This window comes from Acomys russatus, chromosome 9 (assembly GCF_903995435.1).
Source record: "Acomys russatus chromosome 9, mAcoRus1.1, whole genome shotgun sequence".
NCBI classification, from domain to species: domain Eukaryota; kingdom Metazoa; phylum Chordata; class Mammalia; order Rodentia; family Muridae; genus Acomys; species Acomys russatus.
The window spans coordinates 34,878,080-35,166,437 of NC_067145.1; the positions used below are offsets into that span (position 1 = coordinate 34,878,080).

Sequence of the window (288,358 nt, forward strand, 5' to 3'; positions counted from 1 at the left end):
ATAGTACTGGCATCTAATCGAAGACCCAGAAATAAATCCACATACCTATGGACACTTGATTTTTGACAAAAGAAGCCAAATCTATTCAATGGAAAAAGGATAGCACCTTCAACAAATTGTGGTGGTCTAACTGGATGTCTACATGTAGAAAGATGCAAGTAGATCCATATTTATCACCATGCACAAAACTCAAGTCCAAGTGGATTAAGACCTCAGCATAAAACCAAAGACACTAAATCGGTTAGAAGAAAGAGTGGGGAAGAACCTGGAACTCATTGGCACAGGAGACAACTTCCTGAACAAAATACCAACAGCCCAGGCTCTAAGGTCAACAATTAATAAATGGGACTTCATGGGGCTGAGAAGCTTCTGTAAGGCAGGAGACACTGTCACCAAAACAAAGCGACAGCCTACAGACTGGGAAAAGATCTTCACCAACCCTACATCTGACAAAGGTCTAATATCCAAAATATATAAAGAGCCCAAGAAATTAAACACCACCAAAACAATTAACCCAATTAAGAAATGGGGCTCAGAATTAAACAGAGAATTCTTAACAGAGGAATATCAGATGGCTGAGAAACACTTAAAGAAACGTTCAACATCCTTAGTCATCAGAGAAATGCAAATAAAAATGACTCTGAGATTCCATCTTACACCCATCAGAATGGCTAAGATCAAAAACTCAAGTGACAGCAGATGTTCTCAAGGATGTGGAGAAAGGGGAACACTCCTTTATTGCTGGTGGGAGTGCAAACTGCTACAACCACTTTGGAAATCAATCTGGTGCTTTCTCAGAAAAATGGGAATAGGGCTACCTCAAGACCGAGCTATTCCACTCCTTGGAATATACACAAAAGATGTTCCACCACACAACAGGGACATATGCTCAACTACATTCATAGCAGCCTTATTTGTAATAGCCAGAATCTGGAAACAATCTAGATGTCCCTCATTCAAAGAATGGATAAAGCATTACACTATGAAATACTTTCAGCTAATAAAAACAAGGAAATCCTGAAATTTGCAGAACTAGAATGATCATCCTGAGTGAGTTAATCCAGACCCCAAAAGAAACACATGGTATATACTCACTTATAATTGGGCACTAGCCCAACAAGGATGTTGCTTGAAAGTCTTCACTTAGCAGGAGATTGGGATAGATGCTGGGACTTCCTGTTGGAACTCCAGGTGAGAGAGGTATGGGAGAATGGGGAAATAGAATGATCCAGAGAGTCCTAGAAACCTACAAGAAGACCATCAAGGCTGGTGGATCTGTACCCAGGGGGATCTGCTCAAATTACTATACCAACCAAGGACAATGCATGCAGTAAGCCTAGAACCCCTATTCAGATCTACCCAATGAACAGGACATTCTCCAAAATTGTGTGGACAGCAGGGACTGACTTGGACGTGAACTCTGGTGCCCTCTATTTGACCACTTCCCTTGGCAGGGAGGCCTGGTGGCACTCAGAGGAAGGGTAAGCAGGCTACCAAGGTGAGACTTGAGAGGCTGTGTTCATATGGTAGGGGAGGAGATCTCCTTCTGTCACAGACCTACGCGAGGGAAATAGGGTGAAAGAGGGAGGGAGTGAGGAACAGGAAGATACAAGTGAGGTGATAACAATTGAGATGTAATCTGAATAAATTATTTAAATAAAATTAGAAAACACAGAAAAAAGTATAAAGAAGTTATTTCAACACCTACATTTTATAAGGTACTGCCTATGTTTTCTGTGTTTTAGGTTTGTGTTTAGTTATGTAATTTACTTTGAATTAGTTTTCAAAATTTTGTGTGCGTATGCAAGGTATTCACCACTGATCTAATTTCATTCTTCTGCATGCAGACATCCTCTTTTGCCATTTGCTTAAGATGCTGTCTTTTTTATCAGGTTATGTTTTTTTGGAACCTTTGTCAAATATAAATGGCTGCATTTACTTTAAAAAAAAGAAAAAGAAAAAAGAAAAGAAATCACCTTCTGATGCACAAAATTAGAAGTGATACATTTAATATCTTTTAAAACAAGAGGCAGTATTAGTTGTAGTTTTGCATAAGAGTTGCTTGTTTCTGAAACAAAGACTGTGTCCCTTTAGTACCTTAGAAGTCAGTAATATAGATTTTCTCTTGTCAGAAAGATGAGCCTTCTTTCTTTCCTGAGCATCTGCTGCATTGGACATTGCTAGATATGGTAGCCAACCTGCAGAATCTGCAACTGCAGAGACATTTAGAGTCTTATTTGGAATTTTATCTAACCATACTTTTTTCTTCACCAGGGAACTGAAAAGTCGTGAAAACATAACTTGTGACGGCAGGTGCTTCTTATTTGGTAAGGCAGCCATTTGTGGTTCTGAGCGACTAGAGGAAACAGGAAGCCTCAGGAGAGACTGCTAGCTTCTGACTGCGCCATGGACACAAAACTGGACCCTTCCCGGGATGATCTGCCACTCATGGCCAACACTAGCTACATGCTTGTAAAGCACTACATATTGGATTTGGATGTGGATTTCGGAAGTCGAGTCATTGAGGGTACCATAGTGCTTTTCTTTGGAGATGGAAACAGATGTAAAAAACAGATGAATTCCATCCAGGAAACATTCCAGACGGAGTCAGAAGAAACCTACACACTTAAGACAGCTGAACCCTGTGGTGTTTCTGAGATGGATGCAAGTACCTTCTCACCTAAGATGAGGTATAGAGAATTTGCAGTCTGTGGTAAAGATGATCAAGATGCCTTTGATGATAGTGGTATCCATGACAACCAGCAACAGGATTCTGAAATCTCTAGCTCAAAGTACTGCTGTGACACAGGGAATCATGGGAGTAAGGATTTCTTGCTAGTGTTGGACTGCTGTGATTTATCTGTGCTAAAGGTAGAGGAGGTGGATGTGGCCGCTGTGCCAGGCCTTGAGAGATTTACAAAGGCTTCCAAGCTCGCAGCTACTCCTGAGAAGCTCAGGCGTGAGATCGTGCATGACCTCGTGGCTCTGCCTGCAGATGACTGGAGGGAGCAGTTAGACTGCTACACTCGCTGCAGCCGGGCTCCTGGATGTGGGGAACTCAGCTTTTACACTGACAACTGGAGCTTACAGATCAGGAAGATGGGGGTTCAGACAGCGGCTGACTTTCCTCGTGCCATCAGGATACGGTATAAAACTAAACCCGAGGGGCAGTCGGTGACTTGGACCTCAGACCAGAGTGGCAGGTAGGTGCACTTTGTCTCCAATCTCATGCATTTCAGGACGCTCCCTGAGAAGAGGCTGAGTCTGTGGGGTGATTTGGCTTGTTCCATAGCCTTGCCCAGGCAGCAGGTAAAACCCTAAACATGCTGAGCTGTTTATAAGATCCCCTCCTGTAGCTTAGGATGGAGAGAGCCTTTGACTCAGTTCCAGCATTTCTGAGCTAGAAGCTTGAAAGGGCAGCTTGCTGCTGGAATGCTGAGCCTCGCTGTTGGTTGGGAATCACTGGTGGGGACTTGTAGAGAGGGCTTTATCAAAACGCTCTCTGACCCCACGGCTCCAAGGCAGGGTGGGTGTGAAGCTAGGTCAGCCGTGCTGTGTGATACTCTGTACCTGTCTCTCAGTGGCTGTGTCATTTGATGTGAAATTCCAGTGCACGAGAGAGGTGCTTCTGAGGAGTAAAGCAGTCAGTCCTGTGGAGAGCGCCCACTAGTTTCTTGGGGTGTGACTTGTGGTCTCTGGTAGCAGGAAGATGCCCAATTCTTAGAATGAGAGAGCCCTTTAGCTTTGTATTGTTGGCTTTTTTTTTTTTTAAGTCATCCAGACTTTAGAATATGAGGATGTCTGAATCAAACCGTGTTTGGTTTTCGCTATTCACCTATTTCTTTAATGGAGTCAGCACAGTGAGTCACTGAAGAGGAAGAGGAGGATGAAAGCTGCTCGGCTGTGAGCTGCTGCTGAGAACATTCTCTTAAAACATTGGCCCTTTTGATGGAAGTGGTGGTCTCTGGCAATTGCTTGCATTTTTCCCCCCTCACTCTCCTTCCCCAAATCCTTTTAGATTTACTTTTAAAAAGCCACTTTGGTGTTGAGCTCTAATTAGCCTGTCCGTTGCCTGTAATCTTTCCTCTTGCTCTGGTTTCCAGGCCTCTCAGAGGGAGTTTACTTCCTGCCTTATTTCTGCTAGAGTTTGAGGAATCCCTTGAGAAATTGCAGGGTTGGAACAGAGTTGCATGAGTCCAAAGGCAAAATGATTATCTGTAGTGCACCTCACTGGGCGTCCCTTGGAGACTGGGAAGGGGCAGATGTTCTTACTGTGGTTTCAAAACTTTCGGAATTACTGACAATTTTCATCAAGATTAACCATATAATGCTATTGAATATTTGAGCAGTTTTTATACTCCTAGATGCTTCACTTTTGAACTAACATTGTGGAGAAAGAGGAACCCTTGACAGTTGGAAGTCATGTTGGTAGCCTCAGATGGGTCCTTCTACCCTAAGTGCTAACTACAAAGACAGGTGTGAATCCATTGCGTGTAGCTGGCCTGGTATCCCTGGAGAAAGGCCGACATAAGGATTTGCTCTTGATGTCTCCATGTGGCATTAGTCAGTAAACACCTGGTGTGACAGAAGCCTTTATGCGGTGTTTTAGTTTGTGCTGTCCATGGAGTCAGAAGAGGAGAGATTGATTTTAGAGAGCTTCTCTTTCTCTCTCTTTTTGGGGGGTGTATTTGTGAGTCTTTGATAGAGCCAAGATACCCATCTGTGGATAGCCACAAATCTCACTAACCCCTTCCACGTGGCTAAGAATAAGAAGCTAGGTGGTGTGGCTTCATGCCTACAGTCCCAGAGGCACACAGAGACAGGAGGATTATCAAGAATTCGAGAGCATTTTGGAGGGCAGACCTTCCCAGGATAAAAAGTAAAATGTAACAAGATGGTGAAACAACCTCCCTGGGGAGAATGGAAAGGTGTCACCCTAGTTCACTTTGCTTTTGATTTCTTTTTTACACATGCATGAGTTTGTGCTATGCATACATGTGCACGTACACAATGCTCATGCATACATGTGGAGGTCAACAGCTCACATGGTGTGGTATTTTTCTCAGTCAATTTCTGCTTTATGTATTGTAACAGAATATCTTCCTTGAACCCAAAGATCACTGATTTGGCCTATCTAGCCAGCCTGCCATAGGGAGCCCCCGGCCTGAATTTATGTGGGTACTGGGGAGCCAGACTCCATTCCTCACCCATGGATAGCAGATACTTTGTTCTCTCAGGAAGTTGCTGAAAGTAGATCACCCAGCTGTCTCTCTTAGCCACTTAAGGGTTGTGCCAAGTCTTGCACCTAAGTGTCCTTGCCTGAGTCCTAGAATACTACTAGATTGCAGGTGACATTTCAGAGTGAGTGATAGAAGCAATCCTCACAAACAACCCAGTGGCACATTTCTTACACATATGTTTTCTTATGTGCTGTGTGTGTCTTTCTAAATAACTTGAGGGCAAGAATAAGCCAAGAGTGTGCAAAGGTGAAGAGAAATGCGGGATATAATATGTTTCTGAGTATAGGTCCTCAGGCCTCCTAAGGAACTATAAAGTGGAGATCTACTTGAAGGGCTTGTGCTTTCTTCATTTTCCTTGCATTTCCATGCCACTAAAGGAAAAGTCATTTAAAAGCTCAAGCATCCCTTTTAGTGAGCCCCCTTTCCCCCGATGATCATGATGGTAGCTGGGAAGGCAGCCAGCTGCTCCAGGAAGTCTGGCTTCTGAGCTGATGATGTCACCGAATGAGAGCGAGTGGAGAAGACACTGCGGTCAATGCAGAAACTGTTATTCAAAACTATAATTTAGGGGAATAAATAACCTGAGGAATAAATATTAAACTTTAAACTTTGCAGCAGCACTTGTGATATTTCTTCGTTTTAGCAAAGATCAGGGTGAAACTGTAAGTACTAACGTCTCTGGCATCTCCATTCAGTTGTTGGACCAAGGAAGGTGCACACTACCATATTTTTAGATTAACTCCAAAGCCAGATGTTAGACATGCATACTACTGCCCCATTGATTTAGCTTCATTGCTTTGTAGCTCAGTACACAAGAAAGCTTTAAAGGATGAGTAGAAGGCTCAGATTTCTGTTTGTTTAATATTCATGCATGCATGTAATGTGTTTGGGTCCAGCTCCTCCCCTATTCACCCTCCCAGTGTCACGTGTTCTCACTCCCCACTCTTCCCTGCTTCTTCCCTTCTCCCCCTCCTTCCCTCTCTCCCTTTCTCCTTGTCCCCACCCTTACCTCCCCAGCCCCCACCCTCACCATTTTCTCCCTTTCTCACTCTGTCTGTATGTGTGTGGGTGTGTGGCCATCTGCTGGGGCACAGGCAACCTCTCAGTAACTCCATCCATCCAGCAGCCATCTGTTGCCAGTGGCTCCTCAGACAGGGGCCAAACTTCACGAGCCCCTCCCCCATCGCTAGGAATTGGTTTCACACATGCATGGCTTGGTTTTATATAGACCTTATACAGTTAAGCCTTTCTATATACTACATTTTAATTTTTTCCCCCTCTCTCAACTTTAGAAGTTACTAGACAGTTCTGGCTGAACTCCTCTGTTTGTGACTCGTAGACAGCCACTTGCGCCAATCTTGGAAAGCCCCTTCAGGCCACACAATAGATATGGCCCCTTCAGGCTCCTACTGCCTCCTCATTTCCATAGTTAGTGCTCTAGTTGCTGATCAAAGCCTCTGACAATGACTACCTTGATGAGAAGAGACGAACTCGGAACCTTTCAAAACCAGAAGTTGCTCCCTTTTTCCTGAAAAGGCCATTCTGTGCAGTAGTTAGCAAAGAAAGACAGTACATGGTTTGGAGCAGTTTCCTGCAAATTTTCCATTACAATGGCTCTTTAAGGTGAATAGGAAATATGCTGCTCATCTCTGCTTGCCTACTCCATGAAGACAGAGCTCCTTAACCAAGACTGTTCTTCCTCAAGTATGAAGCCATGGACCTGTCTTTCAACCCATTGCACTCCTTCTTACCTCTGATCTTCACTTTCCTCTCATTTGCACGACACTGCAGCCTCATGGATTTCCAGGGACCTCCCAGGAGGGTTGATGTCCCAAGGCATTTGAGATGAGTCCCTGAGAAAGAATGTTTTCCCTTCTGTTCTAGAAAGAGTCATTTCATCTGGCAGTAAAGAAGTTATAAGCTTCAGAGAAGCCTAGGCTTGCACATGCACATCCACTCTGTAAGTGTGTCAGCAAAGGTGAGGTGGACAGGCTGTGCCTGCCCTGGAAACACAGCTGCATTCGTTTCTGTGATTACATAGCCAGATAACCTGCAGCCTGTCTATAAACACATGTTGATTTCCCTCCTTCACTGAAGGGTTGGGGGAGCAGGAACACGGCTTGCATATCAGCTTTCATATGAGTGTGGGGCAGTCAGGTAGGAGCCATCTTTATTCATGAATTGTTGCAGGGAATATGACCGCATGACTATGCACTCATCTTTTCTTACCCTCCATCTATGGGCAGATCTCCACGTTTCACCAGAGCATTTACTCAAGGATAGAGCTTTAATTTCTGGAAATACAGTTACCAAACTTTAAATTGTTTTTCATTTGTACTTGCATTATCCTGTGAGATATGCATAAGGATACCAGGTTATAAAAGACCAAAGGCCTTTGGTTTTAAGTCTAGCTCTTGGTTTAGACATACTGAGGAGGGAGAAGTGAGTCTGCAGCTGAGAAAAAAAGCCAAAAGAGGAAAAGGCTGGGGGCACAAAGCAAGCCAGTAGTTTCAGGAATTATTAGCTTCAACGATGTTCACAACTGTAATTCTAAGACTGGAATGGTGAGACAGGAAGATTGATAGTTATTCTGAGGCCAGTCTGGGCTACATAGTATGAAGTTGTTTAAAAAACAACAGCAGCAAACGGAAGTTGTGCCTGGGACACTCCACTATTTATGGAGACTGTGAAAATTTTTCAGAAACAAACAAATAAGAGCCAGATTGTTGACGCTTCATAATTTTGGATGTGATTTTCAGGTTGATGGTTTGATCTACGTGTTTAGAATTACGGCTCTGCATAACGAGTAGAATGTCAGAATGAAAACACATCTTAGGCTTGTTGAGTGGATACACCCAACCATACAAAGAAGCGGGAAGGGCCCTTGGATACAGTGATTGCCCTGCAAGCAGGAGGACTCCAGGCTTTGAATTCCCAGCACCTGGGAAGTGGAGGCAGAGTCCCTGGGACTTGGTAGCCAACCAGTCCAGCCGATCTTTGAGCTCCGGATTCAGTAAAAAATCCCGTTTCAAAAGAATAAGGTAGAGAGCTCCTCAGGAAAGGGACCACCATGCGCACACAGGCACAGACATAGATGTGCACACATACATGGAGAGGAAGAGGGTGGGGCTGGGTGTGGTGACTCACACCTGTAATCCTGCAGTTGGGAGGGTGAGGCAAGAAAAGTGCTGGAATTTCAAGGCTATCCTGGGCTACAGAGTGAGACTCTGGCTCAGACCAACCCCCTTCACCCTCTAAAAAAGGAGGATTAGAAAAGAGACTACTTGTGTCCTGGAGCATCTTCTGGGTATATTCCAAGGGGTGGAATAGCTGGGTCTTGAGGAAGCCCTATTCCTATTTTTCTAAGGTAGCACCAGATAGATTTCCAAAGTGGCTGTACTAGTTTGCATTCCCACCAGCAATGAAGGAGTGTTCCTCTCTCTCCACATCCTCGCCAGCATGTGGTGTCACTTGAGTTTTTGATCTTAGCCGTTCTGATGGGTGTAAGATGGAATCTCAGAGTTGTTTTGATTTGCATTTCTCTGATGACTAGAGATGTTGAACATTTCTTTAAGTGTTTCTCAGCCATTTGATATTCCTCTGTTGAGAATTCTCTGTTTAATTCTGAGCCCCATTTCTCAATTGGGTTATTTGGTTTGGTGGCATTTAATTTCTTGAGTTCTTTATAAAGTTTGGATATTAGACCTTTGTCAGATGTAGGGTTGGTGAAGATTTTTTCCCAGTCTGTAGGCTGTGGCTTTGTTCTTTTGACAGTGTCTCCTGCCTTACAGAAGCTTCTCAGCCTCATGAGGTCCCATTTACTAATTGTTGTCCTTAAGGCCTGGGCTGTTGGTGTTCTGTTCAGGAAGTTGTCTCCTGTGCCAGTGTATTCCAGGCTCTTCCCCACTTTTTCTTCTAACTGATTTAGTGTCTCTGGTTTTATTGTCCCTCAGTAGAAGAATGGATAAAGAAACTGTGGTACATTTACACTATGGAATACTACTCAGCTATTAAAAACAAGGAATTCCCGAAATTTGTGGACAAATGGATTGAACTAGAAATGATCATAATGAGTGAGCTAACCCAGAAGCAGAGAGACTCAAATGGTATATACTCACTTATAACTAGATACTAGCCCAAGGGGCAGGTCCCATGAAAGTCTGCACCTACCAGCAAAGTGGGATAGAGGTGAGAACATCCTATTGAGACTCTAGGTGAGAAAAATATAGGGGATAGGGAAGTAGGTGGATCCAGAGGGTCCTAGAAACCTACAAGAGGAGCATTATGATGGGTGGATCTCAGCCCAGGGGTTCGTTCTGCTTGATCAAAGGCACCAACCAAGGACAAAACGTGCAGCCATCATCAAACCCCTACCCAGATCTAACCAAGGGACAGAACATTCTCCACAGTTAAGTGGAGACTGGGGACTGACTTTCACAGGATCTCTGGTGCCCCATATTTGGCCATGTCCCTTTGTTGGGGAGGCCCAATGGCACTCGGAGGAAGGATAGCAGACTACCAAAAAGAGACTTGATACCCTAGCACCATATTCAGGGGGAGGAGGTCCCCCTCGGTCACAGTCATAAGGAAGGGGGATTGGGGTGAAAGTGGGAGGGAGGGAGGAATGGGAGGATGTATGGGATGGGATAGAAAATGAGATGTAATATGAATTATTTTATTTTTCAATAAAAATGTGTTTTAAAAAAAGGAAAAGAAAAAAAGAAAGAAAAGAGACTACTGAGGACTTTGGGAGGTGAGTACTAGGGTGCCAGACGTAGAGTACAGTGTCTACAGGTAGGTAGTGAAGGCACAGCATGGTGTGTGGGTATCTAGTTAACAGAAGGGTTCTCTCTCAATTGACTGACATTCATCTCTGAGCTGTGTAGCCAAAGACAACTTTGAACTTCTGACTTCCTGCTTTCAAATCCCAAGTGCTAGGATTATAGGGGTGTACCACTAAAGTCTGGCCCTAGAATTCCTCAGTTCTGGTTTTAGACTTTTAGCCTTTTGGATGGATTAAAAAACAGCTTCTTGTTTCATCAGGCTGACAGCTGCCATTGATGAGCGAAGTCCTTTATAAACATCCAGCAGACCATTCTCCTTAGGGCCTTTTCTCCTAGTCCTGGTGTTTCCTTGGTTTGACTGATTTACCATCCATCTTGTTCTTGAGCCCAACACCTTGAGAAATTCACTCAGTTACCTATAGCTGCGTCATGGACAGCTCCAAAACACTGAGCATTTTAAACAGCAGATGCCTCTTATCTCCCAGTTTCTGGGGGCCAGGCATCCAGAAGAAGCATTACAGGCTAGCTGTGGCCCTGAATCTCTGACAAGGTTGCAGTCAGGCTGTGAGCTGGGCTTGACTGGAGGTGGAAAACCTTCTGAATTCTCTTACAGGGTCATTGTAGACACAGCTTCTGATTGACAGTTGGCTAGAAGGTTCTGTTTCTCACTGTGGGGTCATTTACTAGCTGACTAATGTCCTCATGACCCAGTCACTGGGTCTATCCCCCCTCCTCTGTAAATGATGAGAATGTCATGGCTCACAGCTGTAATCCCATCATGGGAAGCAGAGGCTGGGAGCTTGCTGGAAGTTTACCAGCCTGACTTCCATAGTGAGGGTTGCATAGGGAGACCCTGTCCCCAAACAAGTCTCAGAAGGGATAGACTGTGCCTTCTGCCATTGGTCAGAGGCCAACTCTGGTGCTGTCAGGAGGTGGCTATGAATGGTATAAGCGGCAGGAGATGGGGCTTCTGAGGTGAGGCAGCTTAGAAGGTCTGCCTCTGAGAGTTCTTCCCACTTGTTTCCCTCCCCTCTCCGTAGCACATTCCTTGGTTAATCCTAATTCTGGGATGGAAGATGGCTCAGGCTACAAGAGGCCCTGAGCCCAGTCTTCAGAATCCATGTTACATACAAGGCATGGTGGTGCACATGTGTGATCACAACACTTACATATTGAAGACAAGCTCACTGGCTGGCCAGCCTCACCTATAAGGTGAGCTCCAGGCCAGTGCGAGATGCTGCTTCAAAGCTGGAGTTGCCCTCTGGTCTCCACCCATGCACGCACGTGCATGTGCGCTTGCACACACACACACACACACACACACACACACACACCTGTGCTTACAGACGTGCATACAAAATAAAAATAAGAGAGCAGTCCTTCTAGTTAGTCCTTTCCATTATTTCTTAGATGTGCCTTCATCTCAAACCTGGTTGTTCATAAGGAACAGTGATGGAGGCTGATAGAGGATGCCTTGAGGCCACATACGCAAGAGCATAGGCGGGAGGTGTTGTATAATAAGTCAACACTTGAATGAGACAGCAAGCAGCACCTGGCCAACCAGCCACTGAGGATGGAAGACTGTCAGAGTCACCCAAAATTATCCTAGGCAGTTGAACCAAGAGCACAGACACTTGTTCTGTGCATGTCAGTCACACCACCGCCACCGGAGTCCCGGGCAGTGTGATCTTACAAGTGGGTTAACTCCACATGTGCACATATCTCTGAAGAGGCTTGTAGGCTCCTGAACAAGAAATGTTTCAGGATCTATTCTGCTTTGTTAGGAGAGAAAGCCTTGTTTCCAGGTGTCTGCTAGTGCCGAGGAAGCAGGATTTAGACCGGCCAGTTGGTAGTGGGAGTGGGTCCCTTTGCATGCTGGTTAGCTCCCTGGATGTGCCTTCCTCTGAGGGGCTCTGAGGGGGAAAGCCCACTCCTAATAGGTAGAATTTTCTGAGCTGACTCTCTCAACCTCACTTAGCTGAGCAATTTGAGCTACTGCAGGAGTCTTTGGCCATCACTGGGAAGAAGTAAGCACAAACAGCCTTCCTCATTAGGGTCTGGAACAGCCTGAGGCCGGACAGTTGAAGGAGGTGAAGTCAATTAATCAAGAATCCAAAGGGACCAGAGTAAGAACTCAGAACTCATTGAAATTACTGGGATACCCTGTCCCTTATATAGAAATATCCCCTTTGTGTTCATATCTAAAAGCTTGACCTACAGAATCAAAGACTTGCTGACCCATCTCCCTTCATGTTACTCATGACAGGTAAAAGGCCAGAGCAGCCCCACCCCATGATAGCCTAATTTAGGAGGCCAGCTGGAAATAGTATATTTTTAGGCTGGCTTCAAACTTGGTGTGTAGCTGACACTGGCTGTGAAGCCCTGTCCCAGTTGTCACCACCTCCCCAGTGCTGAGTGGGGCTTCCAGTCTGTGCCTCCATGCCTGGTTTGTTAGTGATGAGGTCTGACGCATATCTCTGCCTACCTGCTGTCTTCCGGCCAAGTTTGATTGGTGGGAGATTGCAGTGAACCTAGGCATTCTCCCCATCCCTGCCCCCTGTGAGTCACTTCTGTTGTCTCTGCCCTAATGAACAGTCTGCCCCATCTCCAGATGACCCCTGCTGCTGTAACTGCTAGGAACCAGAGCTGCTGACTGCTGTGCCTCCTCTGGTTTGCCTCACTGTCCCTGCTGGCTTTCTCTGCTCTATCACTTGCATAATAGTCTCTGTATTAAGTTATCTCTGCTTGCCAGACCCTGGCTCTTCTTTTCTTTATTGGGCCTGATGAAAGAGGAAAGCCACCATCCTGTGTGTTCTTTCATATGTTGTACTGACAAATTAGTGTTCAGTCATAACGATGTCAATCTATCTGCAAGAACTTTAGCCAGTTCATTTACATTGTAAATCAGGCTTATTAATCAACACTTGTCTGAACTCCAGAAAAATAAAGGCTTTTTTTTTCTAAGTTGTTTTCCTGAGGAGTAAGTGCTGTGCCCTCTTTGTGGTGTAAGAAAGGCTTCCTCTGATTCTGTAAGTCTTTGCCATCACTGTCAGCTACGACTTAATCGTGGAAAGAAAGGGAGCCTGCGTGGTTTGGGAGGCGTAGCGTGAGCCCACACTCATGCTGTTGGTTTCATACCTTGCTTTAGTAATGGACTTGTTCCTGTGGCCTTCCCAGCACAAGCCTGCTTGTTGTGACCTTCACCGTCCTGTTTGCGCCAAGCCCTGTTCTTGGCTTCCACACAAGGATCCCCACAACGGCTCTGTCTGAGAAGGTGGTTTCCAAGACTGAGGGGGATTGGGGAGGAGGCAGGTCTGCCCGCCAGCACTGGCTTTGAGACCACCGCTTGTTTTTCCAAGATTAATAATCACAGAGATCTCCAGCCGTGTTTTCTTTTCCAGAATACTTTCCAAAAAGTCTGGAAGAATGTCTCTGAAGCTTTTTTCCTTTGAAGGCAGAAAGGCCTAAGGGGAGCATAAATTAAAACTTTGCAGAGTAGTATTTAAAACCTTATCCAATTTTTTTTTTTTCTCTTAAAACACACACACACCTTTTTGCATAGTTAAGTGATTCCTTTGGGAGGAGGAACCTCTGAGCTATTGGCATAGCAAGCCTTTGACACGTTCAGTTCAATATTCTTTCAAAGAGTCAACTACAAAGCCTCAAGTGTTACTACTTGGAAAGCTCACCATGACCTTCCTGCATGGTAGTGAGATAAGTGGCAACTCATTTGAAAGATTCTTCCCTTCTCTGTCTTTGTCCTTCTTCTGCAGGCCATGTGTTTATACCATGGGATCCCCCATCAACAACCGGGCCCTTTTTCCATGCCAGGAACCACCCGTTGCCATGTCAACATGGCAGGCTACAGTTCGAGCAGCTGCATCTTTTGTTGTTTTAATGAGTGGGGAAAATTCTGCCAAGCCCACACCGCTTGAAGAAGGTACAGTACATGTGTTCTTTCTTATGTGCGTGTGACGCACACAGCAAACCCAGGGTCCATCGGCTGTGCTATGGTCTCTAAAGAGCTGCTTTGCTGGTGAGGTTGGAACAAAAACCCTGCCAGAGAAAGCACAGGGCTTGGGAGTCTGGGTATGGGGCTCCAGGCTCTATGAGCCAGAGTTATCAGTTCACGGAGGAGTCCAGCATCACTCTTACATGGTGGTTTGTGGAGCAAAAGTGGGTGGTCTTGGTTGAAGACTTCCTGAACAGGCAAGTATGTCATGGCAGCACATTATAGTTGAGCTGTGTGTGGTTTGGACGTGGTATCTGTGTGTGGTTGTCTGCTTTTCTGAGAGGTAGTATGCAGGCTAGCCAGCTTGCTGGACTTGGAAGTCTGAACCCAGGATGTGTCAGAAAGATTGTGGCAAGAGCAAACACATCACCCAGGTGTCTTGTAGAAGTACTTGCTTGTTCAATCACCACTGTCCATTTGAGGTCCTCAGCATGCTAATGCCAGGCAACAGTGCAGTTTCTTAGTGTAAAATATGGTGTCTCTTCCCACATACTTATCAGAAACTCGAAAACATATAACAATTCAAAAACCAACATGAAATAAGTTCAGGAAGAATGGCTGCTTACGTGTTACATTACCCCAGCACCTAAGACCGTGTGGATCCAGAGGTACTAAACTTTCATTGTGGTATACAACAGTGTCATTTGATCTTCTTGTTCATAGTGTACATTGAACATATTTCAGGTGCTTAGACATTTAAAAAATATAATTTTAAATTTGAGCATACTGGTTTATTGTCTAGGTACATCCGCAATAGCCAGATTCTTACATTGGTAGATATTTTTATCATCAGACTGTTTTCCTGTTATCAGTACAGTTGCGTTAGGTTCCCAAGAAGATGACTGAATGAATCAGTGAGTGACTGGGTCTGAGTTGAGGCCTGTCTAGGCTGTGCCATGTGGCTCTCGGTGCTCGTGATATGGTGCTCATGGGTCAGGCAAGGGCTCCCTTTTAGTTGGACAGTCTAAATCCTGTCTATTTTCCACACACAAAGCTCTAGTGTTGTCGACTTTATCTGCTCTGATTTGTCATTGGCTTCACTGCAGGTTATATTTGTTACATATCTACCAGATTCTTAAGCTTAACATTTTTATTCTTAAATGTAGAACCTTTAGATAATAAATTTATAAATGAACACCGGACTTTACTTTTTATAATTTGGAGTAGAATGAATATTTTTCATTGCAGTCCATTTGAGACAGCCATTTTTAACAATTATTAAAGAATTTCATACACGTGCACATATGTGTTTCCATCAAGTTCACCCCCTCCATACCTTCTTGTCCAATTCCTCCCAGCTTTCCCTCCCTCTGAGTTCATTTAGTGCTGCCTGTGTGTGCATGAGTGTTGGACCATCTGGGGAGTGTGGGCAGCCTCTCAGGGGCTGCATTCCTCTCCCAGCAGTCATCAATTTCCAGAAACTCCTTAGCTGGGGGCGGGACTTCTGGTGTTCCTCCAGGTCAGTGCTAGGAGTCTGGCTGCCTTAGTCTTATGTGGTGTCGTGCTGTGGTTCATGTGTGCACCATCATGCTCAGCAGACACCGTTTGCTGCAGACATCCATTCCCTCTGGCTCCTCCTCCTCCTCCTCCTCCTCCTCCTCCTCCTCTTCTTCTTCTTCTTCTTCTTCTTTTTTGGATTTTGGAGACAGGGTCTCTCTGTGTAGCCTTGGCTGTCCTAGACTCATTTTGTAGACCAGGCTGGCCTCGAACTCACAGTGATCCACCTGCCTCTGCCTCCCATGTGCTGGGATTAAAGGTGTGTACCACCACGCCTGGCCCCCTTCGGCTCTTATAGTCTGTCCCTGACTTCTTCCAAGATATCCCTGAGCCTTGCATGGAGAGGATGTGGCATAGATGTCCCATTTAGAGCTGCTAGTTCAGTCTCTTATTCCTTGTGCACTGCCAGGCTGTGAGTCTCTGCACTGTAAAAAGAAGCTTCTCTGATGAGAGCTGACAAATACATTCATGTTTGGGTACAGAGATAAGCGCAGAGGGGCAATTTATTGCTGTGTCCATTTACAAGAATGATAGCACTAGATTCTTCCTTAGGACTGATAACAGCCGCCCATGGGTTTTTATCCCAATTAAAGGCACCAGGGATGAGTTCCATCCAGGCAGAAAGTGGTTGGTTGCTCCTGTAACGTTCAAGCCGCTCTTCTAGCAGTGCGCATCTCTTTCCAGACCACAGATGGGTTACACTAGCGCACTGACTTCACAGCTGGGCAGGACTGCTGATTTTCTTCCTCCCCCTGTGTGGTGCATAGAACCTCCCAGCTCTATGAAAGCTAGCCAGGAGGAATGACTCTTTCAGATCAGTACCAGCTTTATTGTTCCATATGCTATGATCAGGTATATAAGGTCTTCAGCAATGTGGCCTTATAATCAAGTTCGGGAAGGTATCCAGGAGCAAGGACAGTAGCCTGCAGCCTTTGGGGATCTATGGAGAACTCCACTGTCAACTCACAGAGGAGTGTACTTTTTAATTTGATAGTCTACGATGTCGGGGAAGGCAATGTCTCTGTTTTAGAGCAACTTTCTCTAAACCATATATATACACACACTATTGCAATACACACACATACATATATATGGAAATTTTGCAGTAGTAGGTCTTAGTGACATTTTCAAGGTCTTTTTTGCTTGTTAGTTTCTTGTCCCTCCTATACTCTTTTCCACCCTCCTATACTCTTTTCCACCCTGCCCTTCCAACCTCACCTCATCTAGCCCGTTTGTTCCAGTATTCTCCTTTCCCCTCCATACTTCCTGTGGTACCTCCTTTTCCTTAATGTCCTCCTCCATGGATGCTACTAGTTTCCTGACTTGTATGGAAACTCTAATTTAAGCATGCATATCTGAATGTTCACAGCTAGTACCCACACAAGAGAAAGAACATGCAGTGTTTGGGCTTCTAGGTCTGTTTCCGCCCTTAGAATGCTTACTTAAAGCTCCATCCATTTACCTGCAGATTTGATAATTTCATCTTTCTTTACTAGTGAATAACGGTCCATTGTGTAAATGTAACACATTTCCATTATCCGCTGCTCAGTTGATGAGCATCTGTGCTGTCTCCATTTTGTGGCCGTTAAGCAGCAATGAACATGGATGGTCAAGCACTTCAGTAGTGGCATGTATTGTCCTTTGGGGATGGTCTCGGGACTCATACAGCGGGATCATATTTCTGGCTTTTGGGGGAATCTCTCTACTTATTTCACAATGGCTGCACCAGTTTGCTCTCTCACCAACAGTGAATAAGTGCTTCTCTCTCCCACAGCTAAGCCAATATTTGCTGTCACTTTTTAAAATCTTAGCTATTTTAAGTCGCATAGGATGAAGTGTCAAAGTAGTTTAAATTTATATTTCTCTGATGGCCAAGGATGTTTAAATTATTGTAAAACTTTTCTCAGCCATTTCTATTTCATATATTGAAAACTCTGTTTAATTCTATGCCCTAGTTTTAAACTGGGTACAAACCTCCCAGTTGGTGTTAATTTTTTTGAGTTCTTTGTATATGCTGAATGTTAACCCTTTGTTAGATGTATAGCTGGTAAAGACTTTTTTCCATTCTGTAGGCCGCCTTCCCTGGCCCGATGGTACCCTTTGCTACATGGAAACCTTTTAGCTTCTCAGTTGTTGCTTCAGTGCCTGTGCTACACACTTTGGCACAGGGGTTCATGTGTGCCGGGCCATCTTCAAACTTGCTATGTGGCATAGCAGGCAAAGCACTGTACCAGCCCAGTGCAATTTCCTACGTACTCCCCTTTCTCAGCTTCCTGGTAACCCTGCCTCAGAGGCAGCAAGGCTGTCACTTTCACTTACTTGCCTTTTTTGTTTTGCTCAGTAAACTGAACATGTGTGCTGCTCTTCCTTTAAAGGAGTGGGAAATTTAATACAATTTGAGACTCAAATTCATTTTTCTTCTATATTTTCTGTGTATCGTATCCTTAGGAATTGCTGTTTTTGTTTCACATTTTACCCAGTTTTAAATCATCCTTTGAACATGTGCTTGAATTGGTGTTTCATTTTGATCTCTTAAGTTTAAATTGTTTTGCAGTTAATTTATTTTATTTTTTCTCCAAAAGTGGGTTTATAGTTCATTTTCTAAGTGTCTTTTCATTTTTGATTGACTGTGAAATGTATTTACTTAGTAACAATTTCTAGCTAGATATTAGTTTTTTCTTCAAGAGAGGGCTGGGTGAGGATGGTGACTTACTTCGAGCTTCTGTGATCCCTCTGCCTCTGCCTCCCGAGTGCTGGCTCTATCCTGTGGACTCCGCAGCCAGCCCTCAGTGTACATTTCCTACCTCACTGCTCTTCTCGCTGAGACAAGTGCTAATGTGGCATTTCTGAAGAGGAATCATAATCCTCAGAAATTTTAAAGGAAGTCTTGACATTGTTGCCTACATACTCTTGGGGGTTTGAAATTTTCTGTAACTCAAACTTTAGATCTAGATGTGGTACCTTTCTTCCTGTTGTGCTGCCGTGTGGGTTCCCACTTATACGGAATGTATTGTTCAGTGAGCGCTGACCACTGCACACACCTGCATGGTAGACACTGCCCCGTGGTAGCGCAGGACGTTTCCATCACCTAGAAAGGCTCTGTTGTGTGCACTTATTCCTCAAGCCTTTCCTGCTGTGTTCCTGACCTGATTTCCATCTCCAGAGATGAGCTCTGCTGTGTCGGCCAGTGGGCCTGGCGTTTCTTTGGCATGGTGCTCCTGTGACTTAGCCTTTAGTCCATGGATAGGACTCTTACATGAATGAGCCGCATTTCATCCACTTACCTATTATAGACATTTAGATTGTCTGGGCCAGGTTACAAATTATGCTGTAATATTCACATTTGTGACTTTTTTTTTTTCTTAGACATGGCCTGCATTTCTCTTGGATGAATTCCTAGAAGTAGAACTGCTGTATCATGTGATAAGCATCTGTTTTGGCTTCTAAGCTTGACTTGGGCTTCGTTATCTGCCAGTCCTGTCTAAAGGGCTCTCGTGGTTTTGAATCTTGCTAGCAGCGTCTGAGAGCTCCGGCTATTGTTTGTCCCTGCCAGTGCTTAGCACAATCAATCTTTGAAGCTAGCCCTCTAGGCGGCCTGAAATGCTATCTCATAGTTTCAGTTCAAATTTCCCTGGTAGCGAATGGTGGTGGGCACTTTCATGCATATTCCTATGCTTTAATTTAAGGAGTGTCTGCACAAGCCATTAGAAGTTTTTGATGCCTGTCCTTGGCTGTAGAAATTATGAGAATTCTTTGTCTAATGCCTAGATACATAGAGCTCAACCAGGACAAGCCTTTGGATTGGCCTCTTCAGTCATCTCCAAACTTCTCTTCAGAGTGTTGGTGTGGACCTGGGTCTTTGTAAATTCTAGATACAGCTGTGTCCTTGGCCCTAATTATACTTTGTACCACTGATTTTTCACGAATGACACTTTTGTTTTTTACTAATTCTATTTGAGATCAAAATGATGTGATATTGCTAACTTTTATTTAAAAAAACCAAAAACCAAAAACCTGTTGTTCTTTGATCCCAGTTTGTCAAACTAACATGCTGAGCTGGTGTCTGTGTGTAGGGGCTGTTAGAACAGAGACCGTAACCTCCTTGGGTCACAGTAACAAGGCCACTTCCTATGTTACTCTTTTTGTTTTTGTTTTTTGACCTCCTCTTCCAAACAAGGTTTCTCTGTGTAGCCTTGACTGTCCTGAATTCACTTTGTAGACCAGGCTGGCCTTGAACTGACAGAGATCCGCCCGCCTCTGTTTCCCTGAGTGCTGAGATTAGAAGTGTTCCTCACCACAACCAGCAAGACCAGTTTCTTAATTTGGCTTTGGTCTCTGTAATAAATTATCTCCAAGGTTTGCCCTTCCTCTTGAGTGTTTAGAGTGATGTCTTCATGTGCCTTGACATGGCTCTCCTCTTTGGCATGCACCAGCAAATCCGATGTCTACATACTGGGTTCCCTTTGCTCCACTCACCTCCATCCTCATGTGGCTGAAACTGTCTCTCACTGTGGCAGCTGGAAGTTACCTGACAGCCCCAGCTCTAATGTCTTGTTCACAGTTATCTTAGCAAGTTGTTCTTGTTTCGTTTGGGATCTTCCTCTCCCATCTCTGTGGCTCCCTGACACATTCAGGATTGATGTAGTCTGTGACACTGGCACCTGGGCATTTCCATAGCATCTTCCCCTGGCCACTAAACCTCCCAAGAGGTTTATGTCTCTCACAACCTCCCTATCTCACACCTGCATACTTTCTCATTCATACTCTGGCCCTGACAAACAGACATGACACCATGTGCCTAGCTGAGCTTTTCATGTATAAATATTCTTTTTCTTTTTTTTCTAAAAGAGTTATTTTTTATTTTATGTGCATGAGCACTTGCATGTATGTATGTATGTGCACCATATGCGTACCTGGTACGTACAGAGGTCAGAGTAGTGTGTCATATCCCCTGGAACTGGAGTTAGAGATCGTTGTGATTTGCCATGTGGGTGCCGGGAATCAAACCTGGGCATGCTGCAAGAACATCCAGTGCTCTTAGCAACTGAGCCATCTCTCCAACCCTGTTTTTGGTTATTGGAGAGAGAAAACCCTTCATTCACTAGAGGTGACTGAGGCATTTTTAGAATGACGTTTTACAAACTCTATATTAGATATTGGATGACGTTAGATTGTAGATATTAGAATGATATCTTACAAACTAGAAATCTGTTAACTCTTGCACAACTTTAGAGCCAAGTAAAACCACAAGTAAAGACACTAGCTAGCTAAGTCACTAGAATGTAAGCCAGCAACTTAGAGTTGATGCAGGGATTAAGATTTGCTGAAAGGAAATTGCCCTCACAGCAGGAGAGTGACGCTAATGGGTCCCGAAAGGTGAAGGTGTGTGTGTATGTGTGTATGTGTGTGTGTGTGTGTCTGCATGTGTGTATGTGTCTATGTGTCTGTGTGTCTGTGTGTGTATCTGTATAAAGCCTTGGGTCCACATGTTAGAGAAACACATGGTATTATTTGTCTTTTTGAGTCTGGCTTATTACGCTTAATATGATGATCTCCAGTTGCATTCATTTTTCAGGAAATTATGTAATTTTCTTATTATTTATGGCTAAATAAAGCACCACTGTGCATATATGTGTATATATGACTGTTGCCTGGGGCTTCCTCCAGGCACAGGTGAGTGTTTGCAAGGAAGGCTCACAGGGCCAGAGCATTCGTTTTCCATTCTTTTACAGAAAATATTTTCTGAAATCTACCCCTATTTGTCTTTTTGCAGTCTGTCTACTTAAAGATTATTATTAAAAATTTAGAATAATTGAGAGGCTGACGTGGGAGAAACAAGAGTTTAAGGTCAGCCTGGATTATACAGTGAGACCCTCCCCCGACCCCCAAAAATAGAGAACTTATTAAACACAACATTTTTACAGAAAAACTTCACACTTCCAGGAATATTTGTGGGTCTCTTCTTTTTTAGAATTCCAGGAAGGGGAGAGTTTTCATAAAGAGATGCTCACTGGGATTTGATATCCATGCCACTTACACCCCAGGTGGTATCACAAAACATTTCCCAGACTAACCTGAGGAATAGTTCGGGTAGAAAGAGAAAGAACTCTCTCCATCACTGAAGTTTATCAGGGGGCAAGCAGGGAACACTATTACTAAAGCCTGTAGATAGGACTGAGTGGTCCTTACGAGCATGGGTGGCATTCACAGCTGCGACTGTAGGCATCAGATGAAGGGAGTGTGAGGTGGTGCTCCCTCTGCAGGGCCTCCTTTCCATACCCTGAACTCTGCTGTGCTGTCATTGGAAACATAAGCAGCTCAACCCTGCCCAGCCAATCTTGTTCCATCACAGTGATGCTCCGTCAGCCCCAGTAGGCCATGTACCAGGCACCAGCTGACTGACTGAGAGGCATAAAGCACCTGCAAGCCAATCACAGAGATGCCAGCCGCCCTTGGCCAAGAAACAAAAATCAGAAGAGAACCTTGGGAGTCCGTGTTCCGTGAGGAGATCATTTCTCCTGAGGGGTTAAGAAGAAGGCTAATGGTAAGGCGCTGTTGGCCAGTGACCACCATAAGAATTTTGTTAGCTATGTAGTCTTTTTTTTTTTTTTTTCCCAGAAAAGCTAAGGGCATAGATGAACTTGCTTGACTCATTTACCTGTAACTTATTGTTTAAAAAATTATCTGTATTGCCTGTAGGCCTGGTTAGTGATCAATTAAGACACAGACACTTGTTATATTTTAAAAAAGCCTTAGTTAACCTGGGGAAGGACAGATATCAATCCTCTAAACTACCTCCCCTAGTGGGACAGGCATGGGATCCCTGCCTCAATCCCATGCCATCTGCTTCTAATAACTTTTATTAAGCTACTTCTCATCCATAATCTTAAATACTTGTTAATGTTTTTTATCTGGCCTGGCTTCTTCATCTACGATGCTGGCCATGTGTTTTTCCTTCGGCTAACCCATGGCAGCTTTCCTCTCTTCACTTCAGGTCTCTCTCTTCTCTCCTCCTGGCAGTCTTTTTTTCTTCCCAGAATTCCTCTCTCTCTCCTAGCCCTACCTATCTCCTGCCCTGCCAAAGTGGGATGGCTTTTTATTAAGCAAAAGGTGGGTCAGACAGCAAGCAATAATTAGCATAAAAATACCTCAGACCATCCCCCAACATTTACCTAATCAAATTCCTCAGCTTAAACATTTTGGCAGGACTGGTACCCCATGGTCTATGCCAGCCTCTGTCCCTGCTGACCATGCTTCCTGCATTGTAAGGGCACATAATGTACCTGTTGAATATGGCCTACTAAATCAGATTAAAGTAGAATGCTCTTGGTATTTAAAGCCAATGTAGGTGATGACAGAGGTGATTCCATGCTCATTGCTTTCCTTGATGCTTATGATGCTTATTTCTCTCACTAAATGTTAAAAGAAAAGAAAAAAGGAAGAAAACCAATATGCTATCATTTTTCCTCTAGTAAATTTTTGTTTGTTTTTAAAGATTTTAAGTTGTGTTTATTTGAGTGTAGTGCTAGTGGAGGCCAGAAGAGGGCACTAGATCCTCTGGAGCTGGGATTGTAGGTGGTAGTGAGCCACAGTGTGGGTGCTGGGAACCAAACTTGGCGTCTCCAAGAGCAGTTTGTGCTCTCAGTCTCTGAGCCATCTCTCTGAGCCCTAGCTTTATTTTTACAAATCTAATTTGGTATATTTCTACTTCCTCAAATAAATTCTTTTTCTAGGATCTCACCCCCCCCACCCCCTTTTTTTTTCAAAAGTAAAAAGTATAAACGTTACTTCATCGGGAGCAAAATGCTACTCTCCATGTGGACTGGCTCTGACATTCTCCTCTTGGTGTCTGGGAAATTCCAGGAAAAATGATTAAAGAGTCAGACTCTCCTAGCTTAAAAGCCAACTTTCCCCCCAATTTTGATGGCTTAAAATCAGCAACAGTGTTAAGAATGCTCCACAGTGTACAAGTAGGGATTACAAGTGAGAAGGCAGTAAATTATAAGGCATTAGGGATGGTTATGATTAAGTACTTTTCCCACAAAAAGGAAATGCAAAGTAGAGAAAGCTTCTTGGTTTTGGAACTGGAAACTCACTCTGGACTAGTGCATGCACACACTCTGAGGGGTGGGGTGGGCACGCTTTGAAGGCATAGTGCAGAGTAAACATAGTCATCGTTTCCAGTACAAAGCGACCTTCAAGCCAGGCTTGTGTTTGGCTGTTCTATCACTCACTTGAACTCAGATATCTTATACTCCTCAGTGTTTTCATTTTCTGCTTCGTTGTTCGCTAGCTTGCTTGCTTCCTAGCACTTTGCTTAGTATTACAGTGTATGTAAAAGTTATGATTTTTTTTTTTTTTTTTTTTTTTTACCACAGTCTTTCTGGCAGCATCTGTTTTATTCACCCATTCTCACTGGTATGCAATTTTGTCTTGGATTAGACATTCGTGAATGTTTGCGTGTAAGGCATTAATGTTTGCCTTCTGACCAACCTCTGGAAAGGTGGTGTTTAGTCCACTGGTATCCTTTGTGTTTCAGGGGAGCTAGCCCTTTGCCTTAGAGTCATGTCCATCCGGAGATCTGGTAGGCTAACAAGCCTGGTGCCAGTGTCCCTTTAGGGAAGCCCTGAGACCATGGGGTAAGGGGCACTCTCAAACTACACAGCACCTCTCACTTCAGCAGGTGGCGCTCTTCTACCTTTGAAGGTTAGTCTCTCCTGGTCTCCTGTGTGCAGGGCTATACCTTGCTGCAGAGAAGGAGACCTGAGGCCTTGTAGGGTGGCACTGGCCTTTGAAACTACTGTCTGGCCTGGTTAGGGAAGGCTGGTGGACACCGACCCATCTGATGTCAGTTATAGCCCTCGAACAACAGTAGAGGAAGACTGGCATGGCCATGGCTGTGCCAGAGGTGCCAAAAGCTCATAAAGTAGGTCAGGTAAATGGAACGTCTCAATAGTAGTGACAGAAAGAATGCTGAGGTTTGCTGAAGCACCCAAGGATGATGACTAAGGATGCCATGAGGGGGGACAGCAATGAAAATGGGGAGCCTACATTCCTTTCAGTGTGTGCATTTGTACTTACATGTGTTTCATGATCTGCATATATATTAATGTGGTTGTCTTATACTCATATACGTTTAGGGATACATGTATTCCTATGCAGTATACATCTGTGATGCTGTTCCCAAAGCATTCCTGCCTATGGAATAGCTTGGACAGGAAGAGGACTCTGAAGAGGAATTGTGGCTAGAGAAATAGTCTTAAGGTAGGCGACACATTAGTTTGGGGAGTGAAATGCGATGTGCTGAACGAAAGCACACACCATCTGGGCATCCCTGAGGGCTTCACTCCGTCCGCCCACAGCAGAGAGCCTCCTGGAGTTCTGTGAGTGCTTCCAATAGGAAGACTTTTTATACCATTTTACATTTTAAGAGAAAATAACAACAAAAGCTTAAAAAAAAAAAGATTTGAACTGGCTTTGAACTGGTTTTTGTTTATTGGGTTTTGTTTGCTTGTTTGTTTGTTTGTTGTTGTTGTTGTTTTAATTGAGACAGGGTGTCATATAGATCAGGCTGGCCTCAAGTTTGCTACGCAGCCATTCATGATCTTGAATGTGTGTCCCTGCCTTCACCTCCTAGGCGCTGGCACTGCAAACGTGAACCCACCATGCCCAGTTTAAATGGTGCTAGGGATTTAACTGAGGGCTTCATATATGCGAGACAAAAACTCTGCCAAGTTAACAACAACCTTCATCCACTACCTCTCTAAATGGCAGGCATTCTGTGAGATGCTTGGCTTTTTTTAAGATAAAGCCAACCTGCTCTTCTGCGGAAGTAGGTAGTATGTAGCGGCAGCTGCTTTCGGAGTTTCAGAGGTGTACCAGGCATGCAGGACTTGACTACTCATAGACCTCATTAGTTCAGTATTGCTAATTGGTGTGGCTAAAAGTGACTACAGTGCCTTGATTTTTCTTTTTTTCTCTTTTATAAAAATGCTTGTCTCACATGGACTCTGTTGCCTGCTTTTTGATCACTTCCCCAGATGAGACTGCCTTACCATGCCACAGGGGAAGAGGAGGAACTCAGTCCTGATGTGACTTGAGGAGCTGGAGTGGATGGGTAGAGGAGCTCTCCTTTTCTGAAGAATAGGGAGGTGGAAGGCAGAAAGGAGGGTGGGACGCAGAGGAGAGGAGAGAGGGGCCTATGACCGGGATGTAAAGTGAATACATAAATAAATTTTTAAAAAAATGCTTGTATCCAGTTGAGTGGAGAGTGGGGACTGACTTTCATATGAACTCTGGTGCCCCATATTTGACCATGTCCCCTGGATGGGGAGGCCTGGTGGCACTCAGAGGAAGGATAGCAGGCTACCAAGAAGAGACTTGATACCCTATGATCATATACAGGGGGAATAGGGTAAAAACGGGAGGGAGGGAGGAATGGGAGGATACAAGGGATGGGATAACAATTGAGATGTAATGTGAATAAATTAATTTTTAAAACCAACTCAATAGATGAAAATAAAGAAATACATTAATAATAAAAAATGCTTGTATCAAATAGTGAAGTTTTTCACACTCACATTCCTCTCCCTCCCCTGCTCCCACCCAGTGAGCTGAAGCTGACTACTTTGTCACCTTCGCTCTCTCTTCACTGGTCCTGCACTATCTTTTTATAAAGCAAGTCTTCAAAGCTATTCCAAGTACAGTTTTCAGAGCAGTGAATGAAACAGCTGATTCAGGTAATGGTGCTAGCGTGAAGACAGTTTGCAGAGCAGTGAATGAAAATGCTGACTCAGGTAATAGTGTTAGAGCTGTCTAGGGCACAGTGGACTTAATTTCAGAAGTCACTTCTTGCTGTACTGTGTCTAGTGTGCTGTGCATTAAACCTAGGGCTCTGCGCATGATACATGAGTAACTCTGATCTTCACCGAGAGCCAAAACCAACCCTTTAAATCGGCTCTTCTAACTTGAAAACCAACCCCTTCCAAGTCCTGTTATTCCTGAAAAATCCAGTTATCTCTAAGGAGAATTTCAGTCCTGTTTTGAAGATGAAAATGTTTATTTGGATTTTCTTGTAGCTGTTGCCATGCTTGTAGGACAGATGCCTCGCGGCACACAGCCTTGTGAGATTATCGAAATATGCCTCAATGTTCCAATTGAGACAGTGGGTGGGGGTGGGGCTCTCTGTTCGAGGGAGTCTGTGTTAAAGGGAGGATGAGCTTGCTTGCTCAAGCCAGCGAGAGGGAGCACCATTGCTTCTGGCTGTCTCCACAGCCCCCACGTCTGATGCTTTGTTAATAAGTCCAAGCCTGGCTATGAAGTCATCCAGGGGTGTGACAGACTTCTGGCTCCCACAGAGGAAAAACGTGGGGCTAATGTAAGCACAGTGTGTTCTCTTTGTTTGCAGCTGGTTCTGTGAGGGGTTGGGTACAAGTGAGTTGAATAAAGAGGAAAAGGAAGGCATTCATTGCTGTTTCATGGAGGACAGCTCACTGAAAGTAAACACCATTTAAATAGTCTCCAAATGGCCCTTTCTGTATGAAGTCATGCAGGATGCCCCCTTTGGGCTGTCATTCCCCTTTAAATTGATCACTTTGTTTGCACTGTGTTTACTGCCATTCAACCTTAAACCCCAAATATAGGCCTCATCAGGTCATGGTTTCGGTGCACATGTGGCAGCCATACCTTCAAACGTCCTTGCTTCTGTTCCAGAAGTCATCCTGAGTGCCCAGGAGAGGCAGCTATAGGGTGAGTGTAGAGGTCAGAGATGCTGAGAGCCCAGTGACTGACAGAGACACCACTGTGGCCAGCACTGTGCCTCATGGCTTCTGTGTGCACGATCTAGTTCTCACATGATCGTCCCTGTGGTGCAGGTGAGGACACACGTGAGGTGTGTCTAGAGATACTAACATGCTCCAGCTAGCAGGTACAGAGCAGGATGGGACCCGAAGTGTGCAGAGCCAACACTGACTCACAGTGTGCTTTAAAGAAATGAGCCCTCACAGTTCTGTGTACCAGGCAGCCTGACTGGAATGTAAGCCCCACTGTCCATGTCCGTGCAGCACTTCCCTGGCTGTCGGTAGATTTTGTAAGACTCACAGTACACTAACTCAAGAGCAACCCATAAGAGGTTTTTTTCCTACCTGGTGAGAATTATGGAAATGCCCTCAGAGTCTGAACTGAAAGCCCCTCCCAGGACATAGGAAGTTTCCCCTACAGCCTAAGGCTGCCTCTAACATTGCCCAAGGGCAGGACAGATGTTCAGCGACAGATGTACTTGAGAAGCTGCTGGAGAGTAGCTCTGATAATCACCCAGAGGTTCTTTTTAGGGTACTGCCTACTTCTTATTTCTAAACTGCCCCTTCCCAGTTAAAGTTGTGTTTTATTGTTTTTAATAAGTGTCTCAAGACTGAAAAATATTCTTTTTTCTGGGTGTGGTTACTCTTCTCTGCAATCCAGCACCTGGGATAGTTAAGACAAGAGTTGCCATGGGTTTGAGGCCAGTCAAAAGAACAAACAAACAAAAAAAAAATCACTTTTTAATGACTTAATTTTGTTTTACATTAAAATGTATTTAAGAGTGAAATAATTGTTGCTTTTGTTAATACTCTTTTCCCAAAGAGCAGTCCTCTTGACTTGCCTTCCTTTATTCCTTCTACTTAGAAATAAGCACTCTCAGGTAGGCCTTGAGCACACACCTCTAACCCCAGCTACTCAGGTGCCCAGAGCAGAAAGAGTTCTAGTTCAAAGCCAGCCTGGCACTTAGTGATGTTCTATCTCAAAAGAAAAAGAAAAAAGAATGCTGAGGATACAGCACCATGTTCAAGTACTTGCCTATGGGCAAAAACAAATAAAATAAAAAATGAAATAGCTACTTCTACCTCTTACCTGGCTACTTGATGGTTTCCCCCATATCACCTGATAAGGTGCTTGGTTATTCAGAACTGGGCCTTCCAGTGTCCTGTCTTCTCCTTGCAGGTCCTACTATACTTCGTTTGTGTGTGAAGAGCCAGAGCCTTAAAGAAAAGCTATGGTGGTATCATTTCTGTGTGCTCCTTCTCCTTGGAGTTAGTAGTGATGCTTTGGTGTCCCGCCATTCTATTCTCTTAGACTTCTGTATATTTATTAACCCTAGACTCTTTGGTCTCCTGAAGGGCACTCTCTGAGTCCAAGTTGGCCTTTCCTGCTTCCCTTTCATAGCACTCTTGATGTGAGTGGCTTATTCTGTATCCCAAGTATTTTGTGTCCTTTTTTTCAGGATCCCCATGCTCCCTTTTGGAGCACCACCCTAGCTAGGTTTTAAGTTGATGGTCCTCTCCTGCTTCTCTGCCATGTTTTGGAGGAATTCTATTATGTGGGTGTTGTGTCTTCTAACTGTGCTTTCCTTCTTCCTTATTTTTATTCTTTTGTTTTGGCTTGGTTTGATTTGATGTTCTGATCAACCCACTGGGAGGTGTTTTTTTTTTTTTTTTTTTTCACCTCAGTATCTCATTTCATCCTTTATTGAGTCTTTCTTTTCTCCCATCAGGATTTACTTTACTGGTGATGTGCTTTTAGAGACCGTATTTGTTCTTTTCATTGTGAGTGTTTGTGTGTGGTGCTATGAACGGCTTTGAGTGTGCGTACGTCCTCCAGGTGTGTCTTACACTTACTTTGTTCTCTCGATCTTGAACCCTAGGATTTATGCAAGTGCCTTGAAGGTTCTTGGTATTTCAAGATTTGGAAAGAGGAGTTTAAGAAACAGTCTAGCCGTCCAGAGTGCACACGCAAATCAGCCTCACATTAGGTGATCACAGGTCTGCAGCTTCCATGTCGTCAGGCCTACACTCCTGAAGCCTCTATGTGGCTGCTCTCTGTTGGTCCCAAGGTTCTTATGTAGCCCAGGCTGGTCTGAGCACAAGACAAGCCTGAATTTCTGATCTCCTGAGTGCAGAGACTCCAGGTGTGTGCATGTGAGGCGAGTGCTCTAACAACTGCTCTACATCTCTAGCCCCTAGGGTTTGGATTCTTTTAAAAAACAAAGCTCCAGTTATCCATAGTAAATTTTCAAAAGAATACTGCAGGCCCTGACTAACTCTAGCCCTTGGATTTAAACTTGGGATATTTTTCTTTTTCTTTTTAAGTTGAAGGTTTTAAAAACTAATCATGTAAGGGGCTGGGCAAGTGGCTCTATGGTTAAGAGCACTTGTTGCTGCTCTTGCAGAGGACCCGGGTTTGATTCCCAGCACCCACATGGTGGCTCTCAATGATCTGTAACTCCAGTTCCAAGGAATTTGACATCGTCTTCTGACTCTATTAGCCCTAGACATACATATCCTGAGATAAAGCCCCAGGCTGTTTTCTATTTTTGCTCAGCTTTCTGTGTAGCCAAGGATTGCTCAGTACCATGCCTGACTCTATGAATTATTGACTTACAGCAGATGATGCTTTGATAAGAATGCTCTGTTAAATCAGATGATGATGTGTTCGGACTTTAGGGACAGGAAGCTCATTTCCTCATCCTTGAAGTAAGAGAGACCTAAGATTATAAGTTATCAGTTGGTTACTTGAAAAAATTCTCTTAATTCTTGGACCAAGTGGAGAATACATCCTGAGCTGCTGTAGGAATCCTTGGGGCCAAGGACTCTACTTCTGCTTTTCATATGCTCAGGGATGAGAGGGTGATCAGCTACATAGTTAGAATGATCAGGGAAGACCCACATTTCTACAGCTAAAACCTAGGCACTTCCCTTCCATAATTCCATGTTTTCCTACTGTAGCCACTGGAGCTTGATTGAATTTAGAGAAGATAGTTGGATTACAGCACAAAGGTGATCATTGCTCATTTATTCATCAAATATCAGCTGTGCTTTCTTTTTCAAGCCAGGCATGGAAAAGAGGACAGTGTGTTCTTGTATCTGTGGCAGCCCCAGGCCCTTCTGTGTCTGCAGCTGAGTGGCCACCTCAGCACCACACTTTACAGTTAGCCTTGCTGATCTCTGGAAGAGACACAGACCTCCTTGGCCCTCAAACTAGCATCCCTCTTGTACTTTTCCTGAGGCCCAAAGTCACTCCTTCAGGTGACATGATCTGCCTCAAAGATGGGCTTTTGCCTGTTTGTCCCACAGGCTCTGCAAGTGCCTTGAGAGAAGAACTAGAATTGAGTAAGCTCCAGAGCCACACAGTGCCTCATGACCATCGCTCTCTTTTTATAGGATATGCGAGCTGGTATTACTACGTCACCATGCCAATGCCGGCCTCCACCTTCACAATTGCAGTGGGATGCTGGACAGAAATGAAGCCCAAGACGGTCCCATCAGATGACCTGGTGACTGAGCGCCCCATGCCCATCCCACCTTCGGCGGCTGACTTGAGGTTTGTGTTTGGGATTTGTATCACTTCACTCTGGGATGTGAGTCATCCCTGCTGAGAACTTGGGCCAGTTTGGACCTAATTAAACACGAAAAGCCCTAAAGAGAGAGTCCGGAGGCAGAAATATCAGCCTGCTGTTCATGAGGAAAGAGAAGAAAGCAGGTGGATGTGAAATCTTCTGTGATGTTGGGAGATGCATTTCTTTTTTTCTTTTTTTTAAGATTTATTTATTATTATGTATACAGTATGCATCAGATCACATTATAGATGGTTGTGAGCCACCATGTGATTGCTGGGAATTGAACTCAGGACCTCTGGAAGCGCAGTCAGTGCTCTTAACCACTGAGCCATCTCTCCAGCTCCGGGAGATGCATTTCTACATGTTTGCTTACATTAAAAAGCTGCATGTTGAGCCAGACACAGTGGCACACACCTTTAATCCCAGCATGTGGGAGGCAGAGGCAGGCAGATCTCTGAATTCTAAGCTAACCTGGTCTACAAAGAGAGTTCTAGGACAGCCAGGGCTGTTAAAACAGAAAAACTGGCTCTAAAAACAAGCAAAAAGCTGCAGATTGAACCCTTTCCCATGTATCCTTAGATGTTGGTCTTAGTGTCTGGTCAGAGAATGGTTTAATGAGGGAAGGTGCACCATGAAAGGAAAAGGTTCCTCTGGTTGGCCTCCAGGGGGACACTGAGTGTCTTTGTCTTGGTCCAGTTATGGCTGTTGGTGGTTATGTTGTGAGGCAGCCTCCTCAATAGTGCTCAGTGGCCACAAGGAAACTCACATGGCTGTTGGGGAAACAGATTCCTGCTGAGTCGATGCCCCACTAATTTTTTCTCTGCTTTTTTTTTTTTTAAATGCAGAGAAAAATCAGCATTAGGTTTTTAGATATAAATATAGGCCATTGCATAGAGAAATCCAGAAGCATGATACAGATGCTTGTTTCTTCTTTGCAATAAAACCGAGTGACAGGAATGTGACTTTGTTGGCAGGGTCCTTCCTTAGCAGGCATGTCCCCAGCACTATGTAGGCTGAGTGTGGTGGCCCATACTTGTAATCCCAGCATTTAGGAGGCAGAGGCATCTGGGTAAGAAATTAGTCATTCTTGAATACATGACAAGTTCAAGGCCAGCTCTGTGTGAAACCCTTTGCCAACCAGAACAGAAAAAGAAAGCCACAAAGACATTTTGTACTGGTCTTCCTATGCTGTGCAGCTTGTATTCTCACCATGGTGTTTATGACAGTGTCCTCAGGAGCTCTCTTCTCTGACAGGCACACTTGCTGCCTGTATTATGCCTTTCACTAGCGCAGAGCTGATTTCTCCTTTTTTCAGTAATATGTCAGCTTTGGAGTATCTTTCCCAGTGGCTCTACTTTACATAGTTCCAGAAAGAGTATTTGTTTTACATGCATCCTCTCAAGGGAAGAGGAGAATTGTAGACAGGAGTGCACTGCTTTCATGTGGGAATATTTAATTACAGGTACGGCTCTCTAGTATTCCTTTCCTTGCTCTGGAACCACACAGCAGGTTTCATTTTGTAATTGTAAATGCTCACATTTCTGAGTGAGGAAGACAAGTGTCCTAGAGAGTAACTGACTTGGTATGAACAAGAAATGCACCTTCTTGTGGAAAAGCAAAGTGCTGCAAGGTTTGTGACTGTGGTGTGTCCTAGCTGATCCTGGACCCACACAAAAGCCATTGGTTATCTGCATGCAGGGTTCTGGGGTCATTTAGTCCTGAGAATAGACCTGTAAGGTATATTGGCCCTGTTACTCTCAGTTATAGATGACAATAAAGAGAGGCAGACAATGATTTGTTTATTTTCCTACCTGTATTCATTTATTATACCAGGTCTAAGTCTCTAGAGAAGTGACTTAGAACCTTTTCTAGAGATGTTTAAAACCTGAATATAACAACTAAGCCATCTCAGAAGGCATCTTGGAGCCGTTTTCTTACTTGGAGTCCCTACCATAACCCAGCTGTTGATGCTAACTGGGGGGTATCCTCCAGATGCTGAGGGACTAGAAGACGGCTCAGAGAGAGGGCTCTTGCTCACGCCCCTGACGGCTTCAGTTCAACTCCCAGAACCCACATACTGGAGGGAGAGAGCCAACTCTAAAGAGTTATCCTCTGACCCCTGCCTGAACTTCTTGTTGTTACACGCTAAGAATAAATGTAAATTTTCAAAAGGAACGAAAACAGAAACTGAGGGCCTTTGAACCTGAGGGTGCATCATTATGGCACCTTGACAAAGGCCACACTTTGCTTGTGAATTCTTAATGGTGAAGTTCTCTGCTGTTCACCTATGGTCTTAGAGCTTATTGGTCTTTAGGAGACAGAGGCCAAGAGATGAGGTGGTTGGACCCTCCTCCTCAGAGTAGTTGGAGTCCCTTTTCATTTGTCTCTGCCATTGTGAACAGAAGAGAGCATGGCCAGGTCAGATGGGGAACTGGGGAAAAGGAAGGGGTGAAAGTTCCTTTTGGGGCCTTGGAAAGGCAAACCCATTCTTCTTTTGCCCCTGTATGCCCAGAACCAGTTGAAGAACGTGCAGAAGATGTGGTCACCTGACAAGTTGGACTGAGAGAGTACATGAGTACCAGGGGTCCTAACACTTCCTTGCAAGTTACCAAACAGGTCAACTGCTATACTGGTTAACATAGGCTAGACAGTAGACCCCAGAAGACCCCATTAGACAAGTAGAAGGCCAGTCAATCAGAGAAGTTAGGGGAGGTCATGTGTCCTACTCCCAGGAAATGCATTGTTTTGAGCATGGTTGAAGTGGGGTAGTGCTGTGGGATAGACTTCTGCAATCCCTTCCATGACTGACACAGCACTTTCCTTTTATTTGTCTGCATTCTTGTCCATCAAAATTGTATAGCTGATCAGGCAATAGCTTAGATTTCTCAATCCTGTCACGCCTTCTATGACCATCTCTGGTTGTCAAAGTGGTTCTGTTTATCTAGCTCAGCCCTGAATCCATGGGTTGAGCAGCTCTGTTGTGCCATCACACCCATGTTGGTGTCTCTGGCCATGTTCATATCTGGTAATGCCTGCCTCCCCAGACTTCCTTCCCAACAGTCTCATTCATGTCAACTAATATTTACAGGAGCCTTACATTTGTCTAAGTATTCATCTGGGTTCCAGAACTTTTTTTTTTTTTTTTTTTGGTTTTTCAAGACAGGGTTTCTCTGTGTAGCCTTGGCCATCTGGATTCACTTTGTAGACCAGGCTGGCCTCGAACTCACAGCGATCCGCCTGCCTCTGCCTCCCGAGTGCTGGGATTAAAGGCGTGCGCCACCATGCCTGGCTTTGGGTTCCAGAATTTAACCGAAGGACTGGTCCCTGAATTTCTGATCACCATTCACATGAGCTTGAGTTACAAGGGTAAAGAACTCCTGCAGTCCACTTGGGATGAACGTTTTAGTAAACATACAAACTAAAGACATTTAGATAAACAGTACAATATGCATTAATTTTATTTGGTTCTAGCCACAGAAGAGTCTTGTGTTATATTTAACCTCTCATGCCTTCATCAAGGGTCATACAGCTTAAGCTTGGCATGGAAGCTTGGATAACCTCCAGTAGAACACAACGAAAGTGATTAAAGGCATTGAAAAACTGGCACCATGTTAAAAACACTGCCATGACTCACTGAAGAAAGGAAGACGTGGGGTAGGAAAAGTTTGTCTTGAGACTTGGGAAATCTGAGGAAAGCTATCATGAAAGGAAGAGAAAGACTCTCCAGTTGCCACTAGGTTTCTGCCAACTGTTGACTACACAAGCCCTGTATTCTTTAGCTGCTGTGTGAACAGGGCCTTGAAGTGAAGATCCAGTCATCTTTTGTAAATAGAAACCTTGGGAAGTGTTTTAGTATGTGACTGACAGCAGCTGTGACATACTGGAGTACTGTGTGCACACCTGATTGAGAACATTCTGTCATATCAGAGTTCTCTCCTTTCCTTCCTAATTTGTCCTTCTCCCTTCAGGCAGTCGCACTGGCAAGACTATGGGTGAGATAAGGAGAAAGAGGCCCCAAATACTGAAGTCCTTGCGTTGGTCACAGCTGGTCTAAGCACAGTCTCTGAAGCCAAGATGTACTGGTCCTTACACAGGAACTCATAAGTGGCACCCCTTACACACTTCTACCACTGTGAAGAGCCTCACTGACTTAATTTGCCCATAGTTTGATTGCTTTTAAGTCCTGAATCTTATGGAAAATGGTATTAAAGCATGCACCCAGCAGTAATCATCCTCATTAGTTTGGTGCCTAGAAAGAAAATTACTCATCTTTCCTCTTGAACAAACAGGCTTGTTTGGTGAACCTTTGCCATCATCGCTCTGTTCCCTAATGTTCCGTTTTCTTAGGTGTGAGATACAATCTCCCTTATGGGGAGTAGGCAGTTTCTAGGTAGCATGTCTCTGCACTGCACCATGATGACGTTTAGACATTTACTCCCTAGCTATGTCTAGAGAGCCTCGGCCTTAGGTAAACATGTGTTGAAGGCCCCCTCAGTTTTTAGTTCTTTGAGGCAGGGTCTTGATATGTAGCCTAAGCTGGCTTAGAACCGATGTAGTCCAGGCGGTGTCACCCACAGTACTCTTGCCACAGTCTCCTGGGTACCGGAGTTCTGGGTATATTGATGCAAGCTGTTGTCACACTTGGCCTCTGAAAGCTTTGAGTGGGAGATTTGAGGCAGGGTCTCATGGAGGCCAAACAGACCTTGAACTCCTGACTCATCTTTCTGTGCCTTTCAAATGTTGGGCGTACAGGTTTATGAGCATGTGTCATGGGCAACTACCAGCTTGTAGGACCTTTTCAGTAGAGAGTGTGTGAGCTTAAATTACCACAGGACATTGTTTTCCTGTGTAAATATATTTTTAAGAGTCCATAAGGAGGCTCACGGGTAAGCGGCCTTTGCTCTTCATCTTTAGGTGGATAGTGTATATTTACAAGCAGACACCTTTGCTTTCTTTCCCTGAAGGTGATGTTATCAGTCCAGAACTTTGGCTTGAGTTCAGTGTCAGTGACTATATTCTTCCCATTACTTTATCCCCATTTTTTTAAAACTCACCCTCAATTATAGCAAGGCCTCACTGGGGCTGATTATACTTGACGTCTTCTTGAAGCAGGATGGTGGAAGGTCAAGCTTGTTTACAAAGCTGTGAGGAGCTGCTGATCACAGACCTTGGGTGGGTGGAAGAGACTTCATAAATCTAAAGTGGAATTATTGTTGCAACCTGCCCAAATTGAGGCAGGCAAGCATGTAGAAATTCTTCAGTATTTGTGGTGAATCATGGGAGCATCCACAGCTAGGATTATAATCTTCAATTTAAAGTTACAGGGTTTTTCCATTGTGTCTGAATAGAGGACATGCTAACAGATGAGAAAATAGAATTCTCTTTGATGTTCGCTTCTTTAGATATATAAGTTCTCTTGAGGCCTGTGAGTCAGGCCCTAGGAATTTTCTTTCAGCTCCGCCTTTGCCTTTGAGGGAATCGCTGGTCAGATGGGGCTGGCTGGGCTCTGCTCTGCTTCCTTACAAGGTTGATTTCATTACATTTAAATGGACAGTGCATTAGAAAAGGGCTTGAGATATAGCTCAGCTGGTAGAATTCTTACCTAGCATTCAGGAAGCCCTGGGTTCAATTCCCAGCATTGTATATACCAGGTATATGCCAGTAATCATAGCACACAGGAGGTAGAGGCAGGATGATGAGGAATTCACGCCCATTCTCAGCTACGTGGTGAGTTTGACCCTGTCTTTTTTTTTTTTTTTTTTTTTTTTTTTTTTGGTTTTTCGAGACAGGGTTTCTCTGTGTAGCCTTGGCCATCCTGGCCTCACTTTGTAGACCAGGCTGGCCTCGAACTCACAGCGATCCGCCTGCCTCTGCCTCCCGAGTGCTGGGATTAAAGGCATGCGCCACCACGCCCGGCTTGACCCTGTCTTAAATGCCCAGAAGTTAGAGAAGAAAATGGTCTCAGCAGTGCTAATTTCTGACAAGTTCTGATAAGGACACCTAGATTACTTGTTTTGTTTTGTTTTTGGAGACAGGGTTTCTCTGCGTAGCCTTGGCTATCCCGGGCTCACTCTGTAGACCAGGCTGGCCTCAAACTCACAGCCATCTGTCTGCCTCTGCATCCCTGAGTGCCAGGATTACATGTGTGTACCACTGCACCCGGCTTCTAGATTACTTTTGATAAGATGGTTTGTGGTTCTTTTGAGTCCAAGGTCATTGTAACTGTCATTGGTTCATTGTCCTACTTTATCCCAAGTCATTTATTCTAGGATATTCCAGAATGGAATCTTTAATTTGTTTATAGCCAGATACATAGTGGCTCATAGCTGTAATCCCAGCCTTGAGAGGTAGATGCAGAAGAATCTGGAGTTGTGAGGTAGCCTTGGCTATATCCTGAGTTCAAAGCTACCTGAACTATGTGAGATCTCAAACAATGACAAGTAAACAAATAAAATGGCTATTGCGTCACTCTCTTTCTAAGAATTGTCGGTCATTTGAACAGCTTTCCTATGATGACATTTGAAATCACATTACTGAGGGTAGAATTCACTTTAATTTGGGTGAGAGGTGGTTTTATTGTTTCAAATACTGCCTTACCCCCTCCCCACACTAATTCTAAACAAGGTCTTTTACCTTCATGTAGCTTAGATTGCAGCCATTCATCCACTTCCAGCACATCAGTAAATATTTGACCTCTAACTTTACACTGCTGTCCGAAAGCAGATGAGCAATAAATGAAGTAAGCCACCTTTGCTAATAAGCCTGCTGGAACTCCTGTCTTCTCAAAGTTGTCCGTCTCTCTTCTTGTGTGTCGTCCCAGGTTTGCTGACGCCTGCGGTCATGTGGAATACCCCTGCAGATTCCAGAACGCTTCAACTGCCATGCAGGACTCCATTCCTCATCGAGTGTTTGCACCCGAGAGCCTCGAGGGTGCCTGCCAAGAGGCCCTGCTGCCGCTCATCTGCCCTTGCCTCTCGGCCGCACACACTGTCCTAGGAACACACCCGTTCTCCCGGCTGGACATACTCATTGTCCCTGCCAGCTTTCCAAGTCTGGGAATGGCCAGGTATGCTTCTCAGAATGGCGCGTGGTACATGTACTTCACAGTCTGGGGACTGCGAGGGAAGTATGTCTCTTAAACTCTATCAGCAGTTTCATTTTTTTTTTAGGATGGAAGGGGTTCCTAGGTGCCTCCTGGATATCTTACTGCTACTTTCAGGGGATCGTTTTCCAGTAGATCCTCCCATGTGCGTGAACCTATAGGTATCGTGGATGGGATTGAGAATACAGTGTGCCCCCAGAGTGATGTAGGAGGAGACATGGTTGCTCAGTTGCTGTTAGTTTGGGTGATGAGAGCTTACTGCTAATGAGTTCAAGGTCATGGCGTCAGGCTGTGAGCACAGTAACAAAACCTGGTCCCATGGCCACAGCTGCCCACCTAATCCTGACCAGCTGCCTCTTCCATTCTCACCATTGGTCACAAGGCAACAACTTGAGAGCTTTGTGTCAGAGAGAGCATAAATCCATCCTCACTGTTGGAAAACAGCTAAAAGCAGATGGCTGGCCACGGGGGAGGGGCATAGCAATTTGTTCCTATTTTTAATACAGCAAGTGAATTATTCTTACTGTGCCTTCATTTGAAAATAGAAACTTGCAAGCTGACCCTTTGCCCTGTGTTAAACCCATCAGTCCCACTGTCTGTCTGCACAGTGATGGGAGAGTAGCTCTGTCCCACAGAGGAAAGATGGTGGGTGAACCTTGCTTATGCTTCTATTTGTGAATGCTAATCACTGACAGGGACTGTGCCTGACTAGGAATGGGAAAACGAGCTCATCAAACATGTGGCTTTGAGTTTTTCCCTATTAGTCAAGGAAATTCCTGCTGCCAATTAATTTCCATGCTTTTGAACAGCTGTCATCTGTGGTGTTTTCCCAAAAAACTGCATACATTCTTGGTCAAACCCTTGAGTAGAAAAGAACTGACCAGAACATTTGCTTTTGATCTTTAACTCACACACACACACACACACACACACACACACACACACACACACACACACACACACTGCCCCACACTTTTTAAGGGATGGGCTAGCTCACTGTAATCCTTGAGGAGGTCTAGAAAATCGTTTAGACTGATTTTTATCCTGTATTTATGAAGATAATGGGAATGTAGAAGCAAGGATAATTATATATATGTGGTTGCGTGCCTCATGTAATTGTCTTGATGTCTATATATAGTTTGTCTTAACAAGGGGACTTCTTTGGTCTCTTTGAAGAGTCTCCTGGACGTAATTTAAGCAGTTATTGGTGAAGAAAGGGTTGTTCATTAAAGGCTTCTCATTTGTACACAGTTTTGAGGAGTCATGTTTATTTGGGGTGTTTTTTTAAAGCACTTTATGAGTATTATTTTTCAGGGCATATTTGCTGACAGTTCCATGTTCTAGCCTAGGGGAATGTTTGTTTCATGTGTAGAACCTCTTGATAGCTCCGTCTTGAGGCATAGTCTGCCAGACTAGAGTGTGCTGACCTGTGGGCCATTCTATAAGCTTTTCTTCCCAAGTCTGTACGCCCAAGCAGGCAGATGGTAAGATTTCTGCTTTTTAAGATATTTAACGTGATTTAATCATTCTTAATACTTTATTTTTAAAATAATAAGCCTAAGTGCCTAAAGGCCAAATGGTGCTGGGCACAAATGTCAGAACTGGGGTGGTGGTAACACTGTAGCAGCCATGGGGAGCTGTTCGGCTTCAGAACAGGACAATTGTGCATAGTTCCACACTAGCTCCCCGCCTCCGTCCCACCTTTCCTTATTAGACAGAAAATAGTCTGGCCCGGTTATTTCCAGTACTTAACTATTTTTCTTTGCATTTGAACTGTGGAAGGTGATTGTGGTGTTGTCTACTCCTAGTTGGGGTGCAGAATGGGGGTGGGCTTCTGTTTTTTCAAACTCTAACTTAAGTTGATTGCACTTGATGGGCTTGACCCTACAGATCCCTGCACACACAGCTGAGTGCCTGGATAACTCAACCAGTTTCCCGGGCCCTACTGCTTTATCTAAACTCAAGGCTCTACTGGAACAAAAATGGCAGGTATGGAGGTCAACTCTGTGACCCAAACCAGGATAGGGAAAAACTCTCAAACCCATGAGCTGCCATCACAAGAATCCTATGCACCAAAATTCATCACATCCTGATCATTATAGTATGCTGGATAATCAAAGAACTTCTTGGTAAATGAGGTGACTCTTTCCTGACTCCTTGTTTTATAAACATGTAGCAGGGTCATAAATTCCATAGCTCTGGGCTTCTTTAGCAATTAGGTTTTAATTATAATGAGTGCCATTATAGTATTCCTCTTTGGCAAATGGCGTTCAGCATTCCCATGTGGATAAAAACAGGCAACTCATTAACTGTTAAAGGATTTAAAAAAGGTTTGGTCACGCAGTGTTTTAGACACTATTCATCATAGCTTGTGTGAGAATCCTTAAAGCTTTCTTCTTGGGTTCTGCTTTTGAGCAAAATAAGTGACTTCAATGGACTGAGGAAAATACATTTTTACAATTTGATAGCTTACTAATCAATACATAAGAAGGTAAATAGTGTACAAACAGTGGTCTAGATTTGGATTTCTTTCTTTCTTCCTTTCCTCCTTTCTCCTTTCTTTTTTTCTTTTTTCTTTGTTTTTTTTTTTTTTTTTTTTAGGCAGGATTTCTCTGTGTAGCCCTAGCTGTCCTTGACGTGCTTTGTAGGCCAGGCTGGCCTCGAACTTACAGAGATCTGCCTGCCTCTGCCTCCTGAGTGCTGGGATTACAGGTGTGCGCCACCACTGCCCAGCTGGACTTCTTTTTAACAGAAGTACTTTGGAGCCCTTGTAGCAAAGTGCTCATTGGTATTGTACTGTATGATTTCTGTCACCTTTTATTTCAGAGCTACATCTGACCAGCTGTCCCTTGTCCCAGCTCCTTTCTTACTGTTCAAAAGGAAAGACGCTTTCTCTTCAGTCTGGTGGAGGAAACCTACCAGTTTGCATTTGGTCTTCTATGGCCCACCCCATCTCATCTGAGGGCTCATTTGGGATGGGAGGGCCTTCTGGTTTTGTTTTATTTAATTTTTGCCTTCCATGAACATGAAGTCTGCATGTCTTGGAGTAATAGGATGTCTCCATGAACATATGTGTAAATTTGAATCAGTCTCCTGTGTACAGAAAGCTCTCCCACAGTTGAGGTAATTAATATTCTGTTATTTTCATTATGACCTCATGTGTTCGTCTGTCTCAAGTTGAGAAGGAACAGCTAGCCTAACTCTCACTGAGAACTAAACACAAAGGATGCTCTTCATCACACTCCACACTCTGCTGTAACATCAGTGTCAGTAGAATAACAGCCCAGACCTAGATTTATGAACATTGCTTAAAATTAACACCCCAGTCCTACCTCTGTACGTGCTTATTTTGCCATTTGTCTCTCAACAGATCACAGTTACATCCCAGGCTTACCTCTGTGTACATGCTTGCTTCACCATTTTTGTCTTTCAACAGTTCAGTTATGTGTCATAGAGGCGAATTAGGACTACCTTGCTGATGTCCAGGTGCCTTGCACTCCACATTTGAATTTCAACAATCCTGCAAATTATCTCAGCACCAGGGTTTTGTTTGGTGCCATCAAAAGGCCACATGGCTCTGCTTTTCAACTTCACTCTTCACATGTTAATCTTATTCTGGGGGAAGTTGAGGTACTACGGCTGGCTGATGTAGCCGGCAGACTCTTCTCTGACCTCCTTTCTGCTGGCTCCACACCAGGTTGTGTGTAGCTGTCTGCTCAGTCTCTGTGTTTCTGTCAAGCACATTGCCTGTGTGCAGCACTTACACTGCCAAGCCTACAAGGGCGAGCAAGGTTGATAAGATCTCCATTCTCCTGGGAACGCATATTCTAGTCTGGGAGAAAAATAGAATACACACAAGTGAAGCTGTGGGCTCTAAAGAAGTGAACCCAAGGACACTGGCGAGAGGGTGGGAGGCTTTGTCCGGCTGGGCTGAGGTCAACCACATGACGATAAGCAGAGGCAGTGAGGTATGGGGAGGCCACAGAGACTAGCTGTGTCCTGGGGTTGTGAGTGCTGGACTCACTCATGAGCGGCTAGCTAGAGCCCAGGGCTTAGCAGCTGCTGCCCTTGAGCAGGATCTCCACTGCTGAAGCTGGCACAGCACCTGGCACTGAGACTGGAGACTACCACTGTGCCAGGGGAGAAAGACAACCACAGGGAGGGGAACAAGGCGTATATGTTTGCTTGTCTAAGTTTTTAAGGTTTGTTTTTCTTACTGAACAACAACAACAAAAAGGTTGACAAAGAATTTAGAGCACTAATTACTCAAATATTCTCAGTGTTCTTCATGGTGAAGAAATACTGTAAAGCCCCTTATTACACACAACTTGTTCTTAAAAGACTGGGTTGTGCAATAGGAGACGTCTGCATGCAGCGTTTCCTAAGTACCTCAACTGCAAATAGGTGCACTGCACACACATGCCCAGGAATGACGGTAGCCAATAAGCCCACACCTCCCCCTGCAGTTACACAGGGTGCTGTCTTGTTTGTTCTTATCGGCAAGCCAGTGTGTAATAGAATAAGCAAAACCCTGCAGGCTGCTACAAACGGCCTGTTGTTTTCAGCCTTCTGACTGCACTCCTTTGTGCCAGAGAGGTTTCACAGCTTTGCAAGTCTTTCTTCAGTTGTTGTTGTTTTTTTTTTTTTTTCCTAACTTACACTTGAGTTTTTAATCCCCTAAACCCAAACCACCACACTCTTGAACAGTCTTTCTTAAATACAAAGGGATATGCCCACAGTGGTTCTTCCCTCAGGAATGGAGCTCTGAGACGAGTCCGTGCCTGCTCACTCTTGCGTCTGCCCACCCTTCACTCTTCTGCTTTTGCTCACAAGCTGAGTATTTGTGGTTCACATGTCGATTTTGTTTTGAGATTTGATTGCTTTTCAGATTTTTAATACATTCTCAATTTTTTTCATTGGTCATTTCCTTAAAAACCCAAACATTTGAGAGAACATTCTTGTCCCTGTGCCTTTTGCACAGGTGGGTGAGGTGACAAGTAGCTCACCCCTTCCTTTTCTGCTCCTGGAAAAGTTTAATTGTTCTCTGCAGCCTTGCTGGGGCTACAAGCTGAGCAGTGAGTCCCTGGGGGGGGAGGGGGGGCAGCAGGTGGGGTGGCTCCCTCTGCTGTATTCTTGTGCTCCCGGTTCATCATTTTACTGCCTGTTTCTGTTTCCATAAAGAAGTTATCTGACTTTCTTTCTGTTCTTACAGGAGGGTCTTCTCCTAACTTATTGTGTTTTTCATTTTTCTTTCCTAAAGCAGTAACTGTTATTCGTAAAGTACTATTTCTCTGGGGCTTAAAAAGCAATGGTTTTGCTGGTCATGACCATGATGCCCTTGGCTTTTCTACTCATAAGCCTTTTCTACAAGAAATTTTTATATAAAAGTTATAAATATAAAATTAGTACAAATGCCAAATGCTTACTGATGGAGTAGTAAAGGAATGTGTTTAAGCAGTCCTTTAGAGCACCATTTATTAAAGTCTAATTTGCACATCAGTGAAGGGGTATGCTTGTTTATTGTTACATAAACAGTTAAATACTAGCTGAATATTTGACACTGTAGGGTATAGTGTGTCTTCAGTGTTTTTCAAAATTGATATTTTGACTTCATAATCATCAACATTCAGAAGGTTGTTTCAACAAATATGTTAAGAATATTTTATAGCAAGCTCAAAATCATTAGAAATGCTGCCCTAATTCCAATGAGCAAATGTATTTTATAATTTTTTAAATGAAACTCAAATCAGCAACTCAAGGATTTCTAAAACCAAACCTTGGAACACAATACAACCAAGCCAAAGATACACTAACCTGTTGCTTGCTTGCTGAGGCATGATAGTAGGAAAATGCCATCTCTGCTTCCTGTGATTAAACCTTTGTTTCTGTGAAACCTAGTGTGCACAGTGAAAACCCCATGGGCGGTAACACTCAGCAGCTGCAGGTCTGTGCGAGGTGTTTGGAGCACTGAGGAGAGCTGCAGAGTGTTGTATGTGACTCAGATTTATGATGCATCTCCGGCGGTGGTGGCCAGAGACACATCCACTTCAGCCCGTTGGGTCTGAACTATATTGATTTTAGGCACCAAACTTTTGTTCCCTTCTCTCCCCCTCCCCCAATTAAGTTACAGTGTTAAGGTGTTGGCCCACAGTTTGTATTAAGTTGTGCAGGGAGTGAAGAGCTTGGGACTTGGACGTTGGCAGGACTGGTCTGGCTGTCTGTGGCTGAAGGCATTGGTCTCAGAGAAGGTGATATGGATTGTTTCTCACATTGCTGTGGGCAGAGCCAGCTTCTATGTTGAGCGACAGGCAGAGCAAAAGGTTAGTTTCTGCTTGTCTAGCAGCTTCTCGCCATGGAGCAGCTGTGCTGCTTGTCAGACCCACAAGTAGTATTTTATCATCGTCCTACGTGATCTCTTCCCCTCTGGGTGATTGCTCTTAAGTGTTTCCTTTTCTTTGAACTGTTCACACACACATAGGATGACAGACCTACTTTCAGAGGACTGCTGGAGCCATCCTTCAAGAGAATTTGCCAGGCCTTTGAAAGGCCCTGCAGCCATCGCCCTCTACCTGTGTTTGTAATCATCTTTCTCTTTTGATGTCATCACAGGCAAGCTAATCTTTTCCAGTCCTGAACCCTGATGTAACTAGTCACCATCACCTTATGATTCTCTCCTTGCAGGGAAAGCCCCCCTCACTTCTCTACCGAGCCCTCCTCGCTATGCTCTCTGCATAGAGAGCCATGGAAGGCAGTGGATAAGAGCCTGCATTTGAATATTGACTCTCTTCTTTCTGAAACCATTACAGAGAAAGCTTCTGGCTTCTAGACCATGTAATAAGCATACGAGTTCCTTATTGGAAAGAACACCAGCTCTAGAAATAGTCCTCCAACACAGTGCATGAATGGCTCTCCTGGGAGTCCTGTTTCTGTGTTGAAGCATGTGGTCTTGTCACCTTAATTCATCCTAAAATGCAATTGAACACATTGAGTAAAGGGCCAAAGATACAAAGAGACTCCTTTCAAGAGTGTCTTACTTTAAGGGCTGAAGATGTAGGTGTTTTTTAGAGTGTTTCTCTAGCATGCCTGAGCCCGGGCTTCAATCCCCAGCACCACATGAAGTGGGGAGTGGGGCTCATACCCACACTCCCAGTGTGTGGAGGCGAGGGGATCAGAAGTTCAAGGTCACCTGTGGTTACTTAATGACAGGCTAGCTTAGGCTCCATAAGAGCCTGTCTTGAAATTAAGAAATACTATTTTCATAAAAACTTGAATGTTGTATGGGATTTGAGGGTTAAATGTTAAAATGAATTCCAGTATAACTCAAGAGCAGAGCTGAAAGACATCTTCTGTTTCTTAGTAACGTCCCATGTTTACTCTCTCTGTCTGCTCTCTCTCTCTCCCCTTCTCCTGCGACCCCCCCCCCCCAACCTCAAGACATGGTTTCACTATGTATCTCTACTGGGCAGGAACTCTATGTAGACTAGACTGGTCTCAAACTCACAAAGCTCAACTTACCTCTGCCCCTGTACTGGAATTAGAGGTGTGAGTCCCTATGTCTGGCCCCTGCCTTTGCTCACTATAGAAGCAACTCGTTCATCTGGACGAGAAGACCAAACACTGACTCTGCACTTCACCCATCCCTGTTGGCTCGCTAAGAGTTATTCCTCCCTCTTCACACTGAGAAATGGCAATCTTGAGACTCCACTCTAAGAGAGTATGGGAGTGACAGTTGGACTCTGGCTAAGAGCGAGCAGCTCTTGTAGGCTTGGCAACTAGGCCTTCGTCCCTGGAGGCTACCTTACTGAATTGCCAAAAACTTCAGTTGGCAAATCATAACTCCAGAGTCAGTTTCCTCTGTGAGGGCATCCTGGGAGTTGAAGGACAGTGTTTCCCTTTAGGGACAAGTCTGTTGTGGTTCTGGAGTCTCTCACATTTGTTCAGGTATTTGGGACATGGCAGATCAACAATGGCCAGAATTCATTGAGTGAACACCTACCTGTCACCGGACAGGTGCGATGAATGCTGGACACGTGTGCTTCAGGGAAATGTGAGTCCTAAGCTTAGGTTAGGAGCTTTCGAAGCTTCAAGGAGACTAGTTTTGTGGAATGTAAGTACTTCAGAGGTGGGGGTGGGGTGCTAAAAGTTAATCAGTTTAGGAAATACATGGATTCCACAGAGTTAAAAGGGAGTTATTTACTAGGGAGCATTCAGGAAAGTCTTTGATACTCTTGTCATCTTATTTAATATTATAATGCATCTGCCTGTCAAAGACACAGATTCCTTCTCCTCAGCTGAGCAGTTTCACTCCACTATGGTGCTCAGGGGTATACATTTACTTCAAGGAACCATTGCAGACTCAAACGCACCTCAAACCACTCTCTGAGAGATAACTCTATTCACAATATCTAGGACTCCAGTGTGCAGCCCGTGGAATTCCACTTTTTTCTGTCTTTGGTGACTAAGGACTTGATATGTTGGGGACCCTTCACAGTATCAAGGATATATTACAGTTTAAAAGGTACAGAAAAAGGAAGAATTTTAGCTCAGACTCAGAAATGTGGGCAGACTCAGTCAAACCTCATGGCTTCTGGGCTTGTGGGGCAAAGGGCATCCCAGGAAGGAAATGTGCAGTCTCTCCTTAAAGGAAAAATTGTCTACCAACCTCTTCAGCATGGCTTAAGGTAAGCCTGGCTTTCTAGGTGTGGTCCCTTGGCCACACCACCTAGACCAAGGTTCTTGACCAGAAGGAGATTTCTTTATTTAGCCTTTATTGCAACTTTAACATTTGGAAACCTCACACTTTCAATTCCCTGTTCTGTGTATTCACACTTATTTATATAAAGTTGTACACAATGTGGCATTTGTGTGTGTGCATGCACACGTGTGCTGAGGACACTACAAAGCAAAAAAAAAAAAAAAAGAAAGAAACATTTGGAGGATGAGAAAATAATCTCCCCACCCCCTGCCCCCCAAGACAGGGTTTCTCTGTGTAGCCTTGGCTGTCCTGGACTCCCTTTCAAGACCAGGCTGGCCTTGAACTCACAGAGATCTGCCTGCCTCTGCCTTCCAGAGTGCTCTGGTTTCTGGCTTTACCTAACAGAGTGCTCTGTGCCCCGGGATCCCTGCAGCTGCCTGGAGCCTATGGGGACCTGGCTGAGTGGATCTGGGAGCATGAACTGGCTTTCTTTCTGAACAGGTGCCAGAGTGGCAGGGACTTATGGGGGCAGGGTGGTGGTGGTCATGGTGGTGGTGGTCATGGTGGTGGTGGTCATGGTCGTGGTCATGGTGGTGGTGGTGGTTTGCCTTGTAAGGATAACGTGGGAAGTTTCACAGGTGCTTTCTCACAACCCCATAGCCTACATCTTCTCTTGTTGGAGAATCTCAGACTGAACAAGTGAACGGGCATGCTGGCAGAGAGCGGAGTTCTCCCTGAGGATGCCCTGCTTGTCCATTGTGTAGAAGGTCTTCCTCTAAGGATCCACTTTCAGTTACAGCTGAGCACTCTTGGCTTGGAGCTCTCTGGAAATTAGGGTTTGATTTAGAGTAACTTGCTGTGTGTCTGAGAGCCTTTTTTTTTTTTTTAATTAATTACGTTTTAAAAAATATTTTGAAGAGGGCTAAAGTGGAGTGATTCAATTTTGTTCAGCAATTTAACAGACACATTTTCTTTTTGATGTAAAGCTAGTTAGATCACCACACTGGGATTTCCTTGTACACAATCAGCACCTAGGTATCAGCAGGCATGCGAATGTTAGGCCTCAAAGAGTTCCAGAAGGTTCCCTTACCATAGATCTCAGGCACAGGATTCCCACTCCAGACCCACACACCTATGTGCTAAGCAGCATTTCTTCCCTCCCTTCCTCCCTCCCTCCCTTCCTCCCTCCCTCCGTTCCTCCCTCCCTTCCTTTCTCTCTCCCTCCCTTCCTCCCTTCTTTCCTTCCTCCCTTCCTCCCTTCCTTCTTCCCTTCCTTCCTCCCTTCTTTCCTTCCTTGTTTTGTGTTTTTGTTTTTTCAAGACAAAGTTTCTCTGTGTAGCCTTGACTATCCTAAAACTCACTCTGTAGACCAGACTGGCCTTGAATTCAGAGATCCGCCTCTTTCTGCCTTCTGAGTGCTAGGATTAAAGGTGTGCACCACCACTGCCCGGCTGCTAAGCAACATTTTCAAATGGAGTACAAGCAGTGGGTTCCATGACAGGACCGTCTTCCTTTAGCCAGCAATTTATGGCTTGGAATCCCTCTATTGGCTCCTGCGGAGTTGTGACTAACTGGTCCCCTCTGGCCATCCGGGGTTTTAGCCTTCCAGTGTCTCTATTTGCACAGTAATAAGCTGCACGTACAGATGTTTGAACAGTTGCCGGGCTTGTCTGCAGTTCAAACTGCTCTGGCTTAAACAAATAACAACAGAGAACCCTGAGGGCAAACTAGATGAAGACATTAAAGGTGTGCCTGCAGGTGGTGGTGTTTTGACCTTGATAGTCAGTTTAAAATGACCTGTCAAGCACCTTTGTGTACTTTGGGGGCACACCCATCTGGAAGATATTATGTCTCTAAGTTTTATGTGCCTCAGCAGGCAGGCATCAGGTCCATGGATTTTGTTTTCACTGGTAAAGAGTTCGCACATGCATGGCAGGCCTCTCCTGAGAGGACCAGCTACAAATGCTGTTGGTGTTTCACGTGTGTGTCCCCCTCAGCCTTCCTTTCCCATCCTGCTCATGGCTGTCAGCCATCTCTCCTCTGCTGCTTCTCCGTCTTACTTCAAGCCACTTCTTCCTGTCTCTGGTGCCTCCTTGCAAAGCTTCAAACAATAAAGGCCAAGGGGTCCCTGGATACCTCAAAAATTAGACCCAAACCCTTTGGCCCTTGTGCCTATTCCAGTAACTCAGGCGGAGTACAGCCCCGAGAGATGGAAGCCTAAGTGAAAATGTTTGGGGAGACCTTGCTCTGACTTCTGTGAGATCTGGGGAGATGGCTACTGTGTCCGGCTGGACTTCTGTGTTCTAAACTGGAGTCTGCCTTGTTATACGGGCAGGCACAGCTGTGCATGCTACGAAGTTAGAGTGAGGAGAGTGAGAGCATACGTTAAGGAACTCATGGGTTCAGCCTTGTGCCACTGGTGCTTGGATCATTTCAGATTACTTGAGGAGACAAAGGCTAACTGTGCTGGGAGCAGTACCTCCTTAGTGTCCATGTTCAAGGACCCTGTGAGGTGGAGGGTGGCTGTGCTGAGGAGTCGGGATCCCTTGGGTTTGGAACCTGCTGGCCACCTTGCTGTTCTGTGTGCTCTCTCCAGAGTCATTAAGACAGGGAGGCCCCGGCCTAGACAGTGGCCTCTGCAGTGAGCCTACCCACGGGCAACATGCCCCACTGTGTAGTTCACAGAGGTGTGCAGAGCATGGCTCCTACCCTGGGCCTTCAGTGCGTTGTTGCTGTTTAGTGTGGGCCTCAGGGGAAAGTCAACACCTGTCAGCCTGCTCTCCTCAGAGCTCGTAAGTCTTCCGAGGCTGTGACAGTGTATTTCACCATTTCCCTCCAAGAGACACGAGCCACTTAATCTTCCTATCGCTCTGCCTCTCTGTAAAAAAAAAAAAAAAAAAAAAAAAAAAAAAAAAAAAAAAAAAAGCTTTGCAATCTTTAAAACAAAAAATTAACAACAACAACAACAACAACAAAAACAGTGTCTCATGTATCCCGGGCTGGCTTTCAATTCAACTATGAAGCTGAGGGCTACCTTTTACTCCTCATCCTTCTGCCTCCGTCTCCTAAGTGTCAAGACTGTGGGTGTGTGCCACCACGGCTAGCTTGCCTTAGAGTCTTGCCATGTGCTTCCCTGAGATTTGCTAGGCAAAGTGAATAGTAGAAGCAGCCGAGAAGTGCATGTGTGCTTGCTGGGACCATGCTGCCTGCTGCTGGCAGGAGTGGGACCTGGGAGGTGTGGATGAAGACTGACATTCCAGCCCAAGGTCTTTGAGCTGTCAGTTGAGGGTTGTGTGGTATAGACAGTTGATCTGGGCTTCTGTCATTTTCACCCTGAGCTATGATTAGTCCCCTAAGGACAGGGAGAGGCCCCACTTAGAGCTGCCAGTATGGAAAGCGAGTCAGTGGATCTGTAATGGCTTGGAAGGGCACCTTAGGCCCTCCCCACCCTCCCCCCGTGGGCGCTATTGATACTCCCACCTGACTTCAGCTCTCTGAAGCTGTAGGGGTGTTCTCAAGTAATAAGCACAAAGCCGCTGCCCCTTCTGAAAGCAGGGACTGTTGTTTGAGCCTGCACATGCCTTCCTAGAGACTGGCAACAGCGGGATAAGCACCTGGCACCTCAGTTTCCAGCTTGTATCTGCCTCTGTTGCTCTGAGTGATGCCTTTTCTAGTTGCTTTGAGCTCAAGGAACAGCAGCTGTGACAGGAAAACATCTTTGTGATATAGTGCATTGGGCCCCTGGTGGCACAGACTTTCCTAACTTGACACAACTCTACCTGACTTACCCGGAGAGAATGAGCAGCCAGACCACAGTTTGACCCTAACTGGTTAACTGTGCCTGCCCAGTCCCCCGGCTCTTTCACATTTAATCTGGGTCAAGAGCACAGGGTCCCATTTCTTCCCCTGTGTAGCTGTAATGGTTAAAGCTCCTATTTTTAACCCCAACTTTCATAAACTGAATTTTGCAGAGAATGGGATCCCCACAATGGGGCTTCTGGCCTAAGATTTAACAACAACTTGACCTCACACCCCAAGTCCTTCTGTGGCCCAGCTGCCAGAGACTCCGTGCAGCTGCTCTCAAGGCCAGCCCTGTTCTGGCCTCACCAGCCTGTGCTGAGACCAGACTTCTCTGCCCCATCACTGCCACTGTTTGCTACTCCCCGGCAAGCTAGGGTCTGTTCCTTGCTTGGCCAAGGTGCTTATCATGTGATATTCTAAGCTGCAGCACACGCTGACGCACAGATTGGCCTGAGCTGCCGTGACTCAGGTTCTTTTGTGTGCAAGTAGATCCTGCTGATGAGTTGGTTGTTTGAGCTGAGGGGTGTAGACCTGTAGGTTGCTCATGGGTGAGGCCAGCAATGCAAAGACCAGGTAGCCAAGCACATTTTCTGCCCTGTACCCAGAGGGATACATTGTGACTTCATAGAAAGAGCCCACTTTAGACTCAGACCAGAGCCAGTCTACCTCCCAACTGTGCCTGTCATCCATGAGCCCCTGCACCAACCAGTCACTCTCTGGACGCTGTGGGGAAACAGGTAAGACCACAAGTATCCTGGGGTATAGAACTAGTTCTCAAAGAATGCGGTTCTTTCCTCCAGGAAGCATGGAGAAATGTGATAGTTTTGTCAGGTAAATACTATAAGATGTGTGGCTTATTAGGGTGAAACAGCAGCCCTGTGGTTCCTACTGACCCAGAATGTCAACTATTCTCTGAAATAATAGCTTTGGAGAAAAAATAGAAATAATTGTCATGAGTTAGTGTAGGGCAACACAAAAGAATTGCTACAAAGAGTTACTGTAGCCAGATTCCTCAGATGATCCTAAAAGGACTTAGCAGTTCCCTGCCAGTGCTGGCACAGCTTGGCCATCTGCTAGGCCCTCTCTGAGCACGTTGACTTTTCATCCCCAGAAAAGGCAAAAACAGTAGAACAAAGCACCAGCTCTTTGTGCTATTCATGTCAGAATGCATATGTTTTAGTTCCTTCTCACATCTAGTAATGGATAATAAAAAGAAAATGTGGACCCTCTCATTGCAGGTATTGGAACTCAATTGGAGAACACACACACACACACACACACACACACACACACACACACACACACACACACGCATGTACGTGTACTCATGCACACAGAGATTCTCTTCTTCCCACCATTTAGACTAGTGATTCTCAACTCCCCAATGCTGTGACCCTTTAATACAGTTCCTCATGTTGTGGTGGCCCCCAACAACCATAATGTTATTTTTGTTGCTACTTCATAACTGTAATTTTGCTACTGTTATGAATCATAATGTAAATATTTGATATGCAAGCCTGTAAAAAGGTTGTTCTAGGAGAACACTGTGTTCTGACACCTGGCTCTGCTGAATAGAGCTAGAGAGGCTCAGAAAGAGATGGCCAGGACCCATGTGCTCTGGTGTTGGTGGCCACTAGTGTACAAAGCCCTTCCTTTGAATGCTAGACCTCTCCAGCCTGTCTTGATAACCAGATCTCTCATAAGGATGTGCAGCATTGTATGGAGTTTTTTCTTGCCTGGCGTGTCCTTCAAGCCATGTGAGAATGAATCAAGATGATTTTGCAAAATTACTTTTAATTTTGCAGAAGGGTCAGCCTTGAAGGCTGTGGCCAGCAAGTCATTTCAATGTGATGTATCCTCTTGTTGCTGTCTTCTCGCCTCTATTCCCACCTGTTGACATTCTTCCTTTCCTCAGGCATTTTATGATTGTGTTGTTGGTTCATTCAGATGTAAGCTGACTGTAAGGTCTATTGTGCCTTGTCTCCTTTTTGTAAAACGAGATGCACCACACCCTGCTTTCCTCTGTGCTCTTGGTAGTTAGCATGGGTGCACTGGGCATCCCTCCCTCTGTGATCAGACCTTCAGACCTTTCTCAGTACCTTTTCTTTAGCTGTGTGTAGTGTTCTGTGCCCTGGTGGTATTTCTTTCAAAAAAGAAAATTTGGAAATCCACCTTTCCAAAATGAGAATCTTGAAGTTTTACTAATATTTTTAACATTTTAAACAATACCACACTGAATCCTTGATGCATTGTAGGGTCAGGAAGTGCACAGAGATTTTGATAGTGGAAGGGACATGCATGCTTAGCTCTCGGAGTGCTTGGTCACTTGGTGGAACCACATGATGTTTCTCTTTGGGAAAATTGCAGAAGTAACCAAATGCCAGAACTTTGGTGGATCCTTGGGGTGCTGCAGGGGCCCCCTCGCCATCAAATCACGGGAGTCTTCCGAAGCTCTTGCCGCTGAGGGCCAGGGAGAGAAGGCGGTCTTCCTGGAAGCTGGGTTTGAGCTTGTTCCCTGGTCTTCACTCATTTTTCACGGCTGTGGAATTGTATTCCTCCTACTCTTGCTCACTTGGGAAATGTAAAAGAGCTAAGATGCCCACGTTTGCCCCTTAAAGCTGACAATAGGAGACTGGGGGGGTGGGGGGAAGGCTTGGTCAGCAAAGCACTTCCCTTGCAAGGATGAGGACAGTTTGGATTCTTACATCTTATCCATGATAAGAAAGCTGAGAGAAAGGAATGAGTGTTTCTTCTCTTTCTCCATGCCCTGCAGTCCAGGGCACCTCCCAGACAGCAGTGCCAGACCCACTGTGCTCCCCCAGAGGTCTCTCTCCCAGCTGACTGTTGATTCTGTCAGATTCCTTGTTAACACTAGCCATCAGAGCCAGCCCCACTGACGGAGGGGAGACAAATGAAGACTCCTGATGTCAGCCTTTGGCTTGCACATGTATGTATACATACCTACTCATTCCCTCACGTACAAGTGTGCTCACATGCAAACATGAATATATACATTTACCTACACTGCACACATTCATACAAACATTAGTAATTAAGAAATGTTCTTTATTTTTCTGGCCAAAGGAACTAGATGTTATTTGGACAACTGGACTTGCAGTTTTGTTTATTTAGGGGCTACTCCGATGCTAAATGAAGGAACCAGCTCTCAGGCTGGCTTTTATTTTTAAGGGGTAAACAGGAAAATGGGTATTCAGACCCTTGGGAAAAGACCAACTGCCAAGCCTACAGCATAAAGAGAAAATAATCTTGAATCCTATTGAGGGAAAAACAAAGGAGATAGTTAACGAACCCATGTTCACTCTCAGGCGCACTCTCTGTCTGTATGTCTGTCTATTGCTTGTTTGCTCTGTGTGTGTGTGTGTGTGTGTGTGTGTGTGTGTGTGTGAAGATGTTGATAAGACAGAGACTTGATGGCTTTAATTTTCAGACTTGGGTTAAATTTCAAGTCAGACCCAAATGCAAAAAAAAAAAAAAAAAAAGCATAATGAAATGCCAGGGAAGGAAGCAGAAAGGGAAGGGTTCTGGAAAGAGGCAGGCATGTCTAAGCCTGCAGGCTCACCAGGACAGTGAGTGGGCTGAGCTGGGGCTGAGTGGCTGAAGTGATTCTAATGGCTCAGTTGAAAGCTCAGTTTCCGACAGTAGACAGAACCTGGCCTTGCCCTGCCCCACTATGGCTTCATGTTGCTCAGACTAATCTAATATCCTTAGGTGACATCAGTGGTAGGCAAGCAGTAGATATGATTTATCTCAACCTTAATAAGGCATGACATCAAAGAACAAATTCAGAAAATGTTCCTTACCAGTAGAGCAAATTATTTTTTAATAGTTCTAAAGGGCAGCCATTCTGTGGGTTCAAAATTAGCAAAAGCTATAGGCCCCTAGACTGTGTAAACACACACTTGCATGCGTGCGCGCGCGCGCGCACACACATACACACACACACACACACACACACACACACACGGGCACAGGCACTTGGATATACTGGGCTCCCTAGAGGTATTTGCTTTTAGCACCCAAAGCATGCTGATCCCCCACACTGGCTTGTAGATCACTCATCTGCAGAGGAAAACAAAGCATTAGTGAGAGAGAAGCTTGTCATCTGTGGAGAGCTCCCGTGGGGCATGCCCTTTGACCCCTTTGCAAATGTGCTGATCTTATTAATAAGGGATATAGCAGCCACATGAGGATCATTTTAGTGCTTGTATTTTCAAATGCCTGTCTGAGTTGATGTGAAGCAGACTTCTGCTGACCTAGTCTCTACTCAAGGGAACTTACTCCTAAGAAGAAGTTATTTCAGAAGCTCCTTCCTCTTGCTAACCCTATTCCCCCTGAAACAAAACGCCTTGTGTCCACAGTGGAGGAAGCGGCAAGGCCAGGTGCTCTACTGCTGCTGCCCTCTTCCCTGCTCTGGCATTAGTCATCCCAGCAGCTTTGCGATTCCTCCTCCTTCCTTCTTTTTTCTCCCATACATTCTGTATTTTGTAAATCAAGGATGCCTTTGAGGATTTTTTTCCCAGTAATGTACAGCAAAAGCTTACTTTGACCCTCACCAATGTCCCTCCCTCCCTTCCTCCTTCCCTCCCTCCCTCCCTTCATCCATCCATCCCTTCCTTCTCTCCCTCTCCCTCCCTCTCCCTCTCTTACAGTTTGTTTCTTGTTCTCTGAGTCATGACAGTTCTTTTCTGCTTCATTTTTTTCTAATTCTCCTCACTGCTTCTTTGTTAAAGACTCTAAACCCCAGCACAGAGAGATAGACAGGTGTCTCCATAGCCGCCTTCAGGATCCGTGGTGTACTGGATTCTTAACCCCCTCTAACTGTCTGGCCCATTGTTTAGGCCTTGTAGTCTCCACTGGGCAAAGGCTGTTATTGTGGGCATTTTAAAGATGAGGAAACTGAGAAAAGAGGACATCTCTGCTAAAACACCTAGGTTGACTGTGAAGCCCACAGTCCAAACACTTGTCTCAGGGACCATGATCTCAGTCCCTCCCCAAACCCCATATCTCACCTTAACTGTGCTAGGCAGCTGGCATGCTTTCCATTGGAAAGTCACTGTAGCTCTGTAGCTACCTTATTAACACATGGTTAGTCATTCATGACCTCATAGTGGTGTGCATGTGTTCTTGGAAATTCATTTTATTGAGCTGCTTTTCCAAGCTGTTTGACTGTGACTATATTCTAATCCAAGCCCTGATTCCAGCCTGATTCTCTTGAGGATCCAGTGTGGCATCCTGCCACTTGGGGAGCACTCTGGGCCTCTTGGTCCCAGGGTCCTCAGCAGGGTGACCCCTCTTCCCCATCTTCTGGGAGAAGCACAGACTGAGCATCATGCCGACTATCAAGAGGCAGGAATGATTTAGGTAGTGTCTATTTTTTTTTTTCCAGGTTTGAAGGATTCCCCAATAACTTCATAATAACGTGACTACTTCAGAATCTAGCCATTTTCTTTCAAGACCAGGGGTCTCTATGTTGCTGCCGTGGAGGCTACTGCTGCCAAATCTCTAGGAGCGGGAGGGGTTTGGAACACAAAGAATGAGACTCACATAGCACTGACTGACTTGCTGCCAGCTCACTGTGCAGTCCTGCGATCTGTGAGTCAGGGAAGGAAAGGCCGCTAAGGATAGGAAGAGCATCGCTCCAAATAAAGGCTAGTTGCTATTTGTGTGATGCCCACAGCTCATGGGTTTGGATAGCAGTTCCAGCACAGGAGGGTGCAACAATGTTCACAACTGCAGACAGCCTCAGGCGAAGTTAGAGCAAAACTGCCCTTTCTTCCTGTAAATACCCAATGTTCTCTAGGAAAACAAGACTATTCGGGTGTTAGGGTTGCAACTGCTAAAACAGGGTGGAAGAGTCTTCACTCTTCAGCTTTCCTTGTTTTTCTGGCATCTTGTTTCCTCTGGTGAGACATTCCCGCCTCTCAGAAATCCAGAGATGCTTACCTGAGAATCCTGAGTTTACAGAGTGTCTTTGAACATATGGTCAGTTCTATACTTGTTGGTGGAGAAACATAGTCCCATCTCCAAGGGGAGAGGTGAGGGTTTATACTGAAGCCAAACGTGAGTGATTGTGGCCTCGAGACACAGATTTAGGTTACAGTAAATTCCAGGTTCCAACACTGAAGCAGTTTCATCAAGTTTTTATGGAAGTGGAGCAGCTGTGAAGAAGACACTTTTCTTATACACTGGTGGCGACGGGAGAGAGCTGCGTCACAGTGGAGTGGAGGAACCTTCTTCTGATGATGTCTGATGACAACCTTAGGTGTTAGGGTAGTGAAAGCTTGGGTCTGCTGAGTCAGTACGTCCCAGGGGAAAGCTGGTACTTTGTGCATCCAAGTGATTTCAGGACAGGTACAGAGAAAGACAGTGCATTCCTTTGAGAGGGATAAAGATGACCTGAGAGGGTTTGGCTCCAGACTCTGACCATTGGCAGCATCCTACCCAGTATCTTTCTGGGAATCCTGTTCACAATAGGTATTTAGAACAACATCAAATGAGCCGGGCGTGGTGGCGCACGCCTTTAATCCCAGCACTCGGGAGGCAGAGGCAGGTGGGTCACTGTGAGTTCGAGGCCAGCCTGGTCTACAATGCGAATCTAGGACCGCCAAGACTACACAGAGAAATCCTGTCCCGAAAAATGAAAGAAAGAGAAAGAGAGAGAGAGAGAAAGAAAGAAAGAAAGAGGACAGAGCTGGAAACGTTTCCTCATTCCCACGTGAAGCAGAGAAGAGGACATGTCCTCCTTCTCTGCCCAGTTGTCAAATTCATCCTGAAGCCTGAGCCCTGAGCATTTTCCTGGTTGATGCCCAGCTCAGCTGATCTACCAATGGGAGAGTGTTCTGCAGGCTCTGTAGGGGCTGGAACCAGCAGACCCAGGGGTGGAGAGAAGCATTAAAGAGTTTAACTCTCTGGTCTTTTAGAAAGCCACTCTCCTGTCTAGAAATACGACTGCCTTTCATTTGGTAAGCTCCTCCTGCTTTCTTGTCCATTTGGCAGCAACATTTTCCTGTGTTTTTAATGGCACCAAAATTAACATGGCTGTTCTCATTTAACAGGAACAGCTTTAAGTTTTATATGACACACCCTGCCAAAGAATCTTTTTTTTTTGCCCTGGCGTTTCCCAAGATGTTAGCAAGGCTTTGAAACCAGGGCTGTTGAGTTGCTATTGCAAAGGCTGCAGAGCCACAGGGTGACCGAAGAAGGAGGAGTTGGAGAAAGCAGGAGAGAAAAGTGGCCTCCTCCAGGTTACTGCTTTTAAGTTTCGTTCTCTTATTGAACTGCTCGATTTACTAATCCTATTGGCTATTGCTTTTTACCTTCCTCAGCTGTCTTTCCTGTTGACAGCATAATGAAAGCAAGGATGCAAGACCAGCATCGTTTGTCTAGTTTCCCAAGCACATGGCCCTTCAGGAGCACCACCCCTGCCCTCTCCCTAGAAGAGAGACCCACACGCAGACGGAGGCTGGGAGGGAGCCAGCCAAGCCCTGAACTTCCTAGGAGGTGGGATCTTAAGCCTCAATTAGAGACACTTTAGGAAACACACATTTTTACTTGTTAAACAAATACTGTTCTGTGAGACTTAGCCAAGACCCTGGTGTCCTTTAAATAGTGAAGTAAACACACTGGTTCAGAGGATGCTCTGCTGTAACCTTTAGGTTCAGTCCAGAGGTTTGAAGTTTGCGTTCCCAGTGTTCTTCTGTCTTTGGCTCCTGTACTGCATTCTGCTAACACTGTTTTTCCCTGTAGTAATTGGGGAGTTAATAGGCCTTTTGTGATGCCAGAGAGACACTGTTTTCTTCTATTGGAGGGCTGCAATTAAAGTGGTCCCCACAGCGTGGCCAGGGTAAAAGGCTTTAGTGTCTCCATGGTATCCCATAGTTCCGGACTTACAGGAGGCTGTAAAGTTAGCCTCTAGCTGCAGAGCTGGTACTCACAGTACCAGGGTAGCAATGGCTTTTACTTCTTAAAAAGCCTCTTAAAATAGAGTAATTAACAATTGCCATGTAAACGTTTGCGACTTTGTTAAGTTTCAGGATGCAAGAAAATAAAAGTATTTGTTTTTTTTGTTTTTTTTTTTATCAAAATTTGCGACCTTTAAAAAGTACGGATAAAGTTATTAAATTTTTTATGTCTTCAGAGGAAAATACAACAAAATGTCTGTTAAAGCTATTTTTAGAGATATTATTCCAGTTTTCTTGCTGAGATTTGAGCCTCCCGTTGGATTGTTAGGGATGCTGTGAGGTTCAAGTTCATTGTCACATGGAAATACAGCCAGTCCTGTCATGAGACCATGGCTGCTCCCTGCTCCACATGGCTCAAATCTCTGACCCCACATATCAGGACACTAGGAATAAGTAGCCCAGGTTCAGAGCTATAGCAGAGGTGCCCATGGGAAGCCTTCTCTCAGCTCTTGCTTTTTGTCCCTCTTCCTGGTCACTACAAGAAGGAAGGAGGGGAATGCCTTTTATTTGGTGACATTTGTAATAGCAGATAACTGTCAGGGGTGTTTGAGAACACACTGAGATGGTGTCACAGTTTATGCAATCGACTTAAAATTTTCTAAATAAAACCTTCTTTTTAAGATTCCATGCCTCGTGGATTTACCATTAGTCATTCTTTTTCAATCTTAGGTCTTGATTGATGTTATGTTGTATGAGAGATGCTGGTGGTAGTTGCATGGGAAAAGAAGATGATGTGTCAACCAGAGGGATGGTCCTGATGATGTCACTAGTGGAACTGTTGATGGGTGTGGTGTAGCAATGTCACTATCAATGGTGAAAGGGGGTGCTGGTGACAGTGCGGCCAGCACCCCCATAATCTCCCTTTCACTTCTGTCTCCTGAGCTATTTTCAGAAAGTTTGTCTTTTCAGAATGCAGTGGCTTGGGGTATTTGGTATGATTTCTATACACTGTATGCCAGTAGAGCTTACAGGTCTTGCCTGCCAGTGTATGATGAAGCTGATTCATAGGTAAGATGGGTGAACAGAAGTTTCCAGAAGCAGGTCTCTGTTGCAGAGCCAGAGAACAGCTGTTCTTCTTGTGGCATCAGTTCATGAGCAAGTACCATGGTGACCTGAATCTCTGATGTTCTGTTGTAGAGACAGTGGGATCTGTCCAGGGCACCCACCAGCATGGAAGTGCCCACACCCGGGGCTCATGCCCCTGCTCTGCCGTGTGATGCGGGGGAGTCTTTGGAACGGCTCTCTGAAGTAGGTATTCCTTGTCTTGGTCTTATAGATTAGAAAAGTGAGCCTTGATTGTTGAACTAGGATTTGAAAAGCTACACCTGAGAGGCTTCAAGCCCTTTACCATTTCCTTCATTCCAGCCACTAGATAGCAAGTTTAGACCTTATAGAACTTTATAGGCTATTTCTTGTCTTAGATGAGAGTATGGGAAGAAATGCATAGTGAATATTCCATATTTGGTTTTCTTCTTTCACTGTGAGGGGCAGAAAATGTCTTTTCTTATGTGAGCAGTGTACTCAGATGACCCTTTAACGTTTATATGGGAACTGTTTGGAGGCTCTTCCCGTATGTGTCCAAGGCTGGAGCTGTGGAGTGATCTTTTCCTGACCTGACTGGTCTCTGGCCAAATAGGATATTAAGCAAGCCAGAAACCAGGCCCCAGCCGAAAAAGCCAAGTAGAGATAAATATTTACCCTCCTCCCTGTGGGAGTCCTGGGTTTTTAGGATCAAAGACCTACTGTGTGTGTGTGTGTGTGTGTGTGTGTGTGTGTGTGTGTGTCCGTCCGTCCGTCCGTCCGTCCGTCCGTCTGTCTGTTTGTTTCTAAGCCTTGGATAGGAAGGTGACCTGAAGTATGGTACTCAGGCTCTTTAGCCCTCATACATATTCCCTAGTGGTTCTTTTAAAAATTCCCATGTATAAAAATATAAGTTTCATTTCTTAAAATAAGAAAGAGAAACAGAAGTAGACTTGAAGAGGGAAAAGATGAACAGACATGGCAAGGAAAGTACCAGAGGCAGAAAATAAGGAGAGAGAGAGAGAGAGAGAGAGAGAGAGAGAGAGAGAGAGAGAGAGAGAGAGAGAGAGAGAGAGAGGAGTGTGTGTTCAGTATGTATGTGGGTGTAAGGTCTACAAGGTCATATAGTGATGCATGCATGCATCTCCACTCTGTGCTATGCATTTACTTTTCCTGGTAGTACTCCCAGAAGCACAAGGGTCTTTATTTTTTATTGAATCTACTTTCTTGACTTACTTGTGTCGTGTCTGCAATTCCATGGTCTAATCTGAAAACAAAGGTTTTACTCATGTTTTCCTCAAAAAGCTTCAGTTTCCGCTGGGAATCAATTCTGTGCTTGGTGTGAGGTAAGGCCACTCTGCATGTGGAAAACTACTTGTCTAGGATTTTTATTCCTTAATTCCACAAATATGTATGATGAGCACACTCTGTCTGTGCCAGCCATTGTGCACTGCCAACAGAATGTCTGTTGGTGCCAGAGTGGCCCAGAAAGCAAGGAGGGAAAAAGCATTGAGAAATTTGGGGAGTGCAGGACTTTTAAGAATATTGCACATTTGAGAAGAGATTATCAAAGTGTAATATAAGGAAACTATAAGTGTATTTAAAAAGCATTGCTTTCAAAAAGGCAGATTATTTATATGCGCTATATAAGTGTTAGTATGCATTTCTAACACCTCTAACATACAAATTGCTTCTTAATATATTGAAAGCTAGGTAGGCCTGGTTGTTTCCTTCAGACAATTGCCAAGTATGTAAATATTAATTATTTATTTGCACATCAAAAATCGCAACTCTTCTTTGGGCTTATTCTGAAATCCAAAGAAGCAAGGCCCTTGTGTAAGCAGGGAGCAGACGACAGTCAATGGCTGTGGAAGCCATTGTTCTCAGGGCCTGGTGGTGGGGAATGTTTCACATGGAAAACGTGATGCATCTCTGGACAGGGAAGTAAGACCAGTCAATTTCTGACTTGGATGCACTTCACACGGCTGGCCATGCACACGGTGCCAAGGCCGTGGACAGCCTCCCTACACAGTTGCTTGCAGTCATCCCTTCGACCCATGGCTTCCTGCTTCAATAAAAGCATGGCAACATGTGTGTGTGTGTGCTTCCCCCTACAACTGTCTACGGCTGGGGAATTGTCACCTGCCCACACCTGCATTTATTTCCCCTTTCTTTCCCTTATACAGGTGAAAAATGCCTTTATTGGAACTCTCCATGTACTTTGTGCTTGGTGGCCTGGATACTGTTTGTCCTTATGTCTGCTGGTCTCCAAGGAAAGTTCTAGAAAGAAAAGCACAATGACACATTCCCCTTGCCTGTGCACTTTTTATGATCACTGAGCCCATGTGTGAAGAACTGCATTATGGGGTGACCACATTTAACTTTCAAATGGGAGATGGGCTTATTCTGAGGATCAGAGGGGAAGTCCTGGTAAAAGCTGTGTAGATTTATTTGGGCCTGAAAGTGGAGAAGGCTTCTGGTTTCCAAGCTCTGTGTGAATGGGAGGAAAGGTCAATACATTAGACCACGTGAACACAAAATCCTTTTGCATACATATTTAAAAAGAAAAACAAATGACACATTTAGAAAAAATATTTGTACTTTATATCACAGACAAATAATAAACCTTTAAAAACATTAGAAAAAGAACAATATGCAGAGAAACAAATTAGAGATGTGAAAAAGCAGTTAGAGAAATGCAAATGTCTTGCAGCCTTGTCAAAAATGGCTCTCCTCTCTTCATTTCAAGTGGTGCGGGGCAGCCAATGCCAGTCAGACTGCCCCGGAGTGTTGGTTTTTACCTCTTGCTGACAGATCCATGGGGAGCAGTGTTCTCTGTGGTGGAGCTGCCGGGAGAGGTCCTCTGCATTGCGGATGTTCCACACAGGGAGGAACTCAGAAGATGTGTGGATAGGCTAGGCTTTCACTGCAAGTCACAGACCCTTCTCCAGAGACATGTCATCAGGACTGTTCACACACACAGTAGGATGCAAACACTGTAACGTCCATTTAGTGTAATGGACCTGCAGAATTCAATGGAGCACTGTGCACCAATGAAGAGGAATGGACGCTGTCTCTGACAAGTCATATTCCCAATAAGGGAAGTAGAGACATGGAACATAGACTTTGGAGACTGTGCTCAGCACTACTTCTATTGTTCTTTGCAAAGGGAATGAAAACACGTGAGAAGAATAGACTGGTTACCCTGTAAAGGGCAGAAAACAGAGTGGAGGGCAAGGGTGGCAGCCAGATGGCTCTCATCCCATCTGTGGATGTGAGTAGTGCCCACAATTATAAAGGTAGTTATGGTTCAAACCTAAAAATTAAAACAAAATGAGTCAAATGGACATACCTGCTTCCATTGGTGGTGCAACTGTCCAGAGTAAAGACTTGAGGGAGCAGTGTGTGATAGGGTTGCCTGGGTAGAAGCTCTACTTAAGCTTCTGATGTGAGCAGTTGAGGGAATTCACTGTGATGCTCACTTAAGTGGCAATTCTGGGGCTGGAGAGATGGCTCAGTAGCTAAGAGCACTGCCTGCTCTTGCAGAGGACCCAGGTTCAATTCCCAGCACCCACATGGCAGCTCACATTTGTCATTAACTCCAGTTCCAGGGGATTTGACACACTCACACAGACATACACCAAGCAAAATACCAAGCACATAAAATAAAAATAAGTGAAAGGAAGGAAGGAAGGAAGGAAGGAAGGAAGGAAGGAAAGAGGCATCAATTCTTTCTCATGAAAGCTGAGGGGCCGAGGAATGCTGTCCGTCCTAGCAGGGAAAGTCCAGTTTCTAAGGACTAGTTCTCACTAAAAGGAACTGTGACTTTTGTAGAGATCATGATGTTCAAATTTGTACTAGGAAGTATCTGGCTGTGCTTGGAGTCACTTGTCACCAGAAATCGGTGTCTGATGATTGATGAAAAAGGGCAAAGAAATTTTTAACCTTGAAAGAACCCATAATTTTTCTCTGTTAAAGACCCAGTATCAGGTGTGGTGGCACAGGCCTGTAACCCTGGCACTTGAGAAGTAGTAGCAAGGAATCAGGGGTCACGATCGCTCTTGGTTAGACGGAAAAGTTGGGATCTGGTGAGATGCATAGCAGAATTCTCACTCAGAACGGGCACCAGTGCGTCTCGCTGGCTTCTGGTAGGTTCCAGGCTTCCCTCCCGAGAGCCGTGCAGAGTCACTTGTTTCTGCTGGCGCTTTGTTGTCTTCCTGTGTAAACAAGATCAGAGCCAAGACTTTGAGCGGGGATTCTAGGACAGTGGTTAAGCCTCCGCTTGGCTTTTCTCTTCATTCGAGCTCTCTGTACAAGTCTGAAGTAGGAAGAGGAGGGCGGCTAGGAAGTTCCCTTCTCTGCCTCTTCAGGGGAGAGAGACGAAGGCCTTTTGAATCTGGGCCTGCCATTATGAGTGGGTTTTCTCTGGACTTGTCCGTCATTCTCTTTTTGTCTTTGTGTCTGTCCCTCCTCTTTTCTACACCAAAAAGCAGTCCTACAGCAGAGCTGGTGCTCAGAGGCAGAGAGGTGCACAGCAGAGAGTGTGAGCTCCAGGAGGAATGCCTTGATGAGAGCGCTTCTGCCTTTGAGTGTCTTTGCTGTTTTTGAGGGGAGGGGACAGGAAGCGGGGGGGGGGGGACAAGGGAGCAGAGGAGGGGAGGGAGAAATAACAAGAATGTGTATCTTTACCAAGGAAAATGCCATTGGCAAGTAACTGAAGCCCTGCTTAGAACCTCCATGTGCACTTGTGCAGTGGGTTTACTTATCAATATGTTTTTTTAGCCAGGCTTGCTGTCTCTTGCTCCTTTAATCCTAGCACTCAGGAAGCAGAGGCAGGTAGACCTCTGAGTTAGAGGCCAGCCTGCTCTACAGAGTGAGGCGTCATTAGTATTATAATCCCTAAGGAACTGTGTAGGAACAGGCTTTCTGAGTTTAAAGTCCATCTCTAACTTCTTCTGCATGAGTGTTGTAGGAAAGCAGGTTCAGCAGGCTTTCCTGTTGTCCCTCCTGCCCTGCCTGCTGGACAGCACTTGGTGGTGTCAAATTTTAGGTTCATTCTGTTAATTGAGGAGTCCCATGGTGGCTTCTCATTGCTTGTTCCTAAGGACTAATAATGCTGAGCATTTCCTGACTCTTTCCTCAGATGTGCTGCTTATTCTGATTGTTTGATTACTATTGGATTGTTTACTTACTTAGAGTTTTGAGAGGTCATTACCTATCTTTTATGTTCTTTGCCAGACATACAATTTGCAACTACTTTCTCCTCCTCTCTTTTTAATTCTTTTGAGACAGGGTCTCGTGTGGCTAGCCTCACTCTTGGTTATGTAGAGGAGGCTGGCCCAGAACTCCAGGTTTTCCTGATTCTATCTCCATGTGCTGGGATTCCAAGTGTGCACTCCCTGGCCAGTCTCTTTCTGGATTTGTGGAGAGAACCTTGACTTCTTCCCTTCACAGACTTTAGTTTTGATGAAGTCAAATTCCTGGTCTCAAGTGGTTCTGCCATCTCAGCCTTTTGGGTGGCTGGGACTATAGACATGTGCCAGCACACTGAGGCACATTTCATGCTTGCGAGGCTGTATTTTCCTACTAAGCTTTTTTCCTAGCCCTATTATAGTCTGGTTCTTGTGTGGCTTTGAGTGGGCTTTAGAATTCATTTGTATGTGTCTCTGAAAGATTGTGCCAGGACGTGGATGGAACTTGCACTAAATCTTGAGATAATTTGTGAGAGCTGAGAATCCTGTTGGGGTCCTTACTCAGAGTCTACTTTATGAAGATGCCTGTCAATTTTGTTTTTAGTTATTTGATTGTTTTCACAGGCTGCAGCATGTGCCTCTTTTGTGTGTTTCATTGGATTAGTCCTGGAGCATTGAGTCTGGTACTATAGCTAATATCTTAAATTTGGGGTTATTAATTTTTATAACAGGCTTGCAGACAGGTTGAGGGGAGGCAAAGAATGAAGAAGGGCAGGAAGATGGGCACCTGTGCCATTGCCTTATTGAAAGTGAGTGGTAAAAGAAATCAAACTGAAATGTGTAAAAGTCAATTTGTCCCTAAGAAATACAGAGTGTCTCACCACCCTTTTATTTGGTAGACACACCCCTCTGAAACAAACCTGCAGGACTGAGGGACTTTTTGTGGCAGGACTGATGATGCTAGAAGATTCTTTAGGTCCCTCTTTCAGGCCATCTTGGCCATTTAACAACTGCAGGCGCTCGGTGAAGTAACCTAAGTTCTCGGGCCCAGTTCCTCACAGAGAAGTGGGTCAGTTGAACTTCATAATCCTTCTTGCTCTCAGCTTTATGCTAAGTGAAATACTTTTCAGTTTTTCCATTGTTTCCCGAAGGTCCTGGGATTTCCCGGGGACTTTTCCTCAGGATTTTTTTCTTATGCTGAAATTGTCTCTGCCTCCCTCTGACAATTCTCAGTCGGGTCACTTCCTTCTCTCTACTGTTTTCTCTTGCCCACCTGTCATCTAGTGTTGTTGCCTGCCGAGCGAGCGTTTGTAGTGTTCTATCATTCCTCAGCCACGCTCGAACTTCCGAGTTCCCTCCTATGCACTGGCCATAGTGACGGTAGTTCTGAACACTTCTGACAGGGTTAGCCTCTCTGGTGGCTCAGTGCCCCTTTCCCACATGAAGGTTCTGAATGAACCAGCAGGAAGGTGGCAGTGCCACAGGGGGAGTGGCTTCCCTGGTTCCCACCTTCTGGGTGGTAATCCCAAGTCCATGAATGCTTGCTTCTTCAGCATCTCACCTCAGCAAGACTGTGGGACTTGACTAGAAGCTGAGATTTCTGAGGCAGCCTGCTTATAACATGATAGATGATCTCAACAGCAGGCTGAGTTATCTGTACACTAAGTCCAAATGCTAAAGTATGAGGCAGAGTCATGGCCCAAAGTTAGGCCAAAAGATGAACCTAAGGGGGAGAAAAAGGCTTCTAGTTTTACGAACTTTGGTTATTTAGCTATTTTTTAAAAGGTTTTCTGTAGTTTGTTTTATTACAAAAGTGAAAACAGATCTCTGTGGATCCAAAAGAATTTTGGAAGTAGTGTTAAGGCCTTGTTTACTTTGGTGCTTAGGTAATTTAGTTTGAATCAGAAGCTTAGAACTATCTATCTATCTATCTCTATATATATGTATATATGTATGTATGTATGTGTATGTATATATATTTGTCCCTAGTTTAAAAACTAAAATTGTAACTTTGAAAAGCAAAATGTAGCCCTACTCACTTATTACATTGTTTTGCCTCTTTGCTTTCTGCTTCCTGGGCACAGAGAAAAGGGGAAGGCTGGGGACGGTGCTGAGGGTGGAGGTGCTTTCAATCTGTGGCCAAATTGTGTGTGGGCCGTGCAGATGGGAGGCAGCAAAACCTTTCCAGATGGAAATCCCAGTGCTTTAGCCAAATACCGCTATGGATTCTGTATCCGTTTCCTGTGTCTGCTGTGACAGTGAAAATTGATTCACAGTTCTGGAAGCCAGAAGTCTGAATCCATCACTGCTAGCATTGAAGTTTAGGCAGGGCCACGCATCCTCCCAAGGCTCAAGAGACAATCTTATTTCATGGGGTTTTTTTTGCCCCCTGTGGTGGCTGCACTCTTTGGTTTGTGGCAGAATAGCTCCAATTGTCAAGCCCTGCCTCTTCACTTTGAACTGCATGTTTGTGTGCCCTGTGGGCTTTCCTCTTCTGAAATCCTGTCCACTAATGTGATGGTACCAGGAGGGGTGGCCCTCAGAGACAGTTAGGTCACAAGAGAAACCTCATGAGTACATGAGGGAAAGACTCTCAAGCACTTGTGTTCTCTCTCTGCTGTCCATTGTATGACGATCCAGTGAGGTGACCATTTGAAATCAGGAAAAGGCGCTATGCCCTTAATAAGTGTGCTCACCACAGACTTCTGGCTCCTACAATTTTCAGGTAAGTTTTGATTGCTCACATGTTACCTAGCTGATGACAGCTTCGTCTGGTGTCAGCCTCATCATTGCATCCATTTTTAAGTATACATGTGATTCTACTTAGAGCCTGCCCTGATGAGTCTGGAACCACTCACCCGACCAGGACCCTCAGCCTAACCTCATCTGCCAAACCTGCCCTCCTTCTTTTCCTCACTTTTTTTTTTTTTTTAACCAGGAAGGTCCTGTTTGGCAGTTGTAGAGTTAGTGGTGTGCCACTCTCCAGCTTACCTCAGGCTGCATTTATTCCAACAAGTCAACTGAATGTTGACTCACTGTCTCTCACATGTTCCACCCAGTGCAGCCTGCTGGTGTCGCAAAGTCTATGAGTTCTTAAGTCAGGCAGCTACACTGGGATCCTTTCTATGTTATCTGCTGTCTCTTGAATCAAGGCAAATTGTCTACTCTCCATGCTTTTTATGCATCACCTGCAACTAAAGGGGCAACATTGTACCTAAGTTCTCAGTGTACTAACTAACACAGGTAATTAGGGCCTATAATGTGCCTGAATTCTGTGAATTTATGATGGATTACTATGCCCTTGATCATACTCTCAAAAACACAACACTACAGGCTGGTAAATATTCTACAGACATTCAGAGCTGAGAGGCTTCTAGCAGGACAGGTCTATGTGCCCATAATGTGTGAGCTGAGGCCTGGGGGTGGTGGGATGTGAGCAAGGTAAGGAATGTGAGGAGCATTCTGTGCAGAGGGCAGAGCATATTTAGAAGCAGCTTTGAACTCTTGTGGGTGGGACAGAATGTGTTAGCAGCACTTAGAGATAGGGCTAGGATGCATGCCATACACTCAGGGCCATCAGGGACCACAGAACCAGTCCTAGAATATCCTGGGCTGCAGAATGAGTCCCAGGAGAGCCTGGGCTACAGAGTGAGAGGAAGACTGGGGTGAAATGAGATCAGTGACACCATCAGGGATCAGGTAGGGCAGGACCTTCTAGAAATCTGAGCTTCCTTCTGAGTGTGCTGAGGATGGACTGAAGTAGTGGTGGGTGGGACCGGGTTATGAGATGACAAGGGCAGGGTCACTGGAAGGATGAGATGAGAGATGGGGCCAGGACGAATAGAGTGAGGGAAGAGGATGCTAATAGAGAAACCTGGAGCCTTGTGACACGTCCTGGAGAACACAGGACTGTGCAGGTGTGTGAGAAGAGGGAGATATTAAATGTGGTTCCAAACTGTTGGTATAAACCAGCAGCATGGCTGGAGATGGCAGTGACTGAAGCAGGAAGGAGCAGGTCAGAGCAGATCCCGGGCTCGAGTTGGTGTATGGCAGGTTAGGGATGCCACACAGAGTAGCACTCTGAGCATGAGGCGTAGCTTCTGCTTCATTGTCTGCCATTCCTCTCCAGAACCACAGCTGGTTGCCGAGGCTCATGCTGTGGCTTGGCTATGCAGGGTGAGTGGACAGTTTAGGAATCAGGGTATGCACCCATGAATCCTACATCCCAACATGATCTCTTTGGTGGTCCCTTTTAGCTTGTGCCCAAATGTGTGACATTCTCTGGACTTGACCACCTGGATTCGGTTTTGGCCAGCTGGGTCCACTTCAGAGAGGCTAGAGAGCTAAAAACCCTGCTTGTGGTGGCAGTTTCTGTTAGAAGCTGACTAGGGAGGCTTTTGGCCAGGGCAGTTGTGGCCAGCAAAGGCCTCATGACCAAGGGGAAGGATGTGGCTTGAGGAGAATTGCAGCTGCTTTCAGCAGACAGACATGAAGCTCATCAGGCCTCAGAGGAGGCTGCAGCTATGATGGCTGCTGACTACTGGGAACATGTACACGACTTGGGCATATGGAGCAATGGTGATGGGCAGAGAAGATGAAGGCAGAAAGGATGCTGCTGTCTCTCCATCACTTCCTGTCACTGGACACATTGCCTCCAGTCCACACCTCATATCAGCAGGTAAAGAAATGCAGGAGCAGTTCCCAGCATTATCCACACCAGTCCTGCAAGTCTGCCCTTCCCATTAGATTGGGCAAGCAGTGATCCTTAGGAGCCATGTTAGACCGAATTCTGGAGAAGGTCAAGTTTGGTTCCATTTGTCTTAGATGAGACATTAGGTTTTCTTCCTTGTCTTACAGTCCTGAAGAATGGTTATCCTTGATTTTCTCGCTCTCAGAATTAGTCTGGCTCCACCTGGGTTCGATGCTGACTCTTCATCTCCCTGACCTCGCCTAGGCTCCCTGATCCCTGCACTTCTCTTGTCCCCAAAGAGAGACAGTGGCCAAGGCTCCTCTAGACTCCGCAGGCCTTCTTTTCTCCTTCCTTCCTTCCTTCCTTCCTTCCTCCTTCTTTCTTTACTTCCTTCCTTTATTTGTTTCTTCCTTTCTTCTTTTTCCTTCCTTCTTTCCTTTCTGACAGCGGGCTTTCACTGCTGGCCTCCACCCTGCCGATTCCAAGGCCTTTCTAGGTTCGGCCCCTCCTCTAAGGCCCACCAAGGCCCAGATTCTCCTTCCACCTGCCTCAGGGACTTCAGTCTTTCCTTGTTGTTACAAGCACAGCACACCCATCATTTTATGCTTAGCTCTTTGTTGTTCGTGCTATTTGTGAGCACAGGGCCTTGCTCCCAGATCAGGAGACTGTGGGAGATTTTTGTGAATGAGTATGTTGGGGATGAAGGAGGGTTGTACTAGCATTTTCTCTCTCATTAGCTAATTTACTGACTTTTAAAAATTGTGTGTGTAGGTCTGTGTGCATGCACTAAAGCATGCCTGTGGAGGTCAGGACAGCTCATGGGAGTAGATTTTCTCCTTCACTATGTGGGGGGGGGGTCCTAGGGATCAAAGAACTTATAAGGTAGTCAGGCTTGGTTGCAAATATGTTTATCAGCTACATATGTTGCTACCCTTAGCCCTTTAGGTCTTTATTTGTTTTTTTGTGTTGTTTTGTTTTCCAGAAAAGAATCTCATTTTGTAGCTAAGGTAGCCTGAAACTTGGTCTATAGCCCCAGCTTTTACCTCAAAGTCATGATCTTCCTGCCTCAGTCCCCGTTCCCTTCGCCCTTCCCTCAGTGCTTAAGTCACCTGACAAGTCATTAAGCTGTTATGGACAGCTCCGTTTTGAATTTCTTTATGTTCTCCTCAGTCTCCAGATTCCGTAGCAAAGCATTGTTCTCACAAATACCTGCTCATTCAATAGAGGAAGTTCTTGGCTTGTTACTAAATAATGGATAAAACACACATGGAAAAGTCTCCATGGCCAGTTTTTCAAGCTATTTTCATGATGTAACAGTAAGAGTTGGTTTGGGTACATGTGACTGAAAACTCAAAATAACTTCAATGAAATAGGAATTTAATTTCCTTTTCCTTGTGAGGTTAAAGACAGAGAGGCCAGGCAATGGCCCTCCACTGTGGCTGAAGGCTGGCTGCTGCTCTCCTACTGTCCTGCTGTCCTAGCCTGCTTTTTCTATTTTGGGAGGTCAACTCACAGTCCACAGGGATTGTCAAAGCTCCAGCCATTGTCTCCTCATTCTGTCCAGTTAGAAGAGGTGAAGAGCTTGTACCACCTGTCCTTGGGAGGTTCTGTAAGCTGCTGTCTGCTCGTTCCGATGATTCTGGGGGTTGAACCCAAGGCCTTAGGCACAATAGCCATGCATGCTAACAGTGAACTAAGGCCTCAGCCCCTTCAGAGTACTTTGGCTTTTTCAGTCTTAGTACCACTTAGCTGCAAGGTGAGTCCGTGAAACTTGGGAGTGCTAAGGCTTAATGGAAAAACAGTGAGGTTCTCTAATGAGGTTGGTTTCGGTGCAGAGAGCAGATGTCTAAATCAGTTCTTACATCTTCTGTGTGCTCAGTGGAATGGCCAGGGAGAACAGAAAACAAGGTAACTATGGTCTTTATTCTCAGGAAAATTAGAATTTGTGGAGGGTAGACAATAAACAGGAGAACAAATAACTGAGCAAGGTCTCAATGAGAAAAGAACTGGTGCTCTAAAGAAAATGTCACCTGGCTTGCACCGGATCAAAGGCAGTTTCTCCACTGAACATCACTAGAGTTGCCTATTCATGAGTGAGGAGTGTGGTTTTTAACAGAGCTGTCTTCGTTTCGTGTTTTGGACTGTGCCTGAGCTTTGGGGGATAAAAATGCATTAAAATCATTTTTGCTGGGCCATTCATAAGAAGGCCTGTTTACACTGGAGAACTGTAGGCTGGCACGTCTATAAAGTTTTTATCTGGAGGTGTTTATGTTAGGTTTTGTGTATGTAATAGAAATGCACAGTTTCAGCAGCCGTTGATTTAAACATGTGAAGGCCATTATGAAAAGTGTTGTTAGCAATAGAGGGGACTCCCAGTGGCATGTGTTTAATGAAGCGGCATGATTTGTAAAATAGCCTGAGAAATGTTAATGCTTTGGATTTCTTTCCCGAACAAGGACTTTTTATTTCCCGTCATTCCTTATATGATGGTCTTTGATTTCATAGTAGGCTGCTGGAGACTCGGGTTTTTGCAGAGGGGTTTTTGCTTGTTTTAAACAAAGAGCCATCGGTGACACTTACTTGGCTCTGGTTTGATGCACTTTGTAGCAGCTCACAATGATTTCTGCAGCTTGGGACTGAAGTTGCTTAGGGTTAAAGAGAGATTTTATGCACCCTTCATTCTATGACTGTGGACCCACGTTAGTGACTTTATAATGTCTTGTTAGAATTTTCAGCTTAGATCTCTAATGTACCATCTCAGTTACAGTGAAGACCACAGTCAGAGAAGAAAAAAAGCCCTTAAGTACATCTTAGGAGAGCTTCTGCCATTACACGTGGGCAACGTGAGTCAGCAGCAGCAAACTGTGCGCTGATGACATGTTTAAGCCAAACCAGGACTTGGAGGAAAACAGGAAATTTGACCAAACATCTCTTCCTAGCAGCAGATTTTGTGTCTTTGTTAAGATCATCAACAGCCTGTTTTAATTCTCCTTAACTTATTTTCCAAAATGTGCTGTTCCGTTTCTTTACAGTTTCTCTATAGCCTTTATTTAATAAGCACTTTACTTCAAACACACTGGTTTTCTATAATAGAGGAATTTCAAGCAAAAGGAATCTATAATGGAATTGAAATGTGTCTTATTCTATAGGCATGTTGGTGTTAAGAAGTTGCTAATTAACGAGCAAAGCTTTTGCCGGCATTGTGGCTAAACAGCCTCTGTGCCCTTTGACTGGCTTGATGTTATGTACAGTGGAAATGCCTTTGCTGAACACTCTTGACTTTCTTCACGTGGTCTTCCCTTACACTTGAACTTTTGTTGTTACTTTAATAAGAAACTATTCCTGTTTAGTCTGGGACAGCTGCATACATTTTGAGACTATGTGCCTAGGTTCTCACAGAAATCTGACCTAAACAGGCAGATGTTGGGACGCGTATGTGAAAGTCTATTCTAAATAGTCTGTGCTACTGCTGGACACTTTTCAACCCCAGATTCTGCTTGATGATAACCACCTTGACAGTGGAGCCCAGCAGGGCCCTGCTTCAGTCTACCGCCCAGAGGAATCGAGCTGAGCTTGGCCAGTTCACATTTATGGGTTAGGGCTGGTGCAAACCACCTCATTGTTGGGAAAGTAAAAAACTCTTAATCCATAGGCAGGAATCCTCTGAGTACGGCAACCAATACTTTCTTTGCTGGGTAACTGGACCATAGCAGGGAACCCAATGGCCTGAAGCAGGCAGGCCAGCTACACCAAGAGTCATGTGGCTCGAGAGCAGAGACAGACACAGAATCCATCTTAAAGTTTCCAAAATGAATGTGAGGAGGCACAGTCATTCGAGTGAACTCACTGGCATGTTTTATTTTGAGAAATGTGGGGCATGCCCATTATGAGCCGGGAACCTGAAATGTGATGCATCCATCTGAACCAGCTCAGGGTTTTATTCAATTCTTCAAGCCTTAATCCTGTTAGCTCTGTGCACAAAGGAAGCACAGGGCTCCTCTCTGATGACTCTCCCCAGGCCTCCTGGCATCTGTAAACCACATTTTGAATTTTACAAATGAAGCTTATTATTTGATTACCAATGTAACTAGCGTGAGTGAGGCCGCTTTTCAGATGAATATTCTAGACCGTTTACTCAGAGAAGAAGCCTTAGAAGATGATCATTTCAGTAGGCTCCTAGAACTGCAGGGGCTTTTGTTTTTGTTTTTTAACTTATTTGGTGTGAAGCACATCAAATGAGTGACTTTTAAAACTCAAATTTTGGGTTTTCAAATAAAGGCCATTTGTTGATTAAAAATGTAAGCAGCATCATTTATAGCTTTGTTTAAACTAGATTTTTTGAAAGTCTGTGCTTTAGGATTCATAATGAGATTATAAAATGAGAATTCTTTTTAAGTTACTTTCTCCAAATAATTCCAAAGGCTTGTGTGAAATTCTTTAGACTCACTGGTTTGGGTGTAGGTCTACTGGCCAACGCTGAGACCTGCTTCCGGTGCTGCCTGGAGCTAATCCACTGAAGTGAACATGAGCTAATGACACATTAGGCCAAATTCTATTATATGCTTTTCAGCCGGCTGCCTGCAGTTTGATTAAATTTACTTCTGAGAGCTCGGCTTTGAAACAGCCAAGGGCTCTTCATTGGACTTACAAAAAGCGGTCTCTCAAAATCTAAACTATTTCCAATCTCCTTTGCAGACCCTTCCTGCACATCAGGAAGGGTTTACTTCTATCTCACTTCTGGGTAGATGCTCTGGCAGGCCAGATACCATGCTGTCCGTGCTGCAGTGGCTCCATGCCACTGTGGCCTGGATCTTCTAGTCATTAGGTTTCTGTAACAGTCTCACAGGTGTTTGCATTCAGAGGTCATGTTGCCTAAGATCTGTAAAGGAAGAAGCTCTCCCAACTTTCCTGTCCTGAGCTCCCTGAATATTGAAGGTGGCTAAATTTATCTCCTACTCTGAGGAATGGATTTGTGTTTCTGCCTACTTTTTATTCTCAGTCTTTTCCTGTCTGAGAGACACCTGGCCTGTTAGTCAGGATTGCTGGGTGCTCCTTCCCAGGTAGGTCGAGCTCCAGGGGGCATTCCTTTGGGGGCATTGACCTCGCTTCTCATGCATTGATACATTGACTTCTCTGGAGCTAGGGAATTCAATCCAGTTCCCTTTCATTTCAACCATGTCGGAGAATCAAAGCTGGAACATCAGACCAGCCAGGAGCATGAGTGATTGGACAGTAATATGTTTATAATATAAGTCCTTCCTGTTTTCTCAGCCCTACTCCCCTTGCTGTCCTGCATTTTGATAGGCAGAACACTCTGGAGGTTAGCCCTGTAGACAGTGAACATCAATTTATGTGTTTTGTTGATCATTTATTAAGTAAATTTTCAAAGCTGCAAACAGACAAACCCACTGCTGCTTAAACAGCTGCCAACATCAGGACTTCCTGAGATCTGTTTGTGCAAGGTATCCTGGGATCTGGGGCTCATTTCCCCAGTGAAGCTGCTTGGAGGCCCAGGTGTGGGTGGTGTCATCTTCCCTTTACTCAGATGGCAAACATGGTGAAATCAGGGGTGGGGTGGGCTGGAAGGCAGCTCTCCCCAGCTTCACTTCTGACCGGGGTGTGTGTGTGGGGTGTGTATAAAATCTGATATTTTAAAACATTGTCCTTTTATGCTTTACAGCACTCTGTCAAGTGACTCTGGCTTTTGATGTCGTATCTCTTGCTTTTGAGCCCTTCAGGGGACATTTGTGAAATGCTTGACATGAGATAAAGGTGAAATAAGAGGTTCAGCTCCTCATGGGAATCCCTGAGAGGAAAGCTGGGGGTCCTGACATACTATACCTAGTTTTCAGAGGGATCTGTGTATGGATTCCTACCCTGCCCAGGGATGCTGGTGCAGGAAGCCCTGCTCGGTAAGCTTACTTGTCAGTTACTGGCACCTGGAGAAAAGACCCGGTTCAGAAAAGTGGTGAGTCTTGCCTGGAGTGTTGGAGCATGATGTGTGTATCTCCCTCAGAAGCTCCTGGACTCCTCTCTCTTCCCGTCCCTCCACCTGTGAAGCACGTAGTCAGAGTTACAGTTTCTGAAATGCTTTCTAGGAAACGTGCATACATATTTTGACTTAATTACTTTTATTTTGTTTGTTTGTTTGTTTGTTTGTTTAAGGCAGTTTTCAGTGTGTAGCCTGAGCTGGCCTGAACTCAAAGAGATTATCCTGCCTCTATCGTTCAAGTGATAGAGTTAATTAATTCATTCATTGGATTCCCTGAGACATCATCATGTTATGTGGCCTCAGCTGGCCTTGAACTCTGATCCTCCTGCAATGCATTCTTAAGAGCTCAGGCTACGGTAATGCTTTAAATATCAGTTTTAGGCTACTAAAAGCCAGACTTCTTTCAAGGAGAGCTTTTGGTGAATAGCAGCTAGCCACATGATTGTAGGCCTTGGTGAAGGTTCAAAATGTGGGTTTCCAAAGGCAGGGAAAAAAATACCTTAAAAGATATTAATATAAAACTTTTAATTTTCTTTTTCAGTCTCTGTCAACTTAGTATTATTTGCAACTTAGTATTAGCTTTAAATAAAGAAAAAAATTATTAGCATGAAGTTTTTAAAAATATATTTTATTAATTTGTTCATATTATATCTCAATTGTTATCCCATCCCTTGTATCCTCCCATTCCTCCCTCTCTCCCATTTTCCCCTTACTCCCCTCCCCTATGACTGTGACTAAGGGGGACCTCTTCCCCCTGTATATGCTCATAGGGTATCAAGTCTCTTCTTGGTAGCCTGCTATCCTTCCTCTGAGTGTCACCAGGCCTCCCCATCCAGGGGATGTGGTCAAATATGGGGCACCAGAGTCTGTGTGAACGTCAGACCCCACTCTCCACTCAACTGTGGAGAATGTCCTGTCCATTGGCTAGATCTGGGTAGGGGTTCGAAGTTTACTGCACATATTGTCCTTGGGTGGTGCCATAGTTTGAGCCGGATCCCTGGGCCCAGATCTGCCCATCATAATGTTATTCTTATAGGTTTCTAGGACCCTCTGGATCCTTCTATTTCCGCATTCTCCCATGCTTCTCTCACCTAGAGTGCCAAGAGGATGTCCTCTCTCTGTCCCACTTTCCTGGTATGTGAAGACTTTCATGGGACATGCCCCATGGGCTAGTGTCCAGATATAAATGAGTATATACCATTTGACTCTTTCTGCTTCTGGGTTAACTCACTCATTATGGTCATTTCTGGTTCAATCCATTTGTCCACAAATTTTGGGAATTCCTTGATTTTAATAGCTGAGTAGTATTCCATAGTGTAAATGTACACAGTTTCTTTATCCATTCTTCTACTGAGGGACACTTAGGCTGTTTCCATGTTCTGCCTATTATGAATAAGGCAGCTATGAACATGGTTGAGCAAATGTTCTTGGTGTGTGGTGGAGTATCTTCTGGGTATATTCCAAGGAGTGGAATAGTTGTGTTTTAAGGAAGCCCTATTCCCAGTTTTCTGAGATAGCGCCAGATAGATTTCCAAAATGGCTGTACTAGTTTGCATTCCCACCAGCAATGAAGGAGTGTTCCTCTCTCCCCACATCCTCGCCAGTATGTGGCAGCATGAAGTTTTACCACTTATTTCCTGTGGTATTCTTTTAAAATTTTATTTAATTTTTATTTTATGTGCATTGGTGTGAGGGCATCAGATCACTTGGAACTGGAGTTGCAGATGGTTATGAGCTGCCATGTGGGTGATGAGAATTGAACTTGGGTCCTTTGGAAGAGCAAGCAGTGCTCTTAACCACTGGGCCATCTCTCCCGCCCTTCCTATGGCATTTCTGAATGTAAATGCAGAATGTCATTCAAGTTGCACAGCTCCTCACACCTCATTGTATTGATCAGTTTTGTTGCTGTTTGTGGTGGCTTGAATGATATGGCTCCCGTAAGTTTCATGTACTGTAACACTTGGTCTCCAGTTGATGGAACTATTTGGGAAGGATAAGGAGGTGTGGCCTTGTTGTAAGAGGCATGTCACTACGAGGTTTCAAAAGACTCACCTTTTCCATTGTGCTCTTTTTCCTCCTGCATTTGGATCAAGATGTTAGCTCTCAGCTGTTGCTGCCACCATGCCCTTGCTCTGCCATCATAAAATTTAGCCATCTGAAATAAACCCCAAATTAGATGCTTTGTTTTATAAGTTGGCTTGCTCATGGTGTTTTATCACAGCAACAGAAAAGTAACTAAAACACTATGACAAAATACCCAAGGCAGTAACTTATGAAGATAAAATGTTTTAAGGACATAGTTGTTTCATCACCTCATTTCTAGTGAGGACATCATGGCACATGGCTAAAGCCAGGAGCAGGAGAAAAGATAAGAGCCACCAAGGAGTCCTAGAGTGAGACAGGAACCTCCCAACAGGCTCACCAAAAAAAAAAAAAAAAAAAAAAAAAAAGCTGTACCACTTTCTAGGAGTCGGGACACAGCCCATGTTCAAGCATAGTATTCATATGTATGAACATTTTGTCTTAACCAAAACAGTAGAAAGGCTACATACATAAAACAAACACAGATGCCTTTATTTTCCTTCTTAATATCTGTATGTCTAGTGCTAGTGCTCTCTCTTGTTGCCTACTGGTAAGGAAAGAAAGTTAAAGGAAACAAGGGCTTGGGCTGCCTTATTTTCTCTTTCATGTTATCACTGTTGACGTCATGGTTCCTAACACAGGAAAACAGTGGGAATGATATATTACATCACATTTACTTGGTTTTCAGTATTTCTTAGAATGCTTTTATCAGGTTTTGTTTTGTTTTGTTTTCCCTCAGAGACAGGGTTTCTCTGTGTAGCCCTGGCTGTCCTGGAACTCAATTTGTAGACCAGGCTGGCCTTGAACTCACAGAGTTCTGCCTGCCTCTACCTCCCGAATGCTGAGACTCAAGGCATGTGCCATCACCATCTGGCTCTTAGAATACTTTTAACTTCACTTTGCATTTGAAAAAAGTTCTGGTTGGCTGGGGAGCAGAGCTTTGGAGAAGCTCCAAACCAACACCCTTGCTTCTCCCATCTCTGACATAACACTGATACCTTGTTCTGTCATTGAGTCTCTCTGAACTCCCACATATCATCAAAGTATGAGAATTCTGTGTTGTGGACATTACTGTTGGCCAGTGTGGATGAAGTGGCAAGGATCGTGTCAGAAGCATGCTGCACTGAGCTCCTCTGGACACAAAGGCACATCGTTATCCTACCAGATGCCATGAGAAGCTCTGCAATAGTAACCGACAGGCAGCCTACCACTGTGGGTGACTGCGTAGGCCTGTACAGGGGGAGCTTCCCAGTTGTCTTCCCTCCCTGCCCCTTCTCCTCAGCTTCCACACATATTGTTGGTTCTCATTCATCTTGGTGGCTTTACTTTGTAAGTTTATTCTTCACATATGTGTTAATGCTTCTAAAATACCATGTGAGGCACATGGTAAAGTGCTAGGCTGGCCCTGGTCCAGGATACCATCGTCAAGACGGCACACACACACACACACACACACACACACACACACACACACAATTGATGTGAACAGAGTCTTTCATTTGTAACTTGCAGGTGGTTTTCACTCTTAAAACATGGACTCTTGAGTTTTTGACATTTGGTCCACATAAATTTGGCAGTAGTGGCTTTTGTCGTGATTAATGTTTTCTGTCTAAAGTTCTGAGTTTTTAAAGTGTAGAGTGTTAACTGCGGTGAATGCTGTATCTCTAGCTTGGGCGGATCACTACTAAGTAAGCGGCCTTTGAAAGGCTGTATTTAACTAGAGATTTGCTTGGGAACTTGAGTCATCATTTCTTATCTGTTTCATTCAGCTTCCACTCAGCCCATTGTCTGGCCAAATGTGTTGGAAACATTTCTTCAGTGTTTCTTGGCAGTCACTTGCCATGGGGTGGCCCATCCTTGTACCAGGAGATGAGTGCTATTCTCTTGACTCCACCATTTCCTTAAGGTTAGTTGAGTTAGTCAAGAAGGGCAGATACAAAGAATCCAGCCAAAGCCAGGTGGGGCTTCTCATACCCAGGAGCAGAACAGAATGAATATAGACCTCACAATAGAGGGTCAGCTAAGGGCAGTGTCTGGAAGGCTACTGCTCCACACACTGTCCCTCCATGTCTCCGTTGCCTAGTCCTGCTCTGCACTGAGTGTGACCTCAGACTGAGTGGTTTTACCATATTCACTTTGATAATGGGCAATGCAGAACACAATAAAGCACTTGGGTTTTGCTGAGGTTTGGGTTTGAGGCCACATGGTTTTTAGTTAGTTTGTTTGTTTATGTTTTTTGGTGGAGGGACGGGTTGCTAAATTTTTTTTTTTTTTTTTTTAAAGAAAGACAAGCAAGAACTAATTCTAGGCTTATAGCCACATGCTCAGCACGTGAGACACATTAGAGATTCACATCTTTTCCAGTTCTCATAGCAGCCCTGTAGGAGAGGTGCTCTGTTACTTTATACAAGACTTCAAAGATATTAAGACAGCTTCCTAAAAGTACCAGAGTTGAAGGGGTGGGGTGGGATATGGTTCCAGCTCTGGCCATAGAGGCAGGCTGGGGTTCCATACTCTAGTCAGCTAGGTTTGCTGAGCTCATTCTCCAGCACAGCACAGCCCTGCCTAATCAGGAGGCTCTGTGGCCCTTGGTCCAGAGTGATGACCGACTGTGTGCTGTCTGTGGGTAGTGAGTGTTTACGCTGGACATGGGTTGGGAACGGAAGTACACCATTGGTGGCTATGTGCTTTCTAAGCAACATCTAAAAATCTAAAATGTTACCACCATTTGGTTTAGCGGTATGCTTCTGGCCTCAAGGATCACTGCCATAAGCTGAGATTTGTCTATGGGTCTGGTCCTCAGAGGGTCTCTCACTGGACTTGGATGCTTCAACAGTTATATCACACCATCTTACATGTGGGAAGCTTCCTGCTGCCCCGAAGTCCACTCTCAGTTCTGGTCTACTCTGGTGTAAGACAGGCCTGACTTGACCCCTAGTTCTGTTCACTGCAAAAGTCTGTGGCCTACAGTGCACTTTAACACCTCATCCGGGCACCATTTGAGCCTGTGTCAGTGACCTTACTTCTCAGGCACATTGTAGTCTTTTCGTAGGTACTGAATTCATCTGGTTGTCTTTAGAGGCAGGTGGTGATCTCTTTATCTCCAGGCCTTGCCTACTGTCAGCCTTTTTTGTTTTAAATGTGTCTTTTATTTATCATCTAACCCAGGAGCCTCTCTGGCTTGATCACATAATTCTCAGACGTCTTGACATCTGAATGCAGCACATGCATATCCTCCTTACTGGTGGCTGATTTTAATCTTCTTGACCACAATAAATCTGACACCTACCTCCAGCCAGTGGCATGTTGGCTGGTTATTTGGATCCCTTTTCCTATTCCACAGAGATGGCATGATTGAAGGAAACAGTCTGGCATGCCTTTTTCACTGTTGTCCATTAGCCCATCACACTTAAGCTTCTGTGGCCCCCTCACTCTCCTTATCCCAGACTTGAGAGTAGCTTCCTGTCTGGTACTTGATGGTACCGACTGAAGTGTAGTTAGTTTTCTTGTATCTCATAGAGTTACAAGAAATAAGAAAAGGTGAAAGATTTTTCCTGCTAGTATTATATAATCAGATGTGTACAGGAAGTAAAGAGTGGAAACAGTAAAACTGGGGCTTAGAGCTCCATAGCATTTTACCTCTTTAAGTCTCATTGGGGTGACACTTGTCTGAATATATTGAATAAGTGACCCTCCAGATGGAACACATTTAAAATAGATCGTAGTCAGGACAAAGAGTACACTCTGGGGTGGTGATCTGCATGGAGGCACTAGTCTGTCTTCAGTCTTACTTTTGTTGGTCTGGTGGCTTTAACAGTCATGAAGTAACAGCTTCCATTTGTAGAAGTGGAGAGTGAAGCCAAGAGAGGTCAGACTTCACTAGTGAGTCAGAAGTTTCATGGCAAAAACCTATTTAGAGTCATCTACCCAGAATGCCTGTGAAGATGTGGAGCCTTGTTTCCACACAGTGCTGGGCCACTAACTGACAAGCCAGTAGAAATGCTTCTTTGAAGCTCCACATTGCTTTGCTCAATCAGGCACTACCCTAAGTAATGGACAATCCACACCTCCCTGTTCTGGAACAGCTGCCTCCTCAACTACAAAGACAGACACGAAAGACTAGCAAGCAGTCCTCAAGTGATAACTGTGTGGCTCTGGTTGCTGGTACCTTAGAGTTCTGGAGGAAATGAAATAGTGCTGGGTATAGCTCAGTGGTCTAGGACTTGCCTGCATCTCTGTGAAGTTGGAGGAAGTTGGACGTCAGAGGCCTCTAAAGTGTGTTTTCACTTGGTAGATGATCAAGTAGAGGCAGGAAGGTTTGTGAAAAGGATTCCAGAGCCCAGGAGAGGCAGGAGGTTAAAAAGAAAAAAGAGGGAAATCCACCTGGGAGCCATGAGTCACAGCACAAGTGAGTAAATGAAGCAGGATAGCCACAGTATAGATGATCCAAAAAAGGAGGGGGAAAAAAGCAATAAGGAAGGGGTGGGAGAAGGATACAGGGTGGAAAAAATGAAAATGAATCACCTAATTACTGGGTGGGAATGCTGGGTGATGGATTCCAGGAGCACCGTTTCTGGTCCAATTATGTGTCAGAAATGCTTTGGCTTAACAGCCAAAGGAAACTAAGGAGAAACCTCCCTGTTGGAAATATTTGAATGCATTCTCCAAACCTCCATTTTTATTACTCTTATTTTAAAAAGAATACTAAAAACAACACTTTATACCACTTGACTGAGGACGTAACTTTTAAGTCCTGGTTCCAGAATCCTGAGGAATTGGCCTACTGTGTGGTGGTATGGAGTTTGTGCTTCACTCGTAGACGTACCTTGGAGCAAAAGGGCAGCTCCACAGGCTACAGTCATGGGAGCACGTAGGGGGGGACCTGAGGAATCTCTGGGGACTTTGCCTAAAGAGCAAGGAGGGAAGCAGTTATTCCCAGCCTTCCTTCATGGTCTGCTCGTCAGTCTGAAGAATCAGAGTTAATTGATTATATTTATATATTTAATAAGTTATCAAAGAGCAGCATCCTTAAAAACAAACAAACAAACAAAACAAAACCCTCCACCTCATTCCATTTTTCTTTGAAGTGTAATGAATTTTGGGTACAGCATTGTATTGCGAGCAGGACCCTGTCAGATGATAGCGACTGTGCGCGGTGACGTAGGAGCTCTGCTTTCCGTGGAGGATGACAGATGACAGAAGGGACTCAGTACAGCCCTTCCTGTCTCCACCTGGCTGTGAGACACCGTTCCTTTTCACAAACGGGAAAAATGAAGTGCAGAGCATATGGGAAAGAACAATCAAGGAGAAAAATAGACTTCCGCGAACACTGAATAAAGAAAAGGCCAGCTGTGGTGATATCTGGCTTAGTCTCAGCACCTAGGAGACAGAGGCAGAAGCAGGAAGATCTCTTGAGTTCTAGAGTTCTGGGCTAGCCCTGTCTACACAGAGAGTTCCAGGACAGCCAGGACTACATAGTAACACCCTGTTTCAAAAAAGTAAGAAAGTTTCTTGTTGTGAATCATTAAATGAGATTGTATAAGATGTAGAAGTGTTATGCATCGCTATGTGTGTAATTGACATCACCTTGAATGCTCTCAGAAGCGCCACTCAGCAAACCGTCACTGTCTTTCAGGAGCATTGATGCCTTAATACTTTATAACAGTGTCCAACATGGAAGGGGCAGGAAAAACCAGTAAAAAACAGCAACCAAAGGAGTGTTGCTTTTTAAATGCCATAGGAAAATTGTGTTGTTTTATTCTGATAATACTGGACCTGGATCTGGGGTCTTTTCATCCAGGAACTTGGAAGCACTTTCCCATGCTGATACTGTCTGTGACAGGCTCAGATAACTGGGTTGCCGTTCTGCTTCAGTTTGCATGCAGGGAGCTGACTGTATCTTGAGATGTGTGTAGTCAGCAGCAAAAACAGCCCAGTCACAACCTGCTAGGATCTCCTTGTGATGAAAGACAAGAGCCACGGAGAAGCTCTTCAAATTCGCGATGACACATTGATGACCAAAAGCTGAAGGTGGAAATCTCTGCATATGTTCAAAGAGTCCAGAAAGGCGTTCAGGAGATTTTTGAGCCATAAATGATTCCAAGATTCACTTTGCTGAACTGACATTTTAATTAGTATTATCTTATTTTCTAACAGGGCAACTGAGTTATTTATACTATTCCTGCCAAGTATGAATTTTTGCCTTTCACCTGTGTAGAGAAAAAAAGTCTAAGGATGGATTCTTGGCCAAGAATTCCTCTGTAAATATTTCCCAGGTCAAGTGAGGGGGGTAGGCTGCCATAATTGTTAGAGCTATGAAGTGTCCACTAGCGTTTGTTTGACAGTCTAAAGCAGCAGCCTTTGTGCTCTTGCTGGGTTCCATGCTAGGTAGAGGCAGTGGTCTCTCTAGCCACCATCGAGCTACTAAGGCGGAGCTCTGTGTTAGGGTGCTTTTTTTTTTTTTTTTTTAGCTCAGGGCTCCTGTATTCTCACTCATGAGCTTCTTGTGATGCATTCATGTCCAATTCAAGAAGGGTATGAAATTATATTTGTAACCATGGAATAATGATATTATAATAACAAGCCCATTACTTCTATATCACAAAGTCCTTCTGCCACCATTCCCATCCCCACTGCCTCATTTTTTCCACCTGACATCTTTATTCCTATGAAACAGGTTAGGTTGATAGTTGGAGGTACCCGCTAAAATGAGGTGAGGATTGACCTAGAGGTAGTCATATGAGGCACTCTGGTGACCTTATGGAGAAGACAAGTGAGCCACTGTAAAGACAGACACAGGGGCTGTCAGCCTTTCACCCTAGAACAGGTGCTGAAAGTTGAGGGCAGAACAAGTTCTAGCCACTGTTGTGTCCCTCAGAACTAGACTGCAAGAGGCACTCACTTTGTCAATTTTTCCTCCAGTGAAGTCCAGAGGGCAGGGTCTTCCTGGTGCTCAGCTCAGGGAGCTGGTGGAATGAGCTGCTGGGCCCCCCGCACATACACACACCAGGCAGCCTGAAAGGGTTCTACAGCCTGGGGAGGAGAGGAGGGTCCTTCCCCTCCCAGTTCTGAGAGCCAGCGTGAGATGAAGAAACCATGGAATTGATTTAACTTTTCCTGCTGCCTGGCCTCTAGGTGTGGTGGGGAAAACCATTAAGGGAAGGCAATCAAGATGGCTATGAGCCTTCAAGACCAAAACCCAAGACAGCTGTTCTACTGACTAATAATCCGTATATAGGGGGTTGGCCCCAATTAACCTCCCAGGAATACGGAAGCCCAGGTTCTCTTAGCCATTAAAGGCGTTATGACTGAGCACATGTTCAGGCTAGTCTGATGGAATTCCTACATATAAAACACATGTTACTCTCTGAAAATAGTTGCAACACATGGAGACAGAACCCAGGCTCTAGATTAGACCTGTGAAGTTCCTTATCTGTGTGATCCAGGGCGTGCTACCCCGCCCAGGACTCAACTTCCTCATCTGAAAAATGGGGACAGTGTCAGGGGAGTGCTTGTAGGGTTGTTACATGAGACATGTAGTTCTGAAATCAGACAGTGCAAACTGCAATATTAATATTTGGAGCTAACATTATTTTGTGCTAAAGTGTTATCAAGTGGCGTGCAGCTGGTGGAAGAGGAAAGTCATAGAGACGTATTCATATGAAAACTTCATGTGCCACTCATGCCTTGTGCTGGTAAGCATCAGTCCTGACCACAGCTCCTGAGTAAATCACAGTCCTGAGGTCACAGCAAGCTGCAAGGGAGTCTGGGAGATACAGCACACCACAGAGTCCCGGGGCAAGTAGAAAATGTGGGGGTTACACTGAGACCCTGTCTAAGTACCTACTTGCTTTTGACCTCTGATTATGTCCTTCTAGAAGAGAGGGTATGTGAGTAAGCAGCGATTACATCTTGCTGAATGGGGATTGGAATTGTGGCTGCATTTTTTTTCTTGGTTTGGTTTTTTTTTTTTTTTTTTTGAATGGGAGTGTTACAGAATCACAAGAATGAAAACAATCTGTTGGTGTCTTTAAAGAGCTGTCTCTTTTAAAGGACGTACCTGTGTAAAATGGGAGTCGTGCCAGCTCTAAACAGATTGTGAGTTCAGTTAACAATGAAATGAATCAAAAGTATAAAATTCAACTTCTGGTCTTATGCAAAGTGAGAGTGTTAAAAGGATCTGAAAGTTCACTAGCATCAAAACCATAAAGCACTGTGGGAAATTGGGAGGTCTGGATGCAAACCAAGAGTCAAGTAATAGAAAATAGAAGTAGGAACAAGTGGATCTGCTGAGTAGTGGGCAGTAGCTAATATCATGCAAAAAATTTTTTAGACTAGAGTTTTAGACTGATTGAGTATAGTTTACATGGCTTTTTGTTACTCAGTATTGCTGAATTGTGGACCAGATTCATGTTAATGTAAGAGAGGGACAACATTTTAAACTAAACCTATAAACCTAAAAGCCCAATAGTTATAATTATTCTTAAAGTGCCCCACAGTGTCCATAAAATGGATCTTGTGGGGGTTTGTTTGCATAACCTGTATTATAATAGAAATACATACTGTAAACCCAAGTACAGTCTTTGGGGTGGGTGCATGATCCTCCTCACTCTCTTCTTATAATTATGTGTCTGTATGGTTTACGTTATGTAGGTCAAGCTACACATAATAGGACACCAGCATGTAGGAGAATCACACCAGACCGAAGCTAGAAGTCCTGCATTGTGTGACCTTGGTAACCTGTTACCTGTAAATAAAGTTCAGACTGTTGGCTCATTTTATTGATTGGCCAAAGAAAATCATGTAAACCCCATAGTGCAGAGTCTGTCAGAGTCCCTACTGAAGCAAGACAGTGGCTGAGAAAGCACCATATCAGTTGGTCATAACTGGCTGCATTTCCAGGTGTTTCTGCAGGAGGTGAATTGTCTTGGAGCAGATCAGGTAGTTCCGGGTTGTCAGAATGACAGCGAGGATGACAAGCCTTTTAAGCTTCGTGCGTAAAGAGAAGCTGTGGTTGTGCATGTTTAAAGGAATGTGACCGTACAGGGTCCATTGTCAACATGGTAGTTTGTCGTGATGAAAATTTTGGAAATATAAAGCCACTGCTTGCTCTGACTGTTGAAAACATGTCTGCTCACAAGCTTTCACCTTTACATCAACATTACATATGAAAGAGCCTTGTTTTAATTGTTGCAGCCATAACTAATTGGATTAATGACAAACAGTAAAAATGAAAACAAATAGGGAAAGCTGACACATTTGAGCGCTGTATCAGTCAGACCTTTACTCTCTATAAGAGTAGACTAGATGTCATCACCATAGTGCTCATATAAAGTTATTCCACCAGAGAAAAGACAAGATGAACCACGGAGAAGTGTCCCGGGGCGCCATTGGAGCTCCCTGTGTGCACTGCTGAATCACAAAGTGGAAACCAGGAAACTGACATTGGCCCAATGTACTCGATTCTCATTTCCCTAGTTGTGAGTGTCTCTATCTCTGCCCTCATGGGCATATGTGCCCAGGCATGAATTCACATGGGTAGTTACACACCTCGCTGAAGTCATCACATGTAACTCTCACACTGATTGACATGCTTAACTGTTCCCTATGCAAAAGCTCCATGTCACTGCTCCTATAGGTTCTATATGTTGCACAGATGTTATGTATGAGTGGAATTATGTATTCTATATCCTCTGAAAGTTATTTTCTTTTTCCGCTAAGCATCATTCCCTTGAGGCTAATCAAGGCTGTTTTCAAGAAAGGGCTTCTCTGTGTAGCCCTGGCTGTCCTGGATATAATTCTGTATACCAAGCTGGTTCCAACTCACAGAGATCCACCTGCCTCTGCCTCCCAAGTGCTGAGATTAAAAGTGTATGCCACCACCAGCTGGCTCTTTTTCTTTTAATTGGTATATATATATACCATTTGTATTTAATGTAATTAGTATTTGTTTTATTTTTGTTTCTCTAACATTCTGTCTTATTCTTGCTTTCCATTTTGATTATTTGTAAATTTTAGTGTACTGTGCTTTACAGTTTCTAGTAGTATCCTGAACTGCTACTATTTATACACACTTTCTCATAACTTACTTTCTGTAACATTTTACCTCATCCATTGTAATACAGACCTCTTACATTTAGATCCCCTTATCCTCCACTTTTATAATATATTTTCCGCAAATATTTCCTCTAGAAACATTAAGTATCATGCTAGGTAGTGTTAGAAGTTTGATTCAGTCATAAAATATATATTTCAAAACCCATGAAGTAGCTTCAGGTGATAGTCTACACCTGTTACCCAGTATGCAGGACATTGGGACAAGAGGATCAAGTCCAGCTCAGGTGACAATAGTGAGACTCCTCCAAGTACAAAGAAATGAAGGATAGTCTGTCCTATTGACTTCTGTAGCTGACCTTTCTGTCCCTTTCCTTGTGAGTAGGTCTGCCCACAACAATCCCTTCATTTCCCTTAGTCTGAGATAGTTTTTTATTTAGCTTTTACTCCTGGAAGGTCACCTCACTGCACCTAAAGAGGGGTTGGTGTCTGGTGGCACTTGAGGACCACTGTGCACTCACTTCCCTTTGGCCTCCTGGATGCTGGGAGGAAAACTGCCTTTGGAGTCGAGGTGCCTCACAGTCATCCCTTTCCCCTCTTTTCAGTATGTTTTCCCATAGGATTTGCAGACGTTTACTCATGATGTATACTGTGGTGGATTTATCTGGGCTCACCCTATTCAGGATTTGCAAGATTTCCCAGAACAATGGTGTCTTTCTTCTCCCATGCTCTACTGGGTGGTTGCAAATGTTAAGATACATTTTTTTTTTTTTTTTTTTTTGAGTTGACACAGTTCTGGTGAGTTACAAGGTTCAATGGGAATGAGGCATGAAGAAACTTCTCTGCAGTGAAGGAAATGTCCTGACTCATTGTCCAGACAGTGGTTACCTGTGTAGTAAACTGTGAAAACCCACTGAGCGGCATCCTTAGCATCTGCCATGGTATTATATGGGAACCTAACTGAGATTTTAACATCTTTAAGCAACTCTGCTGTCAGAGCATGAGCTCCACTTTCTCCTGCTGTGACACTTCGAAGAAGACTGTTGATGTCATCAAGGGCATGCAGTGTCACTGCGCCTTCTTCCTCCTCCTCTCACTTCCAGATCTGAGGTGAGCAGCCATGTTCCCGCTTCTGCTGCCTCCATCATAGGCTCAAAGGCCATGAGACCAACCATAAAAGCCCAAACCTCCAAAACTGCAACTTTTTCTGTTGATAGTTTTAGCTATCTGAAATGTTTGTGATGGTAACAGAAAGCTGACCAACACAGTGGTATATGATACAAGCAGAAAGTAAGTGTAAACATTTGGGCTCCCACGCAGTTTGAGGGTCTTTCTTCTCTCGTAGTCTCACTGCTCAACTAATCCTGGAAATGATGGGTAGAGTTCTTTTTGCTTGACTGACTCAACACAGAGATGGCATAGAAAGTTGGTCTTGTAGTGGAGAACTATGCTGTAGGAGATGAAATTGGTAGTGTCGTGTAGGATAGACTGTAACTCCTGTAGAGGCTGGATAGTTACAAAGCAAGTAGTGTGATCTTGAGAAGGGTGACGTGAGCCCTTGTGAGCTGATAACAGTGGCTCTCAGGTGGTGAGTAGGTAGGTTCTTGGCAGACAACTAGATGAATGTGGGAGCTGAGGGAGAGGATTAACCCAGGGTGGGGAGAATAGCAGGACCTGAGTAAAAGCGGGAATATCAGCAGCACTGCTTACAAGGAGCCAGCTCCTGAGCCTCGCTCAACCCAGGCCACAAGTGCAGTGCTCAGTACAGTGGGCTGCAGAGTGCTGCTTGGAGAAGAGTATCCGGAGATGCAGACATGGGAGAGACATATTAGTAGCACCTCATGCTCTCTGTGTAGGTAAGAAAGGCAAAATGAGAATTACGAGGAGCCTCTGTTTGACAGCCTCATGTGGAAGGTTCCAGTCTCTGTGTAGACAAGTCTTATGATTACCACCTAGCTAACTGGGGAAGTCTGTACATGCCTGTGTGTGCGCCTATTGTGTGTGTGTGTGTGTGTGTGTGTGTGTGTGTGTGTGTGTGTGCATGCATGTTAACTAACTGAAGATACCTGTACATGGCCTGTGTGTCCCCACATGGGAATGTTTGTGTATGACCAAATATGACCAAATTACTCATTATTATGCCTCAAGTAGACTTTAATGCACCCCTATAGAAAGCTTAGGCCCAGAAATTTGAAATGACAAAGTTAAAGCCACCATATTACAAAGCTTAATGGCCACCAGTCTTCAAGGTGGCACTACCTCTGGCTCTTTCCCCGTTCTTAGAGCAGATATTGAGTGTACACTCCAAGACACATTCGAGGATAGAAAGGACAGCAAAGTCCCAGTTGAATTTAACCTTAATCCAGAAGACAAGAGATACTCAGGGTTTTACATTGTTATGCAATCTTTTAGGTTGCATGCCTCAAAGCCCCACCCACTCCCACCACCCCACATGATGCACTTCCTCCAGCAAGGCTATACTGTTTCTAACAGAGCAACCAACTGGGGGCCAAGTGTTCAAATATAGGATTCTTCTAGGAACATTCTCATTTAAACCACTACAGTCCTAACAGCCACTGTCAAATCCTGTTGTAATTTTTTTATCAGTTCATTTTCCCATGGATCCTTGTGAGGCAAACAACACTGTGGTCAGCCAGTCTTGTCAGCAGTAAGTAGAGAGATCTAGAGCCATTAATCTCTAATACCCAAATCTATTGGAGCTGAGCACCTGTATCTGTTCTTCTTTGTTCAGCACCCTGATAATGAAGGAGAGTTACTCACCACACACAGGCAATATATTACAGATGCAAACAGGAAGATGACATTATCCTGCTTAAAGAAAACGTGTAATGTGTCTAGTTTTCTGCTTCAAAAAACTGCTTGTGGACTGGGCATGGTGACTCATGCCTACAGTCTCGATCAGTAAGAGCATGAGGCAGAGGGATTGCCAGTTTTGAAGTCAGCTTAGGTTAGACAGTGACTTGATGCCAGCCTGTGCTATATAGAAAAACTCTAAAAGACATGAGGGAGGCAGGGAAGGGGGTGGGGGATACCTTGGAACATTTGTAGACATTAGTCATATCTGAAAATGTCAATTTCTTCCTCAGAAGCAGAAATATATTTCTGGCTACAATGCAGTAAAAGTCTCACATTAGAAAATAGATACAGAGGAAAAGGCTACCCCCCACCCCAATAACCTCTATATTAACTTTGGGGTCAAAGAAAAATATTAAACCTAATATGTAAAATATCTAGAAAATGGTGTAAATGAAAAAACCCTATGGTTTAAATCTGTGAGGTATTACTGAAACTTTTCCTGATGAAAAATGAAAAATTCATGGCCAAGATCACTTCTCAAGAGGCCAGAAAACAGTAAAATGAGCCTAAACAATTCAGAAGAAATGAAGATGTAAGCTGACACAAATTCATTAGAAAGGACAAAAGAGAAAGCCAGAACTGGTAAGTACTTTTGAGAGCTTGTTTTGCCAAGGCCGGTGAAGCAGATCACATTGGCTAGTGTAATTAGAAGGACAAGAAGAGCTAATGAAGAAGAGCAGACTAAAATAGCAAATATCAGATGCGAAGAAACTCAAGGAATCATAAAGAGTATTTTTTTGAACTTTTCAGAAAATCATTCTGACAATCTGGCTGAAATAAACGGTTTTCTAAGAACACACGAATGATCAGCTTTCATACCAGAGAGCACTCGTTAGACAAATAAAATTTCCCACAGGGCACAGAAGGATCATCTAGAACTTTCCCTATAATTTTATAAATGACCCTTCATATCCCTTGTCCCTGACTATGGATGCAACATGACCAGCTGCCTTAACCTCCTATTGCCAAGACAGATGGCTACCTTGAACTGTGAGCCAAAACAAGCCTTTACCTGTAAGTGGCTTTAGTCAAGAGTATTTTAACACATAGTAATAGAAAGAGAAAGTAAGCTACTACAGTGCCTACAGTATATATTTTTAAGACAGAGTCTCCCATAGTCTAAGGTGGCCTTAAGCTTTCTCTGCAGCCAAATAGCACCTTTGGAATAAAGGAAGGTTGTAACAAATATTACTGCAGCAACCAGTTAACAGTTTGAAATTTATCTACATGCAATATTGTGATTCTTTCACAAGAATAAATTACAGATGAGATATTGAATATTAAAAATCAAATTACAGTAGAAAACACATAAATTTGTTAATTATCTTGATATGAAAATTTTTTACAGTTGGATAAAATCCTTATGTAAATAATATAAAGAGAAAAGTGACAAACATGTTTACATAAAAACAATTTTAGCTTCAGGCTTGGTGTAGTGACACATGTCTGCCATCTCGCCCCTGTTTTAAAGCAGGTGGCTCCTGGGTTTAAGGCCAGCCTGAGCTACACAGTGGGATCCTGACTTAGAAAAAGAACTGATGTGGTGTGGTGGCGTGAGCCTGTAACTCTGACACATGGGAGACTAAGGGAAGAAGATCGCGAATATAAGGTCATCGTCAGTTCAAGGCCAGGCTGGGTTTCAAGAGGTCCTGCAGAGAGAGACAGTGTCAGGCAAGGAAACAAGAGCCATGCCCACTGTTGCTGATTTTCATGTGGAATCCCGTTGCCACCCGAGTGATCATTAAATAAGGAAACCTAATGAGACATAAGAGCCAAGTGCAGACAACTCTAACCTTATGCCACCGGAATTTCAACTTAGCCAAAGTTGGTGCTTTGTTTCATGTGTGTTGCCTTTTCCCAGTACGTATGTAGATCCCTGTGAACTTGGGGCTAGGATGGAGCCAGTTGATCCCAGGGCAGGTGTTCCCTTCAGGAGCTCTGGCCTTAGGGCCTGTAGGTGGAGGCTGCTGCTGACCAACAGAAGTAAGTCCTTTGCCCTCTCTGTAAAGTAAGTCTGCTGGCTCAGAGAAGGTGACAGAAGCCCCTGTGGCAACTGGATTCTGTGACTCTGAAGCCTTTGGATCTTTGAGCTTCCAGTAGCACTGAATCAATAGTGATCCGCTCAGCCAACTGCTAACACAATCTGGCCTTTTCCTTGTAGAGGTGAGGAAGCCTCAAGGCATCCCATGGTAGCTGACTGGGAGGGATGCCAAGCAACTGTGTTTTTTCACCATCTCTGAGCCGATTGTTCCCTGTGTACCTCTCTTAGGACAGCAGCAGTTTCTCCACCACTGATTGGCCTCTCTGCCACTCCTTGCATGGCTAAACTGTCTGCAGTTAGTCCAGTACATTTCAATACAAGCCAACTATAGTCTTAGGAATAGCATCTATACCAGTAACTCTCTGACCGTTCTGGGGACACGTTTGTCCTCGGTAACTTTCATTTCCTCCTTGACTGGCATGTGTAGATGATGCAAATGTCATCTATATTGGGCTGAGAGAGGGTTTGGAGTTCTGGATATGTCTCAGATTCTGGGAATCGACTTTAAGCAAAACCATGTGGCTTTGCACTAAAGGCCCAGCTGAGTCTCAGGGAAGTAGGACGTGTCCCACAGTAACTGTGGACAGACCAGCCTGTCTGTCATCAGACCGTGGCAATGGTGACTCCTCCAGAGCCCCTCACATTGGAGACAGTTGTCGTTCAGGTTCCTATTTGTAATCCACGCAAAAGCAAGTACATAGTACGAAATGTCACATTACCATATAGTTAGATGGGAAACATCAAAGCGAATGTGGCTATCGTATGCATAATCAGGTACTCATGCGGAGTTGATGGGTTTAGGACATCTTCCAGCTTCTAGTGGGAAGAGACCAAATAAATGAATAAATAAAGGCAAGCACCTCAGATTTCCAAGGTAGTTAAGGACAGGTGTCTTCTCTGTGCAACTCTCCCTCGGCACCACTCCCTCGCAATGTGCTGCAGTCTGCTGTCCTGCTGGACTGGCATGGCTTCACCTCTCTTAGTCCCTCAGGCCCTTCCTCTGGCCCAGGCCTTCTGGATGTCAGTGCCTGAGAGCTGCCAGTGAGGACCTAATGACATCAGTGTGGAGCCACTGCTGACTTCTTAGGGCCCCTGCTGCTTCTCAGTACCTCACAAAACCATTTTAGCCACAAGAAAAATAGGCCAAGAAGTCAGCAATGAAAACCTTGCTTCTGTGCTTCTCAAAAACACTTAAACTTCTAAATTGATTTTATATCTATTTATTCACTTATTGGGAGGGGTGTGTGTGTGTGTGTGTGTGTTATTTGGGGCATTTCAGTTCTCTCCTACCCTGTGGGTTTTAGGGATCAAACTCAGGTTCCCCAGCTTGGAAATGAGTGCCTCTATCTGTTGAGCCATCCTGCCAGCCCTCCTCTTACCTTTAAAAAGTGCTAAACTCGACTATTTTCATTAGTCTTCTGAGGAACCTTCTAAAATGAAGGTTCTGGTCCAACAGTTGGGGGCAGAAAGCTAGGACTCCTCCATGACTGTGAGATCACAGCTTCCCCCTGACATGTGCTCAAGCACTCAGAAGACCCAGCTCACTTCTCCCTGAGTGTGTGTGATCACCACATCTTGCACACACATACTCCGAGTTGGCTGCAGAGGCCAATGAGGGCTCAGGGTGAACGGTGTTCAGAAGGTGGGAAGAGCACTCCCAAGGCTGCCTGCATCTTGCCTTCTGTGGATCCAGGCGGTGGACCAGGGTAAAGCACAGGGGCTGGTTCTCCTCTCCCCACATGTCCTCACCAAGGACTAGAGACACATGAAGGTATTGTGTCCAAAAGACAGGTAAGACATGAGATTTTCACGCACATGCAGCTATTGCCCACAGACAGCATGGGCGAGAATGGCATCTAAGGGATGTGTAGCCCCACACGTACTCCTGCCACCTATTTATGGCAACTGGCTGAGGTAAAGGTACATTGCAGCCCAAGTAGATAAACTTTTAAAATAACTAGACCTGTTTGCCTTCTCTTTGTTCAAAACAGTTCTCTTTGCTGTACCTCTAGGTGAATGTTCACAAACCCAGATAAATTAGTTTCTCTAAAAGGAAAGAAGGTGAAATAGGCTGATCTAGCTTAGAAAGTCTTAAGCAAGGCACACATGGACCTGGTGGCATGGGAGAGTCTTGTGTCCCATTGGAGATGCTCCCAGCTTTCCTGCAACATGCTCATGGTTTTCATTTCAGAGAAGGAAACAGAGACCCCAAGAGGTTAAGACCGTGGCCTGAGGTTACGCACTTAGAGTGAGTTCACACCAGGCCCACCAGTTCTTTAGTAATTATGATATGTGTCCTCTAGGGTCCTGGACATCATTTGAAGCAGTTCTCTTTTTAATTAAAAATAGTATAACTCTTGTTACTGGGGAAGCAAGTATATTTGGAGGTCAGAGGAGAGCTTTGTGGAGGTGGTTCTCTCTTCTACCTTTATGTGCCTCTAGAGATTACACTTGGGTGGCCAGGCTTGCTGGGTGAGTGCCTTTACCCAGTGTGGCATCTCACTGGGTCTTGTGACCATTCAAAAAGCAAACCAAACCAACACTACACAGGAAGATTGTATAGACGCTGTCCTTTTCTGCAGGTAAAACTCTGAACCTCTTTGTGCTTGGCCTGCTGTTTCCTTCAGCCTTTGTTAAAAATAGACTTCCGTGGTGGTGCTCACCTCAATTGGGAACTGGAGCCTGGAGGATCAGGAGTTCAAGGCCAGATTCAACTATGCAAGAAGTTTGAGGCCAGCTTTAGCCACATGAGACCTTTCTTCAAACAAACAAATAAATGTAAATAAGAAGGCGCTGCTGTTTGTGTATTTCACACCATTAAGAGTTATGTTTCAGCCTGTCACAGTGGCTTCTGCCTTCTAGCACTCAAAAGGTAGAAAGAGGAGGATTAAAAACAAAAGGTCAGCCTCAGCTACATAGTGAGATTGAGGCCAGCCTGGCCAACATGAAATACAACCCCCATTTGTGTTTTGTAGTTAGGGGGTATAGCTCAGTAGTGAAATGTTTTCTTAGCCTGTGCCAAACACACACACACACACACACACACACACACACACACACACACACACACACTCAAACCAGTGTGATGTGGTTGGGGTTAAGCTGGATTAGGCTTTAGTGTCCTTTCCAGGGATTTCAGTTGTGTGTCTCTGGTTTGTTTTCTTATTCAGGTGAATTCTATCTGAGCTCTGTTACTGAACATTGGGATCTTTGTAGACTTTCTAGAACTTTGGATAGAATTGGAAGTTAGGATCAGCATGTGTGCCAACTGCCCTGCTAGTGTAACTGCAGAGAGGAACAATCCCAGTTTTGTCACCATAATACAACCCTGTTTTATATTGCATGATCTCTGGGTGGCTATAAACTCAGCACACACTGCAGTGCTGATCGAAAATGCAGGGAAGCGCCTTGCCCAAATGTGGCTTTTGTCTTGAATTTAACAAATTAGTATGTTGACATTTTTCCCTGATGGGTTTCATTATTTGTTGAATGGATCTGGGGGGAGTTGACAGCGTGAATGGTGTGTCCTGCAGACTTCTGAGAACTGATAAAAAGCATCTTTGTTTATTTCACAAAAGCACAACAGATATCTTCTTGACGGACATGTTATAAGGGGTAGCTTGTGTCACTGCAGAATAAAGCCAATCATGGAAGTCCTCTGCTCTGTGCACACTTTTGTGCCGTTTTGATTTCTCCTTTCATTTCTGGCTGTGGGCATCGCTGTGCAAATGGAGGGCAATGGTGATCTTTCGTAAGTTTAAACCTTGGGATTCTTTGTGCTGTGTGTATATATAATGTAAGACGAGTGATTTCAAAACTCTGTAAACTCAGTTGTGTGGGAATTGTCTTAATGACTATCCCACATCCCAGATCTCGAGGAGGGCGGGTATGGCAGCCTGCATGTGTGAAACTAGGAGTTGCATACAGAAGAGAAAAAGTAAAAGTGAAAAGTCCTGTCGTTGTCACTCCCGTAGTTAGATTTGGAGGGATGGACTATTCACATATCCTTTCCCGCTGTATGCCATGGAGCCATGGAGCTCAGAAAACTTCTCAAATCACACCTTAGGTCCAGCTGTATTAAAACATGCACTAAACATACTCTGGAAAATACAGTACACATGCAACATACATGTAGGATTTCCAGTCAGAACCGTGATGGAAAGCTATATATAATGGGATCTATGGGCAATCAGATAATAGCGCCCATCACTAACAACTGCCACCACTCACACTACAGCAGTCAGAACTGAGAAGAGCTGTCATCCATCACCCTTGTCATGTTGGCAGGGACGGGGGGAGGGGTGCACAGAAGAGAGTGCCGAGAGAGACAGGGTAAAGCCAGAGGCAGCCTGGGCAGGGCACAGTGAGAGTCCAGGAGCTGAGAGAAGAAGGTGAGGAGCTTTGCTGTGGAGCATCTCTCCTCTTGGACTGTGATGTCCAGGCCAGAGTCCATGTCCTTTCTCTGCTGTGTAGCCTGTGTCCCTAGTGCAGGCTTGACACTTAGGAGGCTACCAATAAATGTTTCTAGGATAAAATTAGACTAGTATTTGACATGACATGATTTGCATCAATATACAAAATTCTATACCAATGACTTAGAGATAACCTTCTTTGTGAGTAACATTAAGGCCGTGAGTTAAGGAGTAGGTTCAGTCCATCTACCTTTTGTTCTAATCTTTCTCTATATTTCTATCCCGCTTTCTTGCTTTTTAGCTCCTATCTCCTTACCTACAGATAAAACATAAAGGAAAACAGAGATGTCCCTGAGTCTTCTTTCTGTGTAAGACCAATAATAACTTATAACCACCTCCGGATGAAATTACGCATTTGTAGACCAAGAGAACAAACAGAAACCTACCTGACCCCTTGATGGAATGGGACGTAGTTCTCTTAAGGTTTCTTCAGGCTGATTTGGGTCAAATAATACCTTAGAAGGAGCCCCAAAAATTGGGAAAAATGGTTAAGCAAGCCAGGCATTGCATTTGTGGTCCAGTTTTTAAATGTTGAGAGATTCCAGGCTTAATAGGAGTCCTGTGTAGGACAGATTGAAATGCTGCACCAGATGGGATCAGAAGCTTTCTACAACGCTGTACAGGAAGCTGTTCAGTTCTGATGGGTGACAGCAACAGAGGCATCTGGGGCTGGAGCAAGGAGGATGCAGGATGTCAGCATCCAGCATACTGAGAGGAATAAATCCTGTCTGGTCTGATCCAGCATCAGTGTCCAGTTCTTTTGTTCTGCTTTGCTGTGCTTATCACAAGAATATATATATCCTAAGTCTAGCAGATAGATACGATTCTACAGATATATAAGGGAAAATAGTTAAATAGATCTTCAAAAGCCTCAGAGGCCCACAGAATGTGGCATTTAAAGATATTTTTTATTATTCTAAAGATTCTTTGACAGCAAGGCAAGTTAACTCCTGGCAACACCCAGCCAACCTCAAAGAAGACGATGAGCATCAAAGAACCTCCTTATGGAGTTGGCTTCAAATGTGGCAAAGTAGCCACTGCACAAAATGTCCTCGTTTCTGCTACAGACAGAATTCTGCCTAAAATTGGGCAAGTTTAGATGCGGGCAGAGTTGACGGCCGAACTCTGCCAAGACAGGGTAAGCAAGTCCTCAATAGTTCCTGCCTCATGAATATGTCTGGCATAGATATTGGGCCAGAAGGCTGAAGATGATGCTCCAACATTATAGAGAGTGTTGGGTGGCTATTCAGATAGTAAATGGTTTTAGTCATTTTTTTCATTTTGGGAGCTGCTAACCTGCACTACCGATTCACTCAGGCATTTAGTTTTATTCCTTCTCAAGGCTCTGAAGGAGGTTGAAGAGCAGATAGTTTAGTTTTACAATCAAGTTTAGTTGGTTAGGGGATAAGATCTTTTTAGATCAAGATAAATTATTTAAGTTAATAGAGTTGAGATATGATAGATATTGAATTTCATTCAGAAATTTAGACCCAACAAGATAGGAAAAATGTTTACTTCAAGTTTGACAAATACAAATAGCCAAATCACTATGAATGTAACATTTATATAACTCATGATTGTCTCAGCTCTTCCTGCTGTATGTAATTTGTTTTATTCACGTGTAATAAAATAAATGTATAAGTTAAAAATGTTTCTAGGAAGAATGAATGGTTCATTATCACTGACCACCCTCTGCCTTAATTGTCCAACTCTGTGTTGGACCCAGAATACACATTCCAGAATGCAATCACTTTGTGAACAAGGGCAGAGACAGGCTCCTCTCTGTGTGCTACTTACAGTATTACCGGGAAGAAATGGCCTCTAGCAGTTGCTAGCTTACTGGACTGAGCCCAGGCAATTCCAGTTTCTAAACCTCTGTTTTGTCACCTGAAGGGGAAACAGACTACAGACCTCACAGAGCTATTGAAACTTGATGGAACACAGAGAAGAGATAGATGTGAAAGGCCTTTAGAAATAGAGAGGGCATCACTATTGACTTTATTAATCAAAGGGTTACCCTCTTTTCTATTGGAAGTTAATTTCCTAAGGAAAAATACAGGCAGCTTTAGAAATGACATCATGGCATCACAGGACCATTACATCCCTAGAATACGGTGTGTAACCAGGTGGTGTGTGTGTGTGTGTGTGTGTTCCAAACAGCCCCCTTCTGTGATGTATGTTTCTCAGGTGTTCCTCTCCATCTTTTGAAAGAGGAGAAAACCAAAGAACTGACAGAGCTAGTGGTTGGCCCTGGCACCGGTGGTGATACCGCTGGTCAGCTTCAGACCCCAGCAAGAACAAGCTATTCAGATGTTCAGGCTGTTTTCTGTGGAAGAGGCAGGCATGGCCAATTTTCCACAGCTTACATACACCTGTACATATACATTTATACACACACACCCAAAGATATGCATGCAAACTCATGCGTGCACAAGTACACATTTACACATGTACAGAAACACACGAAAATGCCAGTTTTCCCTGAGCTGCCTCACAAGCAAGGTGGCCATTCTGTAGATGCCACTCTTCCCTCTCCAGACTGGAACTGGGAACTGTCTCCTAAGGCACCAACAAAAGACAAGCAGTTGGTTTTCTGGAGATAAGGTAGGCACCTGGGGAAGCTGGGGGCAAAAAGGTTCATCTCAGTCTGCTCTGAGCCTCAGATTTGGACCCTCAAGTTGCTTTTTAGCTCTGAGAGTCTGTGAGTTTCTTCCATTTTAATTTGTGAAAATACTTTTCTGCACTTTTCCTGCGAGCGGAAGTGTAAGCCACCAGGCTGTCTCTGATGACTGCCAAAGTAGAGATTTCTTAGTGGAAAATCTGCTTCCTTCTCAAGTTCCTTGACACAAGCTTTAGGAGAACAGAGAAGCCCAGTGTTCCCTTCTAGAGTCTTTGACGTCATTTGCCTGTGGGTGGGTTACCGTCCACTACCATCTCTGCAGCCACCCTGAGTCTTATTATGTGGACTTAGAAGACAAACCTTAGTGCGGCTAGCCACTGAAAGAAGCCGTTTAGCCTGGGGCTCTGATGCTAGGCTGTGGCACAGAGAGATTTGGGTCAGTCTGGCCACACTAGAATTGCATCCTGCTGGGTGAAGTTGCCACGCTCCCCTTTAGGCTTCGGGCCAGTAAGTGTGGAGTGCTCTCTTTACACTATCTCAGGGGATTTGAGGGATCAAAGCTAAATACTGATCTGAAAGCAGTTACTAACCTAAGAGAAAGTAAGAGGTGGGAAAAGAAAAGGCACCGTGCTCCCGGGGTCTGCAGTGAGCACTTCACTTTGATTCTTTCATTTATTTTAGCTTAGCTGTAAAACAGTCCAATGGGTTTGAGGCCGCAGAGAGTTCAGAGCTGTGTGAGAAGACAGAGGCCATCAGAGGCAGGCAAGGAAAGCCAGACCTGCTGAAGTTCCTAACAAACTAAACTTGTTAGCCACACAAAGTTTAAATATCTAGTTCGAGGCATTGTAAATGTATTTATTTACACAAATATTTGGCTCTTTGGGTGTTTTTTCAAATGTCGGAGTTCAGCTGAGGGATCACAAAGTTAGCCACTGCTATGTGGAGATATTAATCTTGCTCTAACATTTTCCTTTCTCCATTTAAAATATTTTTGCCATGTCTCCTCATGCATTTTTAGGGATTAGTCTTTAATGCAGAGTAGGCGGTAAATTTGGAGAAATGATTTAAGTTGCCAAAATAAGCAACTTACTTCATGACATTATGGTCTAAAAACATAGTCAGTCTGGTCTGGCCTGCTCTGAGGCTCCCAGGACCTCATAACACAAGTAGCACTCGCTTGGTGGGGCATGTGAGTGGAAATCGTGCCACACAGATTTGTGACTCAGGTCTGTTCTCAGAAAAACTGAGGTAATGGCTATTAATATTTTATTTCATATATTACAGTGTTTGTAAAAGCAAACATGCTGTAGTTAAGGTTACCCGTGTTGCCACTCCAACACTACCCAGTGTTTCTTCATGCCAGGCTTTTTTTCCCACAGATGTTTTAGTCGAAAGGTGACTTTTCAGACCTTAGAGTAAATGAATGAAAAAAACAAGAGGAAAAGGCAGTTGGGTGACCTGTTACTATTTAGAACCTTGGCAGCATAATACAAAATGGTGGCAGGTGTCATTCTCTTCCTATTTGTTATTTTCCTTTCACATTGAACCAGTGACCAGAAATAAAAAATAAATAAGGTGTGGTTGAAATTTCCCTTAAGAGCAACCTTACTAGAAAAAAACAAACAAACAAAAAAAAAAGGCCCAGCTCTTACCAAGTCTTATAGATCTTCTGCTTCTGTGACAGGGTGTGGCATCATCTCTGCTATCTGTGGTATGGCTAATGAGGTGTCAGAGCCATCTTCTGCCTCACATCTCCACAGGCTTCTAGCTGTGAGTCACCAGTTTCGGGAAAAGGCTGTTGGGTGGCTCGGATGTACCCAGATCCTGCGGTGATGTCATGCATGCTTAATGAGCCTAAGGCGCTGGTTTTCTGATGGGGTCACAGCACCAGGAGCCTCCAGAACTCAGCGCTGCTTTCAGTGCCCGTTGCTGCTCTTCCTATTAGATGTGCGTCCATCTCAATGACTCCTGCTTGGACTCCCATTAAAATTAGTGACTCAGGTTAGAGCTCACCATGCTCTGTAGCCACTGCTTGGGCCCTGACCGATGATCACCCCCTCCCTAAACTAGCCACTTAGAATGAGCTTTCCGATGCTTCTTCTCATCCTCTCTGTTTGGAAGCAGAGCATCCAGACCAGGTGTGGTTAGTTTCAGAGGTACAAGATGTTGGGCAGGTGACGTAGCTGCCACCATTTCAATCTTGAAGCATCATAGCAGGAAAGCACTGCTGATAAGAAGGGCAAGATTCACTGCCTTAGTAGTATTTCCCTCCATGCTGTCACTCTCCACCTCACTCAGATTTCTCAGAGCAGCCACTGGCTCCATGTCACAGCTGCATGCTGTCTTTTCAGTTGTAATGTAGCGTTGCAGCTGGTCAGGATGGGGAAGGGTGTGTTAATGCTGCGTGTTATACTGTCTGAAAGGAAACGAAACAAGCAGGGCGGTCTGAGGGCATAAGTGCTGTTCTCTAGCCTCTGCAAAACAAGTGTGGTCTGTGGCAAAGCAAAATCAGCCCGAGATTTCAGAGTGTACCTGTGTGTGTGTGTGAGTGTGTGTGTGTGTGTGTGTGTGTGTGAGTGTGTATGTATGAGTATGTATATATGTGTACATGTGTGTGTTGTCTATACGTGTGTGTTTGTGTGCTTCTGTGTGCGTGTCTGTGTGTGTTATGTGTGTGTATGTGTGTGTGGTGTGTGTGGTGTGTGTTTGGTGTATGTGTGTATTTACATGTATGTGTTATCTGTGTGTGTGTGTTGTGCGTGTGTGTGTGTGTGTGTGTGTGTGTGTGTGTGTGTGTGTGTTTGCTTGTGTGTGCATCTGGAACTGGTCCTGAGTTGAGTGCACTGAACTAGAAGGCCTGGGCTGCTGGGTAAGCATGCTCTCTCCAATCTCATTTATATTGGCATTTTAGTGGACTGTCTCTTTCTGAAACTTTCGTATTTTAAGAGCTGATTTCATTATTCTCTTTAAAAATGGATGCCTATTTATGTGACAGAATGGTACCCTAAGCTGCTATAGCCAGCCCTATAGGGTTCCATTTACCTTGCCAATGTCCCTGCCACTTAGAGTCAAAATGCCAAAACTTGTCTTTCCCATGCTTCCTTTAAACTAGGTACCCAGAGGGAGTGGGCCTTGGTAACAGGAGCCAGCTGTAGGCTTCGTGGGGCACGTTTCCTCTTTTGTTGTAAAAGCCAGTGCTGTGGTATAGTATCTATTCACTTCTTCCATGCTGAACACGAAAATGATGGCTGGAGCTGTGGTACCCATGTTGTGACCACGAGGTGCCAAGAGTAAAGATGAAAGTGGGAAATGTAAAGCCTAGAGTTCTGACTCTGCTGGTGAGTCACTGAACAGGGGCCTCAGTCCCACGGAGTCAACCTGTGCTACACGGCAGTCTGTGTCTTCTGTTGCTACAGCTGAATACAGGTGGAATCGGGTATAGCCACAGCTTGGGACACTGGAGGAGGAATTGTTTGAAGGAAAGGATTCTATGACCATCAGTCACATGTTGACAAGCCCAAAGGAGGAGAATCAAGGGAGCCATTCAGAGAAATGAGATACAGCTAGTGCCTCATACAAAAAATAAATATGGTTCTCCTAGGGAAAAGGTCAGCTAGAATCATGAGCTTCTGAAGAGAAAACGTGTGTTTATTTTGTTTCTGGGAAGGTTTATTGCCTTTTAAAGGGCACACTGTTAAGTTGAATGTTTTGAGAATGACCATCTGCCCTTCACTTTCTAGGACCACCCTGGAGAGCACTGGGCATCTTGTGCCTTAAGCTGTGTTTGGTCTGTCTATTGAGTTGCCATCTGAAGGCAGGAGACTTAGCTACTGTTCCTAAAGCTCCCTTATTTACGACTGTCCAATAACCAGGTGATCCCTCATCCCTAACAGCCTCCTTTCCAAAACCAAGAGCTGTTCACTTTGCACACTGGGATTTCTGGTAACTCCAGCAGGCTAATCCTTTTAACAGAGGTGGTGATGTGCACTGTGGCGGCTGAATAGTTCTTTGCCAGCACCGGAGAACAATCCGGGAACTCATTCATTTAATTCATGATTTCTTTCTGTTTATACTTTATACAAACGTGCCAGTTGTTTGCATGGCTAACAAGCTCTGCCTTCATTATAAGCCATTACTGGCTAGTAATCATTGAAGCTGTGTTTGGATTTTAAAAACACAATAACCCTAATTAATTCCACCCTCAGAAATTTGGAACTTGCTGTGATTGATGCAGTCTAGGTTGAAATGTGTGTCTTTGCCTTCTCTGTGAAGCATTTGCAAGTCTTTTCTTGGCTTATAAACTAAGGTGAAAGACCTTATCATGAAAACTAAAAGCCAGCCCAACTACCCAAAGTGGCAAGTTTAAACTAGTGCCAGAGAAGTGACCACCATGAGACTTGAATCTCCATGTTCAATGTAAGGTGAATGGGAAATATATTGCTCTTTTCTCTATTTCTTTAACTTTACTTATAAGCAACACATTAAAAGTATGTGTATCAAGCAGGGAGTATGAGGCATCTATACAAGCGCATGGGCAATGCTTAAACCAGGCAGAACACGCTGATTAAAGCACCATCTTCCATCAGTGACCATCACCATCATCCTCTCCTCAGCACCAGCACTGCTGCCAACTCCCAACTGTCAAGGACTTTAGAGCATCTTCCTCCTTTGTCTCTTTGTGAGCTTCATTTCTGGTGAATTACAGAGCTGGCTGTCATGCCTCCTCCCCAGTAGCTTCCTGCTTCCTGACAGTATGACTCTCTGGCAAAGGGACACTTCCTTTTTACTTCAGCACTGTGCTTCCAGAACCCTCCATCAGCCTTCAGTGCTTCTATGTATCAGGCCTATTTCTGTACAGACTGGCTTTTCTGATTCAAATAACCACTTGCCAGTCCTTAGAGCCACCTAGGTTTATTTCACACTGAACTTTGTATCCCCAGAGTCTCCTGCACCTTAGGTTTGCATGAACTAACTACTCTCTGGCTATAGGCCTGCTGCTTTGAGGGAAATCCCCCTAGCCTCCTTTTCTAGTTGCGGATCATAGGAAGGCTTGACTTGTGGATCCAATGAGTGTGGTTCAAAGGAAACCATAATTAAACTGTTCTTGTTTAAGGTGGTTGCAGGCTGTCCAGACTTGTCTCTTCATGAAAGAGTTTCCAGGCTTCCATGTAACCACAAAGACAGAGACGTCCATACAGTGCATTCCATAGTACAGCAATTGGTCCACTGTTGTATTGTCATTCTGGGGCAAAGCAGAATGCATCATTGTACTAAATGAAGACATGTCCTGGGTCATGGTGGAGGCCCATTGATTAGCTCTATAATCAAAACATTGTCACTCTGGGTGAGAGGTGAGGGAGGAGAGAGTAATGTTTTGTCTCTGTGCACAGCAGTGGGTGCTAATTGGAAAGTACTTACCAGGAAGGTTGTCCAGACCTCATAGAGAACCTAGAGCTTCCAGCACCAGTGCAGTGAAAGACCATTCAAAACACACACTGCAACCCAGTTAATACATTCTTCTATGGTGTGTTTGGATGTGTCTCTGAAATCCCGGAAACAGAGTTGCCTGTGTGTCATAACTAAAAAAAAAAAAAAAAAAGTGTGGGGGGGCGGGAGGTGTATTTATCTGTTTACATCTTTGAGAATCCAGAGATCACTAAGACAGCTCATGTTCTTCAAGAAATTGGGAAATTCAACCAGAGGGTGATTTTGTCTTGATTCTTTACCATTAAACACAGAATGCTCACACACAGTCCTGCTGGACTTTTAGAAGAGCAAAGACACTAATCACCAACCCTGCCCACCTCTCAAGGAACAGCCAGCTCCCCATAGTTGACCTAACTCCACCTAGCTTGAGAGATTAAGCCCAGGCCACTCCTCTTTGCGTGTGCAGTATATTGGGACAGAGATGACTATTCAGGGTTCTCTAGAGAACACAGCTAGTCAATTTGTGTGCTAGTTAGTTTTTGTCAATTTCACACAAGCCTACACAAACCTGGGAAGAGTGACTTTCAACTTAGATATCGTCTCCATCAGATTGGCCTGTGGGCTAGCTAGCCTATGTGGAATCTTCTTGATGTGAATTGATAGAATAGGGCCCAGCCTGGGCTAATTGAAAGAGGAGGGTCCAGCCTGGGCTAATAGAGGAGGATCCGGCCTGGGCTGTGTAGGAAAGGTAAGCCAGGAAGCCACGTTCTTCTGTGGTCTCTGCTTCTATTCCCACTTCCAAATTCCTGCCTCAGAACAGATTGTGACGTAGAGGTATAAGCTGAAATAAACCCTTCCTCCTTAGCAAGTCAGTTTTGACCAGTGCTTTATTACAGCAGACAGAAGCTAACTGGGGTGAACTGACCACCACATCAAGCCACCGTGCCTGGCTGGCCTGCTGTGTTTAAAATACAGTGTCCGTCCCTCCGGTGTCTGCTTCCCAGTTTGCCTCTGCCACTTCTTCAGCCTCCTGCTGCTGCTTTCCTCTTAATAGACTTGCTCTTGCTTTCTGTTCCTGCTGCCTGCCACACTCATCTCCTCCTCCACATCCTTACGGGTTTTTGTTTTGTTCTATTTTGTTTTGTTTTGTTTCCTGTTTAATTTCTTATTCTCATTATCTACTACTTCCTCCACTTCCTCCCCCCAATTTGTTTCTTCCTCTTCTGTTTCCTTATCCCTGGCCCTCCATTTATCCAGGACCTTCATTTTGCTATCTTGGCTTCTATAGCACATTTACTTTTTTGTTGTTCCATTTCACCCCAAGAATATCACTCTGTAGTTTGGAGCCACACACTGGAGTCTGATGTCACCTGCTTCTTAAGGAGCATCAGGGCATCAACCATGAGGTAGCACGTCTCTCTCTACTCTGCCTTCTTTCTTTCCTTCTTACTGGGAAGAGGCTAAAGCATTGCTGGTTTAAAGGCCTGTTTTATCAGTTCTGACTGTGATGTAGCCATAGAGAGCAGAGATTCTAAGATGTGGGTGGCGCCTTTGTTTCCATGAGTCTGCTGACAGGACACTGAGAAGTCTGAGATCCTGACACCAGGGGCTTGAGCTGCCCAGAAAAGCAGGAGCCTAGCAGCTGTGGCTGAACCCATAGAGTCTAGGCAGAGTAGATAAGAGTGAGGCTGGCCAAGACTGGGTTGGGCTCCATTGCCTGGCAGTTCTGGCCAAGTGACCTTACTTGCCAACCTGGAGAGAGGAACTCTGTGCGTCTTACTTTGACCATCTATAGACTTCTAAGGTTGGGATAGAACAAGTGAAGGAAAAGCTCAGTGCGTGTGTCCTCGGCAAAGGAGAGCAGGAGGGGATGCTGGGACAAGGAAACAGCTGCTCCAGCAGAACTTGGTTTGAAAGACCAGCAGGGAAGCCACGTGGGTAATGTCAGTGCTAGGGAGGCAGAAACAGGAGGACCCTTGGAGTCTAGAGAATTAGGTAATGAGCCTATGAGTGACCATGTCTGAAACAAGGTGGGGGGGGGCAGCTCCTGAGGAACACTCAGTGTTGTCTCCACTTATGCACATGCACACAGTGTTGATAAAATGTAAAGCTGGCAATTTGGGGCAGTGCCTAGTGACTGTACCATTGTCCTGTGGCTCCTCGAGCCAATACTCATCTGGATACGTGAGTGGTTAGATAGTGTTACTTACTTCAAAGACAGCTTTTCTGGCCTGCTGAGACATAGCTGCCGGAGTTTAATCTCCCAGACCTACATGGTAGAAGGAGAAGGCCTGACTCTGTAATCTGGTAAATTGTCTCTGACCTCCACACGTGTACCATGGCACGGACCTGCACACACATGAAAAGGGGTGGGGCATTGACTAAGTAGCCTTTTCTGCTAAATTTAGTTTCCCTGATACAGTGGTTGGATGTAGCAGTTTTCAGAACTGCATCCTCTTGAGGTTCCTACCAGTCTCTTAATCCAAAAACTGATCATGCCACACACCCTTAAGGTCATCTACCTGAGTGTGTCACAGAAGAGGAAAGTGAAAAATGGCTGTTCCCTGACTACTAATAACCAGAGGAAGAGGAGAAAGGTTCCTCCAGGCCCTCCAGGCGGTGCTCTGTTGCCTTGAGGTGACAGATACACATTACAGTTGTCCAAACCATATCAGCATACGATTAAACCATACAAGAGAAGGATGCTTTTATGTGATTGGCTCTAAGGTCTCTGGAACTATCCAGGTGGATGCTGGCAAAAGGAGAACTCCTTTCTCTTTTCAGGGTCTCTTCTTCCTCTCAGATATATGGGTGGTGGGTTCTATTTGTTGTTGAAATGTAGAAAAATGTTAAGTCTGCAGACGTTCAAGCTCGATAAAGACGTATACATAACACCTCTGCAGAAGTGCGCTTGCCCCCCCCCCCATCTCTCATCTCTACCCACTCTAAACACCCACCCCTCCCCTCCCCAGAGCTCAGGATCTGCTGTAGCCTGAGGAAGAGGTGGCAGCTCCCACCCCCTTTCTGCCCACTCAGCCTGCTGTGACCTGGTGCTGAGGCTTGCAGCTTTAGGCCTGAGCTGCTAAGTGTGCCCCCCCTCTCTCTGTCTCTCTCTCTGTCTCTGTCTCTGTCTCTGTCTCTGTCTCTCTCTCTCTCTCTCTCTCTCTCTCTCTCTCTCTCTCTCTCTCTCTCTCTCTGTGTGTGTGTCTCTGTGTCTCTCTGTCTCTCTCTCTCTCTCTCTCTCTCTCTCTCTCTCTCTCACACACACACACACACACACACACACACACACACACACACACACACTAAGATGGGCTGGAAAAAAGAAGAAATAAATCAGACGCCAGCTCCTACTTAAGCTCTGATGAAAGTCTCCATTTCCTCTCCAAATTGAATTCCTCCCGCAGGAAGGGAGCAGCTCCTGGGAGTCACAAGGGCCTCCTTCCTCCTCTCCTGGAGGCATGTTTTAAATTAATGGACACAACACTAATCTGGCTGGGTAGGTTGCATTAAGGAGCAGTAGAGAGACAGTGTTCAGGCAGGCTGGGCTTGATACTTTGAGTGTCAAAGACAAGCGCCAAGCATCTACTACACTTGGCCTCTGTGGAGGAGTGGCCTCTGCCATGCTGGTGGTCTCCTAAGAAAGTGGCTCTGAACATTGCAGGTCTGCCTCTCCCTAGTGGGCCGTAACTGGGCCTCCATTGGAACCGAGCAGTGGGCCCCAGGCAGGGACGGTCCTCCTGCAAATCCACTCATCCCCTTTTTGAACCTTCCTGGCTCGAGGCAGAGTCAGCCGTCTGGTCTCTGCCCACATGGCCACGGCTGTCATACTAGTCACTGGACCCTTTCCAGGCAGGCTCATCTTTGAGCCTGCTCATACTGTCTGAAGTTACTGTTTTGTTTTAGCTAAAGGTGTACTGCTGCCAGCAGTACGTCTGGACTGTTATTTACTTGTGCGTTTCTGTGGCTTTTCATGGAGCATCACACTTGGCAGAGCCAGGGTCATGCACTGAGAATGCCAGGTTGTGCCATGTGTCTTTCTTGGTAAGGTAAAGGGAAGGCTGACTCCTGTGCTGGGAGGAGTCCCAGGATTCCTCTTACATTTTTGTCTGATCTAGTAATCTGCTCAACTCTTGGTCCCTGTTGCACCGCACCCCTTTGTCCTCAGTGCTTTTAATATGTGGGGTTTCTGTGGGCTTTCCGGAAAGCCTGGCAGATGCTTTTTCATTTGCGTGCCTGCCCTGTTATTACTTCACATGAAAGCTGTCTATTTTGGCAGTCCTGACTCCCGCGATTGCAATTTAGCTCTCGGAGCTGAATGGGTGATATTGTGCAAGGGAAATATAGGTGGGGTTTTTCTCTAATGGTGGCTGTGGGGGTGGACCAAGAAATCCGCATGCCGCCGTCTTGGCTTGTGCAGAGCTGACATGATGGCAAACAAATGGCTTTTGAAAGAAGAAATTGGTATGTACAGTTCCCTACTTTGGGAGTTCTCACAACTTGCTTGCTTTAATTGATAGATTTGTTTTTAAAGAAAAAAATTCTTCATTAGAAAGAAGATAAACAAGTTCTAGATAAACACTACGTGCTGAAGATGGAAAGCAAAGCAAAGCTTCTGTTTGTCTCTCCTTTCTGACACCCGATTCTTCCCACTTCATCTGTGCAGTTTTAATCATGGTATTTGGAGTTACAGAAGAGACAAGCACTCCTCCCCCCCACATCTGGTGCCAGCCCTGGGGCGCTCACACCCCAGGGCGAGTTAGTGCCCCACCTTCATTTTCATGGTTCTCTGGTCACCTGGCTGTAAGGGCCTGCAGCCTGCCGGGAGAGTCTTTGTTTTATAGACACGAGGCTCTTCTCTGGGCTACTCAGGAGTCTCCCGACACAGGGCACCTGTTTGGTTGTTAATGCCACAGTCAGCTCCAGTGTGAAATGGAAGATTTGGGGTTCTATTCTTTTTGGCTTTCCCCGGCCTTCTGCATGACTTCCTGATTTGCCTGTGAGCTGCTATGATTTTTTTGGCTGAACAATCTTCTTTGATCACTCTCCTGACAGGACGGACTGAACACTCTCACACCTGCTCTTCTTTTAGAGTCCAGATTTCATAGTAAACGTTTCCATTGCCTTGTAATTTTTTCAGTATAAAACCTAGTGCAGGTTACTTATTACAGGTAATAGCAGCTTGATGACGAAGACAACTGCTGGCAGAAACAGCAACCTGAACAGTTGCCAGAGGCGTAAACTGCCACTTGATTTAGGTCTAAAAGCATCCCAGCCACATCTATCCATCATGGTCTGGCATGCACACAGTAATAACAGATTTTGTGGGCTAAGAAAGCCGCCCCACTGAGTAGCCACAAGGATGGGTGCTAACAGGACTCCACATGTTTTCTCTCCCACTGTTTGCAGCCCACACATCATCTTCCTCTCTCAGAGCACTTTAACAGGCACGAGGCATCTCTGTGGGATCCGCCTTTGCCATGAAATCGCTCATGCCTGGTTTGGCCTAGCCATCGGAGCCCGAGACTGGACAGAGGAGTGGCTCAGCGAAGGATTCGCCACTCACTTGGAAGACATATTTTGGGCTGAAGCTCAGCAGGTGGGTTCGAAGAACTTCCATACCCAGAATCAAGTTCTGATTTCATTCATACGTTCATTTGTTTGTTCATTCAATAGTTATATGCTGAGTGCACTAAGCACTATGTTTGCTGGATAAGTTACTATAAAAAAATGACGCCCTCCAAGTACATGGTCTAGAGATGGAGGGAACAGATAAACAAAGGAAACAGCTGTATGCTAAGTGCTGTGAGGAGAGGTGAGCCGCACACAGACTGGAGGGGAGCTGCTCTGTTCATGGAGTCAGAGAAGACGCCTGTTAAGGACATATTTGAGCAGAGGCATGGAGGAGGTCAGGTTCCTGCACTGTGTAATACCCGCGTGTTAAACATTAGCTCTGGGTGTTTTGTTTTGTTTTGAGAAGGGGTCTTCCTGCACAGCCCCAACTGGCCTGGAGCTCACTGTGTAGATCCTCCCTAGCTGTGACTCATACCAACATTGTCAGCTGTGAGGTTGAGGCAGGAGGATGGACTTTTAGGCCAGCTTAGTCTACATAAGTTCCAAGTCAGCCAGGGCTACATAACAAGACCTTGCCTCAACCTTCCCTAAAAAAAAAAAAAGGAAAAAGAAAATGAATCAGGAGTGACAGCTCTGGGTGAAGACCAGGCACCTGACGTTATGCACTAGGTGGTATGGCAGCCGGCCTCTGCGCCCACCACACTCAGGTATCAGTGTGGCTAGGGCAACGTGTGTTTTAGGGAACTCGGTATTTCTGGATTCTTACGTGGTGCTCACTAACTCAGAAAAAATGTTACAAACCAGGCCTGGTGGCTTACACTTGTATTCTGAGTGTGCCGGGGCTTGAACAAGAGGGTCCCCACAGCTTTGAAGGCACCCAGGCTCCTTAGCAATCTCCAGACTGGCCTCAGCTTGATGGACACCCTGTCATAAAACACAAAGTACACAAATCAGGGGCTGAGAACATAAGCCGGTGGCCATTCCTCTGCTTATCCCATAGGCTGTATATTGAACCTAGTAGCTCAAAAGCTGAGACTGTGCTCAGTGGCCATGCCTTTGCTTAGCCTACAGGATGAACAGCATGGATCAAACACTCTGACTGCCTCCACTTTAACCTTGACCACTAGCTCCTGAGCATGTGACTGCAGAACTGTTTCCTACCTTCTTTCTACTTTCTAATCCTGGGGTCACTTCTTTTCTGGTGCCCTCCACTCTTGCCATTCTGGGCTTCTTGGCATTTTTCTAAACCTCTCAAACTTGTTTGTACTGTTTGATTTTGTTCAACATTCTGCCTGGTGAAATCTTTGTGTTTCAGTGGCCAGCTTGAGGTCCCATCTCTGAAGCCCAAACTGATTCACACCTCAAGCTCCCCCAATGTAGCTTTCCTGGACTCTGAGGTCCTTTTGCTTCTTCTGTGTGCCTTCCTTGTCCTCACTACAGAGACAGTGTCATCACACAGTGGGGCTATACTTCACTTGTCCTCTTGCCCTCTTCCCACATGGAGCTAGCAAGGACCCATCTATATACCCTGCTCGAAAGCTACCCACCCGATTGGAGGAGAGGGTGGTTCTGAGCTGACCCAGCTCTGAGTCTCAGTCCGGCTCACTAGCTTTCTGAGTACAGGCAGGCTATATGGCTTCCTTGGACCTTGGTTTCCCCTCTTGGGGACTCAGGGTCACATGTGCATGGGATAATGTATGAGTGAGCCTAACACATCCTAGGCACATGGAGGCTGTGTGTGAAATGCCTGCTCCCTCCCACCCTGCCCCCCTTGGCATTCTGCAAAGGGTGAATACCAGCCTGCCTGTCCTCATCACTACCCTAGTTCCCCTCTAACGCGTGCAGAATGCCAACTCTTGGGTTAATTGTAGCCATCCCATACAGTCTCTTGACGTCATTTTAAGAGAAACCCCTCTGTTACCACATTTCCTGCCTGTGTTCAGTTCCTGCCTCTGTCCTGAACATGTCCCTACCAAGTGACAGAATTGGGCTCAGCTGCCTGCATGCCTTCCATGCCCTTTCTATGTTCTAGGTTCTGTTCTGATAGCTTCCTTTAACCATAACCACTTTTCAGAAGGCCTCATCTCCAAATACACCCACAATAAGCTCACGTTTTTTTTTTTTTTAAGCTCACTTTGTTTTAATGTCTTGTGGAGCACCGTATGGATCTTCTGGCCTGTCTGTAACTCTGCCCTCCTGCCTTGGTGGTCGGCTCCCAGGCTGTCTATACTCCTCCCCGTTTTCTAAGGACAGCACACTCTTTCCAAGCCAGTGGTACTCTCTTGCTCCTTGAAGTCTCTGTTCCTGTAAGCTCAGACATCAGCACCTACCTGCAGAGACCTCCGGCCCCTTGTCTCCCTGCTGACAAGGAGCTCAATGGTCTTTCTTGAGCTGCACATTGCCCCCCTTTCCCTACCCCCCCCCAAGTCTGCTAGTGTTCTCACATGGTAGTACAGTCTTCCGTCCTGACCCAGGGCCTACACAGAGATTTTGTGGATGCATTATTAGAGACCAGTAACTTCTAGAAAGGTGTGCAGATCCTAAATGTTTCCTTCCCTGCAGGGTGCTCCTCTGCCTGCCTTCTCTTATGAAGATCCCAGCTATGTGGCCTTGTATGCACATCCCTGTGACAGCAGCCAATTCTGACTGCAGCAGTGTGATGGCCTCCCCTGCCTCCAAATTGAGTCCAGACAGTATACTTTTTTCTGGATCTCGGCAAACAGCATCATCTGGATTACATTAGCAGGCCCCACTATAAACAGTCCTTAACAAAATTGAGGGTTGGGAAAAATAAGGGGTAAGTGGAGGGGCCTTTCCCCTCCCCATGCAGAAACATGAGGCAGGGTGGAATCAAAGGAGAAATGGCCTGTGGGGAACCCCCCTTTTCAGGTGAGTATTCTGGACTGGAGTGGTTTCTGGGGCCAGAGACTCAAAAGTCAGGGCTGGCCATCCCCATCAGCACAGGACATTTTCAGGGCTTAGCTGCTGCTCCTTTGAAGAACTCAAAGAGGGTCAGTTGGCCTTCTTCTGATGGAGAGCAAGGAGGGGGCAGGCATAGTTGTCTCTTGCAGAGGAGAGCCTGACCAACACAATAACTCTGGTTTGCAAATGTGTTTGTGTGTCTGTGTCCCATGCAGCTGTCCCCACACGAGGCCCTGGAGCATCAAGAGCTGAGGGCCTGCCTGCACTGGCGTCGCCTGCAGGATGAGCTTCAGAACTCCCCGGAGGAAATGCAGGTATTACGGTAAGGTACCAATGCCTCTGGCCTCCCTCCCACCCTCTCTTCCTTACCAGTTCCTTTTAAAATCAAACAGGGCTGTGGTCCTCACCTTCCAGGGACATGATGGCTGTTTTAAGTCTTTCAAGGGATGGGTTTTGATTTGCTTTTTGACATTTTTCTGGTATGTCTAGTGTTGGGGTGGGGAAGAGAGAGACAGAGAGAGAGAGACAGAGAGAGAGAGACAGAGAGAAGAGAAGAGGAGAGGAGAGAGAGAGAGAGAGAGAGAGAGAGAGAGAGAGAGAGAGAGAGAGAGAGAGAGAGAGAGAGAGAGAGAGAGAGAGAAATAACTAGCATGAGGCCATTTCGGAGACTGAATTCTTTGTTTGAAGTTCTATTAGTCACTTTATGTGGTGACTGTGGACTTGAAGAAGGTTAGGGCTAGACAGTTTGGCAGACAGTAACCCTTTAAAGCCAGAGAGAGAAAAATCTGTAAGAAAATATTGATTGCTTTGTGTTTAGTAGTAACAGATGTGCATGTCAAAAGGGGCCTTTTGTTCAGTTGTTGCCCAGCAGGAAGCACTGCTCTCCTCACTCCCTGCTCCTGGGTGGTGTTTTCAGAGCACACGTGCCACTTGTAGGATTACTTCTTGCCATTTTTTTTTCCCAAGCTCTGTTCTCTCTCCTTTGGTGCTCTTGTGCTATAAATACCTACCTGAAGCCTCTTGCCTAGGCCCCAGGAGCACCAGGTTGCTATGACAACAGAAGCTTCCATCAAGCCCCTGTTGAGAATCAAGTGTGTGGAATCTGAAGTCAATGGAAAGGGTGGACCTTCTAGGAATTACCCTTTTTTCAACCCGTTGTACATGGCACCCTGAGGGCTACTTCATCCCTCTGGACAGAGGCCTGCCTTGGGAGCTTCTGTTGTTGTTTGCTTCTAAATAGTACCTGCTCCCACCATGCCCCTTGTGCTGGCCATGAAACATGCTGGGAGGTAAAACTAGAGTAGACCAAGCCTGTTAGACCCTAGGGGGCAAGGCTGGCTGGAGCTTTGCTGCCCTTGCTATGGCAGGCTCCCTGCTTGCAAGCTAACCGTGGCCTCAGAAGCTGACTTATTCACTGTTTAGGAGAAACAGCTCGAAGAGTGGTAAAGCATAGCCAGTCAGGAGCCAGGAGCCAGGAGCCAGGAGCTGTAGCACTCTGCCCAGGGCCACTATGGCTATATCTTTTCCCTCAACCAACCTCTGGGGAGCCTTTGAGGCTAGAAAGAGCTTTGCTGTTGTGCTTTGGGAACAGAAATGGAATAACCATGAGCCAAGAGGGCTTTTACCTCACATTCTTTAGAAGCTAGCTAGCTAGTCTCTGGTATGCAAGAGTACAGAGCTGGCTGGTGTTTCCTGTGTAGAATGGGCAGGGTCTGTAGAGCAGCAGGCTGTGGGGTGTGTGTCTTAGAGACACAGCTAGTAGGTTCTTACTGAGTAGAATGTGGAGACAAGGCAGTGAGAGTACCCAGAGTGACTGGGGATTTGTGCTTGGTGCTTGGGTAAATGATGATGATGTTTATTTAAATGGAAGAACAGATGTTATTATAAAGATTCTGTTTTTGCATATGCTGACTTTGAGGTGTTGAGTAGAGAGGAAGTCAAGGGAAGAAAGGAGCTTATAGGAAAGAGAGCATTAGGCCTGAGCAGTACTCCTATGCACATACTCCAGTCACCCACGAGAAGAAGAAGCAAGAAGAATTGTCAGATGATCTAGCAAGGAATCCTGGGTAAACTGCTGTGCCTGTGGGGAAAACCAGGGCAACCAGGTCATGAAAAAAAGTGAAGAAGGTGAGAAAGGTTCATGCTGGATGTCACTGGGAAATATGACCTTAGAACTGTGTGAGAGATGGCAGTGGCTTTGGATTACTTGTTTGGTTATGTGACGTGGAGAGGGGAGCCAAAGGGAGGTGTGAAGAGGGATTCCCATGAGCAGAGCTGGCCATACGAGCTCAGGAAGCACAGTTGGGGAGGAGTGGGGGCGGGGGTCCTGCCACAAGCTAAAGGAAAGCTGGGTGAGCTGTAAACTTTTCACCCACAGATTCGGTTTCTCAAACTAAGAGGTCCTTCCTCTCTAAGTCCCTTGATGGCTCTGGTTCTGCATGGCCATGGAGTAGGCATCAGCATCATCCTGACAAAATATGTCTCCAGCTCTGCACCCTTGGAAACCACTTCCCACCCCTGTCCTCCGTGGAGCTGTCATCAGCCCATTTTCAGATAGCCAAGTCTTTTCCAGAGTGAGAGGAGCTGGGAGTGATTTGGATATTTGAACTAGAGGGTTTATTGTGGCTTTTGTTTATTTTTCTTCGTCTTAATATTCAGAAATTGTGTTGGCCTAACTGAAAACAATGCATTTGAAGGGTCCTTTGCAGACAGACACAGAAAAGAGCCATCGGGTGCATTGTGCAGTGAAGAAAACTTTCTTGATGAGGTTCAACTTACTCCTGTCCCTTGGAGTTCTCCCCAAAATAGACATGGAAAAAAGAAAAGGCATACAAAATTGTTAATATGCAAATGACCCTGAGAAAGAACTCCTTTAGAACTATAGAGTGATCAGAGACAGTGCCTTTTTGGGGGGGAGGGACAGGGTTGTCAAGCTATTCCACTATCTTGAAAGATAGACTGAGATCCATGTGAGCCTCAGAGACAAAAGGTGTGCAGCATCTCTCTCTGTTCCACATCACAGCCCTGTCCTGGCTTCAGATTCTTCAAGTCAGAAGGCCTTAGGAATGTAAGCTACACCAACTACCTCATCAAAGAGAACGCCATTTTTGCTGGTTATAGCTAATAGCGTATGATAAAGTAAGAAGAGACAAACCAAAAATTTGAGATTTTATTTTGTTATTGTTGCATTCATATATACTGATTGTCACTGTATGTGTGCCACTGTGTTATATTCCCAACATTAAAAAAAAAAAAAAAAAAAAAAAAAAAAAAAAAACTCAAAAACTCAGCATTGGGGAAGGCAGAGAGAGGTAGGCTGATCTCTGTGAGTTTGAGGCCAGCCTGGTCCACAAAGCAAGACCAAGACAGCCAAGGTGACACAGAGAAACCTTGTCTCAAAAACAATCTTGAGTTTCAGAAAGCTGCTCAGGGTGTCCTTGAACTGTGATCCTCCTGCCTCCACTTCTAAAGTGCTGGGATTATGTGTGTGTACCACCATGCAGCTTATCCCGTGTGTTTTACGTAGATGGCTGATTGATTTCATCAGATGAGTCTTCAGCTGAATTTGCCATAAATTTTGTCTCCACCCCAGTTTCTTGTTCATTCCTTCCTGCTCTAAGGTCTGGAAGCATGGTAACTTGCATTGCTTGCAAATATTAGGGTTCACGTTGCTAAGTCCATGCTCCTGAACTTGTCAGCTGTGAAGGGGCTGAGACACCAGTGGCTCTCTCTCATACTCTCCCCTGTCCACCTGCCCTCGACAGAATTGCCAATAGAAGTCCTTCCCCCGACCCCCAACACCCCCATTTCCGCAGTGGAGCACTAGCAAGATGCCAGGGGACTTCTGCAAGGCTCCTAGTCCCTCAGCTCTCAGTACAGCTGCATCATCAGCCTTCTCAAGTGCTTTTACTTAACATTTTCTGGCAGGCCTCAAGGGATGGGCAAACTATAAGGCGGGGTCAGCCTCCATTTTGGGGTTTGTTTTGTTGTTGTTGTTTGTGGTTTGTTCCTGCTATTTCTTTTGGAACTCAGTGTTAAAGTCCTTTCTCCAGCTGAGAAAGCAGGAGCCTTATGGAGCTCTTCTCTGAGCTGCTGCCCCCACAGCTGCTACAGCGCTAGATAGATGTAGGCATCCTTTCTGTCTTCATGTGAACGCCTCACCCCGAGGCCACAGAAACATCCTCCTGTGAGAATGGGGTGGGAACCACGTTTGTAATTGTGTCCAGAGCTGAAGTACAGGCCATCCGCAGATCTGCGTGGTGCCTCGGTTGGCACCTTCTAATCTGAAGCCATAGAGCATGCTCATTAAAGCTCTTGTCATGTAATCTTCCATTTCCTGGAAGCTTTTACCTCTCAAATTTTCTCAAAATTGGTCTTTCTAATTTCTAAAGACTGTGGCGGTTTTTTCATGGTGTGTGTGGACATATCAGTTGGCAATGACACAAGCCAGCCTCAGAGAGCACCCCCTAAGAACCCTGTTTCAGGTGGAGAGATGCCTCCCTGACACCCCTCCCTTCTGTAGTGTGAACATGGTTTGGGCTAGAAGATGCTCTTTCCTCCCGGGCATGGCCGCTCTTCTTTCCCAGCACGGATTCCAGGCCAGCCTCCTTCTTCCTCCTTCTCTTGCTTCCTGCATTACTAGGAATCCTGAGCCAGCAGTTACATTCTTCCTCCACCAGCTCTAGGTTCACATCTGCCCTGACCTCCAGGTGCCCACACATCAGCCTGTCTGCTTTTGTGAACTAGTTCCAGAAGCAGACTGAGGATGCGCACATTGGCCAACCACAGATCTGTGGTCCCAAGGACCTAAGGAGGAAGGGAGGAGGAGCTGGACGTGAATGGAGGAAGAGGTGTGAGCTGGGCACCACTTAGGCTTCCAGAGATGACAGTGGTTTCCTCTGGGCTCTTACCGGAAGAGCAGTGGTGACACAGCCTAGAACAGCTGTCCAGACACCTTACTTTGCAGAGGTCACTCTGTAGCCCCTTCATATGGGGAGTGAAAACTGGGTGGTCTTGCAGCTTATCATAAAGGGCAGGGACCCTTTAATTACTGTGACAGAAGCCAGCTTTATATTTCAATACAATACCTAGTAAATTTACCTGAATTTAATTTTTGCTTTTATTCTGTGCTGGTTAGTTTTATGTCAACTTGACACAAACTAGAGATCTTTGGGAAGGCTAACTAAATGCCTTCATAAAGCTGCCTATATGCAAGCCTATCGTGTATTTTGTTTGTTTGGTTTGTTGGTTGGTTTCCTTTTTTTTTTTTTTTTTTTTTTTTTTTTTTCAGAGTCTTCTGTGTGGCCCTGCCTGTACTTGAACTTGGTATGTAAGCTAGGCTGACCTTGCATCACAGAGATCTGCCTACCTCTGCTTCCCAAATGCTAAGATTAAAGGTGTGCACGACCACACCTGGCTGTATTTTATAATTAGTGATTGATGTGGGAGAGCCCAGCCCACTGTGTGTGGTGCCAACTCAGATGCCACACCTGGGTTGCATAAGAAAGCAGGCTGAGCAAACCGCAAGGAACAAGCTAATAAGTAGCACCCTCCATGGCCTCTGCATCCAAGTTCTTGCCTGGATTCCCTGTCCTGACTTCCTCGGATGACGAAGTACAAACTATGAGATGAAATAACCTTTTTCCACCCTGAATTGCTTTGTTTTACCACAGCAACAGAAACTCCAAGACTGTTTGTTTGTTTGTTTGTTTGTTTGTTTGTTTGTTTGAGACCTCCCTGGGTATTGGTTACTTTTCTTATTGCTATGACAGGATACCCAAGAAAACAGACTGAAAGGATCGGTTCCTGATGGAAAGCTAGAGTGGTGAGGCAGCTGTAGTAAAAGGGATGTGAGGCTACCAGCCCAGAAACAGAAAGAAATGGGTACAGGTGCTCAGCTCACTGTCTTCACCCCTCTCTGGATGCTCGCACTCAGGGTGGGTCCTCTTTCCTCAACTCAACCTGTCTGGAAATGCCTTCTAAGGCGTGCCCAGAGGTGTGTCTCCTTGGTGACTTTAAATCAAGTTGTCACTAGTGGGTGAGCTGCCACACCCAGGCTGCTTCAGGCTTGCTGCATTCTTCCTAGGACTTCAGTCTTCCAACTGCTAAGATTATAGGTGATTAAAGGAGCAAATCTGTTTTGGTTGTTTTGGAAGATAAGCTGCAAAAGTTCATTGTTTGGGGTTTCCTGCCCACTGTGAGCCCATTGAGAGCCCTCTTTACAAGTGCCTGCCTCTATTGCCTCTGTCTTCAGGTGTCCCCTCACACTCTCTCCTTCTTCCCCCTTAGCAGGTAAAGATGCTCACCTTTCTTCTCTGTAACACTCACTTTAGAATGCTGCCCCATCTGATCACCAGTCTCCCTCTTGTCAGGAGCACCCAGTTCTTTGGAGTCTGCACGGTGCTCTTGCAGGAATAGAGAAAATTTATCCCCTAAACCCTATGCCCTTATTACACCATGTTCTGTAATTGTCTCTCAGTTCTTGCCTTCCTTTACCCCTCTGCTTTGCCTGGCACCATTGTTTAAGTCCCAGGAACTGCCAGGAGCAAGGCTTCTTCCTGCTGCTGCCCCACCCTCCATCTCCCTTTTGGTCTTTTTGGAGTTGCTTCCTGTCCCACATTTGATGTTCCTCAGGGGACCGCCTGCCCACTTAGTAATAGGTTCTTCCAGAGTGATTTTATCCAAACTCAGTGTGAGGGTCTCTCCACACAAAGACCCAGAAATTAGATCATGTCATGCTTGTTAGAAAGCATTCCCAGGAGGGAAAACAGAAGACACAATGGAAGTAAAAGGAGAAAGCTGAACCAAAGTGCTGAGATCTGCGGCCAATACAGTTGCCCCAGCTGTAGCAGGAGACTGCTGTGCTTGTTCCCATTGGAGCAAAGGACCAAGCGTTCCACCTAGGTGCTTGTCACGTTCAGAGAGGTGCATTTTCCCAAGGATTTCAGGGAACAGGCTCAAGCAAATAACTCTGCCTGCCTGCCTCCTCCCTTTGCAGTGCTGGGTTCAAATGTAGGCCTTACCCATCAGCCTTCATACCACCAGCCCTGTCCTGTCTCCAATGCCACTGGACAGCTCTCTCTAAAATGCTTCATGATTCTGTCATCTCCTCCTTTAAAATCCTCCAATCGCTTCCTCTCTCTACCAGGAAGAACTTCAAGCATTTTGCATGTGAGGCCCACAGGGCATCAGCTCTGCGTTCTCAGTCTCCTCACTTGCTGTCCTTTGCTCTGCTCTGGCTTCTTGGGTGTCTCACAGGCCATTGTGTGTGAGTCAGCTCAGACTAGGGTGAGAAACCCAAGACTCAGTGAAGTTGACGGCAGAAAGCTGCTTTTTCACAGTAGAAACCAGAATTCTAAGCTGCAAGTATCCGTAGGTTTGTTTCCCCTGAAGCCCTGTTTCCTGGCTTGTAAATGGCCACCTCTCGCCCTTGCTCTTGTGATGGTTTCTGTATGTTCCTGGCTTTTCTTTGTGTGTTCAAATCTCTTTTTATGAAGACCTCAGTCAGATTAGGACTTATACTGATAGCTGTGTTCTGACCACCTTGAAGGATTATATTTTGCAAATACAGCCCAGTTCTCAGGCATTGGATGCTTGAGGGCACACAGCTCTGGCCATCTGTTTAGCCAACTGTCCTGTCTTACCTCCTTGCCATTTCCACACGGCCTCTATTTAGAATGCCCTTTCCTTGCTGCATAATTCCACCTCATTATGACTCAGCACAGATACTCTTGCCTTCCAGAAACGCCTGAGTCCCTACCCTAAGATAAACTAATGTCCCTCCTCTGTGCCTGATAGAGCCTCTTGTGATGACTCTATCCAAACCTTACCTATCGTTCGGTGGTCTATATACTGAGGTGAGCCATATAAATGGACAATGTTTCATCATTTCTAACCTCCAAAGGCAGAAGTTGTCTGTGTCCTCCATCCATGTTTCTCTAATGATCCACTAGCCTTTGGCAACTCAGCCCCATGCCTGGCTTGTCTCTCTCTGCTTCAGCACATGGGGCTGAGTGAGTGGATGCTCCATATAATTTGAAGAAATGAATGCTGTAGATATGATCTCTGTCCCTAGAGCCTTTGTACCTTATCTGATGGGCTGAATATCTATTACAAGAGAATAAATGAGTGGTAGACTGTGTCTTCAAGAGTTGTAAAAACTGAGATCTCTGTTCTGGAAGGCTGAGAAGGGACCACTGGAAGCATGCAGAGGTTGAGCTGGGATGGCAGTATAGGAAGCATTGAGAATGGTGGTGGAGGGAGGGAGGGAAGGAGGGAGGATAGTTCCATGAGGGATCTCGGAGGTTGAAGGTGGCCTGGTGAGGGCAGGCTCAGTAACAGCTCTTCAAATGCCACACTCACACATTCCTTGGGACAAGCCCCATAATGCCAAACTATTTCAAGTTCCAAGAATGACATAATGAAAATGGAGTTTGGAGGAGATTAGCCAGCCTTTGGGGATAACACATGATCAAAGAGACAGTGTCTAGAGGCCACAAGGGATTAGGTGGACATTTCAGGAATGAAGGCTGAGCTCAGAGCTACCTTGGCCTAAGGCTCTGGTTGAGTGACTCTCTAGCTTATCACTGTTCAGAACAAACAGAATGTCAGCCCAGCTTCAAAGAAGGCTCCAGTGATGCAGCGTAACACTGTCTCTGATCTCAGGTAACGACTGACCCGCTAAAGGGGCTGCCTGAATCCCTAGGCTTCATGATCCTTGCTAGGACTTTGAAGAGAGTAAAAGGGAACAGCTGCCATTCTTGGCCAGAATATAGCTAATCCTGCCTCGTCTCGGATGATGTCATTGGAGAATAGAGGCCCGATCTCTGCTCCAGAGCTTGTCAAGGTTTTGGGTCCCAACCCAGTGTGGAGACATAGGGTTTACAGAAGGGGCCGGGAGCCAGCTTTCCCGGGCAGGAGTCTTGTCTGTCTCTTCTATAGCCTTGAGGAGAGCTGCTGTGCTAAGCTTCAGTCTACACTTGTATGGCAGCTTGATAGCGCTGCTGAGGTTCTACTTTCAAGGTGAATGTGAGATAGAATTGCAGAAACTACATACAAATCATTTAAGACATGCAGAATAATGGAGTCCTGTGCAATCACTGCCGTGGTTGGTGTGAAATTAACAGTGGTGACTTCTTGTAGTCCAGCTTAACGCTCAGTGCATGTTAGATGTCAGCACTCACGCCTGTAGCACCTGGTGCATTGTTGGCAAATGTGGCTCTTCTGCCTCTGCTGCCACCTCTCCTGCAGTCCTTCTGTCCTGAACCTGGGAGTCTAGCTATTGCTTCCTGGCAACCAGACCAGCTGAAAAGTGAAAAGGACTTAAGAGAACATTTGTTTTTTGGGTGCAAGAATGCCTGGTTACAAAAATAAAAATGGCAGGATTAAAGTGGGGGATCTGAAATTTGAACAAAGATGTTCAAACTAATGGTCTGAGATAAAAATGGAGTTGGCAACATTTCTGAGACTCGTGGGAACCCCCGACCTTCCCAGAGCCCGTGCTGCTCTAACTTCTCTAGAGGACACCATGCTGTCCCCTCTGCTAGGCTCCATGAGGCTCTCTGGTCTCCAGCACTGATCTTACCAGGCTCCTGAGAAGAAGAGTGCCCTGCCTCTTAGGTCTTCCTCTCTATCTCCGCACTCAGTGTGCTGTATTTGGCCCTCATATGCTACCAAGCCAACTGCCCTGTGAAAAATATTAGGGTGCTCGGCTTGCCGCTTACAACCTCTGCCTTTTCCATCCCAGACACCAGCTCTGCCTTCCAGCTGTGGGAGGCATTCTCTCTCCACTGCACTCTTACAGCGAAGACGTCAGACGTGTCTCACATAGTTGAATTCAGTCCTGTGTCTTTGGTTTGCAGTGGTCGCTCCATGGTTACTCTTCACTAAGAGTTTATGAAGGAAGGCTAGAGCTCTACACACCACTGGTTACACAGCTACACATGGGTTTGAGTTTGCAGGGACACTTGCTAGGGATTCTTTTGCTATAGAAATCATCTATAGCATGCATGCATGCATACACACACATAACAATAACTGAAGAAAAAGAGGCCATGTGTTTGAAAGAGAACAGAGAAGGGGGATACGTGGGAAGTGTGGGAGGGAAGAAAGGAAAGAACACAACGATATAGTTAATTTATAATACTAAAAGTACAATAAAATACAATAAAGACATTCATAATAATGAAATTCCTGTTAGTGTATTATTGTGAGTATTCAGAAAATAAATTCTATGTATATATATGCATATGGCTGTTCTGTATAGCTCTGATTCAGTATAACACTGTTAGCCTATAAAACAGTTCTCAAATATCACTCATTTCGCTGCCTCAGTGTGCAGTGGTTTGTTCTTCTCTTCATTGGCCTGTCTTGAGGATCTTGTACAGTTGGCTGCTGATTGGAACAGGCATGCACACATTGTGTTCTTGTTCAGAAGAGTTTCTGCCCCACTGGTGCTTTCCCATGAGCTCCTTGGCTGACTTGGTTTCACGAGGTACCTGCTTACCCCCTGTGCCCCATCTCCCACATTTCATCTGTATTTTGGACAGTAATTTTGATCCAGAGATGGCCAAGAGAAACTGTGCACGTATTGGAACAGACTAGTGTGAGGACATGGCAGGAGGCAGGCTGCCACGGGCTTCAGTCTAGCCTGCTGTGCTCCTAGGAAGGACAGGAACCAAAAGGGGCATGGGACTGGAGTCGTCAATGTGCTGAAAGTGCTAGCCAGGCCAGTAAGGCACAGAAGTGTGCTGCGAAAGGCATGCAGGTTGAAATGAAAGCGAAGAAGTAAAGCTTAGTATTCCTCTACAGAGGAAATCCTAAGGGACACCCCCAAGCGTATTAGAACAAATGAGCAAGTTCAGTACAGGAGAAGGCTGTAAGGATGAAGGTGTGAAACCTGGTTGTTTTTATATATTAGTTATGAGCAGTTTGGCGATAAGGTAAGAAAAGGGTATTTATAATAATATTAAAGAAAGCCAGATGCAGTGGGCACGCCTTTAGTCCCAGCACCCTGAGAGGCAGAGGCAGGCAGATCTCTGTGAGTTCGAGGCTAGCCTGGTCTATAAAGTGAGTCCAGGATAGTCAAGGCTACATAGAGACACCCTGTCTTGGAAAAAAAAAAAAAAAGCAAAGAAGTAGATTTAGGAATAAATTTGACCAAAAAAAATGCAGCATATATGAATCAGAAGCTGTAGAGCACTGTGGAAGAAGTGAAAAGCCAGACTATGTAGAAATGACTTGTCTGTAAAACTCAGAGCAGTGGAGCTGCCTGTGTTTATCTTACCTGTGGACCCAGCATGGTTGTCTCAAAAACTCAGCTGTCTCCTTGTAAACATAAAAGGCTGATCTTAAAATTCGTGTGGAGGGGCTGGAGAGATGGCTCAGAGGTTAAGAGCATTGACTGTTCTTTCAGAGGTCCTGAGTTCAATTCCCAGCAACCACATGGTGGCTCACAACCATCTATAATGTAATCTGATGCCCTCTTCTGGTATGTAGATGTACATGCAGAAAGAACACTATATACATAAAAATAAATAAATAAATAATATATAATATACATATTATATATATACAATTCTTGTGGAAATGCTAGGGACCCTATAAAAACCAGAATAATCTTCAAAAGGGACAATAAAGTTGGAGAATTTATGCTTCACAGTTTCAAAACTATCTACAAAGCTGAGTAATCAAGACTATGGTACTGTCAGGAGAACAGACATGTAGAGCAAGAGATCCTTGTGTGATGGCAACTCCATTCATACCACACACAAAAGAAAGCGCTAAAGCTGCAAAATTAACAGGAAAGATACATGTATAAAAAAGATCATTACTTTGGACTAGGACTAGGCAGTAGTTTTTTTTTTGTTTGTTTGTTTGTTTTTGTTTTTTGTTTTTGTGAGACAGGACTTCTCTTGGCTGTCATGGACTTGCTTTACAGACCAGGCTGACCCCAAACTCACAGAGATCCACCTACCTCTGTCTCCCAAGCAAGGCAAATAGTTTCTTAGATAGGATGTCTGAAATGAAAGCAATCAAAAGGAGGAAAAACTGGTAAACTGAACTAAGATTAAAAGCCAGTGATTCAAAGGACTCTATCAAGAAAGAAGAAGCTAGGGCTGTCCACTGTGAAGATGATAGGACAGCTCCCAAGGAGAGGAAACAAGGTTGTGTGAACCTGCAGTTCCACCCTGGGTGGAAACCTAAGCGAAATGAAGCAGTAAGCTTTATAAGCAAGAAATTGTACACAGATGTTTATAGCAGCTGTTCTACTTTCTTTTCCTGATGCTTTGGTAAAATACTCTTTTTTTGTGTATTTTTTTTTATTTAATTAATTTATTCAGATTACAACTCAGTTGTTATCCTATCACTTGTACCCTCCCATTCCTCCCTCCCTCCCTTTTTCACCTTATTCCCCTCCCTTAGGTCTATGACTGAGGGGGACCTCCTCCCCCACTATATGGTCATAGGCTATCAAGTCTCATCTTGGTAGCCTGCTTATTCTTTCTTTGAGTGCCATCAGGCCTCCCCACCAAGGAGAAGTGGTCAAATATGAGGCACCAGAGTTCATGTCACAATCAGTCCCCACTCTCCACATAACTGTGGAGAATGTCCTGTCCATTGGGTAGATCAGAGTAGGGGTTCAATGTTTACTACTGTATTGTCCTTGGTTAGTGCAATAGTTTGAGCAGACCCCCCTGAGCCCTGATCCACCTGTCATGATGTTCTTCTTGTAGGTTTCTAGGACCCTCTGGGTCCTTCTATTTCCCCATCTCCTATATTTCTCTTACCTAGAGTCCTCACATCTGTCCCAATCTCCTGGTAAGCGAAGACTTTCATGGGACATGCCTTTTGGGCTAGTGCCCAATTATAAGTGAGTATATACCATCTGAGTCTTTGGTAAAATACTCTTGACAAAAGCGACTTGATGTAGAGTGGGTGTATTCTAGCTCAGAACTCTAGAATACAGTCCATCGTGCAGGGAAGTCCAAGTGGTAGGAACTCGAAGCAGCTGGCTATGTCATTTCCACAACTAGGAAGCAGAAAGTGATGCCCACTGCTGCTTAGTTTCCTTCTCCTTTTATATAGCATTGCATCCCAGCCAGGAAATGGCCCCACCCACGGTAGGTGCATCTTCCTGCCCCAGTTCAACTTAATCTCCCACAGATATGCCCAGAGGCTCTTCTCCCTGAGGATTCTCCAGTCTGAACTGTTTCTACTGAAGCACTGTTTGTAGCGAACTGAGGCAGGTTGGTCTTAGTGCTGTGGAGATTGTCTCAGGCAAGCTCAGAGGGTGGGGTGCTAGGCAGCCACTGGGTACAGATGTTTCTGGGTCCTTTGTTTGACCAACTGGGGGAATGAATTTCATAAATGGATGGTGTAGAAGAGTGCTTCAGGGAGGAGGATGTTACAGATAGCAAGTGTGCAGAGCACCCACAGGGGCAGCGGCGACCATATTGATTGGACTGAGAACTCCTGGAGTTTGCCATGCTTTCGTGGGCTAAGATAAGGTGAGCTGGCCTGGTCAGTCTCCATAACCTGTGCCTTTATATGCTGGAGTTTGGCATGTACCCTCAGGACTAGTGAACTAGCTGATGATGCGTAGCTTCCAGAGAGCTGTGCAAAGAAAAATAAAGACACAAAATAAGAATAGGAACCAGCACCCTCTTAAGCGCTCTGGCCTCTGGCCAAGACAGAACTGTCCATTTTCAAAGTCCCAGCCTTGCTGCCTGCAACTCTCTTCCTTCTACTCTCAGCAATAGTAGCTAAAACAGAAACAACCTGAATGCCCACCTGGAGACTTTCAAATAAACACAGTGTGTTAGAGCCATGAAATGGATCTTTAACCCACAAGAAGAATGAATGACGTATTGACACATGCTAGAGCATGTCACATGAACTCTTAAAACAGTATGCCTCAGGAAAGCCTACGTGTTTATGAGTTCAGGTGTGTGAGTTGTCTAAGCAAATCTATAGAGATACATAGACTAATGATATCAAAGGCTGAGGTACTGAAAAGGACTTGTCAGTGGTAAGTGTGTTTCTGGAGTGCTAAGAATGTTCTGGAGTTAGATACAGGTGATGGTTACACTACCTAGTGGATGCACTAAACACTACCAATATGCCTTTAGTTTTAAAGATTTCAGACTCATAAATTACCACTTTAAAAATGTGTAGTTGATGCTGGGCATGGTGGCTTATGCCTATAATCCCACCAGGAAAGAACAAAGCAAGAGGATTGCTGTAAGTCTGAGGTCATTCTGGGCTACAGAATGAATTCCAGGCCACCTGGAAAACACAGTGAAAACAAAAAAGCAAAAACCAGGAGCTAGAGAGGTGGCAGCTGGGAAGAGCACCTATTGTGCACTCATGAGGACTGGGGTTCAAATCCCAGAAGCCATTTCCAGCCTTTGGTGCTCAAAATACCTGCGGAGATAGTTGGTATGAAAGCCATCATTCCTGTATGAAAAAGCACAGCATGTCATTTCCCCCTAAATGTAATCCTCAATATTTATACATTATTGATGCTCAAAGGCCCTTTTGAAAAGCTGTGTGCATGCTGCAATATGTTCTGCTACTAGCACTGAGCATTTGCCAATCACTGGGTGTTTGGCTAGTTTCTGGGTTTTGCTTTCCCTGGCCGTGCTGTGGGAAGGAAGGGTCTTAATACTTGATATGTATGATCAGCATGAGATGTGGAAGCTCATAGTAGGGTGCAGTTGCCAACAAGACTGAGAATGCTGCCCGAGCTGCCAGCTACTCATCCAGCTGAGCATCCTGGTGTGTGTCAGGCTGGAAAGCAGGTGTGCCCCACATACCTGCCTCCAATACCCCCAAGCTGAGGATGCACTGCCCTCTGCACTCAGGGAAATGTCTTCTGCGGCCCCCGCCTATAGGCCATCTGTTCTTCCTGAGTCAGGCTAGGGCCATCCTTCCGCTTACCTCAGGCAGGGTTCTGTGTGCTGATGGAGTTCAAGCCCTGCCTTTACTTCCCTCTTCCCTCACAGAATAGGGACGGGGGTTACTTCATTTGCCTGCCCCCCCCCCATGCTATGCAGAAATGGTCTTCTGTTTTTATGTTTTTTGCATCCTCTAATTTTTTTATTTAAAATTTTGTCTTATTACTGTTTATGAGAGACAGAGAGCAAGAGAAAGAGACACATAGATGGGAAGGATGGGGAGAGAAAGAGACAGAGGGAGACAGAGACAGAGAGGGAGAGGGGGAGAGAGGGAGAGACAAAGAAAGAGAGATAGGGGGAGAGGGAGAGCCAGAGCCAGAGATCCTGCTCAGACCATCAAAGCATCGTATTTACCTACCCCTTGTATTTGATCTGTTTGGAGCTTTGTTTCTTGCAGGAAATTTCAGACTTGTTGCCATTCCGACCATGTGGTAGTTTTGGTCTGGGATGATATCTGGTTGCTCTTTAGTTTATTAATTTATTTAGTTTGAGTTAAGGTCTCTCTGTATAGCCCTGGCTAGCCCGAAACTCACTATGTCAATCAGGCTGGCCTCTAACCCACAGATATCCACCTGCTTCGACCTCCCAAGTAAAGGTGTGCACCACCTGACAAGTACTTTTTCTTAATGTTTCACTCTTTCTACCCAGCTTATCAAAACTTGTTTGTTTCTTTGAATTTGCACAGTTTTGCCAACTATTCCTCCTTGCCTCCTTTAGCAGTGTCCCTCTCTTTCATGTGTTGCTCATGATTCTGTGAACACCTTCTACCCCAAATCATCTCATCAGTTACCCTTCCCCCCACTGGCTGAATCTACGGCAGGCAAATGATCCTGCTAGGGAACCCTAGACTTACTATTAAAGCTATTTGATAAGCTCATGGTCTCCCACACAATATCAGTTAAAGGTACTCACAGCTTTTGCCCTTTTCCCTTTATTGATGTTGCAAGAACCATCTAAGGTGTGTGTGTGTGTATATGTGTGTGTGTGTGTGTGTGTGTGTGTGTGTGTGTGTGTGTGTGTGTTTTGTTAGGTTTTGTTTTTAAGACAAAGTCTTAAAGTCTTTAAGTCTCTCAGTAGCCTTGAGCTTGCCCAGTTGGCTAGACTAATGGGCTTGGAAACCCTAGGTATCCACCTTTCTCTGTGTCCCTAGCACTGACATTGTAAGCAGGTACACCACACTTGGATTTTTCCCCTTTAATGTGAAATTTGAGGAAGGTAGGACTTTGGCAATTGCACAATCTCTTGCCAGTCCTGTTTTTATTTTTTTGGAAGAATTTTAGACTTAAGGAAATTTCTTGTGTCCCCACCCTGCAGCCCATCCCAGTAACAGCATCTTACTGGCATAATGGCAGCTTTGTCTCTCCAAGGGTTGGCCTGTCTGAGGAAGGTCCAGCTGGTATTCTCTGAGTGTGGATCAGAATGTATACAGTAGCTGTGTACAGTGCTTACTAAAGGCCCGCAGGAACCCTGGCTCAGCTCTCCTGGGTACTGCAGCCCACTAAGGTGCCAGAGTCACTGCTGTTGTCCCCTTTGCCTGTGTGCACTTGTGTTTGTATTGTGTGCACTGTATTGATATATTAACAAGTATGTGGGTACTTGTCTACTTGCGTACCTCCAGAGGCCAGAGGCTGGCGTCAAGTGTCTTCGCTGAGCAATCTGTGCTTTAGGCATTGAGGCGGGATCTCCTTGTTCTGGCCAGTCTATTTAGTGTGCTCCACCTTGTACTTTGGCTACTGGGGCTCAGCCCATGCTTGTACTGAGCCGTCTCAGCAGCCCCCTCTCATGATTTTGCTGATGAGGGTGCTCTGCTTCATGGGGCTGCACATGGCAAAGGCGGTGGCCATGGGCAAGTGCCTCGGCAGCATGCACCCGTGGAGTTCAGATGTTACCTAGAAGCTAGTTTCCATTTGCACAGTTTCACTACCTCATTGTTAGGGTGTAAATGAGGCTCTGCTTCTTGTTGGGGTGGTTACCTTTGACAAGCAGGGACCCGTGAGCATATAGAGGCCACAAGCATAGGAGGGCGCGCTGGCAAAAGATCTATGTGATCCGAGCAGGGCAGATAGGACTGACACCTAACTGCCCGAGCACCTCACAGAGGCAGTTCCTCTAATTTCACCCTTGGTCATAGCTGAGAAGGGCGAGACCTTTTGAAAGCTCCTCCTTTCACATGGCATCCCTTTTTGTCAGATACCACCAGCACTCAGGGAATATCCAGCTGGCTTCTGTGAGTGTGCAGGAGAGGCAGGGAAGAGACAAGAAGGTCATGTTCACCTCAGTTGCGGTATGCTGTGCCAGGCACAACAGAAACCAAGAGTGTTTGAGCCGAGAGGACCTTGGAAACTTGATCACCCACATTCCATGCATGTCAGGCAAGGAGTAAACTGGAGTCTGCTGGCTGCAACATGGCCAACACTTTGCTTCTACACCATGTCTTTAGTTATGTGAACTTCATCATAGACTTTGCAGTGAGAAAAGAAATCTTTCAAGGAGGAAATGATGCATCTCTGGCTGTCTCTTGAGGATTTTGCATAGCTGAGTACGGGTCTGTCTCTTGAGGAAGCCCTGAAGTATGTACAGCCTGCACCTGGGCTCTCACTGGCCAATGACCAGCTTTGACTTCTTCTCCAGGATCCGTGCCCTTCAGCTCCTAATGGACAACCTCATAACCATTTCCTCATCAGGTTCTGTAAGGGATGAGGACACATACAGAGGAGCACAGAGGAGCGCATGCACAGACATCCGGGTCTTTACCCGGGCCATGTTGCTGGTAGCTCTGCTCCAGCTCCCATCCATCCTGTGAAAATGGGTATGGATAATGGGCTGTAAAGGAAAGGTGACCTCAACACTTGGTGCTTATGCTTCTTACACAAGACGCAGCCAGAAGGCAGGTAGTGGCTACCATGGGGCTTGTTATACCATAGAGAAGGTTTGCCTTGTTTTACCCCCCTCTACTCTCTGGGTGCCCTGACTTGGTGCCTCATGGTTGCAAGGTGCCTGCTACAGCCTCCTCTGTCATTTGTAGGCAGAAGTGCAGTAGTAGTTAGAGCTTTCTGCTGTAAGAGGAGCAAAAGCTTCCACCTAAGCCCCGCCCCCAGCCACTGCACTCCAAAAGCAGCAAACATCTCCCTGATGTCTCCTGACCTGAGAGGAAAGTAGGTGCCATTTTATTTGCATATATTTTTCTTAACTTTTTTTTTTCATTTTTGGGATTTCATTTATTTGATTGGGTTATGTTGAGACAAATTTCACTTTGTAGCTCTGGCTGACCTCACACTTTCTTTCTGCTCTAAGCCTCTAAGATACTAGGATCGCAGACATTCATCAGAATAATCACCTTTTCCTTAACTTTTTTGGTTTGTTTGCTTCTTGGTTTGTTGGTTTGTTTGTTTGTTTTATGAGACAGAGTTTCTCTTAGCCTTGGTTGTCCTGGACTCATTTTGTAGACCAGGCTGGCCTTGAACTCATAGAGATCCACCTGCCTCTGCCTCTGGCTCCTTAACTTTTTAAATTGAAATAAAATACATGTAATAAAATGCACACATCTTTGCTAGATTGCTCCACGGATTCACATATTAAGCCACAAAGAAATAGTCTATGATCATCTCAGAAAGCTTTATTTTAGCCTCTTTCACCCTCCTTGAGGTGCCTGCTGCTCCCATCTAGAGCCAGAGGTCAGGGTTGCTGGGTTCTGGCATTCCAGGGAGCAGAGGTGAAAGGTGCAGCTTCCTGTGGTCCTGCTAGGTGTGACTGGGAGGGGCAGGCCTGGATTTGGTTACTTCTTTTCCTCTTCTGTCTCTGCATAGAGCTGGCACTGTGAGCATCCCAGAGACAGAATCTCATGGTCTCTGCTCATGGAGTGTCTGTCCTCATGAAAACTACCTCCTGAGTCTTAAAGAGCTTGCCTGTGCCCTGGTTGCCCTACCTCTGTGTCCAATCTCACAGGAACCTCTGAGGTGTGCCAACTAGGGTCACTGTAAAGAAAGGGCCTTCCTAAATAACTGTTCCTTTGGAGAGGAGAGAAAAAGAAATTGTGAGAGGGGTGTTTTATGGAAGGTATCGTTTGACAGAGGGAAAGACCGCCATTAAAGGTGTCATTGGGAACTGGAGCTGGAAGCCAGCCTATGAACAGAGAGCTGCATCGCTGTCTGCTCCCCTTTCATAGTCTCAGTTATGAGCTCAAGAGCTCAAGAACCTTGTAGCGGGTTTTTCACCCCTGGGGCTAGGAAGCCTGGCCTTGAAAAGCTGTTCTTCCCTAAGACTATGGGGAGGGATTTTCCTGGCAAAGCTCTTGTGGCTTTCCTCATTCAAATAGTCATATGGACTTAAAAGCAGAGGCCAAGGCCTGAGCTGACGTGTGTCAGTGGACTCATGAAGAGGAAAGGGCTGGGTGGCCCAAGAGTGCATTGGCGTGAGTCAGCCAGGATGCAGGAAACAAGCTGAGAGTGGGAGGTCAGTTCCCACGGCTGCTCATTCTCACCGCTTTTGCTTCAGGCTCCGCTAGTTTTGAGCCTTGTGTTCCAGAATATTCCACTAGGACTTGCTAAGGGATTCTTATGTAAAGCAGATTATCTTTTTATGAAGCTGGGTGTGGTGGCACACACCTGCAATCCCAGCACTTGGGGAGGCAGATCTCTGTGAGTTAAAGGCCAGCCTGGTCTACAAAGAGAGTACAGGACAGCCAAGGCTACACAGAGAAACCCCGTCTCAGAAAAAAAAAAATCTTTTAGATTGAAGAAGTAATTATTATAACTCATAGCCCTTGTTGAGGGGTTAGTATAAGACCTAGAGGTGGAAGTAAAATCACTTCCGCTTCACCAGTTAATAGATTTAGGTTTGAGGGCTTCTTCAGCCTTCTAGTGAGTAACAGACAAGAAGAGAGGTCAGGTTGGGTGCGGTGCGTCCCCCTGAGCAGGCCTCCTGAGGAAGGCAGAGGAAGCCCTGTCAACAAAATGGGTTCTGAGCCAGCCTGAGCTCTAGCTCAACAGTCACAGAAGAAGACAAAGAAGAAAGGTTGATAATAAGCCATCTTGCTCAGATCCCAAAGCATTGTGTGAGGCACTTGGCTTCCCCACCTTTCCAAACGAAGCCCCACCCTTCTGTGTTGGCCTTCTTATCTTTCCTCCCCTTACCTGGGATTAACACACACACACACACACACACACACACACACACACACACACACACACACACACACACACACACACGTTCTTTAGTGTTTGTCCAGGAGGCTCAGAAGCTAGCATATCTTCTATCGCTGATTTTGATCTTAGCTGTTCTTGAAGCTGTCCCTGTGTGAAGACTCAAAGGCTCTATGGCATTTCAGGAAAGATGAGCAGGGGGGTGGAAAGTTCTTGTGGAAAATGATGCAGGATTTTAGTCTCCAAGTCACCAAAACCCCACAACAGAGCATCACACCCTGGGTGCAGACCTCATTTGTGAAATCAGTGTGTGATCACTAATATCCTCGCCTGTCTCCAAAACCAGAGCTTCTAGGACCTTTCCTATGCTGTTGCTGTGCTCCTCAAGTGGTTTCAGCATGCAATAGGTCCTGAGATGGGGCTTTTACAATTAACTCTCTCTGTCTCTGTCTCTCCCCCTCCCCCCCCCTAATTTTCCCAAGTGTATCTCCGAGCCCAATTTTCACACCAAGAAAGAGTTTACACTGATAAATAATTGCTATGGAAGCTTCAGATTCCTGGCGGGGCTGGCAGGTTCCCATCTTGGATAAGGTGCTATAAAACACTGCCAGTGGCCAGCCTCAGCTTTCCAGACCTGAGTATAAATCCTTGTTGCTGAGTGTGTGAGTTTATGTGTAGACTGTTTTCAGTTACCCCTGGAACTGTTGAGCTGAAGGATGGCGCAGTGACACAGGTCTGAAAACAAGCGATGAGAGGTCAGGGTCTAAGTGGCAGATGCATGCACTGTGCTTAGACAAGGGACCACTGTGTTGTTTTAGGCCCAACAAAGAGGAGACCGGCCACGTGAGTGCTTCTGGTGCCTCGATTGTCAAGCATGGCCTCAATCCAGAGAAGAGCTTCATGCAGGTTCATTACTTAAAGGTAAGTGTGCCTGATGGCTGCAGCCATTTGCTACAGGACAGTACTCCTGAGGCCTTACAGATGAACAAGATGAGTTACACGGTTGAGGCAAAAAGAAAGAGAGGGTCTCCACCTCTGTCACAGCATCTCAGTGGACGCAGACTGAGTACTTACAGGCTAACCCAGCAAAAGCTTATAGACATGGCCATTTCCAGAAGAACTGGACCTGAGGAAGCCAGTCGCTCCTCCAGATGAGCAGAGACTAGATCAGAAGGCACCATGGACCTCTCTCTCCCTTGCAGAGTGCAGGCCAAGGCAGTGATGGCATTAACAAGCCTGGCCTCCCTGGGCCAGAGAGGACAGCATGCTGCATGTGCTAGTGTCTTGACCTGGAGCCTCTAAGCAGGTGTGATGACCTCGACACCATTTTGTTGTCTTCTTTCTTCTCCTAGGGTTACTTCCTTCTTCGGTTCCTAGCCAGAACACTTGGAGAAGAAACTTATTTCAAAGTTTTAAGAAAATTTGTGCACCTGTTTCATGGGCAGTTGATTCTTTCCCAGGTAACTCATGGGATCCTGGTGGATTCACAGAACACCTGGAGGGGCCTGGATTATGTCAGTGCTGGAAGGTAGAGAATTTACTGGGAGAGAGAGGACATAAGTGATGTAGACTTGAAGGGTGTGTTCAGGGAGTGTGAGCTCCTGGTAGTATAGGGACCTGCTGTAGCTTCAGGCTGTTTACTATCTTGAAGACAAGTGTGTACTGAGTGACCTTATAAAACCAAACAGGCCTGTTCAAACATCTGGGCAAGTGTATCTCCTTCTGATGTGTCAGCCTCAGTGTCGCCCTGGCCAACAGCTCAGAGCACTTGCTGTGTAAGCATGAAAACTGAGTTCACGTCCCAGCAGCCACACAGCAATCTGTGGTCCCACAGTGCTGAGAGCTCAATGCGGCAGGGGGATCACTGGGACCTACTGGCCATAACCCAGCAGAGGAAAACAAGACTCAGGTTTAGGGAGAAACCCTACCTACAGGGAACAAGAACACCAAACACTGTGGCCTCCACATACATGCGCATAACACACACACACACACACACACACACACACCCCACATAATCCCCAAAGACAACCAAAAAAAAACATGATTCATTCTGTTGAATATCATTCTTTAATCACGTGTGTGTGTGTGTGTGTGTGTGTGTGTGTGTGTGTGTGTGTGTGTGTGTGTTATGTATGTCAGAGAAAAACATGTGGGTCAAGATTGAACTCAGATCATCAGGCTCAGTGTCAAGTGCCATTGCCCACCATTGGCCAGCTGAGCGACCTCTTGAAAAGTTACATTTTGCTCAAAATTTATGGTAAATATAGAGAGAATACAACCTCCTCTGTAGTGTCCAGTTTGGTAGGTTAAGCCCCACTCACTGCAACAAGCATGTATCTCTGGAGTATTCCATCTTTCTATGCTGGCTCTTTATATGGCTGCTGGGCATCTGAACTCAGACCCTTGTGTTTACCTGCCATGTGCGTTGGCAGCTGAGACAGCTTTCCAGCCATGATAAGGCTAATTCTTTGATCAAAATTTCTGAACCCCTCCCCACTGTTCTTCAGGGTCACCTACCTTCACATGTTCTCTGATTTCCCTGTGTACTTGTCAATTTGTGTTGCTTTCTGCTTTTTCTTATTCTTGTTTTATTTTGCTTTGCTTGAATTTTTTTTTTTTTTTTTTTTTTTTTTTTGAGACAGATGTTATTCTTTAGCTCAAGCTAGCCTCCTAAGTGCTAAGATTACCAGTGGACATCTCCATACCTGACTTGCATTGCCTTTATGGTTTCGTGTACCCAAGTTTAGTGAAAAAGGAAACTAACATGAACCTTCTAAGTTCATAATACTGTGAGAGAGCTTTTGCTAGATAATGCTGATAAGAAGCATCACTACAAATATGGTACTGTCCTTCCAAGTGAGTTCCCATCATGCTTGTCCCTGGGGAAGAGGAGGTGCACTGCTGTGACTCCCTGAGTTTCAGTCCAGTCTGGTAACAAAGCAAGTTCTAGGCCAGCCAAGGACAGGATCAGATTGTCTCAAAAGACAAAACCAGAAGCTAAAATTTTTCCTAAAAAAAGAGGGAATAGGCAGTTCTGTGCTTCTGTTCTCTCCCCAGTTCCCACGTTTTGTTGTTACTGTTGTATCGTTACGCTTTGCTTTGCCAACATGAGAGATTTTAGTATTCGCCACCATTATGCATGCTTCCAGAGCCGTGAATATTTTACTTTGATTCCGCTTTTTGTTGGCTCAATTTCATTATCAAATTGATGTTCAAGTTGCAGCTTCCCAGGCTGTGTGGTTTCTGAATTCTTGCTGTTGGGGAATGCGTGCCTCTTGTCTGTGTTGGAATCACAAAATAGCTAGGCTTAAATTTCCCTGGGCCATGTAGTCACTCCTTGGAACTTGATAGACATTGCTCAACTGCCTTCTAGCGTTAATCACCACTGTGAAACTTTTGAAAGTGGCCTGCTTTTCCCTGTTTATATCACTTAGATGGTAGAAAAAAAAATCTTTATATTTAAAATTTTTTATTTATTTTTGTTTTATGTGTTGTGATATTTGGCCTGCATATATGTCTGTGTGAGGGTGCTGGGTCCCCTGAAACTGGAGTTACAGACAGCTGTGAACTGCCACGTGGGTGCTGGGAATTGAACCTGCATTCTCTGTAAGAACAGTCAGTGCTCTTAACCTCTGAGCCATCTCTCTAGCCCTAGAAATCTTTATCTTGAACTCAGTGATTTAATTAAAAATGAGTGGATATGCATGATTCTTTCAAAGAGTTGTTTAACATGGGCCCAGGGGCTGGGGGGGAGTGTGTGTGTGTGTGTGTGTGTGTGTGTGTGTGTGTGTGTGTGTGTGTGCGCGTACACGCGCGCGTGTGCGCATGTGTGTGTTCTGGTACAGATGGGGAGTTCACAGAACTGTTGTGGGAATCTATTCTTGCCTTCCACCTTGTAGGTCTTGTGTGTTAAAGTTGGTCCCTAAGTCTTGGAGGTTAGCTTCTTCACCTGCTGAGCCACCTCACTGGCCCTGAGGCGTGTGACTGCATCATTCTTTCTTCCTGGACAACACTGTACTTTCAGTCTTAGAGTCTGTCCTTCAGTGCAGTTGTCTTAAGTAGGCTTTGCTTTGTTTTGTGTTTTGAGGCAAGAATCTTGCTATGTAGCTCAGGCTGGTGTTGAATTTGTGATCCTCCTACCTCAGCCTCCTCAGTACTGAAAAGAACGGGCCTGCATCGCCATGCATTGCTTAACTTTGGTCACATTCTGAGTTTCCAGGTTGCTGTGCATACATCATTAGATAATTATTTTCATCTTTCTCATCTTTATAGCCTGTTTTTCTTCAAGCATCTCTTTATTATTAAGTAGCCTTTTTTTTTTTTTTTTTTTCTTTTCCTTTTTCCTTTGAGACAGTCTCAGATAGGCCAGGCTGTCCTCAAAACTTCTAATGTGACTGTGGCAACCTTGAACCCTGATCTGCCTCCACCTTATAAGAGCTGGAATTGCAGGCCTGCATCAGTATACCTGGTTCTGAGTGCATGGTAAGCGAGCACTCACCAACCAAACCGTATCATCAGCACATGATGTCATTTCCTAGTGTTCTTTGTGAATCATCATCATCATCATCATCATCATCATCATCATCATCTTGAAATGTGTTATCCTGGTCCTTAGTTTTCTTTCCTGAAATTAGCATCTCTTTTCTTTTCACTTTGTATTTTTGTCATCTCCAGCCTTTCATTTTGATGAATTTTTGTTCTCATTTTTATTATTGTTTCTACTTGTTGTTGTTGATGGTTTTTTCTTTCTTTCTTAGTGTAGAACACTTGTAGAGAATCGTCCTCTGCTCCTTGGGGTATATTTTCTTCAGGACTGAGTTCTTTGTCCTGTAGCTTCTCTCTGCTCCTTTTCACATGGGTGTTATTTGTTTTCATAGCTGCCTCACTCTCTCAGCCTAGGCAGGCCTGCCCTGGCCTTTTATTTATTCTCATGTGTGTTAGAGTATTACCTCCAATTCCTTTCCCAACTCACCCTAGATTTGTTTTCCAACCCCTCTATAGTCTGATAGGTGGCTATAGGGGTGGGGGTGGAGCAAATAGCGGCAGTAATTGTATACAGCATTTGTTGGAAGGCTTTGCCTCCTGAACTGTTGCTACTGTCCCTCATGACCAGTGTACATGTGCTGTCTCTGTTGCTCTTCGTATCAAAATGGCGCCTGGGCACCTCTGCTGGTGTTCCTAGCTCTTGTCCTTGGTGGCTTATTTCTTACGTCTGTGCATTTCTCTGGGCACTCCACAGCTAGGAAAGAGGAAAGATAAGTCCCTATCTCTTTGAAAATATGTAGCTATTTGTTAATTTGTGGTATTTGGGAAATTCACTCTCATCTATCTCAATTTCTAAGCCTGAGAGTTGGAAAGGTGTAGCACGCCAGCTAGAAACCGGCAGAATTATGTCCTGTCCCTGGCTTCTCTCTGAAGTTTATGCTGGGAGGCTATCCTTATTTGGTGGCTGTTGGGCTTGCTCTTTTTTATTACTATTATTAAAATAACTTATATGACTTGTGTGGATTGTGTTTTTGTTTACCCTGTCACCTAGTTATTCTTTGCTCAGCTTCCCTTCCCCCTTTCAACTCCTGCTGCCAGGATTTCAGTGTTGGTAGTCTGCCACCCCCCCCCCACCCCCCATTGTCCTCTTTCCTGGATCACAGTGACCTTCCCCTGCAGGCTTCATCCCAGTGGGACCCCTGCTGTTGTCAGGGCCCTCCTGGTCCAACTCTAAGGTCTAACTTCCTCAGACCTCAGAAGGGAGTGGAGGAGATAGGGAAGATAGCTTCCCGTGGGTGCGCTTCTTTATGTTTAGGAAGGACTCACCCAGGGCAATGGCAGCCTGCAAGAGGAAGCAGGAAAGCTAGTGCTCTGTGCTTAGATTTGGGTCTTTAAAAGGAGTAAGAGGAACCAACTGGGTCAGTTCTGGCTATAGATGCTTTGGAGACTTGAGGTGAGAAACAAGTGTCTCTTGGGGGCCGGAGCCCGGGACAGAGTGCAGGAAGCACCATGGCAAGACTCAGGGGACATCGTGGAGATGACCAGTGTGTTCCGTGTGATCTTTGGTACTGGTTACGGCCTACGGCTAGCGGCTGAGCTGCTCCAATCAAAGCTTGGAAGCAGGAACTGGCAGAGGCTCTAGCACGGCAACTCGGAGGCAGGACACTGTTCTTAAAACACTAAAGGGTATTGAGACTTGATACCCTATGAGCATATACAGGGGGAGGAGGTCCCCCTCAGTCACAGTCATAGGGGAGGGGAGTAGGGGGAAAGCGGGAGGGAGGAATGGGAGGATACAAGGGATGGGATAACAATTGAGATGTAATATGAATAAATTAATAAAATATTTTAAAAACAAATAAATAAAAAGAAATTGAAAAGAAAAAAAAAAAAAACACTAAAGGGGCAGGAGGAGAGGGTTTTTGTAGGGGCCTTATTCACTACTCTGTATCTACCCAGAATTCCAGATTCTTGTGCTTAGAATCCTACCTTGGGGAGGGGCTATGGAGCCAGTTGTAACTTGAAAATGTGAAGGGTAGAATTAAGGTTAACTCTGAGTTTCCTGCTTCTCAAGCAATTAAATTCTTCCCACCCCACATAATTGAACATAAATTACTAGGAAAATAGGAGATAAGTTTGTAGGTATATACAGACATAATGGGGTGAAATTAGTAAGAAGTTATAATTATATAATTACAGTTCTTGCATTTTTAAGAACCAAAATCTTGTCAATAAGTGAGTGATTCACTAATGTAGTAATTTACAAAGGGATCTATTAATTAGATCGTGATAAATAAATGCAAAATTTTTCAAAAATGTTTTTTTAAATAATAGGTGAATACTCTACTATTGACCTGTTTCCTTAGTCCCAGTAATTTTTAAAATCATAAAAATAATAACTTTAAGACCCTGAAGCCACTGTTTGTGTCCAAGCATGAAGACCCAGGCTTGTTGTCCCCAGAGCCCACGTGTAAAAGCCAGGTGTGATGCCACATCCTGTTGTCATCCTAGAACTCAGCAGAGGAGACAGATTCTGGGAGACTGCTGACTGCCAGCTGAGCCTAGTAGATAGTAGGAGGCCAAGTGAGAGACGTACTCCCAACACAGTGGGTGCTGCTGAGGAGTGGCACCCCAAGCTGACCCCTGGTCTCCACATGCACAAGCATACAACCCCCACCCCACAGGAAAGAACCTTACAGGGAAAGTAATTGCTCACATTCTAAGCACTAGTCTTTTTTTTTTTTTTTTTTTTTTTTTTTTTTTTTTTTCTTGAAGAGTTTTTGTTTTTAATGTTTCCTCTGTAGGTACATTTGTGAGGCAGTAAACAATCCAGGGTTGCCGCCTCCAACCACTATTTCTCTGGCTCCATGTCCAGGTTTTGGGTTAGGGTCTCCCAGTGGTGGCGATGTTTAGGAGTTGGCGCCTGGCTGGTAGAAGCAGGCTCCAGGCAGGAGTGGGCCTTGTACAGCGTACCTATCCTGGCTCCCGCCCTTGCTTCCTGCTCCTTCTCAGCAACATGAGAACAGCCACACTGGTGGGGCCTCTGCAGCTACCATGTCAGAATAGGCTTGGAAAGTGTGAGCCAGTGTAAGCCTCTCCTCCACTTAGTGTCTGTGTCAGGGATTTTAGTCCCAGTGATGTGAGAGAAATCTTTCATCAGTCCTTTTCTTGAGGAACTTTTACTCTGGAAAGATAGACCACCCACCTGTCCACAGAGTGATGCCGGCTGCACTGCTCATCAGTGATGGCTGGACTCAGTGTGATGACGGAAAAGGCACACCTTGCCTCGCACATGCACTGCAGTGCAGGCCGCTCTTCCCATGCAGTCACATCTGTGTTGCAAAGCTTGGTTGGGGCTGCCCCTCCCATCCCCTGCCCTGAGCATGTGCTCACCTGGACTCCCCCACTACCTTTTAGTTTTTTAAATTTATTTTTGTGTGTGTGTCTGAATTTTATATATGAATGCTGTCCTTTTTAAAAAAACACAGGGATTCCCATGCTGACCTCAAGCTTTATTTAACTGATCCTCCTGCCTCAGCCTCCTGAGTAAGAGAATCAACAGTCATGTACCACCATGCCTGTCTTAAAAGTTTATCTTCTGTTCTCTATCTCTTCAGAGATAGCCAGGCATCGTGGCTCACTTCTGTACACTGTACCAGCCCTCAGGAGGCTGGACCTGGAGAATCAGCACAGAGTGTCTCAAAACCAAAATTGACTGTATACACTTACAAAAACATAAAAAAAAGTATTCATTTCTGCATTAAAAGAAAAGTACGTAATACTAACACACTGAAAGCAAAAGGTTAAAAACAAGGAAAACTCCCTCCAGTGTAGGTCCTATTTGTTGTTCAATGTCATTAATTACAAGAATGTTAGATTTGGTGCTTGCTTGCTTTCTCTCTTTGTGTCATCCAACCCATCTGACATTCAGATGATGAGAAACTGACCACAGGAGTTCACATTTAGTAAAAAAGGAACAGAAAAGCCCAGTTAAGCCTTAACTTTAAATAAACAATCATTTTTAGTGTATTTATCCTCCCAGTATAACTGAATATCCTATATCTGACAACGCTAGTTAAGACCCAGTGAGGATTACAGAATTAGTTGACCTGAAAAGTTGGCCACAATAAAATTAAATACAAATGAGCAGTCATATTTGAACCTTTAGGTCTGTGATGTTGTGGTTATTCTTGGCAGAGTCCTTTTATGTTAGAGAAGTTTATAAAATCATTTATGAATAACATTATGCAATGTTTGGGATGGTTAGGGCAAGGCAGGGATGGGTAGGGCAAGGCAGGTTAGCTTGCTAATTTGTACAGGGTGGTCAGTTATTCTACTTTGCTCTTTATTTGAACATTTTCACAATAAAAGAAAGTGGCTTGGGGAAAGGTGTAAGTTGTGGCATGGTACCCTGGTGTAAACACCTTAGATGTCCTGTGACTGCACAGACACAGTAGAGGAGAAGGGACAGTGAGGTTCAGACTAGGGCCATCTTTGTCCCGTGCCTGGCTTCTCTCCTTTCGAGTTTGGTGGCTTTTCAGAGCATTGCAGGTGTGTTGCAGGTTGGTTAAAAGCCTATATGAATTGATATTGTTCAGTACAAACTAAGGAAGACATCGTGATGAAGGAGGCCAGGGAACGTGAAGGGCACAGTTCTTGAGATTGAACCCTCGGTAAATTGATCAGCTGATGCCTGGTTGCTGGCACAGTGGGCAGGTACTTACTGGTAGATAGTTTTAATGGTTTGCTTTCTTCTTATTTCAGGATTTCCTTCAAATGCTGTTGGAGAGTGTTCCAGAAGACAAAAGGTGAGGACCAGTATAGGACATAAGAGCCCCATTTCACTTTAATGTTGAAATGATCCTACCACTGTTTGACCTATTGTTACAGCTTTGAAAGTTGAAATTTCCTCCTTTCTGCATAAAGGAACCTAGTGCAGCTCTTAGAGGTACAGCTGGATGAGGTCATAGGCTGGGGTTGGGGCAGCATGCACAGCCCAGGGTTTTCAATGTGGAACAGGAAGCCAGCCAAGGGCACGCTGAGGCTTCAGCTGCCATGGCTAAGAATGGAGGAGAGGGCTGAGGAGGGCTCATTAATAGACTCCTTGCCTGTTGTGAGAAGCCTTGGGCAGCTATGCTATACCACCTACTTCTTAAAAATAAATAGATAAATAAAATAACAGAGAAGCACAAGTTGGGGTGGCTCCAGTCAATATGGCTTTATATAGGGCACATATTTACTTGAGGCAGAGATGTGCATTAAGAGTGTGAGAGGCAGGCCAGCTTTGCTGCCTCCTGTCCTAGTTCATGTCTGTTGCTCTGATAAAATATCTGACACAAGACAACTCAGCAAAATAGATTTATTTTAGCTCACGACTTGAGGTTATAGTCTATCATTGTGGCAAAGTCAAGACAGCAGGAGCTTCAAGCAGCTGGTCACATCTCACTCACAGTCCAGGGCAGAGGGAATGCTAAATAGCTAGCCTTTTCTACACAACCCAGGGCCCCAAACCAGTTAATGCTGCCATCACTTTCAGACCAGGTTGTCTCACGTCAATCAGGGCAGTCAAGACAGTCTCCTGTGGTCACGCCCACAGGCCATCCTGATGTAGATATTTTCCTAAGTGATTCTAGGCTGTGTCGAGTTGGTAGTTAACTCTAACCATCATACCTTCTAATTTCAAAATTTGGAGAAAGTCTTTTAAACCCCATGGACAGTATTTTAGTAGGCATTAAAAAGTTGATACCTATGTTTATACTAGGTGCTCAGTTAATGGTTGATATGCCCATCCAAACAGAATCAAGTCATGTGCACAGTGCTGCACACAGATCTATGTGCATCATCATAAGCCCTGCCTTTAATGTTCTCAGAGTCATCATCAGGAAGATTGTTAGAAACCAGCATTGCTTATCATGGCACTCAGTCTTTGGAACGACATTCTCACTTAGGGTCTCATGCATGACAGGCTAGCCTCAAACTCCCTAAGCATTGGGATTACAGGGGTGTGCGTCACCACTACTGATTTATGAGATGCCAGGATAAAGCCCTTATGCATGCTAGGCAAGCACCTGAGCAGCAGCCTGGCTCCAGAGCTGGGGAAGCTAAGGGTTCAAGCTAAGGAACATTTCCTTTAGTGTATGAGAGAGCCCACAGGGACTGCTGCAGCCCATGACCTCATCTCCATGCTCACTGCACACTCCCTGAGAAGGACGGACACTCTTGTTGTGGGATGTGCTTATTTACAGGGACCTGGCCTCTTATGGCTTTTAGTGGAAGCCAAAGGCGCTGCTGCAGATGCAGATTCCGCCACCTTGCTTTTCCTAATGCTCTGTCTTAACTCCTAAACACAAACACCTGAAAGCATAATTTCTAATAGCAAAACTGACATTCAGACATTAATGGAGGACCCCTTGGACAAGTTAGGTGTCTTTCTGTTGAAGGGCTGGTACTACTTTTCTTTCTCTGACCTGCAGGCTTAGCTGTGTATTTAATGCAGATAAACATTTCCAAGTGTGATATGAATTCTTTGACACAGATACTGTTTTAGATTGATGCAAGGTTAGTCACTTGCATGTTGATGGCTTGTCTGATAGGCATTCTAAATTAGATGTCTCAAGGGTGGTGCATATGTCACCAGGCTAGGTACAGGGGATGACATGCTATGAGGACGTGGAGGCTTTTTCTACATATTGGATTTCCCCTGAACTTCTTTGTCAGAACCTCCTGAACTCCTACCTTCTTTCAGCAGCTGGAAGCCTTGCTGTTAGTCCTGGCTCTTTTGTGGCCTTTCTTTTCAGTACCGGGACCCACACTTGTTAACCATGCACTCTGACCCTGGACTAAACCCTGATTTGTTTCTGTCTATGCATGCGTGCAACAAGGTGCATATGTGCTCGAGGGCAGCTTTGTGAGTGAATTCTCTCTGGACTCATAGCATCAGGCTTGCACAGAAAGCACCTTTACCCATTAAGCCATCTTACTGAACAAACACTACTTAATAAAATAAGTATAAAATAAAATAAAATAAAATAAAATAAAATAAAATAAAATAAAGCAGAAACATGTATACATGAAGCCAGTCTGTGCATCATTCAGAATCAGATACTTGATAGATTCCTTGGTTCAGTACTCATTCACAAATATGGCCTACAGCTGCAGCAACTGAGCCATGCCAAGGAACAGCCTTGTGTGGATGACCTTAAATGTTTCAGATTTAGCATCTTGGTTGTTTTTTTTTTTTTTTAAGTAGACATATTGTGATGGTATCTTAGAGTTATCATTGCTGTGATGAAACACCATGACCAAAGCAACCTGGGGCGGGGGGGAGGGAAGGGTTTATTCAGCTCACACTTCCACATTGCTGTTCATCATTGAAGGAAGTCAGGGCAGGAACCTGAAGGCAGGAGCTAATCAGAGGCCGTAGAGGAGTGCTGTTAACTGGCTTGCTCTCCAAAGCTTGCTCAGCATCCTTTCTAATAGACCCACCAGCCCACGGGTGACACCACCTACAATGCACTAGGTGCTCCTCCATCAATCACTAAGAAATGCTTTGCCTGTTATGCTGGCTGGCTTTGTGTGTCAACTGTAGATAGAGTCATCAGAGAGGAGCCTCAGTTGAGAAAATAGCTAAATGAGATACAGCTATAAAGCATTTTCTCCAGTAATGATCAATGGAGGAGGGCCTAGCCCTCCCTGGGCTGGTGGCCCTGGGCTCTGTAAGAAAGCAGGCTGAGCAAGCCATGTGGAGCAAGCCAGTAAGCAGCATCCCTCCATGGCTTCTGCATCAGCTCCTGCCTTCAAGTTCCTACCCTGTTTAAGTTCCTGTCCTGACTTTCTTCGATGATGGACAGCAATGTGGAAGTATAAGCTGAATAAATCCTTTCTTCCCCAACTTGCTTTTTTGTTATGGTGTTTTGGTTGTAGCAATAGAAACCTTGACTCAGACACCTGCAGTCCGATCTCATGGAAGCAGTTTCTTAATTGTAGTTTCCACTTCTCAGAAGACTCTAGCTTATATCGAGTTAACATAAAACTAGCCATATTATCCTGCAAAAATGATATCAGATGTGGCAATGTATTATTCAGAAGTAGATCTGAAAGGTATTTGTATTTCCCCCTGGCCCCTGAGTACAGCCCCACACGTGCTAGACATGTGCCTGACTTCTGTACTGTTAGTGCTTTTCTTTTATACCTGCCCCCAGGACAATGTAGGTTCCCTGATAAAGTAAGAGACTCATCTCTAGGACTTAAAGCAGAGGAAATAAGGAAGGAGGGAGGGAGGAGGAAGGGCAGAGGGAAGAGATTGATGTATAGGTGTGGTGTACGGCCTCTTCCATTGGGTTTAAGTGTATCTTCCGAGTGCTGACTACAGTCCTACAGGACAAAGGTCTTGGGACAGAAACGCAGCAGTTTTTCTGAGGTGGCACAGTACACTTTTGTTGGGGAGGTCTGTCTTACTTCTAATCTCCATGATGCAATATGGAGTTCATTTGGATGCCCTGAGCCCCCTGGCTCCATGGGCCTGGTTTTTGTCATTGTGGATATTTACTGAGGCAGCGCACTGGGCCCACAAAGAGACTTTTGTTACAGCTGTGGAGATCAGAGCAGCACCCATGCCCTGCGTGGCTGCCAACCACCCACTGCATGCCTTTGATGGCAGCTTGCCCGCTGGGATCATGCCTAGCCTAGCAGGCTTAACTCTCATTGAAAATTCTTCTTAAATGGTAAAGTGATCTTTTGCCTGCAACAAACCTACTTCATCAGGTATATTGGAGTCTGTTTTCAAATGTAAACATATTCCTGCCTGCTAACTAATCTCAAAATCTAGTTTGCTCTTCAAACAGAATCTTTGCTTCATTACCTATGCAGCATATTGTACTAATTTTACATAGCCTCCAAAGACTGCATGTCTATCCCTGGAGCCTCTAATCGCTGGCCCCAGTTACAAAGGGATCCTTTGGTGCATCTGTTAGGCACCTGAGCCATGCTGAGCAAGCAGGGCTTTGCCAATCACAGAGTGGCCAGTGCTTCAGTGTCACAGTGCCTCTGCACCACTGTCCTTCTGCGACTTACTAACATTCTCCGTGGAGCATCTCCTGTAGCAGGATTTAGGCTGGACTGACTATGGGAGGGAGGGAAGAATAACTCTAATGCCAGCCTCCAGAGAGCTCCTTTTCAAGTACCAAAATCATGGGTCATTCTTATCACCAGCACAGGATATTGCAGTCAGTGTATGAAGGGCATCGTGAGGTGCTGGCTCCTGGGAGCACAGACAGGAGGCTCATCAGCCTTCAGCTTGAAATGAGACCTGATGCAGAAGGTCCTGCAGCCTTGAGAAATGTCTCTGGTGAGGTGCTGTGTGCCAGGTGTGTGTGTGGGGGGGTGTGTGTGTGTGTGTGTGTATAAAGGGGAATGGAAGAGCCAGAAGCTGGGAGAGCCGCTAGAGCATTTGAGTCAAGAGATCTTGAGACTGGAACTATTTCAGTGATAGGCACAGTGGCAGTGGGCTTTGAAGCAACAACGAACAGCGCCATGGGTTGTTTGAGAGGTACCACAGTTACAAATGAGTGAGTTGTGACGTTGAATAAAGGAATCAGGTGTGAGCCTGGCTTTTCTCTGTTGGCCACTGAGCTACATTCTGAAGTGCAAAGGGCAGCTGCTTGTCCCTGCACTCAATATGGGGGATAAGGAGATAGGGACAAGGTGACAGGCTCAGAAGGCCATCCAGAGGGACTCATGCACCATCCTCCCATGCAAAAATCTATGCCCCTCTGGGGAATAGCTGGTACATCAGCCTTGGCCCTCAGGTCCTGGTGTCAGCTACAGCTACTGATTAATCTTGCCCATCAATTACGGTGTTTGTGTGTGCATGTTCATCTGCTTGTTTAAACCCCCTGCTCTTGCTCCCCCATGGAGCAGGGAGTACTCACTTGCCTCATCAGCAATCTTTACTAAGCACACACACCTTGTTCTCATCAGCAAACTGAGCAGCACCTTGGAAAGCTCTGAGACACATGGGTGCTTCCACATGTGAAGAAGGGGCTGAAAAGCATAATTTATCAATATTTAAACGCCTGTATAGAATCTAAATTCTATTCTAGTACAAGGGCATTTCCATTTCAAACTCCGATCCTTTCCTGTGTCTAGTACCTATACTTTCAAAGTTGTTGAGGCCTGCGTTTGTTTCCTCTAAAAGCCAGTGAGACTGTGTGCTGGGCTGTGAAGGGAACAGCAGAATGTGAGTGTTAGAATCCCAGGAGGCTGAAGGTCAGAGCCAAGAATGATAACAGCATCACACTCAATCAGCCAGCAAACTGATAGGCCCATGCACAGATCCAGCTGATAGTCGCTGCCTCATTCTCACCACAGCAGCTTGGAAGTCAACAGCAACCACATCCAGGTGTGTGCTGCCCACCTCCCTGAACATCTGTGCCTATTTCTCTTCACTTCCACGTCATGAAAAGATCACTCACTCATTTGCTCTCTAGGCTTTAAGCATAGCTTGCTTTTCTAAGTGGTATCATGTCCAGGAGGGCAAGTATGTTCTGTCCCCTTCCATATTAACTAATTCTGGCCACATTTACAGCCCAAAGGGTCTCAACATAGCCCCCAAAAGCTGCCATGTGAAGTGTGGTACACACAAGCAGGCAGCCAGTGGGCAGCACTGCCTGCCGCTCCCAGACCCCATCTCAGCCATAGAGTGGGAAGAGTGAACACCCTAGGGCAGATACAAAGCATGTGTCCTGTCAGCTATCTGGATAAAACCAATTTCCACAGTGATGAGACATGCAGAAGGGTCATTTCCTATGTGTGCTGTGTCCTGGCTCCATGGAAATGCTTCTGCTTGTCTGATGTGATTGTGTAAGCCATGTGACCTCACAGGGAAAGCTTACAGCACTAGCTTAGCCACTGTGTGTCTGTAACAGGCAGCTGTTGACTTAACAACTGCTGCAGCATTTCTATAGCAATGATCAGAAAAGCAAAGCCAGCATAGATGCCCCTTTGCTCTGAAAACATCTGGCCCATTTCTTCCCCGAAAAATGAAGCATCTTTGTATGGTGGCTCCCTTGCTTTTTTGGGGTGTGTGTGTTAATGCATGCATCTTCTTCTTCTTCTGGTCTAACGTCTTATTCCATAGTTCCCCAGAGAGGCTTAGTGCAGTGTGATGTCTGCACTAACAGCAGGGCCTTAGAAAACCCCGTCAGCACTGACTTTGCCCAGCATCCACTGAGGCTGTAGACTCAACACCTGACCAGACAGTCACCATCCACTTCTTGCAGCTACTACTATAAAGACTAAAGTTACCATGGTTATGAGATGTTTTGAGTCTCCAGAGAAACCCAGTTTGAAAATTCAAGCTACCTTCACTTAATGGAGAATAGTTTTTGCTCCTGAATGTAGCCTATGGAATTCTCCTGCCCTCACATCTCTGCCCTGAATAGGCCTCTTTATCTCTTCAGAAATATAACTGGAGAGCTGACAAGCAGGGCAGCCCCAGCAGGAAGCAGGCCACTTCAGCATCCAAAGTGTTAGCGAGAGGGAAAGTTGTGTTAGGCACAGGTGCACAGGTTCTGCGCCTGTGGGCGTGTCTATGCCACTGCAGAAAGCGATTCATCATGAGGCCTGAGTTCAGCATGGGAAAGAAAGTGGAGCTTCATAAATTTCAACACCAGCTCTCCAGGCACCATCTGTGTGGCTGTACATAGGTTTCCCAACCTCTCAGGACTTTGTTTAACTCGTGCATAATAACACTGGCTTTGTGCTGTTTTGCTAAGGGTTAGGTGAATGTTTTTTCTCTACTGCTCTTACATAGGTGGTAGCTGCTACTTCTGTGCCTTCACTTGGCAGTGCTTAGGAATGACTTTGTTTTCTGTTTTAATGCCTCCATAGAGTTTGTGTGCAGATACAAACATGGCAACAGTATCTGCTTAACTGTTTGCCAAGAAGCAAACCCTCAGAGTTGGCCGTAGATGGGCACATGCTCTCTGTGAAATGTTGTCTTGTAGAGACTGATGGAGCCCAGAGTCCACCCTCATTCTTTCAGCCCTCCATATCCTTCCCCAGCGCTCTCCATCCTTGGCATGGGAGTGGCAGCACACATACTCAGAGGACTGAGGTAGAAGGAGCTTGGTTTGAAGCCACCCTGTGCTACATAGTGAGACCCTATCTCCAAATTAAGTGCATGTGCCCACGGATGCACACATGCCTGCAAATCAGCAGCCTGCCACGTGGCCTCCCAGCTCCAGCGTCTTCCTTGCTTTGTAGTAGTCCCTTCTCACCCCATTCTGGGTGCTGCTGGTGGGTCTCTGTGGGACAGGCACTTGAATCTTTTTACTCTGTGTCTTTCCTCATCTCCAATGGTCCTGTCCAAACATTCAGCACATGGCAGCCTCCCCAACTATATGCTCAAGTGGCACCTCTTTTCAGAGCCTCTCCCCATTTATTCTCCCTGAGCCAAGAGACAGCCTTCCACATCACAGACGCACATCCTGCAAGCTGCTGGCCTGCTGTGAAGTGCCTGTCATCTATTCGTCAGACACCTCAGCTCCCCACTACTCTGTGCGCAGTGGCTCCACCAGATGTTTGTCTCATACAGATGTTTGCCTGATCGGCAGCCTTCTCATCCAAGGGCGTGGGACCATGCTCAAACACCTGCTTTCTCAGTCTTCACTCCCCAGCCTCCTCCATGCTCCTGAAAGGAGGGTCTTGCAGTGAAATTCCAGGAAGGGAGTGATGTTTGTGTCCTGGATTTTCTCCTTTGTGGGAATGCCCAACAGCTGTTCACCATAGTTTGTAAAATCACTCAAAAATGGCAATTAAGTCACATCTCAGATGTTTCCTTTTCAGGACATTTAATCACAGATCCTGTGAGCTCTCAGGTATATCCACTGTGTCAAGCCCTTTGATCACCCATGCCACTTCTAAGCATCTTGAGTGCTGTCTCTCCTCATATGCAGGGGACCTATTTTCCTGGAAGTCAGGTGCTGCATGGTCTGGCTTTGGCTTTTCTAAGGGTCACTAAGAAAATGGCAGAGTGTAGCCCACAGGAGTCTGTCTAGAAATTAAGCCAGTGAACACTTCCTACCTGCATTCAAGAAAATTATTATTATTATTATTATTATTATTATTATTATTATTATTATTATTATTATTATTATTATTATTATTATTATTTTCCCCTTGATAGTATGAGGTTGGCAGATAAGACCGAGTTCTGTTTACGTAGGAAAGAAGATGCCCAGCTGAAGGTCTATTCTTGTTTGAGAGAAAGGCAGTCTGTCCCCACCTTACCTACCCTACTATTGATCATATCACTGGGGCACAGTTCATTTGGTAGAGAGGTCTGCTTCCTGCCTCCGTCTGAGCAGCCCAGGGCTTTGAGCACTGGGGCCTGCTTTGTGTGTACTAGCTTCCAGCCCTGTCTTCTGAGCTCATCATCTGTGATGCTTTTCTCTGAGTGGCCAACCAAGCCCACCCTCCTAGTCCTATCTGGTTAGCTAAGTCCACTGAGGGTGTTTCCAGGCCTTCTCCCAAGCTCAAGGGAGGACAGTGGTCTTGAAGGCTCTCTGAGGAGCAGCCTCCTCCCTTCACACACATCTCCTAATGAAAATGTACAGGACATTTGTTATTTGCATTGGAGTGACACTGTTACCTAGTAGCAAATGATGAGAAGGCCCCGTGATGGTGGTGCTTAGCTTTCTGATGAGGCACAGCCAGAAATTCCCTGATATCCTGGGCACTAGGAAGGCCTGAAAAGGTAGGCCCTCTGTCTCGGGCTCTTTCCCCGTCTTCTGTCTTGTATCTCATCATTGTGGGTTATACTGCATATTTCGACAATTTCTGCTGTCAACAGAGAAATTGTAGAGCGGAGTTGCTTTGGGGCTTAAATTTATGCACATGTGTGTGTTCATATACCTGCATGTGGTCATGTGCATGTGTGTGTTCAAATACCTGCACATGGTCATGTGCATGCGTGTGTTCATATACCTGTATATGGTTGCCATGTACAGATGACAACTCTGGAGAGTCAGGTCTCAACTTCACCCTGCTAAGGCAGGGTCTCTCTTGTTTTCTACAAGCTGGCCTCCAAATTTTCAGGCAGTTCAGTCTCCACTTCGCTTCTCCTAGTAGGAGTGCTAGGATTACAGATGGTGTGCTGCCACATCTAGCTTCTTGTGTAGGTTCTAGGATGGAACTCTGGCCGTCAGGCTTGAACAGCCGAGGCTTTCCCTACAGAACCATCTCCCTGCCCCAAGAAATGTGTTTCCATTCATTCAAATAAAAATATCATCACAGAGATGCACTTTCCTACCAGGTAAGGTCGTGAGTGCTGAGATTGGTTGCTAAAGAGCTTCCCCCTTCAGGGAGACAGTAAAAGTGATGCAACCCAATCGCTCCATCCCAGCTGTGCTGGGCACTTTGATTGAGTCGGGAACGGGAGTGATGGGGGCTACCCAAGGGATCAGGCTGCTTTCTTCCTGGCTAAGGTCCAGTGGGCACATAGTGGGCATGAGTGAGAATTGTCTGGAAGGGGATGAAGGGAGGAGGGTTGGTTGTAAACTGCATCACTGAAGAAGATCACCAGCTATTCACATTCCAGATAGGTGATGATTTGACAGACCAGTGACGTCAGAGTGGCAGGAAAGCAAAGCATTTGAGCCCAGTGTAAGAGTTATCCATAATGCTGCATGCAGCCAGGGTTTGATGTGGGCCCATCTCAGTGTGCACTGTTCTCGCAGCCCATTGTCACTGTCCATTTCACAGACTTGCTGCCACACCAACTGCTGTTGAGGCCGCCCTTCCTCGCTGCCTTCAGCAGGCAGGCAGACAGGCTTCCTGTGTCTGGGAACACTCACCTCAAAGCATTTGTGCTGGGCTCCTTCCCACACCCCCATCCAGTGGGGCAGTGCTCTTTCTCAAGAGAGAGCCTCCTCTGCCTGAGTTCTTCGCCATCCTGCTTGTGTGGGCTCTGAGGTGCTTTTTTTTTTTTTTTTTTTTTTTTTAACCATTTGGTTCTTGTTTTGTTTCTGAAGGTTCGGCCTGTCTGTTGAGAACATCGTCCGGGACTGGCTTGAGTGTTCCGGAATACCCAAGGTACTTGAGATAACTGTTTCAGAAACATAGGAAAGCTTGCCACCAGCCTTTCAGCCATGACAGTGATATTTTAAATATGTATATAGAAGTAGCACTGTCAAAAAAACAAAAAAAAGTAGCACTGTCCGGAAAGTGCCGGCTTCCTGTAGCCACTGGCTTGAGTACCTGTGGGATGTGGATGAACGTGACAGTGGCCACTGCATTGTGTATTAAGTAAGGCCACCCAAAGCATGTTGGGTATTTTGGGTGAAGTCTTCAAGCAACAGCTTAATACCTGCAGTAGGCTAAGCTTGGGTTTCAATAAACAGGTGATCTGGTTGCCACAGCTTTTAGCTGGCCACAGTACTTGTTTTCCTTGCAACCCTGCCTTTTCATCTTCCTCCCTATTATATTTAAGGACTCTATATCAGGCCAGCTTCTCATACCATTTAGACATTGGTTTGTCTTGGGGACCTGGACTCAGTTTCCCCTCTCTTACAAGTCATGGGTAGCTGTGAGAGAGAATCTACCTGGCCTGGAGCCCTCACTTACTGTTTGTCTTCCAGGTCCATGCTGCTAGAGTCTATCGGGTAATCCAGGTTCCTCCCTTGCCCAAATGCTGGCAGGCCAGGGATCAGGATTACTGTTGTAGTAGGCCTTGGTGGCTATGGACAGACCTCTATGGCAATGGAAACTTTGGTCCTGTGTTCAGGCAAGCAGCCCCTGTCGCCTGTTCATTTCTGGTTTTGTGGCTGGATATGTAACTTTACGCTCAGGAATGTCTTGAGTGTCAGTGAATGTCCATGACCCATAAAATGCAGTGGAGAGTGTTCAAACAGGCTTCAAACAAGGGGAAACGTTACTACCAGCCACCATCAGCCCACTAGAGACACTTGGCCTTCAGTTTAGAAGCACATGCCAGCCATTCAAAGTTACTTGTTTGCCTCAGTCCCTCTGGGAACCATAAAAGAAATTTAAAAACTAAACAAAAAGGTGAGATGAGGCGACAGGGAACCTGGAAGGCAGCACTTAAAGGTCAGGTGTGTTATGAGAGCCTGTGGTTTCTAAGAAGGTGACTTCCAAAGGAGATGATTCACAGAGAACCAGCCTCACCCAGCAGTGTTTTAGGCCTGGGGGTGGGGAGTGCATTTCTGCAGTCTCTGAGAAGTTTGCTTTGTGGGCCTAAGCCAGGCTGTAGAAGGCTCCTGGGCATTCTTGGCATGGCTGAAAGCTGGGAAGAGTTAGAAGCTCAGCCACTCCCCAACTCCCTGCTCTAGAATGGAAGGCTTATTTGCACCAGTAAGCCAGGAGGGAAAAAAAGGAAAGTCCTGAAACCCAAGCAGAGCATGCCGGGAAGCAGGCTGGCCCAGGTGGAGCACGAGGCTGAGCCGACCCTCCTCTTCGTGGCAGCAGGGGAGAATGTTTCATACAAACTGGGGACAGGAAAGAGAAAGGGTGAGATTTGCCCCTGAGCTGACCCTTGTCATCACAGGTTAGCTTGCACTAGGGACAACTTTAGCACAGACAAGGCCTTCTACCATGAATTGATGAAACCTGCTGTCTAAACAGCCAGGTGCAATGAGGCTCACTAGCTATAACTTATCTTTAAGGCCCAACTCGGCATTTCCCTGAGTGCTTCAACTGTTCCGTAACTTCAACAGCAGCAGACAGACGAAGCCTGATTTAGTGCATAAAGTTTGGCTGCTGAGGGATCACAGGGCGTCACCCACCCCACCCCACCCCCACCACCCGCTTTTCTCTGGTTATTGATGTGGCCGTTGGTGATCTACCTGCTCTCAGGCCCTTTCACGCTCCTTGTTAAGTTTCTTCTTGTTTCCACTTCAGTGAAGTGCTTGGCTGGGCCTGAGACGCTACGGTGGCAGTAGCTCAGTGAATGGGACACCTTGTTCCTTGCCCTGTCATTAAAATATGAAGTTACTAGCATTGCCTGCCCCGCAGTGACAGCACAGCACCAGCAGGCTCTCTGCTCTTTGTTCTGTCCCTCAGCAGCAGAATTCCCTGATGACAGACACCAGTGTTCTCTTAGGAAGTTTCCATCCCATGGGCTACAGAGGCTTTTTTGTCTCCTCAGAAAGGTCTGCCTTAACTTTCCTTCACAGCTATGCTGAATAGAAATCATAAAAAGAAAATAAGTGGACATCCCTTCAGCAGCGGCAGCAGAAGGAGGCATGAGGCCCACAGAGACAAAAGAACTGGATCCAGCCTCTTTAAAGAATCCCTCAGCTCTGCAACCTTTGCCCTTGCAAAGTCCTCAGTCTTGTTGCCTTTTATGATAATTTTTCTATGAAAACACTGCAAACTTAAGATATAAAAAGCCCATAAATAAGAAAATTAAAATGACCCAGAAGTAACCCCGCCCCTGCCCCCCCCACCCCCCCCCCCGTTGTCTCTGAGGCAGTGCCTCATGTAGTCCCAGTCTCATAGCTGACGTTGCCCCACCCACCTTTCAGTACCCCGGAGTGCTGGGGTTCCAGGCGTGTACCACTGTGGCTGGCATCCAAAGAGAATGCTTTGGTGTACATCTTTTCAGAATCTATAAGTGCGTATTCTGTCCTTTCTCCACCGTTTTTGTTTGGTTTTGAGGTGCAGGGGATGGAATTTAGGGCCCATGCATGATGGACACATTCTCTCCCATTTATAAACTAAAAACAATAAGCTCTTGTGGGAGGCCAACGAAGCAAAGCTTAAACTGTGGGGCCTCTGCCATGCTGGTTTCAGAGGTGACCCAGGCCTGCTGGCAAACTGCGGTGATCTCACCCCTGCTCTCTGTGTTCTGCATTAGGTGTCCAGCCTCTTACAGATAGAGCAAAACTTTGTTCTTAGGCCGTGATTCTTCACTCGTACTTTGTCCTTTGATATGAGCTGAAGAGGAAGTGTTGATGACTGTTGCTTGCCAATGGTATCAGACTAGATTTTGTTAGCTCTTCCACCCCATATTGGAATAGTATACAGGTGTCTCCTAGTCCACTGGAGCTGGTTCCAGAGTACTACTGAGGATGGCCAGCCATTCTACACAGTGGTACAGTGTGTACACAGCCATCGCAAGCCTCATGTGTGTTACACCCCAGGCCATGTGAAGGCTGTCAGCTACAGTTGTGCCATTGCCCAGATACTTGACTGGTACATACATGCTTATTTCTCTTCATGTATGCCCTAAGGCCCCTCACACACATAGCCACATTTCTGTGTGGATACACTGGGACAGCATTTCCCCAGTCCTTGCTGTAATTGCTACAGACCCTCAGACGCCTCTGCTTGTTCTAAGATCATTCTGGACCTTGTCAAGTCCTGATGTTCCTCCATCAGCATGTCCATAGTCCTGATCCTATCCCCCTGAACCTGTACCATTTCCTCATTGTATTTCGCCTGAGCTAGTGTGTCCTTCAGCATATGGCAGGCATCCTGGGCCCCACGTCTGGCAGGTAAGTCCAGGCACTGCTTGCTTCTGGACAATAACAGGTAAACTTGACATCTGAGGTCCCATTTCTCACTCAGGGGCAGCTAGAGAGCTTTAGGGTGAGGCTCATGGCCTGGGCACTAGGCCAGGTTTCTGGCATCTCTGGGGAGAAGGTGGAAATTTAATTTCCATCAGGTGTTACAGTTAGCTCTTTTTAGAATGAGACTGTAGGTCTCATTGGGCAGTGGAGACTCGGGAGCCTCACAAGACTAAAAAGTGTTATAGCCCTTCCTGCCGAGGTCACAGCATAGGAAGCGGACAAACAACCAGCAGCATCAGAAGGCTACCCAGGCATGGCAGGGGATGCAGGCAGATGCTCAAAGGCAGGTCCAGTGAGATGCAGGCCCCGCAGGTGGTTTCCCCGTGGTCAGCAGCCGGTCTTGCCATGATAGAGAGGATAATTCCTCCTGCGGACAAATGACAGAAAGTCCTGGAAGCTTGGTGCATCCCTCGGGAGCCCTTCTTTTCCAGAATGACAAGTCTGAGATGGTCCTGGTAGAGTGAGAAAGCCAAACTTTAATTGAGAATTAGGGATTTATAAACCCTGGGCAGCGAGGAGGGGTTTTGAGGGTAAATGTGTCTGATTTGCTAGGGCTAAGGGTGGCAGGAGAGTTAATCCACAAACAGTGGTACAGTGCCTCATTTCCAGTCAGTAACATGGGGCTCTATCACAAGAAGGAGAAAATGGTACTTAATTATCCTAAGTGTGAGGGGATGACTTCTACAGTTAAAGGTCATTTCCTGGAGGCTAGGATCTCAGCAGGGGTGGGGTACTTCCAGCAATCCCCTGGGCTTATTAGAGCTGCTTATCAGGAAAGGGTCTGGCCTATATCTTTGTTTTATGGCTATGTAATACCCCTTTTAAAATCGGGGCTTACCAGATCAGGTGGAGTGAGAACTTTGCTAAGAAAGGGAGCCCGCCTTCATAGACAGAGCGTGATTGGCAATCCAGAGAAGTCAGACTTCAGCCTTCTTCCGCAGAGTCCCACACTAGTGCAGTAGCTAATTGGTCATGGAGCAGCCAAGCTCTTTTCCTTCTGTCCATTATCCACATCAATGTCAAGCGAGTTTTCTCTAAACACAGCTCAAATCCATCCTCACTGAAACTCTCTTTATTGACAGTATTCTGAGAATAATCTCTGGCCTGCTGGCGACACTTTCAGGCCTGCCCAAAGCTGTCCTCTTTAGAGCTTCTTTGTCCCACCTTCCAGCGTAACTGCCCAACTCAGAACAACAGCCTCCTTTGCACATGTTCCTTTCTGTCTCTCCAGCATCCCCTTTCCTCTGCTTTGTGCTCATCATAACTGCCTTTATGCTGGTGCTATTTGTCTGTTTCTCATGCTGTCCACAGGACTTACCACAGTAAGCGTGTGTCTGTTCTTTCTACTGAGCCCTCTTTGATTCTCAGACGCTCTCTCCTGTCTGACAGAGCAGTGACTGGACACATGGGAATTAGTACTCCAACGGTATCTAGTACATCTGCACACATACATTTGTTTATTTGTTTTTATTTGCTTATTGAGATGAGCTCCTAATGTATAGCCCAGGCTAAGCTAAAACTTGTAGCCCAGGCTGGCCTGGGACTCATAGATATTGATGGTTCTGCCTCCTGAGTGTAGGCCTATGCCAACAGCTTGCTTCAGTAGCTGAATCTTAAATCTAATCTTAATTAGATTTTTCTACATTTAAAAGGTAAGATTGTATTATTGCTTGGCATAGCCCAAGTCTAATAGTGAATCTTGCTTTTTAATTGTAGGTTTTATGAAATAAAAACAAGCATTTATGATTACAATTTAGTATCTGGGTTAAGATGGGATGTACAAAACATCAGATTTTGAAGGCTCATGCCAGTAAGAAAGAAAAGAAAGAAAGTAAGTAAAGTCCAGTAAAGTAAAACATTTAATTAAAAATTTTTGCCACATGTTGAAATGGTAGCAATTCAGTTCACAGTAGCCAAGCATGGTCCCTATACCTGTGGTTTCTATATAACTGCAGCCAGCTACAGGTAAGAGAAACTGTCTCTGAACCGAACACCTACAGAACCCCTGAAGGACCAGTGTGCCCCCTGCCATGTTTTGAATGAACTAGAGACAGCAGTAAGACCACATACTATACCTGCTCCACTTTCCATAAGGGGCTGGAGCATCTCTGCGTTGTATACCTGCAGGAGTCGTGGACCAGTCCTTCAGATGCTGCAAGATGAACCAAACCATTAAAACTTCATCTGGGGCTTCAGAAGAAGCCAGACTAGCTGAAGGGGTGCATGGGCCAGTGAGTATCACTACAGTGAACTTATGAGCCATGGAGAGGTAAGAAAGATGGAAGAGTACAGTGCTTCTACAGTGGAGAGAGTAGAACTGAAGACATGGTGGCAGTGACAGTTGTGAGAGAGGACTGACGTCTCAGTGGAATAGGTCATCACCCATTGTAGCCAGTGGGGTAGAGTGCAGCAGCCTGGAGCGTACACAGATGCAGACTCAGTGCCAAACACGCCACTGGGCCATAGGATTGCCCTGGCTATGGGCAAGGAAGAGGCCAAGATGAAAAATGGTTCACTTTCTTGATTGGTCCATGATGCTGCTAAGGGCCATGTCTGGGTCAGTGTGGCCCCTGCCATTGAATGGCCTGTGCTGCCACCTGAGGCCATGGTGATGTCTGGCTATAGTGCCACCAAGGTCTGTCTGTGCCTGGGTCCATGGGCCTACAGTAGCTGGAGTCTGTGTTTATGTCTATGGTCCCTGTTAACCAACAAAGACCATGAAGCTGTCCATAGTCCATGCTGCTGCATGGGACCATACTGATGTGAGTGCCCTGCACTGCCACCTGAGGCCATGTTGATGCCCATGGTCTGTGCTGCCTCTGAGGGTCTTGTCTTGGTTGGGATTCCTACTGCAGCCAGGGCCATGTTCACAGTCTGTGCTGTCACTAGAAACCATGAACAAGCCCATGATCTGCGCTCCAGCTGACTGTACAGAGCAAAGAAGCTACTTTGGCAGTGATATCAATGATTGTAGCTGCACAGTTGAGAAAGAGGGACATGGAAGGCTTCCGTGATAATCCCTATCCTCCAAGCCTAAATAGAAAGCTATCAAAGAGAACTCTAAAGAGTTGTGGTAGAGATGCTGAGGTCTAGCTCCCCACAATGGATGGCTTTTTGCAGGGATGCGGGTGGAGAAGGACTCTGTTTTCTTTAGGGGGCTGGCTGCTGGGAATTTGACCATGCCCCAGTGGCTGTATGTACACACAAGTGGAATTTTTGTGGGCGTAGGTCACAAGGGTGAGGGGCAGATATATAAGTGCTGGGAGGTGAGTGTGATTGCAGTGAGAATCGCAAATAACAAAAAAAAAAAAAGTATCCGAAAAAGGACCTTTATCTGCTGTGCCTTACTTTGAGGATGCAGCAACTGTACTGAGTGTGATGGAGCAAAGAGCATGAGTCTGGGCTACAGAGCAAGTCTCTGAGTGAAAAGTCACAAAAAATGTCAACTAAAAAATTATTGATTTAAAAAATGCTTGTATGGCCAGGCGTGGTGGCGCATGCCTTTTATCCCAGCACTTGGGAGGCAGAGGCAGGTGGATCGCTCTGAGTTCAAGGCCAACTTGGTCTACAAAGGGAGTCCATGACAGCCAAGGCTACACAGAGAAACCCAGTCTTAAAAAACCAAAAAATAAAAAAGGCTTGTGTGTATATACTCTTGGTGGGGGTGAGGCTGTGCGTGCAAGGATAGTGGCCAGAGGTTGACAGTCAGATTCTTCTGTCATTCTCCACCTTAAATTGCTGTACTCCTTAGCAGTACCTTCTCGTTTTTAGCCTAATTTTCTCTAATTTCGGCACTTATAGTTCAGTACCCCAAAGTTTTTCTAGCCTGCTGTAACTAAATACTGCAGGCAGGGAAGCTTTAACCTCAGTTTGATTTTCTTACAGTTCTGAAAGTTGGAAATCTAAGATCACAGAGTTGGCTTCTCTGATGCCTCTCTTCTAGGCTAGCAGATAATTCCCTCACCCTACTCCCCACCCCCACCCCGATGAGTGCATGTGTGTCCTGTCATTCCTATCTCATCCTTGTAAGGACACTCCCTGCACTGGACTAAGGTCTGTACAAGTGCTTTCATTGTACTGTTGATGAGCCCTCCCTCCAGTACAGCCATTCTGAGACATTGGAGGTTTATGGCATCATCCTGAGAGTAGATACAGCTCAGCACACATCACAGCTCTCCTCTGATTTCCTGGCAAGTTCCAGATTTCTAGGAAATTTTCAACACGGTAAAGGTCTCTTGCGCCAGCCCTATTGCATTTTAATCCCACAGAGGAGTACACTCTGAGTATAGTGTTTTGTCCCAAAAGATGCTGATCACTTAGACTTGAGTCTATCATCACTTGAAAGTCATATCTCGTAGAATAAGTGAGAAATAAACAAAGGATGAGTTTGTTCTTCCATGTTGTAGAGGTGCAGGCACTGGCAGCGTGCACTGTGGACAGACCCACCAGAGGCTGTTGATGGTGTAACAACTGCTTGAGTGACAATTTCACAGCATGGCCAGGTGGGCCGATAGGCTTGTTGGATAGATAACTTTCTGGGTGAAATGTTTACCTTCCTCCTCCTCAGCAGGATGAAGTGATTCAGTAGAAAGGGAAGAGGTTTGCACCAACTCTTGTCCCTTGGCTCTCAACTTTCATATCCAGAGTTACTTATTTACATAGATACTTAAAAATTAGCATTAAATCTATCTGGCCAATAGTAAGTAGCCAGAGGTACATGGGGCAGGCTAGGGCTCCTTCACATCCACAGGAGTCTTTAAGAAGGTATGTGGTGGGGGTAGCTTAAAAAGTAAACAACATGCTTCATAAACAGGAGGACCTGAGTGATCCCCAGAACCCAGAAAAAATTCTAGGTGTGGTGCCCTGGCTCATTACCCCAGGACTGAGGAGCCCGAGAGCTTTAGAGCCATGCAATGTAGCCTACTTGGTAAGTTCCAGGCCAGTGAGGGGCTCTATCTCAAAGGAGGGGGACTGCCTTAATGAAGATGACTCCAGGCCTCCACACACATGTGCGTGCACATGTATGTATCTAAACACATACATGAATGCGCATTAAAAACGCGTACAGGTCTGCTGCCTTGTAAGAGCAAGCCACATGATTGAAATATAAATGTTGTAGTCCCTGGATCCTAGCAAGGATGGAAGAGGTCCCCAGAGAATTTGATGGTGGATCTCATATTGAACATTATGTGTGTAGGTGGGCATGTGCTGGTGGGACCTAAATCCAAGGCCTCGTGTGTGCTGGGCATGCCCCTGCGCCTGAGCTGTTCCTGGGCTGAACATGGGTTTTTAAAGTAAGTTCCTAGAACTTGTGTATGATTCATGTGAGAATGGCTTTCTTGGTTAAAGAACATTAAAGGACTTTTTTCCTTGAAGGGGGAAAAAAAAAGAAAATTCTAAACTAGGCCAAATTGATGCAAATACTTTCAGACATGTGGCACCAGTGGAGAGAAATCTAGTATTTGTTTAGTAAACTAAAATAAATGTGTTGTGCCCTTTGAAGCAGAAGAAGGAAGCCAGGACAACCAGATTTGGAAAGATGGAGGGCTAGGCATGGCAGCATATGCCTGTGGTCCCAGCGAGAGGCAAAGGGCAGGAGGTCGCTGCACATGAGGGGTCATCTCGCTCCAAACAAATAGGGCTGTGAACCCGATCCTGTCTCCAACTGAAGAAAAGAGAGATGGCGTTGGTAGTGATTTATGAAGAATTGGTTCCATAGGTCAGAGACCAGCAGCCATCAGGGTCACCCAGGAGCCCAGTGAAAGCTCAGACTCAGCCCGTCCCTACTCTCTTGAGTGGATATGGGATGGTTGCTAGGATCTATAGTTACACTGTACCCTAGAAAAGCTTTTGTTACACTTTCCTTTTCTAAGTACATTTTAAGCATCTACTTCTTTCAATTTCATATTCTCCCCATGCTCTGATGTTTAGTTTGTTCAAGCACAACAGTGTATCAGTATGCAGTGTGCCGGATATTGGGGTGCAGACCCTGCCTGTGAGCTCAGTGTGTTCGATCACTAAGGCACAGAGGCATCTGCCCCAGAGCCAGAGCCCTAAGAGGAGCTGTGGAGGCTGACTCTGGTATTTGCCGTGTCCCAATGGGAGGCTGCATCAAGCCCCAGCGCATTCACAAGTCAGCCAGGGTCTTGTGTAGGCAGGCCGTGTGATGGGCCGTCCCGAGACACGTGAGCATTGCCTGGTTTTCAGGCTTGCAGGTTTTGTGCACTCACTTAGCCGCACTTAAGAGTTTATTATGTCCCTCATACAAGCAAGACCACCCTTTAGGGGTTTTACTGTAATGGGGCTGTCTTATTGAGAGAACTCTTTAGGGAGGAGCACGTACACTCAGAACTGGTAGGAAGATAGGGGCTGGGAATATGTCTGTCAGTAGGAGCTGCCTAGTGCTTTGCAAAAGCTGCTCCAGCCTCTCAGGTTAGTTTTTTCCTCTTCAGCGCTCTCCTTAAGAACCCGTTGTCTTTACATGAGTATGGTCCTTCCTGAATTTGAGAAGAATGCCTGTAAGTTGGCACTGTGGCACTACCTGCCATCACCCAGCACCATTGCTTATCTGGATGGTAAAATCAGCGTCTTGGTTTTGAGGCAGTGGCTCTCAATGAGGCCACCTGCCACCAGAGAACACTTCCTGAGAACGCTTCCTGAGAATAGCACAGCTCATGCCTCTCTGCTGGGAAGGACCAGACTGTTCTATGATACCAGATAGGTCTGACGTCTGCATGGTATGTTTCGTGGGCACTGCCTCCTCTGCTTCATCTTGTCTTGTTCGCACAACTTCCAGAATGCTTTAGAATCACCAGCTTGGGACTGTTCTTAGAGAACCATGCCTACTTTCCTCACCATGGTAAGATTAGCCCTGTGAGAAGTGCTACCATCTTCCAGCCATTACATCCCTACTTAGTGGCACAGCTACGTCCCAGACTAAGGCCTTTTGCAATTTTTAGTAGTGTTTTTAACCTAACTTGACATGACTCCATCTTTGCTTTCAGGGAGCATGGGTGCCACAAAGGCACACAGCAGAGAGCCCTGAGCAGTGGTGACAGCTCTTTATCCTTGAACCCATCCTCTCCTTTTCTTACACTGCCAGACTTCCCCAGATAGCCCAATGGGTGAGCAAGCCCTTCTCCTAGCTGCCTCTAAAGGCCATCTCTGTGTGTGAACTGGAACTCTGCATGGGCAATAGGGAACTTTAGTGCACCCAGAGCTAATTGTTTCTGGTGTGGGTGGCTGCAGATTACTTTAAGTTTTGGCCCTGGGTGAATGCAGCCCGTACTCCCTTGAGGCAGAAACCAAATTAGATGAGAAATGCCAGACCACCAAAGTGAACCAACAGCAGTGGAGGCATGTTATCTGCATCCTCTTTGCTTTCCATGGCGAGTTCCCATCTCAAGGCCCAGGCTTCTGTCCGCTGTGCTGAGACCAAGCAGTAGAGGAGCGCAGGTGGTGGCCAGCCGACAAACAGAATTAGGTGATTGTCAGATCACCGAAGTCCACATGTGTGTACAACAGGCCAGTGGTTTTGCCACATAACGTCTGTATGGAAGTTGATGCTCCCTAATGAGAACTTAGGTCATTCAGCAGAGGCCGTCCTCCCAGATGTGTCCTCTGATGCATCCTACCTCTGGCCCTGCTAAGCTGTAGCTGCCATTATCACAGGGTGAGCTCCAAGTGGTTTGACACATACAATGCAACATGACATCACCGTGCATCGAATGAACACACGCACAGACTGGGTGAAGGAGTCAACTGTGTCTTTTCAAGTTGGTGGTTTCACAGGCCACTTCACTGTGAGGGTCCGTTAAGCAGTGTTGATGCCATATTGGTGTCAGGAAGCAGTTCAGATGTTGAGTGCAGCTTTGGAGTCAGGTTTATTTCCACTGAGCTGTGTGACAGTTGGCCCTTTACCTTGTATGACCGCTCACTGCTTCTGTAACCTGAGTGAGGAGCAGACAGAGCCTTGTGTCACCACCACACAGTGCCCATGTAGCACACTGGCTCTCGCATCATAGCTATGCCTGGTCACTGCTAAGAGGAGTGCCTTTTTCTCCTTGGGATCTTCATTGTACTAGATTTGAGACGCAGTGTGGTGACAGGGGGTGAGTTTTACCTACCTTCCTGCATGAGGTTCTATAAACTTTGTTCAGAAGTGCCATTTCTACTTGCCTTTTCCTCCACACCGGAAATCAGCCTTTGGAATGATGGCTGTGAGGAACCCCAAATGACCCTGAAATTGCAGAGCCCATGTATTGTGTGCTGATGACTAAGGAAGAAAGGTGCTGGCCTCAGACGCAGTTCAGTTATCCACAGATCTTAACCTGTCTGACCAGCAAGAGATGAGACAACTGCACTGGGATTATTTAGTCTCAAAATTCTTATAGATCAGTAAACACTGCAGGTCCAGTTTCCACCTTCATTGAGACATATAAAAGTAAAATGCCTCTTTATGCCTGTTGTCCAAATACCCTTGAGGAGGAGGCCCAGTGCGGTTCCTGTTGGCAGGACAGGCCAAATCCTCCAGAAGAAGCCTCCCTTACGTTGTCTTTTTGTTTAACTCACGAGAGTATTTACTGCTTACAAAGCAAAACACACCGAGCCAGCGATGCTGCCCATGTTTATGAGACACATATTCACAGCCGAGCACCATGGTGGTCCTTCCGTTGAGAAAGCCGAGCCTACTTAGGGTTGGGATGATCAAATCCAGACGCGTTCCTAAAATTGTATTTTCAGTGCATTTATATGTCTGCTACAAACTGTGCTACATGCTAAAAATATTTTCCTTTGTAGGCCAAGGGAAATTACAGAAACACACTGAGGGAGCACATTAGTGTGCGAGGGGCTCCCTGGTTGTTATCAGCCTCAAATTTACAACAGGACAGCATCATGCCCCAGAGCGTCACAACTCAATTCTTTAATGTCATAGAAACATACAGGAGGGCAGCCACAGTCAATACAGAGAACTCAGGACCAGCACACCAGGGCAGCAACTGAATGGGAGTCACTGGAAATGATTCCTTCAGCCATGCTGTGTGTTCCTGGGATGTCAGGCTGCTGCCTTTTGGTTGAAAGTTTCATCTCTTGTTCTCCCCTTCCCCCATGGTGCCCTTACTTCTGCTGTGTGCTTTCCCTCGGGACCCTGTGATAGTGTTTTGAGTCTGCTCCCCCAAAGGACTCACTGGCCTCCCCTCCTCAAAGTGTGAAGGCTTTTTTGATCACTGGTTCTGTAGTTAGGGACATCTGTCTGAGTTTCACATAAATCCTTAAGAAACTATGTGTGGCAAACCCAAGAATACATAGGCTGTCTAACTATCTGAATGTAGTTTTAAAATCTTCAGTGTGTGAATCTTCCTCTCTCATCTCCCAACTTATTTTCTAAGAACTTTTTAAATCATTTATCTGTGTGCACGAATGTCACATGTATGCACAAATGGTATATGTCTACGTGAATGTCACAGTGTGCACACAGCCAAAGCCAGAAGAACACATCTGGTCGCCTAGAGCTGGGTCCTCTGAACAATCAGGAAGCATTCTACCTGCAGAACCTTCTCCCCAGTCCCTCACTGTTTGAGTCAGAGTCTGTCCTGAACCCAGAGCTCACTGGTTATTGGACTGGCTGACCGGCAAGCCCCTAGGATTTTCCTGTCTCCCCCAGTTCTGGGGTCATGGCTGCTGTTTCGTTTTGTTTTTTTTTTTTTTTAATGAGTTTCTGGTCCTTGTGCTTTAATAGCAAGGATCTGACCACTGAGCCATCTCTCTCAGCCCCAAGAACTGTATTTTAAGTGTAAATTTAATTCTTTTCCTCTTCTCCATTTTGTATATTAGAACATCCGAGATGAAGTTGGCGCCGTTTTATTGAGGAGGCTCCACCAGGAGCGTCATGCATGACACCGATGCACTACTTCTCAAAAGTCTGTAAGATAAACGCTGTTATGCCCGTTTTATAGATGCGGCGGCAGCTAATGAGTCTGCCTAGAGTGGAAGCCCCTGTGATCAGTGTGTTAGGTTTCTGATGATTCCACAACCGGGACTTAACTGCTGATGCACTCAGAGCAGCGTAGTAGGGGTGTCAGTGTCTCACTATCGTGTCACTATGTGTCCCAGCCTGGCCTCTTGTCTCCGTGTGACAAATGCTGAGATTACAGGTATGACCACCACATCTGGCTATGTTTTCCGTATTTCTGTAACAACAGATGGCCTATTGTTTTATATGAGAAGGGGCTACAAATGGCATTATTGATTCTCCTTTGTAATAAGGGGTATAAGAAAGAAAACCTGCTTCCTTCTATTTGCCACTTGTCATTGGAAGGGACAAGTGCTTGCTTGTAGTGGCTCAAATGTCCTGCATCTCTACAGGTTCCATAGCAGCCCTCTGTAGAGCCAAGGACACTGAGCTCCTGTGGTTGCCAGGTCAGGGTTTTTTTGTTTTTGTTTTTTTTGTTTTATGATGTCACAACCCAGTTATTTTTGAGGCCTTTGAAAGTTTACTTTGGTTCAAAATACCAGACACGCTTTTGTCTCTGGGAAAAAGATAGGGGGAGGGCCTGGGGTTGGGGGAATTAAAGATTACTGTTCTGCCTGCTTCATGCGTAAAGTGTGTGTGTCTCACAGGCTCAGAGCAGTCGTGTGGCAGGAGTGTTTAAGAAGCGGAGATAGGGTACCCTGGTCTTGGTCCTCTGGGACACCTTCCCCATTATACCTGGGCTTCATCCCAAGACAGTGAGACAAGCACACAGGACAGCACAGAAAATAGCAACAGCTTAGTTGGTTGTACTAGCCTGTTTTCTGGTGACCTTAAACCTCAGACAGCAAGGCAAGGAAGATAAAAGGCAAAGCTAAAACAGACCACAGTATTTGTCTAGTAGGTTAAAACCCATAATCAGGAAAGTAAGATACGGTGGAGCTTGGTGAAAGGTTATTTACCTAGTACATATAAGTGCCTCGGGTTCCATGAGCCACTTAGAAGTAGGAGAGTCCTAGGAGACTTAGCCTGATCTGCCTACTAAAAACACAAATCATCTGACAGCCTCTTGCACCTTGTCTCTTAGGGGAAGCCATGATGCAAAGTTCTAATGTCCCAGGAAGCTTTTTCCTCTCTGCCCAGCTGCTGAGCACGGAAGCTGTGCTGTGTGGAAAGTGGCTGGGCTGGTCCCTTTAGAAGTTGTGCTTGGTACTGAGGAACAATGAGGGTTTGCTGCTTGGCTGATCAGTGTGAGATCAAGTTCACAGTCCCCAGCACCCACTCTTCCACTTCCACACACAGTGGTGGAAGCAGTGGGAGGGAGGATGGTTCCTTGTTTACCCAGGGAGATGTGAGCTCTGGCTTTCCTAATATGGCCACAGCTGGGCCTGGGGAGCATTAAACACTGATTTAATCCACTGCTGGAGGAGCTTCCCAGGAGGAAAAAAGGGGTTCGTAACCAATTAGCACAGAGCCTTGTTTTCCAAAAGCACCTCTTCTGTACAGCCAGGTGTTTGGAGAATAAACACCCTGCAAACTTTCTGTCATAATTACTTGTGTTAGAGTCAGCCACCCTAGTCTCCAAAGGTGGTAGATTTTACTTTTCTCTGTGAATGCGAGGGAGAGACTCTTATAATACTTAATAGAAACAACTCAGGCTCAGTCTTGTGTTTGCAAATTGTGACTTATTTAGGTTCCTCTTAGAGGCCTGATGACCCAACAGTATAGTGTGAGTGGGCAAGTCTTATCAAAGAATAGATTTTCTTGAGCCATAGACTCCCTATAGGGCCCCTCCTTCAGAGGCACATGGAGCAGTAGCACAGCCACACACACACACTTCTGCATGCTGAACCATACCACACCACATCATAGCCCAGGAAATGATGGAAGGTACCTACATGCAAGCCCGTGTGTGTGTGTGTGTGTGTGTGTGTGTGTGTGTGTGTGTGCGCGCGCGCGCGCGCGCAGGCGTGCGTGTATGCATGCTCAAGCAGATTGCCCACAATTTCAGGAGGCCAGCAGCACAGGCTACTGTTGAATGAAACAATCCCTTTATACTAGCAAAGGGTCTTTTCCATTGGCATAGGCCTCCCCCTATTTCTAGGCTAGCTCTCTAACCAGAACATAGGCAGTGTTGCTTTCCGTGGACTGTGCTATAGGCCAGCATTAAAGCAGGCCCCATGAAGACAAATGTTAAAGTGTCTAGGACCCAGAATTGTATTAACTGTGAATCTCAAAAGGACTCTTTGCTTCTTCATGAGAGGGCCATGGGAATCTTGTATTGTTTTAAGTCTTTGTGTGTGTGTGTGTGTGTGTGTGTGTGTGTGTGTGTGTGTGTGTGTGTGTGTGTTTAATTCATGCCCAGAGTTTATTCCTAAGTACAAGCTATGGGAAGTGCTCTCTGTGTCAGCTCAACAGCCCATCCTCCTCATCACCAAGTCTTCCTCTTGCCCACAGGAACAAGCTGTCACAGAGCATGTCACCCTCTGTGTTATTGGCCTTCAAAGTTAGATGCCTCCAAAATACATCTAATATTTTTTGGCAGTTGTTAGGTATGGAGCATCATTAAAGCCACACGAATTAGTGGTTCTCAGCACCACTGGCACACTGGGATTACTGAAAAAAAGGAGCTTAAGATGACTTTGAGGCATAAATCTTAGTGGTCACCTATTTTTAACACCCCACCCCAACACATCAACACACCCCAAAACACACACATGCACACACGCACATACTGATTCTCAAAGAGCATTTAGAAGTAGGAATTGCAGATAGAAAGTATGTAATTTTGTATTTCACCCGTGACCATTTTTTAAGGTTATAGTGTCAGCAAGTGAATGTCAAGGTCACATAAAGACCTGCAATCAGGGGCTAGGGGGATGGTACAGTTAATAAAATGCCTGCCACGCAGGTGTGAGGACTTGAGTCTGATCCACAGAACACGTATAATAACAAAGCCCAATACTGGGGAGATCAGCCACCTTGTCAAGCTCCAGCCCAATGAGAGACCCTGTCTCAAAAGTTAAAGTGAATAGCTCCCAAGGAACAACACCTGAAGTTGGCCTCTTGCCTCCCCATAGACATGCACACAGGCATGCACATCTGTACACACCCACACACTAAAGAGCTACAGCCACACTCATGTTCAAGGGTGTACGGCAGTGCCTCTTTCAGCAGATCCAAATGGGTTTGGATTACATTTCGGTCTATGTTTTGACAGACCTGAGGTAAATCAGATCCATATAATACAAAGATTCCAAAAGAGACGTGGTCACAGTTCCAGTCAGAATTAAAGGGGTAGGCTATATGAAGTGACAAGGCTCTGGAATTGCCTGAGACCCATTGTCTCCGTTCTTCAGCTGGGACCTCATGAGGCACAGGCAGAGCAGCTTGGGTGTCCAGTACTGTGGAAACTGCTTCTGTTGGAACCAGACTGTTCTGTTGTCTACCAGTCACTGTAGTTCTACTGTGATCTCTGAGAGTTGGTGCTTTACGGGCCCTGTCCTCTGGCTTTGATATCATTAAGGTAAGACATTTGGTTGGTCAACGTTTTTATGACACTTGCGTGGTGCGTATGTAGTATTATCTCGACTGGTGTTTCTTAATATTTTCTTTGAACTTTGTGATGTATGGAATCATACGGCCATGGCTTTCACACTTAACTTCCAAGTGTTGTGTTAATGGAGACTTTGCAGCCCACCAAGGAGAAATGGAAATTAAAGGGGGAAATAAAACCCCAATACTTTTATTTATTCAGACCTCTCCTGGTCAAAATGGAATTAAGGCAGCTTCCAAAGCAGAAACACACAGCATGGCGGAACTTGGCAGGAAGATGGGCAAGGAGCATAGATAGTATCCAGCAAACTGTCCTGGCTTAGAAGGGCCCCAAAGCCCCAAGGTTTTGGAAGGATGGATAAACTACAGTGATGAGATAAAAAAAAAAAAACAAGGTGCCTTGGTCTGACCATTCCTCACATCATTACCAGGGAGAGGTAAAAATAATGAATGCAAATATCCCCTTTCTGGTAAGCACAGCAGTGGATTTATGGGGCCTTTTCTCTCGATGTCCCTCCAAAAAGGGTTGATGGCATCTCACCAGACCTGCATGGTAGGAGGGCATTCCTAGAGTACAGGAAGATGAAGTCCAGGGCCAGCTTTATGGAGGGCTGGCTCAACTCAAGAATTAACTCATTCATGTCCCTGGAAGGAGCTTGACTGTCAGTAGTCTGGGCTGTCTGGGAAGACTGTGTGTGCCCTCCTTAGCTCATTAGAGGGGATCATGAGCTGACCAGCTTGCGGCAGAGAGCACAGCCAGTAGTGGAGTCCTTGCTTAGGGTATGTTAATGCCAAGGCTTAGTCCTCAGGACTAAAAGAACAATGAAGAAGAGGAGACGGAAAGCATCTTACACATTGTCCACTAGGTTGGGCTCTGCAGAGCATTCTGGGTAATACTGATGAGGTCAGAGCTACTCTTACAGACCAGAAAACATAAGCCTGGGCAGGGAGCTGAGCCCATAGTGGGCCATCCGATGTGAGGTATGTTTCTCTTCCAAAAACTATGCTGTGGAATTATACCCACCTAACAGGGCTAAAACTCCCCTCAGAAAGAAACTAGAGCCTTCATCATAATCCTGAGGATACAGACAGTAACATTCCAGCTGTGTGCATTCTTCTAAACTCAGAGGAAGCGGGGCATACATTCATGTACATTTTAAAGCTGTGACATTTAGTCCATTGTAACCCTGACTTACTTAATCTGAAAATAACAGACCCAGCAGACACCTGCTATCCTGCTATTCTGTTTGTTTGTTTGTTTGTTTGTTTGTTTGTTTGTTGCTCAGGCTGGTCAGAACTCTTAGTCCTGTCACAGCCTTTCCAGCACTGACATTACAAGTGTGGGCCACCAAGCCTGGCATATGTTAGGAACAGGCCCTTGGCTTGTGTGGGAGCCAGGTCCTTGGCTTCTCTCTGTAGATGGTTCCTTCTCCTTTGGCTTGGCCCAGGGGAACATAATCTGCTGTCTGTGGGAATAATTAAAGGGCTCCCTATGTTTGCCCTACAGGGCTTCCTGTGGACGCTCCCTGTTGCTCTGTGCTGTGCTTCACCCGCCAGATAGAAGCAGGAAGAGGGCACCCACCCTGTCAGTGTGGTGCGAGGTCAGCATCACTGCCCTTTCCTGTGAGAGGAGTGACTTCCTCTTCCACTAAAAGAAAATTGATTGAAAAGACTTTCTCTGTGAAAATAATCTCCAGTTCTGCATTTAGCATTGCTTTTGTTTAAAAGCAGCGGTGTTTCCTCAGGCTCTGAAATTGTCTTCAACTGTTACCAACTGCTTTGACAAAGTTGCTTAGAAAAATTTCCTTTCCAAACATGCCTGTCAACTAGCTGAGGGATTTACAAAGATATAGTTCAAACATAAGACAGTCCTTTATACCACTCCGGGAAACGCTAGACTATCCATCCCTGACTGCAAATTTTCAGTGCTTTTAAAGGTTTCTCCACAGACTGCTGACATTTGTGTCAACTCATAAGCAAGGACAGCTTAAGGTAAACAACAGAGAAATAGCCTCAGGTTGTGTTGAACAATGAAAATGTTAATCTTCCATTCTGGGTTCAATTCAGCTCCCACTACCAAGAAATAATTTGAATTACTGCTGTACAGGAACCTTTAAAAAAAAAAAAGTTAGTCATTTTAGAACCATGTCCTTCTTTTTTTCTCTCAAATGTACAATTCTGTGCTTTTTACAATTGGTGATATTCCAGCAGTTAAAGAAATTGGAGTTAATTAGAGAAATAATCACCATAAGATTCAACCCCCTTGAACTGTGTGTCATGTGTTTCTTTGTTCCTGTCTACTTCTATCCATTTTAAAGAGATTTTTTATTACATTTGTTGATTGATTGATTGTGTGTTGGCACAGGTGCCACGGAGTGAGTGTAGTCAGTTTTCTCTCCCCACCATGTGGACCCTGGAAATTGAACTCAGGTTGTCAGGCTTGGCAGAAAGCGCTTTTTACCCATTGAGCTATCCTTTCACTTTCCCTTCACCTTTAATGTCTGTTGTGTGTTGGGCAGTGTCCTCGTTACTAGACAAAAATGTAAAACAAAAGAAATAGTCTGTTGCCCTTTCAGGAGCTTAGAGTGTGGTTATGGAGATAGACATTTAATCAGTTAATAGTAAAAAAAATAAATAATAGGGTGGCAAGATGGCTTAGCAGTTGAAGGTGATTGCTGCCACTGCTGATAGCCCGAGTTTTATCCCCATATCCCTTGAGATAGGAGAGACCTCCTTTAAACAAATTGTCCTTTTACCTCTACACACATGATGTGGCATGTCCACACCACACTCCCACACATGTGTACCCACACGATAAATGAAAAAATAAATAGCCATAGACATTATGCTATACTGAGTGAGCCTAATGCATGATGTGGGTTTAATTTCACTATCTTAACACCGGCTTGTCAGACATAAGAAATGCAAAATGTAACTGCATTTTATATATTACACAATGGTAATGAGAGGAGTGCCGGGTAGGGGTGTAAGATATATGCTTTTTGAAGGTCTGACAACTTAAAACTGCTCTTAAAATGGGGTCTCAGAGGCAGAGTGATGGAAGCAGATCTAGGCAAGGTGTTACTAGGACACTGGGGAATTTAGACTTTGAGCTTCAACATGGTACTTGGGGTAGAGGCCAGAGGCAGGGGTTGCACTTTTCTTTGGAAAGACACTGGTGGCTTCTCTGTGGAAGGGATTGTGGGACACAGGAACACACTGGGGCCATTCAGTCTGAGTCAGAGCTCTTGTGCACACCCAGATCTGTGCTTCTAGGATGTTACCCATGGCTCCGTGAGAGTTTTGGATTTGGGAACAATTTTCACATGTGTGCTTGAGATTACAACCAAATGAAAATTATAAGAAAAAAAAAGCCTTTTGATACTGTCCAGCTGTAATGGGTTCTCATAGATGTGTATGTGTAAAGCTTAATTTGCAACAGTTCTCTCTCTTCTTAATAAACTCTCTGCATTAAGGTGTTTGTGCTAGTGTTACTCAAGCTGGTGAACACCCAAGGGGAGAAGCCACTGAGGAAAGGCAGAATCTGCCAGGATGGGCTTCTACTGACTCTGGAGTTTGGCTAGTCTCTTCAAAGGTCTCTTTCTGCCTTGGTGATCACTTTTATCTGTTTGTTGTGTGTGCTTCCAGGCTTTCCAAAGCACTGTTTCTGTGCATTGCCCTTAAAGCAGGGGAAAACTGGATGTAATGGTTGAACTGCTAAGTAAGATCACTTAATACTTTAAGATACTTAGCAAATGAATGTGCATTTTTGTACCTGTGTAGTGAGGTACAGAACTGACTGCATCTACTTACATTCTAGAGTTAGGTTTTGTTGTTTTTGTTTGGTTTGCCTTTCTGGAAATAGAAACCCTGCTAAGAATCCCCTACCCGAGGAGGCCTGTTGTTTATTTTAGGACATAGCTGTCTTTAGTGGCCACATGAGGGTCAGGCTGTGCTTGGGAATGGAGGTACAATAAAGTTTTCCACTCTGATGTCTCATTAGGCAGCTCCTCTTTGTGTAAAGCACTCCATGGCAAAGTTGCTTCTATTTAAAGTCCGGAGTTTGATCTTGGCTTTGATCTAAACCTTTTGATCTTGAAAGAAGGATGGAGTAGCAATAAAGACGGCCCGACAGACATTCTTTAAAGAAATACGATAAAGTTAAAGGGAGGCAGAATCAGCCAGCCCAGGCAGCACGGCAGCCTCTCCTCAGGCCTGGCTGGCGCGCTGGGACGGAGGAAAATGGGAGAGTCCACCATCCCTGGCTGTAAAACAGGAGCGCCCACCACCCCCACCCTGCGCCCCCTTTCCACCCTTGGGGTGAGCAGGCCCTGCACAGGGGACCCTAGGTCACCTGCCACCCTGGTGGTGCTGGCAGGAAAGTTGCTTCCTCTCCCACGAATCCCGGCCTCAGGGTCCCTCCATCCCGCGACTAGACCGAGAGGTGTGTTGTGTTCGTGGATGGATGAATGGAGTGAGAGACACGTGGGGGCGCGGGCCCCTACAGAGGGTGCTTTCTGAGAACAATACCAGCCGGGACCTGGGCGCCTACACCTTTAAGGCAGGCCCCGCCCCGCCCTGCGCCCGCCCGCCCGCCCGCGGAGGTGTCGCGCCGTGGCGCTGGGCTCCGTGAACTTGACTCGCTCTCCCCGCAGGCGCTGCAGGAGGAGCGCGAGGCCGAGGACTGCGCGCCGAGTGGACTGGCACGGCAAGTGGGCTCCGAGGTGAGTGTGGCGGGCAGAGGTGACCGCAGCGTCAGCTGCTCCAGGTGAGGCAGACGCTGGCACCAGGGCCTGCTTGAAATGCTGTTGGGTTTTGACTTCAGGTGGCGAAATGGATTCGCGTGAACCGCAGACCCCGAAAACGCAATCGTGGGAAGCAAGAAGCCGCCTTTGAAAAGGTAGGGGGCCCTGGCGGGTGCTGCTGCAGGAGCTCCTGTGTGCTGCCTGGTGCCCAGGATCCGGTCTCCTTACTAGAATAGCGTTTTGGGAGTTTGTGCTAAATTTCCAGAAAAAAAAAATCGCTTTACCTGTGTGGGCTACAGACAAAAGTGGTGTCCGCTGTGAGCGGGATGGGGGCCTCTCAGGTGCTTCTTACGTTGCAGAGGTGCCCCTGAGAAACGAAAGCGGCTTCCCAGGGAGACCGCCACAGGCAGGCAGTAGCACATGGGCCCCATGCAGCCAAACCCCTACCCCGGATCCTGTGGGAAATGAGGAGGGGCAATATGAGAAGTGGTCAACTTCAGACATGCCAGGACCGAATTTCCTTTCTGCTCGGCGAGTTTATCCTCCTGAATTTAGAATTTGAATAGTTAATTTGTAGACCTTGCTCCCTGCTGCCCCTTGTGAATGCGCAGAGTTGAAACTTGTGATAAATATTTTGAAATCAGGTGAGTAGCCTATTAGCCCCTTTCTTACTTACTGAAAAGGGGCAAATATTAACGTCATGCTTTGATTTTGTCAGTTTTGCTTAAATATTCTTTTGCAGTTGGGATGGGAGGGTGATAGCACCAAGGGACTAAAATAGCGGTGTGTTGTTGTTCTGTCACTAGGATAGATGATGAATCACTGGGTTTGGAAGCCAAATTCTTGCTGATAGCAATGCTGCCAGCGCCTGTAATGTGTTGCCTTAGTATGGGCATCTCAGCGTCTGAGAACGTGCACCGAGCTCGCAGCAATGACCGTGTGGAGTTTTAGCATGCACTTAAGGGCACTCAGGGCCACTTGGACAAGACCTGGCAAAAGAACTAGCTAGCCTCAGGGCTGCTGGCATGCAAGGGGCCCAGAGTGTGTGAGAAGTGCCCTCCCAGCCTTGGAAAGAGTGAGCTGTGTATGTCAACTTAACAGTGATAAGAAAATAACTCTTTTTAAACAGATGGATTTGCGGCTGTACCTTAGCATGCTGTGGCAGGTTATGATGTTGTACTCTCGCAATTTAGGTGGCTTTAAAAAGATTTGTGACCGATGAATGAGATCATAAAATATCTCAAGAATGAAAAGCAGTATGGTATGCCTAGCACTTGAACAAACATTTGTTGATCTAAACATTAAACAAAACAAAACAAAAAAATAAGATCACCCACACATGGTAAAAAGACAAGCCATTATCAAGTACTTGGTATTGCGGCTACCAAAACCTGGAGCACTAACAGCCTCTGAGAACTGGGGAGGTGAGAAAGCTGAGGCATCCACCTTCCAGTACAGTGGCCGCTCTTCCTCCAGGCAGCCTTCTGCTGTGGCCTATTAAACCTGGAAAATGCGTCTCTCACTCTCTTCCTAGACAATGTGGGTCATGGTTTTAAAGAACTCGAAGCTGAATTGGATGGCCTTCCTTTCTGGGAGTGCAAGGACATCAGATGTGCCAGTGGTGTGTGTCTGTGTTGGTGTCTCCACTCCTTTCTCCCAGGTTCAGCCAGCCCCAAAGAGTACTTTTCCTCTGTGAAAGCTGGGGAAGTCCGATGTTTGACAAAGTAAGGCCAGCACTTTGAAGGGCCAGGTGAGGAGTGTAATCTGTGATCCTGGCATTAGAATGGGATCTGAAAGTCATGCCAGGATCTAGGGGGTGTTTCTATTTTTAAAGTGTAGATTGAACATGGGGGTGAGTGTTCAACCCAAGTTCAGTGATAGGACTTGATCCTGTGCTGCTGGAAACCCCAGCAGGCCGCTGAATGTTGATTCTGATAAGCTACTTAAAAAAAAAAAACAAAAAAAGTCTGCTGGGCCTTTAATCCCAGCACTTGGGAGACAGAGGCAGGAAGATCACTGTGAGTTTGAGGCCAAGCTAGTCTACAAAGTGAGTTCAGGACAGCCATATCTACATGGAAAAAACCCTGAGCTTGGTGGCTCATACCTTAGTTCCTAGCACTCAAGAGGTAAAGGTATGCTGCATACCTCTATAAGTTCAAGGACAACCTAGTTCCTGGAGAGCCAGGGCTATGTAAAGAGACCCTATCTTAAAATAAAAATGAAAACAAAATTCAAAATGTCTGCTGGGCCACAAGCAAGTTCACCCATGTGTGCTTTCTGTGTCCCCACTTGCATGTTTCTACTTTCACTAGTTTGACAAGACCAAAAAGAAAGTGTGCGTAGATTCTAGGTGTGTAGATTCTAGACCTAGACCTAGACCTGTCTGAGCCTTTGTCCTCTTTGTCCCTGTCCTCTGCCCTTATGATCAGCTGTCCTCCCTCCCTGTCCTCCACTCCTCAAACCTAGCTTAGACTGGACTGGGCTGGATTTGGTGGGTTCAGTTAAATTGTGGACTAGATCTGGGTGGCTTAGGCTAAGGGGCCTGTGCTACTAACTGCACTATTTCCCTTTCCATAGGCGGGTGCAGCTTTTGCTGCCTGGTGAAAAACAGAACCTCTTGGCTATCTCGAGAAAGGAAAACAGCCAGGGCAGCAGGCCAGGCTCAGAGCCGTGTGGAAAGAATGTCATTTTATGGGAGACTTTTTTTTTTTTTTCCCCTTAAAGAAATTGTCGCAGACGCTAAATGGTGGGCATAGTCTGATGGAACCTGAAATACTAGCTGAGCAGTTCAGCCAGAAAAGCAGTGCAGTCTGCTTGTGCTCACCGTGAGGAAGCAAGCGGAGCAAGCCGAGTGACTGTGCCACCGAGAGAAGTGGCCAGAAGTCTCTCCGGACTCCCCTGGTCTCTTGAAGCTTTTCTTTCTGGCCATTTCTGTTTACCAGAGAGCCATCGTTAAGGACTTGTCAGATCTTTCTGGAGTACCACCATTCTTCCCTTCCTGGCTTCTTGGGGTGCTCCTTGATGTTCATGTCCATGTGGCCCCAGCTCCGTGTCTCTCTCTCCACTGCCGTAACCACAGATTCCCTTCTCCTGCTCCCGGAAGGTTTGTCCATTCACTCTGATATTCTTCTTTTTTCTGTTATTTCAAATGCCTGTTATTTAGCTTGAATACATTTTGTAACAGAAAAGTGAGACTATGAGTGGCACACTCTAGGCCAGCTCCGTGGGCCTCCGTGGGGTTGCAGTTGTGATTTTGACAGTGAAAACTGCACGTTAAAAATAATAGCTTTTGCTGCATGATTATTGGCTTTGGAAGAACACATTCGCTTTTAACTCAAAGGTAAACACAAATTATGCATCCTTATTTGAGAGTAAGGGCTAATATTTTAAGGTATATACATGTGAATAAAGTTTATATAACTTCATTATTCTAAGAAATATGTAATATGACAGTACCTTACAAAAAGTGTATTTTAAGTAAAATGTGGTTGAAGTTTAAAGGAAGAAAATTTCTATTGTTAGATTGAAAAGAACCTGTCTTCTTGGCTTCTGTACATCTAATAACTTACAGAGAATGGCTCTTGCCATCTCCGTTTCAGCCTTTGTGTGTGTGCTGGGATTAGAAGCATTCATAGGCTTCCTTTCCAGCCACTGGGGTGACTCACAAGCTGTCCCCTATGTCTGGTGTGTCTGAAGCAAGCATCCAGGGTGAGGTGGGCCGGCCTTTGTGAGCCAGTCTCTGGGAGCCGAGCTAACAGTTTGCTGAAACTTAGAGTGAAATGCCCCGGTTAAATATAAAGACCGAACGGGAGCATGGGGCACATGGGTCTTGAAGAGCTTTTCATGGCCAGTGGCATGAAGCAGTCAGCTCTGTTCTCGCTCCGGTAAAATCCTAAAGTTGGGAACGTTTTACTCTGCTTCTACATAATTTTTCGTGTTACACATAATTGGTGGTGATCTCTGCTGGGGTAATAATTCATGACGGTCTTTAAATCTGAGCCCAGGGAGGTCTGCATGCTTCACACAGGTTCCTCCTTTGGAGGTGTGCTGCACACGCTTGCTGCAGCCCTGCTGTGCACACTCAGAATGTTAAAGGTAGGTGGTTCAGGCTTTAAGTATCTTACCAGTCTGTTTGTCTTTTGTGACGTAAGTCTTCTATACTCAGTTGTAATTCTGGAAACTAGTATTTATTTAAGATTTTTTTTGTTTTTTGTTTTTTAAGTTATGTAACTATTTTCTGGACCCGCAGCAGCCCATAGCAGCTGATAGGCATCACTCGCTTGTTGTACCTTTGAGGCACAAACCAGGAAAACCAGCCTTTGAGAGCTTGGGACATGCAACCAAGTACCCACACTTACTGGGAGCCACTCCCTGCACCCAGCAACCTGGTGGGTTTGAGTAGCCGCCCTTAAGCCTGAGGCAAGGCTCCCCTGGTGTTTCTTAGGCTTGATGTCCTTGCCTCTTTTTGAGCGCACTATTGCTCTGTGAGAATCCATACTTGTGGAGCCATGGGCTCATACCATAGCTTCTTTGATTCTTGATTTCCATAGTAAAGCATTATGGGTTCTCATGGATTACCAGCCGCCCTCCACCTCCTCAGAGAGGGCCTTTGTGTCCTGTGCCTTGCCTTTGGAGAGCGACTTATGTGAGTGATGGAGGTAGAGTAATTCATGAAAAGTTGTTATGAAGAGAGAGGGGTGTGCTCGAGGTGCTGAGGCCCTCCCAAGTACCTGGGCCTTGTTTGTGCACCTCCTCTTGCCCTTGTATTTAACCTGAGCAGATACTTTATTGAACACTGTATTTCCAAATCTGATGTCAGATCATATCATACAAGATCTAGACATCTTTTGCTTTCTTTAAGCTGGACCAAGAAAAAAAATTGCCAATAAAATATAATTTTGTAGCCTCAGAAAGACAGTATGATTCATGTAGTTTTATATCATTAAACTTTCATCTGTTCCATAGATTGATTTCTTTTTTAAGAATCTGTAATTTAAAACCAGAAGGGGTTCTGACAATTCTGTGTGTCCTGAAATCCCTGCCAGCTTTAAACTGGTATAACAGGAAAATTAGAACAATGACCAGCCTGCCCTCAGCACTTACTCATAACACGCAGTCACCCACTCATCCTCAGGCACTTACTCAGAGACTCTCTGAATGGAACCATTAACGCACCGATAGCTAACACTCGCCGTGCGTCAAGCCCAGCTCTGAGTGATTTATGTGCAGCAGCTGATGTGAACGTCCCAACCAACAGCATGACACAGACAGTGCAGACTGTCGCACACTCTGTGTTAAGTAGGTACACTATAAGCAAGTCAAACAATCGCTCTAAAAATAATGTTTCGGCAGTATCTTGAAATTCTTCTTAGTCCTCGCCCACCAGCACAAAGCACACATTTCTAAATTAAGAAAATTTCAACCAGCATGTATTTTGAAAACACCTGAAAGTGTGCAGATAATTACACTTGTGTTGATTTTAGTGTATGTGATGCCAGCCAATTCTTCCATGCATCGAAAGATGAAAGCTATTTTCATATAAAACATAAGACTTAGACTGGAAAAGAGGGGTGGGAGAAGAACGTTTTGTGGCTCTTTAGTTACTTTTATAGGCAGCATTAATTTCATTCCTGTGACAGAATGCTTTCGTTGGCAGTCTCTCTCGACTTAGGCATTTTAATGAGCTGCTGTTTTGTGCCTGGGCTCATATGGCACTAATAAGATGTGTTATTTTTAGTAGCACCTACTGGTGTCACCTTGGGTTAGGGCCTGTCATTGTTTCCATTAATCATGTGTTAGAGCAGGCAGGCTCTTAAATGTATTCGGCCTAGAAGCCACCAGTGTGTATCTGATATGTATTCAGCCCTGACTCAGACAAGACCACATGTGGCCACATAAGTATTTGTGGAATTGAGTAGATAATAAAGCCCACAAGTGGTATTGACTTTTATAATCATACCTTGGTGCTGCAATTGAAACAACAACAACAACAACAACAAAAAGCCAACAACCTTGGACCATTTTGTTAACCATATTACGTGTTTTGCTCTTTACTGATAGTAAATCAGTTCCGGCTCTCCTGGCTTCTTAAAAGAGGGCGTGGAGGCAGGAAGACTTGACTCTGGACCTGACTCTTGGGTTTGTCACAGCCTTTTGTTTTCCTGTGAGAATCCCTTTATTGAATAGGCCAGTTTAGTCCACATACACAAAGTGATAAACACTCCGCCTTGGCTTCATTTTTTTATATGAATTTGTGAAATAGATTTGCCGTTTTGCGGGAGATGTCTGATTTGGCTTTCCAGTTACTTTTTATAAACACCCTTCTTTCTGCTTTCATATTAATCCTGTGATGTGAGCAAGAAGGAAATTAGACACCAGTCCTGTTCCTTCACCCTTTATCACGCAACTTGAAATTTCCTTTTGCTTCCAAGTAAACACGTATGAGGTGGAGAAGAAGCTGACTGTTTTTCATGTCATTTCTCACTTCCCACCCTGGGTCATTGTCAGCAGGGTCAATGGTGCATGCCTCCCGTCTTGGGAGGAGCACAGCCTCCCGCAAGTCATCTTCTCGCTTCACACCTTAAGGCCACTCTCAAGAGATGTCTCTTCCTTTAGGGTTCTGGTGTCTATTTCTTGGGAAGGGGTATGGTGACAATACTGTGTAATGGCCGTGTGGTTGTGAGTTTGTCCTTCAAACTTGACCTTTACTTATATCTCTTTACTTGTATTTCTCATTTTTATATTTTATATTTCTCATTTCCTTTCTTCAGAGTGATCGCTGTTCTCCCCCCCCACCCCACCCCCCACTGCCTGGGTGCCTGGATTTCTTTTTCTTTTCTTTTTAAAAAAGTATTATTATTATTATTATTATTATTATTATTATTATTATTATTATTATTATTATTATTATTTGGACTTATTTTTCTTTAAATTCCAAAAACTTTACTCTAAAAGTGCCTTACTACGAGTTACTTTCTACAGTTGCCACTTGGCTTTTGAGGTTTTTTTTTTTTTTTTTTATGGTTTGAAATCTAAGAACATCAGTTTTTCACTTTTCTATGAACAGACTTAAAACCAAATGAGACGCTGTATGTTGAAGTGTCTGAGTCTGCTGTTCTGATGTCCTTTCTAGACTCTGTGCTTGGAGTGTTTGAAGTGTAGAGACACTACAGGCAGACTTGAGCTGACTGATGCAGGACAGCTCTGGCTCCATGTGGGGTGGTGAGAGTGCTCTTGGCCCCTTCCAGGAAGGGTGACTTAAGAATAGGATGCTTTCTCAAGCTTCTCAGCTGGAAAATTCCATCTCTGTTCTGTTTTTCTCACACAAAACTCTGGGTTTATGTGTTCTCGGTTACATGTTCGCAGAAAAACTATTAACCTATTTATTAGTAACAAGTAACGTAGAAAAGTCAAGTCAGCCAGTTTACCCAGAGCATTGTCTTGGGTTTGTTGTACAAAAATCCCTCTGTCAAAAGCGGCTGGGTATGCTAATGAACCATGAGCTGTCCTTTCTCGCTATGGGGGAAGATACAACATAGGACCCAGCAATTGTGTATAAAGCGGTATGCGATAAAGAACCCAAACCACACAGCAGAAACGGAGGCTCCCATTGTGTGATGCGGTTCACCTGAGGACACTCCGCACTTGTGTTTCGTGCCTGGACCTTGTTTTGATCAAGCAGCTCTTCATACATACACAGACTGGAAGCTATGGTGGGAAACTGAGTAACTGAATTAAACTGAATCCGTTTTAATACTTTTGTCTGATTTGTGCTGATTGCGTAGGAGCGCTGGTGGCCCTTTTACTTGAGAATGCCATTCTTAGAATAAATCTCCTCAGGTTTTGCGAGTGAGACTGAAACCCATCACCCAAGTTCCGCCAGCACTCAAGAATCAGGATGATGAAGAGATCCTAGGCCAGAAATGTGACCTTATATCAGAATCATTGTTTATCAAACTCTGTTTCTGTCGGCAGCTTTGTCACTAATGTTATTCCATATCCATGACATACAAAGCCCTAAGCAAGGAGTAGAGACTACTCCTTGTAGAGAAAGGAATTAGGGAAAACAAGCTAATTAGGCCCATGTCAGAGATCCAAGAAAAGCACAGCACAGGGGCAGAGCGGGTGCGGGTCTGCTCCAGGCCGATGGAGGCACACTGACGTATTCAGCTATTCACTCCGGTTATTTTGTAGGACAGAGGGGACCATGATTTCTGCAGTCAACATTCAGATGGTCCTCTGGAACAGATAAAGGAGCTCCCCACTCTGTGAGAACAGGCTATATTGGACACGGACAGTTCCCAGTCTCCTCCGTTCTGCACACCCACCTCTCCTTTTCACTGGTTGGGTTGTTGCTTTCTTTCCTTTAAACATTTGGTTTTTAGACAAAGTAAGAAGTTAAAACATTTCAGTATTAGGGATAGTGATTCATAGTTCCAGAGTTTCCCCAATTTTCAGTCCTTGTGAGTTTTTGGATTTATGTCCTGGCAATGGGAACATATCCCATGCTCCCAGAATCACAGCTAAAATGGAATCTTCTTTATTTTTGTTTGTTTTTAAGTTAGCATCTTTTTGATGAAACAAAGCAAATGGGCATGATGGGCCCTGTACAGCTTAGCATCTCATGTACCACAAACTGACAGTGAAGACTTCTCAGCCCGTGATCTCCAAATATACATGTGGAAAAATTCTGATTTTTATATATGAGAAAGAAGGGAAGCAAACACTGATTAGCCTAGCTCATACCAAGAAGCCATGTAGAATGGGGAAGTTTATCTCTGAATATATACTTTTATTTTTCTTCTATTTCTGCTCACAAAGCTTGCTGTGAGTCTTCACTTGCAGTTCCTGCTATTAGTCTGGTGTCCCTGAGAAGGCTATGTAAAGGAGGAGGCGTGACCCAGGGCCACAGAAGGAATCTGGGAACAGACATGTACACCCAGCTATCATGCTAGTTCAGTACTGAGGGTACAGCTCAGCATTTCTCCCTGACGTGAGAAGGATGCTGGCTGTCCCAAAGCCCATAAAGCATAGGGCTGAGTCTCTCAATGACTACTGAGCTGGGTAAATTTTATATGCCATAAAATTTACACATGTGCAGTATTTTGCATTGTAAGAAAGTTGTATAACTGTGAGACTGTCTAACTTTGAGGGAGAAAAGAGCCCCTATCTCAGGCATGCCAGGCCAGTGCTTGCTGTGAGAGTGTGTGTCAGCAGTTTGTTCCATTTTGAGTTTGTCTTATTTTCTTCTTGTTGAAGTGATGTTCTGCGGCTGGACTTACTATATTTTGTTTACCCATTTACAAGTTGTTAGACATATTTGGAAATCTTTTGCAGTTTTTATGCTATGGAAACTGCTTCACTGAACCATGGGTATAACTGCCCTAGTGCAGGCATGCATCTCTTTTCTCTTTGTAGGAACTCTGGGCTAGAGCAGCTCTGCCTGTGGCAGGGCCTTGCATAGCCGACTTTGGAAGTTTGAGTGTCTCACATCCCCACTCGCAGTGAGGACAGTCTCCAGAACCCCAACTCCCTTGCCTGTGCCTGCAGTTGAAAAGCTGCATGTCTTCCCAAGTTCCCCAAGGGAGCTGCCACACCTTCAAGGCCACCTGGCTTGTCGCAGAGCTCCTGTGCCTCAGAGCCCTCTGTGTCCTGGCAGCATTCTTAGGTGTGGCTTCCTTTTTGTCTTCTAAAGATGACCCATCCTCCTCTCTGTGGAGTGATGCAGCGCTGTGTCTAAGGCTGTTGCCAGCACCCTGCATCCCGGAGTGTCCTCTTGTCCCTCTGCTGGGTTTTCCAGGCCGTGGGCAGAGCCCAGCTCTACAGAGACTTGTAAAAGCGTTCAGTATGCGCCACTTTTGAGTCTGGTGAGAGTTACAAAGGTGACCTGGGCTACACACCTGGCTTTCACTAAATATTTAATGCTTTTAGGGCCCCTCTTCAAAAACGATGAGAAAGGTTGATGGCCCCAGGCATATGGATTGGGGCTTTCACCTCCATGGCGCTGAGGTAATGTTTTTACAGTTTGGGAGCTAGACTCAGCTTTGACTCTTCCCGTTCCAGTTCTTCACCAGCAGCGAATGGCTCATCTCGCTGTGCGGCTCCAGGCTTTACTCTGGGGCCCACTGTGTTTCAGAGAAGCAGCAGCCTTCCCTGAATCTCTTTTCACCGTTTGTCGTATTAGGCAGATGAAAGGCCGCAGCTCTCCCAGTCTGAAGTCTGAGACATATTTTCATGCTGCCGATAGTGTTTGTCTTCTAGCAAACCCGCGCTTCCGGTGGATCCGTACTCGTTTCTCATGCGAGGTAAGTCATTGCTGTGGTTTCTTCACCCAGCCACTCTGTGGGCCCTGGGAGCATACACAGCTAGCAATGCAGAGCTGCCGTGAGCCTGGGAAAGGGACGCTCCTAGCTCCTTACCTTTCACAAACAGAAGGGTGTCATGCTTTAATTTATTATATCACAAAAAGTAAACTGTGAGATTACTGGTTTCCTAGGATATTCCTGATCATATTGAGAGTCTGAGTGTTAAAGAGCACTTAGTGTTTTGGAACTATGGAAGTCTCACAGTGTGTCACACTGTAGTGTTAGAAAGACTACAGAGTTGAGGCAAGTTCACAAAATAAAATCATCACCAGCGGGAAGCTGTCAAAAACAACTAGGAAAGCCATAAATCAAACAACAGGAGGAATATGCTCTGCTCTGACAGTTACTGGAGATCCTAAAATGAGCTTGCCTATGGGACGAGAGGGAGACGATTGCACGGCGCTCTCCCGATTCTCCCACGCCTCCTTTTTATTGCATGTTCCAGTTGTCTGTAAGCCCGTGTATGGATGGCGGCAGATCTGTTTGCGTTCTGGGTGATAAATGAACTGTGAGGGGGGTGTACTGTGTATGGGTCCTGGAGATCGCGGGAGATGGGAGAAGTCTAGTGCACCCTATAAGGCCATCCCAAAGAGAAGCCTTGTGCCGAGGCTTGCTTAGGAATGCACAGGGACAGATTGTGCTGCGTCACCATCAAAGAGTGGACAGGACAGCCTGCTGCTGCTATGACAGCCGGGCATCTGCAGGAAACATTAAATTGGTGTGTTTCGTAGGGCACACATTACTGATTCCTGGAAGTTTTGGTAATGTTGCAGCAGACCAAGTGTGTGTTTATGTGTGTGTGTGTGTGTGCGTGCGTGCATGTGCGTGTGTGTGTGTTGAATCAAGCATAAGTGGCTATCTTATGTTGGAATGCAGAGTGGCACCACCCCACTGCCCTCCTAGTAGTCTTCAAATATTTTTAGTGGATATGTGTCCTAGTTGTTTTTTCTTTTTTTCACAGAATGTTTGTACATGCTCATACCTTGATGAGTTGCTGATTTAGTTAGGGAAATTTTTCTTCCTGTGTAGTGCTCAAGACCTCCAGTGTCTAGGAAGGTGCTTTACTACTGAGCCACACCCTAAGCTTGTGAAATATTCTTACAGTTTGTTGGACTTTGCTTGTGGGGCAAATCAAACCACCTTTGAAACTGTAGTGATAAAATTAGTGGTACACGTGGAATGTAGCGGTTTGACCCCTTAGAGCTATGGGCTACCAGAGGGCAGAATGAAGAAGCATTTAGAGAAAAAGCTGCTGGCAGATGTAGAAAGACAGAGCTCTAAGTGGGCGAGGAACACAGGAGAGTGAGGACTGAGGCTACCAGACTCCTGAAGGCTTTGTCTGCCTCCCTTTCTCCCCTCAACCAAATAACAGATACTGGAGGGAGGGCATCAGGTCGTACTGGCTCTGAGAGCCCAGACACATTTGCTTCTGATGATTGGGAATATAGTTAGTGGTCAGCAATAGCATGGCCTCGTGAGCAAACACTAGACTGTCAGAAGACAAAATGATGGATTTGGGGGTATCTGGTAGTGGAGAGTTTGTGTTGTCATGTGTGCACATAGGTTGGGAGTCTTTGCCTCAAAGCCATGAGTATGGCCATGCATACCACTGAAGTACCTTTTGGCCCCAGAGTTCTGCTTTGTGCTGGGGCCTGCTCTGTGACCAGCCTCCCCCCTTGGAGTGAAACTACAGATACTGTTCCCAGAGCTGACAGTTTGCGTCTGACTTTGACTCACCAGCCGACCAGGCCTTAGCGGAGCTGCCTGTGTATAATGCAGAGTCATTGGCAGCATGACCCATCTAGGGAGCAGCTGGATGGCAACAGTGACCCCACACAAGGTAAAGAGTGACCGTTCAGTGCTTTGGTTTGCTCAGTTTCATACTCGGTTTCTTGTGACAGGGTCATGCTGTGTGGCCCAGGCTGACCTGGAGCCTCTGCAGCATCAGCACCACTGCCCTGCTCCTCTAGCCCCTTCTAGAACTCCTGGTGAAGTTTGCCCTAGGACCTGTGTCAGGTGCGAACCTGGACTCACAGGTCGTCCTGGTTTCCTGTGTAGAACCTGTTCTGAGGCCACAGGCTGGTGCAGAAAGCACCTTCATGTGGGTTCCATGTATTATGTCACTTACGTGAAGACTGGGGGAAAAGCAGATCTTGCTGGGCCTTTGTTATGAAAAACTGTCACCAGCAAGTGGACTGCTTCCTTAGTTTGTAGGCAGCCCTTTACAATGTCTCTTAGTGTCATATTAGACATTATCCAGAATTAAAACAGAGACTGTTTTAACAGTACTTGAATCAAAGTGCCCTTTTGTGAAGGACATTGTACTTCCCTGTCTGTTTTTCACTTTGGTTTTCGTAGTCATGCTAACTATCCCTGGACTGTTGGTTTCTCTTTCCAGAATGTGTGGTTTCCTGAGCACAGAGGGATGCTGTGGTCAGCACCTCTTTTAGAATTAAGCTGAAATCTGCTATTTTTCTCCAGTCCTCAACACTGGGATCTGGAGTCACACAGGTGGGGTGAAATCCCATATTCCACTTTTTTTCCTCTTGGCCACTCAAGTCTATGGAAACCTCGGAATGCTGCCAGTGGTCATGGCTCAGACAGTGACTGCTAATGCAATCAGGACAGCCTCCGGGCAAGCGCCATTCTCAGGCCTTAAAGCTGTTTGTCTTTACTGATTAAGGGGACAGGAACTACTCGGGAGGCAGAGGCTGGCAAGTCACTGTGAGTTCGAGGCTAGCCTGGTCTAACATGGTCTAACAGCCAAGGCTAACACAGAGAGACCCTGTCTTTAAAAAAAAAAAAAAAAAAAAAGGACAGGAACCCTAGAGCTGAGGACAGACAGGAAATGGCGGCTGCAGCACAGGCCACTGGGATGAAAGCAACACTGCCATGCTATCTGTGAGCCAGCTAGAATGTCCCACTGTTAAGTTGCTCTGACAGGTGCGAACCGGAAGAACCAGAGGTGTAGTAGCTGTGCCTTCCAGTCCTGATGCCTTTCCCGTGGGCCAGCCTGTGCTACTGGAAACCCTGTCTTCAGAAAACAGCAAAATTCCCTGGGATTCTGCTGGAATTCCACTGGCTCCTCTAAAGGGATTTCAGTGGAAGCTACCAGAGCTGTTTTACTGCTTTGGGGTGAAATCTTAAGTGAACTCACTCTGCAAGAGTAAGCAGGCACAAGTATAGTGCCTGCTGGTATCCTGAGCACAGAAGAAGCCAGAACAGCCTTCAAAACAAGTACTACCATCTCCACCTTGTCCCCACTCCAGGATACAGGCCAGGCTTTACAATAACTGTGATTCTCAGGTAGAATTTGCTGAGAATAGACAATATGCTTCCCTAAGCTCAGACTTAGAACAAAAGCGCACTTAGATGATACAGACATGGGCAGTGTTTGCCTCAGCGATGAGTAATGGGCTATGCATGATTAAAAAGGCTTCTGAGAATGGCCTTGCTTATGTAATTGGGGATCGATACACTTTAGAAGGGTTTTATAGGTGAGCCGCACTGTTACGTGGTAATCAGCTGTCATTTTCAAGTAGTTAAAAGGGTCCTTGGACAAAGCCCAGTGGACTCACTGTGGCTTCCTAATTGCTACGGCTTGAAACTCACTTGCTCTCTAGATTATGAGCATTCTTGAATTTTTTATGGGGGAAGAGATTATTTTTTTATGTAGGATAATTTTCATGTCAAATGTTGCATTAGCTAACAGGAGCAGTATCGCAGGCAGGTCGTGGTCTTGTCTTCCCAGTGCCCTCCTTCTCTCTGAAGCTAACATGCAGAGTCCAGAAAGAAGAGAAAATGAGAGAAGAGCTTGCTGGTATGAGTCACTAGAAGACACCACCCATCACCTCGAACAGTCCTTGCCTTCTTAGAACACTCTCATGCTGCCCTACAGACTCTCACAGTCGGTGGAAGGGCGAGGCCTCTGGACTGGTTTCCCCATTTCCTCCCATCAGTAGAATAAAGGACTAGAGATTTCAGGGGCCAAAGGAAGTAACACCCAGCGGATGGCTACAGCAGTTCCCAGTGGCGTCTGCGTGCCCCTGTTGACTCCTGTGCGTGCGTGTTCTGGGCCTGTACGCAGCATCACCAGCCAGTAAGGCCAGAGTAACTCTCAGTAGAGGGGAATATTGGCAGGCAGGACAGTTTTATTACGTGCTTCTCAAAATAAAAAGAATTCTCTTGGGGTTGGTGGGAAGGAGATGAATAGAGCATTTCCTACTTCCTGCCTGTTTGACTCTTTCCACAGCAATGTGTTTGTCATAAAATGGATTTTCACCCAAATTGGCTGCAACTAAAAATAACTTCATCCCATTTCTATCAGTTTGACCATCTTCTCACATGTGCACTTTGTGTTACTTCCTTTCCTGTGCTGACTCTCTTATCTTCTGCATGTGCAGGTGACGGTGCATTTCTGCTTGGGACCTTCTGTGATTCGGCGGCAAGCTGTCTGGGTGGCCTGGCTGTGGCATGTCACTAGATTGCCCTTACTCCATGTCTCCTGCCCTGTGGCCACTAGTACAGGGCTCTGCAAAGCAGCCCTGCACTGGCTCCCAGGCCCCACTCCCCACCCCCCCGAGATGGGAGGGGACAGCAAGTTAGGGCACCTCAGGTCACTGCACACTCTGTCTGCTTAGCAGATTGATGTTTTCATTATGGGTAATTATTAAGTTGATGTTGATTTTAACATGTGCAGCCTAACTTGGAGATGTGGAAGGTCAGATGCTTGTGTTTGTTTAGGGTATATGAACTACACATAGGAACTTTACCAGTTTCTCATTTCCTTACTGTTCAGTGTCTGCTGCCACCTCTTATAAAAGGTCTTGTGTTGGTGGTGGGGTGTGCTCTGCCCTTCCCAAGCCCCGGCACCGCCCCCACCGGCAGTGTGCAGTAATGACGGGGCCCAGCTGGTTCCTGTCTAATAGGGCCGTGACCTGGCGTGAACTCTGTAATGAAGAAGGAGCATGCTTTCTCCTCTGCATGCCTCTGTCTCCCCCACATGCCTCAATTACCCAGGAGGAAATTGAAGAGCAAATCTCTGCGTTCTTCTGATACTGACGGCCTGATGTAATCTTTTCCACACTGGAGTCAGGAAAGTAAAAGCCACACAGCACAGACCCAGTGCTCCACAGCTGCCTAGGGCTTCAGCGGTAGGCGCTGTATGCCTACCTGTGTTTTTAATAGCCTTGAGGCATAACTTACATACCGTAAACAATCCAGTGATTTTTGTTGTTGTTGTTGTGGAATTAGTCAAGTTGTACAAGCATCACCGAAATCCAGTTTTAGAATGTATTCATCACCCTGAGTAATCATTAGTGCCTGTTAAATGGTCAGTTTCAATCCACACACCCCTCTCCCGGTCACAGGAAACAAGTAGTTGTTATTTTTGTAGGTTTGTATTTTCTGGATGCCTCATAACAGTAGAATTAGTTACAAGATATGTAGATATGTATGCATACTGTTCTGTTTGCCTTCCATTCTTTTAGCATGTTTCTAGGTCCATTGTTTTAAGATAGGAATATAGCTTGTTCCTTTTTTATTCTTGAGTAGTATTCCAGTGTATGGACATACCACATTTTATCCAGCTCTGTTCTACAAGTCAGTTGGGTTGTTTTCCACTTGAGGCCAGCTGCTGAAAGACTAGTGAGTTTTTGCAGGGCCATATGTGTTCTGTTATTTTGGGTTCATACTAAGGAGACAGACATTGTTTACCCATGCTAACTAAAACTGTCCTCCTTGTTGCCCTCTCCCCTCTGTCGCTGAGTTCCACCATCAGTCATGCATATGACACTTTAGCAACTTCAAGTTAGTTAAGTGTCTTCTCATGGCCTTGATATAAGCTGTTTTAGCGTTTAAAGTTGGGGGAAGAGGTGTGTGTTTGTAATACACAGTAAATTAATTTTTATAGAGAAAGTGATGTTTGTGTCTTAAATTCTCTATTTCAGTTTCTCTGTGACTCCACATAATGTTTGCCGGCTTGTGCTTCCGATTATGTGCATCATTTAAATATAAGGCAGGCTTGTGTGGGTCTGAGAAACCCTGTTGTGTGGTGCTGTCAGTAATTAAATCATCAGTTCCTACTTGACAGAATTGGGAAGGCTTTAAGGATTCTTTATTTAAAATGCACCTTCTACATTTGGATGAATCTAGGCTGTTGCCACAGACCTGGCCAAAGTCCTGCAAATTGTGTGGTGCCCTTGACGTGGCCGGGTCACTCACATTGCTGTGTGGTACTCTTGATGTGGCCGGCCACTCATAATGCTGTGTGGTACCCTTGATGTGGCCAGTCACTCACATTGCTGTGTGGTGCCCTTGATATGGCCGGTCACTCACATTGCTGTGTGGTACTCTTGATGTGGCCGGCCACTCATAATGCTGTGTGGTACCTTTGATGTGGCCAGTCACTCACATTGCTGTGTGGTGCCCTTGATGTCATTCACATTGCTGGCTACCCTGAGGGTTTGCAGGTGTTCTGCTCAAGTGAGTGGAGTGCCCCACGAGGAAGCACACTGGGATGTAGCCCTTTAATGCTAGGCTGGTTCACAAGCATGTGGAGTGGCAGTAGGAGCCTGGAATGCTGGCTGTGGACTGTTTTGAGAGTGTGCTTGTGTGCTTGTCCAAAGACAGCTTTAGCAATGGCTGGATGGAGAGAAGACACAGCCTCCTGAGAGGAAGGGAAGAGAGGAGGCATGCTGCCTCATAGCTCTCCAGTGCCAGCATCTGTGGGAGGAACAGTGACTACTGATATTTGAACAGACAACTGATTAGCTCACAAGGATGGTTTTGGCTCCAGATGTACACTGTGTTACTGGGCAGTTCATTACACGGTAAAGTGTGCCTCCTAGCCTGCATGGGTAGAGTTTGGAAGGGCTGTTGGAAACCCCTTCAGTCAGCAGAACCTCTGAACACACAGGCTCAGCACCCGCTGTGCATGTTCTTAAGGTGTGCTCATGTTCTCAGGAAGGAGGTAGCCAAGGCAACCTGGAAGGATGGCATTTTGTTAAGTTTTCCCGAGAAATTGTTGTAGTTTCAGAAAGGTTCCTCAGGAACCTTGTGGCATCTGGGCAACTGCGTTATAACTATGCTATAATTTTTGTGTTTAGCTGCCTGTTCCTGGGGGCTCTCCAGGTCATTCTCCACTGCATCACTGTGCCTTAGTGGGTGTGCAGGCTTCAGCCTGCCAATAAAGACATCCACATGAACATATTATAATTCACCCTTGTGTTTGCAGTGGGACATTGTATCAAGGTTTTCTCACTCAAGTACATGTATCATGTGTGTTAGGTTTTCTAGTTTTCATTTCAAGCTAGGTTTAAAAGTGAGGAGCTAGCCGGGCATGGTGGCACACTTTAATCCCAGCACTCGAAAGGGAGAGGCAGGCAGATCTCTTGAGTTCAAAGCCAGCTTAGTCTACAGAGTGAGTTCCAGGACAGCCAGGGCTACACAGAGAAATCTTGTTTCAAAAAACCAAAAACAAAAAAGGTGAGGCACTGTTGCTCATTCCACGAAGGCCCCTGGCTCCAGTTTCCCACAGGTTTTGGACTGTAGTACTTAGTCTGTGAGGAGGAGAGCTTGCTGTGAGCGATGGGGAGGCCTTGAAGAAGGATGAGAAGGGCCAACGCTCCCAGGTGGTAGAGACTGGCCTGCCACCAAAGGGCCCAGCCTGCTGCAGGTTGGTTCTCTGGTGGAGACTGAAGCTTTCCCGGGCCCCTGCCTCTGAATTTGCCATCATGGACTCTGTGGTGGCAAAGCAGAGTTGTCTAGTGGCCAGTGGGTCTCCCCCTCTCTTCCTTATTGTGGTGTGGTGTGGTTGCACCACACTACACTTGTTTGGAAGCCAGGGAGAGCTTTCAGGACTCAGTTCACCTTGTTTTTAAGGCAGAGGTGTCTTCCACACCACGTACTCCAGGCTTGCTGACCCAGGGAATCTTCTCCTCTCACTGTAGAAGTGGTACAATTACAGATGCATGCCTCTGTGGTCAGATTCCCAGGACTAAACTCAGGCCGTCAGACTGATGTAGCAAGAACATTTACCAGCTGAGCTATCTGCCTGGCCCCAGCCACATTCTGAGAAGAACCATTTCCCAGAATCACAGGGCAAAACACAGGTGGAGTGTCAGGCTGTTGTGCCGCATGAGAAGATTGCTGAGTCCCTGGGCTGAGTTGCAGATGCAGGCACTGGGTCAGTTTTCCAGTCTCCATTCTACTGGTCTTTGCCTCTTTTGCCTGGGAGCCTTCCTATGAGGAACTTAGGACCCTGTTGCACAGGCAGAGCCTTCAGGGCCTCTTTCAGAGCCTCATTTCTTCTTGGAGCCCTCAAGTGTAAACTGTCTTCCTTTTTATGAGCCACGTGCCAATACCCTGTGCTCTCCAGTGCTTTACCCGTGACTCTTCCACCTTAGTGTTGGAGAGATCACATGTTCTTAGAGCACCGAGCAGATGTGATGTGATTCCTTTGAATGCTGCTGCCGATTCACTTGTTCTTGATATTTGGGGCATTGCAGTATTTTGTAAGTTCTTTCACCAGCAGCTACAATGAGGAGAAAGAGTTAATTAAGCCATATGATGAAGGTTCCTAAGAAAGGCTTGCTGAAGGGCAAGAGGAAGACATTCATTTTAATTCAGTGTGTGTGTTTAGTTTATGTAGTTTGTATGTGCCATGGAGAGTTCCTTGTAGACTCCAAGGGGGGCTCCAGGCCGCCTCTCCTCTCTCAATGATTGGCTGGGAGATGTAGCATCTTTACAATGGCCCCTGTTCCTGAGAGCGCTGCGGCCAGTGTGGCCTCTGTCTTCACACAAAGCTTTCTTTCTGATGGGGTCTGTTTCCTGTGTTCTCATTCAGTTCACCATGCTTAGCTTCTGCATTCAAACTAACTCATTTAAGGTTAAGAAATTTGGCTTTTTCTTTTTTTATTATCAAAGTAGTATTGTCTGTTAGAGAAAATTTTTAAAATATGGCAAGATTTAAAGAAGAAAACTTTAATTACGGTCATCTGGTCACTTAGTATCTACTATGAACACTTTGCTGTTTTGCCTTTAAGTCTTGTAGGGAAATAATTATTGGAGAAGTACAGGAATGTGTTTTATATTTATGACCTTTGTTGTTGTTGTTGTTGTTACTTCAAAGGTAGTTTTCTCAAGCTCCTTTTTTATTATTTAACCAAATTCAATGGTGTTTTAAAAATTCTACTTTTGGGGAAAGATTTGTTCTGTAGCTTTCACAGAAAATGCCTTGCCTGGCCATGAGTAATTGGGTTCGGCACTTGCTGTAGCTATAATCCTGAAGTTCTGGGGACTTGGACAGATGTGTGCGAAATTATCTCTTGTCCTGCAGCGGATGTCTGTGGATGCAGAGCAGTCTGGGAAGCCTAGAGCCTACAGGGCTGGGAAGGAGACAGGTCCACAGATTCCCTCTTTTTCCTGTGCCTTTCCCTTAGTGGCGTCAGCATGAAGAGCCATGCAGCCCTCTTGTTTTTCCTCTCCCCTTGGTACTTTGAATTGAAGTGACATCTGTTGCAAGATGTGAGGGGACTTTGAGAGCCACCAGCAATGAGAGTGTTTCGTTTGTAGTCACAAGATGGGAATCATGGAAGACGGGCCCCTGTTCAGCGATTAACTGTGGGGCTATTGCTGTTTTACTTTAAGAGCTGCACTGAAATGGATACTGCCAACTTACTTCTAAGAAATTCGTAGTAACACAGCCTGGTCCTCTTTTCTGGCTTTTATTAAAATGCAAATAGCTTAAACTTCAAAGCAACTTAATTGAATCCTGAAAGGAGCAGGGCCGATACTTAGCATTGCTTTTAATTCCATCATCTGGCCTGGCTGGCTTTGCTGACCAGCTTGCTCCTTTAACTGCTTGGTTGGGTGTGACAGGACAAGAAATGTGGACTCATGGTGTGTGGACACACTGCTGTGAAGGTGCTGGTGCTGCACATGCTCAGAACAGCTGTGTGTGGACACAGCACTAACTATTCTGGTTGTTAGTAGAGTCCTGGCACTGACCTGGGAAACAAAGGGAACACATCTCTCTGCCTTTGCTCTTCAGGCGTCTGCTCTTGTTAGTTTCAGAAACAAATGTCGTGCAACCCAAGCAACCCTCTTCTCTCTGAGACACCAAGCAAGGCATTTTCTGCCTCTCAAGTGCTTAGGGTACTGGCTTGTTATTTTAACTCTAGAGGGAACTGCTAACTTACTGTAGCCTTGCCATCACTCAAAGCCTCTAAGGATAGATTGCTAGAACTTAGCTGTGTCCCTTGGAAGCAGCTCTGCCTCCTGCAGGGCAGGGCAGGGCATTGAACCTTTGCTTCCTAAACTGCCCAGATCACATCATCTCGTGCCCGTTCAGAACCGTGTCCTGGTTCAGACGAGATCATCACGTGTAACCCATCTTTTGACTCTCCCACTTATCTAGGGATCATCCTGGGTATGGACTGTGCCACAACTGAGGGGCTTTGATGTTCCAGAGCCCTGATCTTTTGAATGCATGTGTTTCTGCTAAAGGCATGTTTTTCCAGTGCTTATGGGGGCCATGAGCAGTGGCTTACTCCTCTGTAGCTTTTTGTACTTTGTGGTTTCTCTCATCCTGTTACATTAACCATAACACGAAAAGGAGCCTGATCAGAAGGAACGTGTCCCAGAAAATCCAACTAACTGTAGAGCCCAGAAATGCTGCAGGGTGACTTTGCGTCTAGAAATGTACACCCTGCCCTGAGTGTTCAAGAAAACCCCAGCCTGGTTTCTGTCCAGCTGAAGCCTGTCATTCTCAGATCGCTCCAACCTGGAGCTTTATGTATATCTGCCAGCAGACAGCCTGTCATAGAGTTTCACTTCTCAAGGGCACATGCTGCTCAGCTATGTTCTCCACGAAGCAAGTCCTGCCACTCAGGAAATCCCAGAAATGAAGCCAGTCGAAATCTAGAGGTGGGTTTCTGTGTGTGATGGCAAATGTGGGTGGCACTGTTCTACTAGAGGCTGAGGTGAGGGGTTGGTTCCCATGGCTCACAGTGTGTGTGCCTGGGGGTTTATCCACAAGATCTCTTGGGACACAGTTTATAACTAGCAACAACAGGTGTTGCTAATTACGTGTCTCAGGTGGGCCCTGCTTGAGTGAGTGGAGCCAACTGGGTGTTGTTGCTTCTTACCTTTCTCTAGGGTGTCCTGAGAGAGATCCCCAGGGTAGTACACACAGTGCCTACAATAGGCACCAAGGCTTTCCTAGTACGATGCCACATGCTGTAACAAGAGAGTTATTCAATTCTTGAATGCCCATGTGCCTTGCACAGAGATTTCAGGCATACCTGACATGGCTAGGAAAGTGCCTGCAACTGCAGCCAACACAATTAATTAAGAATAGCTCAGCCTTGTATGTTAATTCTGTGTATACTGATGACTGCCCATGTGTCCTGAGACAGTTCTTTACAGTGGGTCGGCATCCACAGGCTGCGAGAGCAGAGGGACAAGCTCGACACGCCCTCATTGTGCCTTTGATACCTACCCTTGCTGTTCTTCCTGGTCCCTTCAAGTGTCGGACAGAACCTTCCGTGTTTTTCACCCTACACAGTGACCCTCACCCACACTCACTGAACTGACTCCCCACACCTCCCTGTGATGGGTGACCTGGATGTGCAGGCAAAATTCCAAAACTACATTCTCACTTTTTCAAAAATAATTTCTTTAAGTTTTGATCATGCCTATGTTTATGGGTTTGTGCACGTGAGTGCAGTGCCTGTGGAGAACAGAAGAAGCCATCAGATGTCCTGGAGCAGGATTTACAGGTGGCTGTGACATACCTAATGCAGTCCTGGGGACTGAACTAGGGGTCTTTGCAAAGAGCAGCAAGTGCTCTCAGCCACTGAGCCATCTCCCCAGCCCCAAGTTTTCTCTTTCTGAAGATGAAGTACTAGGTTAATTATGACTGTCATTAATAGTGGGCTAGCCTACTCTACATAGACCTTTCACCAGAGAGGCTGTAGGTGAAGTTTTCACGTGCAGAATGTAAGCTCTGAGTCTCAGCAAGATCCAGCCGGTCACACCACAGGTGTTTGTGTTTGCTTTTTCTGGCTCTGTTACAGACATGGGAGTAGTGTGTGAAACCCATGATGGCTGTAGGCAGGGACAAGCAGAAATCACACTGCATATGAAATCCCATATATGTACATCCAAACTTGTGCCTGTGGTAATGCAAGTGGGCAGACTATCAAGTCCCATTGTTTGCTTAGTCCTGGGGAGATTTTTAATTCTTGTATATTCTGTCACCTCTGTGTGAAGCCATTGTGTTCTGAATGCCACGCTGAGGCTGTGTCCCCACTGAGTTTTGTAGTAGAAGTTTGCTGTGGAGTCCTGGCATTCCTGATGCATGCTGGGAGTAAGCTCAGGGCTCAGTTGTACACGATGCCTCTCTCCTTTTAAAATTTTGAAACAGGCTCTTGCCAGGTTGCCCAAGTCGAGACTGTCCTTGAGCTTGTCATCTTCCTGCCTTTGCCCCCAAGTGCCTAGGTTTCGGTTCTATTTGAAATACTTGTTTTTATTTTGTCCTCAAAGTTGAGGTTAAAAAGTCATGGCCTCACCTTTATTCTCATGAGGTTTTTTTAGACAGTAATTTAAACAGTGGTTCACAAAGGTGTCCCTGCATTCTCCATGCTCGGAATTTGGTGTGTCACATGGTGTTAGGGAGCCAAGGATGGGCTGTTCTGGTCAATCAAGTTCTAGCGCAGGTCAGACAGATGAGAGCATGCTGCTTCTTTGAGAGTTAGATGTGGACAGAAGCATCATGGGAGCCGAGGCTGAAACAAAATGTTAGAAAGGTGAAACAGTTTTGAAATTCTGTTTGGATTAACTTCCTCAACACACTTGCTAGCTTGTGAGACTGAGTTGGGCAAAGACACTGTTAGCAAGCTGTGAATACCCTACTGTTTCTGGTAGAGAGAGGTAGGGTAGTTGGTTATACTTGGACACCTGGAATTCTTCTGTTTGGCTGGAGCCATACTGAGAGAACAGGCCATTGGATGGTGTTGTCACTTGGGCCTTGCTGAGATCCCTTCCTAGGGATGGTCAGACTGGAGGAGCTTTGCTTTGATGTGAATCTGCCCTAGAGCTGAGAAGACAGTCCTGTCCTATCCCTCTAACACGTTGTTTAGTGATGTAGAAGATGGACACTTTATGATTACCAAGCTCCACTGCTTTCCAACTGCGCATTGCCTCTTGACACATTAGGAAGTCTGCCCCAGTAGTGTGTCCTGCAGTGTTGTGAAGCCAGGGCTGCAGTGACTCCCGCTTCACTGCCGGGTGGAGCGTCCTGGTGGTTCAGAGTGTAGGAGTCCAAGTGGGTAGTACAAGAAATTTATATATCATGTGTATTTGATATTGTGTTTTGTAGTGTAAATAATACTTATTTTCCCCGACGTCTTCCCTGACCCCACCATTCATCTCCCCCAGACATACTTTCTGGGCCTTCCCTGGAGGATGTCTTGAGTTGAGAGCTCTCAGACTGGGTCCCTTTGAACACAGAGGCTTGTGGGGATATTTGTGTTTTAAGTCCCCCAGGTCCTTCCTGTGGGTAATTAAAATGGCTTTCATAGCTTCTGCATTGTGAGCACAGGGCACCGTCTTCATCTGTGTGGTAAGAGTTACTCTGAGCTTGAAGATGACTGCTTTTTAAAGATCCCTGCCAGTGAATTTCTCAGAGGGACATCTGAAAACATAGTCTATGAAGACAGAATTTATCTAACAGGTCCTACTTGCTCTTAACCTTTGTCCACAGGAAGAAAACGCTAAATTTTAAATTAATTCCTAAAGAGCAGTTGCCCCTAAAATGACAGGCCCAGTGGGTCAGAGAGGAAGGTCTTTATCACTTTTAAAGGTATTAATTTCTTTAATATTCTTTTATTTTTTTCGAATTAAAATATTACACCATTCCCCCATCCATTTATCATCTCCCACCCATCTCATGCATGTCACACTGTGCTCTCAAACTCATGACCTCTTTTTCTTTGTTACAGACAGCCTTAAACTATTCATTGTTGTTATTACATAGATGTGTGTAAGTACAGTCTGCTTGGCCCCTGTAATGTTACTTGTATTTATATGCTGGCAGGTCTGAGCTCCCTGGGGAGGCTCTTTCTCTTGCTCTCAGCCTTCGTTACCTGCAGGTGCTGCAATTTTTTAAGAGAGTGAGAGTTCCCTTCTTAATTTTTGTAAATATTTCTTATAAAATAAAATAAATATTTACTTGTTCTCTGAAATTAAAAAAGGAAGTGTAGCTTTGCACTCGTTTAGTAAAATTGTTGGATTTGTTTGGGGGCTTTTTTTTTTTTTTAAGGTGGACAGAAAACGGTAGTTTGTTCCAAATATCTTTGTACAACTGAGAAATAGAGGTGCAGTTGTTGCCACAACAACTGTGAGGCCTAGAGTTGCCCTGAGGAACTATGGGTATTGAGAACCATCTGAGTTCGTCAGCCTACCACACTGTCTTGAGCCCCCCTTGAGCTCCCCTGAGCTGGCCTTGAGGTCCCCAGCACAGTCTGCCTCTTCCTGAGTCAGTGGGCTGTGAACCCTGAACACAGCACTTTTGGAGCAGCGCTGCTGTCACAGGAGAATTAGCTTATCGGCCACCTCTTGAAGCCTTTTCAAAGCAGGTGAGTTGCTCAGGGTTTGGACACCACACGAGGCTGTGAGCGTTAGAAAACTCATGCGGGACCTTTCTTAAAGGACCTAGACGGCAGCTGTCAGTGTGGTCTAAAGTGACTGCTCTGCAGGAGAAATTAAGTTTTTGCTTCTTCTAATGCCTTTGTCACAGTTTCAAGGAGGAAGAGTCTGTTATATATCTTGACCTTATGTCCTAAGGGTTCTGCTCTCTAAAGTTGTCCTTTGTCTAACTAGAAAACTGATCTGAGTTCATCGATGGAGCATGATAAGCTAGCTGTTCAAGTCTCTGTGGAAGTCATGTTCAGCTACAGAGGACTCATAGACTTTTCCCATCTGAGATTATGGCCTGTAGCAGAGTGTGTTAGGCACCACTGCCACACTCAAGTGAGTTCAGGTGTCATTCCCTGGGGACATTAGTTCCTCCCACTCCCAGTTCTGTGGATAAACATGACCTCTCTCTTCTGCTCTGGGCAGTTCCTTCCAAGAGATCAGTGAAGGAGCTAGGGAGTAGCATTCCCATGCTCCAGAGTGCAGCGATAAACTCAGGAACAAGACTGGCTCCCAGCTTGCTGCTTTCCTGGGGAAGGACAGGCCATGCTTCAGAGCTGCAGCCTTCCAGGATGGATGGAGGCCTTGAGGCAGTGCAGTCCAATCCCTAAACTGACTTCAGTTGCTGGCTTTTGATGATTGTGATCAGCTTCATACTGATGAGAGTTCCCACTGACAACGTTATGCCCTTGAGTCAGAGCAGCACCTTAGACTTGTCTAGGTGTCACAGGACTCAGGTGAAAACTGCCCGATTGGGAAGGCCATCATGAGGTCAACCCTTCCGTCCAGCTGTCTGTGTGTAGATAGTTGCTGTGTGAGCATGTGTCGGCCACAACAAAGTCACGTAAAAAGAACATGGATTTCCTAAAGAGTAAAGTGCATTCAAGAACGATGGTGAAAAGGTTCTCGTTTCTTTCCAGTTACACCTTGAAAACTAGATAGCATCAAACAGCAGCAATGGGGTGAGTGGGAATGCCCCTCCCACAATTGTAGTAGGGCTACTGCCTACAGCAGGCTGTGAACTCGGGCTTTGGTTTCTAGGCAATTTGTACACATTGTAAATCTGAGTACAAGCACACACCCAAAACTGAATAAAATGACAAAGTGCTTAGTGATAGGACTTATTCAGCACAACTCTTGGTAACTACAGCAAACAGATCAGGCCACTACCTGCCCATGTGCAGACTCTGGTGGGCACGCCTAGGAAGTGGAGACAGAAGAGCTGTAAGTAGCCTCCCTAGTTGTAAGGTGACCAGTCCCTCTACACTCCCTGCAGAGAATGCCTCTGTTCAAGGAGCACTTTTTTTTTTTTTCTTGTTCCTTTAAGTGACCCCGCATCAAGATCCTTAGCTGTTGGATTTGCCAGCAGCAAACTTAGACTGTAAAGGGTGCTAGCTGCTCTGGATGCTTTCTGGGTCATCCCACTCATCTTTTCCAGAAAATGCTCTCAGAGGCTACTTCTCATGGAATCCAGGTTACTTCTTGCTGGGTAGGACCTGTGGGAGCAAGGCACTGCTGGAATTCATGTGAAGAACTGACCTGCACTAGGATTGAAAGAAGGGTCGCCATGGACTTCCTGGATAGACAGGGGTCAGAGGGACCAGTTGTAGTTGTGTATCTGTGGACTCTAAAGATTTAATAGCGTGTCCTGAGAGGTGCGCCTCGGGTCCACCAGGATACTCTGCAGTATTGGAATCTTGCTCCTGAGAAACATTTGGCCATTAAGAATTGTCTGATAAAGATCAAAAGTGTGGCCTGTGAGGAAAAGAAATTTGTTTTGTTTTGACAGAGTTCGGGAATCTGAGGATTAACTAGCCCTCAGCTTCCAAAATTTGCCCCTCCAGAGGAGCCATGCCAACTTCTCAGCTTGTGACTCCTAAGGGATGAGGTTTCTGACATCTTTATCAATCCCTGTGCCCAAAGGCGGTTCATAAGTTACTCTGCACACACACGCTGGCCCCTCCTCCTTGTAGGGTCCACCAGTGTCTGATCAGCTTCACCGGCCAGAGCTGTAATACTTACCTAACAACAACAGAAATACAACCCAACAGAAAAATAACCAGTTATTGAGGCATTTACCTGGAAATTGCCATGTCCTTTTGGAAAAGAAGCAAAAATCAAGCACTAGCAAACACCATGCCAGAGTTGCCCTACCGTAAGACACAGGATGGGCATCAGCTTATGGCCGTGTGGACCTCAGGAAACAGTGGGGCTCACCATTCTTCTCACTCCTTTTACCACATTGATATTTTATCCAGTTTAAACCCAGAGGTTCTCAGCCCCTCCCAAATTTAGCCTGGCTTAACACGCACAAGTATGTTTGGGAGCCAGAGCAGTGATTTGTACTGGCAAAACAAAGTATCAGGGAAATTATTAAAAAATAAAACTTCAGAAAATAGGTAGTGACATATGAAATCTTGATGTTGCTAAGTGGTGATTGGGTAGTGTGTATCTGGAGCCCTTGGGGGTTGGATGTGCTAGGGGGGAGACATTGAAGAAAAAGGCAACCAGCAGGCTGTGAGCTCACCATATGTGTTGAATTGAACTCAACTCTTCTGCATTTAATGAAGACTTCAGCCTTTAGGGGTAAATAAAACATTACTGAACAGAGACGGCTGAATATTTCTTACTGGCTGTAATAATTAAAGCCATGAAAAAAGGTGGTGGGGTTATGTTACTGATTAACTCTTAGATTTGATCAAGACACAGTTGCCGGTGGCGCTCTGTTTCATGTTCGGCCTGTTAGGTTAACGCCCTGTGCCTGGCCTTGGTGCTCTGTTGAGCAGCAGGCCTCCTTCCGTCCCACCCATCAGCCCCAGCAAAGTTCTCAGCTACTAGAATTGGGTCTGAAATCACACATAAAGCAGCGAGTATGCAAGACATCTCCCTTAGAGAACGAAGCTGGCAGATTCAGGTCCAGCTAGGAATGAAGGACATTCTACGATATCAGTTTTTCCTGTGTTGAGACAGAGGCTAAGGTTGGTGTTGGCAATAGACAGATTTAGATGTATCAGTTTCTTACAGCTTCTGTAACAAAGAACCACAAAGTTAGCAGCTTAAAACATTGTGTTACAATATCAGGAAGTCAGAAGTCCAAGAGAGGCTCTCTAGGTTAGTGTGGTGGGGCAGGCTGCCTTCCTTTCTGTGTGTGTGGGGTACTGGGATGCCACTTCTTGCACCTCATAGCTTTCAGGGACTTCTATGAGCCTCCACCTCTTCCTCCATCTTAAAGCCAGCTTGATCTGGCTGCCCTGACAGGTTCTTTCTCCTCCCTATCTTTTTTGCTTTGGTTTTTTTGTTTGTTTTGTTTTTTGTTTTTGTTTTTGAGATAGGGTTTCTCTGTGTAGCCTTGACTGTCCTAGACTCACTTTGTAGACCAGGCTGGCCTTGAATTCACAGTGATCCGCCCGCCTCTGCCTCCCAAGTGCTAGCTGCTCTATTCTGCAAGGTTAGTTGATGTGCAATCTTAATTCTGTCTCTGACATCAGTGCCTCTTTGTCATGTCATCTCTGAGAGTCACAGGACTCAGGACTTTCCATGTTGTCATCTTCCTGCCCCCCATAGTAGAAACATCTATGGAAAAGAAACACAATGGAAAAGAAAAGATAGTGAGTTGGAAAACCTATACAGCTAATGTTGGCAGACAGTGTCTAGTTTTAGAAAGGAGTTTGTGCCAGAAAAAGTAATGTATAAACACACACAAATCTAAATTAATTGAAGAAAAAGGCCTGTGTCTTGTTATATGCATGGGGATTTCCACCTTGCTATCTAACATGTCTGTCTTCATGTTTAAACTGCTAGCTACTCAGTAAGGAGAAATTTTCAGTGACATAACTACTTTATAATTTGGTTACAGGAAATCAGCCTTCCTGCTCAAAAGAACAGTCTAATTATAGTTGTATTGATTTGTAAGTAATTGTTTGTCTTGTGTATTTTTTGCAACATGTATTTTTAACATTTCTCTGAAAAAAAAATTAAAATACTATTTTTTAAACACACAAGCCTGTGTTCTGAGCCTTTCCATGGCTGTGACCGCTGTACGTGTGCTTATATATATTAAGCGGCTTCGCTCTCCCTTTTCTCCAGGTCCTCTCTTTCCAGACCTTGAGTAGCACTGTCTCGGCCACAGAGTGGTTGCCCAGACAGTGAGATAGCACGTGAGGTGTGAGGCGCAGCATTCATTTGCAGGAATCAGTTAAGCTGGCACAGATTCCCAGGAAGCACCCCTGAAATAGACATGACATTTGCTTGTAATGGCTGTGAAATTAACGGTGTAGGCTTTTACCTGAATTGTCTTTGACTTCTCTTTTAAGTTGGACTATTTTCACATTTTCATCATTTAGCTGCTAAGAATAACTGCTAATGGGCTGAGATAGAAACCTTGATCCTACTAGGAGACACTGTGCTTGGTGAGAGCCCAAGGAGACACCCCAGTGTCCCGGAGCTCAGGAATCCCAGAAGATGGTTGGTTCTTAGGTGGTAAAATAGGAGAGCTGCAGTGAATCAGGATAGAACCCAGAGAGTCTGTGCCTTGAGCGGCCAGACTGCTAAGGGCCTTCCCTGCAGTGGCTCTGGCATCCTTCTGTGGCTGACGTCTGGGGTGAAGCCCCTGGAGAGGCACCTAGCTTGAAAGTGGTGGGCTGCACTCCCGTGTATGTTCGTGAGTGTGGCGTGTGAGGTGGGCCATTGTCGGTTCACGCCAAAGTGGGTCTTCAAAGGCACAAAGGGAGTCAGTGTCTTGACGCTGGAGTGTTGGATAGTACCTCAGACCCTGTTCCATACTCAGTGGTCTGTGTCAGTGAGGGAGCTGTGCAGCTTCCAGAAGTGGGGCTGGGCCACCTGCTCCCTTAGGCTCTGTTTGGGGTGCTCCACGTCACAGTTCCATCCTCCTGTCAACAGGATCGATGGCTTCTATTTTTTGTCCTGCACTCTTTAACCAGAATGGCTGGCAGATGCGGGTAGCCTGGGAAGGGAGAGAGGCCAGACCTGTAAGGGGAGGTCCTGGATGGTTTGTGAAAGTGATTTTTATTCTCCTGGCTCGGTTGTTGTCTAGGAGGCTTACTGCCTCCTTTTAAAAAATGTAAAAGCTGCATAGACCAACACCTCTGGTTTGACTTCCATTGAGGGAAGTGGAGATTATTTTTAAAATAGCTTGAACAGATACTACTGGGTCCACCGAGAAGAGTCTGCATTGCCATGGGACTGCCCTAAGGACCCGGAGCTTACTCTTTAATTGACAGTGAAATTTCAGCCTCCAATAGGCCTTTGCTTTTAGAATCAGACACTGAGCATTGGTGCATGGCTGCTTACAGTTAACCTTTCCTGGAACCTTCTGGTGAGTTACAGAGCTAGCTCTTGCCCTTGTTGCTTATTTTCTCAAACTGAAAGCTACTTTGAGGAATAATGATGTTTAATGATCCTTGTTATTTACAATATTCACATTCTTAATAAAAAAGAGTGTTCTGTCTTTCACAAAAGGAGGTTAATTTAGCCAAGACTTCGATTTCTAACTCTTGACTGAGGAGTTTGGAAAAGATGAGTTTTGGGGGGCTGTTTTTTTCTGATGGGATCGACTCTCTGACTCAGTTGTTCTCCATGTTTAATTAGTCCACAGAGCATGTGTTTTGGGAGTTTGTAATGTATTATTATTTCCCAGGCTCTTGGGTTTTGGTATTAAAGATTTGAGCTGCAGTAGATGCTCTGGCTTTGGTTTCCATTTGGCTTAACGATTTCTTTGTACCGTTTAATCTAGAAATTACTTGTGCTTTGTTTGCTTGCTTGCTTATTTTAAACTTTAAATTGTGCTTAGCTGAAAATCAGGCTTAGGTGCTTTAAAAAATGACATTTTGTAAGAATATAAAATGTTGTATTAATTTTCCGTAGTCTTAGACTACTCACCTAAAACTGAAACATAGCCTAGTGAAACCGTGGAATGACATGGAAACCATAATTAACTTAAAAAAAAAAAAATAGTCAGTTGTGGGCAGGTCACACTGAAAGACTTATATAATCTATTTGTTCGGGGGTTGTTTAGGGTCAAGGTTTTTATTTACTCCTCCCAGGCAGTAGTTCATTGCCTGTAATTTAAAATAAAATAAGGCAAAATACAAATGCCTCTCACAAACTTAGCCTGTAAGCTTGGGGGCAGTTATAAATGACTTAGATCAAAGCAAGCCTGGCAGGCAGCAGGCAGCTTTCCTGTGATGCGTGTTTTCTAAGCACATTTCATGGGTATGGTTCTAGTCCTTGGAATTCTACTCAGCGTCTAGGGCTGGAGTGAAACTTTCAGTACTCAGAATTGTAAGTGGGATCTTTCCAAATGCGTTCTGCTTCTCTTACGGTTTTGTTTGAGATGGGGTCTTCAAATATCCACTTCAAGGTTCTGGTGAGTTCTCACATTGTTATCTTGCTTGAAGTAGTGAGTGGTGCTAGGGACAGTGGTGGAGTTGCCCTGTTGTTGGGATTTGTCCTGGTGACTGGAGCTGGTAGTGAACCGAGGAAACTTACTCTGGCATCACACAGACACACACACACACACACACACACACACACACACACACACACTCCTAATTAGTAATTATGCAGACTGTTTATGACAAACCAATCAAACGGGGCTTATTCCTCCTTTGTCCTCCCTCCTGGTAACCCAGGAGCTTTTGCTCTACGGGAGAAACCAGACTGTTTTCAACTGTTGTTTTTCTTCATCTCGGTTGTAGCTGGAAAGGTCTTCAGGTGTAAGGAGGTCTCCGCTTTAGTGAGTTGGGGGAGGGGAGGCAGTGCCACGTTAGGCCGTCTTTGTTCCAATTTGAATTGCAGGCTGTGCTGGGACTGGTCTGTGTCTTGTGTAAGTCCCTGGTGGGAGGTGAACATCTAATTACTGGAATTGTGGGGGGCGGGGTTGTCGGGGAGGGGCGGCTTTGTGGATTGGCCAGTGCAGAAGGGGCGGTGCGAGCCGCCCTTATCTGTCTGCGGTGACAGGTGCAGGTCCCAGGTCAAGGTAAGGAGGCCACAGCTCCCTGTCGGCCCCTGCAGCCTGTCCTGGACCTTGCAGCTTTGTTCTCCTTGATGGGAGCGATTCTTCTCGGAGTGCGTTCCAGGGCATCAGGATTATAGTTTCTGGCTGACCCTGGGGAAAAGATCAGCAAACAGACACCCTGTGGTGCCCGGCGTTGGGGAAAGGTTGAAGGACACTCCAGCGGGAAAACAGCGACGTTAGTGGCTGGTTCTGGCTTTCTCCTGGGAATGTTCAACAGGCTAACTTCGATTTCTAGACAACTGCACGTCCACTCCGCTCAGATGGGAGCCGAGATCGGGGAAGAGGACACACTCCCCCCTTGACTTTGGCGGCGTTTGTTTGGGTTGCCCTGCCGTGCACAGTGTGTTCCTTGTACTCTGCCTCGCTGGCTGCTGTGGTTAGTCCTCGCAAAGGTCTGCGTTAAGAAGCCAAGTTTGAAATGAGCAGAGAAGTGGTTCTCAGAAGATTGTGGCGTTAAAGTGAGTGATTATGAAGTGAATGATTTCTGGGTCTCCTCACTTTGGGGGATCTGCAGTCACTGCTTTTTTTTTCCAGGTTATTTTGGGTTTTACTTGTTTTCTTTGGCACTTCATAATTGCACACATTTAGTGGTACACTGATTTGTGCATTGTGTAAATTAGAGTCCTGCTTGACTTTACAATGACTGTTTTAGTTTTAGTTGATGTCTTAACATCAAAGTGATGGAAATGAGAAAGGGGACGGTGTGCCATGGCTACTGAAGGCTTGTTTTAAAGTTTCTCTTTTAAAATTTTAATTACATAAGAACTTTTTATTTTAAGAAGGAAACCCAGCTTTGTTTCTCCTTCTTAAAAAAAAAAATCAAAATCTGGTAGGTTCCAAGGTAATTTATATAGATCCACTGGGATCTGGGGGAGAAGGAAGGTCTCTGTACAGTATTTTCCACTAGCGATTGAATAATCAAAGCCCTTAGAATATATTAACACTCCAACAAAACAAGTCTGGATTTTTCTAAATAGGCCCATTGTACCTATGCAAAGCAAGAACAAAATAGCCAGAAGCAGAGCGGCTTGATTTCTGTGACATATTTAGCAGTGACTTGGTGCTCTTGAGATTTTAAGCAGTAACTGTCTTGGGGTCACTCACATTCATGCCAGATCCTGAGAAAGCCTTGTATCCCCTCCGACCCACTTTAGATCCCTACCTCATGTGGTTTGTGTACTCCTTAGCAGGCCATACCTGCCCTGCACCCAGCCTGGAGCTCACAGTAGACCTCAGTCCTAAGCACCTAGGCCCATTCTTAAGCTTCAGAGAACGTCCTGCACTGCGGTGCCTTCTATACTGTCATCGGTGTGTTTGTTTATGAGCATGTACGGAGCATGGCTTTGCATAGGGAGACTTGGTGAGGTTCCTGACCCATAAGCTGCACATCTGTAAGCAGTGGCTTCTCCTTTATACCAAATGCTGGCCCAATACAGCCTTTATACCCTTTAGATTTTTGGCCTGAAGACCCAAAACCCCTTTCTCCTCTTTTTCCCCTAAAGTTGTTCGTTTCTTTCCCCTTGCATTGAATTTTCTTGAATTTTTCAGTCAGTCTAGCGTATAAAATACCCATCCTAGAATCCCAGAGTATACAAAAACAGGGTCAGATGTGACTTTCCTGCCTTACATACCTTAGATTACTCTGTGAAAGGAGATGCCACACTGGGTAGCAGCTGGCCAGAGGTACCCAACATACAATTTATTAAGTAACAACCTCGCTGCTTTATTTTTCCAGCAGTAATTTATGTAGTGAGATTCGGGCCCCTCTCCCAGCGCCCTGCTGTTCCTCTGTAGTTGTGGTTGGCTGAACGTATATTAAGGGTACAACAGAAACCAACTGGCAAATTGTAGACATGTGGCCAGAATCTGTGGGTAGTTTAGATTCGGTAAGAAACACAGAAAAACATTACAAAATAAAATCTGACCAGAAAGATATTTATGTTGTTCAGATGCCTTTGTGAAAAAGAAAGGCCAGAGCCAGGGGTGAGGAATATAATTTTTCTCACTTCAGCTGAGCAGCCAAGAGTAAAATTCAACCTAAACTGTTTCAAAATGATTGTACCCACACCTGAGTGCCTGAGGAGCCTCTGGCTGGGAGTGAGCATCACCCAGGCCTCATCCTACTTTCTTGTCCCTCTTGTTATTAGTTCTAACATGGTTTTGTAGCTTTGTTTTGTAAGCTGTGAATTTTAATCCGTGTTAGCAAATTTACCATGGAGGCCAAGCAAATGGAAGGAGCTCTCATGGAGCCCCAGGCTCCTTGGTCCTCACACAGCCCAGTTTAGTCATTGGTGACTCCCACCTGCACTAAGCCTGGCCCAGTGCATCTGAAGGCACTGGAGCCCTCACTGTACAATGCTGAGAAAACCTTTTAGATCAGGACATTTGGATTTGAATTTTTGAATTTGTTCTACTTTGGAGCAAATCTTCTGTTCTGAACCTTTGTCTACAGCTCTGTACATCTGCTCTCCATAGATCCATCCACACCATGAAATTGTTTATTGATGGCTCTTCTTGCAAACATTGTTTACCCTGTTACCCCATCTGGACACGTTGGACATTGAATTCATTTTAATAAGCATTTGACTATGAAATTTGGGAGTATGTGGCACATGAACCAGATACGGTTTCACTCTACTATAAATTCCTATAAGTATGTCCTCTCTCTTGACAGAAGTTAAAACAGAGTTGTGTTTGGGTTCATTTCGTCTTGTTTAACCTTGCGGATTCCAGCTTTTGTGACACAGCTTTGAGGATGGTGTCTTCTGCAGATCAGCACTCATTCAGGGGACGTGCACCTTCCAGACTGTGGCTCCTTGTTGATGAGTCTGAGTGTCTCAGTCCTGTGCCTTTACAAGAGGCAGGGTTAGCTGGAGCAAACTCAGCCAAGGAGGATCTGGTGTCTGTTAGCTATTTACTAAAAACAGCACAATTGTAATAAAGCCACACAAGTTATCTCACTTTAGCATAGTAATATGGGAAGTTAGAGAAATAGAAGAAAAACTTCTGGGATTGAATTAATTTATAGTTAACTATATTTTCTCATGGGAAAAATGAGATAATTGATTTTTTTTTTTTTTGTTTTTTTTTTTTTTTTTTTTTGTTTTTTTTTTTGGTTTTTTGAGACAGGGCCTCTCTGTGTAGCCTTGGCTGTCCTGGACTCGCTTTGTAGACCAGGCTGGCCTAGAACTCACAGCAATCCGCCTGCCTCTGCCTCCCGAGTGCTAATACTTGATAATTTTTTAAAATGCCATTATAAAATCCAGAGCTTTGGGTTTATCTACAAGCATTTGTAATATTCTTCCAAATTTTAAATGTTTGTTTATTTGTATGTGTGTGCATGTGTGTGTCTGTCTGTATGTATGTCTGAACATGATGCATGTGTGGGCACATGTGCCATGCATCCTCCTCCATATGGGTCTGTGGCTTAATCTCTGGTTGCTAGGCTTATACGGCAGACACCTCCTTGTAAACCTTTCTATTTAACAATGTTGTCACTGACCTATAAGTGAAAGTACTGAAGCCGGCAAACACTGTTTTTGGTCATGCACATAGCAGATTTCTGTGTCCGTATGGGAGTGGCACGTAGCAGGGCCTGCGTTTTGAAAGGCTTTGCCCTCCTGTTGCCCTCTCAGCACGCCATTCACAGATGGGATCTGAACTTCATAAAGTGCATCTTCTCTCCATTAATTCATCAGAACATGTTTATAGCAGGATTTAAGAAAATATTTAGGTTGAGGTATAGGCAGACAAAATGGGGGGTGGATAGTATCTTGTGTGGGTCACCCAAAACTTGGCTGGGATTTCCTTAATTTCCTTCTGGGTCTTTAGAATTTTATTTTGCTTGTCCTGGAAATGTGGCTAGCCTAGCATGTGCACACGCGCTCGCTCTCTCTCTCTCTCTCTCTCTCTCTCTCTCTCTCTCTCTCTCTCTCTCTCTCTCTCTCTCTCTCTCTCTCTCTCCTTGCATGGTGGCACATGCTTGTAATTCTAGACCTGCCGGAGTAGAAGTCAGAGCATCAGAAGTTCACTGTCACCCTTTGTTACATAGGGAGTTCCAAGCTAGCCTGGGCTACACGAAAGCCTATCTCAAAAAGAAAGAGAGGAAAGTGGTATCTTACCCGCGGTCAGCCATTCTCTGCACTCTGTGCCGGGCTCTCCCCTGCGCCATCCTTTGTGTCCGGGAGCAGCCTCTGTTCCGCTCTCTGTAACATTCCATCCTGTGGCTATAAAACTGCATTTTAACTCAGAACCAGTTGAGAGTTTTGACAATGACGGTACATACTTACTGTCGTGCTTGGCTTTAGAATGAGACGAACTGGTGGATAACAAGAATTTAGAGTTAAGGTGTCGCTGTTTGTAAATTAGGACATCGGTCTCATCACAGTCGGTACACAGTCATTCCAAATTAGTGCATCAGGTAGACTGTGGTGTTTTAGGTCAGAGGGTTGACATAAACAGCAAATTTCAGTGGAAAAAAAAAAAACCCGAACCCAGAAGTTAAAAGTATTCTCTGATACATTACAGTGCTGTTCTTTTTTTTTTTTTTTGGTTTTTTGAGACAGGGTTTCTCTGTGTAGCCTTGGCCATCCTGGACTCACTTTGTAGACCAGACTGGCCTCGAACTCACAGCGATCCGCCTGCCTCTGCCTCCCGAGTGCTGGGATTAAAGGCATGCGCCACCAGGCCCGGCTCTACAGTGCTGTTCTTTCTGAATCCTTCAGCAACACGGAAAATGGCCGAAGCGCTGGCTAGGGCTTCTTGTTTGAGTTGATTCTGCCCAGAAGCATGAAGCAGTTGGGAGTACTTTCCCCTTTGTCCCATCACTATGGGGCTGGCAAATTCCAGGCAGGCAGACACGAAAACCTCAAGTGTCTCTTGTAAAATCCTTGGAAAATTTCAATTTGAGCATTTAGAGTGATTTCGTTTCTAAAATATGCAATGGCATAAAATATTAGTCTACACATGGCTGCAGGACTCCGCTAACAGGGCGGTCTGGCTTCATGAAGCTCACAGAATATGCTCTATGTCACATTGCGTGAAGCATGGGTAATACGTGTGATGAAGGCTCACATGACAGCTGGATCTCCCACTTGGAGACATGAGGATTCTCTGGGCCATAGCCTACTTCTGCTGCCGCCTGCTCTTGGTGGCTCCCAAGTCCTTGTGTCTTGTGGTAGCAGTTTGGACCTGCTATGTTCAAACGATGCCTTAGAAGTTCACATATCCTCTCAAGTCCTTGTGCTGTGAACCCTGTGGGTGAATCCTGTGAATGCTGCTGCAGCAGTGGTCACTGCAGTGTGTGTCCATGAGGGAAATGTTTACAGATGCTTCATAGCCAAGGTAACCTATGTGACTATGAGAGTCAGCCTGTTGGTTGGTTTCTATAGTTTGAAGAAAAAGCATTTTAACTCTTCATTATTTGATACCCTTCATCTGCTAGCAACCTCCATTTTTACCCTCAAAATAATGCAGACAAAATTCACAGTGGTCTAGTCTTAGGTTTAGACAGTTCTTTAAAATGTGATTAAAGCAGAGAGCTGTTTTTCTGCTGCCTCCAGCAAGAGCAGCAGCTTCTCCTTAAGTTTCTACTGCACAGCAGGCACTTTAATTCTGCCCTGAGGTCCTGCAGACATTACCCTGAACATGGGCTTAAAGCACCTACTCGGCCTGTTGCCAGTGTACATCCTGACAGGAAAGGAAGCCCTTCCCTGACAGGCAGAGAAGACCAAGGCTTCCTCTGCCTTCTGTTTCTGTTTCTCGCTGGGTTGTGAGGAAATAGAAGTTCCTGCTCTTGTTTTGGGGAACTTTCTCCATTATATCCTTATCCTGCTCTATTGGCAAGAATCTTCTGCAAGTAAAAATTCACTCAACAGAGTTTTATTTTAAGACTTAGAGCACTGTCTTCCTAGGCTCCACCCATGTCCCTCATTTGTAGCAGGCACCCGTGGACCTGAGTGGGTGGCCTTCTGACCTGCATAGTGGTTGGTGGTTGTGTTTCCTGGAAAGGGTGGCAAGGAATTTTCCAGGTTTGGAGTGCCTTATAAAATGAAAGGTGTTTTATACCTGTAAGGTCACCTTCACCTTCTGCACGTGACTCTCAAAGGTCAGCGGCATTCTGCCTTGGCCCTGTTTGGGTTGAATTTCAGCCAGCAAGTCTCCAGCCTACAGGAGAATTAGAGATTTTTCTCCCTCCCTCATTTTTTCTGTTTTGTTCTGTGTAAACAGTTCCTGCCGAAGTAACATAGACAAATATAGCAGAGAATGCTTTTCTGGAAGATACATGCTCCCAAAGCATTTTTTAACCATTTTTGGGAAGAATTGATCTTTCTGTGTGTTCCAGACAGACTGAAAGAAGCGGGGAGGCTGTCGCTATAATGGAAGTGACATCATACATTATTGCCCCCATTGATCCGCTTTTAGTCTCCAGCCAGGATAAAAGGAAATGGCACCAGGGAGGAAGCATGCTTCATTTCGGCTCAGATCCCAGAGCGATAATGGGGGGTAATAATAGAACTCACGCCACTGTCGGTCTGTGGCTGCATTAGTCTCAGGCTGGCTGGGTCTGGAGCAGCGCTGACTTCCTTCCTCATGCGGCGGCTGCTGTGCACCAGCTGGGCTGCAGAGGAGGGGCTCAAGGGCTCCGCTTGGCCTTCAAGGCATGCCAGCTGCAGTCCCGATGTTTGTGCCTGTGGAAGCTTCATGGTGAGACTTGTGGTGCCTGTGGCATTTCTGATCTGGGAGGTAAGCCGGCTTCTGGAAGAGAAAGTAGGGGCTGCAGTTGTGTGGATTGTCTTCTGGGACCCACCCCTGCCTCCACCCCTCTACCCCACTCCTGCCTCCTGGAAAGGCACTAGGGTTCCTAGAAGAGCCAGGGCTGGTTTTCTTTGTGCCACTTGTACTTGGACATCAAGGTTGGAGGTTGGACAGTTCATATTTCTTCTCCAAAAAACTTTAAAACTGCGCAAGGTTATGCCACTCTTCTCAATTTTTAAGTCTTTGTGGGGGGCAAGGGGAGAATGAAGTTAACTTTTTTCTTTGTGCATTTCTTCATAATTAACAACCATGAAATCTTAAATGTTTATGGCAAGAATACAGACTTCCTTAACAAATAGCGTTTGTACTTGACTGCCTTCCTGTTGCATCTGGCTTCTTGTGCCCGTTTGAGTAGGTTTTACAGGGCTGTGCCATTCTTTTCAAGTACCCACACGACTTGGGCATCTCATAGTCTTCAGTTTCCGAGGCAGATGCATTTTTACAGCACTAAGGTGTTCCCTGTGTGGAAATAATAACATCATGGATCCCTGTTTGTGAAAAGAATTTTGTTTCCTTTTGCAACTGAATTTTGGTCATGAGCTGTCAGTCCCAGCCAGCAAGGCAGATCTTGTTGAAATATTTTCAGTTGGCTTCCCTGGGGCCTAATGCCCATGGCCATGGGCTGTTTTTTCTCCATGGCACTGTAGCACGGCTGACACTGATAGCACACAGTCAGCCCCAACATTATGTGAAAGTTCATTTGATTTCCGTGTGGGCAGGAGTGGGATATCCCCTGTGCCAGCTGCCAGGACAGCACGCTGCCCAGCACTGCCTCCCAGTACATTTGCAAATACTTGAGATCTTTCAGTCACTTTATGAACATTTATCATGTGTTATTTCTCTTCTACTGTAGGGTGGCTTGACAGGGAGCAAATGTGTATTTTACAAAGAGACGTTCACTCCATTAAAATATTTTTGCTTTAATAGATCCTCTTCTCAAGTCTGTAATCCTCTTTCGTGATACAATATTTACTTGTGAATGAATGATAGTTTTATTATATGTGGCTGAAAACAGCATTAGGCCACTGATTTGTCTCTGCTTTCTTCGTTGTTTAGACTACATTTTTCCATGAACTGGAGCCCAGGTGGCCAGCGGCTGTTTACTATAAAGGCCGGGTGAGCCGGGCTCTCCCAGCATTAGGGAGGAATGTTGAACGTGGCTGTACCTTCCGTCCGCCTCTGAACAAGCCTGCTCTTGCACGAGGGCATCTGTACCTCTCTGAATAAAAGGAGGATGGATTCCTTGGAGGGGTGTGTACCCTCACTCCTCCCCGCCTTTTAATTAGAGCCAGATAAACGTAGGAAACAGCCCTGGAGGGTTGAGTGCCTGTGTAGTCCTCCTTCCAGCCCTCCCTCCCATCTCAGCTGCCTTAAGTCAAGGGGGCTTAGCTCTAAAGGTTTCCATTGCGTCAATTTTGAGACAACAAATGCTTTCAAGGATTCTTTTCACTTTGTTTGTGTGCAGATGTGAGCTTTCTGCTTGGAAGAGAAACAGCACACAGGTGGAGATCCAACTGGGTTCACATGCTAGCAGTTCTCAGACTTTTAAATGAGAGTTGCAGTCAGTTTCTGAACCTAGGAGGGATACCCCACCTTATGCACATGGGTTACTTCAGCCAGTGCGACAACAACACCAAGAGAAGCAGTGGGTGGCCTGAGGGAAGACACAATGCAGGAGTGTGGCCTGCATACTCTGTCTAGCATGTGGCCTTTGGAGAAAACATGTATTTTAGGACAAAAGGGAGAGGCAAGAGGAGAAAAGCTGGAGAGTTAATATCTTTTGAGTAATAGAAATAGGCAGTTAAAATCCCAGTGTTCAAAAGCACCCTCTGTTGACCTAGTGTGGCCTCCAGAAGTTTGGTTTGCTTAGAAAGATCATAACCAAGGCTGGAGGGGTACCCAGTGTAGAGAGTGTGGAATCTCTGTAAATAGTTGTAAAACCCTGATTTTTGCACAAGCCTTTTTCGGTCAGTACAGTATATCTAGAGTTTTCTCTCCACTCTGCGTCTGGCCTGTGATGGCCCAGCCGGGAGAGGCTCCCAGTAAGTTGTACAGTTGTTTATCACAGGACTTGCTTGTGTGTCTGTATCACATGCAGACTTCTCCCTGTAGCTGCCTGTAGCTGCTCCACTACCAATTTTGGTGTGAAAAGTTGGGAATAGGAGTGAGGTTGACTTGAGGGTACTTAGGTGTATCCTTTGGTGTGCTTTTGTCTGCAGCCTGTAAAGTGCATTGTAGTATTTTAAACCCAAGATTATAAACAGACTCCTCTTGAAGAGGAGGGGCTCTGCGAGGAGGCAGCTGTTGCACTGTGTTCATTTTCAGAGCTCAGCAGGTGCCTTCCAGGCTTCCACAGCTCAGAGGAAAATCTCAACCTATCTACTTCTGGTAAACTCCTGTGGATTTGTCTAAACTTGGATGCCCTCTTGAGTCCTTATCTAGCCAGAGACATTTTGTGGCATTAGCACACCACAAAGGCAAGGCCATCAGGAGCTGCTATGACATTCGATTAAGACAAGTGCTGTTTTGATTTTTCTGTAAGCACATACCCAACATGACAAACCTCAGAAAACAGGTTCGCCAGACCCCAGGATATGTGGCTTTGGGGCTGAAGACAGCATAAACTCTGATGTATGAGGAAAGCCAGCACACAGTCTCCCCAGTTTTCAGATGCATAAGAATGGCTGGGTTACCCCAGCTTTGTGGTCCTTGCTCAGATCAGAATCTTGGTTTTAACTTCTTGATGGCTAAATGGCATTTCAAGGGCTGTTTCTTTTGTCCTCAGCTTTCTCCAGACCAGATCGTCTTGCTTTTGGATTCTCTCTTAGAGCAGAAGACCCTGAGGCCTCAGACATTGCAGCGTCTCCAGCAGACCTACCTCCTCCAGGAGCAGGATGCAGAGGTAACACACCTGAAACTGTAGGCCCCAGCTGATGGGAGCCCGCTGCTGCCTTTAGCAGGATCCCCTGTGCTACCAGCGATCAGCTCCTGCCTGCACTTCCCCAGCAGTCTCCTGTAGTCGTTGGTGTACTTGAAATGGTTGGAGGCCTAAGTTTTCCCTCCTCCTATGTAAATTATAACGACAGATATGATCCCTAAGAGTTTGAGCTACAGGGTGGAGTTTTTTGAATTAAGACTCGGGTGGGTCACTTTGTGCTCTGGTGGTGACGCCTTTCCCTAGCTCACTAAGGAAACTCAGTTCAGATGTGTGGGAGCAGCTCAGCTGCATTCAGCCAGGACAAGAAAGAAGCCATGTGTAAAGGAAATGAAAAACGAATCTAGCAGCCATGGTTTAAAAAGTAAAATTGGATGCTTGTGGTGAAGCAGTGTGATGTGGCCTTAATATATTTTAGCTTATTTGGAACACAGTACAGATCCTAGATGGGATCCAGGTTTGAAACATACAAAATCATAAATATTTAATGTACTTAATCATCATAAGAGGAGCACAAAAGTTCAAAGAGAAACAGTCTTTGACGCAGAGTTCTAAAATGCAGAGACTGTAAGAGGACCTTAACTCTGTGCTTCCTGTGTACTCCAGTCCAGCAGCCACTAGCACCTGGGGCTGTGGGACACCTGAAACCCAGCCAGCTGAGTCGGGTGTACACAGGTGTGACACATGGGGTGGGGGCTGGGGGGCACGACTAATGGTGCTTTTCAGCTCTGGCTATTGATTATGTTGTATTTTTTAACTTTTAGCTTAGACATACTGGTTTATATGAAGTGGTATAGTGGCTTTCAGAGTTTGTAAAGTGGATCACACTGACAAACAATTCCCCAATAGCTCCCTGGGAAGGTGGGCTTTGTTATACAGTTTTCAAGTCCATAGATTTAGGAGTAACTGAAAGAAGTCTGTGAGGAGACAGTGGCGCCCTTCCTGTTCTGTTTGTTTCTCCTCTTACCCCTTTTGTTTGTCAGCAATTCCAAATGTCAGGCTTATTTTTAATTAGTGTTTCAAAGACCTTCCTATTTATAGGCAGAGAATTGTGTTTTGATGGGGTTGAATTCCACTGGAGTCCAGGCTCCTGCAACCCTGCACTGACTGGGAGGTGGGGGTGGGGTGGGGGCGGTGGTCAGAGCAGTCGCTGATGCCTTGTACCTTGTACCTTATAGCCTGGTACAGTTACTGTGCATCACTTTTCCAACCTTTGAGAAGGAAGTAGGTATCTCCCTTTCTTGTAAATATCCAAAACTGTATCTTACTGCCCAAAGACAGGACACTTGATTCTGCTGTGATCCTTGATGGCCAGGTGAATGTAATGTACTGTGGCCCCCTTTACACAGGCATGATCTGCACACTGAGAAAGAAATGGTGCACACCAGTCAGGCACCTTGCATTTCGCAGATGGCTCACTGAGTGAAAAAAGTAGCTTCCACCAAGACCTATGAAGGAGTGAAAAGGGGCAAAGATACACAGGCAAACATCTCTAAACCAAGTATTTAGGAAAGGCCTCCCAGAGGAAGCAACATTGAGCCAAGGACAGAGGGAGGTGGCTACACAAGACCAGAAAGATGTGTAGACTTAGCACATCAGGATAGCAGTCAGCAAATGATTTATGTGGTTTCTGCAACAACTAGTCAACTTTCCCCACACTTGGGAATACATGGATGAGTGCTGCTATAAGCCAGGGAAAGCTGTCATAAACCTAAAACCTGGGTTTCGGTATAATTAGCAAAACTCTCACCATCCCAGCTTCTGGTCACTTTTCACAGTACTTTCCAGCTGTGGCCCTTTCTGGGCCTGCAGATTGAGACTTCTGCACTCAGGATCTCAGGCTAAGCAGAAGCCTTGTGCTAGTGGCTCTGTTGTTGTGGCTGTAGTTCCTTTTGATGGTGGCTTCTCTTGTACTGACGTCACTTTAAATCACAGAAGCAGCAAGATTTTTAGCAACCATCTTGTTTCTAGAAACGTCATAACTTAAGTGTGAATTCTATTGACAAGAGAGCAGGAATTAAACCATCAGCTGCTTTTATTTGAGTGACAGACGCTCCATGGAAGAAAGTTGTTGTTACTTGGTGGAAACAATTTTGAGGTTTCTGACTTGGTTCTCACTATTTCCCTCTGACTGAACAAGCAAGGGAGTCCCAAATACAGAATAAGTAAGAGTCACTTGAAAGACGGCCAAAGAGACCTCTGTAGCAGGGTCTGTGCCCAGCCCCCCTGAAAAGAGAGGAAAGGCAGGTTAGGCCTTCAGTGTTCTGTGTAGGTCTCTGTCCAATCTCTGGGTCTAGTGTTGAATGTGCAGTCCGTAGAGAAGGACCTGTCCATGACTACAGGCAGACTGTTTCCAAGACCTAAAAGATGTCCCTGCCATTCCTCTGACTGGCCTGAAAACATGCCTGGAATGTAGCAAGGTTGAGAAGGAAACCTGCTGCTACCTTGTGGCCTCAGCTGGCCGTGCCCCTCATGACAACATGCAATGCATATCCCTCCTGTTGGATGGGGGCTGTGTTCTCTTGGTGCAGCAGTTAAGAGTCTGGACCATCAGAAACTCTGCCACAGATTCCTTTGAAGCCGAGTGGCAGCCCAGGATGGCCTTAGCATCCATGCTCCTCTGCAGCTGCTCTGACTTCCTGCTCTTGCCCTGTTCTCCAGGCTTGGGCTCTGGTGGTGAGAACTTGTTGTTCCCTTGTCGACCCTCAAGGGAGATGGTGACACTTCGGGGCATTTGTGTGTCAGGGGTTGTGAGGGTCGGCTCTGATCTCCATTCCAGGTTTCGCACCCGTTTTCCTGTCATTAAGACATTGCTGTGAGGGGAGGTGCCACAGCAGGCCCAGATCTTAAAGCAGCAGGGTAGCAGGAGGTGATGGAGTGACTCCCTGTTCTGGGCCACCTTGTACCTGCCATCTGCAGGGCCACCTTAGTGTTCTTTGGCCTAAAAAGTAACAGAATCCTAGGAGTTGGGCACCTTTTACACACAGAGTCAAAAGCTACCAGCCAGCCTTAGGTCTGGCTTCCTTCAACCAGGAATGAAAACAAACTTGCAGGGAATTCAGTCCATAGAAACACTTGGCCTGCAATAAAAGTTTTAATATGTACCGGGCAGTTGATTCTGGAACAAAAAGCCTTATGTAAAAACCCTCTTAAAGCTTAGAGGTGGCTCAGCAGGTCAAGGTCCCTGCCACCAGGCCTCAAGACTTGAACTCAATCTTTAGGATCCACGCAGTGGAAGGGGGGAAACTTTGCTCTTAAACACTGTCCTCTGACCTTCAGTGTGTGCTGTGATACACATGGACATGTACATAAGGTGACCAGAGAGATGACTCAGTTGGTGCTCTTATAAACGGCCTGAGCTCAGGTCCCAGCAACCACAACAAAATCCACTAAACACATAATCAATTGGCGTAGTTCACCTTTGCATATTTTAATCATGGACTTTTGACACAGTCAGTTATTGAAATAAGCTGATAGATAGCAGGTGGCTCACAACCATCTGTAACTCCAGTTCCTCTTCTTCCTTTACTAGGTTCCAGCACACATGTAGTAAGAATGCATACACCCAGGCAAGTGCACACATGTAGTAAGGATGCATACACCCAGGCAAGTGCACACATGTAGTAAGGATGCATACACCCAGGCAAGTGCACACATGTAGTAAGGATGCATACACCCAGGCAAATGCACACATGTAGTAAGGATGCATACACCCAGGCAAATGCACACATGTAGTAAGGATGCATACACCCAGGCAAATGCACACATGTACTAATGCATACATAGACTCAGGCAAACACACACATGTGGTAATGCACACATACACTCAAGCAAACACACATGTAGTATGCTTATATGCACTCAGGCAAACACATACATTAAAAAAAATTTTAAGTGATTATAAATGCTTTTGATCCGTTTTAAAATAGTGAGTTCCCTTTATTGCCTTAGCAAGCGTCTTAAGCAGAAAAACTAGCCTGTGGTAAGAGGGTCTATGGTCTTCCTGGGTGGCTTCTTCCCCTACCATCGCCATTGCTCACTTGTGTCAACTTGTGTGTGAAGGCCACACTGAGCATTTTAAATATTTATTTATTTATTATGTATACATTGCTCTGCCTGCTTGTACCCCTGCAGGCCAGAAGAGGGCATCAGATCACATTATAGATGGTTGTGAGCCACCATGTGGTTGCTGGGAATTGAACTCAGGACCTCTGGAAGAGCAGACAGTGCTCTTAACCTCTGAGCCATCTCTCCAGCCCCCACACTGAGCAATTTAGACTTGGGCATACCTTGGTGCAGAGTCTCAAACATTTTTCTTTTTGTGTGTTTTTTAATTGAAAAAACCCACATACATGCATGTGTGTGTGTGTACGTGTGTGTATATATTTATCTATGTGTACATGTGTGTGTATATATGTGTATGTATGTATACACACACACACACATACATCCTTCTAATATAACTTTGGAAAACAAAGAAACAGCATCTCACTGCCACACCTTCTGATGCTTAGGGTGGTACCTGCTGAGGAGAAGTCACTCACAGCACCAGGTCATCTCACAAAGTGGGGAGCTCCGTCTGGTGACAGGGTTGTCATCATCAGCACATGGGGGCTGGAACATCAGGACAAGTTCCCAGCCAGCTTGGGCTACAAAGTAAGACCCAGTCTCAGACTACCAACAAAAGGGGAAGAGCCACCAGGATGGAACAGGAGTAAGAGCTGGGGTTGGTGGCACGCCTTTTATCCCAGCACTCAGGAGGCAGACAGTTGAGGCTAGCACATTCCAAGCCAGCCAGCCTGGTTTACATAGACACTGTCTCAAAACAAAAGAGCAAGAAAGCATAATGATTGTATGTACCCATTCCTGAAATACCACCTGGCTCTTGCTTTCTGAGCACCCAGGTGAAGGACTTGGTGCTGATCAAGGCATGGACTTTGCAGTGAGCAGCATGCAGGTCACAGGGCCAGATGGTGACACTTGTCATGTGCCTTCCCCTAGCTCCATTTTCCTCATCAGTACAGCATTACCTCAACTATACTGCCAGCTGGAGACTTGATGAAATGATCTTTACTCTGTGTATTTTATATCTGATTTTGTTTTCCTTGGAAACTATGTGATGTGTCTGAGTGGGCTACTGTCAGAATGTGCTAGCAAATGGAGCCTTGAGTTGGAGATCCACTGTGTGGTGGTTTCACTAGCTCTCCAGACTCCCTTTTGGGGACTTGGGAGAATGTTCTTGAGCCTTGATTTCCTGGGATTAAAATAAATCTATACATACTTTGTTTATGGAATTGCTAACAAGGTAAGATGAAGGAAAGTGTAAGATTATTAAAATGTGAACACCCAGGGTTCTGTTTATCCCATTGTTTTCTGGGCTGTTTTGCCAGGGGTGGAACGTAGGGTTTTGTGTGTGGTAGGCACATGCTCGGCCACTGAGCCACAACCCAGCTAAGTGTGCCTGTTGGTTAATGTGTTTTCTGTTCATGGGAAGGCTCTTAGTTGATAGAGTTTATGCTGTCTCTTTAGCTCTGTGGGTTTTGTTTGGTTGGTTTGGTTTGGTTTTTCAGGAACTAAGGGAGAAAGGAGAAAGCTCACCCACCTCATGTGTGTAGTCTTCCTGTTTGTGACATCTTTTACTTGTGGTCACAGAATTCCTAGCCTTTGGGCTAATGGTTGGTGTGTGTGTTGCTCCTGGATTGGGGCTGAGGTGGGGTGGCTACCTCTCTCCAGTGGTAGGACCCCAAATGTCTCCAGATACTGCTAGCTGTCACCTGAGGGGCAAATTCCCTGTTAAGAAGCCAGGGTGCTCTAAAGCAGCAGTGGGTTCAGAAAAAAAGCAGTTTGTAAAACATCATGGTGAACTGTCTTAACACTTGGTGACAGCCTAGAGCATGTGGACTACAGAGATGGCTGACAGCCACCTGGAGCCCACTCTGTCCCACTCAAAGCTTTAAAGAATGTAGCTTTGGGAGAGCTGAGTTCTTCTGATAGAAGAGAAGAAGGTGGCAGCAGACTGGTATTCAACAGTGAGCCAGTGTTGTAGGGAACTGAGATAGGATCATCTTCCCTGTTGACCCCTGTGGAGAAGCACACAGTCTCTCACAGACCCTTCTCCACATTACTGGCTGTGTCAGAGAGCCTGGCTCCGGGCCTCCCTGCCCCCCTACAGAGGTTAAGCAGCAAGATGAGGTAGAAGTTGACCTTACTGAGGCCAGGTGTGCCTGTCCAGTATAGTCCTGAGATTGAAGCAGTCTGCACACAAGCTTTATACCAAGACTTTGGTCCCATGGCCCTGCCCTGGGAGGTCAAGGCCTATGAGTAGAAACGATGCCAAAGCACCAGCTGTGCCCATAGCTGCTGGAGACCCATGCTGGCTGCGCTGGGTACCAGTGATACAGGGCTTCATTGCCAGCAACCTCACCAGTCACCATCCAGCACTGTCAGTGCATCACTGTGAAAGGAAACTCTTGTGGCAGGTTTTCAGATTGAATATAAAACAGGAGACTCATGTAGAATATTGAATGGCAGTAAGGGACCTGGTATTCAAGGTAAAATTAAGGTTGAATATGATGGCACCAATCTTTAATCACAGCACCTGACAGAGGCAGGCAGATTTTGCAAGGCCAGCCTGGTGTATTTCTCACAGAGAAGCTCTCTGAGGACAACTTGACCATTGCTCACAGATACAGTATTCAGAGCAGTGGATACACATCTTTGTTGTACAGAGGGACTGGTTTGTTATGCTCAAACCCAGGTGACAGATTAGGGCCACATGCTTCAGAGTCCGAGCTTTGGAATGGGGCTCGTGATGTGGCTCCAGTTCAGTGTCTTCTGTGTGAAGAGCCAGGAAAGAGCTTGTGAGCTGAAGTGGCTAGATGGGTCTGCTTACCATCATGCACCCTGCCTTTCCTCAGCTGTGTCTGCGTTCTCTTCCTTGTGCTTGGCTTGCAGCAGTGTCTTCACACACCCTTCAAAGTCAGGAAAATGTTGCTGAGAACTTCTTCAGTATAGCCGGGCGTGGTGACGCATACCTGTAATCCCAGCACTCAGGAGGCAGAGGCAGGTGGATCGCTGTGAGTTCAAGGCCAGCCTGGACAGCCAAGGCTACACAGAGAAGCCCTGTCTTGAAAAACAAAACAAAAAGAATTTCTTCAATAGGTTTCTTTCTTATTACTTGAGTCAGTGTTCACGGAAGTTTTCTGTGGAAGGGCAGCAACAGACAAGAGTCTCCTCTTTCTGTGATAAAGGGATTTTTTAAAAAGATGATCTAAAATAAAATAACAACAAAAGTAGAGATTTGCTTTTTTTTTTTTTTTTTTTTTTTAATGTTCTCTGTTCCTGAGGCTGGAGACTTTACTGACTGTAAATTATCACAGCACACTGACTGGTCAGGTATTTATTAAATGGGTAGACATGTACAAAAACCTGAACCACAGACAGCATGTTCCCGTCTGCTTTCTTCAGAGAAATTATTTTTAAGGCATTCGTGGGCTGGGAGTAAACTACTAAAGGCAGTGTACAGGGCCAGCCTGGCTCACAGCAAGGCCTCACTGCCGTGCCTTCAGTTGTCACCCACTCCTGGTGGCTCCATAGCTGTCCCTGCTTGGTCACTATTTCTACCAGCAGCAAAAGTCCTCTTCCCAGCAAACACCAGGTACCATTGGTTGAAGGAGCAGGACGAGTTACTTCCTGTTACTTCCTGACTTCACAACCATTTTGAAAGGTGTCACTGCTGAGTAACACCTATCAGCTGTGGCCTGTGTGACACCACCACAGTCACACCTGTCAGCTGTGGCCTGTGTGATACCACCACAGTCATACCTGAGAAGAGAAGGTGATAATTGCCTGAACCCAGTGCAGGTCCCACGTCCGCTCGAAGTTCTCCTAGCTGGCTGGCACTAAGCCTTTCCTGGTATTATGAAGCTTTCTGTATATAGGGGAGGAGGAAAGATGATTTGCCTAGATCAAAGATTCACATATAGGTGAGGCTGCTGTGTCCTGATGCACTTACGTTTGTATTTGTCACCACTCTTGGCCCTCACTGCACACTCTGTCTGCTAGTGTGGTAGCTGCAGCAGCTTAGACACCATCGAGTATGCTAGCACAACGTGACACGTGTTACTCTTTCGTGTCTGTGTGTGCATTCTTGTGCATGGGTATGGGTCCTCAGGTGGTGGTCTTCAGGAGTCATCCATCTTGTTCTGTGAGACAGGGTCTCTCGCCTGTTAGGGAGGCTGGCCAACCAATGAGCCAGTCTTTGTCTTCACGGTTACTGGAGTTACAGGCTCACCATTCCTCCTATTTGCAAGAACTCTACTGACTGAGCTACCCCCACCCCCAGTCTCCATGTGTCACTGGCCTAGACTTCACACCAACTACACTAGGTTTCAACACTTACCTTGCTTTACAGCAGCAACTGAAATAAGGTCTAATTCCCTTTATTAGAAAAACAATAGTCTGCCTAGTGTGGTAGTGCACACCTTTAATCCCAGCACTGGGAGGCAGAGGCAAACCTGGTCTACAAAGAGAATCCATGACAGCCAGGCTGTTACACAGAGAAACTCTGTCTAGAAAAACCAAAAGAAAAAAGAAAAAAACAAAGTTCAAGTTACAATCTTTCGGGAGTGGCAAGCAGTGAGAGAGAGGAGGAGCAATAGAAAAAAAAAAAACAGACACTGAAAGTGGCACCCACACCACAGCTGACAATTCTTTGGTCCCAGAAGAAAGAGCAGGCCAGTACCTACCATTGCAGACATTGCTGAACAGTTCTTAGCTGGCAGTGCCTTCCGCCTGGAGCCCTGCAATGGCGTGGCTCTCACCAGCAGTGAGCCATCTTTAAAGCAAGTAAATCTAATTTAAGCACACAAATTGAAAAAGCAGGGTTCTTTATTGCAATGTAGACTTATTAACTTACAAAAGCCCCAAGCCTTCGTCTTTCTGTTTACAGATACAAAATGAAACTCCAAATGAGGTTTAATGGGCTTCCCAGATCATGTTCCCTGGACAGATTTTTTTTTTTTCCTTTAGCAGTAAATTTCAAAATCAAAAGGACTGAGAAAGAAAGGGACTTCCTGTCATAAATAGGATGGGTGGAATTCTTCAAAGCATTTTATAGCTTCCAACTGTGGTTATAATTTCAAAGTCGCTGAAAGCATTCTCCATTTACAGAAGTGCTGTCCATTCAGGAGCATGCTGCAAACAGGCACTGTGCTTGGAGGCAGTGGGGTCGCCATGGCTAAATGTCTTGCTTTCACCAACTCACCAGACAGCCCTGCAGCATTGCCACCTAGTGACAGGGCAGCCAGCTTGGTCCCCCTTGGCCTGCTGTACACAGCTAAAGGCTACTATTTGAGACTGATTTTCTAAACATTGTTACAAAGGTGACTGAGGATTTAAGTTGCTGTGACTGTCAGTAGATACTGGGCTTCCAGGGCTTTCTAGTAATTATACTTAAAAGTTTGAAAAGCATACGGAATTAGTGATGCAGTAATAAGCAGGCTCTGGGGAGGCTAGGGCTCTTCCTGAACATGCTCCATTAAGCATTAAGCCACTTAGTTGCAACCCTAGCCCTGGGGTGGATGGCTGATTCCTTGTTGTAATTTCATGTAAAACACTGGTATAGAAAAATCTGATAACAGGTCTATGCTAGGCAACTGTTAGTCCAACAAATGCCTGCGATAATCATCTTGTAAAGAGAACAGGTTCCTTTTGGCTCAGGCTGTGGTTCCAGCCCCTGGTTGGTCAGCCCCGTGACTTTGGGCCTGTGATGGGAGCGTAAAGCAGGGCAAGCCCGCCCAGCCGGAACCCTTCTGCTCTTGCTGGCTGAGCTGAATCTCTCACCACGAGCATCACCATCCACACCTGGCCACCACAGCTCTAGACCAGCCACTAGACAGATCCCACAGGCCAGTGAGACACAGGTTCTCTCACTTAATAATCCTTTTCAGAATGAATGTTGAGGCTGGAATTAGAACTGCAGAAACGGGAATGGGACTTGGGAATTGAGGCCAGCACTCAGAGCCACCGTACACGCTGCGCTAAGCCCATCCCAAGGTCTCCCACTTTCCCACCAGGGTGTCCAGGATGGCCAGCACTATTTTGACCCTGACTGTAGGGAAGTAGGTTTGTCAATTTCCCACAAAACGGACACAAAATTTATTTAATGTGTTGCCAGCTAGCATTAAAACAGTAAAAACTCAGTGTGTTACATATAGTTGCATACTGGGAAATGTTGAAAAATAACACGTGTTACATGTGTTTGCACATGCTTAGGCACAGCTGTGCACATAAGTGTGCCTGGTGGAACCCCTCTGGCTGTCCCTTCCTCCTTGCCTACATTACCTGCCTCTACTGTGTTTGTCTCCTATGATGCCTTTTAGACCCTGGCTGAATATGGGCCCTGAGCTCCCAGCGCTGCTGCCACATCCCGTGCTGGTGGCAGTGCTTCTCAGTAAGACAGAGGCTGTTACTTGAATTACTCAGCAGCTTGAATTACTCATCTGAATTTCTCAGAACTCAGATGCAGTTCTGACATGAAGGCTTCTACAGACCAGCTTCCCATCTACACCCAGCCCCACAGGCCCACGGAGTGCTGCGTGCCCCATTTCCAGTGGTATAGGGGGCACCTCTGCGGGAAAACCCAGCCATATTCTCTCTCTCTCTCTCTCTCTCTCTCTCTCTCTCCCTCCTCTCTCTCATCTCTCTCTCTCCTCTCTCTCTCTCTCTCTCTCTCTCCCTCTCTCCCTCTGTGTGTGTGTGTGTGTGTGTGTGTGTGTGTGTTTTGAGATGGAGTCATACTGTGTAGCCCTGGCTGGCCTGGAACATTCTACATAGACTAGACTGGCTTCAAACTTGAAGAGATCTGCCTGCTTCTGCCATATAACTACAGGACTTAAAGGCATGTGCACACACAAGAATCAGCTTTATGGAAACCCAAACACTCTATCCTGTTATTTGTGGGCTAGGCCCTGTGCTCATCCACATGGGCACCTACCTGTCCATCAGCCTCAGGGCAGTGAGGGGCCAACCAGACCATAGGCTGTGACACCTTCTGCACAGCCCACTCAGGGTTGTCTGCTAATCTGGCTTCAGCTCAGAAGAGAAGAGAGCAAGTTCTTGGTAGCCATGTGTCCATCCAGAGCACAGACACCACAGAAGCAGGAGCCCCTCAACTGCACTTCCAGGAATGTGCCTTTTCCTGTCCACCTGTGCAGGCTTCCGGCTTGGTCTGGCTTGACCATATGCCAGACTAAGCGTTTGCTAACTCCAGACTTGCTGAGAATTCCTAGCAAAAGCCTGGGAGTGACCTGAACTTTAGTCACTGCTTAAATCATTAAATTTCAATTCCACTAACAGTTGAAGTGTAATAAGGCGTAAGTGTTTAAAGTGTAGTTTTCCAAGTAGGCAGCTCACAGCTATAATCCCAAAATTTGGGAGGCAGCCTTGAGCTACACTGGAAATTCTAGATCAACCTGGGCTATACAGCAAAACTATGTCTCAGAAAACCAAAGAGAAGTAATTCAGTTAGATCATTTGGAGCACTTACACAAACACAGATGCTAAAACTAAAAGAGCAGAATTGAAAACCATAGGAAGCTTAATCATTACTTCAACTGAAACTGTTGAGAAACGCAAGCAAAACCACAGCGGCCGGAGTCTAATGCTCTGGTGAGAGGGCTTGCAGTTTAGTCAGCAGCTCATCTCTGACACTCAAGTACGGGAAAGCCCGTGATCCAATAGGAGAAGGGTGAAGAAGGTTTGCTAGCCACACTGAGAAGAGGTTCCACCTTTTAGGATGGAGGCTGCACTCACAAGGCACCTCCCTAGGACTCCTGCTGGCTGCCAGCTCTTCCGGAAACAGCTCCTTTAAACTAGTTAGTGTGGCACTTGCCCACAGCCCTGTTCACCTGCTTGTCAGAGGGAGTAGCTCAAGATGGGTGAACTGCAGAGCCTGACGATAGGGCAGGAGGCAGCACACACCTGGGTTTTCATGGCTTCGTAGGTTGTCTTCTGTGTTCACCTTTACAGGCACCACCCCGCGAGACCTGCTGGTTCAGCTCTGGTGTGGTGTGACACTCTGCAGCTGTCCCACCAGGATTGGGAAGTCTTTCTTTACTCATGAAAGCCACGAATCCAGACAGTGTCGTGCACTGATTGCTTTACATCAGTATCTGAGTGGGGCTTGTCATGTATGCTGTTGTGTTAGATTATGGAAGAAAAACAGGCACAGAGGCAGCCTCTGCTCAGGAACTAATGAAACAAAGTCCTAGCATGGAGAGGGGCTGGGTTCTGTGAGCAGTCTTAGTTCGGTTGGGTGCTACCCCAACCCCGCCACAGTGGGCTCTATCCAGTGACTACTGAGGTCCTGAGCCTGCTGGGTGCCAAGCACTGTCTGCAGTACACCCCGACTTTTAGCTTTACCTCAGGAATTAAGAAGATAAGTTAGGGTTGATCATCCCATAGTAACCCACCGACCAGTTACCATAGCGAATTAAACGAAACTGCTACTGAGTGCTGTGGCTCAGGGTGTGCAGTGCTGACTCCCTGCCAGTGTTGGTTGAGGAGGGAACCTGACACAAGGTGCTGCCTCTGATGGGCGGTAAGCTCTGTGATCTAGAGGAAGGCAACCCAGCCCTCGGCTGCTGTGCACTTTCAAGTACTGTTGGAGTGACGAGTGTTCCCTTGTTTTGTGAGGGGATGGATGGTGGGTGCTTGTGAGATTGGAGAAGAAAACTAAAATGTTCTTTGATGCCCAAAGAACTAAAAAGAAAACTAAAAGTCCTTGCATGAGTGGAGGCTGGGGGAAGGGGCTCTCTGCCTTGCAGCATCTCTGTGGTGTCTTTTAAACATCCTGTCTTTGAAATACTGAAATGCATGTAGCCCTCGCTGATGAAAAGGCTGTTTTGTCCTGCTCTCTATGGGGCTGGGGAGACAGTCTGTCCTTCCTGGATGCCATGGTAGCTACCCTTCAGGGGTCAGAAGATTGGCTCTTATTAGTCACGACAATAAACCATTTCTAACTGCAAGAGAAGTGGAAATACTGACTTCATGTTGTGCAAGAGCCTCTGCGCTGTGGCCTCCTGAACCCTCACATACCCCAGCAGGGCTGCTGCAGCCTCCTGCCCCCACCCGTGGGGCCGTTTTCTAATCGCAAATGAGCCCTGGTGTCTGCTCTGTTATTTCTCTGTGTGTACATAGGAGGAGGAAGAGGGGGTGGAAATGTGGCTCAGTGGGTAGAAGTGCTTGCCCAGCATGCATGAAGCCCTGGGTTTGACAAACTGCTGTGTAAGACATGCTTGCTCACACTTGTCATCCTGACACCTGGAAAGTGGAGGCAGGAAGCACAAATGTTCAAGATATTTCTTGGATGTATAGCAAATTTGAGGTCTACTTGGGCTACCTGAGACCCTGTCCGGAGGCCAGGACGGGGGAGGGGGGAGAACTACTTGGTGAAGACCTTTTCCCCCCTAGATTCTTGTTTCCCTGCCCCTGTAGCTGATCCTTACACAGGCCCCAGGCTAACAGGCTCCCTACCTCCCATCTGCCCACCGGAATCAGGGACACCCTGTACATACGTGTACCATGGCCTGCCCATCAATCAATGGTGTGAACCCTCTCCTTCCTCTGAGGGACCTTTAGCTGCCTGATCATTCTGTGGATTCTCCACCATGCAGCTGGCAGCCTTTGCATTAATAGCTCTTAATAAATCTCTCACCCAAAGAGCAACTAGTCTCACTGTTCACTTTAGGCCTCAATCCTGAACCTTTCCAAAGCCCTCCATTTTCAAAATAGCATCTAAAATGTATACCTTGCAGGTTTCGAGTGACAAAAGTCAGTGTCTAGCGTGTACTTTAGCCATGTCCTACCACTATAGGTCCTCAGAACACTGTGGACAGAGCTCTTATCTGTGTGCCCATTATTGAAAGCGGGTATGGGTATTTTACTGTTTTGCAGTTTAGAAAAGTGGGATTCTGGGGCTGGAGAGATGGCTCAGCAGTTAAGAGCACTGACTGCTCTTCCAAAGGTCCTGAGTTCAATTTCCAGCAACCACATGATGGCTCATAACCGTCTATAATGTGATCTGGTGCCCTCTTCTGGCCTCCAGGGGTACAAGTACATGCAGGCAAAACATTGTATACAAAATGAAGCTTTTTTTTTTTTTTTTTAAGAGGAGTGGGGTTCTTTTCCTGGATCTGTGGATCCTGGGTGACTGTCATACTGAGGGCCTCTGGCTAGTGCTCATTTTCAAAGCTCACAAACAAAAGTCCTGCTGCCGGGTGTGGCCAGGCCACAGGAAATGACCTTGAATTAGGAGGGGAGGGAGAGGTGCAGACAGCCCCAGGGGCCTCTGCACATTTGGTTCCAGAGTCTTCTCTGGACCAGACGCCCAACAGTCTTGGTGTGTTCCGGTCAGGAGAATGGTTTTTGAGGGGCTCCCTCAGCACCTCCACTCCTGTGCACTGTTAATTTCTGGAAATCTCACATAGTGATGTGATTTGCAGGAGGCCTAGCCAAAATGTTGGCATTACTTACGTTTATTACTGCCTGCAAATGGATCACTGTGAAGTGTCTCCCTCTTTCAAAGAAACTAAGTTTTATTGGCTGATACTGGAGCAGTGATGTAGCATTCATTGATTGGCTGGCTGCTCACTGGGCGTAGCTCGTACAGCTCACAGGCCACAGTTATGGTATTGAAGTTTGAGAATCAAACAGGCAGAAGCTCCTGGTTTTAAAAACTATTAATGTGCCTCAATACAAAGATATGGCCCTGCAAGGCCCTTGTGCCTGCTGGCTTTGCCGCTGTCTCACAGGCAGTGGGTGCCTGTTGAATTTGTAAGAGGTCCTGGCAAGTTCCTGCAGGCAAACCTTTAGGGAGAGTACTTGAAAAGAGCATGGCATTTCTACTATGTGCACATGGTGCTTGTGGGTAGCCTCCCAGCAGGAGCCGCATGCTGGAGCTTCTCCATAAAGCTCAGCAGAAGCACCCAGCCTTGGAATGAATTCGGGGCTGGCATCTTTCCTACACGTTGTGTTTTAGTTGTTAAAACTGGCAACACTGAACCAGCCCAGCAAAGTGTGGACCTGACACTTCATTCCTGTTTGCATTTGCCTGTTAGCTTTGCACAGCTGTGTGTGGCACAGTGCACCGCTGTCTAAAGCGTCACTGCTTTCACCAATGTGTGCAGGAGTGCCAGTCCTCCCGGCCAGCCACACTGCCTTCAGAAGTGCCCCGGGCTTCGGTGAAACTGCAACTCAGAGGCTGTGTTCCCTGAGACAGTCCTGGCAGGGGACCATTGCTCACCAGCTTTGCTGTCTTGTTTCCTAAGGTTCGCCACCGATGGTGTGAGCTGGTTATTAAGCACAAGTACACAAAAGCATATGAGCAGATTGAGCGGTTCCTGCAGGAGGACCAGGTGAGTGTGATCTTCCTAGGTATAGAAATGGGCCGCGTCACCAGTCCCAAGTTCTCCGCATCCCTGTCAGAACAAAGATCTGAAAGAGTTCCAAGCTTTTTCAAGGGCTAGTTCATATTTGAGGATCCACTGGCAATTTTGAGCTGAAGGGAGGGAAGCTTGCTCTAGAACTTGCAGTGCAAAGCCATCGCTTAGCAACACCATGCGTCCATCCAGGTTGTAGAGTTTCTAATTACAAGCACACATGTATGAGCCTTCTGAGAGACTCTTAGATCATATGTTGGGAATTCAGACCTTGTCATGCGAAGCCCAGACCAGCCTGCGCTATTCCCTTCCTTTAAGAATGTCCTAGGAAGCAGAATCTCAGGGTGTGTGTGTGTGTGTGTGTGTGTGTGTGTGTGTGTGTGTGTGTGTGTTTGTGTTCCATAACCTCATGCGCCACCTCTTTTGGTCTGTGGTACATTTGGGGTCACTCCTCAGGGTACCTCTTCTAGCATTTTGTCCCTCATGACACGTCCCCACTGACCGTCCCCACGCAGCACATGTTCTCTCCCACTCCCAACCCCGGCCTGTATCTTTGGCCAGCTGTGTACAAGCTGTGGGCTGATGGGCTAGAGCCACTCTGAGTGGGGTGAACAGAAGGACTTTTGACAGAGTCTGAGGACAGGGCAGTCAGCAAAGTGAGGGCTGGTTCTTCCCATAAAGAAAAGATGGGACGTTTTTTGCCAGTGGGGCATGAGGTGTTTGAGGAAGTATACAGGAACAGAGCTAGAGCAGCTCAGTGGGATAACCATGCCGTCTCGTGCACAGGGCTCTCCACTCCTCAGCCCTCACAGGAAAGCACTTTGGAAGCCAGCACTGCCTTTGAAGTCCCTTGATTTGAAGCAGAATGGCACCCTTGGGAAGCTCCGTAGAACAAGAAAGCAGGCAGGCCCCTTGGTCTCACAGAATGTAATTGGCTGGTTTTAATGTTGGCACAGAGTTCAAAGCAGAAGAGCCAGATTGTGGTGTTTTGAGACCTAGTGGTGGGAAGTGGCTGGGCTAGGCCAAAGTGATGGCATCTGCCTATGTCCCTGGGCCATGTGGTCTCTGTGGCCTGGTGGGCCTGGACTTGGTGAATGAGCTCATGCCAGCTGACCTAAAAGACACAAGATTTTCCTACGGACCATCTGGGACCCTCTACCTCTGCCCAGAGTATTCCTCATAGTAGCCACTCAGGTACCAGAGTCTGTGGACAGAATCAATAAAATTCCATGTTTCTGTTGTTGGGTTTTTTTGAGCTAGAATGTTATCATGTGACTCTGGCAGGATTAGAACTTGCTGTGTAGACCAGGCTGGCCTTGAACCCTCAGAGATCTGTCTATTCTGCCTCCAAGTATTGGGAATAAAGGAGTGTGCTGCCGTGTTCAGCTTCCATAGAGTATTGGTGAGGACAAAGAGGAGATAGAGCAGAAACTGCAAAATGCAGTTGGCCAGCTGCACAGCAGTTTTGTGGTTTTAGAATGGCTCGTGTAAAGCAGTACAGCCATGTCCCATAAGCGTGTACAGTCTCTTACCCCTTTCCTGTTCCTCCATACCCTGCAGGCCATGGGTGTGTACCTGTATGGGGAGCTGATGGTGAGCGAGGACGCCAGGCAGCAGCAGCTTGCCCACAAGTGCTTCCAGCTGGTGAAGGGCCACATGGACAGAGCCTCCGCCCAGGTGGTGACTGATATGCTGTTTTAAAGAGGTAATTCTGTCCCTCCTTCCTCCTCCTAAACATCCAAGTCCATCTCAAAGCCACATGAGAAGCCAAGGACACCACCAGAAAGGCTGCCAAACAGTCTTGGGGAACTAGCAGGGTGGACCCCAAAGAGCATGAAGGTTCAAGATCCCTGGAGCTACCTCACCTTCTGAAACGACGGGTGTAAAACAGAGCAGCACCTCCTACCCCTGGCACTGCTTTGGCCACAGTAGGTTTTGCACAGGTCCACAGGCTTTAGGGTCAAAGCCAGCACAGCAGTCCGTGGCCACACTGTTCTGCTCCAACCTGTGCATGCAGGCATCCCTCGAGGCCACAAGCCTGAAACCCCGTGGCCTCTTGTCCCTCTGACCTATAAAGAAGGCAGCAAAGCACTCCTGCCCATCCCCTTGCTCGGTGACACTTGTGTCATAAGAGCCAGTCTGTTTGAACCTTGCGCTGCAGTACGCTTTGCCCTGGCTCCCAGAGTCCTTGCTGTGCTGTTCCTTGCCTCCTCTGTAGCCAGCGTGTCAACAGTAGTGTAGTTCAGCCAGAGCATGGTGTCTGTCAGCAGAAGTGTGGGTTAGTGTGTTTCCCCACGGTCACTAGGCATCATTTGTACATCTCCATGGTGGTACATGACGTGATGTTTACTTCTGTACAGCTCTTAAGTTTTGTATCAGATCTTAATCACTGTTTGTGTACTTTGTTGTTCTGTGTTACTAATTAATGAATATTTAGAGTTGTGTTGCTACTCTTAACCCATTGTTGGGCAGTAAGTTCACATTCTCACATTTCACTTTTACAAAGCACACTTCTGTGGAATCCTTTTGAGTGTTTTATTTATCTGAAGGAACTATAGCTATGGAAGGAAACGTGTTAGCTGAAGTCTGACTGTGTTCTTGCAGAAGAGCTGGGGACCACCACAGCCAGGCAGAGGCGACAGTGGGGCCCGCTGCGCCCTGACACCACCAGCTGTGAAGGTGGCCTGTGTAAGCGGGCAGAAGCAGTTGGGGCACCTCTCTACCTGGCTCCTGCAGGCATTTCTCTAGAAACTTTTAAGGTCAGGGAGAGTTGCAGTGTGTGGTGTGAAAATCACTGTCCCTGCTTCACACTCCCTCGGCCTTGTCTTTCAGAGAGCCACAGAGTCACATGTGGTTCTGGTGACTTGACGATTTTTTGGTCCCTAAGCAAGCAAAGAAATGGTCACCATTCCTCAACTTCCTAGCTCCCTTATGAACTCTCTCTGCTGTCCCCCAGCTCCACCAGCCAAATGCTTGGTCACAGCAGCCTCAGAAACCTGTGTGGATGTGAATATATATCACACCTCCTGTCAGAGAAGTACTTCCTTGCCTCAGGTGCCCAGAGATACCCCAGGCCACTCAGAACCTGTGTTTTGAGAACAGGTTGTGTCCCCAGGATTAAAGGACACATACTCAGAGCAAAGATGGTTTGAGATATTGGTCACATAGCTGATAAGTGCGTCCTTTGTCTCCTGGTCTCCTATGCTCCCTACACAGTGCAGCTAGCAGGTTGAACTGCAGCAGGCTGCACTGCTTTGTGGTGGGCTCAGAGGCGGTGCGGAGGAGGCCGCTCAGCGCCTGTGGATGGGAGTGTAGGGCATGGCGCTGCCCTCAGCTGCTCTGGCTGCTTGGGTTCCTGGCATGCTGATTTGTGACTTGAGATTAAAATCACATTGCCAGGGATTACCACGCAACCATGACCTTGGCTGCTCCTGCAGAACCGTGGCTGCTTTCTCTCTGCAGTTCGGAGAACAGATGCACCTTGTGGCTCTTTGGAAACAAAAGAAGCCAACAGCCTTGGAAGATGCTCACCAGCCCTTTAATTATGGCCGGCGATGACCTCTCTAACAAGGTGCAGAGCTTAGCTGATTGGTGAACAGTGATTGGTTTCCGCTTTGTTCACAGTGGCTAAGTTCTGCACCTGAAGAGAAGGTGAGATGGGGACAGTTAAGTTGCAGCTACCGGGCAGAGGCCACTGCTGCCAGGTGTGGCCACAGCTGGTGGTCAGCTTGGTGTGGAGCCAAATTCCAGAGGAGGAGAGACCAGCCTGTCCCAAGGGTGTGTTGTCAAGAGTGCAAGCAGTGTGCAAACTACCCTTAAGTGTGTCTGCAGAAAATACAGATCTACCAACTTGTTCACTGTAATGTCAAATATATTGGAAGTCACAGCACAAAAGGTCTCAGCTGATGCCACACGTGAGGTGTGCGGTGGGGAGGGGGACCTCTGTTGTTCATGCCGGGCATGGTGAACTCTCTCTTGTATTTGCAGTCCAGGTCTCCATGTCTCCACAGTCGCTGGCAGGATGATGCCGATGGCACGCCAGGAGGCCCTGCCCAGCTGTGATTGGACCCGCCCTCCGGTGCCTACTGAGCTGATATCAGTTCTCATTTCACACACTGGCTCAGTTCAGCAGGAACAGGAGTCGAGCCCTTGAGCAAAAAGCCTACCCATCTGTAAGTGCCTCAGGCAGGCCTCCCTCGGAGAAGAAGATGATGATGGGCCTGAGTGTCTGCTGCCAGGCGTGGACAGCAGTGGTACCCTCTGTATGTGCTCCTGTGGTGGGGATTTGTAGGATGCAGAGCTATCCTTGCTCTGGAAGCAGGTAGAGCAGAAGCCGAGCATTTGCCCCAAGGTTGAGGCAGAGCACGCCCTGTCATCTGATGAGTTGAACCTTCTGAAGTAGTGAGAATACCAGTCTGAAGGGGCTCTGGATTTAGCCTCCTTGTCATTGAACCTCTCTGGGCTTCACAGCCCTGCGTGGTCTGTGGTGTGACTGTGCGCCCTAGGCCTAGGATTGTGAGGTACGGCACCAGTCTTGTCCCTGTCCTCTCATGAAAGTTCCTTCCCAAGTGGAGGTCAGAGGCCGGGAGGAGCAGTCAGGAGTGACTGTGGTAACTGGGTAATAAATTTTATTGCTGTTCCCTTCACAGGACAGATCACAGTGAGACTGTCTTTCATATGCCTTCTCCATGCCCTGGTGAGGCCAGGACTGCATTGACCCTGGACATCAAAGGGAAGATTGTGTAGCTGCTAAAACCATCAGCCCACAGCAGTGGTCAGTTGCATCTTGGGTTTCTGGTGCCCAGAGCCTGGGCTTCTGCAGCCTATATAAAAGGCGGAGCCTCATAAACTGTTGCACCTGGCAGCTGCCTTTGTTCCCAGGCCCGGAGAGCCTGAGTCGACACACTGGGATTGAGCTGTGATTTTCAGGCAGTTGTTGAAGGAATGAAGAAGGGCAGCCTCCCGCAGGCAGATGGAAAACTGGCTGCCTGCTTCCTGCGATGGCAAAAACTAGCTGCCAAGCTCTGGGAGTGCAGAATCACATGACACCTCCTGTGGCTGGTCCCCACAGATTCCGCAGAGTCTGTTTGATGTGTCCAGCCAATAGAGCATTCCTGTTTTTGAAAATGCAGGAAAGCCTAAGATGCCTTAATAAAGTGTCAGGTTTGCTGATATTCCTGTTTGCTTCTGAGTTTGATGCTGTTTATGCAGTCATGTGACAGGTACTCACCTCCAATTAGTGTTGATTCTGAAAAGACTGAAAGCAGAAGTGGTGTGGTGAGACTCTGCTCTCTTTCGAAGTGTGGAGTCTCAGCCACTCTGGTACTTGGGGAGTCTGGTGAGACTGTTTCCTTTCCTTTGAATATTAGTTTATAGAACAAGCTCTAAGAAGCTCCAGTTACTGTCCAGAAAAAGATGCTTGAGACTTTGTCATGGGCGCTGTCACATGTGCCGGACAAGGCTGGGACTTGTGAGAAGGAACAGGAAAGCGCATTCTACTACCTGGCCAGGCTTCTGCATTCGGACCTGCTGGGTGAGGGATGCTCGAGGACAGACGGAGAGAAATGTTGACAAAGAACCATTGGCCTTCAGAGCCTGGTTGTGCCTGTGACTGCATTGTGGACAGTTGCTGGGAACTTGCAAGTGGTTATCTTTTGTATACCATGATGGTCAAAGGACCAAAATGTGTTAATTTGACTTGATATTACATGGCTTTCTGCAATGACTTGAAATAAATGGCTGAGTCTGTGGCTCCCTGGCTCCCAGAAGCACTTTGGGCTTGCTTAGAGATGGACTGGGAAGCACACCCTGAGAACTTGAGCACCCCCTGCCTCCAGTGAACTGGGTGTTTGGTCTGGTTTTTTCCTTTGTCCTTAGCAGAGCTGCCACATAGGTAGGTTTTGTCATGGGCTGGTCCCTTGTCCCTCAGGTCGCTGAGCCCCATGTCTGGCTTTAGCTGCTTGGATTCTTGCTATGGGCTTCGGTCAGCGGAGGCCTCACTGGAATCGGATGCCTCTGTCATAGCTTTGGCAGAGGGAGCTGTGGCTTTTGACACCTCTGCCTGGAAGCAGAGCAAGTTTGTCCCCTTAAGCTAGGCAGCAGCTCCTGCTTCCCATAACTGCAGCAGAGGCCTAGGAGGCTGCTGGAAGGGGCTTCCCTCACCAGGCTGATACCTCTGGAATCAAGAAGAGTGTACACTCCGTTCCTATGTGAGTCACCTGGCTTCACAGCACCCGGAGCACTGCACCATTACCCTGTCAGATAGGACGTGAAAGAGTGTGTCCAGGGAAGTTTGACACCTCCACAGAGATGCCTCATCCGAGGCGGAGTTTTCTCTGCGGCATATGGGTCCAAGTGATGCGTGAGATGCTGGTGGGGGAAGGATGTGGACAGTCACCTCAGGCTCTTGCCCCAACTCTGATGTGGGCAGAGTGAAGCCACAGGTGAGATGTGGACTGGATCCCATAGTGTGATGCTCTTGGTCTTCAGAGAGTTTGATGTCTAAGAACTCCCAAGAAGGCCCTGGCTTCCTACTCAGTGGCAGGGACTTGGAACCCCTATGTGGGAACTCTCCCTCCTGCCATTCAGACGTGAAGGAGAGCCTATGTTAAAAAGCCTGGGAGCCTGCACTTGAGTCTGCTACATAATTATGGAAAGGACAGAGATTGTGTGCTTGGTGGTCAGGTACACTTTTGGCCACCATTTTCTAGCCTCACCTGAGGCCTTCCTGGAGGAGCTCATGCTTGCCTCTTTTTCCTCAGACTTGCTACATGTGCTCTGGGGAGTCATATAAGTTCTTGGTGAAGATGCTAGCTTCTCCTAAAGTGCAGGGAAAGGCATGACCTGAAACCTGATGGAAATAAACCATTCTGCCAACAAGTTGACACCGCCAATAGGCAGAGGGGCTGGGACAGCAGGATCCTCATGAGGTCATTGCAGGAGGTAAGTGGGATACCAGAAACACCAGCCTCTCCTGCCTGTCACCAGACACTTGTCATCTTGATTTTCAAGCAAATGTCTATCACTAGAGAACAACAGGCCAGGGCTGGGCCAGCCTGTCATCACTGAGACCAATAGCAATGGCCTCCTCCCACCCCTGGCCTGGCCACCTGGCCTTCCAGGAGCAAGATGGCCTAGCAGGTAACTACCTTGAATCAGTGTCCTCTGCAGATGGCTTCAGCAAGCACTAGAGCAGGGCTCAGTGACCCGTGGCCGTGACAAGGCTCCTCCCGGTCAAGGTAGCCAAGTCTGCAGAAGGGGGGGGGGGGGCATCAGGATCCCTGATGGTGATCATGTTCCCTGCATGAGAGGAAATAGCAGTGACACCCCCCCCCCATGTTGTCCCTCTATGTATATCCTGAACTTGGCCTGGGAAGGCAGCCACTGTCCTCACCACACCCTGATTTGTGTGGGAGAGTTGAGCCCCAGGAAGGTGCAGAGGCTGACTGGAGAAAAGCCCGCCACCCTGTTTGTGAGGCTTTGGGCAGAAGCCTAGGGAGAGGTGCTGGGAGTTCTGGCTGGACCTAGGCAGGAAGGGAAGGGTGGAGTGAGAAAGTCTCAAAGGGCTCTGGGTTTTCTGTCTCAGCTGCTCCAGTAGAGTTAGAAGAATTTATTTTTAATGAAATTTTATATCAAAATGAAATAATCTATACCCTAGCAAGGCATTCTTGCTTGTGGTGAGCACATAAGTCACAGAATGAACCCCAGGGCAGAACCCAGAAATGGCGGATGTCCCTAAGTGTAAGCCATCCTTCAGAATGAAGAGAAGGCTCAGCAGGACATAGCCACACAAACCCAGTGAGTGGGCCGGCAGGGGATGCCGCACACACAGTGACCTCTGTTCTCCACAATCTTACCTTTGCCACAACTATCTCCAGCTGCAGCTGCAACAGAAAACACTACTTAGGGGCTTGGGGTCCAAAGGATTCGTATGCAGCAGGGCTTCATGTTTCAGTCCAGCTGGCCACCACCTGCTTTATACATGGAGCCAGCCAGTAGAGGAGCCGCACCGGCCTGGAAAGGGAAAGGCACCACCTACCCCAGCTACATCTCTCAAAAAGACCTGGGTGCTGGGCCTGTGGCCTTGGCTGGCCTGCTCCCTGGGTGGGTGGGCTGCCATACCCATCCCCACCGTACAAGGGAGCTGCTGGGGCTTGACATTGGTTCCAAAAGCTCAGTGGTTAGCCCCCCTCTTGGAACACTCCCTCCCTGGGGCATTTCAGGCTGAGCCACTGGTGGAGTTCCCATACGCTAAAGGGCCATCATCAGATGGTAGCAGGCGTGGAGTTGCCTGGCCCCATCAGGTCTCGGGCTGGGACTGGGGCTGCATGGACCTCCCAAGGAAAGTTGCAGAGAGTAGTCTCTGTGAGGGGCATGAACTCAGCCCCACTGTCTGGTCTGTGGGGTTTACGAGGTGGGAGGGAGGAGCAGCAGTCCTGCTGTTCTGGGCAAGATTTTATGGCCCCTTCCCACCCCTTGGTGCTGTCTGGGAGATTGATAGGCTAATAAGGCAGCTCTCTTCCAGACCAATGACCAGACAGTGTGACAAGGCAGAAGGTGACCTTGCTCAAGCTGAGGAAGTTTCCCAGGACAGGGTGGGCTGCTGAGAACTTTGCCTCTTGCTGGAGAGAAGCCCAGCCTTGGAGACGGAGCCAGTTGGGAGTGTCCATGCCCCTTGTTCTAAAAAAAAATAGCCCAGGAAACAAAAGAAGCTGGGGTGCAGTCACCAGAATGTGGCCTCAGCATGGACCTAGAGATCTGGCATGACTTGAGGTGGAGATATAAGGCCCTTTTTCTGCAGACAGCTTATAAAATCAGACCTGGTCACTTCAGTGCTGTGAGCTAAAACAGGCGTGGGCTGGCTTATGAGTCCCAAGGATGGTACAGGGTGGGTACTGGACCTGTCCCACCTGTCCTGGGTCAACCCACTGTCTCTTGTCTGTATAGTGACCTTATCTTGGCACTGGCAGGATGGAGGGCCAGGAGGCTAGGAGAGCCCAATAGCCTGTTATTTCATGCCTTCCAGGAAGGTTATCCACCAGGCACGTGACAGCCCAGACCATGTTCTGTCCTGGCCACATGGCTTATTGTAACTCTGTCTAGACACAATGGAGTGGGTGTGTGCCCTGATTGCTTAAGCCACCTTTGTTCTCTTAACTATAATTGCTTTCAAGCCCGGCTTTGGGACTGGTACCCTGCTGCTGTGTTGATGCAATGGCAATGGGGAGGTGCTGGAACCACTCCTAACTGTAGCACACAGAGCCCCAAGTTCTAGAAAGTTCTTTTCTACTCTGGTAGGTCCTCTCTTGCTGTCCACTGTTCTAAACAAGGTGGAACTTCAGGTGTTGACAACCTGGAGAGAGCACTGCCACCTGGGCTAACACAGCCTTACCTCATTCCTTTCCTTCAGACTCAGCAGTGTGGCCTGTGATGATGGAGAGCACTGTGAGGTTTGCTTATGAGTGGGAGTCTTTGGGTAGTGTTATGTTGAATTATAAAAAGCAACAGTGATTTAATTGTAAGGAATTTTAGTCATGATTTTACCCATTTTACTATGTCGATGATGAGACCGCTACTGGTGCAGGTCTCGGCACACCTGGAGAGGAGGGTAATTTGCAGATTGTGCAAAGGCCAAGCATGTGACAGCTGGATTCCAAGTCCTCAGGATGCATGTCCGAGCACTGGCTCCAGCCTCGGGGAGTACTTATCTGTAAGTACTAGGAATGAGCAGTAAAGGTGCCAGGGATGCAGACGTCGCCTTTAAAGTCACAGACAGCCTGTTTCGCTCAGGACTGTTTGGCAAAACCCTCCTCAGCCAAGCTGTCTGCCCTCATGTACACGAGACTACAGCCTTCTTCGTTCCTTCCTCCTCTTCCCTTTTTCTTTCTTCTCTCCCTCTTTCCTTTCTCCCTCCTTCCTTTTTATTTCTTCCTTGGTCAAACATGCAAATAGGCAGAAACAGAACTGAACAGCTCTCCCCCTCCTCACTAGTCTCTGCCTCAGTGGTCACTGCGGTAACATTCATTCCTGTGTTGCCCCCTACAGAGACACTTGCCACTATGCTCCAGCAACCACACAGACCATCACCCTGCCTCACACCCTTCCAGAGGCAGCTCAGCAGCCATTGTGCAGTGTCTTTGAGGGTTGGTTCAGGGCCCTGCCCCAATTCCAAAGACCATGACACTCCAGTCTTTTTTTTTTAATTTTATTTTAGCTTTTTGGTTTTTCAAGACAGGGTTTCTTTGTGTAGCTTTGACTGTCTTAGACTCACTTTGTAGACCAGGCTGGCCTCGAGTTCACATCGGCTCTCCTGCCTCTGCCTCCCGAGTGCTGGACGCTCCAGTCTTTATAGAAGGTGTTGTGTTCACACTGTCAGAGCACACAGCCACACCACATCCTCCCTCACGCTTGCTGGGTAGCTGAGGGTCACCTTGGCCTCCTCCTACCTCCAGCTCTCTAGAGCTGGGACCACAGATATGCCCCACCACACCTGGACGCCACAGTGTTGGACAGCATCTTCTGCCCTCCTTCATACCTAAACCATTTCTAGGCTATCTGCATGAGACTGTGAACTGGAAAAGCTGATGTACTGTGTTAAAAGAAAAAAATGTGACTGAGGTCAGTAAACATTTCAAAGTTTGCGCTGCAGTTGGTTGACTCATCAGGTATAGAATCCATGGACGTATGATGCACACATGTGGGTCTTTTCATGCACTAGACACATTTGGTTCATGTATGCACTGTTGTAGGCACCCTCTTGACAACTCTCTTCTGTGACCTGGGCACACAGTGAACGAAGCCTGTCAGCTGTTTCTTCATCTGTTAACCACATGACTAACGTGGAGGAGCTAATTGAGGTGAAATCTTGGCAACAGAGCCCAACCTTGGATGCACTTTCCTTCCTAATGTCTGTGCTTAACTCACTTAGCCACGGCTTTGCCCCAAGGTTAACTGCACCACATAACCCTGGCTGTTCTGTGCATGCACATCTGTGCTCATCACTGGGATCCAGGCCCCCTGAAATGGGCAGGGGACACCTGGGCAGGTGTGTGCTACAGGGTGGACAGAACTGTAACTTAGATTTTAGTGGTTTCACTGTGGTAAAATATTCACAGCTCTGGGGCTTTGAGAGCACACGAGTGCACCAGCATCTGCATTCTGAACTTCCTCTTCCCAAGGGATCTTTTGTATGCATCCGACCCACCTCTGCTCTCCCAAGTTCTTGGAGGCATCTCTAGACTGTCATCAAGAGTCGTTCTGTTCTGGGTATCGTGTGTGGATTTTACAGTGCCCTTTTGCACCCATCTGGTATAGCTTAGGATCACATCTTCCATATTGTAGTCTGTGAGGATTTCTTCACCTTTAATTTTAAAAACTACTTATAATTATCATGGATACATATGTGCGTGACGTTGGGAGAGAGCATGGTGCACATGTGAGTTTAGAGGACAGCTAAGTGGCTACCTTCTACCTTCATCTGGGATGATACTTGAGTTGACAGCCAGTGGCGTAGCACCTCACCAGCCCTCTTCCTTTCGTCTCCCGTATGCAGCACATCTTATCTCCCAGTCATTGGTCGGCGGGCACAGGTATTCAGACCCCACATGAACGTCCATGGTACATTCTTTGGGTTAAGTATGTACAGGTGGATTCTTGATATAGTGCCTTTGTTACCATGCTGTGCAGCCCCCTCCCCCCAGCACAGTATGAAGATAGAATTGTACTTGGTAGCATCTCTTAACAGCATGTGAGGTGCCTTTTCCATGTCTCTAGAAGTATTTTCCCCACTGTATGCAGTGTTTTGGGCTTTCCCAGAGTCTCTCAGGTTGGTGGCCATTGCTTACTGATTTGTCTAAGAACTTTCAAGTTTAGAGAAGTGATTTTTGGTCATGTGTGGCATGTGTTTTTCCAGGTTATCATTTATACTCAGAAGGTTTTGTTTTGTGGCTGGCCAGTTTTATCAGTCTTCAGTAGATTTTGGCTTTCTGTCATCTGTAGAGACACAGCTGAGGGACAAGGGTGGCCTGTGAGCCTGTAAATGACATGGCTGGATCCCTCCAACACTCCCACTTCCTCTCCCTCTGCCTCTTCTCACTCAGCTGAAAGACCCCTAGAGCTTTTTAGCCTGGTGCCCAGGGCAGTAGAGGCACTTTGGAGGTCAGGCCCTGTAGATGAAAAAAGCTCAAGGGCCATAAACTACTAATTCCAAGTAAAAGGTCAGAAAACTGCAGGCCCTGAGCAGGAAGTGTCCTGTTTACAGGGAACTGTGCCCCACAGGCTAATCTATTTGAACAACTGGGTCCCCAGCTGTGGGGACATTTGGGATGGATGGAGGTGTGGCTTCTGACTGGAGGCCACTGGGGCAGATCCTGAGGGCTATTCTGCCTAAACCCTGCTTCCAGCAGGAAGCTGGCCCCGCCCAAATTCCTAACCCTCTGTGATGGACAGGTCCCTCTGAACTGTAAGCCAAGGAAACTTCCTGAGATTGATTGCTTCTGCTCTGTTTTGTCCTCATGTTGTCCGGAAAGGTACCAGATCCAGGAAGCATTCACTTTACTACGAATTTTCACCCTTTTCAGGGATGTATCACCACCTCCAGGCAGTGTCCCCTTCTCCTTGCCTTACTGCAAAACACCTAGAGCCTTTCCTTGGGGTAAAGGCGTCCAATGAATGCTGACCATGGGGGAAGATGATGGCCTGCATTCCTTAATATTTATTTGGCCAAGAACTAAGGTTCCCATAGTGTCCCTAGAGCTGGTTCAGTGTGCTGAATCCCAGCTGTGCAGGAGAGGAGGACGTCTATGCCAAGGCTGCGAGTGACAACAGAATCAATCAGATTCCCTGATAGAAAGAACGTGGGACAGAGCCAGACAGAATGGTGGCCGTGGGGCTACAACTGTGGAGTATGTGACATCTTCCTGCCAGCAGTGAGGATGTTCAGGTGTGCTCTAGGACACGATGTGGCTGTCTACAAGGAGAGGGCAGGAGGCATAGGCAGGACAAGGATAGGAAAAGAGAACATAGTGGGTAGGAGAGGGCCCCATGTGTCACCAGCCTTGGGAAGATGTTGGTGAGCTACAGCCAACCAACATATGGGTCAAGGCACAAGGCCTGAGAGTTGATGATGAGCGCCACAGGAAGGCACTGGCAGCCTTGGCAGGTGCAGTTCCCTCATCCTCACTGCTTAACTAACCCATTTCTTTATTCACAACTGCCTGCTGTGACTAGGCCATGTGGGATGCTTCAATGCCCTAATACCTTGCTTCTAGAGCCTTTCTGGTCCTTCTTGGAAGCTCATTCTTCCACATGCATTTTGGACTCAGGTTGTCTAATTCTACCAGCATCTACTGGACCTAGCTTCTGTCTCTAAGGTAGGATATCTTTCAGGAAGAGCCAGCTGCTCATAGTGTGGTCCTCTGCCAAGGGGTGGCATTTGGAATGTCTGGATGTGTTGGTTCACAACACTGGGGGCAGAGGTGCTTCTAGTCCCACAGCAGAATATGGCAATCTACAGTGCTGGCTATGCCTTGTTTGAGAAAGTCTTCTTGCCAACGGCCCCTCTGCCCATCCTCCTTATGTGCTGGTGGGTTGTTACCTGTGTCTGGAAGAGCCATGGGGCCTCCCTAGCTGCAGGCCTTTCCTGTGTTACAAGGCACAGCTGTAGTGTCAGCTCAGGACCTACCTTCCTGTCACATGCTTGGAGGCAGGAACTATCTGAAAGGAGCAGCTCAAGCACCGGAGCCTGAGCTGCTGCACAGGTCTGCAGGCTGGGAGGGGCTGGCACAGCAACCCTCTGTTGACTCTCCACACCCACTTCCCTTTCCTGCTGCTTGCAAAGGAGAGTCCTGGAGACCTCATGCTGTGCGTGGACCACCAGAAGACAGTAAGATTTTCCAGCGTTTTGGTCATTTCTGCAGAAAGGCACAAAGCTTTCAGTATCCCCACACACATTTCCAACCCACATTTCGGGTATAGAAGGTATGTGCTCAGAGGGGTGAGAGAAGCGTAGTTCATGAGGGGCTTATCTGGCATGGAATAAATGTGGGTCTGGTTTTCACAGGGAGTTTATTTTGCCTTAATATTGGATTGAGGTTTGTGAAATGGTTTTGTGGTGCTTATATGACTTATATTTTCATAAAACATAAAGACTTCATGTTAAAATCCAGTATCTAGCCAGGAGCAGGACCACATCCTGGATGGAAAGGGTGGGGACAAGAGGGAACATCATTCTCTTCTCGTTTCCCCCAGTTGCACGTGTTCTGGGTTCCTTGGCTTGGAAGGGACCTTGCCAACTGCTCAGCACCGCGTCCCTGGATCATGGGACTTGCCTGTCTCTGCCTCTCCTGCTGCCCCTGCCAGACCCAGGCAGACGTCACTTCCACGTCCCTGGACTTCGGGAGTATTAGGTGGTAGTAGGTTGAGAAGTTATGATCATTCCAAGGAGCCGGCTGCCAGGAGCTCAGTCAAAAGGCAGGTGCTCTGGTATGGCATGGCAGGTAACTGCGCGCCCAGGAATCTGACTCAAGATGCTTGGCACAGTTCACTCAGACTGGGTGGGCTGGTCCTGGGAGAGTAGAGTGCACATAATTCCATCTTTCCTGACTGCTGAGGGGCAAATGTGTGAACATGCAGGGAGAAAGAATGGCAGTGTGTGTTCTGTTCTTCCCACTCAGAATGGAGAGTAACTCAACAAGTTTGTCTGAGTGGTTATAATCAAGTTTGGCTTACAGGAAACAGCTGAGTGCACACACATCTGCCTGCCCTCTGGACAGTCTCCTTTCTTTGGTGACAGGGCCCTAGCTTGTCCAGAGCTAAGTCATAATTGGTCTTTTCCAAGCCAGGCCTAAGGTTTGTGAGACCTGAAGCTTCCACAGTAGAAGGGCGAGGATTTCTTCTCTTTGGAAAGTAATTGAGTACAAAATTAAGTACAATATCTTATATGTGCAGGGACCCAGCAAGCACATGCTGGTCAGTGGTGTCCTGTCTAAGAAGAGCATGGATGTGCAAACGCAAGGACAAAGCCACGGACCTTTACAACTTTAAGCTACAATGCCTCTGAGTGGCCCGTGAGTGCAGCCACCAAATGTCCTCCTGTGAGCTTCCTCCAATGCTCTGAGAGTCAACGCTGACCTGCACATGGGGCGAGGGCTCCTGCAGCAAATCTACAGGATGATCACAGCTTGGTGGCCCTCTTGGCACACACACTGCTTACTTGTACACATTCTCACTAGAAAAAACTAACAGAAGTACCCAAGGTTCCCATCCACAGCAAGTGACATGGGTCACCCAGGAGGCAGAGCTTTTGGCCTTTTTGGGGTTTGGAGGAGGAAGCAGTACTGCCCTTCCCTGGCCACCTCTGTTCCCTCCACTGCAGTGGCCCCATTACAGAATTTCTGCACTGAGACACAAAGGCCTCGCTGAGGGACAGTCACGGGCAAGGCAGGTGCTCCCCTCACCCACTGCAGGGCTCACCTCGCCTGCTACTGAGCAGTAAGGCAGCCAGGCTAGCTCTCCCCTAACAGGTGGTCTGGACCTGGCCTCCTTGGCCAACAGTACACACAGAGTGCATGGGAGATGGCACAGATGTGCGCAGGCTTCCTCACTTGTTCTGGGCCCCACAGACAGTCTATCACCCAGTGCTGGAGCTTCTCCAGAGGATGCCCCATGCAGATGTCCACAGCTTCTGTGCTGCCTGCTAGACCTGAGCTCGCAGCTCCTGAAGGAGCTCTCTGGCCAGTTTTCTTGAGGCTTCAACACAAAGATGATCCGATCTGTACAAGATGTGGTCAAGAAAGGCAGCAATCTCCCGGCTTACAGCCTCCGTGTGTGCCATCTGCAGTGAGGGAGGAAAGGGAAGCTGGAGACACTAGCCGGAGACCTCTTCTCTAGTGCACTCAGCACAAGGCTACAGGGGAAGTGCGGCTCACTTCCGCCGTGTTTACAAGGTAATTATCAAAGCACGTCTGTCTCCAGGGGACAGTGGGGCCACTACTGACCAGCCTCCCCACATGGGCCCAGGTGGTCTTAGGCTCTCAGGGCCACATACAAGCACTGTGCAGGCAGCAAGGACTTCCCGGCATACTGCCACAGCTTTGGGACTATGTGCCACGAGGAGCAGACAGCATCTGCTACTCCCACTGCAGCCTTAAGGTGACATTCCTGGGCCATCCACCTACAGCACAGCAGGACAGGTAGGTGATAATTTAACTTTAATGGCCGTGAGGCGGTCTGGTTTGTGGGCATCAGTGCTGTCTTTCCCCAGAACCTCAGAGGAGATGATGGAGGAAGGCTAAGACTCCATATGTAATCTGGGATTCCTCTGAGGGCAGGAGCATGAAGGAAGCCTGAGTTTGTAGGAAGACACACATTTGTTGTGTGTTGGTGCATACAGAGCCTACAGATTTAGGCCCAGTTCAGCTGCCCTGTCTTACCAGGCCTTTCCTAAGGTGACCAGTGAGCCGACGTCCACCCTGTGACTTTGCGCCTCACTGGCCCACAGCCTAGCCAACTCTTCATTCCTAGGCCTCTGATTTCTGGCCACCAGTAAAGTGAAACCCAGCTATGGCGAGCCACAGGAGCAACATCTGCACACCTTGGCCATGTTTCTGAAGTTAACAGGGATTGGGATGGCCTGCAGCTTCTGTAGACTCTGGGCATCTGACCTGCCACTGCCCAGATGCACGGTGCTAGTGACCTTAAAGGCAGCCTCTGTCCTTCTGGGTGCATCAATCCCTAGGCAGCTTAAAGACTTATGTGTGTGTGCAGACTGCCTTCCACTGAGGGGCAAGGAGTCACTACACAGCCTCGCCCTGTGCCTTTCCCAGTCCTGGAGTCACACAGGAGTGTGTGTCCCGCTGCTCTGAGTTGCTGCAGTGTGGACAGGGAGTTAAAACCATAGTAAATACAGAAGCCTGACACTTGACCTCACACTGCTGCCAGCCTGAAGCGGGAGGATGTGCAAGACAAGAGGAGCTTCACAAAAATGCAGTGAGGGCGGGCAGGATGGAGAAGGCTCCAAACAGAAAACCGGTGCTCTAAGTGCCCCATCCTAGCACCAGTGAGGGAGCGAGTAGGGCCAGAGAAAGAAAAAGCCAGAGCAGATGACTAAGGAATATGGCAACTCAGAAGGCCAAAGCCAGAAAAGGATGCCCATGCGAGGACCAGGAGCCAACTGACCCTCCAGTCTGAAGTTGGTGGGAGCTGTGCCTGGATGAGAGACTGCTGCCTGCTGCCTGCTGCAGTGCCCACCCAGCTCTCTACAGCTAGCAGCTGAGGCAGAGGGCAGAGCACATGCCTGGAAGTGGCTCTATACCAGCTCTCTGAGTTTTCATTAGATCTGCCCTCGTGTGGTGAGGTCCACGCTGCTCTTGCAGAAGTGCCATTCTGCAAAAGGCTAAGCTGCATGTAGATGACTCCTGCCATTGACTGGGCTGGGGGCCAAAAGCCCAGCTACCTGAAGCCTGGGGCCAAGGCTCCGTTAAAGGAAGGCTGTGTGTTAATGACTTGGAGGAAGCAGTGTATGGCTTTGTCTGCACGCTAGGCAGTTGATCTGACCTGGGGTTTCTGTGATTGGGCAGACCAGTATAGATTAGCACTGTCAGTGGGTGGCTGCTGTACAGTGCAGGAGGCCAGTGCGGGACTTTGGGAAGGTCCATCTCTCTTCACAGTGTTTGTGTGAGTAGGGAGTGTGGCCCAGCTTGAATATGGATTGTTTCTCAAGACTTTATGGAAATGTGGCTGGAACACAAAGCAAAGAGCTGGTGTGGGATCTTGCTGGGGTCCATTCTCACATCTTAGGCAGGGCCTAGTCCACTGAAACTCCCTGCTAACTCTAGTCAGTGAGGGTGACAGGACCCTAGAGGCCAGGCACCACAGAGCTAATTGAAAGCAAAATACATAACTCCTTCCTTGTAGTTGTTTTTCTCGGATTTTGCCACAGCAACAAGAAAACTAATATATTAGCCAATACTTTTTTCTGAAGTAAATTCTTTGACCTGTTACAGTGAGTGGCATTGTGACCACTTGGGAGCATGTTGTCACTGGAGTGAACTTCTCTCCAGACTTCTCAAGATGAGGCAGATGGTGACCCAGCTCTCACTGTAGTGGTGGCACCTCCTTTCTGCAAGCATGTCTTTCCCGTGCTTCTTGTACAGCACAGGTGGCCTCTGGGTCTGTGCTGGCTGTGGCCTTGCTGACCTCCATACCCTGGCAGCAGCACCCTGGGCTGGGATTTCAAAGGCCAGGACCCTCAAGCAGACAATATACTTAGATTACCTAATTCATTTAGAGTGTAAATATGAAGTACAGGTTGGAAAGAGAGCAACTTACACGGGTGACAGCTTCCCAGGCAATCACATGGCCTTCCGGGGTCCAGAGCAAGAGGCTAAGAAGAAGGCGCCTGACCAGCTGTCTACACATAGGTGTTCTGGGGTCTGCACTGAGACTCTCAGCGGCTTCCTGAAGATCAACGGCTGAGAGGGGGCCACTTCTGAGCAGCATCAGAAGACGGTTGAGCAATACCTTCAGCTCCACCTGGGCAATACAAGTTCAGAGGGCGGGGTGTTAGAGACGACTCAGGACCTGAGTGACGCTGGGACTTGATGCTCTGAAGCTCCAGGGAGAGAAACAGGCAGGTACCCAAGCCCAGCTAGTTCACACACAGCTCCACATAAACCCAAATGGGTGTAATGGAAATTCTTGACTTTCTTTCATCTTGCCAAGCAAGCAGCCAGGGCACCATGCCAGGACCTGACCTTCTTTTGTATGAAAGGAAATGAAGGCAGTCCTCAGCAGAATGCAGTTAGAATTTTCTTATTGTGGGAAAAAACAAAAGGCCCCTTGAAGACCCCTTACCATCAGCCACAATCACTTAGAGCCACAGCCCCACTGGGCAGTACTGATAAGAATGCAGGGCTGCCCCTGCCTGGGCTATCTGAGGGAAGCGCAGGCCACACACACACAGCTCGTTTGTTTTGTTGTAGACACTGGGACAGTTGTTCGTACATGCTCACAGCTTAAGCAGAGGTCACACGTCTGTGGAATCCGCATAATAACAGTAATTGTTCTAAGTCCGTGGGTTGTTTTTGCATAAAAAACATTTATTTCATGCTGAGACTCCTGCTCGCTTACAAGAACAGCCCACACTGTGGCTCACAGAACAAGGCAAAAGCCAAAGGCTTCAGAGGCAGATGCAGCACAGAACATCACATCGACATCCCGTCCTGCCAAAATGTTCCTCAGGCCTGTTCTGAGAATCCTCACAGCTGATTTTTTGGGTCCTTGGGAGCTGCTTCTCTCCTGCAAGTTCAGGTCCCACTCAGTGCCACCTGTCATGGATAGCAGCACACCAGGACTGCTGTGTGAGCTGTCCTGACCACAGGGTGACACTGAGAAAGGAACTGCGGCACTCTTCTACAGAGAGGAGCAGTGTGCTCGGGATAGCCAGCACCTCAGTAGATGGCGTCCCAAGAGGTCTACAAACTCTGAGGAATCTGGACAGCCTCATCTCTCTCCTCTTAGTGACTTGCACACCCATACTCGAGCCTGTTATGTCCATGCTGACTTCCTCTCTCCTGCCTTCTGTGTCTAGAAGCTTCTATAAGGGAGATGCATATTCTCTGACATAAAGAGATAAGCCTTTTTTCTTAAAGTACTTTCATTCTACATTATAAAAATTTACTTTTCCTTACTATGGAAAACATGCAGAATAAAGAATGATAAGACAACCTACCACTGCACCATCTGAAGGAGCCTGAGCAGCCCTGGGCTTCACGCATTGGGAGTAACAGTCTCTCACACCTGCACAGTGTACTGTGAGCAGTTTGTACGCCTAAGCACTGTCTGGCAATAGGACTATTCCCGGAAGCGTGTTAGTCCATGGCCGGGTGATGGCACCACTTAAGGCACATTGAGCCCCTGCGGCTATGAGCTCTGCTTTGATGCCCATCGTGTACAGCACTCTGTGTGGATGTGTCTCTCCAGGAAGATCCTTACAAGTGAGAAGGCAGTGTCTGAAGGGTTGAGGCCCTGAACAAGCCAAAGAATGCATAAAATACAGTCTTTGGGGAAAAAAATCATGATTCAATTCAGTTAGCCAAAGCAGATGAGCACAGCAGGCAGAGGTGTAGCCAGGTAGGACAGGTATGCTCTTTACCCTGCATTCCTGTGCCCCAAGAATGGCTAGCAGAGGAAACTTGCAGCTTTTAAGTTAAGGCGCAAACCCTACTGTCCAACTTCGCCCATGCACTGTGGCACAGTTCAGCAGTACTCAAGTTCCTGCTGGCCATCAAGGGGTTAAAGCTGACATCCCAGTGACACAGTGACAAGGCACTTAGATTGTACTTAAGTACTTAGGAAGCCCCTCTACTCAGCCACCAGACACCTGCAATGGGAGCTCTGGCCCTAGGACTAAGCAGCAGCTGCCACTGAGTGACCAGCTAAGGAGGAAAGACCACCACCACTAACTGCTCTGAATGGAGGCCGGCTGAGGCAAACTTTTAAAGGAGAAATACTCCTGAATCCACGGTTGCTAGTAAGAAAATGTGCCAATGCAGAACTGTCTAGAAACTAAATTCACTTTAAAAAGAAAAATAAATAAATTTGTGTGTGCATATGTACACATGTGTGGAAGATGTGTACAGCACATGAATGGAGACCAGACACAACTCCAGGAGCTAGCTCTTGCCTTCCATGGTGTGCCCCTAGGAGCAAACTCAGGCTATCAGGCTTGGTAGCTGGTGGGTTTACTCACTGAGCCATCTTACTGGCCCCTACAAATTAAATCTTACAGGGCGCTACTCAGCATTTCAAAAGTCAGTGTCTGCTAGTATCTATGATCCATATGAATTAACATACACCTACCCATTTAGTTAAAAGGACTCTAATACAAAATGCAAATGAAAGGGATTTAGAAGTGACAAGTGCTTCATACACCTGAATCGCTCCTACTAAAAACCTGAATTGCTCCTACTAAAAATAAGATAAATGAACTAGGATTGTCCTTAATCAGTTCAATGAAATAAAAGTTAAAATATATATCACATTAATTTATTTTGTGTGTGTAACACAATGTGAGTGGAAAAGTCAGGTAACTTTTGGGCCTTCCACTGTGAATGCTGGGGTCAAACTCTGGTTTTCAGACTTGGCAGCAAGTCTGCCACTGTCTGTTGAGCCACTTTACCAGCCCAAGTATGAGATTTTAAAGGAAAGAAAGTTTTCTTTTGAAGTAATCAGCAATCTTCAAATACATATGTAGATAATAACTTTGTTAAGATGCTTCATTCTAATTCAACATTATCCTTAAATTTGAATGTTTTTACATTTCAAGACTCATTTTCACTCTGCTATAAAAGCCTTTAAACCAATGAATGGTTCTCAATCTTCCTAATGCTGTGACCTTTTACTACAGTTCCTCATGTTGTGGTGACCTGGACCATAAAATTGTTTTCATTGCTACTTCACAATTTTAATTTTGTTACTGTTATGAATTGTAATGTAGACATCTGTGTTTTTTGACGGTCTTAGGTGACTCTCATTAAAGGGTCATCTGACCCCAAAGGGGTCGTGGCCCGCAGGTTTGGAAGCCGCTGATTTGATACATGAACAAGGCTTCATTACCTCCGACACTGGAACAAACAGAACATCACTCTATACGTGCTGAAACTTGCTATTTTTAGTTACTAACATCAGCAAAACCCACTGAAGACTGAAGGGTTTTTTCTTCTAACTGCACGTGCATTTGGTGTTTTGCCTGCATGTATGTCTGTGTGAGGGTGCTGGATCCTGGGAATTAGAGTTACAGACAGTTATGAGCTCTCATGTGGGTGCTAGGAATTAAACCCAGGACCTCTGGAAGAACAGTGCTCTTAGCCACTGAGCCATCTCTACAGCCCATGACTGAAGATTTCAAAAGCCAGCAAATAAATGTTTGCAAGGAGGTGGCAAAGCTTTGATCAAAGCATGGCTTCCTGAAATAACGGCATTCTACATAGCTAACGTCATCTTTGCCATATACAGCTACCCGTCCCTGCAGCCTCCCTGTTATTCAGTCAGCCCAAGTGGTAAGTCATGTGGCTACCGCAGTATGAGCTGGCTGGTGCAGGAAAGCGGTGAGACAGAAGGCACCGATTGGCTCAGGAGCCAGGCTCTGCCTTGGGATAGTGCTCCTCAGAGAAGCTGTCACTCCTGCATGCACAGAGTCCTGGGCTGAGGTAGGAGGGTAAGGCTGAGGCTACTGAGATAAATGGACCAAAGAACCCTGAAAACAGAAGGCCCAGAATTCGGCAGCTCGGGCTGCCTCTCGCCTCAGTGCTCTGTGGAGGCAGAAGGCAGTCACAGGCTGCAAGCTCCGGCCAAGCAGCTATGCACACATTCTTAGCAAATCTGATAAGTGCTCTGAGCCCCGGTACCTGGGGGGCTCAGTAAGGAAAACTCAATCAAGACCCCTTCTGTAGGTGCTCTCCACTTCCTGAGGCCTGACCCTGAGCGCACAGTAGGGCCTGCACCTACCATGGTCTGCTCTCTCTGCTGACTCCCATCCTGTGGGCTGTAATAGAAGACCAAGAGCCACAGCAGGTCTGTAGGGGGCTCGCCTTCATTCCTCAGCAACTGCTCCATGGCCAGATCAACCCATCCTCCAAAGTGAACAAACAAAAACCAGTTCTCAAAGGGACTTTGCTGGGACCTGGAACAGAGAAAGACACAGACAGACAGACAGACAGACAGACAGACACACACACACACACACACACACACACACACGGCAGTTGGCAACCTGGACCCTTCCTCCTTTTGTTCAAAACAATTTTAATGTTTACTGGTAGTTTAAAATTTATTTTCCCACTAAATAAAGACCCTCGGATCAACAAATGGGATTTAGAAAACCTTTGTGTCTCCTTCTAAGCCCATCATAGGACAACCTCATGCTGAGGACTTAGAGGGACCTTATAGGATTCTAGACTCTCAGAGAGATTTGGGGGTGCAGGTGGGCTTGCAAAGCATAGTGAGACCCTACAACTTGCCACTCCAGGTTGAGGAGGAAGAGGCTAGGTAAGGCCAGAGAATGCTGCTGGTCTCTGACACACAACAGAAATACACCTTTCTGACAAGAGGCTCTCCCCTCCCCCACCTCTCATGTGGACACTATAGGAAGGTCAAAGGTTTTTCAAGCTATCTTCTTATCCTTCTAGAACTTAGAAGTGGTAATGTGTACTAGAGAGTGGAGTCTGTTCCATCAGTGCAGCCCTGACAATCACAGCAAAATAGCATTGCGCCAGGAGACAAAGAGCAGAACAGCCTAAGGCCCTGGCAGGAGCCTGCATCTGGACAGAGCATCATGGCCTTTGCAGTGTCTGACTACTGCGGCCTCTGGGATTCTTGCCTTCTGGTCACTGCTATCTGCTACCTCCCCTATAACATTTGATTTATATGTTTTAGGTCAAGTTTGAAGGACAATGAAGGAAAAGGAAGGCAGGTGCTACCTCAACCTTAATCCCTGCTGGAGGGAGGCAACTCAGGACTGCACAGAGCTGAAGGGCAGGGGCTCCCCAGTGTCTCTCACAGACCTCATCAGCATACAGGCTGAGCAGCTCACAGCACCTGCAAGGCCTGACCTTTCCCTCTCCTCTTCCAGGAGCAAAAAAAAATCTTACATCTTCGTCAAACCCTCTCCTGCAGGTAGACCCAACACCCATGGTCAGCACAGGCACTGACATTCAGTGGCCCCACCTGAACACCAGCTCTTTGAGCTGTTTTAAGAAATCAACCAGATAAGTGTTTGATGGGCAAAGCACACAGTCACACATGTGGGCACAGCAGCACCTACAGTGCTGTGGGCAGTCTCAGCAGACCAGAACGTCTAGGAGGGAAGAGTGACAAGAGGGTCTTGGGCCAACAAAGAACATGCTGTCATTTATCCTCTGAACATGGGCAAGCTCAGAGGAGGCTGGGCATACTATGAAGATAGTGGCAAGACTGCCAGGGATGCTTTAGGAGAACAGCACCTAGAAGGGGCCTCTGCTGTGCTGCAGACTAATTTATTCTAGGACAGGTTGCTAGCTCTGGAGACATAGTTATTGACTTGTTTGTTTTTAAATTTGTGTGTGTACCTATTTATATGTGCTTGGGCATGTAAGTGGCCACAGAGGCTGAAAAGGGGAATCAGAACCTCTGGACCTGGAGTTATAGGGGGTTGTGACGCATCTAATGTGGGTGCAAGGAACTGACCCTGGGTCCTCTCTCTGAACAGCAAGTGCTCCAAATCATTGAGCTAGCTCTCTAGCCCCTGGAGAGAGATTAAAGAGGAAAGTCAAAAAATGTAGAGGATGGCCCCTTGACCAGGAGCAGCTCAGTCTCCTTCCCCTTCTGAGGGAGCCAGAGGCCCATCATGTGGGCACTATTTGTCCCGGCCTCTCTCTCCTTCACACAGTTCCAACTGTTAAGTGTAGCCCTTACCAGAGCCGACCCTCGGCAGACATCTGCAATGCTGCTACTCACTCTGGCCCAAAGCAATCCTGCAGCCCAACGCTCCCTCCAGTTCTTGCCTACTGACAGTGCATGTGCACTCGTTTGTCTGAGGGTCCAGCAAAGCCTTCAGCTACCACCCTGCTCAAAGGGAGATCCAAGAGGCCACCTGGGAAAGGGTCAGGGTGGTCAGGGCTTGCTCACCCATGAGTACTGTCTTCAACTGCTTCTCTGAGGAGTTGGGAAATGTGCAGCAGAGGCTGGAGCCGATGTCCCTGTGGGACAGCTGTGGGTGGAGAGAAGTTAGAGAGGGAACTGTAGGAAAGCCAAACCCACGGGGAGACGCCTGCAGCTTAGACTGAAAGCATTGTGCAGAAAAAAAAATGCACACGCCCCCGCCATTCACAGAACCCATGTCATACTTCTCTCGGCCAGGATCTGTCTCTGAGTCACACTTCAAAGTTTCTTTTGTTGTCTTGTTTGTTTCACACAGAGTGTTACTATTCTAGTCAGGCTTCCCTTCACTCACTATGTAGCCCAGACTGGCCTTGAACTTACTGCTTGTCTGTCTCTGCCTTCCAGGAGCCAGGATTACAGCCCTGCACCACCAGGTCTGCTTTCAACTATCTTTAAACAGGGTTCTGTGAAGGTCAATGGAAGACTTGGACTTCCTTGCTGCAGATGCCCTATGATTTTCTGTTTACCATTTTGGTACCACCATCTCAAATTTGTGACATCAAAACACAAAGGGATCATACTGAATAATACACCAGCAAGCATAAGCAATGGCTAGTCAACTATTTTTCTGGGGTGTTTCAGGTTTACAGTACAAGCCCGGGGGAAAGCTACAAACAAAAGTAGTTGTTAGAGTGTGCCTGACTTCACACCAGCCTTCAAGCATCTGACCTGCACGTATCTGCAGTTTGAATCAACCAACACCAGAGGTGGAGAGGCCACCACTGTTCCTGGGGCACACAGCAGCCCCTCCCTCAGGCCTATGACTTAACTTCTGAAGACAAATAGCATTTCCTCCTTACTAGTCACTTAGACACTACTTTTCTTCTAGAGGCCTGATGGTCACCACTTGGCAGTGATTTCTTACACCCTCAGGACCTTACCATGAACATAAAGTACTTTTCTGATGAGCAGATGTTTACACTCCTAAAATAATCAACTTTTCCCTAAAGTACTAGATATCCAAACTGTTCTCCAGATCAACACAGAGAGTCTAGATTTTTACCTAAAGTCACTTGTTGACTTTGGGGGATGGGAAGGCAGCCAGCCCAAGCTTGTGCTGTGGGCCATGACTGAATAGTGCACAGGTTTCTGGACCTGTGCATCAGTGTGTTTTGAGGTGCCCAGACTGCTTCCTAGCAGGTCTGGCCTCAGACTTCCACATGGGCCCTGTAAGGCTGTGGTCCTTTTCTATTCTCTAATAAAGTTCCTCTACTCTATCCCCAAGGAATAAAAAAGAAATAAAAAGAGGACATGGCCACTCCTAGGTATGGTAGAGAAGGTTTAAAACCCACCATGCAGTCAGGCATGGTGGTGCACGTCTGTAATCCCAGCACTCTGGGAGGCAAGGCAGGTGGATTTCTGAGTTCGAGGCCAGCCCGGTCTACAAAGTGAGTCTAGGACAGCCATGGTTACACAGAACAACCCTGTCTCATAAACTCATAAAACAAAACAAATAAAACCCACTGTGCAGTCATCCCTCTGAGGCCACTGTGCTCACTAGGCCCTGGCTCTGGCTGATAGGACTTTGTTGTGTATGCCATTTTGGGCAAGAACCTCCATCATACAGGAAAAGGTACTTAGATTCGTAAAGTGCTTTGTAAATCTGGATAATCTACTTACCACAAACAGACCCAACTCAAGCAGGGAAGTGTGAGCCCTCCTCCATCCCTCCTCTTCCTGTCACAGGCCTTGTCTACAGACTGGGGGCGGTGTTGGCGTCAGAGGGAAAAGGCTCCTTTATGCTCCATAGCTGAGACATTCCCTAAACATGAGCTCACAGACACAGCCACAGACCAACAGCACTAGACTACAGACGTGAGCTCAGACACAGCCACAGACCAACAGCACTAGACTACAGACGCAAGCTCAGAGACAGCCACAGAACAACAGCAGTGGCTACAGATGTGATCTCACAGCCACAGACCAATAGCAGCAGACTACAGACCTGGCCTAGGGAAGCAGACTGGCAGATGAAATAGAAAAAAATTGGGGTCTAACAATAGAATTTTATTGAATCTTTCCAAAATCATCTCCTTGGCTTGGAGGAAAAAAAAACCTCCCTAAAATTCCATGGCCTCATCCTTCACTTTATCCTTTCTTTTGTAACTAGGCTGCTTGGAGCAAAGGAAAAAACACAAATAGGGCACTGTTGGGCTGTCTCAGCTGTTATCACAGGCTGACTGGCTCTCCCAGGAGTCGAGCTGTCTTTCTCCTCATACCTGGGAAGCAGAGCAGGTTCTCATGTAAAATTCCACACAAACTGAACCCCTAAGAGCTTGTGTGGACAAACATGCTAGGAGGAAGAGGTTCCCATGTGTCACTGTGAGACAGACAAAGGTACCTCAACTCACCTTCAGGGTGCTGGGACAACACTGCAGTAAGAGATGGAGCACCATAAGGGAAGTAGGTCTTGAGGGCAAACTTCAGCTGTAAGAGTCACAACAGAAGTGGCATGAATGCTGGGATAGGGAGGCAGCGAGGATAGCATAAACCTCTGCCTGCCTCAGCCCCAGGGACCCACTGCACTAACATAGGCAGAACATATCTTCAAACATTTAATAAGCATGCTGCCAATAATCTCATAAATGGCTGAAAAACAAAAAACATCTTTAAGAGTCATCTTCTGAACGTAGGGAAATCACATTATCTTCCTGCCATCTTTACTGAGGTTTCTCCTCACACAAGCCCAGCCACAAACATCACCTTCTACGGCAGAGAGGGCAGCTAAACACTCGTGGGACTCAGGGGCTCAGCATGGAGCTCATGACAATGAACACCTCTAACAAGCAGCTCTTATGCTGAGAGCATGAGGCTATACTTACTTACCTTCCAGAGGCACAGAAGTTTTTGGAATAAAACTAACAAAAACAAAACCAGGTAAAGTCTATAACACGAGGTACACAGCTTGATAATCTTGGGTTGAGTAAATAAGTCCACGTGAGCAATATCCATCCTGACACCTGGGGCGCTCCCTGTGAGGGTATGCTGAGTATGTGCATGCTTCTGCACCTGGTCTTTGGACTTATCTAATTGTGTGTGCACAGTTCACTGTTTTGTACTACTCAGAAGTCACGAATACACCAGGATTTGTTTATATATGTCTCAAAGATGTGCTTCCTGTTTGAGGTTATTAGAATTAAAGCTGCTTCTGGCATCCACATCTGCCTCTGTGGACAGAGTAAGTACAATGGAAGAGGTAACTATTTTTTTCTTTTGGTTTTTCGAGGCAGGGTTTCTCTGTGTAGCCATGGCTGTCCTGAACTCACTTTGTAGACCAGGCTGGCCTCAAACTCACAGCAATCCGCCTGCCTCTGCCTCCCGAGTGCTAGGATTAAAGGTGTGCGCCACCACGCCCGGCTCTCCTATTATAATCTTATAATGTAGTATTCTAGTATAAATTCTATAGTATAGAATTCTAGTATGAATACTACATATATTTCCTCCATGCTGCTGGACAACCTGTTCATCTTCAAAGGCGTTTATCATTGAACAGACGCTATATTTTAAAAATTATATTTCTTTTTTTACATATACATTTATATTATTACACATAAATAAAATAAACTACATATAGGAGGAAGAACCATGAAACAATCAGGAATTATATAAATGTTACATTCATAGTGATTTGGTTGGCTATTTGTATTTGGCAAACTTGCAGAAAACATCTTTCCTATCTCGGTGAGACTAAAATTCTGAATGAAAATCAATATCTATTATATCTCATCTCTATTAACTTAAAAGATCTATCCAGACCTAAAACATCTTAATCCCTAAATAATTAGTCTTCCAGGTGCTGTATTTTAATGAACTTCAATGTATCCATTTTTTAAAACATGGCCAATGGTTTTGTTTGTTTATTTGTTTGTTGGCACTGCTTCTAGAAAATGTTTGGGGCTGGAGAGATGGTTCAGAAGCTAAGAGCACTGACTGCTCTTCCAGAGGTCTTGAGTTCTATTCCCAGCAACCACATGATAGCTCAAAACCATCTCTAATGGGATCTGATGCCCTCTTCTGGCACACAGGTGTATATGTGGGCAGAGCAATGAATACATAATAATAAATAAAGAAATCTTTTAAAAATAAAAAAAATACAAAAAAGAAAAAGAAAGAAGAAAATGTTTGATTATCCAGTGGTTAAAAAAAGGGAAAGTGTGCTACATTTTCTCCTAAGCGCTTTATAGTTTTGACCGTTCTGTTGAAGCCTACAGTCCATCTCAGAGAACACCTGTGTGCTTTCTGAGGCAGTCTGAGGTAAGCTCCCGCCTCCACCCCCAATTTGTTTTTACAAATTCCTCCACTATGCTGCCCTAGAGTTCCTGTAAAGCTCCTATACATGGGTCTGTACCTAGACTCTGTCTGTCTGTCCTGCCAATCTCCTGCTGCCCTAATTACTCTTAGTATGAGTCCTCTAAGTGTTTGCTTTCTGGCTTTTGTAGGTCCTTTCTATGTCAAGCTAGGTCTGAGAGTCAGCTGTGCATTTGAGAAAGCCTGCTGCAGGGGCCAAGGTCTTTCATAAGAGGCGCTTCCTTCCCTGCCCTGCAGAAGGTCACTACTTGCCTGAGAGAACTAAGGAGCAGACCTGAAGGCTCCTGCACACGGCTTCTCACTGTTGTATTGCATGTGACTTGACTTGCTCACTTCCTGCATCAGTTTTGCTTCATGCATTCTGAACCCCTGCTGCTGTGAGTGGCATGTCTCCTGCCGGTCATGGAGTCACTGTGTTCTCTACCTGAGAACCTTGCACTTCCTTTCCGTGTGGCAGCCCTCCATCCTCCACCTCCAGCCACTCCCTCTATAGAATGGGTCTCTGGAAGCAACACATACTTGGTTTTGTTTCAAACCTAATCAGATATACCTGCCTTTTACTCCATCAACTGATATTCATAAGGAGCAAGTGCCCCTCTAACATGTTGGGATTGGATCTATCTTTTGACATCATCTTCATTTGTCCCATCTGCTTCTTCCCTTCATTATACATCTAGTGGGGCTCTGTTTCCAACTAAGAAGCCCAGGACCACCTTGAGTTGTGGTCCCATGTGCTGCTATCCAGGAGCCTTAGTAAGAAGTGAGCACAGCTCCCATGCTGCGGCCCTTCCTCGTCCTGGGTGATAGCGTCATCTCTGGGAGACTCAGCACAGTCCACTGTCGATCTGTAAAACTGCTGGAACCCTCCTTGACGTGTGGCTGCCTATACTCCAGCCACTACACAAGCTGAGAACATGAGCTCAAGTTCTTGCCTACTGCGTGGAAGTGGGGTGGGAGGAAAGAGTGGAGGGAAAGAAGCAGGCAGGGTGCCACCCAGACAATGGGATGTGAGTGGGCTGAAAAAGCACCATACTTAGGAATCAACATGTAAGACCTGTGAGACTGAATTCTGCACCCCATAAGCAGGCAGTCACACATGTGGGCACAGCAGCACCTACAGTGCTGTGCGTAGTCTCAGCAGACCAGAAAATCCAGGAGGGAAGAGTGACAAAGAGGGTCTTGGGCCATAAACAGGCACTTCTACGCATTACCCAATAAGTGTTCAACACAACATGTTTATAAGAGACAGCAAACATACAAATAGCCCAAATGCCAGGAACTAGAAAACGGCTATGCTGTGGTCCATGTGTGCAGTGGACTGCCACAGCTTCCTCTCACCACAGCATCTGAAGCCTAACACCATCTTAGAAAAGCATCAGGTGGAGAAGCTAGGCTTAGGGATCATGTGTGCTGCCCCTCTGTGTATCCATCCCATAAGGGGCAGACACAACCCTAACCAGAACCATTCTGCTCCCCCATGTATCTAATCGGTATTTTGGAGAAAGAAAAGGATAGTAAATGCAAACATCAGTTGGTTCACTGAGTGGAAGAGGCAGGGAGGCAGGCAGAAGAGGAACACACAAGAGTCAGCACCACCAGTGGCCAGGTATTATCTGAAGGTGGCTTCACTGATATGTTATTTTATTATCAATAACTGAAGCAAAGGAAAGAGGGTCAGGACAGACTAAGCGGAACAGGATCGTGTGCATCGAGCATTATGATTAGTCAGAAAATGTGCACTTAAGGAGTCAGGGCCAGTGAGCCAGTCAACAGTTAGGAAGGTAGGCTGTCAAGAGAGACACCAGGAAGAGAAAATAAATCATGTGATATGAAGGCTCTGCAAGGTCAGGAGCCACAGGCAAGTGGTAGTCTTGTTGGTTCTTCCTACTTTGCAACAACCCAGGGCTTAGTGTGTAACCTCTTCACCCCTAGACACATGAGGACATATTGTAAATTAAAGGCACTGTAACTCCAGTCTAAATCCACAGTATCAAGGCACAGAGACTCAGGGAAAACCCAGACCCACCACCCAAGTTAAGCTGAGGAAACACTTTCTCTTGTTCTCTGACCCAATTTGGGCATCCTGGAAATCCAAGGGTGAGGTTCGTTGGAGGCCATTTCCTCCCCAGGGATACCAAGTGTGCGTAAGGGAGGACAGCATACATTACAGCTGTGTTCGGATCAGTGAGCAAGTAGCCTGTGCCTTTCTGCTGAGCTCTCCTCCCAGGTGCCAGGGTGCTCCATTTAGTTAACTTCCCCAGGGAAAGAGGATGGCAGAAATAATCCACACAGGTTTATGATTGCTGTAGGAAGCAGAACATCTGCTAAAACCTGAGAGACCTCAACAGCCTTGGGCTGAGCAACCTAGCTCTGCCATCCTAAGTCAAACTGCAGACAGCAACACAGGGGGACTGGCCATCCATCACAGGAAAGATGTCTAGAACCAGCACCACTCTGAGTAGGCAAAGCACCACATAAGCTTGTCCCTGTGGCCACTGGTTACGACAGCCAAAGCTCCTGCTTTACACCGGCATTCTAACTGGCTAGCAGCCATCATAGCTGCTGTCTAACCTCTGCTGATGGAAGCCTAGAGTCCTCTGGTCTACTGATGGCATCTAGCCTCCATAAGTTCATCGTATCCCTCCCTTTTCCCACCTCCTCTCTCTCAAGGGGCTCTGGGTGGGAATACAGACAGTGAGGCCCGAGAACGCCCAGCTTGCAGTTCCTGCAGAACATCCCAAGTACTACATGATGTCCTGACCACAGGGCCAGCTGCACACAGAAGGGTGAACACAGAGGGCTGGGGGGGGGGGGGGAATCTCCCTCTAGAGAGGTGGCCAATGTAAAGACACAGCAGTGGGCAGATGGTTCTGGGTTCAGCACATGGGGAAGACATAAACTCTTCAGTTACTTTCAGCTACAACGTTTTATCTCTGCAGGAGTGGTCCTTGGGAAGCTTTCTTTGTGAACCAGAATCCACCGTTTCTGAAAACAAGGCTGGGAGTGTAGCCAGTGTCAGAGCATGAGCCTCACACGTGTGAGGCTGTGGGTGGTCTCCAACACCAGAAAAACACAATTTCCCAGAATAAAGATCCTTCAACTCATTACCAAATGCCATAGGAGCAGCAGCCTCCTTCACTCTGAAGTGACTGAGCAGCGTTCACAGTGTGATGTACCTGCTTGTTTTCTTTTTCCATGGCTTCTGCCAAGCACGATGTGAATACCTGAAGAGCAGCCAGTGCGTCTGGGGCTCCATCAGTTTCCAGTAGCACAAACCTGAACAAAGCAGAGTGAGATGACAACACACTGATACTCCACACACACACCACAGACCAGTGCCAGAGCTTGAGCCAAGCCAGTTCACCAGACTGCAGCTGCTGAGTGAAGGCAGAAGCAGCAGCCATCCTTCAAGTCTTTCTCACCCAGCCTTCCCATAGGCTTGCTATCATTTTCAAGCGCCTTGGTGTTCATAGCAGACAGTGCCAGCAGCAGGTGTTCTGCTTTCACCAGCTAGGATGGAGCTGCTGGAGAGTGACACACTCAGTTGGAACCACCACAGGGGGGCTAGGCAATCAGATGTACTTGGTTTGGTTTCCATGCCTTTTTATACGATTAGCTTTTCTTTTTGTTTGAGAGGGGGAAACCCAAACCTGACTAGCCTTAAACAAACAAACAAGCATCTTCTTCTATCTGTGGCTGTTTAAGTTAAAGTTGGTATGTTTAAAAAGCAATGCAAGTGGTGAGGTATTGGTTGTAAGCATTCCTTTCCTATAGTTGTACTTGGTGGTACACACCTTTAATCCCAGCATTCAGGAGGCAGAGGCAGGTGGATCTCTTAGTTTGAGGTCTACAGAGTGAGCTCCAGGACAGCCAGAGCTACATGGAGGAACCCTGTCTTGAAGAGAAACAAAACAAAACAAAAAACAAACAAAAAACCCCAAACTAACACCACCTTTCCTAGGGCTGGAGAGATGGCTCAGTGGTTAAGAGCACAAGCTGCTTTTCCAGAGGACTTGAATTCAATTTGCCAGCACCCATATCAGGCCATGCACAACCTTCTATACCTGGCTTCCGAGGATCCTCTGACCTCTCCAGACACCTGTACTCATTTACATATAACTACACAGATATTTACAAAAATAAATATTTTCAAAAATTCCTTTCCCGAAGCCCACCATTTTCCCTGGAGCCCATCCCTCCATAGCTGTGTGAGAGATGGGTGGTTTGACGGTGGGCCTAAACCCTAGCTGCCCACACCCACATGGGGCTGGAAGCCTTAGTCTATCTTTAGGATCCCACACTTGCAAACTCCATGAACTTTGTGTGTTACACACTCCTTGTCACTAGTCTTCTAAGGCCGGCACAAATTCCCAGGTCTGGAGTCTTTAAAATAAGAACCACCATGCTGTTAAGATGTGGGTTTTACTCTGCTTTTCAGAACATCTGTGTCTCTTGGCTATCTTCAGGCTGTGACGAAGCCCAGCCAGCCCTCGTGTAGTGAAGGGCTATCTAGCTTACTTTACTTGGAGCTGGGGAGACCTGGATAGACATTTCACTTTAGTATCTATTTCAGTCCCACTTCTCTGACACTATTTGCATAGAAAAAGGCTAAAGACTATCACCTCATTCCTAAAGTTGCCTTTCCAATACTTCTGACTTCTGAGTTCTCACTGCTCACTACCCAAAAGTGCAAGCCTCTATTTTCCCACACAAACCGGAGCCTACTGCAAGGGTTTTTATTTGTATTTGGCAGCTGAGCATTCTCAGATCAACTGCTCCCAAAGACAGTATATTTACCTGAACATTTCATCAACAATTCTGAAGATGGCAGGGTGGCAGGCTGCTTGAGGCTATAAAAGGAAAAGACCATGAGATAATGAAATATAACAGGCATCTATCAATAGCACCTTTGGATTATTAGGCAAACAAGGGCCATAGGCTGCTCCAGAAAAGTGGCACAGTCTTTTGGGTCGAGCAAAAAGAGCACTTGGTGCCTAGGAAAACTCACACATGAAATGCCAGCAGTGGTTCTCTGTGGACATGGGCTGTGCACCAACTTTATTTACTTATTTTGTGCTCCTGTTATAGCCCATATTTTTTTATAATAAATATGTATGATGTAGAAAAAGGAGCACATTTCATCAGCAGTTAAAAACCACTTTATGACAACAGACCATAGGATCTTAGGATCTCCTCAGCTGACCTAGAGGTGCCTCCGCAGCAGGCTCTCCCTGCCGTCCTCTCACCCTCCACCTCACCCCCACCCCTACCCCATATTTGGTAATGAGTACCTAAGAAACAGGTGGCCACCACTGTCCTGGCCATTCAGTACCGAGTACATTTAGCAGTAATGGGAAAGTACTGCCACTTGACACAGGGATAGCTCTCTGGTCTAATCCTACAATAGCCTGCTGTTGGAATTTGATGACTTCAGTCAGAAGAAGCTGGCTTCCTGGAGTCTAGGAAGGGCCTTAGTGGGCCACACCATCTGCCATGTATTTTCGGTCAGAGCTTAAAACTTGATAGATTTTTTTAAAAATCTATTTGTATTATAAAACATATTTCACAGTGAATCCAGGGATGTGTAGGCCAGGCTCTAATAGAGGTAGTTTTTGAAGTCATTTTGTGCATGCTATGACCAGCTTTGGGAACGATTTTTCATGGTCACCTCAGAGCATATGTATCACTTTTCTGAACTACCCTGAAGAAAGCTGAGTCTCTCTCTCTTTGCCTTCCCAGTTATTGCTGTTACCTCTCCATGGCAGCTTAACTTGAAGCATGGAGCATGTGCCATCTAGTGGTCATATGTGACCATTGCAGCCTGCCACAGAGGAATGAGGGAGGCTGTCCTTATTAAAGGCATGATTTTGTAAGTTAATACTTTCTGATTTGCAAATAAAATAACCCATGATCTCTAATCCTTTGTCAGTATACATCTTTATTCAAGTGAAGCGAACCTAAAATTTTCATAAACTTGTTACCTACTTAAGAAATTAACAACAGAAGGAGGACAGGTTATTTCTTGGCTTTGATCTCACAAAGTCATTTAATCTGCCTGCTTCTCAGCCTCACTGTAAATACTAACAGTTGTTCAGGCATTTGGACACAGGCCCAGAAAACACTGAAACAGTTTCTATGTCTTCCTAATGGAAAAATCCAAACAGAGGGAAAGCAAATTGGATGTCTTAAAGAACTACAACTCAGCTAAGTTTGCCAGAACAATTCTGTGTTATGTAGGAATACACCTCCTAAAAACAAACTCTAAAGACTCCGCCCCAACCCCAGCACATCCACATACCCACAGGCACAGACAGAGATGAATGTGCAGAAAGAAAATAAGACCAGAACTGGATGTTTTATTCCAAATGGCTTAACTACCTCACCCTAGCCACTGAAAAGCTGAGAATCATATGGCTTTCTAAATAGTAAAGAAAGGAAGGCAGAAGAAGTAATTGGGTGGCCACCAAAACCTTAAGAGAATGCAAGAGAGGGTGGTGTTCAACCTAGTCTGTCTAGGAGAAAACTGGATGGGTTTTGCTTTGATGCAGAGTTTTCTTCTGAACAGCTCAGCTCGTGATTCCAATCCAAATAGGCCATGGAAGCTCCCCCTCTCTGGGTGGCTAGGGCTGGGTCTCTATGCAGATGCCTTTCTTTGTAAGGACTTCAGATCAGTGGCTTCTTCCAGATCCATGAGCCACTTTAGATTCTAGAAACAGGAAGAGACAAGCAGGCAGGGTGCCTGCTGAAGTAGCTGATGTTGCCCCTCCCTCTTACTGCTGTCACTCTGAGAACCTCTTTCTCCTCGGTATCTCCACTAGAGATTTTCCCTGGACTTAATTTCAGTGTCAGTAAGTTGTTTCATAAAGACCAAAGTGTTCTCAGGTCCCTGTGACACATTTAAGCTGATTTTTTTGACAGAATAAAAGCTTTACTGAGTGCTTCTCTGGAAGCCAAAGCCCACCTCTTACAGACCGTCAGGAGGAGGAAGAGAGGGAGGCAAATGTTCAAAGCTCTGCACAGTGTTTCATTGGTCATGTGGGACATCATAGGTGATTCTGCGTTCCAGAGCTCTACAGCCTTGCTCTAAAATAAAGATCTGTACAATTATGTGTCCTACCAAAATAAGGGGAGGGGGAAGCTGCCTCGGGTTCCATCTGCTCCTCTGTTTTTCTCCATCCCACCAAAATCTGTTCCTTCTCAAACTCCTCTCTCCTCCATCTGGCCTATCAGTCTTTACGTAGATTGCTTCACGCCAGGGAAACCATGTCACCAAGAAACACTAAGAACACTTCTACCCCCTTTCCTGGCCCCTCACTTTCAATAAGCCTTGGGGGATAAACAGAAGATGATGACAACCTGTGGCCTCCTCACCTTCTTCCTTTACTGGGAACCAGAATGTTCTGTCAAGTACACATTCTCCTCATCGATGAGACACTTTCCTCTAGCTCCCCTCTGAACAGGAAGAAGGGTCAACATGATGCAATGCATCAAAGAAGGGTGGTGAGGAGTGGTGGAGGCAGCTTCCCGGTCTGCCCCCCCCCCCCCCCCGGAGCTGTGTGAGCAGTGCCGGCTCCCTAGCTCACCCAGGACGCTTTTAACCTGCTGTTTTCACCTCAGGGTACCAGGGTATTATAAAGCCATTCCAAAGACGCTGAGAACACACAGCACATTTCTCAGGAAAAAAACACACTTTTTTCTAGCAATTGTTTTCAGGTTGTGTGTGTGTGTGTGTGTGTGCGCGCGCGCGCGCGCGCGAGCCCGCATGCGTGCATGAGAGAAAGAGAGACAGAGACAGGTGCGAGAGAGAACCAGAAAATGACCTCAAAAGGTGATTTGTGGAGGAAAGTGAATGGCTCTCAGAAAAAGACAAGGGACCAGGAAGAATACAACAAGTCTTCTGTGCCACAGAACCCAGAGGGAAACCACGGCTGTGCAGCAGCGCAAGTTCAGTAGTTCAGGGTGGATTCTCCTTTCTTGGCTCATTTTAATGTTTTGATGTTTACTCAGAAAATGGTAATTTGAGAAAATCAGCTGAGATGTTTTCCCTCCAGTTTGCCCACCAGAGGGGCAGCCCATCCCTGAGGAACCAGTCCCTCCCCTCTTTTGACAAGAGACACCCCTTCTTTGCACACAGACATGAGTTAAAAGGTGACTGTAGTCACTAAAGAGACACAAATACATACAAATCCAAACAAAACAAAAGCCTCTTCTACAGAACGACTCCTCATAAGCTTCAACAGTAAACTCTCTTGAGTTAAAAAGTGATTTGGCTTTTTAAAAAAAATCTACATATGTTTACATCTCTCCTGTAAAACAAGGCATTTTTATAAAAACAGTTTCATTGTGGCATTTTTCTTTCTATTTTTAAAATGTTAAAACATAAAACTAAACAACTCTTTCACATTTTAGAATCTATTTTGTTTTAAGAGATTCAGGTTTCTTACAACAAATTTGGCTTTCTTTTTAATCTTTACCAGATGTTGTTTATACTACAAGCAATTTTTTCAGTACCCCATAATGCAATTATTGTTTAATTAGTGATAAATCTGTCATTCTTGGGCTTAAAACCTTAACAAGTACCAAATGTGCTCTTATTGTAAGTTTACGTGCAGTCTCAGTGTCAGGATAGAGAAATGGGGTGCACACTATGGGATGCCCAGCTCTGCACACACTGGTCCTTGTTTGTCTATGCTCAGGCCCCACTACTGCTCAACTTGGCCTCTGAATGGGAGGGACTGCCATGGTCCACTATGTCGTGTGGTCTGTCTGTGGTCCCTCTCCCCTCTGTCTTCCAGTAGCTACAAACCCTGCAAGCCCAAGAGTGGAGATTATCTCGCATCCTAGGCTTTTCTTTGGAGACAATGCTGGGGCCTCTGGGCCCCAACACTGGCAAGGGCAGTACAGACAGAAGCCCCATTGCATTTCGTTGGTCCACCAAAGCCAAGCCGTCTGCTCCAGCTCTGGTTTAATTACATGTATCACATTAAAGCTCAGGCAGAAAGTAGTTCAAGAACACAAAAATGCAGGAAGAGAAAATGCTACAACATTAGCAAAACCTATTCATGCACAAAAACCACCAATGTCATCGAGGACAGGAACTAACTCTTTGGTTGTGTTTAGGGATGGGACTGGGCAGGGGGCTTCCTGGGAAGTTTCTCCTCCTGAAGCTGCAGTGACTGCTCTCTTAAGAATGAGAACAAAGACATGTCCTGGCCAATAGGAGGAACACACTGAAGCATCTGAAGCGCAAACAGACAAAGAAACTTTTTACTGAGCTGCCAACTCTTCTAGGTAAGATAATAGCCCCCGAGCTAAGATCAGAGTAAAACAAAAGTCCTACCCTGCCTCCTGCTACCCATGAAACCTCTCTTTGGGGCAGCTCTCCTAGGCCCAGCTGTGGTGGCTGCCAGCAGGTGGGTCAGTCCATGAAAGGGTGCATGGGGAGGGCATGGGAACCAGGGTGCCCCTGGCTCTGGCACGTAGCACAGTGTGGCAGCCAAGCACAGGCCACCCTGCCATCCATCCATCCCTTTTCATTCAAATAGAGGGCCCAAACAATAGTTTTCTGGGCTCCACACACACAGAACTGTAACCGGAAAACAGCCTCCTTGATACAAGGCCAGCCTGGGCAGAGAGCACAGTGCCAAAGGGGCTGCATAATTAGCAAGTGGCTTTCACTACTTCTGACGTCTGTTTTCAGGGTCAGGTCTGAGGCTACGGATTATGGTCTCATGGTGACTGCTCTGTCAAAGGAAACACAAGACCATCTGTTTTTGAAACTTTTGGTGTGCACAGTAAATGACAAACTGGGGTTAACAGCCTGATCTTTCTGAAGCCACCAACTGTGGCAGGCAGCCATGATCTTCGGGACAATCCAGGGTAAAGAAGCCAAAGGTTGACCTTCAAACATAAGCAGGTTTGGGAATGTATTTTTATTTCACAGGTCTCACACAGATGTACACATACACACTGGAATTAAGGTGACTTCTGACTAGTCTCTTATCATTCATTGACTTAACGGAAATTGCCAGACCTCTGAAGTCTGTGAAAGGCCAAAGGACATTCAGGGAGGTCATTACACTTTTATCTTTTGCTTTTGCTACATTTGGGTCACTATAGAATTTCCAGGACTCATTCTGGATAGTCCCAAGGGATGGGAGTAGAATTAACAGTGCTCCACACAAAGCACAAGTTCTGTAGACCATCACACTTTAATTACTGTCAGAGTCCAGCGCTAATGCAATTGGCATCAGGTTTCCTGGGCAGCAAAGTGCAGCAGTCTAGCTGGGTCTTACAGGCCTGATACTGCGCATGGCCCTGTCAATGCCTGAAGATGCTACGCTGCGATAAATGAATCAGATGATGCAATTAGGAAGCAGGCTCTTCAGGTTACCCTGTAATCACTCAGCCAGGTCACGGGCTTAGCCTACCCTGCTGGGCTCTCCGGTTCTCTGGCTCTGGATAGTGGAGGAGAGCTGCCTAAGTCAATCAGGGCCTTCCACCTTGTTGTCTGTATTGTAATTACATCCATGAACCACGCAGCATAGAGAGGTCACATCCTGGCAATGCCACAATAAATTAAACCAAATAACACCCCCTCAAATCCCTCCTCAACCCTAATAAAATAAGCTCTGAAGCTCCCCACACATGATCCTGATAAACTGCTTCTAAGCTGCATGACAAGGAAGGTAATACCAACTTCCAACCCAGACTGAGGTTCCCACAATACGCCGTCTATGGGAGGGGGGCACCTTCCTGTGCCCGCTGAAGAATGGCTTAGGCCAAGGGCTCCAGGTAAAACAGATGCAGACAAGGCTCAGAGAAGAACCAGTAACATCAACAAACAGCCACAGACAGTCCCCGGGACTGGGAAGACGGAAAGGACAGTTACAAGCAGCCCGGAAGGAAATAACCCAGTGTCTTCATTTGGCACTGAAAGCAAAACAGACCAGAGACAAAGTAACTTACATCACAGAGAGCACATTTAATTTAAAAATAGACATTTACCAGACAAAGTAATTTGCTACCTTAAACCTGGAAGGGGCTTTCAGGGAGCTTCTAGATGCTCTACACTTAGAAAAATGCTCTATAGTTACATTCTAGAAGCTCTACATTTACAAAGATGCTCTACATTACGTCTACATTCTAGATGCTCTACATTTAGAAAGATGATGATCTACATCTAACACTTCTGAAAATGGTGAGAAGTAGCAATCATGCATGCAAATGTACATACACGTGGAAAAAGAGAGAATTAAAGCGACTGGTGCCCTGTTACTGATTCCTCTACAGTCTCCGATCTGAAAGAGAAGATACAGGGCAGGCAAGCGGCCTCAGCACCTTCTTCAGCCTAGGTCATGACCAGGCAGACACATGCTATCCAGGCACTGCAGTGCCATGTGAGCTTGCCTCCATTAGACACGCGAGTTCACAAAAGTCACTGGCAACACGGAAGAGGCTACTGAGGTTCCTGCAGCGCTGTGCCATTTGCCACCACATTTTGATCCTTGTAAGCCCTACTTTTTTTTCCCCCTGGCTTTTCCCCTCCTCCACCACCCCAACCCCTACCCCCACCCCCCCCCCCCCCAACACAGGGTTTCTCGGTGTATCCTTGGCTGTCCCTGGACTCACTTTGTAGACCAGGCTGGCCTCAAACTCAAAAAGATCCGCCTGCCTCTGCCTCCCGAGTGCTGGGATTAAAGGTAAGTCCTACTTTTAACAAGACCCACCTGGCTGCTCCTCTGTAACCATGCTAAGTGGCTAACTGAAAGCCACAATGACAACTATGCATGGATATGCAAATGAGGCAGTTGGTGTCCTGCACCTTTCACTCCAATACCTGACACTAGGAAGCTGAGCTAAAACACCTTCAAGAAGAGGAGATCCTGCTGCTGCACACTGCATTAGAGACACAATTCCCCATGCCTCTGCCCTGTGAGCATGCACACCAAACAGGTACCATAGCTGAAGGTCTGCCTAAGTGAATAAGCCCTTTAAGTCCACTGAGGACTTCACCCAAATCTAGGACCATTGCCTGAGGGAGCTGGACTTCTGGAGCAGGCGAAGCCATTTTCTATGGACACTGGCTGGCTTCTTGCTAGCACTCTACGCACAGTAAATCTCTTTCATATTTTTAAGTGGAGTCTTGCTATGCTGTCCAGGCTGTTTTTAATTACATTTTATTTATGGGGACATACATAAAGTAGCATGTGTGGGGAAGTCAAAGGACAGCTTGTGGTGGTTGGTTCTCTCTTTCCACCACGTAGGTCCTGGGGATCGAACTCATGTTGTCAGGCTTGGCACTAAGCACCTTTATCCACTTTATCTTGCCCACCCAGTATACCAGTTTTGGCTCAACAAGTCAGCACACCACTGTGCTCAGTTTAATTTGCTTTACACAAACACAGACACTCATATACTTTTCTCTTACTCTTTTTTTGTCTTGCAGGAAACCAGCTCCCTTGAAGCTCTCCTTGCATTGGCTAGCCTGTCACTGGATTGAATGGTAACAGGCTGTGCCCTCATTAGGGAAAACACTATTCTTAGGGTGAAACTGTCACCAGGCACCAGGTAATGGGTCACACTGGCAGATGCTTTTCCTGGGGACACTGGTCTTTATCTCTGTTCCTACAGAACCTCACTAAGCCCACACAAGGCAGACACACTGACTGCCCAGGCTCTGACCACTTGCCTGGACCCCAAGCCACTGGTGCTAAGACCTTAGAGAGGCTCCTGAAGGAGGTTAAGACCTCTGTGAGCAGGAGCTTCACCCAAAAGAAAATTTACACAACACTTGACTGGTTTTGCTGCTTTAAGCATTTTTCTGAGCTCTTGTTTGTTTCTATTGAATACTCTACTTTTCCTTATGAAGAACTGTAAGCTCACTTTCTAAGTTTGTATTAACTGGTTTCTTCTCTCCCTTGTGCAAAAGATCCATAGTGTTAAGCCTATGCTCCTCATATTGAAATGAGAAACAGTATTTTTAAAAGCTTATTCTGTCCCAGGGAACTGCACTCTATATATGCCACTAGTGAGGACATGGCTTGTTTTCTTGTGAAATGGGGCAGTGTGGTGGAGCAGAGCAAAGGCAGGAAAGCATCTGATGGGCCTGCTTAGCAGTGGGAGGTGGGCGGTACCAACGAGTGCACACAGATGTAAGTCAGGACACTTCTGATCACAGAAGCTCCTAGGCATTAGATGTTTCTAAGAAAGCCTTGGGCTTTGCTCATACTTTTTACTTGTGTCATTCTTCAGCTGAAAACACTATTCCCAGCAGTTCCTTTAAGGATTTCTCTTGTCACCAAAGCCCAGCACGTACCAGTAATGACTCTTTTATACAGCACTCCATCCCTCTAAGGTAATTTTTCTTGCTGGAGAGCAGCTTTTCAAAAAGATGCAGTGTTGCTTTTTCAAGGCTGGGGAAATGCCGAAACCAGAGGCTGACCACAGAGGACGTGGGAAGAGCAATTTTTTTCCTTTGGGCAAGAAATAAGCAGAAAGTTAAACAAAAATAGAGTCCTGCAAAAAAAGAAAATGAGCCATGTTCAAATGGAAATTACCAATCAAGCATGTGAGGCGTCCCTCTGTGCTCCTGCCAGCAGTCAATATTGATCACCTATTGGCAAAGCACGGCGACAATCACCCACCTGAGAACTTAAAGCTGAGAATGCTCAGAAGTCAGGGCCTCTTCCAGAAACATAAACACATGCGTGGTAAAGAAAGAGGCAGAGGAAAGTGAGCTGAACAAAAGCCCTGTGATGTCCAGGAAATGTGGTCATGAAGTTAAAAACATGTTATATGCAAAGCATTTGAAGTGGTAAAGTACACTAAGACCTGGGTTGAGGTCATAGCACTAAAGAAGGCAGCTGGCCCTTCAGAGCCTTGGTTTACTGATCTCTTAGACAAAAGTGGCTACAAGGATCCACCATGCACGGACCACACTGTGTATCCAGTAAGTGTTCATGCACCTCTCAATGGGCGATGCCTCGCTTACGTTAGAGCCCAACCGTGTCAGTAGCTTTACTTGTTTTCTGTCTTTTGTGTGTAGTTTAAGTATGTGTGCATGTGTGCAGAGGCCAGATGACAGCAGACCTCTTCCTCTGTCTCCTCCTCTCGTCTGTCTGTCTCTCTGTTTGTCTCTCTCTCTCTCTCTCTCTCTCTCTCTCTCTCTCTCTCTCTCTCTCTCTCTCTCTCTCTCTCTCTCTCTCTGCCTTTCTCCTTTGAGGCAGGTCTCTTCCTAAACCTGCAGTACATGATTGTTTTTCTTTCTTTTTATTAAGCTGGCAGCCAGCTAGCCCAGCAATTCTCCCCTCTCCATAATACTCCTCTGCTCACACACATACTACTGAGGTATAGGCCTGTGGGGGAGCACTCCCAGCTTTAACTTGGGCAAGGGCACTGCAGGGGTAGGGGTATTGTTCAGCCTTTCAGTGGCATCTGAGCCCCCTCCATCTTGGAGTAAAGACATACCCTAGCTTGTGTGGGGCAAGCTCATACTATAGACGGGAGCCCCTCTGACTCTCAAAAGTGCTGTGCTCTAACCTATTAGTCATACGGTTGCCACATGTCACAGTTAACTTATGTGATCAGCTGGTATTAGTCATCCCTGCTGCCCAAAGCTAACTGTACTTCCACTCTTCTCTCAAACGACTCTACATGCTTTCCCCCTTGCCAGTCACCTCTCCATCGCTCTGGATATCGCACTGATGTCTAGTGCTTCAGTTGACTCTGAGGCCAACTACTCATGGTTAGTGCACCCATCAGGAAGAGTGGTTAAAACAGCCAAACAAAAGAGACCCACAAGATGCAATGGGGGATGGGCTTTGGGTCTGCAGGCTCCAGGCATACCACTCTCCCAGAGTCTTTTGTGTTCACCAACCAGGATGTCCTTCAAGCCCTGGGGTTTAGCTGATGTAACGCTGGCCACTGTAACACATCCAGTTCTGGTGGTCAGAGGTCTGGTTTCTCTGGTGCTATCTGTGATCCTGAAGCTCTCTGGGGCCCAGTTCACACATGGTGGAAAAGGGTTGTCATACCAAAGGGTGCATCCTTTACCTCTCACTCAGGAAATCCCAAACCTTTCAGAGGCCTAGACAAAGACCATACATTATCTCTTTTGCTGTCACAACCTCACGGCCATGTATCCACGTCCTCTTTCATCTGCTACAAGCACAGAGGAAGAAACCTCTGCAAGCTGTCATCAGACTCCCTGGTGTCGCTGAGGCACTGGATTTGGGGTTAGTTCAGAGGACATGACACACTCAATCACTAAATCCACAAGTTAATCAAAAACCCTCAGCATCACCACCACCCCACCTCTGAAAGATTTCAGGCAATCTGCAGCTGAGGAAAGACTCTTAAGGATGAATTTTATAAAGAGTTAGGTTTGACGTTTAGGTCAAGGGATTAAAAGGTTCTTTGAGGTTATCTAAACCACAGAGGGGAACCATCACAAGTTGTTTAGAGGAAACAGACCGCCCATTTCTGGAAATACGTGATTGCATTTGGAAGCCAAGGCCAAAGACACCCAGCCAATTATAAAACACAGGAATTCCACTGTGAGCTATGGTAAGAAGTTGAGAAACTGAAAACAGGGCAAGGTTACTTTGGTCAAAGAAAGCTGTGGTTTCTAGAAGGCCACACAACTCATGTGGGGAACTGAATCAGCCTCCTCTGTGGGCATGTGGCAGATGGGCGCTCCACAGGAAAGTGTCCATGGAAAGGTTCCGGCTGATGAGGCTGCTGGGTTCACTTGCTGGTCTGAAGCTGCTGGACATGCTGAGGACCACCCAGTGTTTCTGGACAGTCTGTCCCTTGTGGATTAGTAGACATAACTTCCCAAACCAAATAAACTTTATTAGTCACTGAGGGAGAACGCACTAGCATAAGTGGAATGGAAGCAAGGGCAGGCAGGCCTTCTCCCTGGGCTCTGGGCACCCTGCCTCCTGGTGACTAATTTCTGAAACTGCTATGGTGTTTACAAAAGATGCCAAAGGCATTCTGCTTCAATCTGATCCGTGTCCAAAGGGAAAGGCTGGACACAGAGATGCCCCACTGGTGGATTCCTCCAAACAGAGATGAAGCTTCCCCTGTGCTGTGGAGTACGAAAGGTAGGAGTGGTGTGAAAACCATTAGAACCTCAAGTGACTCTGCATAACAGCAGGTGATGGTTCCTCAACACTCATGAATAACACAGGTGATGGAAGATTTCTAAAATAAAATCAGACATACTGAGTAAACAGTGACAGAAGGATTGAAGAAGATTTTTTTTAATTACTTTTCAGAGGCCGGGTACGATGGCACACACCTGTAATCCCAGCACTTGGGAGGCAGAGGCAGGTGGATCTCCGAGTTCGAGGCCAGCCTGATCTACAAAGTGATTCCAGGACAGTCAAGGCTACACAGAGAAACCCTGTCTCAAAAAACAAATGTTTTTTGTTTCTCTCTTTCTCTCTCTCTCTCTCTCTCTCTCTCTCTCTCTCTCTCTGTGTGTGTGTGTGTGTGTGTGTGTGTGTGTGTGTGTGTGTGTGTGTGTGTGTGTGTGTATACAGATGCCAACAGAGGCCAGAAGAGGGCATCAGATACCTCAGAACTGGAGTTCCAACATGGATGCTGGGAACTGAACTGAGAGGTCTGTGCAGTTGTGTATGCTCTTAACCCTTCAGCCATCTTGCCAGTCAAACCATGAAAATTATGCTTCTATGTTTCACTTTGTTGATTTAGTTGGTTGGTTTTGTTCAGACAGGGTCTTGGTATTACCCATGTTGGCCTTGATTTTTGGCAATCCGCCTGCCTCAGTTTCCTGAGTGGTGGGATACAAGGGTGAGCTACAACATATAGTTCTTCTTTTGACCTTTTTTTTTTTTTTTTTTTTTTGAAAATATTAAACAACTTAGCCTCCTTTGGATTATTTGCTTTCATAGAAAATGAAATATTTAATGTTTATAAATGTTAAGAGTTATATATAGAAAGTGGAAATACTCCACCAGGAACTAACTCCCTCCTCTTCTGAACATTTTCATTTCCAAATGTAGTGATGCAACAGGACATCCGAGATGAAGGAGAAGACCCAAGATTGCAAAACAAAGGAGAAAAACCTAAAAGGTGCACACGGGGCAAGAGCAAACGCTGCTTCATCGCAGAGTGAAGCTGCACAAGCAGAAAGGTGGCTGTGCTCACAGATGGCCAGGAAGCTGTAACACGCATCGATGCCACTCTCCCCAGCCAGCCCACACACTTGATGGAGTCTTCCCCCAGATAACAGGAGGTATCTTCCCAGAGGCTAAATCATTTTTAGAGTTTATATGGAAGATAAAACAAGTGGTGGCGCACGCCTTTAATCCCAGCACTCAGGAGGCAGAGATAGGCAGATCACTGTGAGTTGGAGGAAAGCCTGGTTTACAAAGTGAGTCCAGAACAGCCAAGGCTACACAGAGAGACCCTGTCTCAACAAAACAAAACAAAAAACAAAAACCACAAACCAAACCAAACCAAACCAAAGAAAGAAAGTAGCAAGGCAGGTCCATCTGCATTCAGAAGCTGAGCACAGATTAAGGGAACTCCCAGGCTACATGGGTGGGTAATAGCTAATATCCTTCACACCAAAGATGGACAAATCCGAACGTGGAGCAAGACAACCTGCCATTTTAACAAATACTTTGCAAAACCAACCTGCAGAATAAAATCACATTAACTCTGTACTTTGAATTTTTAGCATGGATAAATTGTATTTTCTAAGACAGAGTAGAGTAGAAATTTGCGTAAGAAGGAACCCTGATCCAAACATTGCAGAGGAGTCCCTCCCAGCAACAGCTCAGTGTGGAGGCCAAGGCAGCACTGGGGGCAGGGGGCGCAGAGCAACTAAAGCACTGTGAGCTCACAGCACTAAAGTCTTTCACCTTCCCTGGGCCCCCTTCCTCTCTCCATCCCCTGCTGAGGCAGAGTTGGGCACCCCAGCCCACCCCGGGGCTGCACTTGCAGTCCTCAAGCCTGTCAGTGCAAAGCTTCACAATGACTACAGCACACCAGCGGATGCTACTTCTCTGACATTCAAGGGGCATGTTTGTATATTTTTATATTTGAGAAGGAATTTAAAGATAAGAACATTTAGGACATTTTAATATATTTTCAGAGATTCACTTCAAGTTTTTTTTTTCCTCCTACTATGCTTTTTTTCATCTCTGGATATAAATTGTGTAATCCCATCAGTATAAAAGAGTCCGTATTTTAAATAATTTCATGTTTTTCTTGGTGCCTACATGGAAATGTAATAAAAGCAAACACATATTCTCTTTGTTTGTTTGCAATAATGTGTTTCTAACTTTTGAAGGGGGCTGGAGAGAGAGCTCAGGGGCTGAAAGCACATGCACTGCTCTTGCAAAGGGCTCAGGTTTGATTCCTAGCACCCACATGGTGGTTAACAACCATCCGGTTCCAGGGGATCCAACATGGCACACACATGGTGCATATACATGCATGCAGGCAAAACATTATTCATATACATAAGGTAAAAAAATTTTTAAAGTAAACTTTTGAAAAGATTTTTAAATTTTTATCTGAATTTAGATAACTATATTTTATATAAAATGCTTTATCAAGATGCAGTATATATTTTATAGTTACTTATTTTAATGTATGGCTTATATTATTTTATACTTTACCAATATTCCATACAAAATGAAACATATAGTATATTTTTTAAACTTAAGAACAGAAGGCTAGCTTTTAAAGGGGAGATTAAAAGAGCTGCACTCTCATCCCATAGCTGTCCTGTCAGGAGACGATGAAGCTGGCAGATCAGAACACTGACTCATGAGGCACAGGCATCTGTCTGCTCCAGCACATGTGCCCAGACACAGATGAGCGCAGGCCTGAGGTCGGCTGCCTTCTCTCGGCTTTACGGCAGTAGGCATCTGTTGTCTGTGTCTTCCGTAGCACTACGCTTACATGCTACCACCAGGCACGCTCACTGTAGCATCAGTTAGAGAATTCCAATAACTTCCAGTGGACTCCAATGGAATGAAAATGAATTCAGTGATTGAAAAAAAGATGCTACATGGCTCATTAGCGTCTCCCTGACTGTGACCCTGCAGACCTGCCTGGACTTGCTGTACCATGGTCTACCTACTTGCAGTATCAGTCAAGCACCTGTTCTGTGGAGTTTAGACACAGGCCTGGAAAGTGCTGAGAACCTATTTACAGTCTCATGGATTTTCCTGAACCACTGTGCTGACAGTACAAAAGTAACAACATGCAAACTCTCTGTAACCTCATCCTTGCCTGCACCTTCAAGAGCTGAAACATTCAACAAGAACATTTTATAAGTCTATGTAGAATACAGATTCTGTTCATTGTTACTCCTGAGAAGAGTTTTAGAAATTCTTCATGGTAAAGGAAAACACACGAGACACTTTGCCCCATGCCCGGCCTAGGCTGTCTGCAAAGAAGCACTCCCGTGCTAGTGTGAACACCATCCATGGACGGTGACTTCAAAGAATGACAATCCACCATAATGGTTATTCATTTGGGTATATGCCATACACTTTCTCAACCTTAGCAAAGTGAACAGGTCACCTTAAAAGAGGAGTGGGGGAACAGAATCTGTGCCCCATGATAGGTATGAAGTGTTTTGTTTATTTTACTTATTTTAAGCCCATTATAGTAGCATGTACTTGCAATCCCACTGCAAGGTAGGCAGAGGTAGTAAGATCCCTAGGGCACCTTATTTATTTTAAGATAAATTACTTTACAATTACCACTATACATATGTGTAGTAACAGTGCATTCATGTCATGATGCCTCTGAAGGTTGAGAGGACAGCTTTTTGAAAGCCACTTCTACCTTCCAACCTTGGGCTCCAACACCCACTCAGGCTGTCTGGCTTTCACCCACTGAACTATCTTTCCAGCTCAAACTTAAACTTTTAAGTGGAAATTAGAATCTTGGAAATATTGTGGCAGCTCTTTAATACTTTGTGGCATGTCAAAAACACGTGAGACAGTGAGAACAAGAGCCATATAATGGAACATGCCAAATGGAAAGCTGCACTTAACAAGGACAGGCACTTAACAGAAGAGGCACACATCAGGCTACAAAGCCATACAGAGAGACAAGAACTGAGCTGCAAACAGGCTTATAACTGTGCATGTGTGTACACATGCATGTATATGGTGCATGTGCAACGTAGAAGCCAGATACTAGGTGTCTTCTGCAATCACTCTCCACTTTATTTTTTGAGACAGAACCAGACTCGGGCCAGAACTTGCTGATTTGGTTAGGTTGCCCCAGGACAGCCGTCTCTATTCTCCTGTCCCTGGGATTACAGGCACATGCACCTCATAGGCTTTTCTATGTAGGTGCTGGAGACCTATACTCAGGCATGCGTACTTTCCTGGCAAGTGCTTTGCCAAGTGAGCCACACCCTCAGCTAGGCCAAGAGATTTTAATGTAATGAGGCATAAAAATCTCATTATTATAACCTCACATTGTTCACTGCAACTACCCTTTAAAAACATGACTATTTCAAATTTAGGTCAAAGCAAACTATTCACTCCTATCTCCAATGGCTATTATGATATCACTGCTTTTACAATCATGCAACTGTGTGGGGACAGGCATTCACCAAAGCGACTGAATATAGATTTCCATGCCTGGCATTGGAAAGAGAATCATAAGACATAAAAACATTGCCACCTGTCAAACAGGTTATCACTGTCTTATAGAAGGTCACTGGTTATTGCTGTTCTGTATGTGTGTACCTCTATGTACATGTAGAAACCAGAGGAAAACAATAGCTTACCTGCTTTATCACTCTCTACCTTATTCCCTTGAGATAGGGTCTCCCACTGAACGTGGATCTTCGCTTTTGGGGGCTAGCACCGGGGAGCCACCTATTTTCCTCCCATAGTCCAGTGCTTGGGTTCAGGTATGCATAACCATGTATAGCTTTCTTAAAAGATTTATTTATTATGCATACAGTGTTTTGCCTGCATGTACACTAGCATACCAGAAGAGGGCACCATATCTCATTATAGGTGGTTGTGAGCCACCATGTAGTTGCTGGGAATTGAACTCAGAACAATTGAAGAGCAGCAGTGCTCTTAACTTCTGAGCCATCTCTCCAGCCTTCCATGTACAACTATTATGAGGTTTATAAGGATGTAAGTTGTGTTTACTCAGCAGGTGTTATTCATCCTTCCCCTTCCCTCCATCCAAAGGACTGAGGATCAAACCTACGCACTGTGCTGGGCAAGTATTTGACCCCAGCTCAATAAGAATTGTTCTAAATTTCTGGTGGGAAGTACAACTCACACAAAGCTCTTTGGGTCTTTAGTAGTTTTTAAGAGCATTAAAGTGCACTGAGATGGGAGGGGTGAGAAATGGCAAGTCTGAAGACACTTGCTGCCAAGCCTATGCCCTGAGTCCAATCCCTGGTACTCAGTAAGGAGAAAACCAGCTCCTGTAAGTTGTCCTCAGACCGCCACACACACTAATAGTAAATAAGTAAATAAATTTCATAAAAATAAAGAGAAACTGAGTACATTAAATATACTGTCATATGTTTTTTCTATATCATAACATTCTACAACTAGGAAAAACAAAATGAGGGTAAGATGGATGGACTCACGACAAAATGGCCTCATTTACAGCTTCGAAGAACTCGGGTGAAAGGACTTCCTGAGGCTCATGTCCATGGAAGGTGAGTAGAGCCTCTACCAGGGGTTCAATATCAGGCAGCGTAACAAGAGGGACACAAACTTGTGACAGGGACCTCATGCGCTCAGGAGCCATCCTATTGGAGAAAAGGTAAGAAGAGATGGTCCAGATCTGAAAGCCAATTGTAACTGAACACGGTCTTCCTCTGAAAAGGACAGTGGCAGGTCCCCGCACTGGCCTAACAAAGACCTTCTCTAGCACCATGTGCCAGGTCTTATTTAGTCACTGCCATTCCCACATCTGCACACGACCCTTGTGCCCACAGAGAAGCACTAGGGAAGCCAGGAATGTCAAACACTCTGCTTGTCTCTTCAATGGAAGGGATAGGTGCCTGTTTTCCACCCAGAAGGCTGGGAGTAGAGGTAGTTAACAGCCTGGTGATCTGTGCTATCTGCAGAGCCAGGCCTCACCTGAGTCCCCCAGAATGTTTATCCCTGGCCCTTCCTCCCTAGACCACTATTTTCAGCATTATTTATCACTCAGTGGAACCCATCCTTAGGGGAGATGTCATATATACTTTGTAGTTTGGTGGCCTCTACTTTCTCTGTATGACCTAGAATACACCTGATCCTCCCCTAGGCCCTTAAACTTCTCCAAGTTTTATTGTGCACATGGGATTGAGATCATTGTTACTAGGAACCTCCCCCCAAAACTGTACTGTACTTAAATGCCTAAAAAATAAACTATCCAATGTCACAGATTCTAGAAGTTTGAACCAATACCTGCTAAATCATGTTAAATCGAATTTCTTTCTTGCCTCACTCAGATTGTTACTCTTTGCCTGTAGAGTTTGCAGGGCACCCCTGCCCGAGTCTCCTGCTCTGCCTTCTAAGTAAGGGCCTGCTGTCCAGTCTACCTTTCGTCACATGGGAAGTGCTTTATGGCAGTTCTCTGACCACTGCCTGTGAGTTAAGGTATCTCAGGAGCTCACCAGTGCTGCAGGACCAGTAATGCACCCCTTAGTAACGAGCACACCAATGCGAGGCACTCATATCCATACTTTCTAGTCTACAAAGTTTTTCACACTGGACTATGTGCTTCACTTAGGACACACACAACATTAGTAAGACAGAGAACAATGAATACAAAGCAACAGGCACGTCTCCTTACAGATTAAGAAGAGTGAATTCACCTTGCTGTGTACTTGTACAGAAATAAATGAATAGCATATAACTTGTACTTAGTTACAGAATGGAATGCTATATGGCAGTTAAAATGAACAAAACCAGACATGTATTACCCAGATAAAGTTTAAAATTATAATTATGAACAAAGAAAGCAAAATATGTCTACATCCACGTTATTACTCATGTGAAGTTCTAAAACATTCACAGTGATACACACGTAAAGTAAAAGCACTGAGAGCAGAAGCTGCAGGGCCGCGGGCAGCTCCTCTAGGGTCACTCCTCTGGAGAGGAAGTGGCATAGTGAAAAGAGATGCGTTCAAACTGACATAGAAACTATTTCCTTAAAAGATCAACAGCAGATAATAATGGAACATACACACTGGAAAACCTGGGCAGTGGGCACACAGGTGTCAATTATCTTATTGAACCTTTAAAAACTAAAAGTAAATGTTAGTAAAATACTAAGCATGCAGAGATAATATCTGAAGTAATAGAGACATACTCCTTGCTCCAGGTTGTAGGAGACCAGCAAGGACAGTTCATGAACAAGTGTTTGTCCTCAGTCAGCCCTGGCGTTCACTACTCAGCCCTCTGCTATTTCTGTCCTGCAGCAACTTCTGCATGGGACTCGATGAGCATGGCCTCTTTGGAGATGCCTGTGCTTCTCTCACTGAGGGGCTTCTCACTGACATTAGTCAACTGAAGAACCTAACCTGTCTATGAACGTCTGCATCAAACCCAAAAGCACACTATTTGTTAACTCCAATAGTCCTGAAAATCTGCAGTAGAAAGGACTGGGTGAGCCTGAATATGCCATGTGACTGTGGGCATGAGAGCTTTACAACAGCACTCAGTGCTCTGGGTGTTTATGCCAAGAGGTGATGGGATACAGACAATGTGACCATGATGGTTCATCCAGCTGTGTTAGAAGTCAACAGAGAGGCTGAAACACAGACATGCCCAAAGAGTGAACTATGAGCCTACGCATGTTTCTGGGCTGCTGTCTCCAGTCCAAGATTAACAGTCAACTAAATGATTTGTCCCTAAAGTCAAATTATTCAACTGATTTTCCTATTAAGCGACTTGTCTTGCCTCATAGTTAGATTCCTAGAGGGGAGGCAGGTCTGGTACTATAGATATGATGCAACCACCCCACATGCCAACTCTCCTGACCACTATCAGGAGAGGCTGCTGTGAAGGGACGTCAGCTGCAGAGAGACATTGGGTGACAGAAAAAACCGAGGAGCTGGGACAACCAATATTCTACAAGGATTTGTCAAGTATGAAATAGAAACCTGCAATAGTTTTGAGATGGGGTCATAGGTATGCGTATGTTTACACAGGGAGTGAAAAAATATGGCTATCAACCAAACTTATAAAGATTAGATCTGACCATATAACAAGTGAATCTTAAGAGCTAACCTGGTTCTTACAACTTGACATTGTTTCATACAGCTTGGAGAACTAATGCCCTCTTCTGGCCTGTTGGTGTACATGCAGGTAGAGCCCTGTATTATTTGCAAAAAGCAGGACAATGCTGAAGACGAAGCAGGCAGCCTGGGTGATGTAACCTCAAAAATATGCCTCTGGCACCTCGAACAAGGTGCCTCAATAGATGTTTCCTTGAAAAATTATATATGTACTAACATACCTATACTAATGATTTCAAAAGTTTGCTTACTTTCAGAGCAAAAAAAAAAACCAGGACAATGATGAAGATCGAACTTCTGCCTCTGGTGCTACTGTTTCCTCCAGAAATTGCATGCATATTAACAATAAAACGGCTAGCCAAAAGGATCGATCCTAAAAAGACTGGACAAAAACAGATAGGGCTAGCTTTTCCAGTGCTTGGCCAATATATTATTTTTCTAGGGTACCCAAAAAACATTTTTCTCCTAAACAGCATAAAGTAATTTTGAGAACACGACGCCCCCATTCCCAGTAGGTGGGGTGGGTGTTTTTGGTGGGTTACCAATGCTTATTTTTGCCTAAGGGGGTTAGTTACAATTAATAAAAGTTTCATTTGGGGATTTCCTTCTTCTATTTTTCTCTCTTATCTTTCTATCCCATCTAATATTAAGGAAAAGGGGGGAAGTAAGGGAGAATATAGGTTTGTAGAATAAAAGGTAGATTATTGAATCTACTAGCTTCAAAAATCTTACATTGGTATTGTAGATTGATGAAAATTTAAGACTTTTGATTGATGGAAATTTAAGACTTCAACTTTTGCTTCACATTGATAAAAACTTAAATTATATATTGCTATTCATTTTTTGCCTTATGTATTGTATGTTATATGTTGACAAAATATTATATATTGTATGTTAAAAACTTAAGATCATTTTGTTCAATGTTTATTTAATGTATTATTCATGTGCCACTCATGTGAAAGGGTAATGTCTTATGAAAAACTATTAATAATCTGTTCAGGAAGATCGGGGATAAAAGTTGATATTTAGTTACCTAGAAATCTTACTAGATACTAACTTACTTTGTCATAGACCAGGTTTGTTTAATTTCTTGTATATGTCTTCAAAGGAATAGATTGATAACTGTAAGGATAGAGAGTTGGTCTTCAAATTCTTCAGAGATCCATAGAATATGGCATTTATTGATGAGGGCTTTCCTGACAGAGAAAGACATCCACTCCTGGCCACATCTCCGTATGCATCATTGAAGATGGGGGCATCAAGAGACAAGGGTGACAGAATGGTCACGGGACTGAGAAACTGCTCTTATCTCTATTGCTGATGACAGGCTGACTGTCTGCAATGATCAACAGTGATGCTGGAAAGTTGACTGTCCAGCTCTGAAGAGACTAGATGGAGCAGACTATCGGAATTCCTGCTTCAAAAAGCAGTTTGTTGGATGTTTTGGGCCAATAAGGCTGAAGACAGATTGCCCCAATGAAGGAGAGAATCCGGTGACTGTCCAAGCGGTCTGCTCTCTCTGTCCTATCCATACTTGGAAGTTACCCGCCAGCACTTCCTTTATTAGGTAGAATTTCTTTCTTGGGTCTCTGATGGGATTGAAGACTAGATAGCCACAGTGTTACTAGAAGCTTTAGTTTAAGAATTAAAAACACATTTACAGATTGATAATTGCAATTGATAATTGCAATTTCTCATGAAGGAAAAGGACTCTCTTTGGTAGGAATAGTGGAATACTTTCTCTCAGATTAACAAGTATAAAAGGACTTGGTTATGTACTTGATACCTGATGATTCTGTATATATGTATATAGTTCTTAATTTTTTTTTTTTTTTTAAAGAGAAGGGGAATGTGTGGGAAGGATTATAAGCTTTGTCACAGGTGAAAGCAGTTTTGGCAGGCTTTGCCCTTGGACACACCACAGATACTCCCTGAGACTAACCTTGAGATAGACTGGGTGAAGCTATCCTGGGCCTAGAATTCAGGAAGTGGACCTGGGGACTCCACCTGGACTATTGTGTTTCTAATCAACCCTCAATGGGTGAGGGAGACCGCCCCTTGCATGTGACAGACAAGCAGGCAGAGAAGACAGAGAGGTGCAGCAGGTTCAGACCGGGCTTGAGCACAAGGGGATCGGGAAGAGGATCAGCGAACAGGCGAACCATCCTGCAGGCCAGAAACACCTAGGGACCCGTCCCATGGAACAGATACCGGAAGGTTCACTCTTGTTTTCCTTTAACCTTTTTTCCCTTTTGTGTAAGCTAGTTAGGTTGTATAATAAAGTTTAATCGTTAAGAAACAGAGCCAACACTGCTGGACAACGTCAGCTGAAATGGTGTCCCTCTGTGCCAGGCTTTACCTTCTAGCTGTCTCAGGTTCTTCAGCACAGAGCAAAGCCCACTAAAGGACATCTATGATGACACTGGGTGGGTGAAACAATAATCACCGCGGTTAGCAGGAGCAAATCGTGCTGGACAGAACTGGGGTAACTCCTAACAAAATCCATGGGATGCCCATGCTAGCCTGACATCCCAGAGACGCATCGCAGGCCTTCTTCATTTGCCCCACTGAACCCTGTCTAGCAGTCTTTCTTTCCCTATTTTTCCCCTTTCATATAAATTTGTAACTGAATAAGATACAGTTTTCCCTGGTGACTGTGCTGAGCCAGTACATAGTTTTCAAAGGAAATTCAATCCATCTATATGGAGTTCGTTTAGTCTTATCAGAAGATTGACTTTTAAAAGTAACTTGATTCCTCACGTGCTCTTTGAGTCTTTTTATGAGCTTTTAAAGTCTTGTTTTTTAATAGTCGAAAACCATGAAAGTCTGTTCCCTATCCATTAAAAATAAAAATTAACTTAGCCCCTTAAAGTCTTGGACAAGAGTCAGGGTCCGTGTGTGGGT

At 45.9% G+C, this 288,358-nt stretch overlaps 2 protein-coding genes across 2 annotated transcripts in view; one reads left to right on the top strand and one right to left on the bottom strand.

Moving 5' to 3' along the window:
- The first annotated feature begins 2,258 nt into the window (after positions 1–2,258).
- Positions 2,259–237,174, top strand: Aopep (aminopeptidase O (putative)). The gene is made up of 17 exons (XM_051151139.1): positions 2,259–3,203; positions 13,798–13,964; positions 22,853–22,862; positions 30,738–30,887; positions 37,724–37,969; positions 110,359–110,548; positions 113,661–113,767; positions 134,362–134,464; positions 134,896–135,003; positions 142,796–142,839; positions 153,064–153,124; positions 174,802–174,870; positions 174,972–175,046; positions 216,590–216,706; positions 232,069–232,155; positions 233,740–233,884; positions 236,167–237,174. The coding sequence occupies exons 1-16, from the start codon at positions 2,407–2,409 to the stop codon at positions 233,878–233,880; spliced, it is 2,472 nt and encodes an 823-aa protein (XP_051007096.1). The 5' UTR covers positions 2,259–2,406; the 3' UTR covers positions 233,881–233,884; positions 236,167–237,174.
- Positions 237,175–247,721: 10,547 nt separating this feature from the next.
- Fancc (FA complementation group C) overlaps positions 247,722–288,358 on the bottom strand; it is a 116,208-nt gene continuing 75,571 nt past the window's right edge. Inside the window, exons 7-15 of the mRNA XM_051151144.1 lie at positions 282,809–282,973; positions 274,502–274,658; positions 265,981–266,033; positions 264,360–264,459; positions 259,227–259,302; positions 256,843–256,924; positions 254,686–254,860; positions 250,507–250,710; positions 247,722–248,011 (exon numbers count right to left, since the gene is read on the bottom strand). Of these exons, the coding sequence (XP_051007101.1) occupies positions 247,874–248,011; positions 250,507–250,710; positions 254,686–254,860; positions 256,843–256,924; positions 259,227–259,302; positions 264,360–264,459; positions 265,981–266,033; positions 274,502–274,658; positions 282,809–282,973 (1,150 nt within the window). The 3' untranslated portion in view covers positions 247,722–247,873. The remainder of the gene's footprint in view (positions 248,012–250,506; positions 250,711–254,685; positions 254,861–256,842; positions 256,925–259,226; positions 259,303–264,359; positions 264,460–265,980; positions 266,034–274,501; positions 274,659–282,808; positions 282,974–288,358) is intronic.

Excerpts from the sequence above, each read along its gene's own strand:
- Aopep (XM_051151139.1), top strand. The coding sequence starts at position 2,407 with ATGGACACAAAACTGGACCCTTCCCGGGATGATCTGCCACTCATGGCC. Across the intron at positions 135,004-142,795 it reads GGCAGTTGATTCTTTCCCAG|GATTTCCTTCAAATGCTGTT; the intron begins GTAACTCATGGG and ends TTCTTATTTCAG. Across the intron at positions 142,840-153,063 it reads AGTGTTCCAGAAGACAAAAG|GTTCGGCCTGTCTGTTGAGA; the intron begins GTGAGGACCAGT and ends TTGTTTCTGAAG.